The 288,358-nt window shown below is 45.1% G+C and overlaps 1 protein-coding gene across 3 annotated transcripts; it reads right to left on the minus strand.

The window, feature by feature from the left end:
- Nucleotides 1–38,767: 38,767 nt before the first annotated feature.
- On the minus strand, nucleotides 38,768–191,335 carry ZNF800 (zinc finger protein 800). Of its 3 annotated transcripts, none has more exons than XM_085653968.1 (6): nucleotides 191,163–191,335; nucleotides 133,832–133,930; nucleotides 133,552–133,666; nucleotides 119,124–119,219; nucleotides 112,687–112,827; nucleotides 38,768–40,860 (listed from the first exon to the last, which is right to left on the minus strand). In XM_085653968.1, exons 2-6 carry the CDS (start codon nucleotides 133,883–133,885, stop codon nucleotides 39,161–39,163), a joined length of 2,106 nt encoding a protein of 701 aa, XP_085510094.1. In that variant the 5' UTR covers nucleotides 133,886–133,930; nucleotides 191,163–191,335; the 3' UTR covers nucleotides 38,768–39,160. The 3 variants fall into 3 exon arrangements, with proteins under 3 accessions (XP_085510094.1, XP_085510095.1, XP_085510096.1); XM_085653969.1 differs by lacking the exon at nucleotides 191,163–191,335 and adding an exon at nucleotides 190,869–191,023; XM_085653970.1 differs by lacking the exon at nucleotides 191,163–191,335 and adding an exon at nucleotides 190,686–190,735.
- Nucleotides 191,336–288,358: the final 97,023 nt, after the last annotated feature.

Consider the following 288,358-nt stretch of genomic DNA (forward strand, 5'->3'; position numbering starts at 1 on the left):
CCTGTCAAACAAAGAAGGCTGAATCTGCCACCGGAGGCTATTCCTCTAGTGGCAGTTTTAGTAGGGGTACCCCCTCTTAAAAGTAATAGCACTGAGACAACTGAGGAACTTATTCGCAAAGTCATGTTCTAGTGCAGTAGGGCTTCTGAGAGGGGTTCAAGAGCATCTACACACATTATAATGGCCAGGCGGGTAGGTTGGGTGGGAAGCTGCCCTAAAACGGAAGATGGAGACTGCATAGTGATCAATTTTGATCGGATAGATGTGGCAGGCTGGCTCCTCCATGGGAGCTCTAATTGGGCCGGGGGAGGGATCACAGCTTGACCCCTGGGCTTTTTTTAATCCCCAGATATGGGTGATTGGGGTAGAGACAGCAAGGGGCCTCAAAGATATAAGGCTGGAAAAGGGCCGTTTATATCTATTGTCCAAACTGCGTATAATGCTGGCCAGTCCCTATCAACCAAACCCGAGGCTATCTAAAAGGGACCACCAATGCAGACAACAAAAATAAAGAGAGTAGGTTTGCAACCCCAAACAGATTTGCCCCATTAAGTCAGCTGGACAATAATGACTGACTAGATCCCTGTTTGTCCTTTGAAGGGCACAACGGAGCTGGAGATAATAACATGATCTGTTTGAGCAAACCAACCCAGGGGGAAAATAATAATCTGGGACAGTGTTCTAAGTTGGAACATAGCAGGACTCAAAAATAAGTCAGATGACGTTAGGTGGAAAGATTTCTTAAGTGTGTTTGACATGATTGGGCTACAGGAAACCTGGGAAACTGAGAATAATTCCTGGATGGATAGTTATACCACCTATTCGGAACCAGCTAAAGCATCAGTAACTGGCAGGGCAAAGGGTGGTTTATTGACCTTGATCTCTTTGAAAGTTGCAGGCAATCACTGTAAATTGGACTCAGGTTCACCGAATTGTCTGGCGATACAGATCACTTTTACTAATGCACCAAATTTGCTTATTGTTAATTTTTATAATTCATTTGACAAAATCACCACAAATGAACATCTGGTTAGTCTGAATTGTTTCCTTGAATTGTATAGTTGGAAACAAACTACCTCTTGTTCAGTTATTGTTTTAGGTGATTTTAATGTACATCGCTGCCAATCAAATTGTCACGTTTCGGACAGCTTAGGCCCTGTTAATCATTTAGAGATGCATTTTGAACATTCATTGCAGGGCGGTTTTTTGGAGAGCACTTTGGCGGACCATGGCCTATTCAATCCTAATATAACGCATGATGGTGATGACATCCCTACCTTTAAAGGCAGGGGAATGCACTCTACCATCGATTATATTTTTATTAGTGTAGCTCTGACCCCTCGGTGATAGGTTACACCACCATGTGGTCTCAGTATAGTGACCATAATCCTATAAGTTTGATACTGGCGGTGGTCTTAAGAAAACCCAAAAACCTAATAGATGTGCTTGTACCTCTAACATACGACCTAAAGACCAGGCTTGTAGACTTAAATGGTGCTTGGTAGTGCCGGGGGATTTTCAGGCGAACCTGTCGCACACTGTTGGAAGGGAGATGAACCTCTGTCTAGATGACAACTCGAGGTATAAAGAGGTCCTTATGGCATATACCAAAATATGCATTCAGGTGGCCTCTGATCTTAAACGCCCTTTTAGGGAACATCAAAATAAAGGGGAGAGGTGGTTTGATCGTAATTGTTCAGTTGCCCATCAAAAGTTGCTATTGGCCCTAAGAGCAGGATTGGCACAACCATTTTAAATCTATATATGGCGATCAGGAGAATCAAGGATCCTCAGGTACCAAATTCGAAGTTGAGGCATACACTCTGATATTCACGGAGTTAGAAGTAGCGGAGGCCATAATCCAAATGAGTAGCAACAAAGCCCCTGGACCAGATGGTGTCCCAGCCGATCTTTTTAAATCCAATATAATGCTTTGGTCTAAATTATTGGCCCATGTTTTTAATATGGCCTGTAACATAGGTCTACCTAGATCATGGTCAGAGTCAGTCATTGTTCCGATTTTTAAAAAGGGTAATAGAGGGGACCCAAGCTGCTACAGACCAATATCGCTCATTGATTCTGCTGTAAAGGTGCTTGGAAGGGTGGTACTCAGCAAACTCACAGCTTGGTTAATTGAATCCAATACCCTATCAGATTTGCAATATGGATTCAGGAAAGGAAGAGGCACCACTGATCAGTCCCTTAGCATGCACCTATTAATTGGGAAGTACACCATTGCCAAGAAGGGAACACTCTACTTGGCGTTCATGGACCTTTCCTCAGCCTTTGACCAAGTGAATAGGTCCAAATTATGGGTTATACTCCTCAAGTTAGGTGTGGATAGAAATATTGTTCACTTCCTTGCCGACCTGCATAGGGATCTGACCGCCACAGTGAGGTACTATCAAAGGGGGAACTGCACCCAGGGAATACGCATCGCTAATGGTGTTAGGCAGGGATGTATTCGGGCCCCCTTACTCTTCATCCTTTGTATTAATAACCTGGATCAAGTCTTAGAGGAAGCCAGCAAAGATATTCCGCGTGTGGGGGAGCGATTGATTCTGGCGCTCCTATACACGGATGATGCTGCCCTTTTAGCGAGAACTGCGGTTGGCCTACAGCGTCTTTTAAACTCCTTTGCTGTTTTTATGAAATCCTTGGATTTAAGTGTCAACTTCTCAAAATCTCACACAATGATAATTGGCTCCAAGCCTAAAAGGGTTAAAACTCTCCACTGCGAGGGTAGTGTGATTACCAGGGTTACCACTTTCCCTTACCTAGGTGTCTTATTCGATGATCAAGGTACGTGGATCCCGCAATTACATGCTAAGAGAAATGTATTGGCTAGATCCACATCTGCAGTTCTAGGCTTTGCACGCAGGTTAGGAGCCAAACCAATGCAAGCTTTGCTAAAAATATATGGAGCAAAATGTACCTCCATTGCAACTTATGGTGCCGATATATGGGGTTTCAGAGAAGCAAAGGAAATTCAAGTGGTTGAGAACAACTTTTTAAGAAACTTGCTATCGGTGCCACATTCCACGCCAACATATATAATCCATCAAGAGACTGGGACAGGCTTTGTGGAGGATTTAATTGTAATAGCACCTCTTTAAAATAAAACTAGAACTGAATCGTGAAGTTATGAGAGATTGTTTGGCTCTAGATCGAGTGAGTAGTATCCCCTGGCCGAGTCATGTCAAAAAGCTGGCAGTGAAACTGGGACGGCCAGAGTTATTTAATTCACCAGACAAACTAGTAAAGGGTGATATGCAGTGGGTGAAGAAATCTTATTTATATATGGCTTTTATGGAAAGAGAAGTAAGGGAGTTGGTAAAACCAACCGTATGTGCCCACCAATTGCTAAAAACGTGTTGTGCGATTGAACCTTATCTGAATGTGGTAACCAATTCTAACCACTGCTTTCTTCTGGTAAGATTCAGGCTGAATCAGCTACATTTTCTCCTTGCCGACCCTCCGCGATGGAGAAGGGTGGAGGACTTGGGAGTATGTTCATGTGATAATTTCTCCACCCAGGACACATTGCACTGTATTTTCTTTTGTGAGCATTTTTTTCACATTCAGAAGCGTTTTATCCTCCCAATTCTAAAAGACAAAGGCATTCTACAAGTAAAACCAGCACTTATGTATTTACAGATGCTGCCCAATGTCTGGGAGATTTTTAGCATAGCAAGTTTCCTTACTGCAGCAGTTAGAATAAGGAGGAAAAAAATTAGTGATTTTTACGATCTAGTTTACATTAATTAATTTTAACAAATTGTTTTTTGTTTAATGTCACATTTTAGATTGTCTGTCCTTGATCATTTAATGTTTATAATTAGTGTAATATTTTTGCTGCTAATTAATGTTATATCAATTTTAATTTTGTGTATAGAATGCTTTTATGGTTTTAATTAACCGAATAAAGTACTTTTGACTGACTGACTGGCGTCCTAATTGGTATTCCCCGATTGAGGTCGTCTGTTAGGAGGCGATCTCTTATTAATGAGGTGGGAAAGACCCACCTATGATGTCTGAGTGAAGGGACCTCCCAGTCCACTATCAAGGCCACGGGTCCGTGATAAGAGCACGCAATGGGGTGAAAGGTGACCGATTGCAATGCTGGAGTCAAGGCACTACTAAGAAAGAAATAATCCAGGCATGAGTAGCTTCTGTGTGAATGTGAAAACAATTTATGGTCCCGCTCGTTTTGGATGAAACTTACGCTAAGTGTCTTGGAGCCCTAATTTCCCAAATGTCTTTTTTAGCGTTTTCGGGAAGCTTTCTGTACCAGACCTATGGGGCTGTGTGCTGTCCACCTCTACATCCCATGTGAGATTAAAATCTCCCATGAGAATAATGTCACCTTCTGTGAAGGCACCCAAAATAGAGAGGAACGTATGCAAGACTGTCTCTTGGTTAGTGTGGGCACGTCCATGCAATGTACCTTTCACTAGAACTACTCTTCCCTCCTTGTCCTCTTTGTAGTCCTCAGGTTGAAATCATACCGTGGAGTGGAAAAAGAGTGCAACTTTATTCCTTTTGGAAGTCGCAAAAGACTTGTACATAAGGGGGTAATTTTTATGTTTCAACCTGCGTTCTTCGGTGTGTTTGATATGGGTCTCCTGCAGGGCCACATCATATCTCTGATCCAGCACATTTGCCACATTTTCTGTCTTTTAGCGGGAGAGTTCAATCCTCTCATGTTCCAGATAAAGGTAGTCAACTCCATGACCCTTAACCAGGAATTTACATCTTCCCCAAGATCTGCCGTGGCCTCCCATCCCACTCCCCTAGGTCCGCCAGCTTTACCGTTCCTGCATCCTGCCCCTCATTCTTCCTCGTGTGTTCCTCAATTGAATCCAGTGAGACCCATGTACCGGAAAAAAATAACAATACAAACCCCCCAATTAGAACAAAGATACGTCTTCTCGAATTTAACATTCCCTCCCAATGTTAACTTGTCCCCTCCCAATGTTAACTTGTCACCAGCGTATTGGTCAAAATCTGTTAAGGCAACCTAACCTGTGTTAATTTAACATAAATCAAGAATGCACCCAGCATATCCGGGCCTCCTATTGTAGATCCCCCCGCACATCTGTGGATCCACCCTCTTCCTATACTTAATAATAGTGCATCCCCACCATAGTATGTTCAAGGGTGAATTTCAGGGGTGGCCGTTAAACCAGTGATCACCCCTATTTGTACCAATGGCCCCTTTTCACAAAGCAAGCAACATCATAGTCCCTGCACCACAAGGATTGGCAGACTCCCCCACCCCCCTTCAGGATTTCTTCCCCGCTCTGGAGCTGCCCAGAGTAAGCCATGGTCTTTGTATCACTGGCAAGGTCGCCATGTTCCCCGCTTCCTCTGTGGTTACCCGCTCAGCCTCCGATGTTAAGCCCAAGAGCTGCAACATCTCATGGAGATCTGGGACATCTTGTGACTTGTAGTGCAACTCAAAAGCCAAGCCAAAGGGTTAAGTCCATCGATATTGTATGTGGTCTTGTTGCAGTTTGTCAGTCACTGGTCAGAACTGCAGGCGCCTTGTCAGAGTCGCTGGAGCAACATCTTGGAATATGGAACAGGAAGCTCCCTGGAATGACACCTCCTCTGCGTGCATGATTTTATCTTTGACTTTAAAGAAGTGGAGCTTAGCAAGCACATCTCTGGGTCATCTCATTTTACCGGGCAACAGAATGCCCACTCTGTGGACCCTATCAAGTTTGATTTTCAATTGTGTATGTCATAGCAGTGTAGGTGACAGCCCCACCACAAAGGCATCCAGGTTCGCTCCCTCTGCCCCCGCCACCAGATTCCTTATACTTATATTGTCCGTCCGAGACCTACTTTCCAAGTCTTTGCCCTTTAGTATGGACGACTGTAGTAATGTGGCGAGGAGAGTCGCTGACACTTCAGCCCGGGCTGCACGACGCTGTAGATACTGTAAACTGCCTTCCAGATCAAAGGCTCTAGCTGCAACTGAGTCCACATCCTGCTGTAGCGACGCCAGGTGGCCATTAATATCCAAGTGAAGGGAGGAAGCCATGTCTGCGTTTAGTTCCTCAAATAACTCAACCTTGAAGTCCCTCAGTGAATTCAAGAGATCTTCTTTTGTCAGGGCCATTGTGCTGTCACTGCGAGGGCTGGACGGCCCATCCCGTGACTTCACCAGGGTAAAATAACTGGAGACCCTGTTGCTCTGACATTTCTTTAGTGGCACAGACGCCACTGCCCACGGGGCAACGCGGAGTACCCTGGCCCCAGGAGCCCAGGGTCAGACGCCCCACAGTCTAAGGCAGAGTATGCAAGTCCCCTCCAGAGCCACTAACCACCCCCCTTTCTGCTATCACAAAGGCAGAAAGTCTCAGGGGTCACCAGGACCCCTCGGTCCCCATCCACTGTTGTTCCGTCTCTCCACCTTCGAGAGTTTACCATGCCCCTGCTCCGCTTTCTTCCCTGGTGCCTATTAGAGGGAGCGATGTCTCCCCGGTTTCTGGATATAGCCTCTACGTAGTGCCCCTGCCTTCAATATAGGCTCATTGGGTCTGGAGAGCGTGTCCTTTGTGATAGTCATCATTCTGTGCTAGCCAAGGCCCGATCTTTCTCGTTGTGGGCCGTATCTGCAAGTAGGCAGAACCAATCTCCACACTGTAGGCACCTGAGACGCCTCGCCAGCAGCCGCCGGTGTCTTCACCGCATCTCCATGCCTTTCATCCGTGTATTCAATTCCGAAACACCATCTTGGAGTCAGGCATCACGTGGCCCTCTCACATCCATACTCTGCTGCCTTTTATTGTACGCCACCTTCCCCTCAAGTGACTGCGCCTGGTGTTTGTGTGCCCCCTGGCCTCCCCTTACTGAGTCTCCATCAGAGCTCGGCTCAGCACTCCAGCTCTATCAAGAGAGGTTGCTCCTGGACTCTCTGGGCCGCTGCAGTAATCGGCTGGCTCCTCTCTGGACTTGCACAGCTGACAGCCGTCTCCACTAACACCTTTGTCTCCCGTGCGCTCTCAGGATCAGAGAGTCCCCGGGTACACCAATCAGCCGCCGGTCCCATCCTGGTCATTCCTGCAGCCCCTCATGGGTCGGTGGCCCACTGAGCTGCCATCTGCCCTCAGTGCCTCTGCAATGTCTCTGTTCCGCCGAGCGCCAGGATCTGATTCTTTTGCCAATCTGTTGTGCACAGGTATGTGAATAAAACGAAAGCATACTGCTGCTGGGATTAAGTGCTAATTCCCGATTTTCTTATGGAGGTTACCTCGGAGCCCTCGTGGATTACTTCCACTCGGCCATCTTGGTTTGCCACGCCCTCTTTCAGGGTTCTTTCAAACACATCAATACACTCTGGCAATGAGGTTTGAGACAGGATGCATTGGGCATTGTTAGTATCTCGAACTGATGAGGTCGGGTACCTGTACAAGATAGGGAATCCTAAATATGTATTTTTTTTTTTAAACGTGAGGTTGAAGTTTTTAGCATCTGCCACAACCTTGTGGATCGGGCTCTGGAAAATATGATCAATATCATATTTTTCTGGTTATGCACCGATCTGGACTCCCCCAGTACCCTGGAATGCCTACAAAGCAGTGTATGTGCTCCGTTGTGAGTTGCAGGGTTTAGAAAATTGGGTGATCTGTTGGATGGCAGCACTTTGAAATCCTGAGCTGCGCACTAAATCAGGTGGGAATCTGTCCAAATCTAAATATTTACAGTCAGCTTCTTGGGCAGTAGCGCACAAAGATCAACTGCAAACCCCACGGGAGACAAACTTTTCTACATCTTCCCATGATCAAGAAAGAAGTTGCAAAGTGTATGGACTGATGTGTCAAACAGAAGATCTGGAGCAGTCACCATCATACAAAATCTGAGACAGCTGCTTGCCGAGCGATCCGTTGGAAATATTATGGCATGTATCCTTTTGCACCTTATATAATGTGGTCAGTTCTGCTGTGTTTAAAAGAAATAATTTGTTTATATTATATTTGTGGAATGCCCTGGATTGAAAATATTCTGAGGGATTGTAAATTCAGCTATATTGGAATTCACCAACAAAGAAATTAGGGGAAGCGCCTCTTTGGTTCTGTTTGGGATCATCCAAGCGATGGAGAATGAGCCTAAAAACTAAAAGAGAAAAAATGTAACCTTTTATCTGATAAAAATTGTGCTGCATGTTATTTGTAGAAAATGGATGCACCCAGCCTGCCCTCTAAGCTAGAGGGCAGGCTGGGACAATTAAAGACAGATTATTTAATGGATGTAGGTAATTAGAAGATCAAGAGTAAATTTGAGCTATGGTCCCTGATGATCGAATGGTTACCAGGTTGATCCGATAAAGTCATTGATTAAGAACAGCACTTGCAGGCTCTCTCCTAGTTTGGATCAGAGCATTGCCCCAAGACTCTCTGCGAAAAGGAATGTCCGCCTTCCACGCCTTGGTTGGCGTGGAAGGGTTTGTGCAGCTATTATTGATGACTGGGTCAGTAGGTTTAGTGATGAGGACACACACAAAAAAAGTGCGGAGGGCAGAGAAAATATGCAGTTGAAGTCACTGAATATAATAATAGTTCGATAATTCTACTACAAAGTCTGAGAAAATGAAGGATAATCATAGTTCGGGGCATGTAAGGAAACAAACAGTCATTCACAATTTGAGAGTCTGTTGCCTCTGCTAACAAAGTTTTTATGGTTTCAATCTTCAACAAGCTCTTAAGTATTATGATGAGGACAATTCTTGGTCCAGCAATTTAAGAAGAACTGGGCATTCCAAATTCTCAGTGTGGAGTCATGGCGGCTACTTTTGCTCAAATAATGTATGGTGTATTCCAGGGTTCTATGTAGGGTTTTAAGTATACAGGCAGAATGACGTTCTATACTGGTAGAGGTGAGTTAGGAAATATACAACAAAATAGTACGGTGCTACTAGGTCACAGGAAACCCAAAATAACCCCTGAAAGAAGTGGCAAGGGCCAACTCGGTAAATTAAACAAAAGTCCTGTGCACACATTGGGTAAGTATTTATAAATGAGAAACATTATAATGTTCAAGCAGGAATGGAGACAGGGTCAAAAAACAGTGGACTTTTTTTTTGGGTGAACTGTATTTAAACCTTCTTCAGAAGGGGAACATCAAAGGAAAAAACAGCCGACACGTGTTTCGTCAATCGGGCAGTCACCCGTGACTCTTCAGGGCTGAAAATTACACATTAAGCATGGGATCATGTGACCGGTGATAATTCGAAGCCGGCCAGATTGGGTTTCACAAGCAACGGAGGGCCAGTTGTGGCACAAATGGATAAAGGGAAACGAGGGGAGGACAGATCTGTCACTTCCCTAGGTAACAGCAACGAGGGATGACGGGCGGGTTCAACCGTCACAGGTGATATCTTGACAGTCCAGGAGAAGTAGGATCGTTGCTCTTTCCGGTTGCGGAGGAATGTATGGTGTATTCATATTTAGTAAGGTGGGTCTCTTGCCAATTTAAAATATATCTGATATAATGATGGGTTGTCAAGAAATTATCTGAAGAGTTGAATATGAGGGTCCACTACTTATAACTGGTGCCCACTTTGACGTGAGAGAAGCTTCTAGAGTCCTCACCCTACAGGGGTGTCTGAAATTTCCGGCCTCCCTACCCTGAACCCAGATTGTCTGAGGACACAAAGGACTAGTTTTTGCACGGACTAGTGTGTGCGCGGTCACTATACCAATTAGAAGGGTTAGGTCTGAATCGGCCTAGTAGGGAGGACACTGCTGCATGGCCGTGCTTCCTGCCGCCATTAATCGCAGGAAGCAAGCCCATGCAGCAGTGTCCTCCCTACTAGGCCGATTCAGACCTAACCCTTCTAATTGACCCAGTGACCGCGCACGCGGCGCTATCTCTACCAACCTCTTGCAGGTTTGACTGCACAAGGTCCAGAAACTTAATCTGCCCGAGGCCGGGCCGCTCCCGCCCCCGTGGCATATCCATGCTGCATTCTTCTGGACATTAGGCAAATGTACCCAGGCATGCTAATGTAAATGTCCTGAAGATGATCCTAATATGTTTTGTAAGGATCGAAACGCCGTTGACTTAATGCACACCATATGCACTTCTCAACTAAATATCACTCATGTGTAATGGTGTCCCACTATATTTTGTTTGTAACATCAGTATGTGCTACATACAAACAACTTACTCTGCCTGAGCCTTTTCTGTTACACAACGTTCCTCCTATTTTGCTGAGTTGGATGCAGGCTTGTGTCCCACTTCAAATGTTTTTTGTTCATTTTTTGGAAACTAATTAAATATTAAAGTATCTGTCCTGCAGGACAGCTTCAAATATAGTACTGATTGAGTCTATATTCATTGTTTGTTTAATTTTCTGTTTAGGGACCATTGTGTTTGAAACTAGTAAACTACCCAAGGTCCCGGACCAATAGTAATTGGGCCCCCTTGTTTTTCAAAGCACTTTCTAAAAGTGCCATTTTCAGAATTATAGTAGGAAGGTCACTTCACCCGCTGGGTTAAGCAGGACATTTGGCCCGAATCCACACCCTCCATCTTTTGGAAAGTACTGCTACTGTATCGGTTGTAAAATTAGAAAAAGTCATCAAAAGAAGAAGTTACCTCCCAGAGGTAACCCTTTTTCTTGTTACTCTAACTGCAGACTCCTCACTACCCTCCTTCTTCCACAGGGTAGCCTACTTACTATCTAAAAAGGTCCAAAGTTAAGAATTCAGCATACTGAACACGGTTTCAAAACAATCTGATGTATGCTCAGAGTCGGAGGGAACAGAAGAAGATAGAAGAAACTGAAGGCAGCTCACCATTACCAATCAAAATTCTCAGCTCCTTCATTCACTTGTGATGAGGTTGTATGCTGTGACATTGAGTTTTATGCATAGTGAAGGTTACAGGGGCTTCCCACAGCTGTTGACACGTCTGTATTCACACATGGTCTGTCTGCCTAGATTTTGCTATTCATCCATTCCTCCTCATACCAAAGACTTTATCATACTCACTAATTTTGTAATTTTCCTTAAAATTACGTGCTACATTGTGTAACACTTGGGGCATTATAACAATCTGTTTGTTATGTTGCACATAATTTCTAACAAACAGCAATTTGTAAGCGTAGTTGCTTGCAGAACACATATCAATCTTAAGCAAATAGCTGCACTTAATAAATAGGGCATACCTAATCAGTCCCTATTGACAACAGTTTGAACTGCTTGTGGTTCGATATTATTTATCATTAACAAAAAAAGTTCCTCAATATTTCCTATATGCTTCTATTTCGAATATAAGGAATCTAAAGAAATTGTACATTTCGAGTTATAGCTTGTGTGGAAATAAAGGTGATGTTTGTCATATATTTGTCAACTCTGCCATTGCACTTTTCTTTTGCGATTGCTTGAATTGTGGATCCATATTATTTTTCTCAGTATCATTGCGATACCATTGTAGTGATATGTCAAGCCTTCGTTTTCTCTTCTGTTGTTTAATTAATGTTTGAATTTTCTAAGCTTTTCATCCAGGTTACCAGTTTACTTGCTTAGGCCATTTGTTATACTGTTTTATAATCCATTGCCCCTTTGACCCCACCCCCCCATGGCTCGAATTGGTCCCACCAAGTAATTTGATGCAGTTTCCCGGAGTCCTACAGATGCTGAAAAACCAGAACGCCTTGTCTCATATGGCATTATTAAAGTTATTGCATATTTTAGAGGAGGCGTTCGGCTGTATATTGCTTTGAAAGCTAACACAAGGAGATGATGGATGGAGCGCTGAAACTTTTCAGACACTCACCCCGTCACAGATCTGGGTTGAATCCATCATCATTCTTTAGCTCAATTCGCCACCCCAGTTCAGACAAAGCTATATGTAAATCAGTCTTGACCCTGTGCCTCATGGGAACAGTCCAACCCGAACGAACAAGTTACTTACCTTCGGTAACGATATATGTGTAAGTAACATTAGTTAGTTAGATTCCTCACCTTAGAATATCCCCAGGCGTCAGGCTGGATCCGGAAAGATTTTTCGTCAGCAATACCCTTGCGCGACGCTAGGCGTCATCTGCGACTCCGCGTCCGTCATCGGCGTCGTGATCGCCGGGCTGACGGAGTACTTAGACGCCGCCCTCGTGCGCTGACGTCAGTTCTTGTAAAAAGCTTTCCGCGCCAGGAACACAGAGCCATGCAAGAGACCGACACTGGTGCCAAAAAATTCTAGGGCCCTGAAAGGGATGACCTCAACCCTAGATATCGGTTCGCAGAACGGGGAGGATGGGTGGGGCGGTGAGGAATCTAACTAACTAATGTTTCTTACAGATATATCATTACCGAAGGTAAGTAACTTGTTCATCTGAAAGAAACATGTTAGTTAGATTCCTCACGTTAGAATAGATACCCCACCAATACCAACCCCGGTGGTGGGCCTGCGAACCAAGATCACACCAGAAAGTCCTGGAGAACAGAATGGCCAAAGAAGCCATCTCTCCAGACTTGGCTGTCCAGGCAATAGTGTTTGGCAAACGTGGGCAGCGAAGCCCACGTTGCTGCCTGACAGATGTCCTGCAAAGGGACTCCCCGGCCCAGGGCAGTGGTCGCCGCTGTGGCCCGAGTGGAATGGGCCCTCAGCCCTTCAGGAGGTTCCTTTTTAGCCAAGGAGCAACAGGCCTTGATACACAAAACGACCCACCGAGAGATGGTTTGTTTGTGCACCGCCTGCCCCTTCTTAGCACCCACGTAGCCAAAAAAGAGTTGGTCGTCCACCCGGAACTGTTTGGTGCGGTCCAGATAGAAAGACAGCACCCACTTTGGGTCCAGACGGTGGAGCCTCTCTTCCTCTTTCGAGGGATGCGGAAAGAAGGTGGGCAAAGTAACAGACTGTCCGATGTGAAAGGCAGTCACTACCTTCGGAAGAAAGGAAGGGCGAGTCCTGAGAACAACTTTGTCCGGATGGACAGAAAAGAAAGAAAGCTTAGAAGAGACAGCCTGGAGCTCATTCACCAGTCTAGCAGAGGTGATGGCAACCAGGAAAACAGTCTTAAGAGTGAGGAGACGAAGGGGACCATTATGAAGTGGCTCAAAGGGAGCGCACATGAGAAAGGTCAAAACAAGGTTCAAATCCCACTGAGGCATTACGAAAGGGACCGGAGGAAACATGTGAGTAATGCCCTTAAGGAATCGAGAAACAACAGGGGATTTGAAAAGCGAAGGCTGATTAGGAAGCCGTAAGAAAGCAGAACTAGCTGAAGGATATCCTTTAAGGGTGCCCAGAGCAGAGCCCTGCTTGGCCAAGGAAAGAAGAAAGAGGAGAACCTCAGAAAGAGGAGAACCTCAGAAAGAGGGGCGGAAAGGGGATCCACAGCCTTTGCTGTGCACCATGCCACAAATTTGTTCCACCTGCAGGCATATACCGATTTTGTGGAGGGACGCCTGGCTGCCAGAATAACATTGCAGACTTCAGGAGGCAAGTCAAATGGTATCAACTGCCGCCGCTCAATCTCCACGCATGGAGGTGGAGGCTGGACAGGTTCGGGTGGAGGACCGTCCCCTGCTGCTGCGACAGAAGGCCCTCCTGAAGAGGCAGTCTGATCGGGGGATCGATCGACAGACCGAGTAGCTCGGGATACCAGTATCTTCGTGCCCAATCCGGTGCCACCAGGATGACTTGGGCCCGGTCGCGCCTGATCTTCTTCAGCACTCTGGGCAGAAGTGGTATAGGCGGTAAGGCGTACAACAGACCGCAGCTCCACTCGGGACGAAAGGCGTCCCCGAGCGAGTGCTGCCTTGGAAACTCCAACGTGCAGAACTGTTGACATTGCGCGCTCTCTTCGGTGGCGAATAGATCTAACCAAGGCTCTCCCCACTGCCGAAAGAGGCCTTGCGCCACGTCCGAGTTTAGACGCCATTCGTGATCCATCATGCACCGGCAGCTGAGTTGATCTGCTCTGGCGTTCAGAGAGCCCGCAAGATGTTGAACCACCAGGGTGATGGCCTGATGTTCCAGCCATGTCCAGAGGCGCAGAGCCTCCTGACAAAGGGTCCACGACCCCACCCCTCCCTGTTTGTTGCAATACCACATGGCGGTGGTGTTGTCCGTGAACACCTGCACTACACTTCCCCGGACAGAGGGAAGGAATGCCTTCAGTGCAAGCCGGATCGCCCGCAGCTCCAGAAGGTTGACATGGAGCCGGGACTCCACCGGAGACCAGAGGCCTCTGATCTTCGCCTCTCCCATGTGGCCCCCACAACCCAGGAGGGACGCATCCGTCACCACTACGTGCTCCGGCTGGGGTAGGGAGAGGGATCTGCCACTGACCCAATCGCGGTCCGTGAGCCACCACTGCAACTGTCTCACAGTGCCCTCCGAGGTCAGGACGTGGTCGGACAGGTTGCCCCGATGCTGGGCCTACAAACTTCAGGTCCCACTGCAGAGCTCGCATTCGCCATCTGGCGTGATGCACCAACAGGATGCCGGAGGCCATCAGACCCAGAAGCCGCAGCACCAACCTGACCGAAACCCGGGATAGAGTCCGAAAGATGGGAATCAGAGCCTGAATATCCCAGACCCGCTGTTCCGGAGGATAGGCCCGGAACTGCGCCGAGTCCAGAACCGCTCCGATAAAGAGGAGCTTTTGGGAGGTACTTAGATGCAACTTCGGCACATTGGTGGAGAACCCCAGCAAATGCAGGAGGTCGGCTGTAGTCTGGAGGTGGGAGACGACTGTCAGGGGCGAGCCCGCCTTCAACAACCAGTCGTCGAGATAGGGGAAGACTGGAACCCCCAATCTGCGCAGATGAGCTGCGACCACCGCCATCACTTTCGTGAACACCCGAGGGGCACTGGTGAGGCCGAAGGGGAGCACGGTAAACTGAAAATGCTCTTGGCCCACCGTGAACCGCAGGTAACGCCGGTGGGCCGGCAGGACGGGGATGTGGAAATAAGCGTCCTGCAAGTCCAACGCGACCATCCAGTCTCCAGGGTCTAGGGCAGCCAGAACCTGAGCTAAGGTGAGCATCTTGAACCTCTCCTTCCGGAGGAAGGCGTTGATGCTCCTGAGGTCCAAGATAGGTCATAGGCCCCCTTTTCCCTTTTTGGGAACCAGAAAGTAGTGGGAATAACAACCACAACCTACTTCTGGACCAGGAATGCTCTCGATGGCCCCCTTGGCCAAGAGGGCCGTAACTTCCTCCTGCAGAAGATTCAAGTGATCCCCTGACATGCAGTGGTAATGCGGTGGCATGGCTGGAGGGGTCACCTCGAAGGGGAGGGAGTAGTCCCTTCGGACGATTTGCAGCACCCACCTGTCCGACGTGATGGAACGCCAGTGGAGCAGGTGATGGCGAACTCTGCCTCCCACTGGCGTGGAATGGGCCTGAAAGCACGGACTAGGAGGGCTTTGAGGCAGATGCTGCTGGGGTAGATGTGGATGGACCGGCATGTTGTCCCCCTGAACCGCCTCGGCGGAATTCCCGTCCGCGACCATGTGGAGGTGGGCTCTGCGGCCTGTGGCTAGGCGGACGTGAGGGGGCGCCCCTTCCTTGGCCACAAAAGGGGCGAAAAGCGGAAGCTTGCGGGTGCGGGCCGAGAGGCCCAAGGACTTGGCCGTAGCCTTCAAAGGGCATGTCCATGAGGGTGCTCTAGACATCCCCAGAAAAACTCGCGGACCGCAACCAGGCGAAGTGCCACTGTGGTCGACATTGCCCGACCTAGCGAGTCCGTAGTGTCCAGTCCACATCGGATTGCATGCCGTGCTGCATCCCACCCCTCGGCAAGAGCCTGGGCGAGCCGTGTCCGGGCCTCCTCTGGTCACTGGGGGAGCACGTCCTCCACCGTATCCCACAGGGAGTGGGAGTAACCGTCCAAGAGATAAGCGGTGTTAATAGAACACAATCCCAAACTAAGGGAGGAGAACAGCTTTTTACCAAACTGTTCTAGTGTCTTGGATTCCCGATCCGGGGGAGCAGACGGGAAGGAGGTCCGGGAAGTAGAGGCCTGGATAACCAGGCTCTCGGGTGTGGGGTGCATGGCAGAAAACTGGGGTCACCCGGTGCAGGGTGGTGGCGCCGGGCCACGTTCCGGTCCACAGGAGGTACTGTGGAGGGCTTGGACCAGGTGCCCTTGAGAACGCCAACCAGTGCTTCATTAAACTGCATCAGAGGCTCCGAAGAGCTTGCTGACGATTGGAGCACTTCATTGAGGAGGTTAGTCCTCACAGCCACAGCAGGTAGCTCCAGCCCAAGGGCTTCGGCCGCCTTGCGCAGCACCACAGAAAATGCAGCACCTTCCTCCGAAGCCATGGCCAGAGGAGAGATGAAGCCAGTGTCAGGGGAGGTATCCAGACCACTGGCATCCCCCAGCTCGTCTGCCCAGTCCTGAGATAACTGACCCTGCCGGGCCAGAGGGTCCTCAGACCCCTCCCAGTCGTCACAGTCATCCAATTCCTGGTAGACAGGAGGAATGATCAGAGCCGGGCGAAAGATGAAATTGCCACCCATCGGCTTCTGGTGCAGCGCCGCTCCTACGCCGGGCCCGGACCGGGACTAAACTGGGGGAACGGCGTCGTCCAAAGGTGGCGCCGGGGGTGGCACCGGAGTCGGCGCCAGCGGAGGGGTCGTGAGGTCGACCGGCGCCGACTGGGATCCAGGCTTGGATCCCGCAGGGGCCTGCGGCATCGGGACCGAAGTCGACGACGGCGCCGGAGTCGCCGGCTCGCTAGGCCTCTCGGTCGAGCCTGCGGGGCCCGAAGGCGCACCGACGGCGGAGCCAGGTTCCTCATGGCGTTGATGAAGGTACTGATCTCCGCCGGAGTTGTGCCAGTCCCAGGGAACGGCGGGTATGGGGACGGACGCGACTCCTGCGGCTCTGACGGAGCTGCATGGGTGGTACCACCCGAACCGTCGCGCGACCGGCAAGGGGAGCCCGAAGAGCTATGTCGCCTCTTGGAATCTTACTATGCTTCGACTTACCCGAAGACTTGGAACCCGACGAGTGGTGGTGATGGCTGTGGCTCCGCGACCGGTCCCTCGACTGGGAATGGCGCGAAGCCGACTGCCGGAGCTCAAGTAGCTTGCAGGACCGCTCCCGCCTAGCCTCCGAAGTCAAGGCCCGGCAGTCAGGGAACGACTCGGCATCGTGGTCGGCCCCCAGGCAGTAAAGGCACCGGCGGTGGTGGTCCGTAACCGACATCAGTCGGTGACAGGAGTCACAAGCTTTAAAGCCAGGCATCCCTACCGGCACCAGAGTCGAGTCGACGAGAATCGAACCAAAAGAGTTTTAAAAGTTTAGTCAAAAAATGAATAAAGGGTATGCTCTTCCCGGATCGGCGCTTACTGGCGCGGAAAAAATAACTGACGTCAGTGCGCGTGGGCGGCGTCTAAGTACTCAGACGACGTCATCCCAGCGATCACGACGACGGACGCGGAGCCGCAGACGACGCTGAGCGACGCGCACGGGTATTGCGGACGAAATATCTTTCCGCATCCAGCCGAACGCCTGGGGATATTCTAAGGTGAGGAATCTAACTAACGTGTTTCTTTCAGATTACCATGCCATGTCTTCCCTGGACCGGAAACAAGCATCCTGTGACCGGTTTTGGCGTAACAGCCCTCTTCAGCCATGCTAGCTTGAATCCAGTGGCCAAGTGAGCAAGGGACCCACGCCTGGGCATACCCTGCCAACTTAGCGAACAAAGCAAACACAAAGAGATGATGGACGGAGCGCTGAAACTTTTCAGACACTCACCCCCCATCATAGATCTGGGTTGAATCCTTCATCGTTCTTTAGCTCGCTTCGCTACCCCAGTTCAGACAAAGCTATATGCAAATCAGTCTTGACCCTGTGCATCAATTGTTCCTTTTGCATTTGTCACCCAGAGTGGGACGGGTATACCCAGACGTGGGTCCCGTGCTCTCCATGCCACTGGAGTCAAGCTATCCTGGCTGATGAGGGCTGGAAGCCCAAAACCGGTCCTAGGATGCTGGTTTCCAGTCCAGGGAGGACGTAGCCTGGCAGTTCGGGCTGGACCGTTCCCATTGGGAGCAGGGTCAAGACTGATTTGCATATGGCTGGGTCCAAACTGGAATGGCATGGTGAGCAAAAAAATGATGGATTTAGGCCCAGATATCTGCACTGGGGTGAATGTATGACATTGTTCTTCATTCTGTCAATCAATTGTACCTCATAGGTTCCTCCAGACTCCACTCTAAGATGGGTCGGAGGGTGGCTAGACCCGCCTGAGTCACTGCACCCAGCAGTAGCTGCCAAAGTTACTCCATAATTTATTGCCAAGCTCCCGCAGGCTACGGAGAGTCACAACCAAGCCAAGACACTGCCTAAGACTGAGATTTCCACAGTCAAAAAAGACCCATTTTTGAGATGCATAAATTTACAGGCCGTTTCTGGGCAATTGTCACATCATATACAATTGCTAGTACTAGCATTGTATTTTTTTTGTCCTCTTCTCCCAGCATTCAGAGTTAACAATCTCTCTATCATGGATTGTTTTAATACAATTCAAAACTTAATGCAAACAGCAGAGAAGTTACAAAAGGATAGGTGAAAAGCGGAAACGGATTACCTCAGTCTCCAGATTATGCTTGGGAAGACTTCCACAGCCAAATCTCGTAAGCAGGGTACCGGTACTGGCAAGGGCAGAGGACGACACAAGAGAAATTAATACCTGGGGGAGTTTCCATATTTTCTGCAAAGCTAAACAGATGAGGTAGCTTCGCTTTTCTATGGCAGCAGTGGCATAATTAAAAATAGAAAAAATAGGATAACGCATACAAGAAAAATTCCATCTCCAAGCACTAGGATACCACTCTTCCATTCTCTGCCAATGGATCGGCTTCACTGCTGTGACCGGACAAAGATCCAGAGAGCCTCGATCACAAACATCTTTATCAAATTGACCGCTATCATAAATTACAATTTATCAACCGGAACGCTGAGCGTGCTCTACGGCAGACCCAATTCAAGTTATGTTAATTTAACTTGTAGGGCGCTTGAATCACTGAAGGAAGGGTATCTCAACAGGGCAGAATTAGTAAGGAAATTGTTCAGTTTTGAGAAGTTGTCTGAAAAGCAGGTGGTCTGTGCATTTCTGAATGTGAGTGGGTTGTTTATTCCAGTGGATGACCAAGTAAGAGAATGCTCTATCCCCTGAACGTGTTTTTTATTTGAAGTAAAAGTAAGGAGAGCTTTTACCGTAGATCTTAAAGGTCTGCTTGGCAGGGACTAAATACGTTTCTCTGCCAAGTATCTGAGATCTTTACCGTTCACTGATTTATGCACTAAATAGCAGATCTTTAAAATTATTTTAATGTGCACAGGAAGCCAATGCAGCGATTGTAGAAGGGGAGACGAAGGTTGACTAGGCAAGCCGCTGTGTTCTGGACCACAAGAAGTTTGGCAAGTGGCGACTCATTTGTGGCAGCTAGAAGGGCATTGCAATTGTCCAGGCGGCTGATCACTAGTGCCTGCACTAGGGTTTTGCATATCGAAAGTGGAAGTAGAGGAAAGACTCTACGTAGTGGACTTATCATATGGAAGCAGGTGCCAGTGGTAACCCCTACCTGATCTTTCATAGTAAGAGTCTGATCCAAGCGTACACCCACATTTTGTTTCTGTGGATTTGGGGGTAGGTGCTGTGCCTGACTCCATTGGCCACCAATCCGGGGACCATAGCAGTTGGACTCTGCCACAGAGCATGATGTCGGTTTTACTAGCATGTAACTGAAGAAAGATATCAGTCATATAAACCGAGATAGCTTTCATATCATTTACACAACAGGCTTTCATATTGTGGGGGGTCTTTATCAAAGGAGATAAGAAGTTGCGTATTATCCGCATACGAGATAGGTGTGAATCCATGGGCTCCGATGGTTTTAGCAAGGGGGGCTACATAGCTGTTGAATAATGTGGAGCTAAGGCATGAGCCCTGAGGAACACCCTTGTTAAGCTCTACAGTGCGAGATTTAAACCAACCTAGGTTGATGGTCTGGGTTCTTTGAGCTAGAAAGCTCATGAACCAGCGCGGAGCAGTACCCTGCAAACCTATCTCCTCTAATTTTTGGAGTAATCTAGGATGAGATACTATGCCGAAAGCTGTAGACAAGTCAAGCAGCACTAACAGTGAAGGCTGATTCTCATGCTGAGAGCATCCGATATAGTCTAACGGCTATGAAAGCAGTTTCGGTACTATGAATGGGTCTGAAACCGGATTGGGAGGAGTCCAAAATCCTGTTGGATTCTAGAAACTCCATAAATTGCCCATCAATGTATCCCTCCACAAGTTTGCTCAGCAAGGGGAGGAACGAGATAGGGCGAGAATTTGAAAGGTCAGAGGGTGGGAGGTTTTCCTTCTTACAGATAAGAATAATCTGAGCAGCTTTCCAATCTAACGGAATCCTTCCCTAACTAATCTAGAGGTTTAGTAAAGAGCAAATGGCCAGGGCAAGCTGATTAGTCAGTGTTGCTGCAATCCTAGATCAAACAATGTCTGCAGGTGAACCTGATTTCACACCTATCAAAGCTTTACAAACTGAGTCTTGCCTAAGAGGTAAAACATTCTCAAGGGTCCCAGTACTAACCTCATTGGAAAGGATAAGGTTGGGTACTGATCTAATTGTTCTGAGAAATTATTGTAAATCAGATTAACATTTTCTTCAAAGTGATTTGCAAGGGCATCAACTAGAGCTTGTGAAGGTAGAATATCTGTTGAACAGGCCTTCGAATTTATGAAAGATTTAAAGAATTTATTTGATTCTTTGGAGGAGTTTCCAGCCTGTTGAGGTTGTAGTGAGCTGTGAACCGTACGTGCTTTTTTAATGTTGCCACGGTAGAGCGCCATGTTTGTTTTATAGGCTTCTCTAACCCTGGAATTTTGGGTTTGACGCCATCTTCTCTCCAGTTTATTGCACCGGGCTGTCTCCCTGCGCAGTTCAGGGAAATACCATAGGCATGAGGATGATTTTTGACAATACGTTGGTTTTTCATAGGGGTGAGGAATCCCCAGTAAAAAGCAAAAGAATCTAAAACAAACCTTGGGGGAGGGGGGGGGGGTGTTGCTTAATGTAACCCCTGTTGCTCCTCCGTGACTTGTCCTTCCACGTCATTCCTCTGGAGCTACTTTACCCAACAAACAGGTTGGAACAAACTGCTGTTATCATAAATGAAATAACTGCTCAAAACTCCTAGATGCATACCTTCATATCTCAACTATCCACTATAAGCCTTGCATTGATTTTTTTTAATTATCTCTATTTGCCTTTTATCTTAGTTTCGTACAGTTACAGCTCACATGATGAGATCTTTGAATAGCAGTCATCTGCTCCATTATAATGGCTTACTCTTTCCCTATATAGGGAAATAACTAGGAGAATTTACTGATGACTTGTATAACGTGAAGCCAAAGTCTGCAATGGTTGATGCACGCTTAGTGTCTCAGACAGCCCCGCGCTACAACCACATCTTATTTTTATACAAACATTTGATTCTTAAGTTAACAATTCAACCATATCAACAGCCTTGCCATGCATCGAGTCTACGATTGTTGTAATGACTTTTCCCTGAATTTGTCCCATTACGCCCCGTTCCTCTCGAACTTGATTGGTTTATAGATCTGATCTACTCCCATGTATTTACTACACCTTATTTATTCCACCTGTGCCGTCACCTGCCTCAGTACCCATTTATTCAGGCTTGACAAGATGAATGCGAGTGAATATGCGATTGTGGCATTTATCCCCAGCGTGCGTTTCTACAGCAGGAGTCTGCATTATGGTATGAAGTTCAACAAATATGGCATCCCAGCTGTGTGCAGCTGGATATTTACGTATTCCTACTGTGTCCTCTCTGTGCAATGCTGTGCTTTCCACTTGGGCCCACACCAGAAATGATTGTTTCCAGCCTTTAGAAGAAGGGGGATTTGGATTTTTCCACTTGCGAGTTATTTGCCGTTTGGCCGTTACGAGTCCTAGGCCAATAAATCATGTAGTAACTATTTTTTTGACCTGGGAAACAGCCCTAACACGCATTGCTCTCATGTATGTAGTCCTGACGGTCTGTACAGGTGGACAGACAGGCGGTTACATTATGCCAATATGCACGCAACAGTGAACAGCTCCATATTATGTGGAGTAAGTCTGCTCCAACCTCATTACAGAGAGGGCATGCTGCATTTGTCTGATGAAAGTACTTATTTATTTTGGCGGGCATTAAGTATGCCCTCTGTGTGATATCGAACTGTATAAGACAGAATTTTTACTGCAGGGAAAGTATGCGGGCCCAACTAAGATTGATTCCCATTCCTTTTCAGTTTAGGGCTTCCCCCGATCTTCCTTCCATTTAGTGCATAGCGGCAGGAGTGGTTTTGCCGTGTGCATCAGTAATGATGATGTTAAGCCAGTGTACTATATGGCTACCCGTTTCCATAACTTACAAGTATTGTATCATCAGGTGGATGTCTCGCTCACTTGTGAGGTTTCCCCATGCACATGTTAGCGTGGTTGTCAGCGAATTATACAGTAGGAATTGCCCGGGAATATGTTTGTGCCATTCACTAGTTCATCATATGTTAACAGGGCGCCATCTCCATACAGGTCCCCTAGTGTATGTATCCCAGCTTCATGCCAAGAAGCTAGCTCCGCATTTGTCGTGATGGTTCTGTGCCTGGGTGTTCCTAGCAGCGGCAGTGCAGGTGCATATGGGGTTGTCACCTGTGTGAGATCAAGACTCCGCTTCTAACAGCAGTATGCTAAAGCAAGTAGCTTAAGATGCGCTGTAGCCGTTTTAGTGATGGGATGAAATAGATGGCGAATGCCGGACATCAATCAAGCTGGTAGTTCCGTGGCTGTGTCATAATTGTAAGCCCGCCTGCCATTTCGTCACCCTCTGCATTTGTGCTGTCAGGTTATATAGCTCCATATTTGGAGCAGCTAACCCTGCCTGTTCCATTGGCGCACATAGCTTCCATAGGGCCACTCTATTGCGTCCTTCATTCCAGATAAATTCCCTCATTGTTTGCTCAAATTCGTGAAATGTTTTGGCCGAGACATAGGTGGGTAAGTTTGTGAAATAATAGAGGAGTCTGGGCAAAATCCCCATCTTCAATAGCGTCCATTGGCCAGAGCCCGGATACCTGCTCGAATTTCTTCCGGGGTAATCAGTTTGTCTAGTTCCAAGCACTGCTCAGGAGTGAGGCGGGGTAAACCTATTGTGTTTAGGAATTACTGTCTCTCCTCTAAGGGGGCCCCTGTTGTTGACTGGTATAGCTCGGAGCAGCGCCTGGTAAGTACCTTGCTTATTTCTGCCTGTGTATAGTGCAGCGTGCAATTCGGGGATCTGATCGCTGTTATAGGCACCCAAGACTATTCCCGACTTATTAGCCAGGCCAATAAGCGTCCCGCTTGGTCAGCCATGGCGTGCGTGTGGCTTGAGTGTGCTTTATAGTTTAGGCGTTCTAGTCTCTCAATTAGCGAACTGAGCTCTGCTTTTTTTTCAATTAGCTGGCTCTTTAATACTGGGGATTCTATTATCTGCATTTCAAGGTGAATGAGTCCTTGCTCTATTCGCTTGAGATCTGAGTCTATGGATCTATGCTGTCCCAGTTGCATGCTCAAGCAGCGTCCTCTAATTACAACCTTAAATGCATCTCACTCCACAAGGTGTGAAGACGCTGGGCCCGATTCACAAAGGTAAAATGAGGCGAAAGTCTAACTTTACGACTTTCGGTATTCACAAAGGGCATTTACTACAGGCAAATACCCTTTGTGAATACCAAAAGTCATAAAGTTAGACTTTCGTCTCAGTTTACCCATGGGAATCGGGCCCGGTGTGTGTTTGTTGTCCTTCAGATAGTTGGTGATAGTTGCATTTATAGACTTGCGGAATGGGGGGTCCTCTAGGGTTGTAAGTGCCACGTAGGGACAGCAGGCAATGCTCCTTCCCATGTTAGCTGTACAAATTGTGGGTTGGGGTCTCAGTGGGTCCTTCCCATATATTCAGTTCTGGTTACCATTGTAGCTATCGATCTTGTGCATACTAGCCTATCAAGTCTTATGTGTAATCAGTGCAAGCCCGAAAAGTATGAATATATCCAGTCTTCCGGGTGGCGCTGCCCCCAATATATTTACCAGGAGCCAGTGTTCTAGCCATGTATTCATTGCTCTCGCCATTGATATGGTTGGCTCTCCCAGAGGTGGCGGAAGGGAGCGGTCGAGGGCTGGGTCATGTACGCAGCTAAACACCACCCCCCAATATTCATGGCATTCCATGCCAGTGTGAATTTTTGTTAGAGAGGGCAGTGAAGAATGCAGGCCGGTCAGTATTTAATGCATATATAGAGCCCAATATTACATATTGACCATCTAAGTGGCCTTTCACTAGCACATGTCGCCTCTGTGTTTATGAGTTTCGTCTGCTGCACAGGGCGTCCCTGGTTTGATCCAGATTAGTGTCCCCCCTCGCATATGCAGAGTAGCTTGTAGCATAGAGTTGGGCACCTCACCTCCTTTGTAATTTAGAAATTTAAGGTGTGTTTCTTGCAGAAAGGTGACATGGACTAGGTGTCGCTTCAGGTATGAGTAAATAGCAAATTTGCGTGCGTATGACATTGCAGGTGTATATATTAGTGGATGCCATCAATGTGGTGGGTCACGGTTCTGTGATATGTGCCTTCTGGATGCAAGGGGGTGTGTGTGTGTGTGTGTGTGTGTGTGTGTGTGTGTGTGTGTGTGTGTGTGTGTGTGTGTGTGTGTGTGTGTGTGTGTGTGTGGTGTGTGTGTGGTGTGTGGTGTGTGGTGTGTGTGTGTGGTGTGTGTGTGTGTTGGTGTGTGTGTGTGTGTGTCTTTGCCAGGGGGATGTAGGGGGTTTCGTTCAGTCATATACTTGTGCACATGACTTACCTTATATAAAACATATCCAAACAGTAACTGTACACAAGTGATTTTTTTAATACCATAAGGGTGTGTGCCATTACACCTTTGTTGGCTAGTGGGGACGTGTCTTGTTTATGTCAAGATGCTGCGAGCTAAGTGAGAGGATACCACAATTCTTTTTAAAGTGAGCAGGCCTGTGTACCATTAACATCTCATTCAGAGTTCATTACCGAGTCAGCTTTAGAGCAGTGTCCCATTCAGTCTCCGCAATTATTGCGGTAGTGCATTTACCAGGGCATGGTGTTTAAAATAAAGTTAACATTTGTTGTGGCATATATGGTGTCCGTACCATAGTACTTAATTTACACAGTACAGCATTCTTTTTATTATTTGCCTGTCTATAGGGTCCAACCAAAAAGACCCAACAGGTCATGAGGTTTAATTGTAGTTATTAATATATTGTCTGCTGTTTGCAGGGTAACCTCAGGTGGGGTAGGAACGGGGAGGTGCCGTCTATTGATTCCTCATCACTTTCACACTATGCTGGGCTGTCGCCAGATTCCGACTCCTTTTAAAGTTCCCCTAGTGCTGCCGCAGTCTGTAACGTCCTGCGTCGATCTTGTATCCTTTGTTCAACGGCTTTCCCATGAGGATTCCTTCACGGCTCTGCAAGTTGACTATCGCTCTGCAGCTCTTTTGATGTAGTCGTTCAGGCCAGGTTCACTGAATCCTTCCATTCCCAAGCAGCTATGGGACGGGGGGTGTCAAAAGAAATGCATTTTTCCTTTTGCCATTATCCGTAGGCGTGCCAGGTAAAACAGTGAATACTGAATAATGTATGTCTAGACTTCATAAGTGGCATTTCATCTGCAGAAATGTGTTTGTTTCTGTACTGCGACTGTATAATCTGGGCAGAGCATGACTCGCGCGTTGAAACCCTGTATGGACTGTAGCTTCCTGCAGTATTGTGTCCCTGTCTTTGTAGTGCAGGAAAAGGGGGCTCTCGCTTGGACTGTGAGCTCTCTCTCTGTAGAGAAGTATGGTTATAATTTTCCTGCAGGGATCATGTTTGGGATCCATTTTTCCACGTAGTCTGTGGCGTCTTTTCCTTCCTTGCCTTCTGGTAGTCCCACCACTCTTATTTTATTTCACCTGGACAGTCCTTCAGCCCTGCGTTTGTGTGCGCGTACCCGGGTTATTTCTCTCAGCTGCGCTTCTACCTCGCGGGCCTTTGGGGTCAGTTTGAGTGTCCTCCATTGAGCGTGTTTTGTCTGCTAGATTTCAGTGATCTGCATGAAGTAAGTTAAAGGTCCATCACCACTGCGTGAATTTTATTTTCCAAGGGGGAACTCGTTTGTTCCAGCGTTGTCCCTAGTTTTTCTACCGCTGCAAGCACATCGTCTAATCTGTTGACCATGGTGTCTGCAGGCGGTGTATCTGCCATCTTGTCCAGTGGAGTGTGGGTGGGTTGCATCTGACCAGGCGTTGTTCCTGTGCCGGAATGCAAGCGACCCATTGTGCTTGTCAAGAGCATCTGTTGTAGTTTTGCCTCTAAGAATCCTCGTGCTGGAGTGGACTATGGTCTTCAGATGTGCTGAACCTTTGGCCTCTTCGTGTCCACAACCTTGTCCCAAGTGTACTCCAAAGGATTTTAATTTGGAGTTTGTCCGCATCTGGGGTTTTCTCAGAGGCTTGGGTGGCAGCGGCGGTGGCAGTTTCCCCGCAGCTCTATTATGCACATACCTGCGTTGTGCACTTTCTATGCGGTTGCTGTGGTCTGCTGTCGTCAGTTTGGTACATGCCAGCTCTTTCCAGTGTTGCTACCTGTCTTGTTTCGTGTCCATATACGTTTCACCTTTCAGCTGTTGGGTTGTTTGCTCTCACTCTTCTTACATTGGTCAGCAAGGTGATGTCGATCAGGTATGGTATCAAGAGCAAGGCGGTGACGTGTGTGTCAAAGGGGGACAGCGCAATGGAAAGCAGTGTGGTAACAATGATCCAACTTACCTCTTCTGACCTGTAGTTTGTATCCTTATGTCGCAGGTATCAAACAGGATGCCCCCTTGCTATTTGTTGGCTACATGTCTCCTGGGCTTCCTCATGTGCCCTCGAATCTTCTTAAACCTGGTCTGTGTCAGCTACATCAACCTTCCACAATTTGGTCAGTTCTACCGGCATGTCCCTACTGTCTCCGGTTCAATTTGCTCAGCTTAAGTGGCTGTCGTATAGTGTGAGGACCCCCTTCGCCGATTACTCTTGTTGCTACTGGCCTGTGCATTGGACAGCTTTCCGATTCTCTTTCCGTCGCGTTTATTCGTTTGAGTGCACGGCCCTAACAGGGAATGACCCGCCCTTGAGGTTCTGTTCCCAGGGCCTGTGATCTCTGTGGTTGTGGCGGCAAGGGCCGGCTCTGTATACTTTCCTGCGGTCGTGGTTGCTGTAGCCGCCGATCGTAAGCATTTGGCCTCACGTCTCCCCAGTGCATCGTGATGCGCCTCGCCTGCTTTTTGGGTTGGGCTGAAGCTTGCCCCCTCTCACCTTACACTGCTGCATCAGTCATTCAGATGAACACAATACCAGCGCGCGGCTGTTTCCCCCTGCTGCTCCTTGCTTGGTGTACTTCAGAGCTGGAGCACGCACTCTCAGGCTGACTCGCGTGGCTCCTCCCAGGACCCGTATATTCGCAGCACCTTGTGGAGCGCTCCAGTCTTCTCAGCTGTTTTTGCTCAATTCTCAGCACTCACCTTGCACCACCATGTCTCGTGGGTCGGTAGGTTTCTGTCTCAATCACACGTTCCGGCTTTTTCATTGATAATTTACGGATTATAGGGGCAATGTGACTGAGCGTTACAAACCTGCGTCCGCCATCTTGGCTGCCCTGGCCAAACCCCAAAAGCCTAGCATTGCTTATTAGAACTCCAAATTAAGGATTGAATCACGACCTAAACTACTGTCTTAAAAAGCCTACCAAGCTTCTTGTATAAAATCTGAAACCTCCCTGTAGAAGACCTAAATCTGTACGGATCGAGATCCATAAGAGCACAACATCTTTTGACAAAAGTCAAAATTCAGCAGCAAAATTCTACTGTCAAAGCATGCAAATTCAAAGACTCCAGAAACGGCATGCATCATAGATTCTGCAAATCCATGGGCCAGGCAGCCTAAATCACTACCAGATCCTGGATTCCACCAAACGAAGGAAAAAAAGCACCACACCTGAAACACCACTGATTTTAGTCCATCGTAATTACTTCATATGGTAAGAAATTGGGAGTATTATTTAAAGGGTGTGAGAACACACCCCAAATGATCACAATCCTTGTTAGCTGGAACCGCAAAAGTCACTTAAACCTTTGCTGAACCATTTCGTAGCTTGGCACAAAGCAGTCAGGCTTAACTTAAGGCAAAATGTAAAGTATTTATTGAGGACTTAAACAGCAATAATGTGAAAACACAACACAAGAAAAATCCCAAACCAATTTTGATAAAAAAAACAAAAGAAAGAATATTTTAATAAATAATATGAAACCAAAACGACAAACGTCCTACAAGTAGAATTGGAAACATGAATTTTTAAAGTTCAAGTTAAAAATGGCACCAAAAAGCACAACATACGGTTATCCTGTTGCACTAGACTGGGTTATATCCAAAGGTTAAGGCTGACTACGATGTAGCAGGCAGACGCATAGAAATACCAGGTTCGCCCCAGTGGAAAGTTTACCTCCCGACTTAAAAACCTTTATGGAGAAAAAGTCCTAGTCGGCTGTGTAAACTCGATTCAAAGCAGAGCTTGACGAGAGCAGGTTGATGAAACAGGAGATCCTAGTGCTGGCATAGACGGAATTGGGAACGCTCCGAGCAGACAGAGTCCGAGTCCAGTAAGGCCGACTGGCAATTCAACATAGATAGCTACTGCTTCAACAGTGATCCCATTCTCGAGGCAGAAAGTTTGCAAAGATTTTAGAAGTCCCAGATTTCACAGTTTGGGAACAAGAGGACTACACTCCAACACCAACCAAGGGGCCAGGACCTGGGGGGCACCACTTGTGGATTAGGACTCACTCCATCAGTAGTCAGCAGCAGGGTGCAGAGCAGGTTAGTTGGAACTGGTCAGCTGGGAAGTTGCGGGAGAGGCCTCTGGAAGCTTGTAGTGTCCCTATAGCTCAACCAGGAGGTCCACCAATTGACCCTTGGAGTCACTGTTTGGGTCCTGATTTCAAGACAAGCATGTCAGGCCTTCCTTCAGAATTCAGACAGCAGAAATGTCCTGAGTCTACACAGGCCCAGGAGTGTTAAGAGGAGAGTACTGGTGGTGCCACTTTTATGCCCAGTTTGTGGGCAGGAGTAATTCTTACTAACTCCCTAACCAATGGGGTAAAAGTTCACAGGTGTCAATCTACCCACTTTTGCAGCACTCCCTGTGTGTTTAACGAAAAAGTATCACATAGTGACCCTCTGATAATTGGCAAACTCTCCCTTGTTGTCACTCCAAATTAGTTCTTGGGCAACTTGCCCCTCTCACTGAGATTCAAGCCAAGCTGATTAGGAAGACAGAAGGAGGCAGGTCTAGGTGTGAGCTATTAGTAAAGTTACAGGGTAGGCATCCTTTAAAGTTCAGGAAAGGGGCTGGGCACAGACCTCGAGGTCATCCTGCTAAAACAGTAAAAACCACCTCTCCACACCAAAGCCTTTTGCCCACTGTATAAGAGCAATCTACATCAACAGTCAATTTACAGTGGATATTGGCAGAAAGGGCATTTTGGCCTACGTGTAGAAGATATACTGAGGCCTACACTCTCCAATAGGATACCACGCAGTTACCTTGTTACATTTAATAAGTGCTATCTTTTGATTGGGAACAGGTAGAAATATCATGTTGGGTCTCAAAAGAATTGTTATTTTAAACCCCCTATAATGGCAAAGTCAGATTTTTTTTTACAATTATGAAAATGTTATTTAGAAAGTTGGCATTTTCTTGTCCTAACCATTTGGTGCCTGCAGCCTGAGTTATTGGTAATATGACTCTGAATAGTTGGCCTTTGTGTATTCTTGCCAGACAGTGAGACAAAGGGGGACTAAGTGTTAGCAGGATGGGCCACACTGCCAGGAGGGGAAGGAAGGAGCTGTTCCCTGCCCAACTAACATTTCAAAAGAACTGCCTCCGGCACGCTCACAAAGTACTTCACACCAGTCCTTTGTCACTCTATACCACTTAGTTCCTGGGAAGGGGACAAAGGAAACGCCAAAAACAGATGTATGGAAAGTCTAGACGATTCTCACACTTCAAAGGCTGGCACCAGGTATAAATATAGGACACTCAGTTACTACGGGACCTGCAGAGGACTTCCAGAAGGCCTGCCTTGTACTTCAGGGGACTGCTCTGCGGCTACCAGGGGACTGCCCTGCTGTTTGGGACTGCCTTGTTGCTTGTTTTCAGGACTACCACAGCGCAAAAAAGCTCCAACAACCTTGAACCCACACACAAAGCCTGCTTGAAGGGAATCCTGCCCTCCAAGTGGTGCCCCCACTGTCCTGGACACTTGGAGGTGGTGCTAAAGGTGCATAAAAAGCCAATAACCAAGATTTGGGACTTGAAAATGTTACACTGAGAACAGATAGGAAACCGGGAACTTCCTGCTCGCCAAGGTGCATTATCGTTCTGCCTGACTTTGCAGAAGCTCCCACTATGTTCCTCTCCATAGCAGCAAATACTGTGCAGCAGCTTCGTTTCAGAAGGATATCTGGGCTCAAGCCTGCAGCTTCGTCTCGCTGGAAATTTTCGACTTCCAAATAACTCATAAATTCCAAATATAGAAATTCTCACTGCAACTTTGTCCAGTGGCTCCTCAACAAGGACACTTCCTCAGACACAGTCAACTGCATTGCCCCGCTGAACTTTACCTTCAAGACATTTTTCTTCATAGATTCTACTAAGCCTGAAGATAAACAGGGACTGGGCCCAATCCACCTTGTATAGCCGAACTGTGCTCCATCGCAGTTAGCCATAACTTTCGACTTTGCTCTGGGATAGTGCAACTAAATGTCTGTGGTTGGCACTTTGATATTTTTGGCACCATATTTCACTAAAACGTTAAAAACTGATTGGATTCAATTCCTTTTGGTATCAAATTATTACAATTTTCTCTATCTTTCTAAATTAGCGTGGGATTTTTCTTGTGTTGCATTCTCACTTTATTACTGTTTGTGTGCTGCATACATACTTAACACACTGTCTCTATGTTAAGCCTGACTGCGTTTTTGCCAAGCATCAAAGGGTAAGCACAGGTTAATTTGGTGACTTTTGTGGTTCACCCCGATGGGAATTGTGGTGGTTGTTTGAGAGGGGTTAACAACCCCCCTCAAACAAAAACCAAACAATTATGAACCAGCTAATATAGAAGGGAGTCAAACTTTCGTATGAAGGCCGACCAGATCCTCAGTACCAATACGCCTTGAAAGAAGGTTATGTAAGACGGCTGCACCAGAAGCATCTGCAGTTCACTCACACGCTTTGCAATGGCAATGAGTAAGACTTGTCTGTGTGTCAGTAGCCTTAAAAAACAGGTGTGCATAGGCTTCCCTTGGGCCATTAAAAACAATGTGGGGGTGAGAGTGGGGTTCAGGGATAAACGGGTGCATCAAACCTTTATGAAAATGCATCACAACTGGTGACTTAAAGATGGCTTGTCAGGTAAACACAAAAGGGACAAAGGGGCAGAAAATAACATTTAACCATGTCCGCCTCAATGTCCTGCAAGGCTAACAAAAGAAAATCCAAATGTTTAACCTGTGGCTGCAAGAGGTGGCAGGGGTCGGAATTATGAGCACCAAACCAAGCAACAAATATACCTCAACTTATATCAGCTTCATAGAAGGACATCTGGTCGTAAAGACGAAATCCATCAACAACCTTAATGCATTTAGTGGCTGCCACTCAATTTCCATGCATGGAGGGGTAAGTTGTAGAGACTTGGATCCTGCCCAGTCGCCAACACCAAAATCCTTCCAAAGAGGGAGCCCAATCGGAGGATCAATACTCTGACTCCGACCTCTGGGTACCAAACTCTTGATCCAATCAGGGGTGAAGAGGATGACTTGGACCAAGCCTGTCTTGACCTTCCTAAGAACTCAAGGTAGGAGAAGTAGCAGCAGAACTACATGCAGGAGTCCATTCTTCTATTCCAGCCAGAACGAGTCTTCTAACAAGTGTACTGGAGGAAATTCCAAAGAGCAAAATTGTTGACACTGAGCTTTAATGGCAGTGGCGAGGAGATTTAGTCAGGCCGTACCCCACTGATTGAAGACATTGTGAACCACTCTAGGATGAAGATACCACTTGTGCTTCCCCAGATGACCGTTGCTCAGACCACGCCAGGTGATTGGAGATCAGGAAGATGTTCTGCTGGTCCAGCCATGTCCAGAGGAGCAGCGCCTTCTGGCACACCACTCAACCTTGCTGGTTGCAGTATGGAGCCATCTCTCCACCAGAGACCGAGGCCTTTAATTTCACCTTTCTCAGATGCACCCCCAAACTAAGCAGTGCCAAGGCTCTCATCAATGTGAACACCGGGTGGCTGCCAGCCACCACTGCAAATAAGGCGCAGTCTTGAGAACTGTAGGAGTCAGAAAGACAGCCCTGATGCAGGGCTCACTGGAATTGAAGGTCCCACTCTGATCAGAGGATCCACCACAGGGCTTCCCATGTGCCACCTGGCGTTTGGGACACAAGGCCAGGCGACCAAGAAGCCTCAGAGCTACTATCAACAAAACAGTGATCCTGAAACAGATTATATCCTGAATGCCCGAAGGCACTGCGGCAGAGAAAAGGCTTTGAACACCACCATGTCTAGAATTGCCCCACTTAATGGGGGTGGCTCAGATGGGGCTTTGGTTTGTTGATGGTGAAACGGTCAGGTATACTCCTGCAGAGATGTCGTTGGAGGGCAATCTTTATGGCGCTTTCATACCTTTTCCCTACGTATTGAGATGCAGGATCAAGGTCGAGTCGAACTGGGCGTTCTTCCGGTTATGCCTAGAATCAGACTTTGATTTACTGGAAAACTTTGAGCAGGAATTCGACTTTTCACAGGAGCAGCAATGTGGCTGGGCTTAAACTTTGACCACAACCTGCTATGTTCCAAGACGTACAGTTTAGCTTTCCAGATCGAAATCTCACTAGGGTGCAGGAGGCTTTACTTGTTGCATGCTTGAGTTGTGGGTATAGCACAAGCAAAATAGGCATACTTCATGTGGGTTTGTGACAGACATCTGCTACATGCAGTCTCGGCACAGCTGGTAAATGTTATGCATGACATAATTCCTTGGCACAGTGTGAAACGTTTTTGGGAGTCGGCAGAAGACTGGCAAAGTTGGTAGCAGAACTTCTGAGGCAGAAAGGAGTCATCATGGAGTCATATAGCGCCATCCACCGACATGCGGAACCATTACTTCAAGGATTTTCCTTACCCAGGCTGGTGCCTGGGGATTTTTTCGTTTTCTTTTAAAGGTGAGGAATCTTAAATTAGAAGTAACCATCAGAAACAAAAATACTACATGTCAGCATAAGGCCGTGAGACATAGACCATAGATAGAAAGTCTCGGAATATAACGATCATGCAGCAAAGAACCTTTTATACATTTTCATAAAAGAACAATCAAAATCAAAAAAGTAAATTCACAGCATTTGTTTTTATTAGATATTTACATAGCACAAGATGTGTGGCTTTTGGTCTCTGCATCTAAATTCTAGATGGAAAGACTGTTTACAAAGAAACTCAATCCCGGGTAGACCCACATAAATACATCCAAATTACATAAATTAAAAACACATAAGAAACCTGTTAATGGGATCAAGTTAAAATCCAATCTTCGCTCACTGCCTGGAAGCCACCTGCAAAGTAAAAGATCTTACATTTTATAGTTTTTTTCTAGGCATTTGTTACAAATGGTGACAAACATAACGAATAACACGTTGATCTCATCACTCATGGGATCAACATTCAATTTCCTGGAAGCCAATCTAAGGACAGAAGCCACTTGGCTAGGTTTCATGAATTTGTGCTATATCCAAGTCAACTGAGATATAAACACTAGTTCAAAGGGTTTAAAATGAATCCAATCTATAACAAATAGCTTAGCGGATAAGGCTTGCACATAAACCCATCTTTCCCTCTAATTCATCTGGCTGTTTCTCTGTAACCTGAAACCAGATAGACTGTCTGTTCATTAGACCAAATTCAAGCATGAACGCATGCAAGACATCTGTTGTAGGAAAAATTCATTTTGGAGGTGGAGGGTGGTCAAGGGGGGGGGGGGGGGGGGGGCTAGTAGTTCGCAATTGCCATTACGTATACAGACACTTCTAGGTCCAACTTGCAGGGTTTAGAACATAGCATGTGTTGACAAAACAGGTCTTTCTGTTAATTCATTTTAGAGCTTCAAAAAGGACCTTACTCATCTAATAACATACCAGTATTTAATCAATGTTCAATTGTAGGTGACAAACTTAATAGTACAATATTAATATCTGGGTAATGCTAATGTAGCTCAACTGCATCGGGCACACTTTTGACCTGGCTGTCTAGTGATAGCAATTCCCTGACAATAGTGGAATCCTTAATCCTTGGGCTGGGGACTTTAGATATTATCTGTCAAAGATGAAAGATTAATATATTGACAGAAGACATAACCCAATCTCGAAACATATTTTAAAGTATTCTAATATGAACAAAGTGGGATTCACTTGGTCTTCAATGCGGTACATATATTTTCTTGTGGCTCTATAACTTCTAGAAAGATTGATTCCGTCTCCACTATGGTTTGCTTCTTTTTACCTCCAATGCAATTCTACTCATGACTGCGGGGACCAAGCAACAGTCGATATAAAAACTGGACTACAATGTCATGAAAACAGCATTGTAAATCTTGTAAACAACTGTTTTAGGTGCCAACTTAAGCCTGCAGCAGCAGATGCCCAACAGCAACCACATTTGTGCGCTGCATGCAGTAATGTTAAAAATCACAAGAAGGATTTACTCATACAAAGATTAGATAAAGAGTAAGGCTGGAAGCTTAAAATAACTCATTTAGCACATGCACTATGCCATGCACTCAACAACTGGTTACACAAGTCTTTCGATTCAAAATCTGCAGACGCACTTACTGAAATCGCAGCTCTAGACCATACAGGACTGTAAATCAAAATGTGCCTGCCTAGAAGCATACGCATATCAGAAGTTTTAATTGGACGGGGTCAAACTACAACAAGACCCCTTCTTACTCTGGGAGAATCTACAGACAATCATGTATGAAAGTGATGTTTTTAATGTTTTAATATTTTTTCCCTAAACAAAGTACTGTTTACACAGCATCTTTTCACAAGAGGCACACCTCACCTACTCCTATTCTCAACAGATCACTCTACTGCATATACATTTAGGCACTGCATTAAAAGACCTCTCCAAGTTGAAGTTATCAAAAATAAATCATGTACAAAAAGGAAGACTTAATACTATGATCTGTATGTAATTAACCGAAATGCAGTATACGTTTGTTTTTATTGCTATACCTTCAAACAGTCCTGCAACACCTACTGGTATGTCATGTCTACCACAAATACAGTTTAAGTATGATACTAAATAGGGGAGTGATCACTGCACATGTCTAATGAAGAAAGACTTGCCACACATTAAGTTTTATTGAAGTCCAATGTGGTGATGACTGAAAAGTCAATAAAGTTAATATAAAGTGACAATTTCCACACTGAAAATACATTTACTATCTAGAAAATATAAAGTCCTCACAGAATGAAATCAATCGGAAAGTCCTTAGTTTTTCAAACATGGGCTTTCCTGTCGTGTCACTATGCCCATTTAGTCAACGGAACAATCAAAGAAGTGATCATATACATTGACTGTATCAGATGTTGAACAGAACTTCTCACATGTTAACTTCACACTGAAATCTAAGGTTCAAAGCAGCAGTCCAATTATTCCCTTCACCAACTTGAGAAGCAGGCATAAACATTCTCTAGGTCTGGAGCAAACTTCACAGCAGTCCACAGCTCTCTCTATCGGAAGGGGAGCTTACTGACCCACTGAATATGATAAAAATAGGTAGTCATGCCTTTGGCCACACCAACAACAAATGTTAGACTACTCTTGCTGATGAGTGAACACCATCTGGTAGCTGGAGATGTTGGTAGTGATTTGAAGCTCAAAACTATTTTCATATTTGGGGTAGGGGACATAATATTATTAAACCATGTCCCACTAGACTAATTAAGACAAAAAGGGGAACAACATTTCCAGAATCATTTGGAGGGGGCTCACTGTTGGAAATCCATATTGATATGAAATTGGAACTTCAAAAAAAAAAAAAAACAAAAAAAAAAACAGCAACCAATTCTTAATCAACATTGCTTTCTTGAGGACCAATTGAAAACATACATTAGCAAACCACTACCTTCACTTAAAGGTGAGCTCAAGCCGTCAGAACATTATAAATATAGCTATGGACAGGATTGCTGGAGATGTGAAAATGGTAAGGTATACTGCTTACACACTTGTACATGTTATGGCAGCCACTGCAGCACTGTCTGTTGGCCTCTCAGGTTCTGTCTCTTCAGTCCAAACTAGGTTCAGTCTACCACATGTGTTTCCATAGCCCTAAGAGCTGAAAATAACCAGTGTTACACTGAGGGCAAGGAAAGTTTAAATCTGCAAGTGCAAAAGACAATGTGTTGGCTTGTACTGAGGGGTAGAACTGGGTGATCTATAAAACGGACAGTGCTTACGTCATATAATTAGGGAAATATTTACTACTACGGAAACACATGGAAACGAGCAAGGGAACAATCCTCTGAAGAATGAATTGCGATCTAATTGCAATCCTCAATTACATAACTACTTCCTACGACGAGTTGCTGGTTATGTCACAAGCCATATCGTCTATTCTGTAGTATGCCCTCGCTGTTTTCAAACCTGGTGCTTACAGACTCAAAGATAATGATTCACTCCTAAACCTTCTGTCTGAGTGAAGGCATCACTCGCACATGGGGCTGAATGTTGCAATTCTAATCACTACTGGAACTTGAAGCTTAGTGAATTTTGGCCGATGACTAAAAAACCTGGAGCAACACTGAAAGAGATGTGTTTTGAATTGGAGGTGATGACGGATGTTGAAGACCAAGAGAAATAATTGAACAAGTGTCTTCACAGCGCTCATTTTACTATCGTTCCACCAGGTTTCATTTTAAAGATGCTAAAATACTCTTCCAATACAGATTGTGGTCTCTGCAACCAGTTATTGGCCCCAGTTGCTTCAGCTATGCTACTTACTCTCAGATCTAAACAAAAAGAAAATCACCCCCCCCAATGCCAGCCCTATGGACAAAGGTACCAGCAATCTGTGAGAGCCCACCAAACTCAATGCTTCACCTTATTGGATTCCCAAGCAGACAACCCCAACCAAGCTTTCAAACCAGTCAACCTCATAGAAAGGGGCCTTTGGTTAAAAAAGCAACAGCAGATGGAGGAAATAATAAGAAAAGATGTATGCATTTATCCACAAAACATTTTATCCCCAAAAAAATGGCTGTGAATAAACACGAACAGAAAGAACATTTCAGAGGATGAAAAACTACTAAGTTGCTGCTTAAAGATTAGGCTGCCTATGAAAAAAGCCCACGTTAAAAAGGACTTCAAATGAGGTCAGTGAATGCAGTTAGCGAGCCATATGGAAACAACATATAAGCAGGTAACATTACCATTGCCACACAAGCTCTCTGAACTACCCATCTCGACATTCGAAGACAGTAAACTAGGAGATAAAAAACAAACAAAAAAAACACAGCAGGATCAATAGCATCTGGACCAGAAATAACATCCAGAGAGAAGAAATAGACTGCAACATGGATGCTTACGGTCACATGACCAGGAGACCTAAAATAAAGGAAATATTAACCCAGAAGAAAGGGTAAGTATGAACAAACTAGGTTAAAATAAGAAAGGTCATGAATGTTGAAGGAGTAAAAAAGTAGCAAAAAATCAAAATGCCCCAGGCAAAAAGATCAGTCACAAAAAGGAAAAAAACAAAAAGGGCACATGAAAGCGTGTGCTGCACTATCCAACTTGATCAGCTTCATGTAACACAATTTTCAATTCTTTTAAGAGGTGTTAAAAAGCTTTCCTTTATCGATAGGCTACTAATTATTCAATGTCGTACCCGGGTATACAAAAGCCAAGTCCAAAATGCTAGAATAAAAAACAAAATAAGTTGTAAGGATGTCTTACAGGCACAGCAGCAACATTTTCTATACCAGAATTGTGTGGTACTTTTCTATAGGCTACCAGCAGTTCTAGTGGAGGTTTCAGTAATGCAAGTCAACTTCCCGTATATATATATATACAATTATATTACATCATCATACCTTCAAACCCAAAGTAAAAAGAAAGTAGACCAGCATCGGTTGAACTGAAATTACATTATAAATTATTTGTTTTCTAACGTCCCTCCTGTTGTAACGTGAGCAGATCTAACAGGTTAAAAAAAGACTTTGCTAGAGGTCAAGAAGAATATCCAAATCTTATGCTGACTTCTCATGGCTAATTTCTAATTTTCCACAATTTGGTACAACCTTGGAAGTGAACATTAATACTCTCAAAAGAATAAATTCCTTTCAGCAATAAAAAAAAAAAAGGAGACGCTTTTCTAGCTTAATGATTACTTCTGTTAACAAAGCAAGTGGAAAAACTAGAGTAAAGTCATAGAAATTCAAACTTTTGTGGGAGTGGTGTAATAAAATGCCACTGCTTATGATTAGCAAGTTAGCTTTTTGTCAATGGAATCAACTTAACCCTGCCTGAAACTGATTTGCTTCAATTACTTATCAGTACAAGTTACCCATTTTCTACATTTATTGTTTTGACATTCAGATTAGTACTTCCATAATCATCTATTCAAATGTTTGAATTAGTACACTGAAACACAGTTCCAGGAATAACATTTTTCAAAATAAAACATTTACAATTCCTACTTCAAAAATATGTACGCCAAAAAACAGTTTTTTTAAAAAACAAGTTAAAACACTAACGGAGTACACTTGGCAAAAACATTTTGTTTTTCTTCAAGTTCATACATACAATTCAGGAGGAGATATGCTGAACATATTCCTCTAAAAAGATTTTAGCCAGTAACTGGCCGAGGTAGAAGCCGGTCATTAAATCAGCTTCTTTGAAGTACATTACCATCTGCAGACAAATAGTAGAAAATAAAAATCGAAACAATTTGTTTTATAGCCAGACAAATGTTTTAGACCTTGTACTTCTGCTCTTAATTTCATCAGGAGAACTAGATGCATTATACTTGTGGGCTTTTTTATGTTGATCCAGATCAGTCTTTTTGGCAAATGCTTTCCCACATTTATTGCACCTAAGAAGCGTAAAATTTTTAGTCACTTTAACCTCAATGCCAACATCGGCACTTTCAATTTTTGTAATTGGCGAGACAGGGGGAGTACCCTGTATTGTAGCAATTTCATTCTCTTCACTATCAATGAGCTCTGTGCCATCTTCTTTATTAAGAACAAACTCTATAGGTTTTTTAACTGCTCTGCTTTCCAAATTAGAAGTTATCTTTGCGAGTGAACGAGATGTCTTTTTATGTACAACCGTTATATGCCGTATTACATCCCTTTTGCGACGTGTATCATAGGTACAGATTGGACATCTGTAGAATTTAACAAATATTGTATTTCCATCTGTATGTAAATCAATGTGCTTTTGCAAGTTTTGCTTCGAGGTAAACTGGCGCTTACATACTTTACAGTAAAGTTGCTTAAAGTCAAACCCTGCGGACAATTTTGGTTTCCTCAACCTTTGCTCGCCATGTGTTGCAGAGGAGCCAGGCGATTTGGTGATTTCAGAATCCACCTTCACTTTACATTTCTGCATTGCTTGTGTGCTGGGTTTCTCATTTACATGATTCGCCCCCTTTAATTCGTTTTGTGGTGAATGCACAACATTGAGTGGGAGGGATACTATAGGTTTTACTGGTTCAGGGACTTCAACCTTTACTTCCGATTTTTTGGCAGTATTATAGCGCCTTTTTTGTCGCTGAGTGTCTACTGCTGTCAGAATGGTCTTGTGAACTACTTGCATATGTTTTTTTAACAGAACTTGCGAACTGTACTTCCTTCTGCAATGGGGGCATTTAGATGCAAGTAATGTGGACAAATCCTTTGAAGAATCCTTTTTCACAGTCCCAGTTTTCACAGTTTTTTTGGGCAAAACAGTCTCTGTGTGTATGGGCTTCTGAGGCTTTGCAGGTATTTCAGCAGGAGGGCCAGCATCTCTTCTGTGGCCTTTATGAACTTCTTCAATATGCCTCCTCACATTGGCTTTTGTTGCAAAGGTCTTTTTACATTCTAGACAAGTGGTAGTTGGTGTTTTATAGATTAACTTCTTACTAATCTTCGGCGAGGTCAATTTTTTTTTCGCTTTCATCTCAGCACACCTCTTCATTTCTTCATACTTCTTTTTGTGTACTCTTCTCACATGACGGCGGATACCCCGTCTAGAATTAAATTCTTTAGTACACAGTCCACAAGTAAACTGGTGAAGAGTACCCGGAACCTTGGATGTTTCCAAGAAAGATTTCAATACTTTAGGTAGTTCTTTATCAGAGGGTGTGGCTGATGCATCTTGTTTTATAGGCTCAGATGGTAGGGGCTCTACAACCTCTGCTTGAGGAGGTGAAGGTACTTGCTCTGTTGCAGGCTCTTGCACTTGAACTTCTGGCTGTTCAGGAGTTTTGCTTCTCTCATTGCTCTTGTCTGGAATGCTGACATTATTAACATGCTGAAAGACTGCATTTGGGTTAGTCTCGATGGGTTCTATGTTAATAACATATTCTTCTTTGTCCGCTTTTGGATAGATGGCTTCCAGAAGATCTTTTATGGCTCGACTTTGCTTGCTGTTTTCATCTGGTGATCCTGCAAACACAGACATTTAGTTTGTAAGCATTACATTTTAGGGAAGACTAGGCACATTTGCATTGTTACTTAAAATACTCCAAACTAAATGTATAAGGCAATTGGAAGAAATAACCATATGAAGCAATACGCAGTGTTGTACACACGTAGAGAGATTGTTTAAAGTCTTAAAAGTAAGGATAAAGTTGAAAAAGAAGAGTGATTTCAGAAATTTGAAGTATTAAATACTTGTTTTTCATACTATTATTTCTACAGACGTAACGGTCACTTTACAGCAGTGTGAGTAGAAGTTATGGTGCTCATTTCAACAACAGACATCTGAAATATGGAGAGTTGAGTCTGCCTTGTCCAACCCAGAGTAATCATGGGTTATGAAGGCCAACAAAGAAGATGGATGGAGCACTTTGAAGAACTGCTGAATCAACCTGTGCCACATTCTCCACCATACATACAGCCAGATGACAAGGACTTGCCAATCGACTACAGCAGACCAACTAAATAAATGCAGCAAGCCATTAATCATCTGAAAAATGGGAAGGAAGCAGGTCCTGAGAACAGACATTGAAACATCAGTAGACATGTTCTACCCCATGTTTCAAAGGACCAGAGAAGAGAAGGTGCCATCATACTGGAAGGAGGGATATCTCCTTCCAGGACAGATATCTCAACAAGATCCACAATAAAGGTGACCCGAGTAACTATGCAAACTACAGAGTATCAACCCCAAGCAAAGTGTTCAACAGAGTCCTCCTGAACAGAAAAAAGGAACAAGTTGACGCTCAGTAGCGAGATCAGACAGCTTGCTTCCACAAAGATAGATCCTGCACAGACCACAATGCAATACTGTGCATCATAATCGATCAGTCGATGGACTGGAACTGCCCCCTCCATTTCAATTTTGACTTTGAAAAGGTATTCAAAAGCATGGACAGTGAGACTTTTTGGAAACTCCTCTGCCACTATTGTGTGCCAGATGAACTCGTAAGAATCATCAGGAAATCTTACGAGGGAATGACCTGCAAGAAAGTCCATGGAGGGCCACTTGCAGAAGCCTTCCAAAGCGAGGACCAGAGTCTGCCAGGGTTGTTCAATCTAGCCTTTTCTCTTCCTGCTGGCCACAGACTTGATCATGAAGATGTCCACAGCAGAGCGAAGAAATAGGATCCTGTGGACACCCTGGACACAGCTTGACGACCTTGACTTTGGAGACTTTGCCATACTCTCCCATTCCCTATCAGCAGCTGGAGGAGCAGACAGACAATGTGGCAGCTACATCAGTAAAACAGCCTCAAAATCCACGGGGAAAAACCACGATCCTGAAGGCCAACACCCCCCCCCACCCACACACACACAGCTGCAGTCACTTTTGCAAGCGATGCACTGGAAGAGGTTCAAGCCTTCAGCTCCCTGAGCAATGTCACAAGCAAGCAGTTCGACAGAGACTTCAAGGCAAGAATGGGCAAAGCAAGGGCTGCCTTCATTCAGCTAAAGAAGATCTGGAGCTACACTGTAAACCAAGTTCAGACTTTGACACCAACATAAAAATGGTCCTTCTGTATGGAGCAGAAACTTGGAGGACAACATTGACCGCTATAAACAAAGTCCAGACCTTTATCAACACTTGCCTGAAGAATATCCTTCAAATCCGCTGCCCAAGCACCACCTATGGCAGCACACTTCACAACTCCCGGTCCTTGAACAAATCATGAAGAAATGCTGGACTCGATAGGCCACACCCTCCGCAAACCTGCGTCAAACACCACCTGGCAAGCCCTGACCTGGAACCCTCAAGGGTGAAGGAAAATAGATGGCAAAGATACACCTGGCCCCAATGCCTCGAGGCAGACTACAAGGAGATGGGTTACACCTGGAGTCAGACCCGCATGTATATATATGGCTTTCAGCAATTCACAAGTTCATAGAAGTAGGCCTGAAACCATTCCATCAGCAAACTATGGTGATAACTATTTTCTCATTAGCAAATAGGCACACTTATATTCATCTTCGACGCATCTGAAGCAGAAGCCTAGATGATAGTTACCGGCTACAGTGCCTTTCATTTGGTGGCTATACAGACATGATAACCTTTTTTCACATGAACTAATTCTTGACACACAAACTTTGAAAGTGAATATACACCCTAAACTCATTTTAGAGCCTTGAAAAAGTCCCTTTTGGGACAAAACGCGTCGGCTAATGGATTATGAATATTGGATTTTATCTGCTGGATTTATTTGTCTGTCAATAAAGAATGATTTTCAAAAGAAAACAAGATTACATGGACATGAAAAATTTCTTTAGATCATCAATAACTTCTGCTTAATCGACTTTGAATGTGTATATAATCCTTGTGTGCGGAATACCTATTTTTTATGCTGCTTTAACTTTGGGTTTCCCAAATAGGGAGTGGAGAGGGGTGCACTCCCGGGTCTTCCTGCACCAAAATTACTTGCTTAAATATTTGACAGGTGCGGTTCTTGTGTTTTGCCTCAACCCTCAGTTTGCTCTCTTTATAACTGATATTTATCAGGCCTGAGCGTAGTTTGTGGAGTTTTGCTACGTGGAACTCCGCGAAGTTACAAAAAAACTCTGCGAAGTTCCGCGAGTGGCGGAGTGCAGTGCAAACTGCAGTTTGAGCTGGTATTCCTGCCGCCCGGATAGAAATTCTACCCGCGCGGCAGATCGCGAACTTACCGATCACAAGCAGGGAAAAAACTCCGCTGCACATCTCAAAGCAGAGTTTTCTGTACTCCGCGAGCAATGCGAAGTGCAGAAAACTCCGCAAATGGAGCAAAGTTCACCGCCCAGGCCTAATATTTATACTTATGCAACAATCTGCTGCACAAATGCAAATACACTATTCTTTAGCCCCCCTTTCAACATCATGAAGAACATATTTAGCTTTTTTCATCAATTAACTTTCAACCTTTTCCAATGTGCAAAGAGACTGGAGGGGAGTTGGTGAATACCCTTAAACATGCAAGTCTGTTGGTGTGCACAGATTAATAGGGCACTACGACCCTAAAAATACCACTTTAGTGCCCCTCTGTGGGCTAGTTTAAGAAATGTACTGTACTAGTAGAATGGTAAATCCACACCCATAAAAACTGGTAACTCAAATTAGTCTTTTCTGCCAGGCTTCCAGGATACATGCTGCAAACACCTACACTCTGCAACTGATGACGAATGTTCTACCAAGACAGCTCAGGCAAGCAAGCCTTTGGTCCATTCACATAACACCCAACTCTGTGTTCCCTCATGGTGGTGGATTTTCCAACAATTGCACACATGGAACAAGACACCTTTTAGCCACTAGTACTCGATATTAGTCTCATATGTACCCCGGGGCACTCTCTTCAATACAGTGGCATTGGGAACACTGGTAGAATGCTTTATTTGACTCCGGTTCCTAAGCTAACTCTGGGGTAACTAGACGATAACGATTCAATGGTCAACAAGATGACGCACTGGTTGAGGTTCAAACAATTGTCTCTCCATAGTTAGCTTTGACATTGCGTCTGCAAAACAACATAGTTCAGAAGCATCTTCGTTTGATATTTCATTGTGAATTACAATTATATTTCTGTGACAGTGAAAGATTACTCACTAGTCAACTAGTGGGATTGAACAAGATAAATATAAAGCTGAAACGTAAGAAATTATGTTGTTGACAACAGGAAACGCCCCTGCAACTTATGTTCCCAGGTGCCCCATCTGGAGACACAATTAGAGCATTCCAACTTGAACACTATTGACTGACTATTAGACCCGACTTAGACTGCTGAAACAAGCATGCACCCAGCCACTGATACTGAAGCTTTTATAAGTACATCCATAACGGCTAGGCACGCTGAGCGTGGACCAGCTCCCAAGTGAATCCAGAGTTCATTCTAGCAGTTGTACCCCTGCCGACGCAGCATCTTCTTCTGAAGCTCCTCCTGACGGGCGAGAATCGAACTTTCGAATTGGCAGCCTATAATTTCATCGAACTTGGCAGGCATCAAACTTAAACTTGTAGACCCAGAATGGCTATCCTTCATTAGCAACTATGACATCTGTATGTTTCAGGAGACCTTGCCTGTAACTAGGGTGTGCATCAATGGATTTTCAACTTACAGTGTAGAAACTCAATCACCAGAGAAGCACGGAAGAGAAAGTGGAGGGTTGCTTCTTCTGATGAAGAATGAGATGCAATGCACTCACCTTTCACAACATACTCCTGATCTAATGGGGGTGTTACATTTCTTTCATATCTAAAATTGGTGTTATTTAATGCTTATGCTGGTACAGTTCCGGTTGATAGTCTCCCTGGTTGTAACTGTTTTAGATGAGCTAATCAAAACCAACCCTCAGCATGGCAACTTAATAGTGGTAGGTAATTTTAACACCTCATTTGAAGCATTGCCATATATCAATGAACTCACTAAAGCTAAAGATGAGCAGTGGCATATTCATCAGTTAGATGGGAGACAACAACATTTTTTCTCATTTTGATCTCCAGCTAACTTCAATCACTGTAGGCAGAGGTAATGGGGCTTGAAACGGCTGGACCCACTGACTCTCTAAGGTCACCGACTTAAGCATAGTTTTTACACAAGCACTATTGATTATGGTTTTCCGGATGTCAGGCTTTGGCCCCTCCTAGAGGACTTGAAGGTCGATGCTTGCCTTAACAGTGATCATAACTCTCTGCTTTTATGCTTCTGGCGATGCGTTGCAAAGGGGTAATTCCACCTCCCGCACTGTTGCACCTCAACCCCAGCTAGTTAACAACCGTAGGAGAGTTTTGTGGCCCCCTGTAATGTCTAACCGAAAACTGCACACTGAGATCTAGGACTTGTTTGTTTCTTTTTTTATCTGTTATGTTACAGAATTTTATAGAGCGCAACAGCTGCCTCAGCTAAGAGGTGTCCCGGCGCTAAGCAACAAAAGAGCAGTACGCATCAAACGCTGAAGGCCTACAGGGAAGGATACAAAAATGTCTTAATAGCTTTCCTAAAATGAAAATAATTAGTAAGACCACGAATGCAGGCTGGCAAAGAATTCCACAAAATGGCAGCTCTATTACGAAAAGAGCGCCCACCAGCTCGGACTCTTCTCACCCGGGGGATCACTACCAAACATTGTCCCATAGATCGAAGTGATCGTGTAGGAGTGTAAGGTAGAAGAAAGTCAGACAGAATTTGGGGAGATGCCAATTTCAAAATTTTAAAGGCAATACACAATGCCGTAAACTCAATTCGCCTGGCTACAGGCAACCAATGAAGGCGGCGAATTGCACTAGTCACTGAACAAGTTCTGCGCAAGCCCAAAAGGGATCTTGCGTCCGCATACTGGACTCTCTGTAGCCTCTGAATTTCAGATTTATTCGCTCCCAGGTACAACGAGCAGGCGTAATCAAGCCTAGACAAAATCAGGGCCTGAATAATAATCTGCCTGGTCGTAGCATAAAAAAAGGCCAGAATAGGGTTGGGCCCGCGCAACAGACCGAAACAAGTTCATGCCACCTTTTTCGTCTGAATCTGGAAGCTAAGTGAGTTGTCCATCCAAACCCCCAGGTTCTTCACTACAGGCTTAGGAGTAGGAGCCGTACCCAAACTCTTAGGCCACCACAGTTCACTCCAGCAGTTATGGTTCCCTCCCACCAACAACACCTCTGACTTGTTGGTATTCAGTTGAAGGCAGTTGGCAGTCATCCACTCGGCGATCGCCGAGAGGTCACCATGAAATTTCCTGGCGTCCTGCTCGGGGTCACTCGAGAGAGCCACCACCAACTGAGTGTCGTCGGCATAAGAGACCATGGCCAGCCCCCTCTGCTCCTGGCAACATCCGCCAGAGGTTGAACATAAAGATTAAAGAGCAGGGGGCTCAAGGACGAGCCCTGTGGGACCCCCTGGCCAATAGGGAAGACGCCAGAAGCAAAAGGAGGAACAACCACCTGAAACGTCCTATCGGCAAGAAAGAAGGACAGCCACCCAAGAGCTAGACCAGTAACTCCAGCCTTAGATAAACGATTCATCAAAATGACATGAGACACAGTGTCAAAAGCGGCACAGAGATCCAAAAGCATCAGTGCCGACATCTGCCCCGCATCTAAGGCTATCCACAGATGTTCGGTCACGGCCAAAAGCACTGATTCAGTGCTGTGGCCAGGCCGAAAACCATTTTGAGAGGGATCAAACCTGATTTACAGTAAAAAACAAACAAAAAACTGTAAGAAGGGAATATAGGCCTCGGTAATCTTCGCGATCCAAGGTAACAGGGAAATGGGACGAAAACTTTCTGGTTTATCGGGGTCTAAAGATGGCTTCTTGAGCAGTGGCAGTACCCTGGCCTGCTTCCAGGCCCTGGGCACAACTGCTGCGCTCAGAGACCCATTGATCACCATTTCTAAAGGGTGAATGATAGTAGATAGTATTTTTTTAAATTGGTCAGGCTTCAAAGGCTCGGCAGGGGAGCCCAACTTTACCTTGGAGCAAAGTGTCAATAAAACCTCTTGTGTTATAGGGGGAAAAGCTTGAAGGACACCATCAATGAGGTTACAAGAGGTCTCAGGAGGACCTATGGAAACCATAGGAAAGCTTTTACAAATATCCTCAACCTTCTTAAAAAAAATTAGCCAGTTCTTCACATTGTGAGTCAGAGGTAATCACTGAGCTTACAGCATCCTTCTGAGTTTTAAGCTCCGTCACTATAGAAAAAATAATATTGGCTGGATTTGAACGCCCTCTGACCTGCTGAGTGTAGAATGCGGCACGCTCAGCATGGAGGGCCCTATGGTAGCGCTTAATGGCAGCGCGATAGAAAGCCTTGGAAGGGTCAAAATCCTGCCGCCAGGCTCTCTCCAGCTCCTTACAGATCTTACGTAGGACAGTTAGTTTCGCATTATACCAAGGGTTGGGTTTATTACGCCGGTTCCCAGACAGCCTAACATGAATAAGAACATCCAGAGGCCGAGTAATCCAATTGGAAAAAGCAGAGTAGGCCTCGTTCGCGTCAGCTGAAATAACAGGGGGAGTAGCCGCAAGATGGCTTTGAAGATGGTCTCAGCTCAATTTGTACAAAGGGCGCTTAAAAGACGAGGTGCTAACTAAATTGCGCGCTGGCAGAATGTCGTAAATCACCATGGAAACTAAGTAGTGATCGGACCAGTCCATAGGAACAGGAGCTTGCACCACAAGGGAAGATATATTAGTAAAAACAGGATGGAGTAAGTGTCCAGCCAAATGTGTGGGGCCTGAAACTCGTTGCTCCAGCTGACATGCAGCCAGGTCAGCCAGAAAAGATAGCACATTAGGATCTGAAGCATTTTCTAAATGTAGGTTAAGATCGCCTATAACAGAAAAGTTAGAGGCGTTAACCGCTAGAGTGCTGACTATCTTGGACAAAGCAGCCCAAAACTCTGTAGACGGACCCGGGGGACGGTAGAGCAGTAGTCCTGACATAGTAAAATTAAAAGTAATTTTAAAAGAGGCGCATTCAGTCAGTAACAATTTGTTGGGTAAAAATGCATGAGAACCCAGCTTTAAGAATGACCGCGATGCCCCTCCTCTCGTAGGTCTATTAAGAGTATAAATCGTATAGCCCTCCGGAAGAGCGAGTACCTGCTCTGCTTCCGTGTCCTCCGAGAGCCAAGTCTCGGTAAGAAATAAATCAGGAGACCTGTCTTCCAAGAGGTAACAAACGTCAGCAAAATGCTTGACTAATGAGCGACAATTAAGCAAAAAGACAGTAACAGAGGAGCGGGGGAGGGGGTTATTGGGTCTAGCAGGGACTAAAGAGGAAACACCACAGCATAAACACCCAAAAGGGCCCTCCAAAACATCCAGCCGAGGTTGTAAGCACTTCGTTACCCGCCTCCCAATTGCAAGCAGCTCAGGCTGAGAATAAGCATACCTAATTCCAGCTGAACTGGCAGCGTATCCGGCGACAAACCGGCGCAGACAGGCTTGCCTTTGGCGCGCCACCGGCACGCCCACTGCGCGGCCGGACACCTATGATATTTTTAACTAGGCCCCCGGGAAGCAGAAATGAGGGGAGGGGGGGGGGGGGGGGGGGGGGGGGGAAGGAGCCACGTCCCTCTGCCAGGACCGGCAACCCGCTAAGCCTGGAACTGGACCAACAGGCAGCAAGGTGCCAGAAAAACAAAAATGCGCGCCGGTAAGCATTTGATTTTGAAGCTCCCCCTGCACTTGTATCACGATTATCAGTATCCATAAGGATTATGCTACTTACCCAGTAAGCATCTATTCTTGGCTTGTAGAGCTGTAGATTCACATGCTTTGCATACTCCTGCCATCTAGTGTTGGGCCCGGATGTTTGCAAGTTTTTCTTCGAAGAAGTCTTTCCCAGTCATGAGGTAAAGTGACTCCTCCTTTCGGTGATGGTGCACATGGGCATCGCCTCTATTGTTAGATTGTTTTCCCATAAGAGGGTGAGAATGGAGCGAGAGCGCAGTAGAGATGTTTCATGCGTGTTTAATGTAAATAATGAAAACTGCAACAACTACAGGTGTGTGGGGAGGTGCAAGGGCGCATGCGAATCCACAGCTCTACATGCTAAGAACAGATGCATACTGGGTAAGTGCCATAATCGGTTTGAGGCATGTGTGCTGCAGATATACATGCTTTGCATAGACTATATAGCAGTATTCTCCCAAAGCGGTGGCTAACTGGTAGTGTCTTTAGTACTGCTTGCCCTACATTGGCTTGTTGCCGTGGTAACACATCCACACAGTAGTGTTTGGTTAAGGTGTGTGGTGTGGACCATGTTGCTGCTTAACAAATGTTAGCTATAGGGACGTTACCTAAAAAGGCCGTAGACGCTCCTATTTTACGAGTGAAATATGCTCTAGGAGGTGTAGATAAAGTTTTTAGCTTTAGCATAGCAGGTTTGAATGCATTTAACAATTCATCTTGCAATACCAGATTTAGAGATAGGATTGCCTTTGAGAGGTGTAGCAAATGCAACAAACGGTTGTTTTGTCTTACGAAAATCCTTTTGTCCTTTCAATATAATAATACAATAACGCTCTTCTGACATCAAGAGTATGAAGAGCTCTTTCTGCTACTGAATCAGGTGTAGGAAAGAACACAGGTAACTCAACTGATTGGTTGATATGAAAAGCAGAAACCACGTTGGGAAGGAATTTTGGGTTGGTGCGAAGAACAACTATCTTTATGAAGTTGAAAGAAGGGTTCTTCTAAGGTTAATGCTTGTAGCTCACCAGCTTTCCTCAATGAAGTGATCACAATGAGGAAGGCAACTTTCCAGGAAAGAAACTGTAACGGACAGTTGTATAATGGCTCAAAAGGTGGCCCCATGAGCCGTGTAAGCACAATGTTTAGATTTCAAACTGGTGCAGAAGGTAGTGGTATTACTCTTTTGAGGCCCTCCATAAAAGCTTTAATTCCAGAAACTTTGAACAAAGATAGATGTTGCCTGTTTTGCAAATATGCGGCTACTGCTGCAAGATGCAATTGAATGGAGGTGTACGTTATACCAGCACGCTGTAGATGCAAAAGGTAACACATTTTATTTTGAATAGAGGCATCTAGTGGATCAATATTGTTGTTGCTCCGATATATAAAAAATCTTTCCCATTTTGCAGCATAAAATGCTCTGATAGTAGGCTTTCTTAAGAATAGTCATACACTCTGTTGGCAAGTTAAGATAACCAAACTATGACTTCAGGAGTCAAATCGCTAGATTTAGCTCTTGGCCTTTTGATGTCTGACTTCTCCATGGTTCTGTGTGAGAAGGCTGGAATAGAGATGCAGCTTTTGATGTGGAACTACTGATCGTTCCAAGAGTGATGTGAACCACGGTTGACTGGCCCACGTGGGAGCCATTAGAATCAGTGTGAGGGATATTTGCCTGAGCTTCCAAACAAGAAATGGAAGGAGAGGGAGGGACTGAAAAGCATAGGCAAATTTCCCTGACCAATTCATCCATAGAGCATTGCCTTTGGAGAGACTGTGTGGGAAACTAGAGGCAAAATCTGGGCATTTTGAGTTGTCCATTGTGGCGAACAGATCTATTTGTGGGAATCCCCATTGTTGAAAGTTTGGAAGGGGAACTTGGGAATGAAGTTTCCACTCGTGTATTTGTTGCTGCCTTCTGCTGAGGAGGTCAGCAATTTGATTGTTCACTCCTGGGAGGTACTTGCCCCGAAGATGAACTGTGTGATGAATTGCTTAAAGCCATGGTCTGAGAGAGGTGAACCAGTTGCAGAGAATGTGTCCTACCGCCTGTTTTTGTACACAGTACATGTCGGTCATATTGTCCGTGCGGACTAGGACAACTTTCCCCAAGAGGTGAGACTGAAAAGCTTTCAGTGCTAGATACACAGCTAGAAGCTCTAGATAGTTGAAGTGAAGACTTTTGCACTTGTTGTCCCATAGACCTTGAATTGTGAAAATAGGCTCCCCAACCTGTGAGAGATGCGTCTGCTGTTAGCACTATCTATGGAACAGGGTTGATGAAGGGCCGCCCTTTTGATACGTTTTGTGTGTTCCACTACTGCAGAGATCGATGGGTGCGCTGTCTACCAATTGACCGGGAGACTGATTCCACTGACGTGCTTAACACTGTTGTAGAGGGCGCATGTGTAACCTTGCAGGAGGCACTATTGTAATGTATGATGCCATCATTCCTAACAGTTGCATGAAAGTTCTGACTGCCAAGTATTGATTGGTCTGAAACTGTAGTAGCAGAGTTTGAATATTTCGAATTTTTGCGGCAGTGTGAGGCTAGAGGTGGAAAGTATTTAAAATCGCTTCCAGATAGGACTGCATTTGTGAAGACTGAAGATGAGACTTCTGTGCATTGACCGTGAAATCCATGTGGTGGAGTAGGTTTAATGCCGGAGTGTGTTGTAAACACTTTTAGTGTGTGCTGGCTTTGATGAGCCAGTCGTCTAGGTATGAAAGACATTAATCTGTTGTCTTCTGAGATGTGCTGCCACCACTGCTAGACATTTAGTGAATACTCTAGGAGCAGTAGTTACTCCAAATTGGAGTACTTTAAACTGATAGTGTTTTTATGCTATAACAAATCGGAGATATTTGTGTTGTGCTGGGTGAACCAGAATGTGAAAGTATGCATCTTTTAAGTCCAGTGTGGATATAAAATCGCCTTGCTGTAGAAGTGAAAGTACTTGTTGAGCGTAACCATGTGGAAATGTTCCGATGTATAGATTTAACGTTCTTACATCCAAAATTGGTATTAAGGAGCCATCCTTTTTGGGTAAAGAAGGTACAGAGAGTAAACACCTCAACCTTAGTACTGCAACAGAACTGGTTCTATGGCTCCTTTTGCTAAAAGAGCTTACACCTCTTGTTTGATGAGCTGCAGGTGCTCTAATGGGAGTTTGAGTGTGCAAAGTGGAAATATTGGGAGAATTGCTGGTGAGCTCCAGGCAATACCCATGTCGGATAATGTCTAGCACCCATTTGTCTGATGTTATGAATTGCCAAAGGGGGTTAATTGTTGAGGTCTTCCCCGACAGGTGTTAAATGATCGGGAGAGTGTAGGTAAGTCCCTGTTTATTGGGGGAAGTGGAGTTACGCGTTGGCGTGCTCTTATCCCAACCTTTGAAATGGTTTCCACTGTACCCGCCTCTATGGTAGCCTCAAGAGGAAGAGGGTTGTGTGTTGGACTTAGACCCTAACGCTTCCTCATACGAGGACGTAGTTTTGGACCCTCCCCTATAAAATGAGCGGCGCAAGGAGCCTCTGCGTGATGGTGACTGAAGTGATCCCATGGATTTTGCCACGTCGGTGTCTTTTCTCATCTTTTCTAAAACCTTAATTTGAGATCGGAAAAGATGCTGTTTCTCAAAGGGGGTAATTAAAATAGATTGCTGGACGTTTGGTTTAAAACTTGAAATGTCTAAGTAAAAGAATTCTGGTGAGAACTCTCTTGCTACAGTGTCAACAGCATCTAGAGCACATCTAATAGAAGAATTAGATATAAGTTTTCCTTCTTGGATTACCTCTTGTGCCTATTTCTTGTGCTCTTCTGGGAGGTATTGAAGTAGGCCTTCCATCGCGTCCCAGTGTGCCCCGTCATACCTAGCTAGTAGGCCCTGCATGTTGGCAAAGCGCCAGTCGTTAGTGGCTTGAGCAGCCACTCTTTTACCGGATGCGCTAATTAATTTAGACTTTATCCAGGGGAGGTGCATCCCCAGAGGTCTGCGAGTTTGCTCTCTCTAACGAGCATTAGAAACTACGAGAGAGTCTAAAGGTAGCTGTCCTCTAAAAAAACGGGGTCAGATGGTGATGGTTTGTATTTGTCAACCTTGGGTGTTAAAATACGGGCAAGAAGAGTGTCACTAAAAATCTCATCTGCATGCCTCATCAGCCTTTCAACATAGGGAGACTTTGACTAGTCCTATGTGAAGACCCTAGTGTCTCATATAAAAAGTAGTCATCTAAAGCCTCTTTGTGCAGTATAACTCCATGATAAGCTGCTGCCCTTGAAATCAGCTCTTGATAAGCAAGTTATCCTCTGGAGGTGATGGTTTTGTATGGTATAAATCTGGATCATTATCCATAGGTGGATTATTATTATAATAGTCCCATGGATCTGTTGGTAAAGGAACATTGTCATTATCATCTCCTAAATCAGGCTGTGTGTTATATGTAGTGGATCTGAGCCTGGCAGTTGTGGTCATGGTGAAGAGGGTGGGGGGGGGGGGGGGGGGGGGGGGGGGGGGGGGATGGCAAAGTAGGGTGGATAGGACTTGAAGCAATGTCCTTCTTAAGAGGAATCTTATATTCAGTGTCCTCTGAACTAACTTTCCTTTTTGAAGGGGTTTTAGCTAAGATGTGTCCAGTATCTGGGTTGATGTATAGCTCTCTGTTTCAGGTCTAATCTGTTCTTCACGACATCTATGATCAGTTCCAGTGGATCTGGGAGATCTTCTTTTGATTATGGCGCTAAAGGTTTCGGTGCCAAACTGGACTTGTCCTTCGAAGCTGAAGGTTTCGGCTCCGAACCAGACTTGTCTTTCGGAGTGCAATGTTACGGATCCGAAGACTATCTGTCTCGACCCAGAGCCAGAAGGCTTGACTATTTGTTTTGGTGCCGGTCCCGAGCATAGTCTCGGTGCCGTCCAAGGCCCGAAGGCAGAGGTGGTACTGAAGCCTTATGTTAAGTGGAAAAGAGTTTATGGGGGAAGGGGGCTTTAGTACTCACAGCACCCTGTCCTGCTGGAACATCCGCAGACTCCAATTCGATTTCTAAGTCGGACTCAGATTCTGGGACTGAGAAGGACCCCACTTCTTCCTCAGCTGTCGCTTTTCCCTGTTCTGATTAATCTCCGAAGATATCTGGAGTATGTTGAAGGCTTTGGCGCTGCATTTCTCGTTGTCGAGCCAGACGAACTTAAAGAGTCTTTCGATCGAAACGACCGACAAGCCTCACAATCTACTTCCTTGTGCTCCAATGAGAGGCACAAGTTGCAGACTTGGTGTAGGTCGGTGCAAGGGTACTTGAGTGGACAGAGGACTGAATTGAAACGGAGTCCGTTCCATCAGCAGAAGGCTGGATCCCAAAGGCGGCCCACGAGGTTTTCGACCAAAGATGGACTTTCCCGATCAAATCAATAAGCGGGGAGAGGGAAACGCGTACGAAAACAATACCGTCGAGGGTACAGTGGGTTGCGCACCAAGGGGAACCTGAAGGACTCTTTTGAACCAGAGCGCAGCAATACAAGTCCAAACCCGATGGCAGAAGGAAAATAATGGAGTCTATGCCCATGCGCACTATCACCGAAAGGAGGAGTCACTTTATCTCGTGACTGGGAAAGACTTCTACGAAGAACAACAACTTGCAAACTTCCAGACCCAACACTAGATGGCAGGAGTATGCAAAGCATGTGTATCTACAGCACACATGCCTCGAACATTGTTTTTCACCAAGCTCAATTGTGAGTGCATGTATTTTGCTGACTCTTGTGAGTTATGTAATAGCAACAAGGAATGCTATTTTCCATTTTAGAAATTGTATTGGCATTTATGCATTGATTCAAATGGTGTGAACATAAACGTGTTAATACAATGTTTAGATTGCACACTGATACAGGATGTGTACACGGAGGAATGACTCCAGTCCCACCATGAATGCTTTAATGACAGGTAAATGAAAAAAAGAAAAATGCTACTTACCAGTATGCATCTGTTCTTGGCATGTAGAGCTGCAGAATCTCACACTTTGCATAGATCGCCATCTGGTGTTGGGCTCGGATGCTCGCACCTTGTTGTCTTGGAAGATGTCTTTGTAGTCACGAGATAGGTGACTCCTCCCTTGGATGACAGTGCGCATGGGCATCGACTCCATCATCAGATTGTTTTTTGCCATGAATGGAAATGATGGAGTTTGTAAGAAACAGAAAAGACGTCCATGTGTAATGTAGCTAAATAAGATCACACTGGAACAGATGCAGGTTCCGGGGAGGTGGGTGGGCGTGTGAGATTCTGCAGCTCTACATGCCCAAAACAGATGCATACTGGTAAGTAGCATTTTCCGTTCAAGGCATATGAGCTGCAGAATTCACACTGTGCATAGACTGTAAAGCAGTGTCTCCCCTAGTGGTGGTCACCTGTATCTGTCGCAGTGGTTTGAAAAAGTGTTTTACACACAGCTTGGACTACTGAAGCTTGTTGCTTCGCCTGCACATCTACACAATAGTGTTTGGTGAAGGTGTGTGTGGTAGACCATGTTGCTGCCTTACAAATGTCTTCTAGGGGAATGTTCCCTAAGAATGCCATGGAAGCCCCATGTTTGCGTGTTGAGTGCACTTTAGGGGGAATTGTCAATGTGAGTTTAGCTTTCTGGTACCATATTTGAATGCATTTAACTATCCACCTGGCAATTCCGGCTTTGGAGATGGGATTACCTTTATGAGGAGGAGAGAAAGCTACGAACAATTGGTTTATTTTCCTGAAAGGTTTAGTTCCATCAATGTAATAAAGTATAGCTCTTTTGACATCAAGTGTGTGAAGAGCTCTCTCTGCTACGGAATCTGGGTTTGGGAAAAACACTGGTAACTCTACAGATTGATTAGGGTGAAAAGCAGAGGGTTTTCCTTTTGTGCATTCCTACTGCACGATCGTGCAGCAGGAATGCCCACTAGATGTCAGGGACTTTTTTTTTTTTTTAAAGGGCCATGACTTTCCTGTTTGGGGGAGCGGCCCCTTTTGGGGTCCATATACTCTTGCTATGTCTGCCGCCCCCCCCCCCCCCCCCCCAGGATTTGTCTACCCCCCCCCCTGGGGGGGCACATTTTCTTTATTAAAAAAAAAAAAAAAATGCCCACTGGACCACCAGGGAGTGTTTAGTGGGGAGTGGCCCCTTGGGCAAGGGTCACTCCCCTTTGGGGGCTGACTTTGGCAGTCTGCCCCCATGGGGGGGGGGGCAGATTTAGGCATTTTGAGGTTGAGCATTCAAGACCTCTTGTATATACTTTAGTATATACTTGTATGTTTATATGGTTTGTGGGCTTTGGAGATCAGCCCTAGGACTGGTCTGCTTCCGCTTAGGGACTTTTTTTCTGATCAACTGACTCTATTTAACTTTCTTGATAGAAAACGACCAGCAGAGGTCAGTAAAATACCAGAATCCCTTCAGCATTCTCTAGTTTTCAGTCCATAGAAATTGTCTTCCACGAGCACCTATAGACAATAATTTTTTTTTTTAAATCTTGTATTTTCAGTGATATGACCACCGAAGGCCCAGATTTTATATTAAAAACAGAGCTTTGGACTATACCATTTCCCGCTGAATGGCAATATTTCTCCCCGTGTGTTCCAATACTTGACATGTCTCTTTGGGTGGCAGAATAGCAGTATGTTTTTAGGCCCATCTGCCATCTAGGGGGGCAGAAGCCACTAGACACCTGGGTTTCTTTTAATTTTTGTGTTTGGGAGTGGCCTCAAGGGCAAGGGTTGCTCCCCTTTTACGGGGGTGAATATTTTATTTATACTCTTAGGCCCACCTACCCCTTAGCTTGGCTGGTGGATTGTGTGTGGACTGGTGCATTATTTGCATGTGTGATTGGTATGTTTTTTTCCCTCCTTTTTATTCTAGTGTAAAGCTTTTGATTCCTGTTTGCGATTTCGACAGTGGTGTCGTGCAGTTTGGCGCGATTGCATTTTTTTGGTAAGAAAAACATTTTTGTTGTATTTTCTCCAAATTAGTATTTTTGTCATGTATGAATGAATTTTTTTGTAAGTGGTGTCATAATGGCAGCTTATTTAGTTAGTGTTTTGTGCATGGAATTGCGATGTGTTTTGCATTGGCTTATGTGTAATTTTCTTTTCTCTTTCTTTTTTAGCGGGATATAGTTGATCCATACTGTGTCTGTGCAGAGTAGGTGGGGGTGAATTTAGCTGCTTCTGGCAAGTGAGTGGTATCGTTTTGGAGTATATAGGTATTTCTGATAAAGGTGCATTTTGTTTATTACTTATTTTACGAAGTGTTTGTTGTTGTTGACTTGACAAGTTACTTTTATTAGTAAGCAGTTTGGCTAGCCGTAGAATGACTGCTCAGCAGGTGGTTGGTATGCTTCTTGAATCTTCCTCTGAGCAGGATTATGAGACTGACGTGGGAGAGGAGGGAGGGGAAGATTCAGGCAGTGAGTTCTCTCTCCACATGGAATCATCGGATGATGAAGGTACTCTCAGTGTAGATGAAGCTACTCTCAGTGCGGATAAAGTTTAGATGAGGCTACTGCTGTGCCGATAGTGCAAGAGGCATCTGGATTGCAGCCTGAGGCTGCTAGGCTTCCTACTGGAAGTGCTGGACTCTGAGTTGATCCAAACATGGTGCAGCCGGTGTTGCCTGCCTTTAGTGGTGATGCAGGGTGTGGAGTGGATTGTGAACATTTTTTGCCTATACAGTTTTTTAAGTTGTTTATGGATGATGTATTTTTGGGTGAGATTGTTGAGCTGACTAATTTGTATGCTGAACAGTTTTTGAGGGACAACAGTGACAAACTTAGGCCCCACTCTAGAGCTACTCGGTGGACTCCCACAAATTTGGAAGAGATTACGTTTTTGGGTTTGACTTTATTGATGGGGTTGATAAGGAAGCCGTCCATGGCTTCATATTGGTCTACCAGTCCCTTGATGGCAACTGCCATATTTCCTGCAGTTATGACTCATGATCGGTATTCACTTTTGCTACGGATGCTGCATTTTGTTAATAATTCTTTGGCGTTGCCACAAGATCACCCTGAATGTGACCATCTTTTTAAGATTCAGCCTGTTCTTGATCACTTTGTAGATCGAATTTCAGAGATCTATACTCCAGGGAAAGAAATATCTATTGAGGAGTGTTTGGTTTTGTTAAAGGGACATTTGATTTTTAGGCAGTACATCCCTAGCAAGAGGGCACGCTATGGAATTAAGCTGTATATGTTGTCTGAGAGTAGGACAGGATAGGTTTTTAATTTCCGTGTGTACACTGGTAGGGATTCCACTATTGACCCACCTGGTTGTCCGTCCACTTTTGTAGTTTGAGAAAATTGTGTGGGATCTTGCTAGAGGACTGTTTAACAGAGGCCACCATTTGTACCTTGATAACTTCTACACTGCTGTGCAATTGCTTAAGGAATTGTTCAAAGTGGACACTTTTGCTTGTGGCACAATCTGCTCTAACCGTAAAGGTTATCCAAAAGAGCTTGTTTGCAGAAAACTTCAGAGGGGACAGTGCAGTTCCTTGCGTAGTGATGAACTACTAGCTGTGAAATTTGTGGACAGGAGGGATGTGTACATGCTGACTACCATCCATGATGAGAGTACTTCACCTGTGGCTGTTTGGGGTCAGATTTCTGAAGTGCGCAAACCTGTGTGCATTTTAGACTACAATAAGCACATGGGTGGTGTTGATCGAGTAGATCAGAGGTTGGAACCTTACACTGCTATTCCTAAGGCTTACATTTGGTATTAGAAGTTGGCCATCCATCTCTTTAATTTAGCAACTTTTAATGCTTTTGTTGAGTTCAAGGAGTGTTCTCCTGCATCAAAGTTGACTTTTGTTCAGTTTCAGCAATCTGTGATAGGCAGCCTTGTTGTTGTGGAACAGGCAAGTGTTCCTAGAGTTGGAGTGGAGGAGGATGTGGCTCGATTGAAAGATCGCCACTTTCCTGATTTCATTCCTCCCACAAAAGACTTTCCCACTAGGAGATGTAGAGTCTGTTGGCGTAGAGGTACGCAAAAGGAGACTCGTATGTACTGCCCAGAGTGTCCTTCTAACCCTGGGCTGTGTGTCCCTGCTTGTTTTAGAGCGTACCACATGCAAAATAATTTTTGGTAGCATCCATAAGTGGTAAAGTGAACTGCCTGGTCTGTATTCTTTAAAAAATGTGATTCTGTTTCAAGGTTGGCATTAGTGCAATGTATTTAATTTCAGATTTTGTGTTAGTAGATTTGTATGTGCAATTTGTTTGTGTTTTTATTTTTGTCTAAAAAAAATTCTAAATGTGATGGCGGTGTGTGTAGGCTGGCGCTTGGCTGGTGTTGTGCGGGGACTGGCGCTTGGCTGGCGGTGTGCGTGGACTGGCGCTTGGCTGGCGGTGTGCGTGGATTGATGATTGGCTGGCGGTGTGCCTGGACTGGTGTTTGGCTAGCGGTGTGCCTGGACTGGCGCTCGGCTGGCGGTGTGTGAGTAGTGACTTGCTGCTGGTCACTACACACACTGCTAGCCGAGTGCCACTCCACGCAATCCATCAGCTTGTGTGGTTGCAGTGTCAGGAATGTGGGCGTGTGAAAGTGATGGGCCCTTGAATGGCGCTGTCTGCTGGTGTGAGTGTTGTAATGTGATGGGCCCGCGGCTGGCGGTGTGAATGGTTTTGTATGTGTCACACGTATGAAAGGTGTATGAATGGCCTGTAAAGAGGTCGGTGCCTTGTCGTGGCTTTACAGCTCACGAGCTGTGAGTCAATGGTTCAGTTTCTCGAACTTTCAATTATTAACAGTGCATTTCATTTTTGTGAAATCACTTGCTAATACAGTTGTATATACTGAACCATCACTCGCCGTCGTGCCAAATCCAACCAGTACGTGTATGTGCTTGAGGATTAGATGGCTGTGCAGTAATATTACTCTTTCTGAAGCAGGGTGTACCTTGACCCTTTTTGTGAATGTTGTAATGGGTTGTTTTTGTGCCTGGTGGTGTGAATGGTCTTGTGTGCATCACGTATGAAAGGTGTGTGAATGGCCTGTAAAGCGGTTGGTGCCTTGCCGTGGCTTTACAGCTCACGAGCTGCGAGTCACTGGTTTGGTTTTATGTCCATTTAATTATTGACAGTGCATTTCATTTTTGTGAAATCTCTTCTTAATATAATTGTATATACTGAACCATCACTCGCCCTCGTGCCAAATCCAATCAGTATGTGTGTGTGTTTGAGGAATAGATGGCTGTGCAGTAATCTTTGTCTTTTTAGTTTCTCTGCCAAGGTGTACATTCCATCCAAGAATAACCTACCAACTGTAGATATTGTCGTAAACCCATGGGAGTTCATGGTGATGTCTCTCTTTTTGACCGAAATCATCACGCTGTAGAAACAACTAATTATGTCAAAACGATCTGCCTGTCGCGGGTACTTGGGCCTCCCACACTAGGGAGGCACCATTTTTACCGGGGGAACGCTGGGTGGTGGGAAATTTGTGCGAGCCCGGTGATGGCACAACTTTCCCACACAAAAATGTGTGCTTTTTTCAGCTAAAACTGAGGTTTGCAGGGGATTCTGGGTAAGGAAACGTTGGGGGATCCACGCAAGCCATACCTCCCTAGAAGCCCACGGGTGTCTAGTTTTCAGAAATGTGCGAGTTTGGCAGGTTTCCCTAGGTGCCGGCAGAGCTAGGATTCACAAACTACAGCTAGGCATGTTGCCAAAAACGGGTCATTTTTCACTGCGAAATTGAGGTGTGACCAAGTTGCGTTTTGCGCCGTTTCCTATCGCGGGCACTAGGCCGACCCACACAAGTGAAGTACCATTTTTCTCGTAAGACTACGGGGAACGTGGGGTGGGTGGAAGTTTGTGGATCCACGCAGATTCCAGAACATTCCACCACAGAAATGTGGGGAAAATGTTTTTTTGACATTTTTTTAGGTTTGTAAGGGATTCTGGGTAACAGACCCTGGTGGGAGGCAGTCACCCCATCCTGGATTCCCCTGGGTGTCTAGTTTTAAAAAATGTATAGCTTTGCTACGTTTCCCTAGGTGCCGGCAGAGCTAGTGTTCAAAAACTACAGCTAGTTACTTCGCAAAAAAAGGGTAAATTTTCATTGTGAAAATGTGGTGTGTTCACATTGGGTTTTGAGCCATTTCTTGTCGTGGGCACTATGCCTACACAAGTGAGGTACCATTTTTATCGGGAGACTTAGGGTAATTCAGATTTGTAAAGCAACTGTTATTACCTATTGATTTTTGATGCATTTCTGCCTTCCAAATGAAAGACCTTGTGTAAAAAAAGTAATTTTGAAAAATGACCGATAATTCTCATGCTAGTATGAATATTCCCAATTTTGAAAATGTGCAAATATGTACTGTTTCTAAACTCTATAATTTGTTCCCATTCAGAAATACATAGGTGTCTTTCAGACCGATTTTTCCATGTAAACATTTTCCCACAATAATTGCTATATACCCGGAACATAATAAACCATTGCTGCTCAGTTTTTGACTCTGGGTTCGTCGGGTTCTTGGTGAACATACAAGTCCTATATATCTCCACAACCAGGAAGGTCCAGCGGATGTAACGGTATATTGCTTTCAAAGAGCTGTCACAATTAGAAGAAGGTACAGGAAAAAACGTTGACACAAACGGCTGTTTTTTTCAACTAATTTTCAATTTTTCCTATAATTCACTGTTAGTTTCTATAAAGAAACCTTGATGGATGTAAACAAATGAACCCTTGCTGAATTCAGAATTGTATCTACTTTTCTAAAATGTATTGCTTTCCAGGATCCATTATTGCTTTCACACCCATTTTTACCATTGTCCCAGAAAAGGCCTAGCAGCGAAGGGGTTAAAGCCTGGATCTCACTCACTCTCCTGAGAGAGAGGATTGCGACAAGGAAAGCTACTTTCCACGTAAGGAACTGCAGTTCACATTTGTGTAGAGGTTCAAATGGGGGACCCATGAGTCTAGTAAGGACTATGTTCAGATTCCACACTGGAGAGGATGGCAGTGTAGGAGGAATTATTCTTTTAAGATCTTCCATAAAGGCTTTGATAGCGGGTACTCCAAGCAACTACAAATGTCTGTTTTGTAGGTAGGAGGCAAGGGCAGCCAGATGTAATCTTATAGATGAGCATGCTAGATTGCATTTTTGTAGATGCAGCTAATAACAAATGATGTTCTGAAGTGAAGCATCTAGTGGGTTAATTTTGTTGTTATTGCAGTAAATGACGAATCGTTTCCATTTAGCTGCATAGCAAGCTCTAGTAGTGGGGCGCCTGGCTTCTTTAATAATGTTCATACAGTCTGGTGGGAGGTTGAGGTAACCTAACTCTAGGACTTCAGGAGCCAGATTGCTAGAATCAGTTGTGCTGGATCTGGGTGCCTCATCTCTCAATGGTTCCGAGTCAGAAGGGTTGGGGAGAGATGTAGTTTTTGTCGCGGAACAACTGAGAGTTCGAGGAGTGTTGTGAACCATGGTTGCCGTGCCCATGTAAGAGCAACTAGGATCATCTTGAGAGACTGTTTGAGCTTGCGTACTACTAGTGGAATGAGGGGAAGTGGCGGAAAAGCGTACGCAAATCGGCCTGACCAGTTCATCCATATCACATTGCCCTTGGACAACGGGTTGGGAACCTGGTGGCGAAGGTTGGACATTTTGAGTTTGTGTGTGGTGAACAGATCTATGTCTGGGTGGCCCCACATGTGGAAAAAGGGCTGAAGAACTTGCGTATGAAGTTCCCATTCGTGTATCTGCTGATCCTGATGACTCAACAGATCTGCAATCTGATTGTTCACCCTAGAAGATGTTCTGCCAGAAGATATATGTTCTGTGGAATGGCCCATCTCCATATACTCTGCACTAGATGAGACCGCTGCAAAGAATGTATCCCTCCTCGTTTCTGTATGTAATACATTGCTGTCATATTGTTGGTACGGACTAGGACAGTCTTGTTGAGAAGATGTACTTGAAATGAATAATGCTAGAAACATTGGCAGTAATTCTAGGTGACTGATGTGGAGCACTTTTTGTTGAGTGGTCCACCTGCCCTGAATTGTGTGGTTTAGGAGAAGGGCTTCTCAGCCGGTGAGTGATGCGTCAGATGTTAGCACTATCTGTGGAACAGGCTCTAGGAACGGCCGCCCTCTGGAAAGGTTGTGTGTGTTCTACCACTGCAGGGAGCGATGTGTGCGGCTGTCCACCAACACCAGATCTGTAAGTTGACCTTGAGCCTGGTTCCACTGACGTGCTAAGCATTCCTGTAGAGGGCGCATCTGAAGTCTTGCATGGGGCACCATGAAAATGCAAGAGACCATCATTCCTATGAGCTGCATAAACACTCGAGCTGGTAGAGTGTGTTGGGGTTGAAATGTTTTCAAGAGGGTTTGCATACTGGCTATCCTGGTTGGATTGGGGTATGCTAGAGCTTTGGAAGTGTCTATTGAGGCTCTTAGATACTGATGAAGGTAGGAGGGCTGAAGGTGCAACTTGGTGTAGTTTACTGTGAACCCCAAGTTGTGTAGTAGCTGAATCGTTTGGCAAGTGTGGTGAACACACTGGCTGTATGACTTGGCTTTTATTAGCCAGTCGTCCAGGTATGGAAACACATGGATCTGCTGCCTTCACAGGTGTGCTGCTACTACCGCAAGACACTTTGTGAATACCCTGGGTGCTGTGGTGACTCCGAATGGGAGAACCTTGAACTGAAGGTGTTGGCCGACCACTGTAAACATAGAAATTTCCTGTGAGCAGGGTGTATGGGAATATGGAAGTAGGTGTCCTTGAGGACTAATGTGGCAAGGAAGTCTCCTTGTTGAGGTAGTGGAAGGACTTGGAGTGATCATGTGGAAATGATCTGACTGTATGTAGAGATTGAGAGGTCGCAGGTCCATGGTCTGAGAGTCCCATCTTTTTTGTGGATTAGGAAATACAGGGAGTAGACCCCTGTTCCTTGATGCTGTATGGGGACTGGCTCTATTGCATGCTTTTGAAGCAGTGAGAGAACCTCCTGATTGAGGAGCGTTGGATGTTCCATGGACATTGGACACTGTTTGGGTGGTATGTTGGGGGGAGTTCCAGGCAGTAACCATACTGGATAATTTGTCTTACCCACCTGTCTGTAGTGATAGAATTCCAAGACAGGTAGGAATTGTGAGAGTCGCCCTCCGACTGGAGTGGAGTGGTATGGTCTGGAGGGAGTGGAGGGAAGTCACTGTTTGTTAGTGGGAGAGACTGGAGTGTTACCTAGGCCTCTTCCCTTGTTGTTATTTCCCCTGTATCCACCTCAAAAGAGGTAGTGTCTGTATTGATGGTTTTGGATGCACCTCTATAAAAGGAGCAGCGAAATGAACCTCGTGTAGATGGAGACTGTAATGCTCCCATGGATTTTGCAGTATGTGTCTTTTTTCATTTTTTCTAAAGCTGTGCCTACAGCCGGGCCGAAAAGTTGTTCCTCATTGAACGGTTGATTCAGGATAGTAGTTTGCACTTCCTGTTTGAACCCAGAAATGCGCAACCAGGCATGCCTTCATAGTAACACTGGTGTTGATGGATCTAGATGCAGTATCTGCTGCATCGAGGGCACATTTAATGGATGCGTTGGTGATCAACTTGCCTTCCTGAATCAGATCATTGGTTTTGGCCTTGTATTGGTCAGGCAAGTGCTGCAGGAGGGTCTCTAGTTGGTCATAGTGAGCCCTATCGTATCTGGCAAGTAATGCTTGTGCATTAGCTATCCTCCAGTGATTAGCTGCCTGAGAGGCCACTCGTTTGCCTGAAGCATCTAGTTATTAAGACTCTTTGTCTGGAGGTGGAGCTTCACCGGAGGTTTGAGACTTAGCACGCTTTCTGGCATTGGACACTACCAGGGAATCTAAGGGGAGGTGTCCTTTAATGTAGGTGGGATCATTAGGGGCGGGTTTATATTTTTTATCAATCCGAGGATTGATAATTCTGGTCCGGGCTGGTTCTTTGAATACGTCTGGAGCATGTTTAATGTCACCTTCGAGCACGTTTGTACTGTCTTTTCTGTCTGCGCAAAAGTGTCCAGTAGGAAGTCTTCCTCTGTGGGGTCTGAATGCATTTGGACGCCATGATATTGGGCAGCCCTATCAATAAGCTGATTAACCCAATGTTGTCATCCGGGGGAGATGGTCTAGTGGGGTATGCATCTGGATCAGGATGATCTGGAGGATCTACAGGTACATTGTAGTCATCCCATGGGTCTGGTGGTATGTTATTGTCATCATCAGGATCAGTGAAAGGGTCATTATTTCCTCCCCACACCCTAGGTGGTCATCATCCTGTGGTGGTGGTGGTGGTGAATATGGGGGAAGTATGGGAGACTTTGGAGGAGAGGTAGGCTTAGAAGGACGAACAGGAGAAGAGGGTCTTAAAGGTGAAGTTGCAGTCTCTTTTCTTCACAGGCACCTGAGGGATGTCCACTTTCCTCTTCTTGTGTGGAACGCTGACTATGTCCTATTTTAGGGTCCACATGGAGAGTTTTTTGCTTCGGATTGATTAGATCCGGCAGAAATAGTTTTTTCTCTTCGATGGTAGCCTTAGACGCCGATTTTCTCGGTTCTGAATGCGGTTTGGATTTCGGATCTGGAGCCTTAGAAAGGGTTTTTGTGTCCTTCGGCGTCATGTGCGAAATCTTTTTCGGATCCTAAGGTTTTCGGGGTGTCTTCGGTTCAGAGTGCTTGTGTTCTTTAGGTGCAGAGGTACTCGGTGCCACGGCCTTTTTGGAGCCCGCGGGAGTAGGATGTGTTCCCGCTTTCGATGGCGACGATGTTTTTGGGGCACTGGCGTGCAGCTTGCTCAGTTCCGAGCTGCCAGAAGGCTTCTTCTTTGTCTTTGCCTGGGGCTTCTGAAGTTTTCTTTTGGTCGCGACTAGGGCCTTCAGGCGAAGTCTTGACCGAAGCCTTTTGCTTTTCGAGTGGGGTTGGGGCAGGGGCAGTTGTACTCACTTGCTGACCTGGAGTGAAGTGGTCATCGGAGTCATCTGCTTCGGTTAAGATATGGAGATCCTCCGAATCCTCTGCCTCTGGAACGTCGGGCCTTCATCAAAGATGTCCTCTGGCACCGGAGCAGCCCGTTGCGCCAGGACGTGTGGTCAAGCCCAGCGATCACGGACAGTCCTCCTGGAGCAGAAGGAGGCGCAGGCTCGGCAATTGCTCTCCTCGTGGTCGGCCGCGAGACAGAGGTTGCAGACCTTGTGTTGGTCACTGTGTGGAAATCTAGTTCCACACTGGGGGCACTCTTCAAATGGAGTCCTTTCCATTAACCGCAGGCCCGAAAGGCGTCGATAGTCTCAGCGGCGACGACCAGAATTGGGTTTGTGAGCCAGTGTGTTGAAAGGCACGCGAAGGAAAACCCAGTCGAGCCTGCGATGGTCTGCACGTCGAAAGGCCTGGAAAAACACGGCACTGAACCGAAGCACTGAAGTTACATCCGAACTCGATGGCGAAAAAAAACAATCTGAGGATGGAGTCGATGCCCATGCGCACTGTCGTCCAAGGGAGGAGTCACCTATCTCGTGACTACAAAGACTTCTTCCAAGACAACAACAAGGTGCAAGCATCCGAGCCCAACACCAGATGGCGATCTATGCACAGTGTGAATTCTGCAGCTCATATGCCTCGAACATGATGTTTCTTATTTTGTAGGTATGTAGCAATTGCAGCTAAATGTCCTATATATGTGTATGCCAAATATGCTTTTTGAAGACGTAACAAGTAACATACTAGTTGTTGTTCAGATGGTTAGGAAGGGTTTATGTTTGCTGCACAGTAATGAACAAGCCATTTCCATTTTGCTGCATAACATGCCCCTGTGGTTGGTCTTTGGCTTCTTTTAGAATGTCTATACATTCTAGAGTATTTTAAAACCTCAGGAGCCAGGCTGCAAGATTGAGTTGTGCTACATTGGGGTGCCCGACCCCCACTGTGAGTTAGAAGATCTGAAATGGTGGGAAGTTTCTCGGGACGCACTAGGGAGAGCTCCAGCAGGGCATGTGTACCATGGTTGACGTGCCTATGTTGGGGCTATGAGTATCATAAATAGTAGTCTGACAGTTTCCTGACCGCTTAAGGAATGAGTGTACGCAAATATTTCGGACCTGTTCATCCATGGTGCATTGCCCTTGGAATTTGGGTGCCTGGATGCTAAGTGTTGGCATTTTGTGTTTTTTTAAGGTGGTGAAGAGATCTATTGTTGGAGTCCCCCACTGCTGGAAGTATGTTTGAAGGACTGGAGTGTGAACTTCCCACTCGTGGACTTGTTGTTTAAAGCTTAGTAGATCCACTAGGGAGTTGTCCATCCTTGGTATGTACTGTGCCAGTAGGTGGATTTTGTGTTTGCTGGTCTATTTGCATACGATTTGTGCTAGGTGAGATAGCTGTAATGAATGGGTTCCTCCTTGTTTCTAGATGTAATACAGCCATATTGTCTGTGCAAAGAACATTCTTCCCGGTTTTGTTGGGTAGGAATGCTTTGAGAGCCAATTGTACAGCTATGGGTTTCAGCACATTGACAAGAAAAGTCTGTTGTTCTGCAGACCAATTACTCTGTACTATAATGTGCTCCATTTGAGCACCCCTATCCATGTAACTTGGGGACTGGATCTTTCAATGCTCTTCCTTTCAGTGCGTTCCACCACTGTAGTGAGTGATGGACCTTGGATGAGCCAACACTAGATCCTCCATGTTGCTCTCCCCTTGTGACCATTGTGATGCTAAGCACTTTTTAAGGGGTCTCATGTGTAGTCTTGCATGTGGTATTATTGCTATGCAAGAGGCCATAGTTTTGAGTGTCTGTAGACCTTTTTGTTTGCTGAAACTCTTGATCAGCCAATCTTACTGATTTGGGAAGAAATATATATTTTCCTTTTGTAGACTTGCAGCTACTACAGCTAAGCATTTGGTGAACGTGCATGGGGCTGTGGTCACACCAAATGGTAGTACTTTGAATTGATAGTGACATCACTTACCACAAACCGTAGGTACTGGCGATGCGCCGGATGGATTGGTATATGGAAATACGCGTCCTTTAGATCTAGTGCTGTCAAAAAGTCGCCTTCATCTAGTAAAAGGTATTACATCCTGTAGTGTCACCATATGGAAGTGTTCACATAGGATGCAGTAATTTAGCCATTGGTCGGATGTGATTTGTAGCCACAAGTGATGAAATTGTTGTAACCTTCTCTCAACAGGCAATGTGTGATCGGGGAAATGGTTGGAGAAAGAGCCTCCCTTTGTGGGTGTTCCTCTACCTTGGACTCTGGACTTAAACCACTTCTAATATCCACGGCCAGATTGCTGGTGTTATTGCTGTTGCTATTGCTGTCATTGGTAACTTGGGGTCTCCTGTGTGTTATTCTTGGAGGCCTTTCAGCCTTGGTACCTCCAAAAGGGTGCCATTTAGGAGTTCTTGCCTGTAGGGCACTCATTGAATTGGCGGTCTGTCCTTTTTCATGTTTTGAAGCTGTGTGGCAAACTTAAGATCAAAGAGATGTTCGCCATCAAATGGAATGTTCAGAATAGGTTGTTGAACTTCCAAGTTTAATCCGGATATGCGAAGCCATGCACGGTGATGTAATATTACTGAAGAACTGATGCCTCTTACAGCTGTGTCTGCACTATCCAGTGCACTCCTACTTGTTCCTTTTGAGATTTGTCTCCTTTCCTCCACAAGCTTTTACCCTTTCTTTTTGTATTGATCCGGGACATTTTGCAATAGTTCCTCCATTTCAGCCCATGTTGTTTTATTATACAGGAATCGGAGGCCTACAGAGTTTGCTATCCTCCAGTGACTGGCATGCCGTTTTGCCTCTCTTCCCTGCAGCATCAATGCACGTGCTCTCATTACCAGGAGGTGGGGCTTCCCCTGAACCGTGACGCAGCTGTTTTACCTGCTATAGTTACTACGAAGCAGTCTGCAGCAGTGTCTCCTCTGAAGTATAGAGGGTCCGAAGGTGAGAAGCTTTATTTTCTTTTGATAGGGGGCGTAAGTACCCTTGATTTTACTGGGTCTTTAAAAATGTCTTTTGAGACTTTAAGCATGGATCCCATCATTGGCAGGTGTTGGACCGTCCTCTAGGTCTTGATTAGTGTTTCTATTAGGCAGTCCGTTTCTTCCTCATTGGTGTGCATAGGCAGTTTGTGATATTTGGCTGCCCTTTGAATCACACTAGGATATGAAGAGATATCTTCAGGTGGAGATGCATTAGTTGGGACAGGTGATTTGATGTCAGTACCACATCATAGTTGTCCCATGGATCGAGGCTATGTGCAGTGTCTCCCTACGAGTCATAGTAATCAGCCTCTTGTTTTGGGCCATCTCCTTCCTCCATTTCCGGGGTAGGTGAGGAGGATCTCATGCGTTGTAATGATTGTTGACTTAATGGCATGGGGCTTATGCCACTATGCTCAGCAGCTACCTTTTTTGGTTTTGTGCTGATCTTTAGGCCTTTTTATGACTTTTCTTTTTCATGAGTTCATGTAAGCCTTCAAATACATTGCCTTCTTCCTTTTGCATTACAGGCGTGTGGAGTGTTCTTGACTGTTTCACTGGCAATGGTGTTGTTGCTGAGGAAGGCAGGTTTCTCTTTTGGGTTGTTGGAAATAAGGTCTTTTGCGGCATGACTGCTGTCTAGGCTTTGTTGGCGTCAATGCACTTTCAGTCCGAATGGCTAAACGCCAAGCATTTTTCAGATCCGAAGCTTTGTCTGGAGGCAGAGCCTGGTCTGGGTGTCTGGCAGATGTGTGGCTCGATGTTGATGGCTGTTTCGGCACTGATGTTGACCTGGTATTGACTCCATCCCACCCTCCAGGTCCTGCCGCCCGATCGATCGAGAACGTTCTTATCCTGTCTCTGCTCAGAGGCATGCTCTTGGTGTTGAGGGCTGTGGCACACCGTGGCGTGGAAGGGGAGGATTATGTATAATCTATTTGGCACGGGGTGGATCAATTGTACTCCTGGCCGTTAGAGTGGTCTTCATCCTGGGCCCCTACCCTGGTGCCGGAGTCTGGTGCGTCATGGTTTCGACTTGGATGTTGGGTTTTTCGCCCTCGCTAAATGTGACGAGAAATAGGATTCCACTGTCATTTCCATATTATGGGCTAGCCTTCGATCTTGTCAGCTTCTTAGAGTCTTCTTGTTTATTAAAACAGGTTGCACATGGTGCAGTCCTCCTCCTTCTGCTCCGGCGCAGACACAGATTACAGACATCATGGGAGTCTGAATAGGTGTATTTTTCCCCGCACCGAGGGCACTTACGGAATCTTTTTTTAGCCTCCATCACCCAGAGACAAACATTCTTGACCTGGGGAAGGCAATGATATGGAAGTGGATTGCTTTCATTCGATGTTTACACTGTTCCAACGTTTGCAGGAGCCTTATGTATGATGGAAAGAAAATCATAACAAAGGAACCGTTGAACATGCGGAATTCCCCGAGAAGGAGGAGATACGCCGACCTTAAAAGACTTCCTCAAGAAAAAGAAATTGCTAAGTCCTGGCCAACACTAGATGGCAGGGGTGTGCATAGAATGTTTATCTGCAGTCAACACATGCTACAAATGGAAAATGCTACTTATCCAGTATGCATCTGTTCTTGGCATATAGAGCTGTAGAGTCATATGGTTTAGCATAGATCGCCATCTGGTGTTGGCCCGGATGTGTGCACTTCGTTTTTCTTCGAAGTCTTTGTAGTCACGAGGTACGTGACTCCTCCTTTCGGAGATAGTGCGCATGGGCATCGACTCCATCCCCAGATTGTTTTGCCGGAAGGCTGATGGATGGAGTTAGATACACCATACATGGACATCTTCTACTTACTGAGTAAGATAATACTGCAACAGATAAAGGTACTAGGGGAAGCGGGTGGGTGCATACGACTCGACAGCTCTATATGCCAAGAACAGATGCATACTGGGTAAGTTGTATTTTCCGTTTGAAGCATATGAGCTGTAGATCATATGCTTTAGCACGGACTATACAACAGTTCTCTCCTAAGTGATGGCTAACCTGCATCTGTTGCAGCGGTCTGAAGGAATATGCTACTTACCAGTATGAATCTGCTCTTGGCATGTAGAGCTGCAGAGCACACACTTAGGATAGTAGATCGCCATCTGGTGTTGGGCTCGGATGCTTGCAGGTTGTTGTGGTCTTCGGAAGAAGTCTTTGGTCACGAGATAGGTGATTCCTCCCTTGGACTACAGTGGGCATGGGCATCAACTCCATCCTTAGATTGTTTTTTGCCCAGGTTTCTTGGCTTACCGCACGTCGCCAGTCTGGCAGTTCTGGCTTGTTCTCGAGCAGCAGCAGCGGGGGGAGCGGAAGCAAGTCGCAGTGGGACGCCGAGTTGATGAGAAAGGCTTCGGCTCCCAATTCTCAGTCCATCAGTTCCAGCGGTCCCCGCAGCTCAGACGGCAGACTGCAGGAAGGCGCCGGCCGGCGCCAGGCGTGAGGCCCGGGGGATGTAGGCGACAGACTTCGAGGTTGGCGGCATTGGTGGTGTTGGCCTATTGCTGGTGTGGCTTTCCTTTTGCTTTTTTTTTTGCTTCCTTTTTGCTTGCTTTCTGTCCAAAACCAGCTGCCATTACCATTTCTCACTGCCATTGCCATTGCCACTCTCAACACTGCCTACCGTGTCTTACCGTCACTTTGCCTACGCTTGGTCTCTGCTGTTTTGCTGACTACTGACCCCTGGAAAAAGGAGAGGAGGCGTGCTGGAATGAATATGCTACTTACCAGTATGCATCTGTTCTTGGCATGTAGGGCTGCTGACATTCATATCTGTGCATAGATCGCCGCCTAGTGTTGGGTCCGGATGTTTGCACGTTGTTGTCCTGGAAGAGTCTTCGAAGTATCCTTGGATAGGTGACTCCTCCCCTGGACTACAGTGCGCATGGGCATCCTCTCCATCCTCAGATTGTTTTTCGCCATTGTGGCAGTGATGGAGTAGATACAGAAAGTGATGACCATGCTTGCAGTAATTCTGAGAGCTGCAGCTGCGACAGGCGCCGGGGAGGAGGGAGGGCGATATGAATGTCAGCAGCCCTACATGCCAAGAACAGATGCATACTGGTAAGTAGCATATTCAGTTCGAGGCATGTGGGCTGCTGAATTCATATCTGTGCATAGAATAAATAGCAGTGCCCTCTATTGGCGGCGGCTACCCGTGCCAGCTGCAGCGGTCTGAAAAAGTGTTTTGAGAACAGCCTGTCCTACAGCTGCCTGCTGTTTTGACTGCACATCTACGCAATAGTGTTTTGTAAATGTGTGTGTAGTGGACCATGTGGCTGCTCTGCATATATCATGCAGGGGAATATTTCCTAGGAAGGCCATAGAAGCCCCCAACTTACGTGTTGAGTGGGCTCGTGGTGGAATAGTTAATGTGCGTTTTGCCTTTTGATAACAGATTTGAATACACTTAACTATCCATCTGGCTATCCCTGCTTTGGAGATGGCGTTACCTTTGTGGTGTGGGGCAAAGGCAACGAACAGTTGTTTTGTCTTCCTGAAGGGTTTAGTCCTGTCGATGTAGTACATGAGGGCCCTCCGTACATCTAGTGTATGTAGTGCCCTTTCTGCAACAGTTTGTGGGTTTTGGAAGAAAACGGGCAGTTCAATAGTCTGATTCATGTGGAACTGCGATATTACTTTGGGCATGAATTTGGGGTTGGTACGTAGTACGACCCTGTTGGCGTGAACCTGTATAAATGGCTCTTGAACGGTTAGTGCCTGGAGTTCACTAACTCTTCTTAAAGAAGTGATCGCTACTAGGAAAGCTACTTTCCAGGTAAGGAATTGAATCTCGCATGAGTGTAGAGGTTCAAAGGGTGGACCCATCAGGCGTGTGAGGACCAAGTTGAGGTTCCACATAGGAGCCGGTGGGTGGCTAGGTGGAATGACTCGTTTGAGTCCTTCCAAGAATGCTTTGATGGCAGGCACTCTGAATAGAGAGAGGTGCTGCCTGGTTTGCAGATAGGCTGATATTGCGGTCAAATGGACACGTATAGAGGTGTACGCCAGATTGCATCGGTATAGGTGTAAGAGGTAACAGATGATGTTTTGGATGGATGCGTCCAGCGGGTTAATGTCATTATTACCGCAATAAATGACGAACCTTTTCCATTTGGCTGCATAGCAAGCTCTGGTAGTGGGTCTCCTGGCCTCCTTGATGATGTCCATACAGTCAGGTGGCAGGTTGAGATAGCCAAACTCTAGGACTTCAGGAGCCAGATCGCCAGGTTCAGCTGTTGCGGATCTGGGTGCTGAATCTCTCCATGGTTCTGCATCAAATGCGCGGGTTTGATCCGCAGCCTTTGATGCGGCACCACGGAAAGTTCGAGGAAGGTGGTGTACCACGGCTGGCGTGCCCACGTGGGAGCAACTAGGACGAGTGTCAGGGAGTGTTGACGGAGTTTGCGAGCCACCAGCGGTATCAACGGCGCTGGGGGAAAAGCGTACGCAAATCTGCCGGACCAGTTCATCCATATCGCATTGCCCTGCGATTGCGGATGTGGGAATCTGGCGGCGAAGCTTTGGCATTTTGCGTTTTCGCTTGTCGCGAATAGGTCTATCTCTGGATGACCCCACTGCTGGAAGTACGGTTGGAGTACTGATGGGTGTAACTCCCACTCGTGCATCTGGTGGCTGTGTCTGCTGAGCAGATCCGCCATCTGGTTGTCCTTGCCAGGGAGGTGTTCCGCCATGAGGAACATGTTCCTCTGAATGGCCCACTTCCACATGCTCTGAGCCAGATGAGACAACTGTGGAGAGTGTGTTCCTCCCTGTTTCTGTATGTAGTACATTGCGGTCATGTTGTCCGTCCGGATCAACACGACCTTGTTGCATAGATGTACTTTGAATGCCTTCATGGCTAGGAAGATTGCCATCAGTTCCAGAAGGTTGATGTGCATCTTCTTTTGTTGTGATGTCCATAGTCCCTGCACTGTGTAGTGGAGTACATGAGCTCCCCATCCCTGGAGAGACGCGTCCGCTGTCAGTACTATCTGTGGGACAGGCTCTTGGAATGGTCGGCCCTTGCAAAGGTTTTGTGGATTCCACCAATGCAGAGAGTTGTATGCCCGACCGCTCACCAACACTAGGTCTTTCAACTGTCCTTGAGCCTGATTCCACTGACGTGCTAGGCACTCCTGAAGCGGGCGCATATGTAACCTCGCGTGTGGGACTATGAAGATGCAGGAGGCCATCATGCCTATCAACTGCATAAGCACTCGCGCTGGAAGTGAGTGATTGGGTTTGAACTTGGAGATCAGCAGTTGTATGCTGTTGATCCTCACTAAATTTGGCTGAGCTGTGGCCGCCAGAGTGTCTATAGTCGCACCTAGGTACTGTTGTACGTGTGCGGGCTGGAGATGGGACTTTGGGTAATTTAGTGAGAATCCCAGACTGTGAAGAAGGTGAATGGTGCGGGACATGTGGCTTGCACATTGCTGGGCTGACCTCGCTTGAACGAGCCAGTCGTCTAGGTAGGGGTAGACGTGTATATGCTGCCTCCGTAGATGTGCTGCCACTGTAGCTAGGCACTTCGTGAAAACCCTGGGCGCTGTTGTCACGCCGAAGGGAAGGACTTTGAACTGATAGTGCTGCCCTTGAACAGTGAACCTGAGGTATTTTTTGTGTGAGGGGTGGATGGGTATGTGAAAGTACGCATCCTTGAGGTCCAGTGTGGCTAGGAAGTCTCCCTGCTTGAGAAGCGGAAGGACTTGCTGTAGAGTGAGCATGTGAAAGTGCTCTGAAAGAATGTACTGGTTCAGGGGTCTCAGGTCTAATATAGGTCTGAGCGACCCGTCCTTTTTTGGAATTAAGAAGTAGAGGGAGTACACCCCCGTACCCTGCTCGTGGATGGGTACGACCTCTATAGCGCCTTTTAGGAGCATACTTTGCACCTCTTGCTGTAAGAGCGTTAAGTGCTCTGAGGACATAGGACGGTTTCTTTGTGGGATGGTGGGTGGAGTGGAGGTTAACTCTAGACAGTAACCGTATTTTACAATATCTTTGACCCACCTGTCCGTGGTGATGGAGTTCCACGTGGACAGGAACCTTTGTAGCCTTCCCCCGACAGGTGTTATGTGGTCGGGAGGAAGGGAGAGGGCGTCACTGCTTGTTCTTGGGGGAGGACCTGGTGTTGCCGTAGCCACGTCCTCTGCCCTTTGTACTGGAGCCACGATATCCACCTCGGGTGTTTTTATCGTAGGTGGTCTGTGTATTGCCTTTGTTATACGTTTGTTGTGACCCCTGTCCTCTACCCGCTCCCTTGTTTCCGGGGCGACGAAAGGAGCCGCTCCGAAAGGACTGAGTTTGGAGGGCGCCCATGGACTTTGCAGTGTCCGTGTCCTTTTTTATCTTCGAGGGTGGTGTCCACCTCCGGCCCGAATAAGTAGTCTGGGTTGACGGGCTGGTTGAGTATATTGTTTTGTACCTCAGGCTTGAATCCTGAGATTCGTAGCCAGGCATGTCGTCGCAGCATGACACTTGTGTTTATGGCCCTGGCAGCTGTGTCTGCAGCATCTAGTGCACATTTGATGGAAGCATTTGTGAGTAGCTGTCCCTCTCTGATAAGGATTTCTGCACCTTCTTTGTAGGGGTCAGGGAGGTGTTGAAGTAGTTGCTCCAGTGTGTCATAGTGCGCTCTATCGTAGCGAGCGAGGAGCGCTTGAGTGTTGGCTATGCGCCATATGTTGGCAGCTTGGGCGGCAACTCGCTTGCCGGAGGTCTCTAACACCTTGGACTCTTTGTCCGGGGGAGGAGCGTCACCTGTCGTTTGCGAGTGTGCCCTCTTGCGAGCATTCGCTACGACGATGGAGTCGAGTGGTAATTGGCCTCTGATGTAAGTAGGATCCCCAGGTGCTGATCTGTATTTCTTATCAATCCTGGGGTTTATCACTCGTGCCCTGGTGGGTTCCTTGAAAATGTCCTTGGCTGGTTTGAGGACCCCCTTCAACATTGGCAGAGTCTTTACGTGTCTTTCTGAGGATGCAAAAGTGTCCATTAGAAAGTCATCTTCGATGGTATCAGAGTGAAGCTGTACCCCATGGTTATTTGCAGCACGTTCAATAAGAGCGTTGAACGCCGCAGTATCCTCCGTGGGAGATGTTTTTGCCCCATAGAGTTGTGGGTCCTGTGCATCGAGAGGTGCACTGGGGTCTGCAGGGTCGCCCCAAGTGTGATCAGGGTCCTGCTGGTCATCAGGGTCTGTGTCTCCATGGTAGGGGACTTGGTCATCCATGTAGTCCTCCAATGCATCAGTGTCGGAGCGTGTGGGGGAGAACCTGTGTGGATCCTGGTAGGATGAATGGAAAGGTTCATAAAGGAGAGGTTCTGATTCTACAGGCAGCTTCCTTTTTAGTGGGATCCTGAAAGGGTCCAATGGCGGTTCCGAAGATATCCTTCGTTCGTGGAGAATCATCCTGCCAGTGTCGGCGTCGATGACACGTGACGGAGACGTCTCAGCAGGTGTAATCGTAGTCTGGGTGACCCGTGTCCCGAGTTGGAACATTTTCGGGATTGTTGACGGAGGCAAGCCGAAGGTAATGTTGGCTGGCACCGAAGATGCTGCCGGAGCTCCGATCGGACCGGAACCCGACGGGTCCTGGAGGGCAGCCGTGGTTTTGCTGCTTTGTGTCGCACCAGGTCGTACTTGGAGCGCCTTTGAGGCTTTGGCACCGGCCAGGTTCGTAGAGGCGGCCGTGGACTTTTTCGGCACCGGTGGTTCGTCGAGTCGAGGTGTGGAGATCACCGTCGACGTCTTCGATACGTGAGGCTTTGGTGTCGTCGAGGGAGCGATGCGAGACGCAGCAGGCGGTGCGGCCCTCGGCGTCGGTGGCATTTGTGCCGGTAGCCGAGCGGGTTTGTCGGCGCCGATGGCCTTTTTCCGTTTGTCGACTCCGACGTCGCCCGCTTCAAGTTCGGCACCGAAGTCTCTCTTGGTGCGGTCGGTGCCGACGCGTTGCGGTCGAAGGCGTGGAAGGCCTCGATCCGACCAGCGCCACTTTCAGTTTCGGTTTCGTAGGAACCGGAGCAGCTTTCGGTTTCGGTTTTGCGGTAGGGAAACCAGCTGGTTTAAGCAGTAATGGCTGCCGCTGAACGTCCGAGGCCGGGCCAGAGGGCGGGGCCGAAGAACTGCGGGATGGGTCTCGGGTAAGGCCCGGAGGCGATCCCTCGACCGGAGCCATAGGCTGTGGCACTGGTGTTTCTTCGGTTTGAACAGGTAGGCCTTGTTCATCATTGGAGCTACTCTCTTCGGCCCCTAAGGCCTCCTCGTCGTCTCCTACCTTGGTGTCGTCTTCACCTCTGTGGAAGAGTGATTCGTCGACATCGTCCGATCCGGGTTCGTGTTCGGAAACGGGACTGGATGGCAAGACTTCTAACTCTTCGACGTCTTCGGCCTCGTCGAAGATGTCTGTCGGGGCCGGTGCCGCGTGCTGCGCCTCGAGTCTCGCCGCTCGTCGATTCCGTAGAGTCTTCTTGGAACGGAACCGGGCACAGGCCATGCATGTCGATTCGTCGTGGTCCGGCGAAAGGCATTTGTTGCACACCGGATGGACGTCGATGTGTGGGTACTTCGCATTGCATACCGGACACCTTTTGAACGGCGTCCTCGATTCCATCGTCGAAGTCGATGGACAGGTAAATGCGAAAAAAGTCGGTGCTGAAAGTTAGTAAACTAACAAGATTGTATCGAAACCCGATCGATAAACAGTACCGACGCGAACTAAAGGCCTTTTGGCCTCGACAAAATATTTTCCTAACTTGAGCTAAGATAGCACATCCGAACCCAATGGCGGAAAAAAACAATCTGAGGATGGAGAGGATGCCCATGCGCACTGTAGTCCAGGGGAGGAGTCACCTATCCAAGGATACTTCGAAGACTCTTCCAGGACAACAACGTGCAAACATCCGGACCCAACACTAGGCGGCGATCTATGCACAGATATGAATTCAGCAGCCCACATGCCTCGAACCTAGTTTTTACTGAACACTGCCTTACCGCGTTTACTGTGCTTTTGCTGCCACTTCGCCTACGCTTGGACTCTGTTGTCTTGCTGACCACTGAACCACGGGAAAGGGAGAGCAGGCGTGTTGCAACTAGTTATTACTGTTACTGAGTCACGCCAGACCACGTTACACTACGTTACACCACCTGTTAGGGGTACAAGAAAGAGCACGCATAGCTCCAGTGGGAAGTGCAAGGCGCAGGGTGCAGGGGGTGCAGGGGACCTCTCCTTGCAAGCTGGGGTAAGACCTGGGCGGACCGGGGGGTAGCAGTCCAACTAGGTGTGTTTTACTCACCTGACCCGTAGCCCGCAGCCCATCGCTTTGTTCACCACCTGTCCTTGGCTTGCCACTACCAGAAGACACCAGAGACATCGCAAGCGCGGCAATTGAACCTAAGAATTTTCACGTGTGTTTTGCGCTCACCTGGGACATTAGAGTCGCTTTGGTTGCTGGCAGGACGTGTGGGGTGAACGCCAGTGTCTGGGCTTGTTGCTCCCTCCCGCCGCCGCTACAGGAGCCCTTTGCGGTCGCTGTGCGGAGGGAACAGACTCCAACCCCCACAGTCCCCGGCAGTGTCACCGCCCCCTAACACACCCACTTCCGCACCCGGAGGCGCTAAATTCGAGGAGGCTAAGCCCGGGCTAAGGGCGGGCCGTCTGTGGCCGTCAGGGGCTGAAGGCGGCTGGGCTGGGCCGCCCCCTTGATAAGTATCTTGTGCCGGTGGGGTTTGCATTGTTCTATTTAGGTTGTATGTCCATAGGTGTATTTCACTTTTTTGTTCAGAGTGCTCAGGCTAATGTCTACCCGTTCGGGTAAGAGTTTGAGAGGGAGTGGCGGGGCGGCCCTGGGTGTGTAGCAGGTACCATGGACCAGTTCATTACCCGTGTTGTTACTGTAATTGAGAAGGAAATTGCCATGACAGAGCGGCGCCTTTCTCGGGGGCTTCCTGCTGACAAACGGTCCTCGTTGGGGCCGTTGGCGTTGGTTCCATCCCCAGTACGTTCACTGGATCCTTTGGTGGCTGCCTCACCCCTTCTAGATCACCCACGGGTAGCAGCTCTAAGGGTCAGTTTGGACAAGCTGGAGGATCTATCAGCCACCATACAGCGTAATGATGAGAATGCTGTACCAGTCCCTCCTCTTAGTGAGCCCCCTGTTCTCGAGCTCCCTCCTGACATAACTCCCAGCATTGGGGTCTCCCTTCCTCAGCCAGTATTGACCACGCTGGCAGCAAATAACCCAGCCCTCAATAAAAGAAAAAGAACTGTTAGCCCACGCAAAAGTTGCCATGCTAAACTTCACAAGAAGCTTAGGAGGTCAGGTGCCAGGGGGGGTGGGTTCCAGAGAGAGGGGCAGGGTATTAGTTGGCCTCTGGGGGAAAAAGGGGAGGTATCCCAAGGTAGCATAGCACAGAACTCCTGTGTTGACTTGACGGCTAGTCTTGTTGAGGCTTCACCCTATGATTCTGGTTTAGAGAAAATGATGAACTCATTATTGTTGCCGCTTTTTGAGAGTGTTAAGGGGCTCTCAGAGCAGCTAGATAGGTTTGAACAGGCAAACCTGGACAATTTTTTTCTCCATAAAATCTCTTATTAAATTATATTCAAGAACTAGGGATGATGATTTTGGGGGGGGGGAACTTGTATCCAGGGGGTCATTTGTATCCCTACAGGGTCCTACCACTGTAGCCGTATCAGCTCCCGGTGTGGTCGTGGATAATGTTCCCATTGTACACTGTGAGGTTATCTCCGGGACCGCCGGGAAGTTAGGGCCGAATATTACAGATGGCATAGTGCGATCTAAGAAGCCCAAGGCCAGTTCCACCCAAAAAAAAAAAAAAAAGGGTCTGTGCAGATAAATGTTGCTGCTAGTAGTTGTCCAGTGACTTCATTGAGCCCTTTAAATAGTATTCGTCCTGTGTCGATCAATGCCAATATTGGTGACTTGACGACAACTCAGACCACACTCCCAGGAATGGAGTCGGATGCGGGGCCGGTCCCTACTGTTAATTTACCACCTGACTGCCATCCTTATGTGGCAGTCCTTGCTGGGGTCCCAGTCCTTAAACCAGGATATAAAGAGACTTACGTTGAACTTAGAAACAAAACACTATTCTGGCTTAAGGAAAATAGACCTTTGCCTAGTGCATTGGGTGGACGGGTTCTCCATGTCATAAGGGTTAGTTGGTTAGGCACTAGGCCGAAAGATATTAGGGGGGGACTGCATTATAGTTAATTTTGATGACCCTAGGGTTGCCAGCTATGTATGTAGTCTCCCCTCTAGAGAGGGTAGTCTAACTGGAGGTAGTGGTGGTATTGGTATGTATGACCTTAGCTATTTTTATCCCCAAAAAGTCTGTCATGCCAGTCAGACCCCCTGTTTGGGAGGGATGGGAAGGCAGACAAGCCCATCGAAATCGGTCTCAATTTAGCCTGTTCTGGAATGATACATGTCCCCCGTCTAACTGGTCATGCCACGGCTTTTGACACGCTGTCTGCCAACCTACAGCGAAGCTATTTGCCGTGACAGAGGAAAATGATTGTGGTAATCTTGCCACTAGCCTCGTGGTAGTGAGGCCACCCTCTTATCATTCTTCACCTCCTGTCGTCAAGGTCGGCCTTCAAGGTCGGGAGCTTAATGGGCAATCCGAGCCTGTTATCACCATACTGGAGGCCCCTAGCGGGGTGGGCCTAGCTTTGGGTGCGTTCTCATTTCCACCCGGGGGACGGCCCCCTTTCAATTGAGTCCTCACTGGGGCAGGCTACAGATGGCATTGGGAGCCTGAAGCTTGTCAGCTGGAATATAGCCGGTCTGGCACATAACATGGATATTCCCGAATGGAACTTATTTATCGAAACATTCGGGATATGTATGTTCCAGGAAACTTGGTGCCTGGAACCCCGGCATAAAGTGGGCTTTACTAGCTATTTTGTACCTGCTATCCCATCGCCAGGAGGGAGAGGTCGCCCTGCCGGCGGCCTATTAATCTGGGTAAACATCTCCTTGGGGTATTCTATTCGATCCGTAGTCACCAAGTCCCTTGACCTGCAGAGAATAACAGTTAGAGGGCCACGTGGGCGGAGGGCGCTTGAGATCCTTAATATTTACGTTAGAGGTTGTAGGGGCGGTACATCGTCATTGTCCCTCACGGGCATCGACGATGAGCTTAGTTCTTGTGGTGCGGATTCGTTGGTTTTACTTGCTGGGGATTTTAACTGTACTTTTGAACCCCTAGCTGTAGAAGATATATTGGGTATCCAGGAGGATGATGCTAGGCGAGGCATCCCCCACCTCTCAGTACCTCCGATTAAGAGATGGACCCAAAGTGCCATTGATCTTAATGCTCTCTCTTTGGAACATGGTATAAGGGCTGTAAACGGCAGGACCAAGTCAGACTCCGGTGGGGCACACACATTCAACAGGGTTGGCCATTCCTCTAGAATTGATTATATCCTGTTGAATTTTAAACTTTGGAGCTATTTGTTGGATATGGTGGTCCTTCCTTCTACTGACAGTGACCACAATCCCCTGTCTTTGTCCCTTTCCTCTTTGTGGTCCGTTCGGCCTAATGATCGAACTCCTCATGATTGGAAGTCATCTCGTGAAGTATATCCCTCAAATTGTGGGAGGCGGCTAAGATGGAGGAATATTGTTGACAAGGAGGATAAGACGCAGGAAGCAAGATCAATTATGGCAAACGTCTTGTCTAGTTTGGACCTTGTCACAATTAGTGCCCACGAGATTTCCACACTGTTCGTCCAAACCACTAAAGCTTTGGGTGATCTTTTTTCAGTTTGTAATGCAAGCTCTAGGGTTATCAAAAGTTGTCGCCCAAAGGGCAATCCTGGCTGGTATTCGCCTGCTTGTCGTAATGCCAAAAGTGAGTTAATTAATGCAGTCAAACTTAAGGATGGTGGTCTGATTCGTACCGCTAGGAAAAGTTACAGAGGTGTCATTTCCAGGGCTAAGTCAGACTGGGAGAACCAGTTTTGGTGCGATCTGAAACTGGCAAGCTCTGCTAGAGATTCGAAGGGCTTCTGGGAATTGATTAGAGCTAGAGACAAACCTGTGGACTCGCTCATAACATGCAATATTCCTGAGGCCTCGTGGTTCATCCACTTTTCCCACTTATACAATGTTGTAACAGATAATGGGGAAACTCCCACTGATGCCCCCCTACTAGATCCTCAGGAGCTGAGCCTAGAGTTTACGTTTACGGCCAAAGAAGTGGCGGACGTAATTAAGCGTCTTGTTCCTAATAAAGCTGCGGGGCCAGATGGCCTACCCGGGGATCTGCTACGCGTTAATCCGGTAGCATGGGGGAAACTTATTGCCTCATTACTAAATGCTAGCTTTTCTGACGCAATTCTCCCAGAATCCTGGAGATGCGCTGAAGTCGTCCCGATCTTTAAGAAAGGGTGTCGGGAGGACCCTGCTAATTATCGCCCCATAAGCCTTCTAGACTCCTCACAGAAGGTGGCAGGAAAGGTGGTTCTGGGGAGGGTCTTACAGTGGGTAGAGGAGAAGGGTATTCTGTCTGATTTTCAGGCAGGTTTTAGAACAGGTACTGGGACCATTGAGCAAACTTTCCGGTTGTGGATGCTTTTTTGGAAAGTGGTTGTTCTGGGCAAAGGCAGTCTGTATTTGGCATTTATAGATCTGCGGACTGCTTTTGACCTGGTTCCCCGTAACCATCTCTGGAGGGTGCTATCTGGGTTGGGCTTGCCCCCATATTTACTGTCCTTGCTAATTAAGCTGCATACAGGAAATTACACGCAGATTAGGTGGGGAAACCAGGGCCAAAAGACTTCACGAATACCTGTAAACAGAGGCGTCCGTCAGGGATGTGTATTAGCCCCCACTCTGTTCTCATTGTATGTTAATGGTGTGGTGGATTTCCTCCTGCAGACCCCCTCAGATGCCCCTTCGTTGGCAGGCAGGAGGGTACCCACCCTCCTGTTTGCAGACGATACCCTACTGATCTCGAAGACCCCGGTAGGCTTACAGAACCTCCTAACCAATTTCCAGTCCTTCTGTGACTTGCGGGGATTGGAAATTAATACTGACAAGACTAAGTATTTGGTCTTGAATCCCCCAAAGAAGCTTGGTAGGCCACCGACTCTAAACTCAGTTCCCCTAGAAAGGGTCAAAGAATTTGATTATTTAGGAATTCGCATCTGTGATACCATGAGATGGGATGGCCACCTCCACAAGATGTTACTGAACCACAAGAGGGTGGCGGGGGCTTTGCTTAAAGAACATCGGGCCTCCTCCCTCAAGCCAATCGCCCCGGTACTTGACATATATAGGGCAGGAGGCGTGAGTGCGGCATATAGGGCAGGAGGCGTGAGTGTGGCGCTCTACGGGGCGGGACTTTGGGGTGTGCAAAAGGTGGATCAGTTGTGTCCTGAAAATAAATTTCTTAAGGACCTAATTGGGCTTCCTTATAGCACCCCAACCCTTCCACTATTGCTTGATATGGGCAGTTGTCCCATTAGTGACTTGGCAAGGTTGCGTCCTCTCCTTCTTTGGGCCCGTATTTGGAGAGTCCCCGAATTGGCCAGCTATGCAGACAGTTTAAAAGAGATCTTATCGATGCCTGGCTGGTCCAAAATTAGTTGGCTGAGGGAAGTAAAGAGTTTAATGACAGATTTGGGTCTAGAAGAAGCTTGGCAGACTAGAACTGCTCCCCCCAAATCTGCTTTGAAGAAATTGTACTGGGGTTGGGTGATAGACGGGCGAAACACCAATTCCAAGCTTTGTAGGTCTTCTGCTGAATGTTTACTAATGAAGGAGATCCCATTCTGCGAGCCCTATCTCGATATTATAACAAAACCTAGAGATAGGGCATTGTATTTTAAATTTAGAGTTGGTTTACTTCCTGTGGGTGAACCGACTGCTAGGTGGAGGGTCCCAGCCGAGACTACTTCTGTGTGCCCGTATTGTTTGTCAAAGATAGAGACCGTTCCTCATTTTTTTCTTCGAATGCCCCGCTTATGAAGCTCCACGTCACAGGTGGTTGAAACCACTCTGTAGAGAGTTAGGCACCAGACACCATAGGGAGGCCTTGCGAATTTTGAAAACTGACCCGCGGCCCCTATATGGCTGCGGCCTGGCGAAGTTTCTAAGCTGGGCATGGTCAATTAGATCAAATAGGCTTTTGAACCTTGTTTAATTCTGGTTTTAAATATATACTCTTTTTACGTAATTTATTGGCGCCTTCGTTTTGTCAATTGAATGCATTCTTGTTACGAATTGGCTCCTTTTATTGTTTTAAAAACTGTTTGTGTATTTGTATTGCTTTTTATGACATGTTTTTCTGTCGAAATAAAGCCATTGCGGTAGATTGTTTTTTCGCCATGATGGGAAATTATGGAGTTTGTAGAAAAGAGAGAGATGTCCATGTGTGATGTCTAAGTAAGACAATGCTGGAACAGATACAGGTCCCGGGGAGGTGGGTGGGCGTGTGTGGCTCTGCAGCGCTACATGCCAAGACCAGATGCACACTGGTAAGTAGCATATTCCGTTCGAGGTATATGAGCTGCAGATCACACACTTAGGATAGACTATATAGCAGTGTCTCCCATAGCGGTGGTCACCTGTATCGGTTGCAGCCGTTTGAAATAAAGTTTTGAGGACAGCCTAACCCACAGAAGCTTGTTGCTTTGCTTGCACGTCAACATAATAGTGTTTAGTGAAGGTGTGTGTTGTAGACCATGTGGCTGCCTTACAAATTTCTTCTAAGGAAATGTTTCCTAAGAATGCCATGGAAGCCCCTATTTTGCGTGTGGAATGCGCTCTAGGGGGAACTGTTGTGTGTTTAGCCTTGTGGTAGCATATTAGGATACATTTAACTATCCACCTAGCTATCCCAGATTTGGAAATGGGGTTGCCTTTATGTGGGGGAGAGAAAGCAACAAACAATTGTTTTGTTTTGCGGAATGACTTGGTTCTGTCAATGTAGTAAAGAAGGGCTCTTTTAACATCTAAGGTATGAAGAGCTCTTTCAGCTACCGAGTCTGGATTTGGGAAAAACACTGGTAACTCGAATGATTGGTTAAGATGGAACGGAGATATGACTTTTGGAACGAATTTCGGATTTGTTCTGAGAACCACTTTGTTGCAGTGTAATTGTAAGAATGGTTCTTGTATGGTTAAAGCCTGGATTTCACTGACTCTTCTGAGGGATGTGATCGCGATAAGGAAAGCCACTTTCCATGTGAGGAACTGTAGTTCGCATTTATGCAGAGGTTCAAATGGGGGTCCCCATGAGCCTTGTAAGAACAAAGTTTAGATTCCACTCTGGAGAGGGTGGTAATCTGGGAGGAATAATCCGTTTAAGTCCTTCCATGAAGGCTTTGATCGCAAGTACTCTAAATAGTGACAAGTGTTGTCGATTTTGTAAGTAGGCTGCTAATGCTGCTTGGTGGAGACGTATGGATGAGTATGCCAAATTACATCTTTGCAAGTGCAGTAAGTAGCAAATGATGTATTGGATGGATGCATCCAGTGGGTTTATATGATTGTTAGTGCAGTAAATGGCAAATCTTTTCCATTTTGCAGCATAGCAGGCTCTAGTGGTAGGTCTCCTGGCCTCCTTTATAATATTCATGCAGTCTGATGGCAGGTTTAGGTAACCGAACTCTAGGACTTCAGGAGCAAGATCGCTAGATTCAGTTGACCTGGATCTGGGTGTCTGATTTCTCCATGGTTCTGGGTTAATAGGGAGAGGTGTAGTTTTTGGTGTGGAACTAGCGAGAGTTCCAGTAGTGTTGGGAACCACGGTTGGCGTGCCCATGTGGGAGCTACTAGGATCAGTTTGAGAGACTGTTGCCTGAGCTTGCGTACCACTAATGGAATGAGTGGGAGAGGCGGAAAAGCGTACGCAAATCTGCCTGACCAGTTCATCCATATCGCATTGCCCTTTGACTCCAGGTGGGGAAACCTGGCGGCAAAGGTGGAGCATTTCGCGTTTGTGTGTGGCGAACAGATCTATGTCTGGTTGGCCCCATTGTTGGAAAAAGGGCAGTAGGACTTGTGGATGTAGTTCCCATTTGTGGATCTGCTGAGTTTGTCAAATTAGCAGATCGGCAATTTGATTGTGAACCCCTGGAAGGTGTTCTGCAAATAGGTATATGTTCTGGGGAATGGCCCATCTCCAAATGTTCTGTGCGAGCTGGGACAGCTGGAGAGAATGTGTGCCTCCTTGTTTTTGTATGTAATACATGGCTGTCAGGTTGTCCGTCCGGATGAGGACAGTTTTGTTGTGGAGATGTTGTTGGAATTATTTTAATGCTAGGAACGCTGCTAGTAGTTCCAGGAAATTGATATGGAGCACTTTCTGTTGAGTGGTCCATTTGCCCTGAGTGGTGTGTCTGAGGAGATGGGCTCCCCATCCTGTGAGTGATGCGTCCGTTGTCTGCACTATCTGTGGAAGAGGCTCTAGGAACGGCCGCCCTTTGGAGAGGTTTTTTATGTTCCACCATTTGAGAGCGATGTGTGCGGCTGTCCACCAACACCAGATCTGTAAGTTGTCCGTGAGCCTGGTTCCACTGACGTGCTAGACATTCTTGCAAGGGACGCATTTGAAGTCTTGCATACAGCACAATGAAGATGCAGGACGCCATCATGCCTACGAGTTGCATGAACACTCTTGATGGAAGAGAGTTTTGGGTTTTAAATTTTGCGATAAGAGCTTGTATATTGGCTATCCTGGCTGGGCTGGGATATGCTAGGGCTTTTGAGGTGTTTATAGTGGCTCCTAGATACTGATGTATGTGGGAGGGTTGTAGATGAGATTTGGGATAGTTTATCGTGAATCCCAAGTTGTGTAAGATTTGGATAGTTTGGTGAGTGTGTAGAACCCATTTGTTGAATGACTTGGCTTTTATTAGCCAGTCGTCTAGATACGGGAAGACATGAATTTGTTATCTTCTGAGATGTGCTGCTACTACTGCTAGACATTTGGTGAATACTCTGGGCGCGGTTGTTACTCCGAATGGAAGGATTGTAAACTGGTAGTGTTGTCCGTCCACCACAAACCTTAGGTACTTCTTGTGAGCAGGATGTATGGGAATGTGGAAGTAGGCATCCTTGAGATCTAGTGTGGCAAGGAAATCGCCTTGTTGTAGTAGTGGGAGCACTTGTTGAAGAGTGATGGAAATGATCTGAGTTTATATACAGATTTAGGGGTCTGAGGTCGAGTATTGGTCTTAGAGTCCCGTCCTTTTTGGGGATTAGGAAGTATTGAGTATAACCCTGTACCCGGATGTTGTAAGGGAACTGGCTCTATTGCGTGTTTTTGAAGCAATGAGAGAACCTCTTGTTTGAGGAGCGCAACATGGTCTGGTGACATGGAACGCTGTTTGGGTGGTATATGTGGAGGGGGGGTAGTATTTGTGAGTTCCAGGCAGTAACCATACTGGATAATTTGTCTTACCCACATGTCTGTTGTGATGGAGTTCGAGACAGGTAGGAACTATTTGAGTCTTCCCCCGACTGGAGTGGGATGGTCTGGGGGGAGATGAGGAAAGTCACTGTTTTGTGGCAGGGGAGGTGCGAGTGTTGGTATTGCCTCGACCTCGTCCCTTGTTGTTGTTTCCTCTATATCCTCCTCTAAAATATCCTCTACTGGGGGATGTTTGTGTAGCGGGTTTGAAGGTGGAGGAGGTGTCCGCTCCCATATTCTTGGAGGCTCCTCCGTAGAAGGAGCGTCGAAAGGAGCCACGTGGTTGTGGACACTGTAATGCTTGCATGGACTTCGCAGTCTGGGTGTCTTTTTTCATTTTTCAAGGGCAGTGTCTACTGCAGGCCCATAGCTGTTCTTGGTTGAATGGCTGACTAAGTATGGTAGTTTGCACCTCTGGCTTAAAGCCTGAAATGCGTAGCCAGGCATGTCATCTAAGGAGCACACTTGTGTTCATGGCTCTAGAGGCGGTGTCTGCGGCGTCAAGAGCATATTTAATTGACGCATTTGAAATAAGTTTTCCCTCCTGGATAAAGTCATTTGCCTGGGTTTTATATTGGTCTGACATGTGTTGTAACAGATTCTCCAACTGGTCGTAGTGAGCCCTGTCATAGCGTGCTAGTAGGGCTTGGGTGTTGGCAATATACCAATGGTTAGCGGCTTGTGCTGCTACTCTTTTGCCAGAGGCTTCTAACAGCTTGGATTCTTTGTCGGGGGTGGTGTATCTCCTGTGGTTTGGGAGTTTGCGCGTTTCCTAGCATTGGAAACGACCAAAGAATCCAAAGGGAGCTGTCCTTTGATGTAACCAGGATCTTCAGGGGCAGGCCTATATTTCTTTTCTATTCTTGGATTAAGAACCCTGGCACGGACGGGGTCTTTAAATACCTCTGGGGCGTGTTTTATGACTCCTTTAATCATAGGTAAGATTTGTACAGACTTTTGAGATTGCTCAAAAGTATCTAATAGGAAGTCTTCCTCAGGTGCGTCAGAGTGCATGGTGACGCCATGGTAAAGTGCTGCTCTATTTAATAATTGGCCAAACCCTAGGTGGTCATCTGGAGGTGATGGTTTGGAGGGATATGGTGGAGGGTCAGGCATGTCTGGTAGAGGGAATGCCCAATCATCCAGTGGTGCGTTATCTGGGTCCGTGAACGGATCATTAGGATCAACCCCTCCCCCTAGGTCATCATCATCATCATCCTGTGGAGGTGGTGTATGTGATGGAGAGGGTAGAGGTAAGGGTGGTGTAAGCAGAGGGGGTGGGGTAGAAGGTAGTATGGGAGAGGAAGGAGGGATAGGTGATGTTGCAGAGTCCTTCTTGGGAATAGGAACTGGGGCAGGTGGTGTGTCCAGTTTCCGTTTCTTACATGGCACCGCGGTGACCTGTCCAGTCTTTGGATTAATATAAATCTTTTTCTGTCCTGGATCAATGGGATCTGGATGGAAAAGTTCTTGTTCCTCGGGAACAGTTTTTGGCGTTGATTTTTTCGGTTCCAATCGAGGTTTTGGTTGATCGGTGGAGTTTTTGGCTTTAGGAGGTGTAAGAGTCCTTAGCCGGTGGTTTCGGTGCCGATGATGGTTTCGGAGCCGAAGTTGTCTCTTTAGGCGTGGGAACTTTCGGTGCCGGTTTATCTATGGGCTTTGATGTTTTCGGTGTCGGAGCCGATTTCGGTGCAGAGTGGTCTTTTGTCTTCGGTGCCGAAGGTGCCGGTGGAACAATGACATGAGGCTTGCTCGGGCCAGAGCTACCGAAGGCTTAGGTTTCTTCAGAGCCGAGCCCGGAGGTGGGGCTTCTGAAGGATGTTTTCGGTCTCGACTGAGGCCAGCAGGCGAAGTCTTGACCAATGCCTTTGGTTTTGGAGGGGTTGGGGCAGGAGTACTCACGCATTGCCCAGGAGTAAAGGGGTCGTCTGCTTCGGAGAGGATTTGTAGATCCTCGGAATCTTCTTCCGGGACATCGCGACCCTCAAAGATGCTTTCTGGTTACGGAGCTGGTCTCTGTGCCATGATGTGGCGTCGAGCCCTTCGATCTCGAATGGTCTTTTTGGATCGAAATGCAGCGCAGGCTGGACAGCTGGACTCGTCGTGTTCCGGTGATAGGCACAGGTTGCAGACTTTGTGGTGGTCACTGTGCGGAAATTTTGATCCACTCGGGGGGCATTTTTTGAAAGGCGTCCTTTCCATGAGCCGTAGGCCTCACGGCGTGGATAGGCCCAGCGGCCCGCATCGACGTCCGGAATAGAGACGATGAAATCGATGTCGAGTTAAGGTGCTTCGATGTTTTTGTGGAAGTGTTTCGCTTCGAAAAGTTTGGAATTGAGATTTCCAATCGGAGCGGAAAAGTTGCATCCGAACCCAATGGCGGAAAAAACCAATCTAAGGATGGAGTGGATGCCCATGCGCACTGTAGTCCAAGGGAGGAGTCACCAATCTCGTGACCAAAGACTTCTTCCGAAGACAACAACAACCTGCAAGCATCCGAGCCCAACACCAGATGGCGATCTACTATCCTAAGTGTGTGATCTGCAGCTCATATGCCTCGAACATAGTGTTCTTAAAACTGCCTGGCCCACACTAGCTTGTAGTTTTGCTAACACATCTACACAATAGTGCTTTGTGAATGTGTGTGGTGTAGACCATGTTGCAGCTTTACAGATGTCATCTAAGGGTATGTTCCCTAACAATGCCATAGAAGCCCCTAGTTTGCGTGTAGAGTGCGCTCTAGGGTGGAATTGTTAAAGTGTGCTTAGCTTTAATGTAGCATATTTGGATGCACTTAACTATCCACCTTGCAATACCTGCTTTTGATATGGGATTGCCTTTGGGCGGTGGTGAAAAAGCAACAAAGTTGTTTGGATTGCCTAAAATATTTAAGTGCTTTCAATATACTATACTATGGCTCTTTTTACATCCAGTGTGTGAAGAGCACGTTCTGCTACAGAGTCCAGTTGAAAGAAAAACACGGGTAACTCAGATTGGCTGAGATGAAATGCAGAAACAACTTTAGGTAAACATTTGGGGTTAGTCCTAAGAACCACTTTATTTTGGTGAATTTGTAAAAATGGTTCTTTTATAGTTAGTCCCTGGTGCTCAACTACTCCAAGATGTGATGGCTATAAGGAAGGCTACCTTCCAGGTGAGAAATTGTAATTCACATTTGTGTAATAGCTCAAAGGGTGGACCCATGAGTCTTGTAAGGACTATATTAAGATTCCACATTGGAGAGGGTGGAAGTCTAGGAGGAATGATTCTTTTGAGTCCTTCCATGAAGGCTTTAATAGCGCGCACTCTAAACAAAGACGAATGTCGTCTCTTTTGTAGGTACACAGCTATTGCAGCAAGGTGTAAGAGTATAGATGTATATGCCAAGTTAGAACGCTGTAGGTTTAACAGATAGCAAATGATGTTTTGTATGGAAGCATCTAGTGGATTGATTTTATTGTTTGACCAGTAAATTACCAACAGTTTCCACTTTGCTGCATAGCATGCTCTTGTGGTAGAGTGTCTAGCCTCTTTAATGACAGTCATGCAGTCTGGCAGAAGATTAAGGTAATCAAACTCTATGATTTCAGGTGCCAGATCGCAAGGTTGAGTTGACTGGGATCTGGATGTCTGATCTCTCCATGGTTCCGAGTGAGAAGGTTGGGGGAGAGGTGTAGCTTTTGGTGAGGAACTACTAATAGTTCCATCAGGGTTGTGAACCCATGTGGGAGCAACTAGGATCATTTTTAGGGAATGTTGTTTGAGCTTCTGAACCACTAATGGAATTAGCGGGAGAGCTGGAAAAGCGTAAGCAAATTTTCCTGACCAATTCATCCATTGCACATTGCCTTTGGACAATGGGTGAGGATACCTGGACGCGAAGTTTGGGCATTTTGCGTTGAGGTGTGTGGTGAACAGATCTATTTCTGCATAGCCCCACATTTGGAAGAATGGGAGAACTTGAGGATGTAGGTCCCATTTGTGGATCTGTTTTTGATGACTGTCAGATCTGCAATCTGGTTGTTTACTCCTGGGAGGTGTTCTGCCAGGAGATGCATCTTTTGGAGGTATGGCCCATCTCCAGATGCTTTGAGCTAGTTGTGAAAGCTGCGGAGTTCGTGTCCCCCCTGTTTTTGTATGTAGTACATTGCTGTCATGGTTTCTGTACGAACTAAGACCGCTTTGCCTACTATATGCAGTTGAAAAGCTTTCAATGCTAGAAAAATTGCAAGTGCCTCCAGATTGTTTATGTGAAGTTGTTTTTGTTGTGGGGTGCACATGCCCTGAAAGGTTTGTTTTTGAAGATGCGCTCCCCAACCAGTGAGAGATGCGCCTGCTGTTAGCACTGTTTGTGGAACCGGGTCTACGAATGGCCGACCCTTGGAAAGGTTTTGTGTGTTCCACCACTGTGCAGAGAGCGATGGGTGCGGCCATCAACCAACACCAGATTGGTCAACTGACCTTGGTTCCACTGACATGCTAAGCATTCCTGTAGGGGACGCATTTGGAGTCCTGCCAAGGAACAATTAGAAGGCAAGAAGCCATCATGCCGATCAAATGCATGAACACTAGGGCTGGTAAGGAGTGTTGAGGCTGAAATTGTGATATCAGGTTTTGCATGCTGCATATCCTGACTGGGTTTGGGTAAGCTTTGAATGCCTCTATTGGGGCTCCTAGGTACGCTTGCGTGTTGGAGGGCTGGAGATGAGACTTGGTGAGGTTTACAGTGAATCCGAAGTCGTGAAGCAGCTAAACTGTTTTGTGAGTGTGGTGTACGCAGCTGTGTTGAGAGTTGGGTTTTATTAGCCAGTCGTCCAAGTAAGGAAAGACGTGAATGTGTTGCCTTCTTAAATGAGCTGCGACTACCACCAGACACTTGGTGAATACCCTGGGTGCTGTAGTTACCACGAACGGGAGAACTTTGAATCTGTCATGTTGTCTGTCCACCACGAACCGGATATATTTCCTGAGAGCTGGGTAAATGGGAATATGGAAGTAGGCGTCCTTTAAATCCAGTGGAGAGAAAGTCGCCTTGTTGAAGTAATGGGAGCACCTGTGGGAGGGCGACCATATGGAAGTGATCTGATTGAATGTAGAGGTTTAGCTGTGTGAGATCCAGTATAGGCCTGAGAGAGCAGTCCTTTTTTGGAATCAAAAAGTACCGGGAATACACTCCTGTTCCTTGGTGACATAATGGGACTGGTTCTATTGCATCTTTTTGTAATAGAGAGAGAACCTCTTGCCTTAAGAGGGTGAGATGTTCTGGTGACAGTGCACGTTCTCTTGGAAGAACATTTGGGGAGTGCTGGTAAATTCCAGGCAGCAACCATACTGGATAATTTGTAATACCCACTAGCCTGAGGTGATTGAATTCCAGACAGGTAGGAACTGTGAGAGACATCCCCCGAGGTAGGAACTGTGAGAGACATCCCCCGACAGGAGTGGAATGATCCGGGGTAGCAGAGGGTAGTCACTTTTCATTGGCTGGGGAAGTGCGGGTTGTGAGATAGTGGCTCTGTATATACTGTTCCCAAATAGGTACAGGGTGTACAGAGTCCACAGCCCCTAGAGGTTTGGCAGAGGCTAGAGTTAGATATAACCTTACTCTCTAAAGTGGTAGCTTGGTCGAGCAGTAAGGCAGTATCAGAGGACAGTGTAAAGCATTTGTTGCACACACACAGTCAGCAAATGGTCTTACACACTCAATAACTGAACTCTAGGCTAATGGTTTATATATAAAAAATATATGCTTGTTTTATTTTAGAGCCAACAATAGGTATTAAAATATACTTTCTCAGAATGAGATGCTTTATATAAATACTTTTGCAATATGCAATTGACTTTTGTAGAAAGTTACACGTGGTTGCAATAGGCTACACAATTTTAAACACAATCATGCATTGAGTTCAATGGAAGTTTCAAGTTATTTGCAACAGATTACTTTTAGGATTACTTTTGGAATTCCAGGACTGGATCCTAGATTCAGTCATGGGTCAGTACTTTGAATCAAGTGATAAAAGTTGACTTAGTTACTGTTATGATTTTTAGACAATATTTTGCTATTTTAAAAGTTGACACTTAGAAAATATTTCATAGAAAACAGTCAATGATTCCCTACGGAAGAAAACTCAAGTTGCAGGTATAGTATGTTATTGTTACTTTTGTAATCCAGTACTGGGACCTTTATCCAAAACAGGTAAGTAATTACGTTTTCACAATTTATACGATTTTTAAAGAATATTTAAAAAGTTTGCAGAAATCTACACTTAGAAGAAATTTCACAGAAAAACAGTCAATGGTTTCCTATGGAAGAAAATTGGGTTACTGGTAAGTACGGTTGTGAAGGTTTTTCAGAGTCGGTGTTGGGCACCAAGATCCAACACAGTGAGCTCATCTAATAGCAGGTGAGTATTTTCGTTTGTGTTACTCTGCTGATTTTTGGTGAATATTTTAGGTTTTGAAAAGTCCACACTTAGAAGAAATTTCAGGAAAAACCAGTCAATGTTACCCTATGGAGGAAATTGAGTTATCGGCTTTAAGGTAAGTACTCGACTGGCAGAGTTAAGGTTCTGGGTATAGACTCAGGGGTCTCCCAGGGTCAGGTAGGTACAGTTGTTACACCCTCAGCAGCACGGGGGCAGCCAGGGGCAGAGAGAGTTAGGCCCAATGTTATCCTATGGGAGGCAGGGGGGCCTTGGCTGGTGGCTGCTGACTAGCAGTGAAATGGATGGGGCGTCATTTACGCCCCTAGCCAGTCGCACAGCTCCATGCACAAATCCACAATGCTTCAATTTACTCCTTGTTTTGCCAAATAATCGTTTGTGTTTCTTTTAACAACTCAAATCAATTTAATCCACACTGAAGAGCCATGCAATTTTTCAAGTTTCTTATGTTTCTGATGAGACCATCCGGACTTCTATCACAAACACAATCAACACATGATTCATCCCAGGCATGTTCTTTATTAAAACCCAATGCATTTCGGACTTCACGAGTCCTTCATCAGGGGTGAATACAAGTGAAACATTTCATAATTAATAATGAACATGTACATATATAATGATACATATAAATTATTCAGCAGAATGTTACAAGCAGCGAATAATCCTATACTCTAAAATTATTATACTAATGTGAACAAAAATAAATTTTGAAAGCATCCCCCTTGCTATCTTTCCCCAGTGACTACCCTCTTCTACGCTGTAAAGTTTTTTGACTGAATACAATCAAAACCCACTTCTTAAACAGCCACACACGTTGAATCGATGTGAATAGCCCCTATATATAACACACTGTATTAAACATCAGTAGTTTGCTTATTATATTAATTTCTCCACTCCCCAATGCAGTATTCTGCCCGTGGGGTCCCATCTAAGCTTAAACTTCCTATCTAGTTCCCCGTTTCAAAAAAACCCACCTTATTCAGTACAGGTTACGCACGTACCTGCCCAGGAATTCAAAGATTCAACGTCCTCATTTCAAAAAGAAGGTGTTAACCCGCCCGTAACGACACTGTTTTTAAACCTCGCATGTGAATTGAAATCCCACCCCGGAACTTCCGTGTGCTAATTAATCACCTGATCTATCGGTCACCGCTTCATAGCTAGCAAATACTACAATTACCAAGGTACTTTGCTTTTTACATATTCCCAATTTCTGTGCCGTCATAAATGTGCTTTAGAAAATTAATAAAAATCAAACTATCCTCGATTAGTGAACATACATAAATCAGTGCCATTTACAAATGCTGCTTTCACTACATTACTGAAAAGACTGCTTTCCACTACATCCCCCGTTTTCAAAAGAACAGACTAGCAGGCCACGCGGCTGTAGGAGCTGGGCTCCTGGTCACACTCAGGGCAAATGGGGAAGTAGATAGGTGTAGAGGGTACACTGCCAGGGTCACTCGAGCGGCTGGGTGCAGGGTGCTTTTGAGCCTTCGGGCGCACAATTGATTTCAATGGGAAAGCTCCGGTTTAGAAAAAGACTGCAAGCCTCAAGGACGAAGATGCTTCAGGTGCCACCACCACTTCGAGAGATAAGTTGGGTAGTTGGAGGAAAGGTAGGTACCCCGGGGCTGGGCACAGGGGGCCGCGGGGCACCGGGTGCAAGGGTGCCTTTTGGTGTTGGGAAATCTTACCCTCTGTTGATCGCAGTTGGGGGGGCACCTGGTTCTGAGGCTGTAGGCGTCTTCAGGAGCGTCGAGGGAAGTCCTTGGGTGCCGGACTCTGGGTCACAGTCGCCGTGGGGTCGTCCTCGTGGTCTTTGTTTACTCCGACACAGGCCAGGCTTGGCGGGTACACAGTGTGAAGGGTTCGCGGTTCCGGGCTGATGCCAGGGATTAGAAGTAGATTTTGAGTAGAGCTTCTACTCATGGGAGTCCCAGAGGCTTAGAGCCAAAAGGTGGCCATGTCCTCCGGGGTTTGTGAGGTTGCTGGCCACAAGAGATGCCGGGTTGTAGCAGGAGCAGGTTCGAGGGTCAACAGGCCGGTAGGGCTGGGGCCAAAGCAGTTGGTGTATTCCTCTTAGCAGCTGCAGGGCAGGTCTTCTTTCTTCTTGCTCTTCTCTGTATTTCGGAATCTGGAATCTGGGGAAGGAAGGTTCCGGGTGCCCCATAATACTAGATTTAGGGGCGTTACAGGTAGGTGATGGGCAGGGAGCATTGGGTCCCTTTCCTGGGGTGGGTTCACCCCCTATCCTGCCTCTCTCCTGTGGGAGGGGGCAGTAGCCTACTCCTGATTGGGCAGGACTTACCATCTTCAAGATGGCGAGAGCCCGGAGATGTGCTTCACCTCGCCTCCCCCACCTGAGGGGTGGGGTTGGCAGGCTGGCACATCCCCTGCCCTTATTTGCGGTTTCCGGCCAAGCTTCCCGCCAGAGTGGGGGGTTGCAGTGGCCTGGGGAAGCTCACAGTGGCGGCATGCCTCTGAAGCTTCCCCCCTGCCCATCCTGGGGGAGAAGATCTAGCCCCTCGCCCAGGATGTGCATTGTTGCAGGCCCAGGAGAGCAGGGGCTCTCCTACCCAGGGGTCCAGCAACATGTCTGCTGTGTGGCATCCTAGGCACCCTCTCAGACCAGACGTGGATTGTAGGTTTGGTTTCAGGGGGCATCTCTAAGATGCCCTCTGGGGTGCTTGGTACATTAAATCCCACACTGGCATCATTGTGGGTTTAATGTGCTGAGAAGTTTGATACTAAACTTCTCAGTCTTGCCATTATGGTGCTGTGGAGTTAGTGTTTGACGAGCTCTCAGCACCATGTACTCTTAAATGGCAGCACTGCACTTACAGTGCCCAGGAATGGACCTGGGTACTGTAGGGGCACAGGGCTCCTGCGCCCACACCACTGGCATCGGGCACCCAGCTAGAGGGGTGGCTGATGTATGCCAGGGCAGTGTAGGTGGTGGGCATGGCACACAGGGATATGTGCCATGTCGACTCTTTATTTTGTCTTGTACCCAGACACTCAGCCTGCAAGGGGGATGTGTATGTATGTATGTATGTATGTATGTATGTATGTATGTATGTATGTATGTATGTATGTATGTATGTATGTATGTATGTATGTATGTATGTATGTATGTATGTATGTATGTATGTATGTATGTATGTATGTATGTATGTATATATATATATATATATATATATATATATGTGTGTATATATATATATATATATATATATATATATATATATATATATATATATGTGTGTGTGTGTATATAGGTGTATATATGTGTAAATATGTGTATGTAAAAGAAGCGGCGAAAGGAGTCCCTGCTAGGAGGCAATTGTAAGGCCCCCATGGACTTTGCAGTCTGTCTTTTTTCATTTTTTTCTAGGGAGGTATCGACTGCTGGCCCGAAAAGATGCTCTTTATCAAAGGGCTGATTAAGTATGGAAGACTGTCACTCCTGCTTGAACCCAGAGATTCGAAACCAAGTGTGTCTGCGCAATAGTATGCTAGTTTTAATGGCATGAGAAGCTGTATGTGCCGCATCTAATGCGCATTTCGGGAAAGGGTTGGTGATGAGCTTTCCTTCCTGAATGAGGTCGTTAGCTTTGGTCTTCTACTCGTCTGGCAAATGTTGTATGAGTTTTTCCAACTCATCATAGTGAGCCCTGTCGTAGCGTGCTAACAGAGCCTGAGCATTGGCAATATACCAATGGTTAGCAGCCTGCGAAGCCACTCTCTTGCCAGAGGCATCAATGAGTTTAGACTCCTTATCAGGAGGAGGGGCGTCACCTGTAGTTTGAGAGTTAGCTCTCTTGCGGGTGTTAGATACAACAAGAGAGCCCAGGGGCAACTGGCCTTTTATATATGCAGGGTCTGTAGGAGCGGGCTTGTATTTTTTTATCCACTCTAGGTGTGAGTATTCTGGCTATAACTGGGTCTTTGAATACCTCATCTGTATGTTTTAACATGCCCTTGAGCATTGGCAAGGTATTATTAGACCTTTGTGAGTGGGTTAATGTCTCTACAAGGAAATCCTCTTTTAGAGGGTCTGTATGAAGCTCTACTCAGTGGTATTGAACAGCCCTGTTGATAAGCTGCACATAGCCAATGTTGTTAACAGGTGGGGAGGGTCTGGAGGGATACAGGTCGGGGTCATTGTCCTGATTTGAATCTTTATTATAATTTTCCCAGGGATCAGTGTCCTGATCTTGTGGCATATCTTGCTCTTCATCCCCCATCCCCATCATCTGCATCCTGTATGTCAGGTGATAGTGGGGGTGAATTTGATGGTTTAATGATTACATTGGGATTAGGAGGAGGGAGGTATGTAAGGGGGAGAAGGGTTGGTACCCATGTTCTTTTTCTTCAGAGGTATAGGAGAATCATCAGAGATCCAATTTCCGTTTCTTAGGAAGATTGGCCAGAAGGTGTCTAGTTTCGGGGTCAATACTCTGTCTCTTGTTTGGGATACAAAGGTGTGTCCTCGGATCGAGGCTCCTTGGATGGAGTGTCTCTCTTTAGGAGTTGATTTTGGCATCAAGGATTTGGGTTGAGAGTCTTTGAGCGCAGAGTGTTTCGAATCCGAATGCTTGGATTTAACCGGTTTGGACTCTGAAGCTTTCGGAGTGGCATATTTCGGCTCCGAGCCTTTAGGCGTCGATGGTTTTGGCTCCGAGGCTTTTGGTTTGGAGGATTTCGGCTCCGAAGCTTTTGAGGATTTCAGCTCCGTAGCCTTCAGTGTCAAAGGTGCCTTCGGTGCCGGCAGTGTGGAGACTGGCACATGCTACCGGCGCGTTAGACTTTGGTTGAGGGTGCACATGGGGATCTGTACTCACGGTACGTTGACCCGGAGTGATGTTCAGGTCTTCTTCCATGTCGGAGTCTGCTTCAGACAGGAAGACCAGTTCCTCCTCTTGGGCTTCTGCGGCTGGACGGTGGAAATCTGAATCTTCGCCGAAGATGTCCGGAACTGGACCGCTGCCGCGTTGCATCTCGTGGCGTCGAACCAGACGGTCACGAATGGTTTTCTTTTATCGGAATGATCGACATGCTTCACAGTCCTTTTCGTCGTGTTCCGGGGATAAGCAGAGGTTGCAGACCTCATGCAAGTCGGTGCGTGGAAACTTAGCACGACACCTGGGACATAGCTTGAATGGAGTCAGTTCCATCGACTGCTGGCGTGGTCAGCACGGGTAGGCCCAACGGCCCGCCTCAAAGTTTCCGATCAAAGGTTTTCTTAATTTAAAAGATATGCGTCGAATGGGAAACCGCGATCAAAAGACAATACTGCCGAGGGTAGAGGATTGCGCATCAAAGGAGTTCGATAACGATACTGGAGCGCAGCAATACGCATCCGAACCGGTTGGCGGAAAAAACAATCTGGGGATGAGACGATGCCCATGAGCACTATCACCGAAAGGAGTCACCACCTACCTCGTGACTACAAAGACTTCTACAAAGAAAAACAAAGTGAAAACATCCGGGCGCAACAACAGATGGCGATCTATGCTAAAGAATATGATCTACAGCTCATATGCCTCGAACATACTCTTCTTGGTTGTGTTATTGTATTTGCCCCATCAAAAAGAAAACAGTGGCAACTCAAAACAAATATTAACAGTGTAAACTACTAATCTTTGGATTTACCCTTTGTATATTTCTACAATCCGGCTAATGACTCTTGAGAAGAACTGGTTTATTTAAAATCCACTAGTGCATTTGATGCACTATTTTATCAAGTGACCAAAAAGCATAGCCCTTATTAAATTCAAATGGTGCAACAAATGGGTTACACTACAAGACAATGGGGCTAGTTAGAAAAAAGAAAAAAAAAAGGACATCTACTCATGACGACGACGACTCTGAAAGATAAATCCTCACAACACAGAAGCTGCTCCTCTACAATATATTGAGTAATGGATGTGAAGCTCCATGGATTACCATTTAGTTTAGCACAGATGGTAGTGTAGGTTTACATTGGCAATCAACTTTAATTGATTACTTTTTCATCAAGTCTTTGACACTTTCTCATTTGTTCAGACAAGTTCTGTAAGTATGCTTGGTGTTTGAGCAATGAATTATACCTTTTTAAATTCCCAATGCAAGTCCTTATTTCTCAATAGGCCTTTTAATCACAGTGAGATAGTTACTAATCAAACTGTGGTATTTTTTTCTTTCATTTCAAAGGACGGCTTAAGGATGACCCAGTGAATTAAACATTAATTGCTATGGTAAGTTGTGATCTGCTGGTCACAAGTTTGAATCCCAGCAAGGCCGACTCGCCTTTCAGCCTTCCAAAGTTGGTAATCCGAGTACGATAAAATTGGTTGATATTAGCCCCCTTCATTTATGCAGTGGTTACAGGCTTATTCACAGCATAAAATTGCAAGTTTTGACAAGAATATTTGGAGTCACGTGGAAAAAGAGAAAATCTTCGCAATGTTGCATTTCAAACCTCGGCCCAGATCGGATCTCCTACACAAGGATTTTCTCCAAAGCAATGTAAAGTGCTGCAATGTGTAGCGGGCAAAACAGTCACCACCCATTTCATTGTGTTTCATTACACTTTACCCACATCACCATTGTTAAAAACAATTTGGCAACACTATGGTAATAAGGCTACAGCCAAACACGTATTGGCACAGTCAATAGATTGAACCTTCGGTACCAACTGGCTTTGCCAATGGTCTTGGCCATGCTAAAAAAAAGAGAAAAAAAAGCCTAACATGCATCCAGCCATGTCATTTTGTAGGCATGTGCAACAGGTATGCATGCGCTTACAAAACACTACCTTTCCTTTTTTGTCTTGTCTACCATTCAGAGTTGGATAAATAAGCAAAAAGAAGAAAAAAGGTAGTGCAAGAGGGTGGGTGGAAGCAAAGCAATACAGAGGGCTGGGAAGGGGCAAGCAGAAGCAACAATGGGGCGTGGGTGGGAGGAAGCAAACTGATAAGAAAGTAATGTTGAGCATAGAGGGGGAAAGCAAATTGACAAGAATAATGGGGAGCTGGGGACAGGAGAAGGACAAGGGTGAGAATGCAACATGAGGCAGGGTGAAGAATGATTCAAGGGGGAATGCATCACAAAGGGAGGTGGGAAGAAGGACATGAGTGAATAAAGAGCAACACAAGTGCGGAGGGGGTGGTAGTACAAGAGGGAGAAAGCCGAAAAATATGCCCTCTCGTGGAGGGCCTAAACAAAGAGAAAAAAGTAGCAACTGAAAAATAAGCAGTGGTGTACACAACTACGATATCTATACTCCAGATGAGGAACAAACAAGATGAGGAAGTGAAGCCAACAAATAAGAAGCAAGAAAATGAGTGACAAAAAGTACAACCAATGGGAAGTAATGGGTGTGCTCCAAGCTCACTGTAAGCAGAGGATATGTCTTGCAACAGACAGCACAGGTGCGGTCTAGAAGCCGAGAGCTAAAAAGCAACTGACATACATTGCAAATGTGAGGCTCTTAACCCATTAAGTACAAAAGTGTCATACACTGAGTAATAAAGCCATCGCTGTCATTTTGCATGCTGCACCGAAGCATTAAAATCAGTTTTATTAAAACACAAATATAAGGCTTTTGCTGCCACTCTAATAATTTAAACAGTATGAAAAATGTGTAGTTTTATATAGATCTATATATCTCTCTCTCTATTTACACACACACACACACACACACACATATATATACAGACATATATACACACACATAATATATACACATATATATATATATATATATATATACACACACACACACACACATATATATATATTCAAATCCACTGAAAAAACCATAGGTTTCAGGGGCGTTATAGTTAGTTGGACATTTCACTCGTACAAAACCATTGAAATTCCCCCGTTATAGTTAGGTCAGCCAACTATAACTCGCGCGCCCGCAATGCACTGCTGATGACGTCACATATTACATCACTCATGACTTCACGTAGAATAGATACCCTAGCAATACCCCCTGGGAAGGAGGGTCTGCGAAAGGACCCCACCAGCCAATGCAGAACAGAGGGCCCCACAGGGGACCAGATCTGTGGACCAGGTAGAACCTCGCCCCTGCCAGGCCAAGGGAACCCCCACAAGCAGGACCCCACTGACCCCAAGGGGATGTAGGAGGGAAAGAAGGCTGAAGAGGCCCGTACACTCACAGCAGAGGAACCAAGGGCAAGGACAGAGGCCGAAGCACCCCACTCCCCCACAAGGCAACATAGCTTTCGCCCAATGCCAAGACAGGAAAAGCAGAAGAAAAAGAAGAAGCCTAGAGGGCCCAAGGAAACTAGGGAAAGGCGGCGAACCTACTCCAGATGGAGAGCAGCCTGCCAACCAGAACAGCGCCGGCAGTCAAAGCCAGAAGCAAGAAGAACAGCCCGAGGCCCCAGGAAGGCCGAGTAGGCGACGCCCGGCAAGGGAGACACAGGATCATCCCAGACCTCAGGACAGGAGCAGGGAGAGGAGGAGATGCCCGGGCCACCACTATGAGTTGCCGCGCAAACGACCTCAGGAAGCAAAAGCAACCTACCTAAACGCCATGGAGAACGGGCACCCGGAGGCGACCAGAACCCTCTAGCAGAGCGCAACCCATATGACAGCTACCACTACCCCACATAGGGTACGTTAAGTCCCAAGATAAGGGAACCCTCTTTGGAAGAACTTCCGCAGCAGAGGAAAAAACAAAAGAGCCACGGGGAAAAAAACACCCCGCTGAAGGCTTGACAAGCAGCCCAAGCAAAGCAGAAGGCCCAATCTCAGGGCCAAGTCTGCGCAAGCACACACACACACACAATCAACACAAGGGCCGTCCAGCAGCCAACAATGCCAAAGTCCAAGGGAAGGACGTAAACGGCCAGAAAACACACTGCACAGCCAGAACAACCAGCTTAAGAAGGCCCAGAATCAACCCAACTCAAAAGTCACTGAGGAGGGGACAGAGGAGGAGGAAGAGGATGATAAGGCAGAGGAGGAGGGAGCCCTGCCAAGAGCCTTTGGATGGCAGTTTCGGCCAGGGCATGGAACAGGCTGCCATCAAACGGAAGGTCGATGAGTCGCTCCAGAATATTCTCAGGGAATACTCCGTCCAGAAGCCAAGCATGGCGACGGAGAGCGACTGGGGAAGTCATGGCCCGGCCCAGCACCTCTGAGATGTCCTAAGCGGAGTGGAGAATAAACGTCGCATGCTCCCGGCCATCCAATGCATGATGCCGTAAGTCCACCAGGCCGGACTCCTGGGACGCTGCGGGTCCCAGAGACTCAGCCGAGTCCCACAAACAGGAGAAGGCCCTAGCCAGCACACACAAAGTGTTAAGGGCCCGCAGGGCCGTGCCTGTCGAGGCGAACATGTTGCGTCCCCAAGAGTCCAGCCAGCGGGCCTCTCGGGACGGCGGAGTCAACAGTGGCTGCAGGGAGGGAAAAGCAATCCGCAAAAGAGGGCTGGCGGCTAAGGGGTGAAGGGGAAAGACACGCCAGGTCACGCGGCGCTGGGAGGTGCTGGTGCAGAAGATGCTGACGCACCGGGTCCCCTGAGGCAGGACGCCTCCAAGCCCCGTCAAGAAAGAAAGGAGCGAACCTTAAAATGTCCTCCACCAGAGCCCTGGTGGAGGACCTCCAATTGATGGTCCGCCAGAAAGTGAGCCACCGGGTCACCCATGCGCAGAATGCCCACAGCCGTGGACGTCGCATGAGCGAAGGCCACACACACCTCCGTAGGGTCCCGCGGTGGAGAAAGCAAGTCATCCGTGGGCGACAGCTGCAAACTAAGGCAGCCGTCCTCGAGGCCAAGTGGGGAGGGCAAGGGCCAGACCTGGAAGTCAGAAGGAGCCGAAGAATGAGGGACCTGCCGCTCTTCCGACAAACACCTCTGCCCCAGGAAGGGCGGAGAGCCGCCCTTCGACACTGGTGAAAAAGACACCACACGGCGACCAGGGAGGATGGCACCAATATATAGCCTGCCTCCGGAAAGGAGCATCCGAGGACGAATCCACGTTACGACCCCTGCGCGGAGCCGTAGAGTCCGCTGCTTGAGGTAGGAAGTCAGCACCAGCCGGCGTCACCGGACAAGGTACCTCCAAGTCACCCCGCACCGGGGACCGGAGTAGAACTGTAGCCGCACCGGCTCCGGGGCGGTGCTGGAGTGACGCCGACCCGACCCCCACGAGGCAGCCACCTGCATGGGGGAACGAGACTGGCCAGGGGAGTGGTGCGAAGCCCTCCACCAGCCGTGACCCAGACTGAGGCGAAGATCGCTCGGCAACCCATGTGGTGGTGCCAGGGACGATTCAACCTCTGACTCGCCCTCCGACAAGGCAGCTGCCTGTGGGGAGGGACGAGAGGGGCCCGGAGAGAGATGAGGGGTCCTCCCTCGGCCTGGAGCGGGACGAGGAGGGTCCACCGACACCTGTGGCTCCGCACGGTCCAGCTGCTGCCGGCGCCGTAGCGGCGTCACCTCAGCCTTACAGGGCCACCTTGTCAAAGGACTGAGAGGGGCTCGGGGATGCGACCCGAGCCCTGCCGACCTCCCGCGACACCACAGGGACCCCCGTGGGAGTTTGCGGCGAGGCATAGACGCCGTGGCCTGAAAGAGGTGCCCCAGAGGAGCCCCACCCCAACAGTACCACATCCTCCAAGCCTGGATCCGAACCAGTCGGCGCCGGAGCCACCGGCGGCATCGCAGAGAGGGCCCTGTGCAGAGCGAGGGATCCGCCGATGCCCCAGGAGGGGAAGGAGGAGGTGACGGCAGCGAGGCCTGCAAAGCCACCACGTATGTCTCCATTTGGACTCTCGACGCCCCAACACCGGGAAACGGTGGATAGGACGACACGCGGGCCGCATCACCCGCAGAGAGTCCACGCCCCCGGTAGGCTGGAAACCAGCCCCGGGGACAAACTGCGACACTTACCCAGCGGGGAACGATGCTCACGTGACATCGGAGAAGGGCGAGGACGACTACCACGGCCGTATGTGAAGCCGTCTGCTGAAGCAGACCGCGGGGGGGGGGGGGGGGGGGGAGGGGGGAAAATCGACCTGGAGAGACACACCGAGAGAAGTTTCATCCGGCGCTCCCGCCGCGACTTCGGCTCCAACTGTTGGCACGCCGTACAATCTGGGGTGCCGTGATCCTCCCCCAAACACCACATACAAATGAGGTGAGGGTCCGTCGCCGACATAAGATGCCCACAAGACGTGCAAGCCTTAAAGCCCTAAGGCATTCGCACACTGTTCCACCAAAAGGAAATGGAAGAAAAAGGGGCCCCAACAGGCCCGTAGCAAGGATCGGATCCGCGCTGCACGCGGAAAAGGAAAAAAAAAATAATTGACGTAGGCGCACAGGGGAAGGTCTTATGTGACCTCGCTGACGTCACGTACATGGGCGGAGTCGCATGATGTTGCCCCGCACCCGGCGCGCAGGGATGTTGTGGCAAAAAAGTTTCCGAATCCAGTCTCACGCCTGGGGAGACTTCTACGTGAAGGAATCTGCGGCTAGTAGTCTATCAGATTGTATTAATCATGTCCGGATTTTGAAGGAAGACTGGCGATTGAGATAGATAGATTTTAAAAAAGTTAATAGGGTAGGTTTGCAACAAGAGGTCTGTATAAGGGGCACTGTCCTGCCACCTTTAGCAACTAACATTTCATCTATTTTGTGATAGAGGGGCAATTCTTACTTTTAACCATTTGGAATGCTTGGGTGTGGTAAAGGCATACCTTAAGGCACAGAATAGTAGAAAGCTGTACATTCCAAACAAAAAAAACATGTTGAATCAAAAAAATGCTATTCAATAATAAATATGCAGCACTTTCCATGTATACAAATTTTTGTTTATGAGAAATCGCAATTTTTTGATAGTTTGGCTGAGAAGGAACGCGTTACTTACCTGTAACTGCGGTTATCCAGTATTGGTATCTTTCATAGATTCACATGCCTGAATCATTCCCCGTCGTCGGGAATGGGAGTCACCGGTAAATAACAAAGTAATGTCCAGAAGACATAAGACAGTCATAGGCCTCAGAGGCCTTAGCTTAGTAAGCTATCCACGTCCTTATGTAAAAAGGACCAAATTTTGGCCAGAGTCAATCAGCTAACACCACCCTCTAGAACCTTCCTGGTAGGAGCTCTAGTCCCTCAGATTTTCGTGAGCACAGTGCTAAGCAGCTGTATACTGAGAGATCCGAGAGAGCCCTTCCAGGGGAGGCGGGTGGGTTGCATGTGAATCTATGAAAGATACCAATACTGGATAACCGCAGTTACAGGTAAGTAACGCGTTCCTTATCCAGTATTAGGGTATCTTTCATAGATTCACATGCCTGAATCAGAGTAGCAAGCAGTGAATAAAGCACATTTCGAAAGATATGGATAACATACAGGTATTAGATAACCACATCTATCCGAGATAAACAACAGTGCTACCGTAAAGCAATGAATAAGTAAAGCATACATTACAGTGCGAAATGTGCATAAACTGAGGATGGTGGGATGAAAGAAAGGGCTCACCTCTATTTAAAAAGATGACGTAGTACCGCTTGACCCACTGACGCATCCTTCATGATCTCCGCATCCAGGCAGTAATGCTTGGTGAAGGTATGCGGCGTCTTCCATGTGGCCGCTCTACAAATGTCCACAATGGGCACCCCAGCAAAAAGAGCCATGGAAGTAGACATGGCCCTTGTGGAGTGGGCACGGACCGTTGTTCTCAACGGACGTCCTGCCTGTTGGTGACAGAAAGAAATGGCCGAAGAAATCCAGCGGGAAATGCTCTGTTTTGTGAGCGGAAGCCCTCGTCGAGGTCTGCTGTAGGCTATGAATAGCTGATTTGATTTTCGAAAAGATTTCGTTCTCTCAATGTAAAATTTCAAGCAACGTTGAATGTCTAGTGAATGTAGAGTTCGTTCCGCCACTGTTTGTGGATTTGGGAAGAATGATTGTAAAACAATAGGTTCGTTGAGGTGGAAGTGAGATGGAACCTTGGGGATGAAAGCTGGATTTGTGCGGAGAAGGACTCTATCCTTTTTGAATTGCAGGAATGGGTCCTGGATAGAGAATGCTTGGAGCTCTCCCACTCGCCTTGCCGAGGTAAGAGCTAGTAGAAGTGCCACCTTCCAGGAAACAAATTTAAGGTCAGCTCTGTGGATGGGCTCAAACGGGTGCTTCATTAGTTGAGCTAGAACTATGTTAAGGTGCCAGGCCGGTGGAACAGGCTTTACTGGAGGGAATGTGCGAAACAGTCCTTTCATGAATTGTTTGATGAGTCTATGAGACCATAAAGAGGGGCCGGAAGAAGATCTTCTGAAACGTGAGATTGCAGCTAGGTGAACTTTAATGGAGGCATGAGCAAGACCAGATTCTGCTAGATGTAAAAGGTAGGGTAAGACTTGTCCTGGGGTGGAAGAGAAAGGATGCAACTTATTCGTCTTACACCAGATACAGAATCTTTTCCACTTGAGTGAATAGGTCTTGTTGGTACTATCTGCTCGAGCCCGAGCTAGAATTCGCCTGCAGTCTGGAGGAATGTCTAGGCCCCGAAACTCTCTGAACTCAGGAGCCAAGCTGATAACCTGAGAGAGGCTAGATCCGGATGTTGAATCTGCTGATCGCTGAGCGTCAGAAGAGATGGAAACGTTTTCAGCCTGATCGGAGGTTCCTGGGAGAGGAGGTGAAGTTCCGAGAACCAGTGTTGGCGTGGCCAAGCTGGGGCTACCATTATCAAAGTGCAAGGCTCCGCCTTCATCTTCCGTAGTACCCTGGGGATCAGGGGAAATGGCGGAAAGGCGTATGCAAAGACGTTGCACCATGCTATCGAAAAGGCATTCCCCAGGGATCCTGGTTGGGGATGCCAGCTTGCAAAGTATTGGCATTTGGCGTTGCGTTGGGTGGCGAATAGGTCCAGCTGAGGTGTGCCCCATTGGGCGAAGATATTGTTGAGGACCTGCTGATCCAGCTCCCACTCGTGGCACGCTGCCTGCCTCCTGCTTAGATAATCTGCCAACACATTGTGGGTGCCTGGAACATAATCTGCTCGGAGAGAGATGTTGTGGCGGAGCAGCCAGTTCCAGATTTTCTGCGATTCGCGCGAAAGTGTCAGTGAACGAGTCCCTCCCTGCTTGTTCAGGTAGTGCATTGTCGTGGTGTTGTCTGTCCGGACAAGCACTACTGAGTTCTTTATCCTCGGGAGGAAAGCCACTAGAGCTAGGTAGACTGCTCGGAGCTCTAAAAGGTTGATATGAAGCATTTTTTCCGAAAGGGACCACTTTCCGCTTATCTGTAGCTCCTGAAGGAAAGCTCCCCAGCCTTCTAAGGAAGCGTCCGTGGTGATTATATGAGGAGTAGCAGGAAGCAAGAAAGGCAAGCCTTGCGAAAGGTTCTTGGGGCAAACCCACCATTGCAGAGCCTGTTTGATCGCCGGGGTTACTTGGATGACGTCGTCGAAAGACCCTGTACACTGGATCCACTGGTTCGACAGAGCCTCTTGTAGGGGTCGCATCCGCAAGCGGCAATGTGGGATTAAAAGAATGCAGGAAGACATCATCCCGAGGAGGGATTTGAAGAGGCGCACCGAGAGTGTCTTTCTTGTCATTACCTGGAGTGCCAGAGATTGAAGTTTGTCCTGGCGTTCCTGTGACGGGAATGCTTTCCTGTGGATGGTGTCTAGTGTGGCTCCCAAAAATTGCATGCATTGGGATGGTTGCAGGACAGATTTGTCGTGGTTGAGAGTGAGCCCCAGTGACTCGAAGAGTGTCAGACAAGCGTTGGAAGAACTTATCACGCCTTCTTGTGATGGGGACTTGATAAGCCAGTCGTCTAAATACGGGAAGACTTGGTGGTGGAACCGGCGTAGGTACGCCGCCACTGGTGCTAGGCATTTGGTGAAAATGCGTGGCGCCGATTTGAGCCCAAATGGCAGAACCCGAAACTGGTAATGCCTGCCCGCCACCATGAAACGCAGGAACTTCTTGTGGTTGCGGTGTATTGGGACATGAAAATAGGCGTCTTGAAGGTCCACCGACACCATGTAGTCGTTTGCGTTGAGTAAATGCAAAACCTCCTGTATGGTAATCATTCGAAACGACTGTTTTTTCAGAAATTTGTTGAGATTTCTGAGGTCCAATATGGGTCTCCATTTCTTCTCTTTCTTTCGGATGAGAAAGAAATGGGAGTAGAACCCTCTCCCTCGTTGGCTGAAGGGAACTTTTTCTATAGCTCCCTTTAGAAGCATAATCTTTATTTCTTGGAGTAATGGGCGTAGGTTTTTGTGAGCCCTTTGGCGGGGAGGAGTTTGAGGAGGAATTTGTGTGAATTCCAGGGAATGGCCGAATTGTATTAATTGAAGGACCCATCGGTCCGTAGTTATCGTTTGCCAATTTTTGAGAAAATGGGAGATTTTTCCGCCAATCTTGTAGGGTGGAGACAAGTTTGAGCCCGGCTGCATCTGGAAGTCATTGCCGCCGCGCGGCACCTTTTTGTCTTCCTCCTCTGTTACGAAAGGAAGTTTTGTGGTAAGACGACTGTTGTCGCTGCTGAGATTGTGGACGGTACTGCTGGGAAGAGGAGAAAGAGGAACGCTGTTGAAAGTCTCCTCTGGAGGAAGTCTGGCCTCTTCCTCTTGACCCACGAAAGGAAGGGTTCCGAGATTGCAGAGACCCCAGGGCTCTGGCAGTGTCTGTATCTTTTTTGATACCTTGCAATGCCTCGTCAATAAGAGAACCGAATAGAAACTGGCCATCATAAGGCATGTCCAGGACTTTTGTCTGGACCTCCGGCCTGAAAGAAGTTGCCTTGAGCCAACCCTGGCGCCGGAGAGCAGCCGCACCAGCCAGCTGTCTAAAGCCTGTGGAAGCAATATCCATTGCACAGTCTATCAGTTCCGTGGCAGATCGCTCACCCTCCAACAGAATCTTCTTTGCCTCTTCTTTTAAGTCAGAGGGCAAATCCGCTAGATATGGGGCAATGTCCGCCCACATTTGTCGGTTGTACCGTCCCAATAGTGCAGTAGCGTTGGAGGCACGCACTGTCAAGGCTGACATAGAGGAGAAACGTTTCCCTATGTTATCCATACGTCGCCCTTCTTTATCCGGCGGAGCTGTCAACAGCGCAGCTGGGTTGTTTGACCTCCTCTGCGCAGCCTGAGTGATAACCGAGTCCGGCTTTGGATGGCCTGTAAGACAAACCGGAGCAGTGTCCGGAGCTTTATACTTCTTGTCCAGGCGTGGTAGAACCGGTGGCATTGATGAAGGGTTCTGCATTATCTTTATGCCCTGGTCCCAAATATAATCTATTATCGGAATTGCCCGGACGGTCTTCTTGAAGGGTTCCTTAAAGTCATATAAGAAACAGTCCTGTTGATGCGAAGGCATCGGGATTTGGAAGCGCTGGGCCGCCCTTTCAATGATGTTGTGGAAACCGCCGATGTCGTCGGGCGGTGAGTCGGCTGTGGTAGGGACAGGCGAAACAGGAGCCGGAAGGATGTAATCGTCCCATTCATCTTGTTGGGATTGAACGTCCTGGAGTTCTCCTTCCTCAGGTTCCTCCTCCTCCTCCTCCTCCTCCTCGTCGTCCGTGGCGGGCCGAGGCGGAGGTGCCGTCCTCTCCAAACGCAGTGGAGGCGGTCGTGGCCGTGTAGCCTCCTCCTTGGAAGGCCCCGCAGGCATCGGTGGAGGTGCCGGAGTCGGAAAACGCTGCTTATAGTCCGTTATTAAGAGCTGAAGGTCTGTGACCAAGGTTGCCGGTAGACACACCATGGAAGGTGGAGGCGGCATGTATTCTCGATGAGGAACCTCCTCATAATCCTGGGGATTGTCTTCGTAATCCGAGACATCCTGGTACTTCACATGGAGTTGTGATGGACTAGTCGCCGCAGGAAAGAGACTAGCGTCGTCCGAATCCTCCTCTTCAAAGAGGCGAGTGGGAGGCAAGGTTGAGACCTTACTGGGCGAAGTGAGGGCCGGAGTCAATGCACGCTTGGTTATTTGTACATGCACAAATGTACTCTGGTCGTCCGTGTCCATACTCCTCAAGGGGCTCGATGGTATAGCTGTAACCGACGTTACAGGTATCAATGCCGTCGACGGGATCGTCGTCGGGGTCGTCGTCAACGACGAGGATGATGAAGACGGTCTCCTCGTCGACGAGGACGTCGACGATGACGTCGACGACGGCGTCGTCGGTGATATTCTCGTCGACGGTGTCTTCGTCGTCGACGGTGTCTTCGTCGACGATGTTGTCGTCGACGATGATGAAGCTCTCGTCGACGGTGTCGTCGTCGTCGACGCTCCCGTCGACAGCTTACTCGACGACGCCTTTTTTATGGCTAACGTCGACGGGATTGACTTGCCTGCCGTCGACGATGGAGTTGTCGTCGTCGAGGACATGGAATGGGATGTCATCGTCGATAGAGTCGTCGTCGACGATGTAACTGAAATCGCTGTCGAAGGAGATTTTCTCGTCGACGCTACTGTCGACATTGTTGTCGTCGACGAGGTGGCAATAGGCTTTTTGAAGGTGTGGGGCATCACCTTAGGAGACGAGCTCCCTGGAACAGGCGAATCCTGGACCTCTGAAGACTTTTTCTGCGTCTTCTTTTGAGGTGGCTGCGACGAAGGGCCCGGCGATGCCACCCTTGGTCTTTTAGATGAGGAGTGAGACGCAACTGAAGAACTCTCACTCTCCTCAGAGGCCACATCCTCCTTGTCCTTTAGCCTTTGCAGCCAGATTAAAAGGCGCCCCTCTCGGTCTTTCAAGGTCTTAGATGAGAAAGTCCGACATACCTTGCAGTCCTTAGAACTGTGACTGGGATAGAGACAATACAAGCAGTCCTTGTGTTGGTCGTCGATATGTAGCCTCTTTTTTCCACAAGAGGCGCAGGGCCTGAATAAACCCTTCTTAGGTGTATCAGCCATGCTGAAAATCCAGAATGTTGAGAGAAATGCTGTCAAATCCAAAGAAATGAGCAGAGCTCAGTGGAGACTCCCTTAGCACGACGTGCGGTAGAAAATCTGAGGGACTAGAGCTCCTACCAGGAAGGTTCTAGAGGGTGGTGTTAGCTGATTGGCTCTGGCCAAAATTTGGTCCTTTTTACATAAGGACGTGGATAGCTTACTAAGCTAAGGCCTCTGAGGCCTATGACTGTCTTATGTCTTCTGGACATTACTTTGTTATTTACCGGTGACTCCCATTCCCGACGACGGGGAATGATTCAGGCATGTGAATCTATGAAAGATACCCTAATACTGGATAAGGATTACATATCCAGAATTGTCAACGGAATAACGACTTTCATTGGTCTGGGAAATTGAAAGCAAAACGTTTCCACAATGTACAGAAGCGTAAATTCAAAAATAAGTGAACAGTTTCTCTCTAATAAACAAAATCTAGTGTTGCCGTAAAGGAGTTTGTAAAGCATCATATTTTTCAAAATGTTGCTAGAAAACAAGTATTCCAACTTACAATAAATTCTACCACTGACCTTCAAATCAGATCTACAATGTCCGTAAATGAGGACTTGTATTCATGCTAAAGTGATAATCACAAGTGAAACCTAATTTAAACTCAAAAGAAAATTTGAATGACTTGGTTTACATTGCTAACAGCCAGTCTCATTTCCTCCCGTTTAAAAAAAAAAGAATGCGGGTTAAAATACACTTGCTTTTGCCTTATGATAAGTTAGTATAACTTGAAGTCAAATATTTTTAACTGAAAATGTAATACCATCCATGCTGAACCTGGAAAGGCAGTAGTACTGCTTGTGAGTAATTAAATTCGGTAATCCTCTGAACAGACTGCGGCATGATCTGCACTCAAAGATGGTATCCACTTCCTTTAACAATATATGTTTGAGTTGTTTTGTCCCTGAAACACAAAAACGGTATAATTTTAATTCGAGGAATTTGATACAAAAACAAATACTAAAGTCAGTGATCCACAAAGCAAGAGGAGCATGTTTGATAACATTAAACAGCCAGAAGTAGACCTAAATAGAATGGCCATCCTATACAATGAAGGTAGTGAGCAGTTCTACGCCTATGAAGCGCCGCGGTGCGAGACAACTTGTAGTCCCAGAATATACATGCAATTTCAGGCCCACTTTTAGACAATTTACAAGTTTTCCCTCCAAAATTAAGCAAATTTAATCAAAAAGTAGGTTACGTGCCCTCAAAAACTGAGTAAACGCACTGCAGACCTTGAATCATAATTCAAGAGCAGATCACCCAGAAACAAAAGTTAAAAAATAAAAATTAAAAAAAGATAATGCAACAAGAGTAACGAACATTTGTTCAAATACATAAGCCTCACATACTCGCTCTTTAGTCTATACGGTAATGCAGACTCTAGTTATGCTTAGGTTTCAGTTTCCATTGAAATGGCCATTTTTGGTTTGCTCATAATTATCACACATTTTAGAGAAATTGCACGAAACTGATTGGACTATTTGCACAACTGGCAATGCCTTTTGGCATCCCAAGCTCTGTGCAGAAATACCCAGTGACTATCCAAAACTGGTTCTTCCATTCTAGCTTGATAGTTTGTTTTAGCAGGAAACAGAAATTCCTAAGCAGAAGGACGCAAAACATGCCATGAAACTACGTTACGCAAAAAAAAGCCTTTTTGTGGTCTGATGCCAATCCTATAGATAGTGTTGAGATGTGTTACAAATGGTGTCCAGCAGACTCTGAAGGGTTAAATGACTTGATAATCATGTCCATTAACATGCGAAAGTTCACACACTTTCAAGCAGACATAAAAACAAAGTAATAACAAACAGATTGCACTTTGTCCATTATGGGGAATGCAGACCCCAACATGACCTGGTTAGCTATACTCATCAGAAACATTTCTGTTGCTACTGACATCCATCAACATGGTGCTCTAAGCCCATAAAGCAAAAAAAACAACAATAAAAACCCAAAAGATGTTTTGAGAAAACAATTCCAATACAATCAAGACAACGTGAAGGGACTGAAAAGGCAACAATGAAATCCCAAATTTGACCCAAACCCCGATGGCACCTGGGAGACCAAAAAGCAGATAATAAAATTAAAAATTCCACTTATTTGTGGAAGCCGGAATGCACCCTGCAACCAATCCCCCATGGCTGAAGGTTGAGCAAAGAGGGAGGCGAGTTGAGCAGTTTCTTGGGACCATGACCTGGCAGAAGGCCCAGCATTTTCCCCAGCCTCTTCTATGCACGTTCTTTGGATAGAGACTGCACAAGCAGGGGCTGAAGACAACTCTGAGCCTGGTCCACACCCAGTCCAAAGACGTTAAATGTTGTGTTGAGACCTTGCATTCAACCCATTCAGTGGGTTCAGCTATAGTTATTTTTCCCCATAAAATATTTTTTATCTTTTTTAAATAAAAAACACAGACATTGACAGAAAAATCATCGGTTAAGTGAAGAACCCATTACTTACTCTATGCAATTCTCTTTCTGATTAACACTCTTGCAGATTATTCAGCTTTAGAATATCCCCAGACACCAGACTGGATCCTGAAGATTAAACAGCATTGCTCTTACTTGACTTTGCCCTGCCAAAGGAGTGACGATGAAGCCACATATAGGCCCAACCCCCCTGGGCATCAACCGCAGTTTCGTTCTGGACACCGTCAGCAACCTAGGATGTGTAGCCAAACAGTCATCAGAGGTACCAGTTTGCAGATCACTAGTTTGAGACCCTTTTAGATGAGAAAGGAGAACATTCCAAAGAAAGGGGAGGCGGCAGGGCGGTGAGAAGTCTACAGTTGATAGAGTTTCCACCAGAGAGCTTAACAAACGCAAGTAACTTTTTCTTGTAATGGATACTTTTAACTTCTGTGGCATGGCTCAGACCGAAAAGTACTGTAGGACCGAACAGTAAAAATGCCCTTCTAGGATGTGACTGTCAAGGCTGTAGTGGTTTGTGAACCCGTACACGGACGTCTTCGTCGCTGCCGACAGATGTCACAGACAGGCACTAACGCATGTCAGCACAGCAGCAGCAGCCTTGGCCCTGGTGGAATGGGCCCTTGGTCGTTCCGGAGGCGGCTTTGTGGCAATTATGAATCAGATTTAATGCAGAGGGCCAACCAAATTGACAGTCATTTTTTACACTGTCTTGCCTTTCTTTGCTCCGGAGAATCCCACAAAAGCTGGCCATCTACCCAATGGCTTTTAGTGCAATCGATGTAGAAGCTCAAGGCTCTTCTAGGGTCTCTGCTCCTCCTTTGAGGGATGAAACAGGGTAAAAAAAACATTTGGAGAGAGATGGATTGATCAACGTGAAGAATAGTTACAATCGTTAGGAAAAAAAGCTGCCCTGGTCCTCCACACCAATTTCTCAGGAAAAAAGGTGGTGTAAGGCAGCTGCACAGAGAGCACATGGGAGTTTACCAATGTGACAAACTAAAGTTACAGCGACCATGAAAAACTGTCCTCAAAGTCAGGAGAGACAGTGGACAGTTTTGCGTTTGTTGAAAGAGAGCACGTGAAGAAAGAAAAGTACAAAACTGAGGTTCCACAGTGGCATCACAAAGGGTTTCGGGGAAAACATGTCATAGGCTTATGAAACCTCATTCCACAAGTAATTTGAACAGGGACTATAAGTCTGGCAAACGCATAAAGGCTGAAAGACTCACAAATGACCTTTAATAGTGCCCACTGAAAGTCCTTGCTGGGCTTGAGATGAAGCAAAAAAGACATGCAAGAATTTTGCCTGGGAAAGGTTTGTATTGTGGGTGCTTCCACAGGTCACAAATTTATCCCAGTGCCTAGTGTAAACAGACTTTGCAGAAGGTTGCCTGGCAGCAAGGATGACATCCATAACATCGAAAGAAAGGTTAAACGCAATCAACAGTCACCGATCAATCTCAATGTATGGAGCTGTAGATTGCGCAGGTTCATAACCCTGCCCTGCTGCTGTGACAGGAGATCTTCCCAAAGCGGTAGCATGAACGGAAGACATATGCTCATGTCCAGATGATCCGTGTACTAGCATCTCCTAGCCCAGTGTGGAGCCACTAGCATGACTTGGGACCGGTTGTTCCTGATCTGCTTCAGAACTCTTGGCATGAGAGGTAGAATCAGAAAGACGTACAGGAGTACCATGCGTCACTATCTAGAAAGCACCCCCCACCCCCTCAGAGAGAGCAACTCATTTAAATTTCCACTACACAATATTTTGACATGAAACATTCAATGGTGAGAAGATCGAGCTGCGGTTCTCATTACTGGAAGATTTCAAGTGCCACCCTAGGATCTATTCGCAACTCTTTATCCACACAGTGCCGACTGCGGAGTTTAGCCGCCACAGTGTTTAAAGATTCCACCATGGGCTGATGACAAGGGATATGCCAACTCCAAAAGGTGAAGAGTCTCCTGCACTGTGGAAATGTGCCTTTTAATCAGCACACCGGTGCAGGGCTCACCCTTCTCTCTCCACGGGTCCGTAGACCAACAAATTAATGATTGGCACTGAATCTGGAATTCAAATAAAAATGTTATTAATCACTCATGAGTGGGACTATGTCCACACAGCACACTCCAGTGCTGCCTGAGGTAGTATATTGAATACACAGACCATGGTGCTTATATACAGAGTTTTTTGCAGAGTAAGCATGTAGTTACAAATAGAAGGTACAAGCCTACACAGGAATAGTTACAGCCAGAGATGGGTAATCACTTAGTCAGCAAAGTGGGAGGGAGAACAGAACTGTTTACAACAGCACAAATGATTGACTGGTACATCTTTAACCAGGTGCATTTTAGCAGCTACCGGCCTTTTCTCAGCACGTACATTGCTTTGGCTCAGTACAGAAGGAGTTGACTAAAGCTGATGACACGCAGAATAGAAGAGCAAGCAACAGTGAAGACAGAAGAATTACATAGCTAACAAAATGGATGCCACAACCAAGATGGCTTCAGCTTATGCGAACGGAAATTATTTCAGATTTCGACAGCACCAGACAAGCTTTCGAATGCCACCTCGGCGATGTTGCCTGTGAGAACCTGAACCCTCCCCAGTAGTTGTATGCTATTAAAGGTGTACAAAAGCAGCTTGGAGGCTTATGCTGGAGGGGTGGGGGTCAGGGAATTGTGTTCACTCTGGTGGCCTGGATGTGGTCTGCTTAATCCTCGCCCTGACCCCACTAGAACAAGGGTGCCTGCTGCAGGGACATTGGGTCTCTGCTCTGCTGGTGCACCAACCCTCTGGATAAGCTTAATTGTTGAGTGTGCTATCCCAAAGCCTAAGGAACAGGCCGTGGTCCAGCTTTCCTTGAAGCATTTCAATGCGTTATCTAATTTCTGACCAAAGAGGCAAGATCCATCAAATAGCACGTCCATTAAAGAGGCCTGCACGTCCCCACATAAGTCCATGGACCTTACCCAAGCATGATGCCAATGCACCATGCTACCACAGATTACCCTGCCCAAGCAACTGGTGGAGCCCCGTCCTGACCGGAAGATGTATTTGGTCGCATCTTGATTGGTGGAAGTCAGGTAGGCCAGGAATTCCTCCGGGCTGCCAACATGATCTCACCACCCATGTCCCATGAAAACATGGGAATATCTCTTCAGCAAACAGCTGGCACTGACTGACCGGAGGGCTAGACTAGCTGAAGAAAGCTTCAAATATTTCAATTCTTTTTAACTCGGTCCGGTGAGTTGGAGGAACTGTGTTGGGGTTCACCCTGCTGGTGAAACCCTGAACCACCAAGCTTCCCAGTGTTGGTGTTGTGTTAAGAAGTCAGGCGCCGGTCTGTGGAGCCTAGCAACCAGTCTGTTTACCAGCAGGCAGGAACAAGGCTAAATGCCCTTAGAGTGTATGTCAGGGCTTCATTCAATGCTATTAGGGGCTCAGACAAGGCCTGCCCAGGTCGCAAAACCTCCACAAGGACATTAGTTTGGACTTCCAAAGTTAGCAGCTGTAGGTTCAACAACTCGGCTGACTGTCACATTACCGCAGTGAAGGAGGCACTCCCTTCAGTTGATGGGCCAGAGGGAGAAAGCAAACCCAGTGTATGGGGAAGCATCCAGCCCACTATCCTTCTGCAAGTCCACGTAGAGATGGTAATCATTATAGTGTTGAGGAAAGTAATCCTCCCCAATCTCCAATTTCATCGGCAAACGACTGGTAACACTGATCTTAATTTGTTGGAGCGCTGGGGTGAGGCTCTGCAGGACAGGCATGGTTCTGTTGGATTGAACTGGGTCCATCGATACAGCTTTAGAATGCAACCTCGGTCGAGGAAGAGATAAATTCAGCTCGGAGTCCGATAAGACAACAACAGAGTGTGCGTCAATGTTGCAAAGACCGCTGTGGATTTTGGAGCTGTAGAAGTTGGCTCTAATGTCAAGAGCAGAACAGAGGCAGGTTGAACAAGACAGATTCCGCAGAGGGCACCAGTGGTAATCCCCACTGGAGGCCTCCGCAGATCCTCGGGCCGAAGGCACACCAGAGGGAGCCAAAAGAGTGCCAAAGGTTTGCAACTGGGCCTCTCAAAAGGCTTCTTTCTGTGTTCAGTGACATACAGCTTTGCTTCACTTTGCGTTCTCAGATCACCTTCGGATTCATATGGGCACACTCCTTGCAGGACTTTGATTTGTGATATGAATTTAGACAACAGAGTCACACCCTGTGGTAATCGGTCATAGCATTTGTTTGTGACAGTCCCTACAAGGCTTAAAATTGTTTTACGATGGCGCCCTTGCACATACTTGTAAGGAAAAAAACTTGTGAACTGACTAGAAAGAAGCTGGCAGCAAGTGAAGGCACAGAAAGCAAAGAACTGGTGTCAACGAGCAGGCATGTTTACATGCATCTCCAACAACCCTTTCGAGGCGGAATAAAATCCATCCAGAGCTGTATGATGCCACCCAACGGTAAGGAGCAATGCTGTTTCAATCTTCCGGGTCAGGTCTAGCACCTAGGGATATTCTAAAGTTGAAAAATCTGCAGTTAGAAGCATCCGTCTGAAACCACATTTATTCAACCAAAATATTCACACGTCACACTCCTGCTTTAGGATTCCAGTATTCACATGTTCCTCGATCACTTTCACATATAATGGCACACTGCTGGGAAGGTGCGACTTTAAAACATATCTACAAAGCATTTTGATTTGCAACAAGAAAAAAAAGCCCTACAAAAGGTAAAATGTAAGGTTCTTACCTGATTTAAAGCAATCAATAATTTGCAAAATTCCAGATCTTGACATCTGCAGTGGCTTTTGCAATAAAGGAGGGTCTCCAGGTTCCAGCTGATACTCTGCAAGACAGCAAATAAAATAGTTTGAAAATAGCCATCAACAAATAGGTTTAAACGGGCAAGACTTTTTATTCCTGCTTGCTGACTACCTGGCTACGAGGGGCTAGAGCGCCTGGACGCTTCTAGCAGGCCGAAATGACTGTCTTAGTAAGCCGTCCCCATCCTAGTGGGGTCCCAGGAGTACTGCAGAAGCATCTCCATAGTCCGGCAAACGGCCACGGGGGAGAGCAGGAACGAGGACACCACTGACACATACTAGCCATGAGGTGCTTGGAACCACGCCTACTGTGCGTTATGACTGGAGGTGCAGATTGAGGATTTGCCCTGGCAAGGCCCAAAGCTAACCACATTACCCTGGAGCACTGTAATATTGCCGTCAACCTCGTAGAGGTGATTGCTGCAGGTGGGACTGGCGAGACTTACCTGGTGGGGATGTGTATGGATCCCAGAGCTTAGCAGATGAGAAGTGACAAGCGCAGCATTTCCTAATTGGTGCTCTGCTAGCAAGTGGCTCCGACCTGGACTCGGGGAGGGGGGGGGCATCATTGAAGATCATGTGGGAGCGGCGCCCAGGTGCTTGATCTAGGATAACGTGGGACTACACCCCTGAGATGTCCGGTCCCTGCTCACGAGTCTGAAAACCCGTACTGGGCATGATGCGGCTGGCATCACCGTCCCCTGCCTGAGACTACCGCTGACTGGTGGGCCTAGAGTGACGCCCTATTTGCCACCAATCACATCGGGAACTTTAGGCAGAGGGCCTCCACTCCGCTACAGGGAAGAACTGTGATTGAACTGTGATACTGGATACCTGGAGAAACGCGGGCCAGGTGAGGCGCCCTGGACCCCGTGGGTTCGCACTGAGTTGTCAGACATTGCCGACTCCGATATATGCCAATTTGCTCCGTTGACTTAATTAGCACTGAGGTGCCTCTGAAATGGTGCAGCTGCATTGGAATTATCCGCTCACTTTCCAGCACTTTCCACCCTGTAGTCGCCACCATGGGTATAGTGACTAGGAAAAAAGGCCCTGAACTGGGGGGAGCTTGGCCTCGAGTGGCTCAGTTGCCCATGTGCCAGACAATGACACAATTACTACTCTGGAGAGGACACTTTAGGATCCCACAGTGCAAGATATCCTACAGGCCATCACCGCTTCCAGAGAAGTACTAGAGATGAAAAGCGACACATTCGGAGCAAACCTGGGTTTTCTCAAGGATGACCACCGAAAACTGGCGGAACGAGTCACCACAACAGAAAGAACGGTGGAAGGGATTCGCTTCGATTTACTGGCCCATCGTGAACGACACTTTTGGAAGGAAAAGTGCAGATACTGGAACAAAGCAACGCTATACTGATAAGGTTATGCTCAATCGCAATAGAAGTCATTTGGCCGACAACAGCAAGACGTATCCTGTCCTGCTGTCTGCGTGTTGGATTGGCACGCGTTAAAGGACTGATTCATGAATAGGTTAACACACAGCGGTGGTTACATCAGGACTTGAGCAGCCCCGTGGTCCCGTGTGGATATCGTAGTACCACGCTTTATATTTCATCACTAGGTAATCACCGCCCTAATGCCTGACTACAGCAGTTGGCATGTCAGTGGAAGAGACAACTCTGATTAATAACCCAGAGTTCTACATTGCTCACACATATCGTTGTGGGCCCACAGAATACCTTCATCCTACCCGACTGATAGCGTTGTGCTATACACAGACTTCTAGCCTTCCCCAATCCTCACTTGGGCACCCGGATGGGTCCCTTCCGAGTATCCTTTCGTGTCTGATGTCCCTACACTTAGGTCCTGAAAAGACCCTATATTGCACAAAGGGTCGAAACGTCGTCGGCAAAGAAACTAAAGCGAACCATAAAACCAGCGCGCTTATCATTGTATAGAGTTGCGGTCTTTCTTGCATATAATTGTAAATGGTCGCCTTTCAAAATGCTTTGGAAACCAATCACAAATGTCACTGATCTGTCACCCATGTTTTAGGTTCCAGTTTCACTGGGGACACTACGCATGATTGTTTATATTAATTTTTGTATACATTTAAGAAATATAAAATATAAAAAGTAATTTGGAGTAACTATAACCAAGATGTATTTGGTCTTTTCTCCTTTTGACATTACTTTAAACCCTTTTCTATTGCGATTGCGCATAACCTTATCAGTATAGCATTGCATAATATTCCACAGGAACCACTGTTTCTGAAATTAAATTGACTACCCTGGTTCCATGTGAGTAGGGTCCCCCTGTTCCTTTCTTCCGATACTGGAACAAAGGGCTGAAGAAGCGGAAAACAGATAGAGGAGGAACCGCATTTGAGCGAATGGCCTTCCAGATAGGGTTGTGGGGAACAATATGCTGGACTACATGGACAGATAGCGGAGGGAGGAGATCACTCCTGAGGAGCGCTCACCCTTCTGTGCATTGGAAAGGCCCCCCCGGGTGCCGGCATGGGCCCCGTTGACAGATGCACCCCGACACTAGTGGTGGTCCGAATATTATATTACAGTGACTATATCCTTGAACAAGCCAGAAAGAGGGGCGACATCAAGGTGGACAATAGCAAAGCCACGATTTTCTCAGACTTCACAAAGGAGGATAAAAAAAATAAATTAAAAAAACGGTCAGCACTCCTTGCCTTCACCAAAAGGGCTTGCCTTATGCCATGCGGTTCCCTGCTAATCTGTGTATTGTGACCCCTGACAGGTGCAATTCTTTCGATCCCTGCAAGAAGCATGGGGGTGGATTGATCAACATCCACCGGCATAACCAGCCAGAGATCTCCGAGGGGCCTACCAGACGGCAGAGATCGAGACGTGGAGAGAAGAGTGCCTAGAGGATATGCACAGGTGAAGAGATCCACCAAGAGCAGCAAAGAGCGGTGGAAGTGGTGGCAGCGCTCAGAGGTGAAGGGACGAGCCCAGCAGCGTCGATGGATGGAGAGGAGATCTGTGATTCTGAACTGGAGCCGGGTTGCAGCTCCTCTGGGGGTGATTTTTCCAAATGACTGCATTGTGAGAACTGTGGAGACGCTGGGTCGCCACCCTGGGCATGTTTTTCATTCAATTTTCTCGACTATGCGATGGGTGTGGAGGACCCTGAGGCTAGTGGCTCTAGGACACTCACCAGCACTCCTTTTACTTTTTTTTTTTCTTCTTTTTTTTTTTTAAACTTATTTCATGTCAGAGTAAACATTGTTACAGTAAACTGCATCAAATTAAATCGAACAGGCTAGACATGAGGACAACAGTCCTGTAAATGTATGCAAAAGCCGGAGCGCGCACCTACATATGAACAGTATAGAACGACTGCAGTTCTGTTGATATATCAAGCGACATCATGAAGAGGAAGGAACAAAAGGCATGCAAATGTTAAATAACCCCAACTACCCTTCCTTCCCACACACAACTGTGCCCATCGCACTTGCCACCCCTCCCTGGTTGTTGTATTTTCTGTGTGTACACCGATGAGTATTAGCGACTTAGTGGAGAATTGGATGCAGGAGCCTGTTCCTGCTTCGCCTGGGGAGGGGGAGTTCGGTTGTCTGCTCAAATGCTGGATACGAGTCATGCCCCACAAACAGTTCAACTATTGTCACAGGGTTGGATGAGAACACGTTACTGTGTATTCGAGAGCGAGTGCAGTCACTCTGGAATCCTTAACCACACAAGATGGAAACCCCAGTGACCTATACAGTTTTATCCTGGGATGTCCTGGGGATGCACACCATGACCAAGAGAGATGAGGTAACACGCCTGAAAGCTAAAGAAAGGGTCGGACTACAGTGCAGATGGAGAGGCCTGGTCTATTATACAACCTACTCGGTCTATGCTGGGAAGTATTAGTGTGGATATCCCCATGAGTTACCTCCCAGTGTAGAGGAACCCTTATTGACTCATCGGGCAGGTTCGTGGTGCTGACTGGTCGACTAGAAGGACGAGAGATATCCTTAATGTATATGCATCAAACACGGACCAAGTGTTGTTTTTCATGGAATTTACCCCTTACTCGACAGGCTCAATCGTCATGTGTGGGGACTAGAATTGTGTGTTGGATGCCCTGCTCAACTGCTCCCACCCCCCCCGGTTGACCCCCCCCCCCCCTCCCACTACTAGGGTGGCTCGTGTGACACCTGGTGCTTGCAACACCCAAAGGAACAAGACGATTTCTTTTATCACTACAGGACTTACACATGCACTTAGATGAATATGAATGTCTCTGTACTCCAGACTTACACAGCTCAGTACAAATCATCGAATCTCTCTCTAGAACCATGTCAGATCATAACCCAGTTTTACTTACCCTGAGATGGAGGGAGGATTCTACCCTGAATCCCAAGATTTGATCTAAAGCTAGAGTCCTTGGCGGACCAGGCCTTTCGGTCCTTAGTGGGTGATGGCATCAGACAGCATTTCAAAGAAAATGCTGGCAGGGTCTTGTCCCCTCAGGTGGAGTCGGATGCCTTCAAAACGGTGCTCAGGGGGCAGTGCATTGCGGTATCGATGGAAGTGCGATGCACGTTGCTAACAGAAGTGCTATCGGCTGAAGATGCTCTGAGAATAGTTGAACAGCGTAGGCCAGGACAACCATAAGTGCAACCAGAACTGCTGGTGGCCAAGGAACCAGTTGCAGAGAAGGTAGAAAAATTGTGATGCTTTTATTATAAGGCCTATATGACTAGAGCGCATGCAGAGCGAGATCATACGGGATCACTACTGGCTTGGCTCACTAACCCTGCTAAGTGGGGGGGGGGGGATCAGCTATAGTGGAGCTGGAGGCTGACCAGTGTACCAGGGTCTAATGGCAAGCGGACATTAATCGCAAGTTCTACACTCACTACTCACCACGAAAGACTGGCCCACTGGCGAAACAGATGCTTTTCTGGAACCGTTGATGTTCCAGACCTTATCTCCTGAGGAAGCAGAGGAGCTAGATGGGGAGATCACTCTATCTGAGATCCGGCAGCTATAAAAGGTATGGCTCAGGGCAAAACACCGGGGGCTGATGTGTTCCCAGTGAAATTCTATACTGCTTTCAGATACAACTTGGCTCCCAAACTCGTCAACCTTTATAAGGCGGCTAGAGACACGGGCCTTTTGCCAACATCCACCCGGAAAGCCCATGTGGTGTCCCTGCTCAAACCTGGGATACCAGCTCATGACAAAGGTATATTCACCGTTGTCTATGCTGAATATAGACTAGAAGGTCCTTACCTGGATACTTATCACTAGGCTTCTCCCACACATGCCTCGACTCATACACCCCGACCAAGAATGATTTATACCTAGTCGCAATACAGAAATCAATATAAAGAGACTCCTATGAGTTTAAAGGCAGATACTTATGATGGAGAGGAAGTGGCCATTTTCAATGTGGACATAGAGAATGCCTTTGATGATCTAGAATTGCCATTTCTCTATGTAGTTGTGAAGCACTTTGGCCTGGGGCAGAGATTTGTGGCCTGGACCAAACTGGTTTATGCAGAACCCCCTGCTAGGACTCACTATTTCTGAAAGAGGTCAGGTGGGCCACGGAACCAGACAGGGGTGCCCTTTGACGCCTCCATTGTTCACCCTAGCGATAGAGCCACAAGCATGCAACGTACAGACCGCGAATGTTTGGAGGGGGGTGAGAGATAGAGATCGAAGGACAAATCCATTATATTGCTCTATATGCAGACACCGTCCTGATCTAGAAAGGAACACTATGTTGCTAGAGGGTGTTCGAGGGCTGCTGGAGAAATTAGTTTTGCTCGCAGGACTGCGAGTAAATTGTCAGAAGTAACTTATTAACCAACCCCCCCCCCGGGACCTGGTGCTGCTACAATGGAAGCCCCAATGCTTGCACTACCTAGGGGTACAAATCTTTCACGACCCAGCTGCCCTCCTCGCGGGGACCGTTGCGAAAGTGATACGAACTCTCAAGATGAATATGGAATCCTGGACTACATTCCCCCTTTTAGTTGCGGGCCAATTTGCTTTGTTGAAAATGGTCACAAAACCAGACTTATTATATTTAAGGTGTTGCCTGTGTAGATTCCTCAAGCGTTATTTTAGGAGCTCGATTCCCTCATGAAAGCATTTATCTGCTTCTTGGGCCAAAGGAGAGTGGCTCTGGCCATGCTGCAGAGACCGGTGGAGGTCCGAGGGCTAGCAGCCCCCGAATTTAAATCACATTACTTGGCGGCACAGCTCCAATAGTTGTCGCAGTGGCTGGCGGATAGACTAACACCTGGGAGTGAGATGGTTCCTTTTGTCCCTGACCTCCACCACCTACTTAGGATTCTACTACAGCTTAGATGCCCTACTGTGGAAGATAATACATAATTTAGAGTGATGTGTCGCTGTTGGGTCTTTTGCTTGCAGAAAACACACACGAAGATACCATGCTCCCATATTGCTAGAGGCGCTATCCCAGAGGAGACTGGCAGGGACTAACAGAATGGGTGGATGTGGGAGTGACTATGTTGGGCAAACTGTTCCCAGCAGAGGTACTCCTCGTGCTTGAGGACTTCCACTCGTGACACGTTTGCCCCTGGGCCACTTCCAACTCCATGGCACTGTAACAGCAGCAATGTGTAAACACGGATAAGTGGGCCTGACTGTACCTCCCCACCATAAGAGCGGTCACTACATGATCACGACATCACAGACCTTCAAGGCAGTTACTTGCCTATATAGGGCAAACAGGGAGGTCATACTGCGCCCCCTCACCGCCCTCCAGACACGCTGAGAGAAGGGCCTGGGGAAGCCCGTTCCCAAGAAGGACTGGGCTAGCATAGTGGAGAGGGTCCCTAAGGTATCAAGAAATGCCCGGTTTAAGCTTAAAGTCTGTATCTTGCATAGGACATATCACACTCCTGGGCGAGTGAATCCACACTAACACGACCAAGATGACCATGGTGTGGCAGAGAGGAATTCATGCACATGTTTTGGTATTACCCAGCATTACTGTATATTGAGAGGAGAACACTACAGTGCTGGCATAAGTCGTGGAGAGGGAGGTCCTCTGCACCCCAGAACACTGCTTTTTACATTAGTTTCCAAACACTGCAAAACCTAAAGCTACAAGCAGGTTTCAGGACCTAGTTATTAGGTTGAGCATTCAAGACCTCTTGTATATACTTTAGTATATACTTCTATGTGTATGTACTTTGTGGGCTCTGGAGATCAGCCCTAGGACTTGTCTGCTTCCGCCTAGGGACTTTTTGTTTCAGTTCAACTGCCAACTGTCTTGACAGAAAACGACCAGTAGAGGTCTGTAAAATACCAGAATTGCTTTCTGCTGAGGGACTATTTTTTTTTGTTTCTGGCAACTGCCTCTATTTAATTTTCTTGATAGAAAACTACCAGCAGAGGTCAGTAAAATACCAGACTCACCTTAGCATTCTCTAGATTCCAGTCCATAGAAATTGTCTTCCACGAGCACCCGTAGACAATGTTTTTTTCAAATCTTGTATTTTTCAGCCATATAACTACCGAAGGCCCTGATTTTATATTAAAAACAGAGCTTTGGACTATACAATTTCCCACTAAAGGCAATATTCCTCTCCATGTGTTCCCATACCTGGCGTGTCACACAGTTTGGTGTTTACTTTCCCTCTATGTTAAAGAACAGTAGATGTTTCAGCACCAAGGCTAATATGCTGCATAGCTAAATACATATAATGTCCCAGAGGCGAAACCAATTGCATTGCAAATGCTCGTTATACTTGCAAATCGAGAAATTACACGGAACTGAAAGGCACCAGAGGGATCTAGGGTAGTGGTATGGCAAACAGAACAGGAAAGATGGGCGGGGTATCAAAGTGCAGCGCTGCTCAGAGAAACCAGATTTGGCCAGGGTTCACTAGACCTATCCAGAGCCTGGGAGATATTGGTAGATAGTATAACGCATCCAGAACCTTCAATCTAGTGCCCCATCCTCTCACTGTACGGAATTTCTGGCGCTCCACTGCTGTTTCAACTGGCACAGGAAGCTGTTCCGGCAGAGTTAAAGTGTCTCTTGCATGTAAATAAAATTGGGGTCAAAGGTTCTCCTCATTAGATATGGGCTGTACACCAAGTAACAGTGATAACTTTAAATAAAGTGCACCCAGAATAGGATTCGGTCAACTAAAAATCCCAGAATGCATCAACTGACTATAGAACTGAACCTACATGGGTTGTGGCACCTGACCTATGTTCACCTAGTAATAGCGATGTAAAGATGCCCCCTGCCACATGTAGTAAGTGCATGTATTAAAAAAAGCAGAAACATGACTCACGTGCACCGCCCTGCACGTGCCCTGTGCCCCAGCAGCACACACTTGCTCCTCCACTCTCCTGCCTGGGCTTAGGAGGAACGTCTTAGGTGTATCCGTCCAGTCCTAGCGCCGCCAACTGCGCATGTGCAGTCCGTATGCTTGAACAGAAGCCACACCCTCGAGTGATGCCAGCAGTCTAGTGTAGACCTCGTCCGCAGGAGTGAAGCACAGAAACACATCTCACCAAACCAGAGGACAAGCTTCAAGACAAAGGGGCCAGGGCATGGCATGCAGTCTACAGCTTCAAGACACAAGTCTAGGGGGTTCATATGTTGCAGCGATCACACCATCTTGAGCGAATCATTTTATGCCCAGTCAAGGGGGAAAAAGAATCATCAATGATACGTCAAAATCGGAGAAAGCTACAAGTACAATTCTTTTTTTCCTCCGACAAAACTAGTTTAATGCTCATCAAACTACATTTTTAACAGGCCGCAAGCCTCATCACAGCATCACAAAAACCTATGGGTTGTAGCCAGACCCACAAATAGCAGACAACTAAATATGAGCTACCATGCAGCACCAAGAGAGCTTGATAAGACCTTCTTATCCTACTGGGACTCCTAATTTGACTGTCAGACCCTGTTCGCAGGCATGAGGCAAGCAGGAGCTATTGGGCCTCCACTGTGGGGGCTGGGGTCTGTACAATCATGGCTCTACAACACTGGGCCAAGTACAATTTTTTCAAATTCCCTTCGGCAATTCATTCACAGGACAGGAGTAGTGGTGGAGAGCAGTCACAGGCTTTTCAGGGAGATAGTGTAGGGTGCACAAGTTCAGAAATTAATCACCCAAATGCACAATAAAAGACTGTCCAACCCAGTGCTTTAATTTGGTAAATAAAAGTATGCACGTATAACTTAATACTTCACAGAACAGGCTACATGAGCAATTAGTTTTCTGGTGCCTGGGCTAATTCATCTTGGGTACTGATCCCCTTGAAGACTAATGTAAAGCTACTCTCAAGCCCGAACCGAATTACTAAAAGGAGACTAGTGTATTCTGTCCCCAGTTCAGTCTAGGTCTCCTTCCCCCAGCTTCGGGAATGTCAGCAATGCATTTCCACGGTCTACGAAACAAACTCACATCCATCTTGTGTACAGAAATAGACCAGGGCCTTCCAAAAATAGAACCCACATGCCTCCATTACTCTGGTCTCACTCATATACACACTATACATGTTTCATAGAGTACACATACACCCAAACATAAAATAATAAGCTTAGGATGTTAGCGTTAGGAAGCATAACTTTCCATGAATGGACCAGCAGACCTCCATTTTAGTGACCTATGTAAAAAGGTCTGGTCACAACTATGGATTAATCAATACATTTGAGAGAAACCTTTAAAACTAAATTATCGCAGATTAATTTTACATGATCAAAGTGGCAGGGACAGAATGTTAAAATTAAGGAAGCTTGAACCCTTATGGATTCACAAATTATGGACTGTAGAAACAAGGTTGAATGTGGATGAGGAGTCGCAAGTGAATTTGCAATACCATTATAACATAACTCTCTAAAACTAGAAGACTGTGGTTCCGCTAAATGTAAGTTTCAGCTGGAGAACTATAATACATGAAATACAGACATATGCACTTTAAATTGTAAAGAAGAGCTAAACTGGAGATTATTCAAAAATGTAAATATTTTTACAGAAACTGTTTATACTTCAAAATATCAGTCTTTAACTTTGGACTTATTACCATACTAAGGTAAATTATGATAGACTGAATTGCGATTAAGACCTAGAAGATGAGCTCTTTTGAAAGAGTTGTCTATGATTTGAAATTAAAGTATGAGGACAAGTTGGGAAACTGATAAGTTTGGTCACGTCACAACCAGTTACAGGTAATAGTTCCTAAAATTTGATTTGTGATTAGTCACATATCAGCTTTTGAACATAGATTTATGAGTTCTTACAATTCCCAAATGGTCTAGAATACAAAGTCTGAATTTTGGTCTACATATATTACCTCAGCCAAGGAAACGTTTCAAATTGTATAGATTGAGCATGGGAGAGCTACTTACAAGTAACAGGGGAGCTACCAGTAACTCACGCTTTGTCTAGTGCTCCGAGCTAAGGAGCTACTGAAGAGTTTAAGGTTGGGCCTACGGATTTGAAACCCCATCTGTATTTTCTCCAAAACCATCTCAACATTATTCCGTGTTATTTGCAGAGTCACACTGTTTCAGAATTTCTAATCCCACACCATTTCCTGGAGTAAGCCTTGACTGCTCGACTACCCTATCGTATGAGTCAAGTGATAAAATGAGAGTATTCGCTCATTCAGTGTATGTGAAATAGTACGGTGGCCGCAGGACACCAGTGATAAACAACAATTACCCCAACAGATATTGCCTAGTAACCACACACTACCCCATGAACCCCACACAAAAAAAGGCACTGACCCGCCTCCATAATCCACCAAGATAATGTGTAAAAAAAGAACCAGTAAAAAGTGCAGTCCGAGCATCAGTAACTAAGACAAACATTCAAATACTCTTTACTACGGTAAACATAGGGGCTCAGGCACGGAAAATGCCTGGAGGAAACCTAATCTGTAGTCTGTGCAAAAGCAAAACAGCAAAAACTCCAAATCATTTCAGGTTGATTTCTTTCATAACATACGGGCTCCTTCTGGTGTGAGCATTACTCATGTTCTTTCAATAATCTGGTAAGAGTTGCACCGGTTTTAATCAAACTCCAAGAGGCAACCAAATAAGTTAACATACCATTTTTCTCAACAAATTGTTTCTGCTAAATTATTTAATTTGAATGAACAATTTTGACACTGTATAGAATTCTGCAAAAGACATCCTTGGAACAACTGCACAAGTCAACATCAACAGCCAAGTTTGGACACAAAAGTAAATATTGTAAATGTGACTTTACCACCACTAGAATGTTCTTAAGACAAAACTGAATATTTGATAAAATAATAAGTTATATGTTGAACCCCGCTGCCCAGTTTGGTATTTTTTTTATTTAAAAGGCAATTGCCTTAAATAGTTCAAAATTACTACCACCAGTTACTCAACTCAGGAATGCCAAGTTCTCAGTTAAGGCAAAAAGAAATTAATGAAAAAAGGAATTGGGTTGAATTAGCTACATACCGTCAGTTGTTTCCAACTAATATTGTGCATATTCTTACGACTAAAAATTGAAATGAGGCTGAAAACTGGTGGGTGGCTACATATATTTATTCATTACAATAAATATATGCAGAGCTCAAACAAATAAATGCAAAAACATTGGAGCAGGCCACTGTAATAAAACTTATTTTTAAGCATGAAATTAGTCATCTAAGAGAGCGAGTAAGCTATTTTCTTCTAAAAAAAATATTATATAATATAATATAATATAAAATATAATATATTTTCACTTAAAAAAACCATAGGTTTCACACATGTTATAGTTAGCTGGACATTTCACTCGTGAAAAACCATTGAAATTCCCACGTTATAGTTAGTGCAGGCAACTATAACTCACGCGACCGCAATCTTCTGCTGATGACGTCAGATATTACATCACTGTATTTAGACACCTATTTACCCATGTCTTCTTCCATTAATCTTTAGCTATACATATATTACAAATATTTTTTTTTCAGAAAGACACATATGTCATCAGTGATGTAATATCTGACGTCATCAGCAGAGGATTGCGGTCGCGTGAGTTATAGTTGCCTGCACTAACTATAACGGGGGAATTTCAATGGTTTTTCACGAGTGAAATGTCCAGCTAACTATAACAGGTGTGAAACCTATGGTTTTTTTAAGTGAATTTGCAAGGTTTTTTAAATGCTAATTCCCAACTATAACGTGTGTGAAACCTATGTTTTTTTCAGTGAATTTGTACGGTTTTTTAAATGCCAAGTTCTGTATTCATTTATTTAAGGTTTTTCACCGTGCGCGTACCGTACGCGCACGGTGCGCTTCACGCACCGCGCGCCCACGTTACGCAGTTCGCGGAATTTTTCCGTTTCTACCGTACGCGCACGCTACGCGCACTCCGCGATTTTTCGAAAAAAAATTAAGAAATTTTGGCCCTTGGGGGTCCTTCTGGGACCCCCTGACAAAGGCTAGGGTTCAGGAACTGTCCACCCTGCCCCCTTTTCACGTTCTCCACCTTTGTTTTTCACCCCCTCAGACTGCGAGAGACAAAATGGCGGCCGACACTTCCTGGTTTCGACCGATTCGAATGTTTACTAAGATCTAACAACCAATCAGAATCGCGCTCGCGCACGGCAGCGTGTGCGTACGGTACATTTTACCGTACGCGCACGGAGCGCGCCTATAGATATATATATTGATTTAAATGCTATTTTCTCAGGAAATACTGAACAGATTTACACCAGACCTGCAAAAGGCACATCCCTGACCTGAGGACTACCTCTCTGCCAAATTTCAAGTAATTCTGTTCAGCCGTTCGGGCTGTAGCTTGGACTAAAGGTCCTATGGAAAAATGCATGGGGAAAACACGTTTTGGGACCCCCCCTTTTTCTCAGCCCCCGCTTGACGAATCCCCCCCCGAGACTTTCAGGGAAGGAGCGGAGCGCCCCACCTATTTTGAAAATTTCACGAGGATTCGTCAATCGGCGCCAAAGTTATTCCAAATAGAATGTTGCGGATTTCCTATGGAAACACGATCCTAACTATAATTATCTACTGGCAACCGCCAGTAGATTATATCTATATATATATATATTCACTGAAAAAACCATAGGTTTCACACACGTTATAGTTAGGAATTAGCATTTAAAAAACCTTGCAAATTCACTTAAAAAACCATAGGTTTCACACATGTTATAGTTAGGTGGATATTTCACTCGTAAAAAACCAATGAAATTACCCCATTATAGTTAGTACAGATAACTATAACTCGCGCGCCCGCTATCCACTGCTCATGACATCACATATTACATCACTCATGACATGGTCAGTGGCATCACTCATGACATCACTGATGACATCATCCTTGTGATAGAGTGGCGGTCGCGTGAGTTATAGTTATCTGAACTAACTATAACGGGGGAATTTCATTGGTTTTTTACGAGTGAAATATCCACCTAACTATAACATGTGTGAAACCTATGGTTTTTTTAAGTGAATTTTCAAGGTTTTTTTAAATGCTAATTCCTAACTATAATGTGTGCGAAACCTATGGTTTTTTCAGTGAATTTGTACGTTTTTTTAAATGCTAATTTATTTATGTATTTTATTTTTTGGGGGGTTTTTCACCGTGCGCGCACAGTGCGCGCACCCCCGCGATTTAAAAAAAATAAAAATAAAAATTTCTGCCTTCGGGGTCCTTCAGGGACCCCCCGACAAAGGCTAGGGGGTCAGGAACTATCTACCCTGCCCCCTTTTCACGTTCGCCACCTTCCTTTTTCACTCTCGCACTGAAAACAAACAAAATGGCGGCCGACACTTCCTGATTTCGACCGTTGAACAACATGTAACCACCAATCAGAATTACGCTCGCGCACGTTAGGGTGCTTGCACGGTGCGCGCTTATAGATATTTATATGCTTTTAAATGCTATTTTCCTCAGGAACTACTGAACAGATTGACACCAGACCTGCAAAAGGCACTTCCCTGACCTGAGGACTACCTCTCTGCCAAATTTCAAGTAATTCTGTTCAGCCGTTCGGGCTGTACCTTCGACTAAAGGTCCTATGGAAAAATGCATGGGGAAAACGCGTTTTGGTACCCCCCTTTTTTCTCGGCCCCCGCTTGACGAATCACCCCGAGACTTTCAGGGTAGGAGCTGAACGGAGCACCCCATTAGTTTTGAAAATTTCGCGAGGATTCGTCAACCGGCGCCAAAGTTATTGAAAATAGAATTTTGAGATTTCCTATGGAAACACGATCCTAACTATAACTATCTACTGGCGACCGCCAGTAGATTACACATATACACACACATACACACACACACATATACACACATATACACACATATACACACATATACACACACACACACACACACACACACACACACACACTTACCTTGTTCACAGCAGCCATGATGATGGTGATCAGTCTGAAAACATTTGTCCCTCAAAGGAATTTTCTGCGTGCCGGGCCTATTTTCTTCCACCTCTGGCTCATTTTCACCGTTTTGCTGAGAAAAAATTAAGTACAATAGCCAATTAAGACTACTAAACATTACTTAAAAGGTGCAACTCGAACTCTACACATTGATGTACATTTAGCAATCACAACATGCGAAATGGGCACATTTTGGAGGACAAGGCAACAACAAATATTTTTAAATCTTTCCAAATACCTGATTGCGCAAAAAGTGTTTCTTTTTACGAAGATTACTACAGGTTTTGTCCATAATTATGTCGACAAAACAGCACTCTTACAAGTGCTCTGACAAATTCTGAAAGAAAGGAAAACAGCATTAGCATAATAGAGTAACATTTTGAGCGTTTTCAACACAACTGAATTAGTCCATGAAATTCACGTATGAAAGTTCACAAATATAATCCATCAGGCTGGGTAGCTAAAGGATGGATGACTGACTACCTAATACTGAGTTGCAGTCTATTTTTCTCTTGTACAACACTAATGTTTGTAATTTACTAACAGAAGTCATCTTATGATTTTTTGTAAAATTAACCATTGAATCAAGTGTTTGAAAAAGTATGTTTTATAGGTGCCTGTTCCCGGTAGGTAAATTAAAAACTAAGATAACTACCATATCAGGGAACGGAAGGAACATTCTCCAAGTGAGCTACCAGCCTTCACTTCCACAGCTGCAACTTCTCTATAATACAAGAGTGAACCCTTAGTTTAAGTGTCTGGTCTAAATGAGAGGATGGAAATGTGGATTAAGTTCTTGGTCTAGTAAACCATCAAGTGAAGGCACTTGAGTGTATCGGGAGAAGTGCATGACATAACACCATTGGTTGGGCACCACAAGGAATGCTGCTCCAAGTTTCTTTTTTGGGGGACTGGTGGGGGTTCACAAGGCCTAGATGGTGTTCCATGATCCTCATTGCAGCCGCAACTGGAGCACGCGTCCAGCCCCGTGGACGGCACCCAATGCTTCCCACATAGGTCACACTATAAAACAAACTAAACTCACCTCCTACCTGTCAATTCAGGAGAGCACCTAGCAGACTCACTAGCAGTAAGAAGCGCTGTGTGTAAGGTGTTCTTCTTGTTTGACTGTTGAGGCGCTGAGAAAATGACACATTCCCTCACACAGCTGAATACTTTTTAATTCATTGCAAAAATAGCGCTCACTTTATTTCTTAAAGTTAGACGATTCTAAATAGTGGTTTTTTTTTTTGCAATCAATAAAGGTCACTTCCTGTTCATCCTTTCTTTGGAATCTTGAATTTCTGATGCGGAAGTGCGGCACGCTGCGAGAGTGGCAGAAGGGTAGGCAGGCTTGCTTCCCTGGACTCCCCATCTGTCACTGGCTCTAGAGAGCGCCGCCCCCCCCCACACCCACACCCGACACACACACACACACACACACACACACAACCACAACCTCCGGCTCCACCAGCGACGGCTGGAACCGTGTCTCACCAATTCTTGGAAGGGCCCAACCGGTGTAGGCAGTTGTCGGCGTCAACCAGCAGCCTGGTCTGTGGAGTCCTCTGCCAGAGCAAAAACATTTTTTTAAAACAATCGGGAAGTGAAAGCGCGCCATGCGCTCGTTGTGCCTCATGACTGGACTGCCTGAAACGCGGTGGACAAAATAAAACTAGCGTGAGGCAAGGACACAACTCACACATGACTAGCAACAGACTGGTGGGCGTGGCCTAGGGGAGACAGGGCGTGCAGCCACCTCACTTCCAAAGAAGCCCGACAGAAAACCAAGGACAATAGATCTCACAAGCGAGCAGCGCATGCGATGCAACGCAGGTGGGACCTAAATATAGGTAGAAGGTGTGATAATCGACATGGAAAAGTTGGCAGAAATGCTTTCACACAACAATATGGTTGCAAAGAGGTGTTCTCTGCCTTCAGATAGCCAGGAGGGTAATTGTATCTTAAACATAATGATCTCAGGTTAAAACAAGCAGTCACTTTTGATGTGGTCTTTTGGGTGAGAAAGTGTCTCTGAGATATACAACTTCACAAATACTGGATAAATGAACTTGTGGTGCACTTGGGTGAGATAACACTACCAGAGGTTGGAAATAGTGGCAGTTATTCAGAAGCTTTCCCATTTTAAGGATGACTGCTGATATAGGACAGTCTTACGCACTTTTAGTACTACGATAATAAGGTTTATAAACTTGTAGCTTGTCCCTACATGCAATGGCTCATTGCTTCTAACAGCTGTTCTGCAGATATCTGAGAATCCATTATATTGACTGAAGAATGCTACTTTTGTGCAAAATATATGGGGTTGGGGCACCTCAAGGTGCTTGGCTTTTATCTAGCACATCACACAGTTATGATTTAAATGATGAACAATAAATACAATACCAATAGTTGGAGGGTTCTTCTAAGAAACAGGCAGTTCCTGCATGAAACTGGTTTTTAGTCTTGTAGGAATATGGACTAACACGAGTTAATTACCTTTGGTAAGGGCTCTTTCTGGTGGTTAATCTAACCAAAGATTCCTCCCCGTGAACAAGACACCCCTGTGCCACAAGTAGGGACCATCCCAGCATGGTGACCTCAGTAGTCTAGGTCTTCCATGCCCCAGACTCGAAGTGTTATTGAAAAGGCAGATTTTGTAACGGTAAAGTGTCAGAACATTACTTCTCCCGAAAGCCCACTCCAAAAGAAAAGAAAATTAGGACGTCTACTCCAAGTCATATTGCAATCCATCAGCAACCACTGGAGATCATGAGCCACCTCAGAGAAACCCATCTTATCCAAAATGTTTCCCCAACTGAGCACACTGCAAAAGCAGATTCCACTGAAGGACTGGCATATTGCACTGCAGATACTAATAGGGAAAGAAGCCTAACAACCATAAAAGCTGGAAAAGTAGATTTCACCTTAAAAATAAAGATCATGGCGTCAATGAGTTTTGACTCCCGGGGTGGAATAAAACTCCTGCCCATAGTGACAATCCTCTTGGATTAGCCATCCAGAGACGTTGCAGGAAGAGAGTTAAAATTCACCTTGTACGTGGAGGCCTTCATCATCATTCTCAAGAGTCAAACAGGAGGACATCCGAAGCCATTCTATGACATTTAGCGAGGAGGGCGATCTGCCACTGGCTAAGAAAGTTACTGGCCAAATAGGGTCAACCAGGGATTTATTAAAGGGCCACAGAGGTTCTGAAGTACAAGGTCCACGTTGCAAAATCTTTTACAAGATTTGCCTGGGTCTTCTCAATGAGGATGGAATGCTCTTGCACTTTTGCCATCCTCCTCAGCACAATGGGGAAATAGGCACTTTCTTCATTACAAAGTCACACAGAGTAATCAAGGGTTAGGACAGGAATCTAGGCCATGGGAATTCTGTAAGCCGAGAAGCTAGAATCAGTAGAATTAGAGGGCAGCAAGTTATCCACCTCCTCAAAGTTGTCCTCAATATCATGTTGGGCAAATTGAGGACCTTATTTTGTTAAGAGAATGTAACGCAAAAAAAAGCGTCCATTGTCCTGAATTATTGATGCCGAAGTAGAGGAACTGTAGGAGAGTTATCCTTGATAACTGGTTGCACCTTTGCAATTGTAGATCGAACTTTAGCCAAGGTTCGGAATCTGTGGCCTGAGCAAAAATCGGATCCAGATCCAGGTGCCACCAAAGCACAAATGAAGCCATCCTCAGGTCCATGCAGTCAGGAGTGTCATATGGCATGAATACCTGCAGCCTCTTTGAAAGCCAACAGTGGCCTGGGGAACTCAGGACACATTGTGTGCAGGTTCACCTATAGGGTCCAAAGGGGAAGTTTGAGTCAGCTTCAGTTTTTGGAACTTAAACTGTGAGACCGCTCTTAAGATCCGGAGCTTCTGGAAAGTGAAGATCATTTTTTTTTTTTTTTTTTTTTACTCTTCCCTTGACCTTCAACTTAATCGATATGGGTGATCTGGATTAACTGACCTGGAATGGACTTTGCCCCAGTTTTTTGTGCTCAGATGCAACGTTTGTCTTGAACCTCCCCGATGGCTTTGGGAAGCATCTGTGAGGATCTGCAATCCAAATCTGCTTCCAGCAGTCTTGCCATGTTTGGAAACCAGCTATCTTCTGGGGTAACTTCCCTGCACATTCGCACCTCCATTTATTTTTTATTTATTTTTAATAAAATAAAAAACATTTTTTAGATCACTTGAATTACAAAAAGGGGTTTGGTAAACTACTAGAATCAGTAGGAAAGCACTTGATCTGCATTTCAGGGGGTGGGGTTGGTGGCTTGAAGGGATGCAGAAAAAAAGAAACTGATGTCAGTGCTCTTGGGTGATGCCTGAATTTAGCTCTGTATCGTCATGTCCAAAGACATAATTGACTCATGACGTAGGACAAAGGAACCTACCTGCCAACATGCAGGAGCATTTGCACGTTTTCTGGATCTAGTCTGGCAACTGGGGAGATTCAGAAGGTGAGGAATAGGTGGCTGTAAGTATTTATCAAGGAGAACACTCAGCTGACAAGGGGTCTAAACCCCAAATATCCTGAAAAGAGCCCACAGTTTGAAGTACTAAAGAAAAATCCATGGCCTTGAATGATGGAATTCTAACCCACAAGGTGGGAAGTCTCATACAAAATGCCAACATTACAAGAGGGAGCAGAGAACAAACTACAAAAACCCTGGTGGCATACAAAAAAATAAAGCCCCTCCCAGGAAAGCTAGGAATATGTTGTATGGGCTTGTTGATGCATCCTGCTTGACACGTCCACAAAGTCATTGAAAACCCTCTGTAGGTGGTTCACTAAAACACTGATTTTGTTGTCGACTATTCAGAAGCAAAACGTTTGTGCTAGTGCACACAGCTGGGGAGACAGTGCGCCTCCACTTTATTTGTAAGTAATACATGTCTGTCACATAGTCCGTCTTTATGAGGACTACTTGCCGTGGATAAGCCTGTAGTAGCCTTTCAGGGCTGGAAGGATGGCTACCAGCTCCAGGAAGCGGGTGTGTCAACCCTTGTGGTGAGGGGTCCAGGTACCTTGCTCCGTCATGTTGCAGAGATATGCGCCCCAATGAGTCAGTGGTAATGGTCATCTGCGGGAGAGGGTCTAAGAAAGGCCTACCAAGCGAAAGGTTGCTGCTGTTCCACCATCGCAGACAGTGCGGACCATTATCAACCCGATATCTTCCCAGTGACTCTCTGCTTGTTACCACACACAAGGCAGATATACAATCTGGCGTGGGCACAATTGCTGTGCACGACACCATTATAACCAAAAAGTTTCATTACAGTCTTACGATGAGCAGATTAGAAGACTGAAAAAGAATAAGCAACTGCAGGAATGCGTTCACCCTGTGCTGGTTAGTGTATTCTGCCCCCATAACAGCATTTAGTATCAAGGCAAGAAAGGGCCATGTAGGTTTGATTTGGAAGTGGAACATGTTTGGGGTTACATTGAACCACTGGCTGTGGAGGTTTACAGCAATTTGAATGTGCACTAGCCATTGTAATCTACTGCTTCTCTTAATCAGCAAGTCGTCGAGCAATGGGAAGACGTGGATGCCCATTCCAATAGATGAGCGGTCACTAACACCAGACACTTGGATACAACATATGGAGAGATGAAGACTCTACAAGGGAATCCACTTACCACAAAGCAGATGTACTGGTGATGGGGATGGGGGATGTGGAACTACCCTTGCGGGGTAAAGCCATCATGAAGTCACTATAGTGGAGCAGCAGGATGACGTCCTGTAAGGTTGTAATATGGAAATTCTCCAACAGGATGGGATTGACTGGCCTCAAATCTAACATGGGTCGGATGGAGCTGTCCTAATTTGAAATGAGGAAGTACCGCAAATAAAATTCCTTTAGCCAGTTGGTGAGGGGGCACGGGCTGTATCATGCCCTTTTGGATGTGCTTGAATCACTCCCGGTACGAGGGTGACGTGGTTTTGGCAGACATAGCAAGAAAAAGCTAATACAGCACACCAGTTGTGTATTCAAGATGATATAAATCAATCTTTGTTATGAGCATTTAGCACTCTGTGACCCCATTATTGAGTCCATACAGTTCTGTAACTTCTCATAGCCAGTATACAGGACATGAAGAGCATTCCACAAGATTCTTATCGTAGAAAACGTTTCATTTATTGATTTTCTTTCCCAAAACAATTCCCAGCAAACAAAGCAGCCAACACGTGTTTCGTCTGTACAAGTAGGTACTGAGATTTTTTCAAGGCTAAAAAGGGTCAAATCTATCGTAGATGCTGGTATGGCCGAAAGACTATCCACATGATAGTGCAATGTATGATGTTTTACTTTCATAAATTGAATAATTACGGTGTAGATCTGCTATATGCCTGCTAGCGGCATCAAGGTTCTTGGCCCCCTAATCAGTCTCACATTCTTTAAGTTGAAGTCTGCTTTCTTGCTGTATGCACCACCAGAGAGCCTATGAGGGCCTGGCCTCTCATGTAAAGGAGGTAGGTAGGAGAAGCCTTCAACTTCTTTTCTACCAAAGGTGTGATCACCTTACCCATAACAGAGTCTTTAAAATTGTGAGGGGCTGATTTAAGCATGCCCTTGAGCATGGGCAAAACATCATCATCTTCCTGCAGGACATGCATGTCATCTTTAAGAGGACAGGCTGCCCTCTGGAAGACAGAATGATACGCAGGGATATCATTCAGTGGGGATGGATGGGTAGGGAAATGCTGTAGATCTGGGTCATCTGTAGGGTCACACGCAGTGAAGGAACGAAGGAATGTTTCATTTTAAATAACATGGGGACCCACCAGTTATGGTTAGCGCACATTAGTATATATTTGTATGTAGGCTAGTGATAAAAAGTGTAGAGATGTGTAGCACACAGTGGTGTAGATTCATTGGGATACAATGTGTTGAAGTTAAATGGAAAATCAAGGAAGGAATGTTCCTAAACACGGGGTAAATTACTGCATAAATGGTTTGTGATTCCGGTTTTAGTCGTATAATCGAAGACGTTTGTTTCTTTAAATGCAAAGAAGTGTTTAAACACAGATAAATATGTCAGCTAAATATTTGTTTCTGTATTTGTAGATGCCCGTGAAGAAGGGAATTTATTTCCCGAAATGCATTGGGTTGTTTCAATAAACTTCATGGTATGTGGAACCCAATTTGGACTCCTGAGCTTTTGTGAAACTTTAACGCTCACCTAAAATTGAGTAAAATGAATTGACTACTAAACAAGAGTGAAGGATTAAAATGGTTTAAACAATGAAGAATAAAGCAAGAGAAAAGCAGAATATAAATGGATACTTTTGATTCAAATTTAAAAATGTGGCAGTGCAGCCTGGCGGAATCGGAAAAGGGGTTCCTTGTGGAAAAGTTCATTTTCGCACAGCGCACTGAGACGAAGCGCGAAGCAGGCTATTGCACGCCGTTGAAACCGCATTGGCTAAGAAAGGATTAAACAAGGATGACTAGGTGTGCATCTCTTTTCTTGAACTCATAATCTGTAGGGTCAACATTGTAAATCATCCCAAAGGTCATCCCCGTCCCCTGCCCCAGGCAGACTGGTCATAGGGTTTTCCCTCCCATAAGTGCTGCCTGGGTCAGAAAAGGAATTGACTGTCCACTCAGAGGATTTTTTTGGGAGGTGAATATGGCTGTGGGGGAGGAGATGATGAGGAGGATGATGAATGCCTGGTTGTTGAAGGCTGGGGAGGAAGGCTTGTTGCAATTTCCTTGCGCTTTAGGCACTGGGTGTTCGATGGCTTTCCTGGGGGTGATTCAGCAGAAATCTTACCAGCTTCTGGGTGAATTTACTGCCTCTTCTGTCCGATATCGAGGTCTTCAGCCGGTCTACTCAGGATAGGAGCCTAGGATTCTTCGGCTCTCAGCATCAAAGGAGCTCTCTATGTCAACTTGGTGTTCCGTCTCAGGGGTGGGGGGGGGGGGGGGGGGGGGGGGTGAGGCAGACAAGGATCAGGGAATGTCCCTACGACTCCCAATGTCGGGAGCTTGATCAGCACAAACACCTTCTCTTGATGCCAACCAGAACTCGAGAGGGCGGTGGGCCACAGGCTTAGACCCTATCCTGCAGGGAGCAGTGCTCTGCCTCAGCAGAACAGCGAGTACACAAGTGGGTTTTATCCCTTGGCTCGGCGCTAGGGCGGTATTTATAGCTGTGTGTCTTCTGGTTGTGAGGGCATGATGGTGTTGATGCAAAAGGCACGCTGCATTGATCTTCTTCTGGGCATTCAAGGACAGAAACACAGGACTAGGTGTCAGTTAGGCAATTAGGATCCCAGGGAAAACAGCTTCTTCCTCCTAGATGCCCATCGCATCATATTCACCGAAGATGTTGGCATCTAGGAGGAAGACTATTGCTGCATTTACGAGTGCACCTAGGTTTTTTGCTTTTGGTACCTCTAAGTCTTTGCACCGAAAGGCGAGTACAACTCATAGGAGATCTTGCTGTAGTCCACAAAAGGCTAAGGTTGAGAACGCTGTGCTGGTCTGAACCAGATATTTTGTGTTGCATCTTAGATAAAATAAGAAAGGTATGCATTCCATCACCCCGTTCTTACCCGCATTCTCCAGGCCAGCTCCATGGAGATTGAAAAAAAGATTCCAGAGACAGGGACCGGATGGTTAGCTGTCTCCTTGATGAGGTTATCGGAAAGCCACGTCTTCAACTTCTTGCAGAAGTGGAGGCGCGATGAGGAGGCTTTGATGTAGCAAGAGCGGTTGTTCAATGCTTGGGGGGGGGGGGGGGGGGGAAGAAGATATAAGAGAAGGCAGAGCCCCCTGCTGTGGCTTTGCAGATGCGGGGTAGCCGTGCAAGTAAGAGCCCGGCTGAGCGGAGGTGCCTGGGAGGTGTGTGGAAGTGTATGTGATTGTTAAGGTCTGCTGAGCCAGTGTTGTGTGGTGCCTTTTATGTGTGTGTGTGAGCAGTATGAACTGGTGGAGTTTGTAGGTTGGGAGCCAGTGCTGTTCTCTGAGATGGGGTGATGCGAGTGCTACGAGGTAGATGGAGGAGGAATCTTGCTGCATTGTTTTGAATAGCTTGGAGCTTGTTCAATAGATTCAGTGATTCCAGAGCAGATTGAGTTGACATAGTCAAGTCTGCTGGTAATCAGGGACTGTGTAGCCATTTTCCATGTGTTCTCTGGTAGCCATTTGAAGATTCAGCTATCAGTCTACAGTGCCTGTCGCCCATTCGACCATCCCAATGGACAGATTTTCGGCTTCTATGGACTTTGTGCTAATCACCAGGATACGGTTTTGCTCATTTTCAGTAGCCCTTGAAAATTTAGTTTTACCAAACAAAATATCCTTCCCATGGTCCCTTTTGTGTACCCTTCCCGTGGTGGGGGGGGGACATCAAAAAAGAAGAAGACAACCAAACTGGGTGGGGGATTCCTGTATGTAGAATGGTGAATCTCAAGTGCAATGTTACTGAGAGGATCAAGAAATGACATTAACCCGCTGATGCGGGTGGGGAGGGAAAGAAACCCTCATCTTTGAATTGCTCTCACTCACTCTAACAGTGACATGCTTCATCATTGGGCCATCCAGAGTCCTACAGGTCGGGGTGGGCTTAACCGTTTTTCAGGGAGCGCTTAGAGATATTTTGTAAGGGGGCATACCATTAAAGATAAAATTCCTTACCCACTCCTAAAGAAATCTTTAATAATGGAGTGGGAGGGAAGGTTAAAATATATACAAATGGACGTTAAGGATGTGATGGTCCAATGACCCTAAAATCAGCACCAACATGTTTCAGCCCTACTTAACTGGCCTCAATAGGTCCTGGGCTTTCACCAGGGTGGGACGCAATGAGGTTACTTCCCCCAGAGACGAGAGTACGTGTGTGCTATTTGCCAAGTGCACTACAAGTGTTATAATATGGAACAAGCCTAATACTTGACACTGATCTGGATGAGGAATTACTTATGCAAAAAAAGAAAAACATAAATTGCATGTGTTTATGTTTAACGATGTCAACATTGGATCACCATATGTACATGATTACCCCTGGATCCATAGTCGTGATGGTGTCAGGGTTCCACCCATATTTCAACAGTTCATATCAACACCACGCTGCTGTGGTTACATCATACGGTTTTCACGTTTATACCACCCCCATATACATTTCAGTGGCTTTCACAAGTACTATGGGTAGTGAATGCATGCATTATTCCATCCACAATATACTGCCATACTTCCCTTCAGTGTATCTCACCACATTCAACCACATAATTGAAAAATAATTACGTTATTATTAGACTCGCCCCCACAACTCGGGGTTAGTGATTCTCAAGGGAGAGCAGGAGGGAGGCCTTGTAGTCACACATTGTGGGTGACAAAGTAATGCTGGTAAAGTTGTTAGAAAAAAAGTAAATTAGTAAGGCACCAGCGAGACTGCTGGTGAAAACGAGATGCAATCTGACATCTAGACTTATATCTCACCGCTCGAGCAGACGCTCGATTTGGTAGACTACAGGCACTTACTTCCCCAAAGGTACTCCCTGCTGGAACCTACGTGTATGCATGCTCCCCAGCTTGTGCGGTTTGTTCAATGTCATATCAGACGAATACTCAATTTTTCGTGCTTCCGTGGTCTCTCACTATCCGGTCAGGCACGCCTACTCTGTGCAATGCGTGTTGTCGGTTGGCTGTTGCTACGGACTCGCCTATGCTGCAGCAACTGCGTTGTGACTCAGGACGACAATTCTGACACGTGTGCCCCGTGAACGCATGTGGTATGATTAGCCATGCCCGCTGTGTCCTATGCTCTTCGATGATTGGTAGTTGCCACGGACTCCTTCCTGCCATAGTTATGGCTTTGCAGCCAGCAGGGAGTGGTCCCAGAGTGTGCATTTCTCCAGGTGGCGTTAGCACTGAAGCGGAGGCTTGATTTTTATGAGTGGGCCCAGTGACCATATACGTCACAGTTAGCCATGCCCGCCACGTGCGATGCTCATTGCTGGATGGCTATAGACAGATATCTGGTGCAGTCATAACGGTCTAAATGGTGAGCAGAGGGTCATCCTGGCGTATGAGCCTCTCCAGACTACAGGCATCGTGAAATACAGTACATGTATTCAAACATTTACCACTGATTGTAGTAACCGAGGTGGTGGTGCCATTAACCAACATTATTAAAGTATTGTAAAAGTGTCCAAGAGATTAGATGGTATTTGGTTGTCTCTTCCTCAAAAGTATTCAATGCGTGTCATACTATATAATCCGCTTTATTTAAAAACGGAGAATGAGATAAAATGGTTGGTTATTGCACAGTTTTGGACCTGCCCGTATATTCAAGTTAAGGGTAAAAGATTGATCACTTGGGTGTGCGGCCCACGTGCACAGAGTTACGGTGATGAGAAGGACCCATCAGGGTGAAGGTACCCTTCCTTGTGCTATATCTGGTGTAACTCCAGTATGTGTTTAAGAAGTTAATATAAATTCAGCTCTAACTAATGTATATGTTTAGAGTTCGATGATTTTTTATAGGCTCTGGATTATACTATTGCATAGTCTGACTCGCGCAGCACGGGGCAGTTCTGTTCACAAGGATCAGGCTGGCAGATTTACCATGCATAGATGACCTTTTTAAGGTATCCACCAATCTCGTGCTTGCTTATTTGTCTAAGGCATTCAGTTGGTTACACGTTATGTCATTATTCAAGCCCCAGACATGGGTCTCGAGGTGGTGTACCCAACGATGTTCCTTCAATAGCAGTGTCTTTTGAATGCAGTTTGAAGGGGTGACTCTCAATGATATAACATTGTAGGTCTGTATCTGTATGCTTTTTCTCCAGAAAGTGTGCTGTCAATTTTGTTGTCACACAACTGCATCTTATGGTACTTCCATGTTCATTTATGCGGATCTTAATCTTGCGGGTAGTCAACCCGATGTATTTGAGCCCGCATGGACATGTGATCACATAAACGACATTAGCACTATTACAGTTTGTATGGGACTGCTGTACCCATGGAGCTTTCATTCCAAGGTCCAACATGCTTGTTTGGGAAGTGAATGGGCATACAGCACAATTGCCACATGGAAAATGCCCCTGCACCAGAGGTAGATTCCACAGTGCATTCTGTCCTGTAATGGTTCTCTTACTTGTGTCACTATGGACCGATCTATCTCAGATGCTCCAATTCTTTTGAAAAGAGAACATGGGTTACTCAAAGTCCAGTGTATTTGACGTCAGAATGCGCCAGAGTTTATTCATTGTCTGCTTTACAAAATTGGAGCCAGTGCTGCAAGTTGTGCTGCAGATAAGGTTTGTTTTTGCTGGTCTGTCAGCTTTCTCCAGGAGGGATTCCCTTTAGATGTTACGCACTCTCTTTTTGCCCTTGTTGACAATATGGGCTGGGTATCTCCTAGGTTGTAGATTATTTAGCCAAACTATTGGCTTCCTTCTTGTAGTCTTCTAATCTGGAGCAGTTGCGACGTATGCACATAAACTGACCAACTGGGAGGTTCTCTCGGAGTGCCCTTGGATGGGCACTCTCAAAATGTAACATGCTGTTGCGATCAGTTGGTTTCGAAAACAATGTAAAACGTTTCCCCTCTTCTGCCACAATGTTTACATCCAAGAAGGAGACTTTACTTTTGTTGTGCGTCATTGTGAATTTCAGATACAGGTTTCTGTCATTAATCCAATCATTAAAGGAATCTGGTGAGGTACTTTGGTCATTGCATATTCCCAAGATATCGTCTATGTACCTGACCCATAGCCGTATCTGGTCAGTGAAGGGGTTATTATTCCATATGTAGAGATCTTCAAACCATCCCATATACAAGCATGCCACACTTGGAGCAAAAGTACTGCTCATAGCCGTCCCATGGCACTGGAGATCAAATTCGTCTTCAAAACAGAAAAAGTTCTCTGTCAAGGCTAACCTAGCTAGTTGCATGATCCAGTTCACAGGTGCCTTCCATTGCCATTCTTCGTTAAGTAATGTGTCTTGGATCACGCCAAGGCTTTCCTCTTGGGGGATACTCGTATAGAGTGAGTCCACGTTCTAGCACAGTAATGTCTCCACCTCTGGGTTGTAGGTTGTGTCTTTAAGAATAGTCAAGAGGTGAGTGTCGTCTTTAACGTAGGCTTTTGCTTTTGTGACCAACGGTCTTAAGTACCAATCTACAAACTGGGCCAGAGGTTCTAATACGGACCCGATCCCGGAGACTATCGGTCTTTCTGGTGGTGGAGTGCAACCTTTGTGTATCTTTGATATGGTACAGAACCGCGGGACTCTTGGATCTTTGGCTGTCAGAAACTCCTCTTTTTGATTAATCCATCCTCTCTTCAGTGCTGTGTCCAGTAATGGGCCAATTTTCCGTTGTATCTTGATCGTTGTATCACTCCGAAGGATTGTATAGTTTCTTTCTTCCTGTAGGAGTATCAGGCAAGATGCCCTGTAGTCATCTTTGACCTGGATCATGATGGCGCCCCCCTTATCAGCAGATTTCACCACTATATTCTCCTTCATGGAATGTGTTCTTAGGGCAGATGATTCTTGTTTTGATAGGTTGTTAAACCCATTGGGTTTAGTTTGTAAGTTCTCAATGTCCTTAATGACTGCTTCTTCATATGCCACAATTTCTGGGGGCATCGCAGACAGAGGTGGGTTAAAGGTGGGCTTTTTCTTGAGGTTGGTGTACCCTTCTTCCTTCGGTTGCTCTATTTGATTCATAAAGCAGGTTTTGATGCAGATTTTTCTAAAACATTCTGCTAATTTGCATCTCAAGGAAAACTTGTCCATAGCTGTGGTAGGGACTAATCCCAGCTCCTTGTTAAGGACATCAAGTTCACTTTTTGTAAGTTGCTCTTTAGGCAGGTTGGCCACCGGGTCTACTGGTTGCTAGGGCCCACCTGGCCCCAGTCTCTTATCTTGCATTGGTTCCATCCTGTGTATCGTCTTGCCATTGTACTGTTCTCGCCCTCAGACCTCTTATCCCCCGTTGGCCACCAAACCCTAAAAAATGCTGGTTTGGCTGGTAATATGGTATATTTGGTGGTATATTTGGTGGTATCAGAGGTCCTTGGTATGGTGGAGGGATATAACCCCCTGGCCAGTCTATCATCTGGTGGCTCTGGAATAAGGGGTTTGCAAAATTTCCACTTTGGAAACGTCTGCGTCCTCCCCTGTTCCTGCTGGAGGCTGAATTATCGCTGGACCATTCATCCGTATCAGAGTGTGTCGACCCACTGTCACTTTTCTCCGATAGGCATCAGACTCAGCTTTCCTATTATACCTTATATCTTTAGCATATGGATTTATGCGTTCATAGGGAAATTTCTTCAGACCTTTCTCAAGCTTTGTTATTTTACTTTGAAGATCAAGATCTCGATATTCAAAAAAACAAATTGAAGTAAATAAAGAGATCGCAGATCACAAGGACATCTTACTTCGAAGTAAAATAACAAAGCTACAAAAGCACAAAGAAATTTTCCCATGAACGCATATATCCATACACTTAAGATACACACTCGGATACGGATGAATGGTCCAGCGATAATTAAGCCTCCAGCAGGAACAGGAGAGGCCGCAGACTTTTCCAAAGGGGAACTTTTGCAAACCCCTCATTCCAGAACCACCAGATGATGTACTGGCCAGGGGGTTATATCCCTCCACCATACCAAGGACCTCTGATACCACATTAATATACCAACAAATATACCATATTAGCAGCCAAACCACCCAAACCAGCATTTTTTTAGGGTTTGGTGGTAGACAGGGGAGAAGAGGTCGGAGGGCGAGAAGAGTACAATGGCAAGACGATACACGGGACAGAACCAATACAAGGAGCAAGGCAAGAGCCAGAGCAACCAGTAGACCTGGTGGTCAACCGGTCTAAAGAGCAACTTATAAAGTGAACTTTATGTCCTCAACAAGGGGCTGGGATTTGTCCCTACCACAGCTATGGACAGGTTATCCTTCAGATGCGAATTAGCAGAATATTTTAGAAAAATCCGCATCAAAACCTTCTTTATTAATCAAATAGAGCAACCTAAGGAAGAAGGGTACACCAACCTCAAGAAAAAGTCCACCTTTAACCCACCTCTGTCTGCCATACCCCCGGAAATTGTGGCATTTGAAGAAGTAGTCATTAAGGACATTGAGAACTTCCAACCGAAACCCAATAGGTTTAACAACCTATCAAACAAGAATCATCTGCCCTAAGGACACTTGCCATGAAGGAGAATATAGTGGTGAAACCTGCCGATAAGGGGGGCGCCATTGTGATCCAGGGCAAAGATAACTACAGGGCAGCTTGCCTGATACGCCTACAGGAAGAAAAACTATACCATCCTTCGGAGTGATCCAACGATCAAGATACAACGGAAATTGGCCCATTACTGGACACAGCACTGGAGAGAAGATGGATAAATCAAAAAGAGAAGGAGTTGGACAGCCAAAGCTCCAAGAGTCCTGAGGTTCCATACCACGCCAAAGATACACAAAGGTCGCACTCCACCACTAGGAAGACTGATAGTCTCCGGGATCGGGTCCGCATTAGAACCTCTGTCCCAGTTTGTAGATTGGTACTTAAGACTGTTGGTCACAAAAGCGAAATCCTACGTTAAAGACACCACTCACCTCTTGACTATTCTTAAAGACACAACCTACAACCCAGAGGTGGTGACATTACTGTGCTTGGACGTGGAATCACTCTATACAAGTATCCCCAAGAGGAAAGCCTCAGTGTAATCCAAGACATGTTACTCAACGAAGAATGGAAATGGAAGGCACCTGTGGACTGGATCATGCAACTAGCCAGGTTAGCGTTGACAAAAAACTTTGTTTTGAAGACAAATTTGATCTCCAGTGCCATGGGACCTCCATGGGCAGTACTTTTGCCCCAAGTATGGCATGCCTGTATATGGGATGGTTTGAAGCTATCTATATATGGAATAATAACGCCTTCACTGACAAGATACGGCTATGGGTCAGGTACATAGACGATATTTTGGTAATATGGAATGACCAAAGTAACTCACCAGATTCCTTTAATGATTGGATTAATGACAGAAACCTGTATCTGAAATTGACAATGACACAACAAAAGCAAAGTCTCCTTCTTGGATGTGAACATTGTGTCAGAAGAGGGCAAACTGTGTACATTGTTATCGAAACCAACTGACCACAACAGCTTGTTACATTTTGAGAGTGCCATCAAAGAGCACTCCGAGAGAACCTCCCAGTTGGTCAGTTTATACGCATACGTCGCAACTGCTCCAGATTAGAAGACTATAAGAAGGATGCCAATAATTTGGCTTATAAACTACAATATCGGAGATACCCAGCCCATATTGTCAACAAGGCCGAAAAGAGGGTGTGTAACATCCCAAAGGAATCCCTCCTGGAGAAAATTGACAGACCAGAAAAAACAAACCTTATCTGTGTCACAACTTACAGCACTGGCTCCAATTTTGCAATACAGACAATTAATAAACACTGGTGCATTCTCACGTCAAATACACTGGACTTTGAGAAACCCATGTTCTCTTTTCAAAAGAATCGGAGCATCTGAGATAGATTGGTTCATAGTGACAAGTAAGAGAACCATTACAGGACAGAATACACTGTGGAATCTACCACTGGTGCAGGGGTATTTTCCATGTGGCAATTGTGCTGTATGCCCATTCACTTCCCAAACGAGCACGTTGGACCTTGGAATGAGAACTCCTTGGGAACAGAAGTCCCATACAAACTGTAATAGTGCTAATGTCGTTTATGTGATCACATGAGCATGCGGGCTCAAATACATCGGGATGACTACCCGCAAGATTAAGATCTGCATACATGAACATAGAAGTACCATAAGATGCGGTCGTGTGAAAACAAAATTGACAGCACACTTTCTGGAGAAAAAGCATACAGATACAGACCTACAATGGAATATCATAGAGAAAGTCACCCCTTCAAACTGCATTCAAAAGACACTGCTATTGATGGAACAGCGGTGGGTACACCGCCTCAAGACCCATGTCCGGGGCTTGAATTATGACATACTGTGGAACTAACTGAATGCCTTATATAAGCAAGCACGGGATTAGCGGATACCTTAAAAAGGTCATCTATGCATGGTAAATCTGCCAGCCTGATCCTTGTGAACAGAACTGCCACGCGCTGCGTGATTCAGACTAGGCAATAGTATAATCCTGAACCTATAAATAATCAACTCACTCTAAACACATACATTAGTTAGAGCTGAATTTATATTAACTTCTTAAACACATACTGGATTTACACCAGATATACACAAGGAAGGGTACCGTCATCTTGATGGGTCCTTCTCATCACGGTCACTCCGTGTGCACGTGGGCCGCACACCCAAGTGATCAATCTTTTACCCTTAACTTGACTTTACGGGCAGGTCCAAAACTGTGCAATAACCAACCATTTTATCTCGCTCTCCGTTTTTAAATAAAACGGCTTATGTAGTATGACACGCATTGGATAATTTCGAGGTAGAGACAACCAAATACCATCTGTAATCTCTTGGACACTTTTACAATACTTTAATAATGTCGGTTCACGGCACCACCACCTCGGTTGCTACAATCAGTGGTTAATCTTTGAATACATGTACTGTATTTCACAATGCTGGTAGTCTGGAGAGGCTCATACGCCAGGATGACCCTCTGCTCACCATTTAGACCGTTATGACAGCATCAGATATGTCGATATAAATAGCCATCCAGCAATGAGCTTCACACGTGGCGGGCGTGGCTAACCGTGACGTATATGCTTGCTGGGCACACGCGTCAAAACTAAGCCTCCGCGTCACAGTGCTCACACCATCTGGAGAAATACACACGCTCGGACCACTCCCTTCTGGTTGCAAAGCCGTAACTATGGCAGGAAGGAGTCCGTGGCAACTACCAATCAGGAAAGAGCATGGGACACAGCAGGCGTGGCTAATCATACCACGTGCGTTCATGGGGCACAGGCGTCAGAATTGTCCTCCTGAGTCACAACACAGTTGCAACGGCGTAGGAAGAGTCCATAGCAATAGACAAACAACAACGCGCATTGCACAGAGTAGGCGTGCCTGACCGGAAAGCGAGAGACCACGGAAGCGCAAAAAATAGAGTATTTAACTTCCGATATGACATTGAACAAACCGCACAAGCCGGGGAGCACGGATACACGCAGGTTCCAGCAGGAAGTACCTTTGACTAAGTAAGTGCCTGTATTCTACCAAATCGAGCATTTGCACGAGCAGTGAGATACAAGTCTAGATGTCAGAATGCATCTGGTTTTCACCAGCAGTCTCGCTGGTGCCTTACTAATTTACTTGGTTTTAACAACATTGCCACCATTACTTTGTCACCCACAGTGTGTGACTACAAGGCCTCCCTCGTGCGCTCCCTTGAGAATTACTAACACCGAGTTGTTGGGGTGAGTCTAAGAATAACGTCATTATTTTCAATGATGTGGTTGAATGTGACGAGATACACTTAAGGGAAGTATGGAATTATATTGTGGATGAAATAATGCATGCATGCACTAACCATAGTACTTGTGAAAGCCACTGAAGTGTAAATGGGGTGGTAAAAACGTGAAAACCGTATGATGTAACCACAGCAGCATGGTGTTGATATGAACTGTTGAAATATGGTTGGAACCCAGACACAGGGATGTGGAATTCCTATAGCCTGACGCCCAGGACATATTGTTTGGGGTCAAGGGCAACAAGTTTTCATAGGTATTTTGTCCTTGGGACAAGCTGGCCCAAACCCCTGCAGCACAAACCCTTAGGCTGCCAATTTGTAGTACCACATTATGAATCAGGGAAGGGCACTGTCTGCTGTTCAGGTAATATTTTTGTCCATATAGTATTTATGGTTCATTAATTGAAAGCCTTTATTAGGATGAGCGATCTAAGTAAATGTTATACGCTCTGACTGCACTACTGACAGTGGTTCCAGTATAGAAACGTGTACACACTTTTTCAAAGTTTGGCAATATCAGGCTATGTATAATGCTCCCAGAATGTTCTCTGATTTGATGCAAATATCTGCAGAAGCTTGAAAGCAAGATTGAGGATTCTTTGCTTTCAAAATAAAATGTTCATAAAAAAATGAAAGCAGGGAAAAAAAACATTTAGCGAAACTACTGTAAATTTTCAGGTACCATTTTTTTGCAACATCATTTAGTAATGTGTTGATTGATGCATGCTAGTGATTCCCAAAAATAATCATAATGGAAAATAAATATAACCAGTTTCAATAAGATTATGGGAAACAAAAATAAAGGAGCATTGGCAAAGCCAGTAAGTCTGAAATTGGTGGTCAGCTTTTTAGTTTTGTTGAATTGTGACTTGTTTTGGCATGGTTTTTGTAAAACATTATTGGTGTGTGAGCTGCCGGGTCCTCACCATTATAACAAATGTTGGCAAAAGCAAAAAATAGTTTTTGGTCTCAAAAAGCACACACTGCCACAGTAATTACTGGCACGGAACAAAACCGATGTGCTCCTTGTGAAATAGCAGAATGCTGTCACTCACAGTGAAATCAGCCGTTCCAGAGAGAGAGACAGAATTTTAATAAACGCAAAAGGTCATGGTCAACGCCAGACCAAATTAGGGGCCCCAATTATTAAAGAAAGTCTCAAAAGTGCGCCCCATGGTATATGTCCTTGCCTTAAGTGCAGCTATACGGCTTTCGTGAATTCTCAAGAATTTACAGAAGTAGGACAAGAAATAGTACTCCAAGAAAACATTTGTGAACCGCATTTTAGCATGAGCAAATATGCATGTGTAGATTTGTTCATGGGAAAATCTGAGTGTTTGCATGTTCGCTTTCCCTCCAACCACTTTTTTCCCAACTCTGGAAGAAAGTTTACGTCTGCCATTGTCAGGAGAATATTTCCAACATTTCTCAGTATGGGAAAAGATTACATAAGAGTTGTTGAAAACCCTTAAAACATGCAAGTTAGTGGGTTTGCACAGACTCAAAAGGGCATTCTAACCCTGGAACTATTGCTTACCACTACCTTCAGCCCCAGTATGTAGATCTGCGGAAACATGGCAACACAAGGGAATTGCGAGTATTCGAACACTACTATGGTATGAGCCCTAGCATAATCAGAGAGGCTATACTAGAGCTCTTATATAATGAAATTGCTTCCATAATTTGTTGCCACACTACATGGCACCAAAGGGACAAGTGGATTTTGTTACAGGACAAGTTGATTTATGAAGCAACCTGCCCCATGGACAAGTAGATATTTTATTAAATTCCACACCCCTGAGACACCATCACGACTATGGATCCAGGGGTAAGCATGTACAGATGGTGATCCAATGTTGACAACTTTAAACATAACACATGCAATTTATGTTTTTTGTTTTTCTGCAAAGGTAATTCCTCATCCAGATCAGTGGCAAGTATTAGGCTTGTTCCATTTCATAATACTTGTAGTGCACTTGGCAAATAGCACACACGTCTCTGGGGGAAGTGACCTCATTACGTCCTACCCTGATGAAAGCCCAGGACCTATTGAGGCCAGTTAAGTAGGGCTGAAACATGTTGGTGCCGATTTTAGGGTCATAGGACCATCACATCCTTAACGTCCATTTGTATATATTTTAACCTTCCCTACCACTCCATTATTAAATATTTCTTTAGGAATGGGTGAGAAATTTTATCTTTCATGGTACGCCCCCTTACAAAAGTGCTCCCTGAAAAACAGTAGAGCCCATCCCGACCTGTAGGAGTCGGGATGGCCCAATGATAAAGCATGTCACTATTAGAGTGCAATTAAAATAAAAGGGTTTCTTTCCCTCCCCACCCACATCAGGGGTTGGTGACATTTCTTGATCCCCTCAACAACATTGCACTGGAGAGATTCCCCATTATACATACAGGAATCCCCCACTCAGTTTGGTTGTCTTCTTCTTTTTTGTTGCCCCCCCACCACGGGGAGGGTACACAAAAGGGACCACGGGAAGGATATTTTGTTTGGTAAAAGTGTATAAAAGAGGGAGGACGTGTCCTTTCTATCCTCTTAGTCGAGGACCTCTCTACCCACCTTGGACCTTTGGAACTTGTGAAACAGGCCCTTGAAAATTAAGCCATGTAGTGGCCCTAAGCTTTTTGGTATAGGTTCATGTACCTATTAAGTCATTCTCACTCACATGCCAGTGTGTTAGATTCTTGCAGCAACACAAGATATATCCTATGTAGCTTCATCACCTCTCGACATCTAATAAAGGTTCTAGTTTATTCCAGTTTCATAACTTCGTAGCGATCTGGTACTTAATTTGAAGTTGTCCATCGCAACCTGCTCGAAGTCACATTTCCACTTTATATGCAGGTTTTTAATAATCCTAGTCACTAAGCAATATTTCTTCTTTAACCATTGTACCGATATTATTTATACGAACAGAGATAATACCTCACCTTATTGCCCAGCTGATTTAATAGTTGAACACCAATGAGAATTCCATCAACGTATCTTCTGAAAGCAATGACTATTTCCCCATATACATTCATATTACAAGTCATTTCCAATCTGCATAGCGAGTGGTTCCAGTGCCAGAATAAACAGACAAATGAGGTCATGCCTGTCTTGGGCAGGCATATATTATCACCACTTCACACATCCAGTCAGATCACCATATAGAATCTGAATTATTGATGAAACATTCCTCATAGTCTAAACAGAGTACATTCAATCAAGTCAAACGTGTTTCCTGCATCTCCTCTAATAACCGCCTTGGGATAAAATTCATCTTCGGCACTGCAGCGAATGTACAAGATTAGCTGCATGGTATGTTGGAGATTTCCCTCCATTGTACTGAACAGCAATATTCATATAGACAGGTGAGGCTTCTCCACTACGGCAGAGGATCATCGCCCTACTTGCCAGCAGAGACTAACGAAAAATAAAATGATCTTAATGCAAATCATTTTATTTTTCATCTTGTGGCAGAGTCTTGGTGGCGGGGCTACAGCGCTGCAGCATGGGGAGAAGGTGTGGTGGGCCCTGCTAACAGTGCGCATGACGATTTGTCCGGTCATCTTAGGATGCCAAACCGTCATACACCCAGAGCTTTCCAACCCAGCTGTGTTGCTGGGCAGAAAGATCAGCAGGCACAGGCTCCCAGCTCCAGATGGAGCACAAAACTAGGCTCCTCCTTTATTGTTTTAGCCCCCTCGTGCTGCCCCCCCTGCACTGCCCCACCACATTTCCTTTACGCCAGTCGCTCCTGGATATAGCTCTTTCTTACCTCTTGCCAAGGCCCCCCCCCAAATACTTTACAAAAGTAACGCTAGTAAAGACTACATCTATAGTGCATGGAATGGAGAGGTTTGTTGGTACCATCACATATATTAGTGCTGAGTTTTGGCGTCGTGTGTGAGGGCCAGAAGTACGCTCCAGACTTGCTGCAGAGGCATGAACAGGTGGCTTATGCAGGAAGTTGTTAAACAGGCGTGTAGGCTAGGAAGCAGACCATACAAACAACTTGACAGCTGCAGCATGGGCTGTATTGGGTCCAAGATTTTGGAAAAGGTAGGCTTATTATAATCTGAATTGTCAACTGCTGTTGGTGTTCCTAATCCGCTTTTTGATTGTATTCCCGAGCTTGCATATGCATACTGGGAATTAGCTCGGTCTAGCCAAATTACTGGATTCGGGGTCAAGGAGAGAATTTTCATGGATGGGGCCATACTTCATTTAAGGTTTTTCCCTTGGTTATAGAACCTGAATTCAGATTGTAGGAAGACTGACCCTAGCCCATGGATCGCCCTGTCTGAACATAACTTTTGAGGCTTTTTTACTTGCCACCAGTAACCAGAGTGCAATGGTTTCTTGTATTTCTTTTCTCTTTAGTAGTGCAAGTCCCTTTGGGCTGTACAAGCAGGATCACAGTAACACGTCATGCCTGTATACTGCATGAAAGATCGGCAGAAATTAAGTTTAAGCATTCAAGTCACATACTAGGTTTCGCTCATCATTTTGTTGATTAAACGTTCAAGTGAAAGCTTCAAATTCATGATCAAGCTAAGGTTTTTTTACTTAATATCTTGTGAAGATCATACATGGTTATGATTTTGGCAGGACTGTATAGGTTGGGGTTTCGAATGGAGCTTCTGAGACAATCATCTATCCTTGAGGTAGGATTTTATCCATTCAGCTTATCCACTAGTGTTTGGGGAGATATTTTGTGGTCAGTCATATCAAATGTTGATAACAGGTAGAGTAAGAATAAGGCAGCCACTGCATTAGTGTGGAGAAATGTCCGAAAGTTGTCAGATATGGAAATAAGCGCAGATTCTGTGCTTGAAATCAATCTGTCTAAACAAAATCTAGGAGAAAGCCACCTTTTTGTCCGGTTTAAAGACCAATAGCAAGTAAACCCTTTTTGGGCAGTTTGCTTGGTCGGTCTTGTCAAGTTCCTGTTTCCGTAAAATAGGTTTAATTGAAGAGGCTTTTTGTTCACATGGGCATTCACTTATACACAGGGGGAAGTGGATGTTCGTTCACTGGAACTACTGAAGAGCATTCTACGAGAACGGTTTTGAAGATGTTTGGAATGACTGGATCTTTAAGGTAGCCTATCAACTGTATGATTTTGATTTGGTCAATAGGGTGCATTAGCAATAGTTATTTCAATTGGGAGCATGATGACTGGTAGGTGTTGCTCACCTTTATTTGGAAGGAAGATTAGCAGTTTTTACCCTGAAGTGCATTAGTAAGGCGTCACAGAGGCCCTAAGAATGTTTGAAAACTTCAGTGAACACACGCAGGATTACAAAATTCACGAACTAACTTGCAGAGTTGTTTAGGAGGGCATCCAACATCATTTGATATGTTGGGTCTAGTGCGACCTTTCTGATTTTTGGGTGGAATTTCTGTACAATCCAAAATCCCTCTGGAGTTGTACTTTTGGTGATAAAATTATATGACATCTTCTATATGATTTCAAGTGATCTGTTTTCTCCCTTTCACATAAGAGTTGAACCCTCCTCCTTCCTTTTGAAGTGGTCATAAATGTATGGGTTTGGGAAGAAATACTTTTTACAGGCATTTTTGCTTTAGAAGAGAAGGAAACAGATTTTCTTGCAGTTTAGTTCAAAGTTTGCCCGAAATATATATGCATTGGTGGTATTGAATTCTAAAGGAACCCGCGGGTGCAGAAAGGATTGGCTTGAACCGCACAATATGTTCATTACTCCATATGGTGGGTATGTTTCCTGTGACCGATACCAGGCTTCATGGGAGATGATTTGGCATCAAGGGCGTGGCCTTCTAAGTGGATTGGTCTAGGGACTAGCTGGTTGAATTGAGCTAGTGAGGTTAGATGCCTGTCCTAAACCTAGTTGAACGAACCAAATATTGAAAGTCCTTGTGTTTCCCCTGTGCCTGCTCTGGAGTGCCTCTGCTAAAGCAGGGTTACACAGTGATGTTATTGCATGGCAGAAAAATGATCTCCCAGGTTACCATCCCTGCGACATCTGGAAAGCTCAGTGTTTTACGCAATGTTTTGGGGGGGGGGGGGGGGGGGATTACCATGCCACATAAGCACGGGTAGATTATGGGTTCCTGGATGTCCAATTTTAGTCTTGATACATTGACCTGAATTATTGCTGTGACTGCATCATGAGGTACAAGAGTTACATACAGATCCTGTAACGGGGCTGTTTTTATTCTCGTGAGGTGGTTGAGATAGTTGAGCGTGATATCAGATAGTCTAAACAAGATTTGAAGATTCAGATATCTCCATATTATCCAGGTGATTAGGCTGCAAGACAGTGCCGGTTATAGATATTTGGGATTCAATGAATTGAGTAAAAGGACGCCGCACTAAAAGTTCGATCTCTACCTGACTTGTTGGAGGTATTGGAAGTATTGGCACCTTCATCATTTGGTTGTTTGTATTTGGAGGCTATTCACGCCCTGATACGAAAATTGACACTTCCGCAAAGATTTTTATATTGATATTGGGAATTATATTTGTTTTTTCCTGAAGAAGGTGATGGCCATAAATTAGTGCCCACCGAAATTCATCGATGTACTGAGAAGAAAAGTCTACTCTAAATCTATGTGGACGATTGTATTAGAGAATATATGATAAATGAAATAATGTTCTAGATGATTAAAATTGATTTGTTTTTGATTTAGTAGTACTTTTCCATGACTTGGAATCATTTTAGCTGTTTTCCCAATTCTTTTGAGTATAAACTTTTTAATATTGTGTTAAGGCCTTCGCCATTTCATGGTTTTTATCAATGATTTTTATTTGTTCCATGTCATATGTAGTCCATATAGGGACTATATATTTTAAAAAATGTGTATGCTCTTAGTTTATTGATGTACATTGCCATTCATAGATACCTGCATATTTATTATTGAATAAATTTGTATCTTTTAAATTAGGCTTACTTTCTGATTACACTGTCTTTTTGTCCATTGTCTTCATACTGTTGACTTGAGGTTCCATCTGTAAGTGTGGTATGTTAAGTGTGGATTGACCCAAGGTTTTTTTTAAATGACCTATAACCTGTCCAAAGCCTATTCCAAAAGGCTACTGTTAACACGGCTAAAGTAGTTGATGCACGTGAGGAAGCATGTGGCTAACATGATATTCCAACTGAGGAAAATAAATCTCTTAACCAAGAAAAAGCACAGAGTAAAAAAAAGACTGCTTTTGCTTTAATGTAAAGATCAACATCCAGAGATTTCAACTTTAGTGGTTATCGCAATCAGATCAGTCATCACGAATAGGCACAAACTGTTACTCCATCAATACGGTTTTCTAGATTAGGCGAGACTGTTTTTGGCTTACAAGCGCAAACAATTGCGACTATTTTACTAATAAAAAAGCTGATAAATAGCTGCTTAGCAGTCATCTCAAACAGAACTTGAGGCACGAGGGTTTATATGAATGGTCAGTGGAGAGCCATGAGGCTAGGGTAAAGTGCTAAAGAGGATCTCAGACAATCCACGGAACAAAGATCTACATTTTACAAAAAAAGGGGGTGGAAGGAAGAAAACAGAAGACCCTTGAAGGACCCCATACTGACTAAAGAAGCATCTGAACAAAAAGGAGAGAAAACAACTGAAGAGAGAAAGGAATGAATGACTGAAAAAGGAAATAAACTCCCCTAGTACGCAGTCAACATCAACCAGTACTTCAGTCAAGACAGTAATCCACAGTGTTGAACGGAACAAAGTTCCATAAGGATCAAAATCTGCCAAGTCGCTTTCATTTAGAATCAGCCTTAATCAGCTATGAATAAAACAGTCTCCATGACTGATTGCGAGGAAACAAAGTTGCAAATATCTCATTTATCCAGATCTTCCAAATGGGTCTGAAAGAACTTGAAAACAAGACTTTGGATCTTTACCTGCACCAGAACAAAATGGTGATAATTGTTGGGATTGTACTTTGTAAGCAGGGGAAAACTAAACATCTTTCCCAGAAGAGGAAAATATCCTAGAGAAGAGAGACTCGTTGAAAAGATCAGTAATGGACTCTGTCAAAAGTTCTTGCCAAGTGCATTACAGAGGCACAAGATAGAGGTTATCTGGGTGCTTAGATCAAAATGTTGATTTGTACCTTTTCAAAAAGTGAAAAAAGACTGCTCAAATGGGCTGAAGGATCAATCAGGTGTGCATTTAGAGGTTTACAGAGGCACTTCAGAATTGAATCCCCAAATAAATGTGAATTTTTTAACTAAGATGACAGATCATCACAGAAATCCAGAGAGGACTGAAGGAGCAAACAGGTTTAAAAAAAGCACAACAATTGTTGGAGTGTTTGCAGGGGTTTGTAATGCATAATTACTTACTTGGCAGAAAAGATGGAGTCTTTAATGACCGGTCAATCAGGCCTCTTAACAAGTTGAATATGATTTTTGTCCCATGCTCTCAAATAAGTGGGCGACGAGTTTCTCTTCTGTTAAAGCTGGGAATCCTGTCAATCTTTGCTTACGTTAAAGCACAACTTTGTATTCTCTAGTTTCCGATGGGCTGTTTACTTTTATCCATTCTGCCCACTAGAAGTTTACTAGTAGCTTATTCCTCCCACGCTTTGATTCTATTGAGGACAGACAGCTATATTGGCTACAGCATTTGTCATTCACAAAATGTAGGTACTTTCTCCGACATCACCACCTTGGTGGGCTACCTTCCAATTCCATTGCATAGGGCTATGCTATAGGTGAGCATAAGATGCCCCCCCCCCCCCCCGAGTTGAGGGTTGGCAAAAATACCCTGCATACTTCATCGACTCAAAGTTTTCAGGGGGGTAAGGGGGAAACTGCGTGGAAAAGGCATGGGAATAGGTTGCAATAGGACAGTAACATGCATCTGTTAGTTGTTTTTTTAAGTTAGTCGTAAGGGTAGAAATACGCTACCCAGCAATCTAGTCTCATTAACTATCTGCCGAATCAAGCCCAATAGAAGGCTCATCTTCTAGGTGATACTTTTCACAGATGGTGGGGAGGGGAAACAAGCTAGCCAGCCCAGGCAAAAGTGTGCCTGGATGGCAGTGCACTACAATCTGTTAATTGCATCTGCTATCTGAAGACTGGATTGACAGGTTGGTTTTTTTCAATAAGGGGCTCTTCGTGACATCAACTGGACAAAAAGAATGAAGCACGAGATGTTTACACCATTCAGAACCTTAAGCTGAAAAATATCCCCTTCATTCATAGTTCAATTTATGTTATGTATAGTCCCTCTGTGCAATTACCCACATTTGTCCTCAGTTGTGTAGTAGAAGAGGAGTAACAGGAAGTCTTACGTAGAATAACCTCACCCATTATTAAACCTACTCTCCTTCGACCCTAGAACATCATCTGCATTTACCTCGCCCAAACAAAATTAAAAAACATGGTGTCCTGTCACCTGCCCACATCACCCTGTCACCAATTACTCTTCTCCCTGCTCAAAATGTTAAATAAATATACCTAGCCTCCTGCTACCCACCATCTTTGCCTTCCATACCAATCTGAGTTCAAGACTACACTCTGCTCAGAGTAGTGTGTAAACGTTGCACTGGTAAACACTCTGATGATTCAGTTTGCACAGCTGGTATTCCCTGCAATATTACAACAGTGTGAAATCCTAGTGTTGTGGCATAGTAGCTGTGAATAACTATCAGAATCCAGCATTCATGCTACTGGCGTCCAACGAAAAGCCATGCATATGTTATTTTAGAGCTCTAGTAGTTTTTTCAGTACTTTTCAGTCATGGTTACAGAACCTTAATGGCCAGAAAAAAATATTACCCCAGGATTTATCCAGACTACTGAGTGTTTACCTTCTAGTCACTGCCTTATGTACACATATAAATATATGGGCTACAAACACCACCATCACTTTTGTGAACACCCAAGGGGCACTGAGCACAGCGAACTAGAACTGCTCGAACCACCCGTGAACTACAGGTAACGCCTGTGGGCCGGCAGGAAGAATGTGGAAATACACATCCTGCAGGTGCAGTATTACCATTTAGTCTTGAGGGTCCAGCACAGACTGAGCCAACATGTCCATCTTGAATTTCTCTTTCCGCAGGAAGTAGTTGAGAGGGCGCAGAGCTAATATAGGACAAAGTCCTCCGTCCCTTTTTCGGCACCATTAAGTAGCGAGAATAACAACCATGACCTACTTCTGGTGCAGGCACCCTCTGGATGACTCCTTTAGCCAAGAGTCAGCACTTCCTAATGGTGTAATCAGACGCGGTCCTCTGTCAGCCGTTCATAGAATGGCGGCAAAGAGGGGTTTCCATGAATGAGAGGGCATATACTCCTTTCACACAATATGAAGCATCCACTTGTCGGAAATAACTGAAGACCACCGACGCAGTTAGTGGCTAACCCTACCAACTGATGTCAGCGTGCCAGTGTGGCCCTTATGTGGCACTGCGACATCATTTCCGACTCAGGCGACGCCAACACGACTGCTCAAGATTTTCCAGATCCAATCTGATGTCTGAGGAATATCCTAAGGTGAGGTATCTGCAGTTAGAAGTCTCTATTAGAAACGAATAATACAAATTCAATCAACCCAAAAACAAGTGCTGGTATCTACCACCAGCAATTGCTGGAATTACAGGGTGTGAATTTACACCCTACACCAGAGTTCTTCAATCTGTGAGGCGTGACCCCCAGGGGGGCTGTGGAGTCATGGGAAGGGGGCATGCATTTCCCAGCCCCATTTCTGCATGGAACTAAGAAAATCACAACTGTTTCTGAACGGTTAATTCAAATAGTTAAAATATTTCAGCCGGAGTGTCATTCAGGGAGTGTAATGTGAAATCGAAACCGGTCAGACAGCTAAACAAGGTTTCCTGCCAGGGTGCCTGCTTGCCTGAAAGAAATGCAAACATTCCTTTAAACAACAGCAGTAGCCAACATGTTCCATCTATGTTGACATCTAGCGCCAAGATGCTCCCTGGAGTGATAGCTGCGCTATATAAATGTACCTTCCAATCCATTCCATTCCATGTGCTACACGTTAATCTGCAAATGCAAAGGGTAATCAGCAAATGTAAAGGATGCTTTAGAGCCGGTACTGGCTTCAATTGATCGAATCACTGTAAGCTTTGTGATGACTAAGATTTATTCTTTTTAAGTTACTGTGCACAGAGTTAATTGGACTCTGAAGTGCATGCTTGTATTTACATAGCGATTACTATCCCCGAGGTGGTGTGGACGGCCAGTAACAAGCAAGAAACAGATAAACCCTGGCCTAGGATGGGCAGGCTGGAAAAGAAACTATGGTGAAATATGTTGGAAGTATAGGCTTAATTTATCAAATTTGTGGGGTTTGATGTTAAAGGAGGAAGGCTAGACAGTTACGGAGGGCAATATTAGGCATGGGGATGGGTTAGAGCAAGTGTTAGTACAATTGTAAAGACCCAGAATGTGCGTTCAACGGAAGGTTCTTGTTTTTGAGAGCTCCGCATGCTTCCAAATAATGCAACCTTTTCCATAAAACTTATGCAAGAGTCAAGAGGCAGTCATTTCGCAACGTGGTACATTTGTGTTTTGAATTAGCGACGTCAAGAGTTTCAAAAGGGTGCAATTTAGGAGTATAAAAGACACAAACACATACCCAAAGAAGTGCCCTAACACCCGGTAATATGCATTAAAGACTGCTGCAGTAAAGTGTCACTTACTGGCAGGCAAATTAGGAATTCTTGTTCTGACTTTCCTGTAGCTGACTTTTTAATCAGCAGATCAGTAGCCTGGATGCGTTTTATGGGAGCTGACAATTAGTTGAAATGTTGGGGAACTCTAGTTTCATATTCAAATTAATTTTCATAAAAGTATCAATGTACTGAAAGACCCTAGTAGAAAAGGCGTTTCTGAATCGACAACTGAGCTTTGAAGTACATGCTTTTAATTGCGATTGTATTTACAAAGCACTTACTACCCTGAGGTGTTCAAAGGACAGAAAAATTGCACTACTTACAGTAGTAACAGTATTACTAAAATCTATACATTGGAAGCAGCATTTTATCGCAAAACCTTTTGCGCATTTTGTAGCAGTTTATCTTATACTGTGTGTGATTCAAGTATAGAATAATGACTTACATATTTACAGTGCTTTCTATCACAGACTGTCACCACGCAGCACTAAAAATACACAAATCACTATTTTTCATTGCACTAACCAAGATTTAATTCTGTGGCTCTCTAGTTAGATACATACCTTTGCAGTGCATTAACTAACAGAGGTTTCATAATGTACATAACTGCTTTTCATATTGAATAACATTATTTTATATGTAGCTACCTCATGGTGAAAAACCTAAACAGATTTTTTTTCTTTTTAGCCACACCTTTGACCTCACCCCCAAGCTCAGATGCTCAACGCCCTCTGAACTTTAGAAAAACAGTGTGAAAGAAGATTAAGGGACCACTTCCTCCCGTGGAATGAAAGAAAGCATCCTACTTAGACCTTACAGTTCATCGTTAATGACTGTAAATGGTATGTTTTAATTATGATGGATGATGTTCAGCAATCTCCAGTTCAATGCAGCTGCAAAAGCCAAGCTGTCAGCATCCCTGGAAATTTAGTATGGTTCTCCTCTGATGCCATGCACCAAAGTTGCAGTCCATGAATTACAGCCATTATACTCAAGGACACTGGGAGTATGAGAATGTGCGGCCACGTACGATTTTCTGCATTTGCCACATAATCCATCATCTGCCGCATAATCAGCTGATTTTAAGGCCAACTGGTTCAAAAGTTAATAAAAAGTAGCGCCACGTGTTGCTGCACGCATAGAGGAAGTCCCTGTGCAAAGCTGGGCAGGTTAACTTTGTTGTTTATTGCGATATTTGAGAGTTAAACTGGTATTAATGAGGTGCAACCACAGATTGACCGCCTCTCTGAAGAAAATCAGGCACACCCATCACATTAGTTCAAAAAGGTGTTAATATCCAAATAAGTTTTGTCAAATTATGTTTTGTTTGTGAAAAATAAATTACCATTGTGCATTTTTGAAAACATTTTGTTTGAACTATGTGGTAAGCCTCCGACATCGAACAACAGTAACCCACAAATCTTTGGTTTGCTAAACACTGTTTAATATTATTCCCCACCGTAAAATGATTTTCTGTGGAAATTGGGGACGTTTATGGTTCTCGATGAGGAGTACCAGGTTCTAGATTTTTTTTTGTCAGGAGAGGGGCCGAATGCCTAAAAAATTCTGACGGGGAGGGCAATAGCCTCTTTACCTGCATGGACTGGGTGCATAAGTATAGCATTATAAAACCAAAAAACTTAGAAACTCTGTTAAAAGAAGCAATGGTCTAAATAACCAGGCACTGAGAAATCTACTCGCTATGGCAATTCAGATTGTATCAGAGCGAGCTATTATTAGGGCCTACTTCTGGGGCGCTGGCAAAGAACAGTTCTGTTCACTCACATAGTGAATGAGCAGTAAAGATGCATTTAAATCTTGGTTTTATCTTGTCACATTTGTTCTGTGTTCAGAGACCGAGGTCAAAAGTCAGTTTATGTCTTCTTGCAATTAACTTGGAAGTCAGAGAAAGCAAAAAAGTAGAGTATTTTGTACGGTGAATTGACTGAAAAACGTGATGTACAAAGTATGAAATGAAAGGCTGAAGGATATCAGGTTATTTTTCTAACACAACATTTAAATATCTAATAAATGAATTGTACAAACATTTCAAATTATATTTCATTACATTTAACTGATGAAAAACAAGATTTTAATAGGATGAAAAGAAATCGTAACACTTTACTTGGTGATGTGCAAACTTATGACCATTTTTGCTGAATCCCAATTACCAAAGATTGTTTATATGCTATATAGTGTTATCAGTAAAACTGCAGGTTAATGGGAAAGTTTATGGCCATTTCAATTGAAAACGTGTTGTCTATTGGTCCTGAAGAAGACCAGAGTTGACATCCCCAATTATTGCAGATTGTCAGGGTCGAAACGTCGACAGTCCCTTTGTCCATGTATTAGGTCCCCTAACAGATCAACTTATACAATTCACTTGCCTAGCTAGGGCGACCCATCATAATTGGACTCTGATTCTTTAGTACTTTTTCTGTTTAATTAGTTGTACAAAGTATGTCCACTTTTTTTGTATAATACACCCATTCTGTCACTTTGTCACTTTATTCACTAAGTCACTATAATTATGTTCACTTGCGCCGTTTTTTAATAAGGTTCTTGGACAGCCTTTATGTGATTATGAGAAAAAAAAAAAAACTATTTAAACTTGTTCTAATTTTGCAAATATGAAGTCAAATATTTTTCTAGTGGGATTAATTTGTTTTCTCTCCATTGTGTTCAAGTGCACTCTTTTCTTTAATTATTTTTGTGCCTAATTCCTATTATTCATTACTTGTATTGTTGATGCCCAGGTTCTGAAGGGATGCTGGGTTACCCCATTGCTTTAGATTTTGTCTGTAAAATGACAGCACACTACCACATCATGCTTTACTAATATATTTATTAGAGGTGAGTTTTTACACCTGATCTGGCAAAAAAATTTTGACCACGCCCTGAGGGCAATGCAATTAGTGACCGAAGAGGCAAGTGAGGGATCATGTGAAAAGTATACGAGAGACTTATTATTTATGGAGCAAACATTTAGTCTATTAAATCAAACAAAAGAGGTTTTTCCGATAGCAGAAATGCTGAACTCACATAGCTGAATGTGCTCGAGACAAAAACAAAAAGGTGGCTCTGTAAAATAAAATATTTGCCTAGGATCACACAATTTGAGACCAGCTTACGGGCCAAGTACATTACAGTTAGGTTGAGTAGAATGTTCCAATTACTAAACCTGCAGGCCTAGTAACATTTTTATGTACTGAGGTTCGTGAAAATGTTTCTTCACTATTTGTCCTTCACAGCAAAAAAGACGGTTTTTCAAGCCTTGATAACCTCGAGGTTGGAATATGGCAATGCCCTCTACTTTGGTCTGCCTGGGTATCTGCTAGAGAAGCTTTAGGCGATCCAAAATGCGGCAGCTTGCCTTCGTTTGAAGTTGCCAGTTAGAACGCAGTCATCTGCACGGTCTTCATTGGCTTCCTTTCTGGAAAAGAGTTCTGTTTAACTATTGGAGACTCAGGATATGGGAGAGACAAGAGAAGATCACGTAATGCTGGAAGATGACCAGCTTGTGGGATCTCAAGATGGATTAGTTAATTCGTAAAATAGTTTTTACATAATTAATAAGAAAAGCATCCAAATATAAGATTGGCCAAAATCCAAAGAGGGACAGCCATGTTAGCGAATTTTGGTCTTACAGCATTTAGATGTTTGCAGGAAACTAATGAAGTGGGGGAGGGTTACGCAAATACCAGACACAAAAGGAAATACAGTTAGCTACGCAATCTCGACAGACACTTTTAGAGTCCATAGAATTACTAGAGAAGAGCACAAGAATGGCTCACCCACTTGCAAGTCTACCCAAGAGCCATTTACAAAAGCCCTCACAACTGGAAGAGAACATTGAAAGGAGTTTTAGTTTATGGTCTCTAAATTCAGTATGATACAGCAAACTAAAAAGACTGTTGATAGCAGAGTATAAAGATTGAGGACAGTAATAGGACGCTAAAATCTGGTCACAAAAAGCTAGTCACGCTGATGAGGAAACAAGGAACAGCTTTAACTAAGGATGAAAAAAAGACATGGAAGCCACCAAGAGCAAGAAGAAAGAATCCAGTTTGTTACAGCTGTTTAAGACAAGGGTAAAAGTGCTCCCCCCAATCCCAGACACATTCATAGCCTTGTTAACCATTCTCAACAAGCCCTTAAGAATCAGGAGGGACAGACAAGAGGCAATGACAGATGCAGCAACTTATTGGGAATGCTTAAAGTAAATGATGAAAAGCAAGCACAGTGTTATTTTCAGGGGTGTTTCTAGTCATCCAAAATATTAGGGTGAACACCAACTTCACAGTTATTAGAAATGTTTACCATCAGGGCGAGACATACAAGATATGTTCTTCAGAAAGTAATGCATTTTAGAGTCTTAATTTTTATACCTTTACTTAACTGATAATTTATACACACAATTTCTTATTGTTTATCCTCTGAAAAGCGCTCTGCAACTCTCACGGTCTTGTCAACACTGTACACAACATCTAAATAAAATTAAGAAACGATAAGGGAAGGACTGGTTGAAACTCAGCTAAGGTCAGACCATACGAGGGGGTGCTTCATGTGCAGGGTTTGAACAGCAGTTGGGGATGGATACAGTCAAAGATGCTGGCAAGATTTTAGCAATGTTTCAATGAAGTGTGTTGTAATTGAAAGGTATAATTGTTTAACCGCAAACTTGAATCTTTCAGGAGGGGAGGCAATATTATTGTAGAAAAACTAAGTAAAGATTCTTAGTTCTAGGTCCGATGTCTGAATAGGGGTAGTATTTGAGACAATGCTGCAGGATCAAAAAAAAGACAACCTTAATATGGTATACAGCTTGAACATGGACGATCCATATAGCATTACTTTGATGGATGACCCAGTGGCCTTTTTGGGTCTCATTACTATCTATGGGGATTTCTAACATCAAGAAAACAAAGATAGATACATCTAATACAGCTTCAATTTACCAGATCCCTAAATTAACATCAAAGGTGAGGAGAATAACAGACAACCAAGGTTCACCGAACTGTGATTCAGCTTATAGTAACAGGGCATTTTCTTTTCACTCCATATTTTAAAAGAGAGACTGTAGGGGCATTTCAAGGCTTTTCAAAAGATGATGGGGGAAGCAGGGTGTAGTCACAAGCAAGATGACCACAACTCTCTAAGGCACCATACAACCCGACTCACCATGTGCCAACTTTCTGTAAGAGGGTCATCATCCTCACCCTGCAACAGGCTCAATGTGGTGGAGAGGAAAGAAGGACTGATCCGTGCCAACCCCAAAGACAGGGGGGAAAAAAAACAGGCAACACAAAGTTCACAAGGGACTGCCTCTGACCCAGGAAAGGTGTTTCCCAAACCTGCTGGAGAGTGGACCCAGGAGGGAGAAATGTGTGGCACAGACAAGACCACATAGGCTAATCTGGTCACCTGTAAACACTGTTGCAGAATCTATCCCGTTGACCACTCTGACAGAAGAGAGGTTGTTGGATCACAAAGGTAACAGGGCTGTGCGACAATATCCAGAAGTGGTGCCAGCATCCAATAGGGGGCCTCGATTGGCCTAGCAGAAACATTACTCCTTGCACCCCACAACCCACCTCGTGTGTAGATGTATGTACAGCACAAAGCAGAGAGCGGGTGACGCAGGCAGATATCTTAAAGAATGACTGGGTCCAGCTTATGAACTGTCATAAGTGTGAGGCAGAGAACCCAAAGAAACCTGTTGGCTTCTACACTGGTGTAACAGAGGTCAGTTTGGTACTTCTAATCTACCTTGCTTATTTACCTCCTGCAATACAGTGTGCACCCATGATACTCTGCTCACGCTGTTCCAGTGTCCCTCGCTGCTTGCCTGGCCCCCGGCTTCTGCATTCCCCTGCCTGCCAAGAGGAATGGGGGGGGGGGGGGGGGGGGGGGGGTTGTGGACAGCGGGACCTTTACTATTGTTGGTAACTGGGGCACATCCTTGATTGGCTACACGTGGGTACTGATATAGTGAGGAATTCTTGCATATATGGAACAGGCCATGGAACCACAATGCTACATCTCACCTTCCCTCTCAGAGGTGTTGCGCTTGGCCAAAGAAAAGACCAAGGTGATCAGGGCACCTCAACCATGGCCACGGTCACTATGGAAATGATCCTGAAGGAGCTCACTTCAACTATAGTATAGTAGAAGTAGGCAGGCCAATGTCAGGACTACTTCTAAAGAAAATGACACGGATGCTATAATCTTCCTAGAGCCGTTTCTTTTGGGAGAAACTGTCACACCGCCTTTGAAATTTCAATAAGCCCACAGGGTAATCTTAATAAGCTGCACATGACACACACCTAAGCCCGATGCATCACGCCCCATTCTGGCTAGTCTCCTCTGGAATCCATAGACATGACAAACCGCAATATTGCCAAACGGAAAATATGGTACTTTTTCTTAAAAGAACCAGAAGGTTTTCATCTCAGCAGACTTGTCCCATGAGACTAACTATATAGACGGAACGCCTCACCATAAGCCTACAGCTTCACAAATGTAACATCCGATAGATATATAGCCAGAAGCAGTCACCATATTAACAACATTAAACTTCAGGAAAAATTAATTGTACGAGCAGGACAACTTGGACACATTCTTAGAACGCATGGGTGAAACCACCATGGATATGTCACAACCACTGATAGGATAACTATCAGATGCTAGCTTGTCAACAAGTCAAACAGGTGGGGGCAGGATACCAGAGCCAAAGCACCAGAAATGGAAAGAGACCGATTGGAATTACTCAAGAATAGGTGGGAGGCCAAACAGCTCGGCTCTGCGGGTCTGTCAAAGAGACAAGGACAAGTGCTGCCCACACACCACCCACTCCCTGTCCCCCACAAACCTTAAAATACTTTGGACAAAGTTGAGGAGCGTAATAATCTTCTCTGAGATGGACACTGCCATATGATTAAGGGAGTGTTAGATTGACACTGTTGCTTCTCTAACCTATGAGGAATGGCTGCTTAGTGAAGTTAGACGCAGACAAGCGCAGACAACTGGGTTTAATGGCCACACAGCCACTAGCAGACTTCTTTGAAACCCAGAGGTCCATTTTGTCACTGTTTCTCAAATGTCTACCTTTATTTAATTTCCACTCTGGAGTCACTATCCCAAGCGTGCATATAAGATCCTTCTGTGCTCCCTCCTTCGCTCTTTATACCTCCCACTGCTGTGCATTACACCTGTGCTTTCTGGGGCAGAAGGTAGCACTCAAGTGCATTATTAGCTACTGCTACATGAGACATGTCACCGGTCCAGTGCTTTGCAACACGGATCTAGGATGATGCGTAAAGACCTGTGCATCACATTGCTGAACGTTAATGGGCTGACATTACACCAAAAATAAGAAAACATTGCGATTTCCATCTCTTAAATCTCCAGACATTGCTTTATTGCAAGAGATGCAACCTTCATCTTTTGAGATCGCAAAACTGAAAACAAGACTTTGTGGGTAGGGTACTTTATGCTTGCAACGTAGTGATATATCGGAGAAACTTGCTTAAGCCACATACAAACGCAGTGGGGAAGCCATTCTGTTCCGGAAAATCATTACCGTTGATGGTTCAGGAGGGTGGGATAATATTGAGGGACGTTAAATTTTCACTCAAATTTCAGTTCTGTGTGCAGTACTGGTGGTGGCTTCAGTTTATGTGCCTTCTGAGCTTGAACAGTCCTTCGCACAACTACAAGGATGGTGCCAGAGTTCGGCAGGGACACGGACTGGACCAGGGTAGCTGATCCGATCCCAGACAGATCAGGCAGGCCTGAGGACTACTGCTGGACTTAAGGATCACTCACTCAGACTTTAACAGACTCTTAGAACCATGAGATAAGGAACATACATGTATGTCCTCTGTGCATGCCAGGTGCACTAGTATTGACCGATTTCACTTCTACCTTGTTGCTGCTTGTAAATGTGTGCCCAATTCAAATGGTGCAATATCCAAGACCACAGTCTGGTGCTTTTGCGGATTGACCCGAATGTAATGATGTCACCCAGGTGTAGATGGAGCATGAATCCTTATAAAACAGACATATAGAAGAAGAAACCGTCCTCATCTCACAGACTTTCCTCTAGATAATAACGGCTCTATAATTTTAGGCCATACACTTGGGCAACTAGCAAAAACTTATGCCAGTGGACTCATGTCAAGGGATTTAGCACTACGAAAGTATAATTCCGAGATGATCAGAGGACACTAAAAGACTCACTTTATGAACTATTCAGACAATACAATGGCTTTCCATCTGACTCACACTTACAAGTACTGAACGGGGCAAAACCTCAATTTAATACACTTTGCATACACTAAGATAATACACTTTGAACATGGGAAAAGGACGAGAAGGTTTTGGCGCAGCAATTACATCAACAAGAGGGGGATGTCTGCCAATCTGGTGCTCTTCACCTCAGGGTGTGCTCTTCACACACCTACTTGACATCCTTGGAGAGTATCACAACTTTCCCAAAGAACTACAAGAGTCTAGACATGAAACCACCTCCAAACAAGGTGAGACTTCCTTGTGATTGAATTACTGTTTCTAGACGAGCAGTAGGCTCCAAAACTTGGGCAGCAGCATTCAGAAGTTAAAGTTACAGCTAAACACTGGAAAAGCCACAGGTGCAAACAGGTTTTGGACTGAGTACTCTTAAGATTAATAAGACCAAGACCTCACTGCTGTTATACAAGACATTTTGGGGGCTGAATGAATAGGGTAATTGTGACCCAAGCAGGCAATTATAGTACGGATACCGACACCTGGCAAGGAACCCCTCAAGTGTGGCAGCTACCGGCTTAGATCATTGTAGAACATTAATATGAAGATACTGATTCGATCCACTAATGACCTTGAGTTATCCACCCTACACAGGTGCGCTTTGTGCCCAGTAGGTCCTTGGGAAACAACATGCAGATTCTCTTATAGATGCTTTGGCAAGACAGGGACAATGCAGATAAGAAAGTGGTCCTCGCCCTTGATGCACAGAAGCATTCTATCTAGGGGATTTGAGCTACCTTTCCAGAAGGCTGGAAAGAGCAGGATGAGCATTGATGTTTTTAGGAAAGTTATATTGGTAGCTCATGTGGCATAAATAAGCTGTACTGGCTTCATTTCTATTGCTTTCCCTGTCAGGTGGAACAGGACATGTTAAACTTCGATACCATGAAGAGTTATTTTTGTTCCCTGTCAAGCAGTATGTTTCTTACATAGGTTCCACTGCATTACATTTTTCATAAGTCAAGTTCAAAACGATGGGTGGGCGGGCAACTCAATTGCAAAAGATTACTTGGAACTTAAGATATCTTGTTTTTTAAAACAAAGCTCGATATAGGACAGAGGACTACATGGTTTCGAGGATAAAGACATGCTTAATATGCCACTATTACAAGAAAATTCAGAGTGATTAAAGATTTATATCCAAGTAAGAGGCGACTAACTACAAAAGCATTCGTGTCAGGCGTTGTGGGACTTCATGATTATAAAAACTCCTGTTTGAAAGAACATGCATTTACGGAATTGAATACCCAGCTCAAAATCTGTATGTTACTTTTACATTATCTGTTCTATGCATTTGACTTTTTTTTTTTTTTTTAAAGCTGTGTGCTTATTCCCAATGATTGACTGTACCAAGTGCAGCAGGTAGTCTTCAGGTCACGTTCCAATGCCATTTTTTTTTTTTGCTATAAGACAGAACACCTGCACTAGGTTTGCAGCGGTGAATGAAGTAATATTGATGCAATATCACCAATGACTGATGAAATTTGTCATATTTTTGATGTACAATAAGTAATAGAGGATGAGTGGGGCTGCAGTTATGGTTGCATAGTTCACCATTACAGGTGGATTGGGTGGCTTTTAGTTAATAGATGTAAATAAAAAAATTACATGAGTTACACTACTTAACGCCATCACAATTGTCAAATTGTTGAGTGAAGCCCAACTAAAGAGTTGTACATTATAACAAATTTGATACGTGTCATCTATGAGAAATTCGCAGCCTTTCTTTAAAGCAACAATTTGTACTCCTTGATGCGTTCAAAATTAGGTCATTTAGGTCAAACCTGCAATCATTCTCATTTTATGAACCAGTATCAATGGTCCTTCAACAGGCGCTCCAAATAAATCAATTAAACGCCTTTAAATTAAGTATTTTACAAAACACTAGCAAGCTCCATATTTTAAAACAGCCCTTTGTCTAAAGGATTATTAATTTTCAACACTGACAAAAATAGGCAGTTAATGAGCAGCAAGAAAGATTGTGTATGCGGTTTGCTGCATCACTGCCCATAAAGCTGGGCTACCCTCATTACCGTAAAATGGTTTATTTTGTCTTTAAGGGAGGGGGGGAGGGGGGGGAAAATCACATGCCGCCTCAGCTCCTGGCCGGGTCTGTGATTTCCACAGGCAGCCTCCCACCCCTAAGCCAATCACAACGCTGCAATGGCAGTGTTGTGATAGGTGGGGACGGCTCCCAGCCAGGTGCCTATGGGGAGGACATTTTCTCTATGTAGGCCCCAGAGTGCAGACCTAAGAGTTGGGCTAGCCATCTTATTTTCTTGTGTTTCTCCAAATGCTTGAGGTAGAGCTTGCCCCTTGTTCAAGAAGTCTCAGGAACAACAAAAACTTCAAGTTCATCTACTATCAGCACAAGGAACTGTGTGCTTTGTGCTGCCACAGAAGAAAAAGCAACCAGATCCAGTCAACGACACCGCTGCCAGCTCCATGACCTGAAGACACATCAGAGGGCACCACCACATCTCGCACTGCAACCCTGGTCCCACAGATGGCGACGCCACCAAGCCGCTGCTGGCACCGTGACCTGGGAGCACCGCACTCCTCCCCGCTTCGAACCGCCACCCTGGTATCTGTGATGACGCAACGCTGCCACCGACGCCGCTGACTGCACGGTGACCTGTTGACACCGCTCACGGACAACACGTAGCACGTCCTGCTTCGCACCATAGCCTGGGTCTAACCGATGACGCCGCTCTAAGCTGACCTCGACACCACTGCCTGCACCATGGCTTGTGGGCACCGTCTTAAGTTGTACGACGCACCACCCGGTCCCACACCGCAGCCTTGGCCCACCAACATCGGCACCATCGACTCCAGTTCGTCAGCCAACAATAATGCTTCAGCGATTATGACAACTCTGCCTGCACTGTGACCTGCTAGCACTGCTACAAGCACACCACATTTCGCACCGCAGCCCTGGTCTCACCGATGCCGCTGGACGCAGTCACCGAGCTGCTGCTTGCACCACGACTTGAGGGCACCACACGCAGCACCACTGCACTTCGCTCCGCAGCCCCGACACCCAACAACACTGGTGCTCCCGACTTCAACCGCATGGAGTTCGGCCTGCAACGCGTGTGATTTCAAGGGCCTAACGACTCCTGCACCGACCTCGGAACCGATGCTGTCTCATCAGAGCTCAGCGCAAGGTCCCCAACACCCTACATTTCTAAAGGTACTGTTTTGCGGGTCTTCCCAAAACCTTAGCTGGCCCACGACGCCGCAGCCAGCCAGAACCATCGACTTCAAGGAACATTTTAAAGTCTATTTTTGCTTAATGGATATTTTGAATAACTATGTTGGATTATCATTTTGGTCTTGTTTTACAAAGATAAATATTGTCTATTTTTCCAAAACTGGTGTGGTCTCCTTTTGTAGTGCCTTCACTGTATTACTGTATGTTAGGTGCAAATACTTTACACACTGCCTCTGAGATAAGCCTGACTACTCGTGCCATGCCAACTAAGGGGTGAGCAGGGGTTATTTTAGAAGTGTAGATCCCTAAACCTGACTTGGAAGATGGGTCCCTACTTGGACAGGGTAACAACCTGCCAACTAGAGACCCCCATTTCTAACAGACTACAAAGAGTAGATTTGCACGTATGAGTTACTAGGTCAATAGGTCATTAATACGACGTGCAATACCTCACTCAGCGTTTACATTTTACTGCACATACAGAGAATGTTAAAGTACCGATCTCACAACAAAATAACTAATTTGGCTGGTCATCCATCTTTATTGTGACAAGAACAGTCTACTGAATCTAGCTTCAACTTTCACACCACCTTCTGGGAGTTCACCTCTGGCTGCTTGATTATTATTAGAATATTCAAGTCAAAAAACTTGCCGGTCTGGTAATATTTTTATAATTTTTCTAGGGCCGCTATAAAACTGGTTGTCAATACCTTTTGTTTGGAATGAACTGAGGCTTTGGTTCAGTCTGCTTTTGTTACAAATTCTTGTGTATTTCGCTATAAAACAATCCTAGTGGGAAGCGTACAAACGTGAAGAGGCTTTCAGGTACAGCATTTTGAAAACTACAAAGCAACACTGAACTGATTCAAACTAGCAGATATGTTTATGAATGTTACCAAAGTATCTAGGTTAATACTGAACTTGCTGGTTAAGCTAATAAACATTCATCTTCTGAAAAAATCGTCAAACTCCCCCCCAACACCACAACTAGGACTTTTCAGAAACAATTTCCAAAAGAAAGTTTGGTGTAGCAAATATATGTTACAGAAATGCGACTAAGGATTAATCTCATTTTAAAGGAAGTCCCATTTTCACAACCCAGGAGGAAGGTTGCATCAATCAATCAATCTGGGATTTAGAAAGCATGGCAAATAACCCTAGACACATGTATTGCTCTCTGCTTTGTGGTGGTTTGTTCATTCGAACAGCCACGTCGTGAGTTCTTTCCTGAATTGTGGGAGTGATGAGGCCATTCTGAGGTGCAGGAGAAAGGTTGTTCCAAGCTTTGGCCGCTAGGGACCTTAATGTCAGGCTGCCCACTGAAAATATTTTCTGGCCAAGGGCCTCCAATTTCTTAGATTCTGTATCATATCAGCAGGAGCCCTGGTAAGTGCCCCAGGAGCTTGCCTAACAACATGCGGTTTGAATATTTATGCTGTCGGCGAAGAATGAGAGATGAGAAGAAGGGCTCCCAGTAAAAGGGCTAAAACATCTGGCCAGAACCTTGATGACTGATGTAGAAATGCAAGGTTTTCCTTGGCTGTCAAAATAGGCTCCAGAAGGTTATATTTAAAGAGGACTAATGGCTTTCAACAGAGTAAAAAGGAAGTTCAAGCACCTCCGCTACTTTCCTTATAGCGGAGTGATACAGGTTTACTTCTCTGGTAATGGGGGACATACAGAAGTGATCAAGTCTGGCTCCGGAGCAGTATAAATGCCACTAACCACTGCCAGAGCTTGTAATCAGGATCTAAGGCTAAAATAAAATGACCTCCTCAGGATTTTCCTCCAAAAGGAAGAGAATCAGTACCTAAAACAGAATGGACCATGTCATCGCAGGAAGATTGCCTTCTATACAGTTCCTCCTCAAACACCCACTGAGCTTTCCTTCAGGATCTGAACAGAGGAAGCTCTGAGGGGCCTGAAGGCAGAGCGGAAGCCCTTGTCACAAAAGCAGAGGTCAGACTCCACGATCGAGGTAGGGTAGGTTGTAGATGGAAAAAGGTATCGGTGCTGTTGGAGGCACAGATATTGGATGTCAAGGCTAAAAAATAAAATTAGGCAAACAGGGCTAAGAGAAAGCCCGCCGACGAAAGACACCTCACAACCCTAAAGGTCATGTTTGGTCTAAAGACACTCCCAAGAAGATTATGGTCCATCTGAAGCAGTCAAACATAGCATTGAGGAGCATAGCAGGGTCCTAGCCCAGAGAGGGAAACTATAGAAAGGCCTGCTGAGCCTAAGGCTTCAGCGCCGGATCATGCTGTATGAAGGGCCTGGAAGCTTTGGACACCACTTCTATTAGGATTGGATCTTTGACCAATTCAGGCTCTGAAGATGAATCCTAGGGAGTCTGGGATAATCTCAGTACTCGCCTTTGGAGTAGCATTTTGAATATTCTTCATGTCGTCTCTTTTTCTTGTGCTTCTTCGTTGACCTCGAAACGTAAGCCTCTGGTGACTTCCACTGAGAGGCATGTTTCCTGCTTTGGCAGTCTCACAGGCTCTGGCGGGGAAGCTGTGTTAGGGTCTTGGCATGCATTCTCGAACTGGAATTGCAGGTTTTGGTATTGTGGTCAGACTCAAGCCATCAAAGGCAATCATCATTAGGTTCTGAAATAGACATGTGTTCATCACATCTAACACAATATTTGAAACCTGAGGGTTTTAGGGGTGTACCACATTTTTGTAGTAAAATCTTTGAGAGGTCTCTACAGAGCGATCTCAGAATCCACAGTGCTGAAGAAAAACAACTGATGTGGCACAATTGATGAGGCACTTTACACCACAATGAAGTCGACTCCGGTGTCAACATGGAGCAGGCAACCCTTACTAGCGTGGGAGAGCTATGAAAACGTTCCAGATCCAGTCTGCACTGGGGATATTCAGAGGATGAGGAATTCCCAGGTACACGTATCCATCAGAAATCAGTTTATGATTATAATCTTCATTAAGGACATCTTGGCAAAGGCATAAACTCAGTGAAAGAATCAAATGTTTATTCTATATTCATACTTTTTGGAAAGGCCAAATATATGTTTTCTGGTATAAAGTACTATGCAGGTAAATATCCAAAAGAATGCTATATACAAATTTTTGAAGGACATTGGGGGACCTCTAAAGCAATACTTAAAGCATTTATATGTGTCCCCTAAATAACAATTCTGTGCCCCATCCATGCCGTGGTGTGAAAAAATACTTTTCGGCAAAGTTGGCCACCACCACTGCCCACTCGGACTGGAACGTGCCTCAGAAAACTAAATGCAGTCATATCACTAATGCAGAAACGCTCTTCTGCCATTAATGCAAGTACAACACAACTTAAAATAAACTCCTACCAAGCCCAACACCACTAGTCCTGTTTTTAAGACAACCCAAAACAGAACTGAGAAAACAAACCCATAAACACCAACTGTGTAGGCCTCATTGAAGGAAGTACAACTCTACATGCTTACTTCTGTATCAACTTGCAGAAACCTCAAACCACATAAACAAGGTATTTAAACCAGTATGAGCACTTTGGCAGCAACACAAGGAAGAAGGTGATGTCCTTTAAGAGGATATTAAACATGGTTGGATGTACCGTAGATTAAATCATCTTATTTTCTTTTGGAAATTCATGCCACTAACAAATCATTTGGTCTGCACTTCTGTGGGGTGAACAAAATATTATACAGTTTTTAGCCATCTTGTGGCATCCATCTTTGTTTTCAAGGAATTTGATGTGTTCCTTTAAATATATATTTTTTTTCATTTGCAACCATTTCAATTGCGTAGAAGAAATTCTGAGGGTGCCTTGCAACCCCTATTCCAGAGCTATTACACACCAGGAAGGCAGGCTGAGATAAACTGTACACAAGGCTCCAAGCGTGATCAATAACCGAACATTGTGTTAGACCTTCAAACACACTGCACAACTTTCTACTGCTACCATAAAAAGTGCACAACTTTCTACTGCTACCATAAAAAGTGCAACATTATTTTCTCTTTTCAGCACTACTGCTAATCAGCCACATAAAATACAGCTGTATGTGGATGGCTGCTCACAAAATGGCATCATAATATTAGAGAACCATGGCTCCTTTCCTAAGTTCCCTATCGCCACCTACTGCAAAGCTGTTTCTGGAGAACCTACTGAGCAGACCACTCTGTTAACAGCACCATACTGCACTGGCAATCACCAGGCATCACAATTAAAGCTCCACTTTAGACCATGAGATACAAGCAAGTGTTGAAAACAACTACTGATACAAATGAAGAGAATATAGCGAAATCATACATCTTAGTGATTACAATAAAGATTTGGAAACCCAGACCCTGAAAGTAGAATGCATACTTTCTGAAACTCTTTACATACACCTGCACATGCAGGGATAATTACTGAACACACAGAGTTATACCTGAAACACTAATGAACAAGGAAGGGTTTTCTGAATAGCCTGCTTAACTTTCATCACGTAGGTCCGATTTTCAAAGGCCTGAAGAAAGACAAAAATCCAAAGCCAGGCGATTTAAATCTTTACTGACCACTCTTAAGGTCATGGGTCAAGAAACTACAGTCCTCCTTTTGAAATGTTAAAAGACAAATACCATCTTGACTTTTTTCCATAAATAGCATGATGGTTCTAGGCAACTCAAGAAGTCCTATGCTGTTTACAGCTCTTCAAGATTCTTACAGACAAATCTATTCTACTACAAGGCTGCCCACACCTGCATTGCAGTAATATACTTTGTAACTGAGCAGACGACCCTAAAACGGCAAAACACTTTATATGGTGAGATGAAGCTCTTTGAAAGATTACCTTGTTTTAGAGTCGAGCCTGGCCTCTGCTGGTTACAGATACTGGAGCCTCACACAAGTTTACTCCGAAGCAGAGGCCATCACGATTTTGTAAACCTCCACCATGACAGCTATTGTATGTAGGTATATTAATGACAGGGTCTGTGACTGCTCACTTATGCTCAGAGATTATTTAACACAATATGTGTTGTTGATGGTGGTGGGTCTAGCCTTTTCAAGCATACAAGTATGGGGCTTCTGGAGCTCCGTTCCCCAGATACTATACTTTTACCCAGCTGCTTCAAACTAAATCATATTCTTATGACTGCAGTGTGCTTTAGAAAGCATGATCACTAAATCTGCTAATCCTTGTCCCATGCAGACAACATTCTACTTCTATGTCATTCCTTCAAATAATGCTCACTTCCAATCCACATTAGCAAGAAAAATATGGTCCAGTTTGCCAGTTGTGTTTTTTTTTTTTAACTTCCATACCTCTTTCTATCATTTGCGTTCAGTAATACCCCAACATCTGTCCAAACTTGACATTTCACTCCACTAAGACCTTAGTCAGCATGATGAGTTACTGCAAAATCCCTATCTGGGTTTCCATCAATACGCTATAGGTATTGAAGGGGGGAGGGGGTGAGGGTGGTTCCGCCCTCTGAAGAACCTAAAGAGGCTTCGAAAAATCTACCTACCCACTTACCATGGCTAGTCAGGTTTTATCAGGGCAAGCTATTTTTAGGGCCTACTGGCCCATTCTGGCGAGGGCACGAGCTGGCAGAGAAGAAATGCTCTGTTCATTCAGGAAGGGGATGAGCAATAAGGATGCCTTTAAATCTTATCCTATTTGCTGCGAGTTCAAGACAGGGGCCAAAGGCCAGCTTATATCTTCTTACAAACCGCTGCTTATTTTCTCCTTTAGCCTGGCGTTTACTTTTCTTTCTTTGACTGCAATGTTAACGTTTTTTTTTTTTGTTTAACTGTCTGAGATTCGTTTTGGGGTAGAATGAGGGTCAAATGAAAGACTGTAGGAGGTTAGGTTTTGTTTTAACATTTAAATGGTTTGTAAATTAACTTTACAAATACTGCACAATATATCAGCACTTAAGAAATCACTTTTTTGTAATGAAGTGTGATGGAAATAATAGGATGAAAACAAATCAGAACACTTTACTCAGTGATGAGCAAAGGATAAAGATTTGCTGAAACTATTTCCGCATATTTATACATGCTATAGTTTTTTCAGTAAAACTGCATGTCAGTCGTTAAGTATGTGGCCATTTCAATGAAAAATGTGCCGTTTGTAAATGAAAGTGAGCTACCACATCATGCTTTACTGATATTTTTTATTGTTAAGAGTTTTTTCAACTGAACTGCGAGACATTCCTGCCTCCGCCCTGATGACAATGGTAATAGTGAACAAAACTCAAGTCAAGGGTCATGTGTACCCTATATGGGAGCTACATTCTTATTATACATAGAGCAAAGGTTTAGTCTATTGGATTAAACTAAATATTTGTTTGCGCAGCAGTCATATTGAACTCACATAGTTGAATGTTCTCATACGTGATGAAGAAAAATGCAACTCCGTGGAATAAAATATTTGCCTAGGTTCACACAATTTAAGACCAACTTATAGGTCAAGCGCATAACAGTAAGGTTGAGTACATTATTCAACTCACTAGACCTCAAGCCCTGGTAACAATGTATGATTTTTTGAGGACGGCTATAGAATTAGTTGTCAATACCTGCTGTTTGACCTCATCTAGTGGTTTGGTACGGTCTGCTTTCCCCCACCCCCAAATCTTTGTTTCCCACTATAAAAGAAAATCCTGATGGAAAGTGACCAAAAGTGACTTTCAATAGAGCATCTTGAACGCTACAAAGCAACCTTAAACCGATGTAAACTAACAGACATTTTAATGAATGTTAATTTAAGGAAAATAATTAACTTACTGGTTAAGCTCAAACATTTAACATGTGTAAAATAGTTACACATCTATATATTTGAGAAACCGGAGTGAAAATTGAAAGAATGGTTAAACTTAAGTCAACAACTCAACTAGGACTTTTCAAAAACATTTTCCAAAAGAAAGTTTGGTGAAGTAAATAATAGGTTACAGAGGGATGACATGGATGAACCTCACTTTATATGAAGTCACACTTTTGCAACTGTAATAAGTTTGAACCTCTTGATCAATCTGTACCAAACGTGTGGGGGAAACCATTGTACATGAAGAGTGTGCCAAATTTGGAGCACATTGCTAGGATGGTTATTCATGATAAAAGGATGGTCCCAAATTTTCGGAATGATCCCCGATTAGATGCAGTTACTTTCAAAAGCTTGAAAGCAAGATTGTTGATGCTTTGCTTTAAAAATAAAATGTTCACATAAACTATGAAACTAGTAGAAAAGGTTTTCCTAATTACTGTGAACTTTTAGGTACCATTTCTTTGAAGCATTATTTAGTAAAACGCGTTTGATACATGCTGGTGTTTCCCCAAAAATATTTATAATGGAAAATCAGTTTCAACCAGATTATGGGTTGTCAGCCTTCTGGTTTTGTCACTGCATGTCTTGTTTTGTCTTTTTTTGTAAAACTTTAGTGTTGTGGGAGCTGCCAGGCCATCACCATAACAACAAAAACATTGGCTAAAAGCAAAAATATGTTGTGGTCTCAAAAAGCTTCCACTGCCATGGTCTCAAAAAGCTTCCACTGCCATAGTAGCCATTGAAGGAAAACTTATTTTTGTTGCAGATATGAGATAGACATTAAATAAAAACAAAAAGTTATTGATTAATGCCAGACCTAACTAGGGCTCAAATCTTAACGTCACAAAGTGCACCCATGGTGCATGTCCTTGCATTAGTGAAGACCTATTGCTTTCATGAACTCAAAATAATTCAAAGAAGTAGGCTTGGAAATTATACTCTTAGAAAATGTTTGGGAATTGCGTTTTAGTAGAAGAGCATTGTGGACATAGTTTTCGATTCAATGCCATTGCCAGTTATGGCTTCAATGAAGGCCCCCCCATTATGTTTCCTGGACAACCTTGCCTCACTGCAAGGAAAAGGCAAACAAAACACCACAGCTGCAACCAAGACCTTTAAGCCAGAAGCTGAAATCATGCATGCCACAGGCCATGCTACAGTTCTCATAACGCCAGCAGAAAGAAAAATTGTTGAAGTCCCAGGGTCAGCAGCTGATACCAACAGTGCTGTTGACGCCACACGATCCTTTTCCCATTTACTCACCCATATGTTTGGGCACCGCCTGCTTAGCTCAGAATGACTCACTTGTGCCTCTATGCTACAAAATTCACCAAATCCTTTGGGGCCGACTGAGCAACAGTATGGCCATCACCCACTCTCCAATGAGAACAGCTGCTTTACAAAATGGCTGCCTTATTATTAAAACAACATACCTTTTTACAATTCATTATGGCGGCCATCAGATGCATTTAATATAATTCTCTCTAGATGTACTGATTGAAGGCTCTCTGCAAACACCTCAAACCCTTCCCACAATACTACTGTGCAACAGTTACACTACTCCTGAGGGCTAGCAATGCATGCTCTGATGTAGCGAATTCTCCCTAATTTTTGCATCTACCCACTTTTTTCTGAGGTCATGGCTGGGTGTTTGCCTGAAGTCTTCAGACTAAATGGCATGGTCAACGAGATGCCACTTCAAGTAATTGAGAATGAAGTGTGGTGAAGGTACTGGTATTCCATGGTATCAGAGCATGCGATTAATAATATACTCCTAGATTTCTTTAGCTCCATCACCAATCTACCTTTGACCCTTCTGATAGTAACATAAGCACCCCCATTTGAGCCATATTGCTCTTTGTCCCAGAGCAGTGTACGTCAGGAAAGGTCACCACATGCTCCCCCGTCTTATATTTCCAGAGTCGGAGTTGGTGATAGGGTTCAATGACCTACTATCATCCATCTTTGTGTTTTAATGTGCTCACCTGACAGTCCCAAGCAAGGGAAAAAAAACGTCGGAAGACCTGCCTTAAAACAACCAGGCCTCTTAACATGTACACACTGGACCCTGTAGCAAATTGGCACCCAGTCTAAAGTCTGAGAGCGGGCCTGATGAGTCTTCTACACTGGAAAACAGGCAGTTTTGTCACCTCTTTAAGAGGAGGGGAACCAAGAGTTTGGCAGGGTCAGACCACAACCAATTTACAGAGCTTCTGATATTCATACAAACTCTAAATGTCCCACAAACTTAAATAATTAGTTTAACAGACCAATGCTATGTGTGTAGAAACGGGCACATGCAAGCTCTTATCACACACCATCTGGTCATGTAACATCATTAATGAAATGACGATCTACCATTTAAACAAGTTTCAAGTAAATCTAAATAGGTGACACGATACGAGACAGAGCTACAAATCTTATATCCATTTCCACTCCATTCCTTTCAAATTAATAGCTTCTGCTCCCCCCCCCTGCCCCCCCCCCCCAAAAAAAGAAAAGGTGCATGTTAAGGTGGTTCCTCGCTGTGCTCAAAGAAAATACATTTTCCCCAAGGCCTTAGAAATTTCAGTGGGCTGGGAAGTTCATGTGCAAAAGGAAGAAAACAGGATTTTACTAAAGCCCATAACTGCCATATGCCATTCATTTTTTTGAAATGTGCGAGTTTAAGAGATGGAGCAAATATAAAGGGTCTAAAACCATGGAATTTACGTTCCATGGTGTGGGTCACTGAGAAAACAAGCGTTTGCAAAGACAACAACATTAGGTTTAAAGTGCTAACACATCTAAAGCAAGCACATTAAAGCCATACAAGGAAACAAAAAGGCAGACTGTACTGAAGGCTGCCATTCCCTTCAATACAGTTCTGTTTTTGCTTCTATTTCAAATAAGGGTCGGATGGCAAAAGACCAGTCATCAGTTTCTGTAACACAAGAATAAAGGAAGGACTAAAATGGATTCCTTGCCTTCGGACCTTATTATATATATCTAGTCCCAGAGGTTGGAATTAGAAGTCACTAAGAATGAAGCATACAGAAAGCAAAAGGGGGTTGGGGTGAGAACTCAGGAGTGTGTCAGGAAGGGCGTAGTACAAGCCTATGTACAGAAAAAGGAAGGGTGGTTTGAGTAATGAGAGCCGGGTGTTAGGTTGACAAGAAGCACACATGGGATGGAGGGAGAGGCGAAGTAGAATGGGGGTAGGGCAGAGGGCAACTAGGAGCAGACAGGAAATAAGGGGGAACAACGGGAGAGATGAGAAGGTGAACCTCTAGGAATGCACAGAGAATTAAGGTGAAATAATGGAGTCAGCAGGAGCTAAAAGAAAATGCTACAGATATAAAGCAGGCCGTCATGAAGATCTATGTAAATATTCAAGAGGAGGTTGAAGCACACGTCCAAACAGCAGGGCTGTGGACTTCCTATAGATCGACACCCAGGACATATTGTTTGGGATCAAGGGCAGACAGTTTTGATGTTGATTTTGTCCTTGGGACAAGTATGCCCAACACCTGCAGCACAAACCCTTTGGCTGCCAGTTTACAGTACCACATTATGGAAGGGCATTGTCTGCAGGTAAGGCAATATTTGTGTCCATACGTTAATGCTGTTTGAACTTGTATTTATGGTTCATTAATACAAAGTCTTTCTTATTAGGGTGAGCCCTCTAAGGAAATGTAAGCACGGACTGCACTACTGAAAGTGGTTCCAGTGTAACAATGTGTACACAAGGAAAAGTTTAACAATATCAGGCGAAATACATAGCTCCAAAAATGCTCACTAATTAGTTGCAAATATCTTCAGAGGCTTGAAAGCAAGATCGATGATCCTTTGCTTTCAAAATTAAAATGTTCACAAAAATTGCAACAAGGAAACAAAACGTTTTGCTTAACTACTGTGAAATTTTAGGTGATATTTCTTTGAAGCATCATTTAGTAAAATGTTTAAGCATGCTGATATTTCCCAAAAAAATTCATAATGGAAAAATAAGTGCAACCAGTTTCAACAAGATAATGGAAAATAAATGAGCATTGGAAAAGCCAATAGGTCTGATACTGGTGGTCAGCCTTTTGGTTTTGTCAGTGCATGTCTTGTTACATTATTTTTTGGGTAAAACTTTGTGGGAACTGCCAGACCGTCATTATTTTAACAAACATTGGCAAAAAGCATTAACAATTTTTGGTCTCAAAAAGCTCACTTTGCCACATTAGTCCCTGGCACTGAATAAATCTACTTTGTGTAAGAAAGAAAGAAAGGATTTAGTAACAAACGTTCTTGGTTAACTAAAGACCTAATTAGGAGCCTAATTCTTTAGGAAAGTTACATACCTGCACCCATCATATCTGACTTTGCATTAATGCAGAGATGCAGCTTTCATGAATTCACAAAAGTAGGCCAGGAAACAGTACTCCTAGAAAATATTTGTGAGCTGCTTTTTAACACAAGCAAATATGCAGATGTAGATTCGCTCATGAGAAAATCTGCTGAGCGCCTGCAAATTCACTAACCCTTCAACCACTTTTTGCCAACCCTGGAAGAAGTTTTACTTATGCCATTGTCGTAAATGTCCAACCTTTCTCAGTACGGGAAAAGATTAGAGAAGAGCTGGCGAAAAAGGCTAAAACATGCAATTTATGGGTTTGCATAGACTCAAAAAAGCCATTACAACCCCAGAACAAATGCTTAAGGTTACCACCAGCATGAAGATCTGCAGGAAGGTGCAAAATAAGGAAATTGCTAGAATTCAATCCCAACTATAGTATGAGCCCTGGCATAAATGAGAAAGGCTAATATCAGAGCTTTTACATAATTAAATTATTGCCATAATTTGTCATTGCACTACGTGGCAACAAAGGCACAAGTTATTGATTTTACAGGACATGTAGATTTATGAAGCAACCTGTTCCATGGACAAGTAGATATTTTATTAAATTCCACACCCCTGAAACAGTCAATAACATCAAGTGAGAGATCAATGCTCCAGTGGGCTAAGCCAAGTCTGAAGTCAAAGGCAGAAATAGGCTGGTGGAGGAAGGACAATGTTTAAAAGTGGCGGAAACAAAGCCCACTATTTGTATACTGCCATCAAAAGTTCAGTTTCACACATCTGCGCTGTCAAAACCAGACTTTAATAAGAGTGTGTGCAATGACAAAATAGAATCAAGTTGTTTGTGGTTTCATGTAGAACTCAAAAGTATGCAGATAGTTCTTGTACTTCCAAGTCCTGTTCTGCCCTTCTCTACAACTTCACAAGTGGTCTCAGCGGCATAACCACAAAAAAGACACGTAACTGTATTAATTAAAACTAGCAAATCTTAACAAAGGTGGATATAATTTTGCATTTCAATTGATAGGCCCAGGACTATATATTACTATAGGTTTTCATATGGTATCTGAAATTATAAAGGAACAAGAAACCGCAGAAGACCTTCACTGCAACTGTCTTACTTGTTTTGTTATATTTGTCCCACTATGAAATGTATACAACACTATGAATGCACAGCATGTAATAAACAACAGCAAGATCATGTGCAAGGTATGCACTAACATTATATCAGGCTCCCAGAATAGTGTGACTGCACCAACCAGTTGGCATAAGGTAGACCCTGGTGCAATCACATGCAACCGGGTGTTGGGATGGTAGCTCATGTTTAAAACCTCAATATTTTTGACTAAGGACAGATTATTACGAATGAAGAAGCAGCGGATTAATAAAGTGCTGAAGTAAATGTTCCAGCAGACAACTGTACCTCTAATTTCTCTATATTCCCACTACAGAAAAAGAACTCTGCCTAACTCTTTCTCTGCACTGTCATTTTGTTCTTTAAGAAACAAACAACAAAATATGACTCTTCAGTTCCTATTCAACCTAGTACCTCATAGAAGAAATAATTATTTTGCTCTACTTGTCAAAATAGTGCTACGACTTACAGGTCAGGTCCTTCATACTTTAAATCTAATTCTTAATTGCACAACTCTCAACTAACTTGCAGAAAATACATGCTTCTACTCCAGTACATCTTAAATAAATCTTGTACAAATTGAAGCAGCTTGACTGGTGGAGTCTGGAAGATAACTTGCTAGCTAAGTATCAACTCCAAATATTTACTGCTGCCATTTTTTTCAATTACATATTAGTGAATAGGATGCCAAAGTTGCTGTCAGCTATTACGAATTGTGAAAGGCACCACTACTCCATTCCTGTACATGGTAGAAGTTAAAAATAAAAAAATGGCTTTTCAAACAAGCATTTATACTTAATTGTGGCGCTGACCGGTAACTACAATTTTAAATTTTATAAAAAAAACCTTTGGCAGGGCATAGATCATGAAAAGTTGCTGCCAAAGCGGTGCCAATGTGCTCCTTCACTGGGTAGCCTCCTCAGAGAGCAAACCCTTCCTTTGGCATACAGCACTTCCCAAAGCAAAAGGGTAGGAATGTGTGCAAAACTATCCAAGAAGGTCCAGTGTTCTGCTTTAGCAGTCTCCATAGTATTCTACTAAGCTGCTACACGAAAATAGTGAAAATGTGATGCAATGCATGGTAGACAGTAAGTCACAGAGATCCTTACTACAAGATAAAATTCGGAATTATTGCTGTGTGGAGCTGTAGTACATTAGGTAGGTTTGATATGGCTTCTTCAGCAACAGGCAATAGATAGAACATATCCTACCTAGAATAATTAAGGTGCTGCGGTAAATTACAAGCAGATACACACTGTGCTGCAGCAAATTTCAAACAGATATATACTGTTCTATTGCAGAAAGTTTTTATTAAGACAATTATATTTATTCTACTAGTCCTTCTCAAAGGATTTAAGAGAGAACATTTGGTAAAATGAACATACAAATGTAAGGGCATTGGGACTAGACATCAATCCTCTTCAAACACAGACATGCTACGCATAGAACAACGTGTCCTTTTCTGACAAATCCTCAAGTTCCTTCTGCAGTACAGTTGTAGCGCAAACGTAGCTAAGAAGCAATGGAGTGCGCTTCATTACATGGGGGTTTTGGAGGCAATCTACAAAGACGTACACACAAATTGAGATTACAACAAAGATTTCAGATTTTGGGCACAGGGAGATTGTGTGATTAGCTCAAATACGTACAAGGATTTGAGACCAAGATTTGAGCCTGGGACCCCAGGTTCCAAAGTAAGCAGCTCTAGCCACATTTCCGCTTTGTGACCCATTTCACTTTTTTTCACTATTATCCATTTCATCAGTAAAGCACTAAATGACTTAGCTAAAAGTCTGGCATAATCGCATCTAGCTTCAACGAACAAACAGCAGTTTGATTTATTTAAAATAAAAAAAATAAAAAAGACAGGAAATCTCCTCATCACATGAACAGCATACAACAAACTTAAATGACTTGTTTTTAAAAACGGATGCTCTACTTCAGGGTCCTAGAAGGCCGTATCCATCCCAGATTTTAAGATAACTACATTTACCTAAATGGGGATATGCTAAAAATTTGGCATGGACCCGGCCCTCTAGGGCCGACTTTGGAGAACCCTGCTCTAGTTGTACGGTACGCATTCTAATAACAGAAGTCTGAAAGGGCAGCGGTGGCCTTCCAGATATTCTAAGCTGTAGATAAAACAAATCTCTTCTACACGTGTACAACCTACTGATAGAATTTCGTTACAAGAACCACGTATCCCACGAAATACCTACTTGAGCTGGTGGTGTTAAAATAATATTGACAGTTCTCCACTCTCGCTAAAACAAAGTGAGAACCTCATTCTCGCTTCAGCCAATCCACAGTACCTTAACAGGAGGGGCTTCGATATTTGTACCCAGGTATGTCACAAAACAATACGTTGTTTCTTCAATTAGTACCCAGTCCCTGGTGCGCTTACTGATATCGGCACAGCACACAAGGAGCGGCTGGGGGAGTACGCTCAGCGCTAGGAAGCATGGAAATGCGTTTTGATGTAGGTCTTACTTGCTCAGAGTAATTCAGTTTGAATCAACTTATCTCTTCTTAGGGCTGCCTGGTATGACAATAGCAAGCGTTGGTGTGCAAGTGCTCCATCGTCTTGAGACAGAAGGCCTACACTTTAAACGAAATAGCGGAGCAGCAAGCGCTGCCACAAACGACACATGTAATCAAGCGTGCCCAACAAAACAGTTCCCTTTTGGAAAAATGTGAAGAGACCTCCCTATTGTCCAGCGGTCCACCACATCCATCCATATTGCCGATAGGAGTCCCTAGTACCATGCACTAATGCAAAAATAATTCGTAGCTAAATTAGCAACGTGTAAAACACGTGTCCAATTTCCTACCACGGTCATCCTGTACGGATGCACCTAGGACCGGGAAGAGACAATTAGCTGTTTACATGTTTAATTCCTTAAGAACCCACACGTTTTACCCCACTGACAGTATAGTTCTTACTATATGACAAATACTCCTCCTAGACTAAATTTGAATGAAGTGGCTACAAACACGTTACACATTTGTGCAACTATATAAAACTATACGGCGAAATAATTTTTTGCACCAGAATGGATATTTGAAAGCTAACAAAAATACCTGTCTAGAACAAAGCAGGAGGAAGCGAACATTAAAAAAACACAGGTCCCGCACAGCAGATAAAAACGTCCCCTAACGGCCAACGTAATTCAAGAGGTTGTTACATATCACTGACAGCACCTGCATGATGCTCTCTGAGCGGGAATCAACCACGAGCAGCAGCATCCCGGCTCGAGCTGAGGTGGGTGGCCAGGGTGCAGCTAAGCCCCGCCCCTCGCGGAATGATGGGTGCAGAGCCTAGGGAGGTTAGTTCCGCAGACAAGTAGCTGCGGAGCTGGAGGAAGCCCTGTCTATCACACTCACCGCCCTCGCAGCTGCCCTACGCAGTGGTGCAGGCCCGTTGTGGGATGTATGCCCCGACTTTAACCAGTCGGCCGGCGTCCTGCGCACACAAGTGGCACTCTGCGGTGGCGGCACAGGGTGGGGCCTGGGTCCAGGGGCAGAGCCACCGTGCTCTGGAGGGAGGAACGGAGGGGCGCAGAGGGCGACGCGCTCCTGACGTTCGCAAAGGCCGAGTGGCTCTCGGTTTCAGGTGGCGGCAGAGTAGTTTCTGCTGCAGTGGCGTTAGACTACAGCCTTAACGAATAGAGTACTCACCAGCATCCACCTGGTTTACGCGGATCAAAGGGGTATTTCCAGATGCCTCAGTCCAACCGCCAACTCACTTGGGTAATGGGCAAAATCGCCCAGTGAAAAATCAGGGAGCCCGCCCACTGTCAGAGATAGGTACGTGCAGCAGGCAAATTCTATGCCGGGGCACGTGCACTGTCTGGATTAGCACAACCAATGATCAACTGGCAAGCATTTGTTTGGGCAATCCTAGTCCGCGGGACAATCATTTGGGGCCAATAGCCAATGGACAATGAGAACTCAACCAGCTAATCACGACGACTGTGCTCACAACCAATTAAATCTTATCAATCTTTCCCACTACAAGTACAAGATGCTTTGCCTTACGCGATTGGTTGCGAGCATTTGGTTTCCCAAGTTCCTATACTGCTCGCTTCGAGAGCAGGACAAAGACGTTTATGAAGAACTATTTTGAAATAACAGAGTTCACTCCGAAATAACGAATATTTATTTATAGAGAAGTACGCCTTTAGGCACTGTTCAGGAACCATATTCGAGTCTCAACATCGGCTCACCATCCTGTGAGTTTAAGTAAATCATTTAACTTCCAGTGCCTAAAAACAACAAGCATTGGCAAAACCAAAAGCTCCCGCCTTTGGAAACTATTGGCTTGCTATACCAGTAGGGTGACCAGATTTTGTAAACCAAAAACCAGGACACTCTAATAACAGAAGTAGGACTATAATTGTTCATTGATTTGCTGCACAGAAAGACTTCACTGACAGTTGCAGTGTGGTCAGTTAGGCCCTGTTAGCCCCCAAAGAATGACGCACACAGTTCTATTCGGTGGTGGTTTCCGGACTGAGCCGTACCCAGGGGTATTTCTGTACTTACGCTGGCATACGCCAGCCGTTACCACTGCACTTACGCGCACCGGGGTTTATAGACATTCCTCTTGTTCGCGGATCACCTCATGGTGTTGCCCATGACCCGGTAACACTACACTCCTCCCTTACCAAGAGATACAAAACATATCCAATATTAAACAGAAAAATATCAACATTAACAACAGTGCCTCGCCGCAGTCCAGATCCTGACATACATTTCACATCACTCTCTTACTTGGTGTCATGGAAAAGATGCACCTACTCACAAACGTAACACTGCCATCAGGTTAGCTGGATACAAAGTCTTTGTACTTCTGAGATGGCTTGGGGTGGGGCTGCAGCAGATATTTGTCACCCCTGGCTGAGGATTCTGGTGAAGATCCTCTATGCTCGAGGTGTTGGAGTCTCTTGGGCTCCTGCAGAGTTCTGCCCGGGGCGTACTCTCTGTGTCTTGAGGGAGGCTGGGAGTCGACCCTGAGAACACTTCCTCTGAAAATGTGCCTTGCTCCTAGTCCTGATGGTAATTGCCTTTGATGTCCGGGGGCCTGCTCGCTGCGGCATCTTCCTGCGGTGCGACTAACATGGGTGTAATGGTGGGTCTCCACAGGACTTTATTGTACTGGGAGATGTTCTGTGTAACGCACTCTTGGCCGTCACTTTTTTTCATGCCAATGACAACCCATGGATCCAGTTTGAAGGGTAGTCTGAACTTTCCGCCTGGGTGGTGGTCTTTCACAAGCACTTGGTCACCCAGCTTGATGGGGCTCTCCTTAGCCCATCATGTTCGGCAGGCATACTAATTGGTGCGGGTTCTCCCGAGGTCCGATTGATTCAGGATTTTGGCACTTTCTCCCACGCAGGGTGATGGAGAATGGTATCCATTACTGATCGGCCAAAGCATAGTTTGCTTGGGAAATGCCTGTTGTGCAGTGAGGTGTGAGTCTATATTCCCGTAAGAATTGGTTGAAGGCATGTTCAGTTTTGGTGCCTTCCGCCTATGCAATTTGAATCACTTTGGAGAGGGTTCTCATCAGACGCGCCAACTTTCTGATGGCTTGGTGCCACCAAGAGGTTATGTGGTGGTGCTTGATATTGTGAAAGTTCAGACACTCAGCTAGCTCGAAACTGTTGAAGGGAGGCCCATTGTCTGTGCAGATCTCTTCGAACAGGCTGTGATTGGCCATGAGCTTCTCCAGCTTCTGGATGACATATGAGGCAGATGTTGTCACCACGATTTCTACCTTGGGTTAGCGTGAATAGTCAGCTACAATGACCAGCATGTGTTGTCAACCTGGTAAGCTGCAGAAGTCTGTGCTTACTCTCTCCCATGGGGTACTGGGGCCCGCTTCGATGATAACAGGTGCCGGGCGGTCGGGTGGACTCGTAGCGTGGCAGACTGTACAACTTTGTATGACTGCCTCCACTCTCTGGTCCAGACCCGGGAACCAGACCTTGCTCCTGAGCTGGTTCTTGGACTTTCCGATGCCTTGGTGTGCTCCGAGTGCCAGGAGCGCTGCTTTCTGTGTGAGACTTTCAGGTAGTACAATCGCAGACCCATTGCTGGTTATCGACAGCTCCTGGAGGATGTGATACAACGCCTTGAGGACTGACAGGGTGGCTACTGTGCGGAAGGATGTCGGGCTTTGAACCCGTGGTGACTGACTTGATAGCGATCTGTAAGCATTCATCACGTTGGGTGGCGTCTATTACTTCCACCAGGGACATTGGGAGAGGTTTGGAGCAATCCACAGTCAACCTCACGTAGTCTTCGGTTTCCACAGCCTCGGGAAGAGTAGCTGGTCGGGCATGCCAGGACAGGAAATCGGCTGGGTTCCAGGTGCCAGGTCGGTGTTCCATAGTGAACTCAAACTCTTGCAGCCGCAGGATCCACTTTTCAATCCTCGGGGGTGGAGTTGACGAGGATCCTTGGCAGAACGAGATCAGTGGCTTAACGTCCGTGATGACGGAGAAGGGATGGCTGTACAGGTGGATGAAGAAGTGCCTGCAGCCCCATAGGACGGCAATCACCTCGTTCTCTATTTGGGAATATCCCTGCTCCATGAGTGTATGCGTACGGCTGGGGTATGCCACGGACCCCATTCTCTGCATTTTAGCCTTTGAGCCAGCACTGCACCCAGGCCAGTGGGTCTAGCATCTACCACTAGTTGTGATTCCCTCTGGGGGGCTGAAGTACACCAGAGTGGTATCAGCAGACAGGGCGGCCTTGGTCTGACGGAACGATTTTTCTTGCTGTGGCCCCCATATCCATGGGCTGGACAACTTGGTGTGATCCCTGAGCAGGCCAGTGATGTCTGATAGGTTTTTCATGAAGTGCCCACAGTATGTCACAATGCCCAGGAAACTACGGACTCCTGACACAGATGATGGGGCCGGGCCTCCTGAATGTCCTTTACTTTGTCGGAGCTGATGCCTATGTCCAAAAAGCAGAACCCAAAGAAACTGATGTCCCTTCGTAGGAAGTCGCACTTCTCACAGTGTAGCGTGAGTCCACATTCCTTGAGCCATGTGACGACGGCATGGAGGCAAGTCAGATGTTTTCCAGCATGGGAGCGTGAATGAGGGTATCGTCACTCACATTGAGCACTCCAGATAGGCCATGGAGGACTTTCTATACGATGTTCTGGATGACTTTGGCTGCGCTGCAGATGCTGAAGTTAAGCCGTGTATATCTCCAGAGGCCTGCATGGGTTGAGAAGGTGGTGATGGGGAGGGAGTCCGGGTGCAGTGGGAGTTGGTGTTTAGCCTGACCTGAGGTCCATTTTGGAGAACCATTTTGAGCCCGACAGCTCCCCAATGATGTCATCTGTGGTTGGTGTAAGATGGCGTTCCTGCTTGATCGCTAGGTTCGGGACCCTCTTCATCACAAATGCGGACTGGATCTGGCTGCTGGGACTTTTTTGCCACTATGATATGGGATACCCACGGTATGGGCCTCTTACCCGCTCAATTGTACCGGCCTTCTCCAGGAGCTTCAGTTTGGCCTCCACCTTGGGTCGAAGGTGGAATGCAACCCTTCGATGCCTGAGGGTCATGGGATCAACAGGCACATCAATGTGCAGTTGAATGGCTGGGCCAGCCAGGCAGCCGATTCAGCGGTGTGAAATCCTGCAACAGACGGTCTAGATCATACACATGCACGCCAAAGGCAATTTGCGTTAGGTTGAGAACCTGGGCCATGCGGCAACTAAGGAGGAATCCTGACCCTTATTGCGACAAGTAGACTTTTGCTCTTCGGCGGGTGGAGTTGTGGGACAGGTCGTCTTGGAACACACCACAAAGCTGCAGAAGTGAGTGGTTGCCAAAAGCATATACTTGCATGCTAGTGTTCCGGATTGCCGGTGGGTCAGGTAAGCTGTGGTAGACATCTGCGGCCATGAGACTGATCGAGGCTCCAGTGTCTATGAGAGCAGAGACTGTGTGATCCTGTTCTTCGATCTGGCACATAGGGGCTGTCTGGGTGTGGCCTTGAGGGTATCCAGCGTCCTCACCACGTGGACAACAGCTGCCATCAGGCTTGGCGGATTCAGGTTTTCGTGCGTGCCCCTTTTTGGATGGCATTGACGCGCTCTTCTTTTATGGGGTAAGGCGAGTGTGGGTCCATGTGGGTTGCTCGAGCTTTGGAGAGTTCTTTAGAGTGCCCAAATGTCAGGATGTCTCTCATGGACATATGGGGCTCCTGTAAGATACTTTCAACCAGTTTTGAGGCGGTACACCAGTGAATAAATTGCGCCTGGATTTCGTCATCTTCATCTGGAAGAGGGCATATGCTGGCAAGCACTCTTAACCTCCCACGGAAAGAATTCCCTGATTCATCAAGTAGCTGTAGAGCTTGGCGCAGAAGAAACCTTCTGGCGTAAGGCTTGAAGTGCGCTGTGATGACATCCCTCAAGGATGTGTAAAGCGCCAGGAAAAGCACCTGCAGTGTCTGCCTTGAGAGGGCGTGGCTTCACCCTAACACGTGGAAAAGTGCTAGAACAAACCCGCGGAGCGGGACTCACCGAGTGGCAGCTGTGGGGTAGTTGACCTCCTCTGACCCACAGTACACAAGGGTAAAAGCGCTAGTGCAAATCCGCGGGACGTGCCCGGGCTATGGGCGGGTCCATCAGTGACAGGAAGAGGCAGGGAAGGGTCACCCCCCTTAGCCCGCACAGTTTTCCTCACCGTGCTGGGTAATAACAAAAGGACCTGGGAACTGCTGCTTAATAGTATGTCTGGCATCCACTCCTTGCACGACGGGCTGCAGGCCAATTCTGATTCTGATCACTGTGGTGTGTTTAACTTTTAGAACGTGGAGGTAATTTCACTTCGGACCCCCAAATAAATCTTTGTTTGTAACTTTGGACTGACTTTTTTCTGTGCTGGATAAATTTTTTAACATTTGAAGTATTGAGGTGAGGAAATATGAATTTTTATGGTCAATTGTGTCCCCTATCTAGACCCCAACGGCTCCATGTACATGCTACAAGTACATGTATGTTCCCTCCACTTCAAGCTATGAAGACGCAAATACAATTGTGTCCAACGTTAATATGTACTCTTTCATATCTGCCATGAATGGGCCAGATATTCCGTTCCTAAGTATGCCATGCCACCGTCTTTATATGGTATACTTTTCACGTTTTCCAGCTCTGGCAAGGTAGGCCCTGAATTCTGCCATCGAGCCTTTTCCTGCTTCTGCCTCTGAATGCTCCAGCCTGGACCTGCATATGTATCCATGAACTTTGTCTTACTTCCTGCGCGGCTAACGGTGCCTAGCCCGGCCTGTTGCCTGCCAAAACTGTATTCAGCCTTCAAGTTATCTGTTCCGCTCCTCAAGAAATGCATTCCTGTCTAAGTAGCTTAGGTAAACATCCCTCTAGCTGCAGAGCAAAGGGCCCGGCCTTACTGTCTCCGTGCAAGTAAATTCATGACTCTCGTTACCATGGTAGGCCCATGCCCCCCTCGCATCTCATGTAGACACTTAGACGCTTGTACACGCACTAGCAGTCAGTATAGAATAGGATCTGTCCGAGAAGATCTTCCCTTCCAGATAATATAGTTCCTAAAACACAAGATATTAGATATGATTTAGGACTAGGTTGTCCTGACACCCCAGACTTCTGTCTCCTCATGTAGGGCTAAATGTCAAGTTCCCTTCACCCTCTAGTTACACGTCAATCACACGTCATGCGGCTGCGCGCGCATCTCTGCCATGTATTTTCGCTGACTTTGCAGGATTCTCTTATGGATCCACCCATTTGTGTCATCATCACAATGACGTTTTAGTATACGCCTCTATGCACGCCTATTGTAAAACCTCTTTATTACGTATGTGCATTCTTATCAGCTATTACGCCTCCTGCATCTGTCTTTACTGTAATGCACTTTAATATAAATATGACAACTTGTCAATAATGTATTGCTGATCCCTTCCTGAACCTTCGTGGTGACGGAACTCGATTGCCTGGTTCGAACCATCATTCCTTTGTAAGGAATAAATACCCTATTATACCCTCGAATACCACGGATTCTGCCTCTTATTTTTACTGAGTTATTCATATTGTATTTTACCGCATAAATTAAGTCTAGGTAATTAAAATTTACCACATAATTGGCGCCCGAACGGGGACACCTCTCACACCCCACGCGCCGGAGGTGCGTTGCAGACCCGGTCTCCTGCCACAGCCAGACGGACAATTACGCGTACCCGCAGGATTTCCTGTATCTCCCTCAGGCCAACGGGGGCGACTGAGGCTGCGATCAACACCCAGACGAGGCGGTGAGGAGTGCGGAGAATCCCGACCAGAGCCTAGCTGAGAGAGCAAGACCCGAGGTATACAGAGGCCCACCAGATTCCGAAGTTCCGAAGTATCTAAGTCATGAGTCGAGTCCAGTCCAGTTTGGTCTAGTCCAGTCCAGACTTCCGAGGCCTTCCGTTCCGTGCTTCCCGGTGAGTACCGTTGCTGGGGACGCATCTAGACGTGCGCATTAGTTTGTGCCGGTCAAGACGGGTCTGGGTACACAGACCTGGTCTGCACTGTTTTAGCAGTGTATCTGTACTGTTTAGCAGTACATACAGTATATTTAGTATTATGCAGTTAACTAGTTTTATTCTAATTATTATTGTTCGTTCTAAAATGTTTTGATATGTTTTAAATGTCGTGGTATGAGTGATTGTTCGATCTTCATTATTGTGTTTATTGTATAAGTTGTGTTCAGGTCCGAGTAAAAATAAGAATTAAGTAATAAGGTTCAAGATGCCGTTATTTTCAAAATTAAGACAGATAAAAACTAGAAAAGGGATACTCGAGGAAGCTGTTCCTATCCCACCTAGGGACACTCCAGGGTACTTTATGTACCATAAACATGGCCTAGATGCCGTATTATATCTTGATCTATGGGTGGACTACACCAAGGATTTGGCAGAGAGTCAGAGATGGCCCGCTGCTGGAACATGGGATGCAGATTGCATCATGAGAATAGAAGAAGCGTTATGGAAAAAGAAAGCCAGACAGTCACAGAAAGATGCCATTGAACTATGGCGTAAAGAATCGCATAGGCGCACAGAGAAAGCGCTCAGAAAGGAAGAGAAAAGTAGGGAAGATTCAGAAAAGGCCCGAGAAAACATATTAATTGACGAAGGTACCCGAATAAAAACAGAACAAGTAGACAGACAACGAAACACTCTTATGAATGGTATGTATCCTCTTCTGGCCGAGGGTTTGCCTAAGGCCACTTTGGAGGTACCAGAAGATCTGCCACCTCCGTTACTTCCGATTAAAGTACATCCCAAGACCGCAAAAGACATTTTCCTTTCTTCCTATTTAGACGATGCAGCCCCCGAATATGCTAATGGTGTGCAGCCACGCACACCACCCGTTAACGACACTCAACCCCAAAACCAGCTGCACTCACCTCCGCAGCAACAAACTCCTACTCAAGTTCTAACAATTCCATCTGTTTCTACAGTCCTTCCTGCACCGACACTCTCTACCCTGCACCCAACAAACCCTTTTGGACTTGGCACCTCAGGGGGTGCGACAGGAGGTTTTTCCACGCCACCGCCAACAACTAGATTAACTTATAGAGATTTAGCATATCGACGTACATCCCAAAGAATATCAGACAATATATTAAACGAGCCTCTTTCCGATTGTAGATATGATCCAGTACCAGGAAAACACGACAGAATGTTGCTGTCTTCAGTACGTTTGCGACGAGCTGCAAACTATTTAATGACGTTACCAGGAATGGTTGAACATCTAGACAAAATATACCGCTTTATCCAATCAGGGCAAGGTCCTGAAAGTATTGCCGAAGCCATGGAATACCAGAAAGTAGACATACAAAAATTACTGTTACGTTTTTTTATAAACTGTTTGATCAGAAATAGAGATAGGCCAGAGGTAGATTCGGAGGAAATGCAAGCACTTACCAGATGGGGTCAGAATATAACAGACGGGAGACATGATAAACAGAAGTGTATAGAAGCAATGTGCCGAAGGATCAGAAAAGAAGTAGAACGAATACATGAAAACAGAGTAGAAGCAGATAAAACTGAATCAGAGGAAGAGGAGGAGGAACAGTCAGAAATGAACACAGGACAATTTGAATTACCAGCTAGACAAACGATAGCTTATGTAGGAAAAGGAAGATCCTTTAATAAAACAATACGTCCGATACGTCCAGAATGTAACAGAATTTTTCAAACAGTTATTACAAATCCAAGGACCCCTGAACACTTATTCCAGGCTACCGATAAATTACTTCGAGAACGAAGGGGGTACCATGTGCTCGATTCTATGGATGAACAAGAATTAGCCAGGTCAGCAGTACAATGGGCTGACAGCCCTGAAAAATATAGTGATGATGCGCTAGCACACACGTTTCTGAATCTCGCCCCAGACGAACAACGTTTGGCTAGTATATACATGATACAACATCTCCTTATAATATATAAAGGCCAACACTCCGATCCTGGTCCCCTACCTGATATATTGATAGAACTACTCACGAATAAATGGAGAGGTCTAGGTACCGATCTAATTAAAGTAATTCTAGAATACCGACATAGATATAGTGCCTTTTTGGGCCCAGAACATGATCCAGCTCCTTCCATGGAGAGAAACCCGTATTACATAGACAGACAGAATCCCTTACGCGAAGTACACCCAGTCAGGAATGATGACAATACGTTTAGACGCGTGTTTGTGTACACGCCCATAACCAAAATAGAACTATTGGAAATGAAAAAATTAGTGCCCAGCCATGACAAAGATCCAGCAGGTTTCCACCGTGAACTAAAGGACATGTTACTCATGGGTGATTATACCTATCCTGACATTATGAAAATATTGAAAGTATTATTGCCTGCCGGTATTTATGAGAAACTCAAGGAAAAAGAATGGGAGGTGGGAGACCAAAAGATTGATTGGACCGCATTAGAAAATGAAGAAAATAACCGAACTGCAGGCGTAGGGCTTGGGGACAAAACAAAAGCGTTGCCAGGTCTATTAGTACAAGTATTGCCACGTTTATTAACTACGAAAAAGGAAGATTGGGGAGCAATCTCCGCTTGTAAACAGAAACCCGAGGAAGACACCAGTGATTTTTATTCCCGATTTGAAAAATGTTTTGGTATTAATAGCGGCCTGAAAGCAAATAGTGAGTCATATCCACACCTTTTTGTAACAAAACTAGTCGAGAATTCTCTGCCGCAGGTTAAAAACAGAGTATTGAAAGTTGAGAGCACTTGGCAAGCTAACACCCCTTCACAAATGTTACAAATGTTACAGTATCACCAGAATAGAATTAGAGAAGAACAAGAACACGAAACAAGGCGTATGAAAGACACGAAAATGAAAATGCTCGTCGCCCAGTCAGTTCCAGCTGACGGTCATAAAAAGGGTGCAACACAGTCCAGTAATTCAGCGGTTCCCGTTAAAGGGACATGCAACTATTGTAAACAGCCAGGTCATTATATAAACGATTGTGCAGTTCTGAAACATAATATCTCTACGGGTAAAACTAAGGAGAGACCGCGTCTGCCTAGACAGGATCAGATCCAACAACAAGTACCTCAGAATATACAGCCTATGCAAGCTGCACAACAGACCGTACCACAACAACAGCCACAGCCTATTGCTGCAACACAGAACACGACACAACAGATGTACCAGTATGCACAAAATGACTATCCAGAGTATCAGCGATACACATGAAATAGCCTAGAGAGGGAAGTTGGCTTACCCCTTATTGAGGTTCCTATAGATCAAGAGGGTCCCTATGTGCAGAGTCAAGTATTAGGGAAAGACAGAAAGTTTCTACTTGATACAGGGGCAAGCAGAACAACTATAAGTCACGATGAAGTTCCAGGGGCACCCCTCTCAGGCTCACAAAATATTTCCCTTGGTTTTTCAGGAAAGCCCACTATTAACGAAGTATCGCAACCACTTGCATTTACAGTTGGTCCATTAACACGGACTACAGATCTATTGCTTACGAAATCATGTCCAGAAAACTTGTTAGGTATAAAAACATTGAAAGCTCTAGGAGCTATAATATGTTGTTCTCCGGACGGAGTACGACTATTTTTGCGTGACTTTAAAGGTCACTACGTGTCTAGAGACATGGATCACCGGTTACAGAATCTACCTGCACACTTATGGGCACAAGGCCCCACTGATGTAGGTTGTATGCACATTACACCATATCGAGTCACACTCAAAGCAGGAGTGGTATTACCACGAATGCGACAATACAAATTACCTCCAGATGCTGTAGTGGCTTTACTGCAAATCATTGACGAGCTCATCTCACAAGGAGTGGTTGTAGAAACAGACTCCAATGTATGTAATTCTCCGATTATTCCGATTCTTAAACGAACTGATCCAAAAGCACCCCCAGTATATCGATTAGTTATTGATCTACGCGAATTAAATAAATGCATTGTACCACAATATCCCGTGGTCCCGGATATTTCTTCATTACTGACAGCTATTGATTCAGAGGCAACGTTCTTTACTGTAATTGACCTCAAGAACGCCTTCTTCAGCGTCCCAATCGATCCGGAAAGCCAATATTTGTTCGGATTCAGTTTAAATGGACGAAGTTTTAAATTCGCACGCGCACCTCAAGGATTTACAGAAAGTCCTAGCATCTACAGCCAAGCACTGAAAAGACAACTTGACAGTATCCACATGCCTGTTAACACTGCACTGCTTCAGTATGTCGATGATCTGCTGATCACCGCCCGAAGCGAACCCGAATGTGAAAAAGCATCACTGACGGTTTTACATTTCTTAGCCGACAAGGGGCACAAGGTGTCCCCTTCAAAGCTGCAATTTTGTGCCCAGCAAGTTGTGTACCTAGGGCACTTGCTGTCCAAATGGGGGAGACAGCTCACACCTGATCGCATCCAGTTAATTGTAAACATGCCACCACCCAAGACACAAAAGGAGGTACGGGCCTTCATAGGCCTCACTTCGTACTGCAGGCAGTGGATCCCCCAATATGCATTTTTAGCTAAACCACTCATTCAGTTGACAACCCAGGAGGCAGCGACATCCACTGTCCTCCCTTGGACTCCAGAACATACACAAGCTTTTGAAGACTTAAAGAAAGCGTTATGTCAAGCACCTGTCTTAGCGACACCATGTTACAGTAAGCCTTTTACACTCTTTGTTACAGAACGTGAAGGTACTGCCTTGTCAGTACTCACTCAGGAACAAGCAGGATCACACAAGCCATGTGCTTACTTTTCTAGCACATTAGATCCCGTAGCTCAAGCTCTTCCTGCGTGTCTGAAATCAGTTGCAGCGACAGCTCTAGCGATTAGGCAAAGCGATTCCATAGTATTAGGACATCAATTGGCAGTAGAGGTTCTCTTGAACCGGACACAGACACAACACTTGACTATAGCACGACTGACAGGTTACGAACTCACATTGTTCCAGCCACACATAGAAATCAGACGTTGTAGTACATTAAATCCTGCCACACTTTTGCCATTAAGTGGAACAGACCCACTGGCACATGATTGTATTGAAGTCATTACTATTACGACGAAACCCAGACAAGATTTGACAGATGTCCCATTACCAGATCCAGACCTGACACTTTATGTAGATGGTTCATGTATGAGAACAAGTACAGGAAAGTTAGTGGCCGCCTATGCAGTCACGACAGACACCGAAGTCATTGAAACAAATTGTATCGACACATTATCAGCTCAAGCAGCAGAGCTTATTGCTCTGACACAAGCCTGTATTCAAGCCAAGAATAGAAAAGTTAACATATACACAGATTCACGTTATGCTTTCGGAGTCGTACACGACTACGGAGTCCTTTGGCGAGAGAGAGGTTATTTGACTTCTCACGGTGCCAACATTCAACACGGTTCCCTCATTCAAGCTCTATTAGATGCAATACATCTACCTACTTCAATATCTATCATGAAGTGTAAAGCTCATACAAAAATCACCGATATTATTTCCGAGGGTAACGACCTGGCAGACCAAACAGCTAAGCAAACAGCACAGAATCAGACTCATGCAACTGACTTGACAAAGACAATAGTTCCGACGCCGACACACTGCATGACAGTTAAGGATCCCGCTCTTGATGTAATTGACATACAGACACATGCTACACCAGAGGAAATAAAGAAATGGACTGAATTAGGAGGGATCCAAACCGATCAGGGATGGATGACGAAGGGAAAATCTATATGGTTTCTCCCCGACTCAATGGTTCAAGTTATCATTAACACAATACATAGTCCAGCACATCTAGGAGAAAAAGCTATGTTAGACAGTATTCAACACATTTGGTTCAACAAGAACTTACGAGCCGCAGCCAAACAGAAAGTCCGAACTTGTATGATTTGTTGTCAGTTCAACCCAGGTAAAGGTGTACCTGTAGAGCAGGGTGGATTTCAACCTCCCGATCACCCTTTTGAAGTCCTCCAGATGGATTATATCCAGATGGAACGATGTCGAGGATTCAAATATGTCCTCGTAGTTGTATGCGCTCTCTCCCGTTGGACAGAGGCGTATCCCGTTTCAGATTACACTGCCCCGACTACTGCCAAACAATTAGTTCGTGAATTCTTCCCACGGTATGGTTTGCCCCGTATCGTGTACTCAGATAATGGCCAGCCGTTCTCATCCGAGCTAATGAAACACATTTCACTCTTGTTAGGCTATCAATGGAAATTCCACTGTGTCCGACATCCCGAGGCAGCAGGTCTCGTGGAACGCCATAATCAGACCCTGAAAATACGACTCTCCAAAATCTGTAGAGAGAAAGGTGTCGACTGGATAGTAGCCTTACCGGTTGCACTATTTTTCATGAGAATGGTAGCACATTCTCGCACAGGGCTATCCCCGTACGAGGTGGTCTTCGGTAGGCCACCAAATATGTGGGGGACGCCTATACCTCGTAAAATAACTGATGTTGATTGTAATATGCTGACAGATTACCTGGCTTCCTTGATGTCTGCACTACAATCTTGTCGTTCACAGGTAGCTGCAGCTTTTCCCGATAACACTGAGGTGAAGCCCCATGACGTGGTTCCAGGCGACCTAGTGCTTGTAAGAAACTTCGACAGGAGGAGCCCGCTGGAGCCTCGTTGGCAGTCACCCAAGCTCGTTCTTCTCACCACAAGGACAGCCGTGAAGATTGAGGGTCGCAAGGGGTGGTTACACTCGAGTCATATCAAGAAATTTCATGGACTACCATCGGATTTAAACGTTCAGCCCTGCATTCCCTCACCGACTGACTCAAAACTCCCCCTGGTTGAAAAGTCAGAAAAAGAGAACTATAAACTGAAACTAAGGTCTAGCAAGTCAGACAATTCGATTGTTTAAGTCCTCTCCAAGGTGAATCGGTTGAATTAAGTCTTTGACATGTATCCTCTAGACCGAATGAGAGAGAAAAATAGACAGAAGCAGCTCAAGAAACATGCATACTGCAAATCACTTCATAGTCACTGTATAGTGACATTGTTGATTATGTTTTTCCTAAGTCTTTTTATTATTGTTGCAAGTATACTGTTACATATGTACTATCCTATTTTCAAGCGTGCTTACAATGTTACTGCCGAACATTCTTTTAGTGAACTACCTCCACATGAGTTGTCCTATAGATTTGCGCTGCGCAACAACACATTCATTAGTATGTTACATCATTCCCATCAGACCAGCAACGCTACAAATTGTTGGATATGTGGCCGACTCCCTCCCTATCAGAAATACAAAGGAGTCCTGCCTCTCTTTCCATATCCGTTCACACACAATGGTTCCTGTGGAGCATGGTTTAGTTTGATTAACTCTCTAGATTCAAACACTGTAGTATACCAGAGCAACTGGGTATGGGGAAACCTGAACTTAGTTTTGCTTAAAGCCTGTTATCCTAACAAGGAGGGACTTCTCAAAAGAACAGGAACTGATCTAGAAAATGAAGTATATGGATTAGGTAATTTTACACTTAACCTCATGATTCTAAATGTTGAATCTGAAGCTACACTAGTCTTGCCTGCTATGTCAGTATTACCAGTCAAAGGTGAATTCTGTGTAAGAAAGAATGGTTCAGTACACCTGGGTCATAGTAAATGTACTACTGTGATCGAATTCAGTGATAAAGGCAAGTCTACATTTAGAGCTTCCCGTCATTCCTACTTCATATGTGGTCATACCGCATATATACGTCTACCTCCAGACTGGGATGGTACCTGTTACATTGCATTCCTTTTGCCACCTGTTTTCCTAGCCCCTCCTGATTATCATAGAAATACCAATCTAGTACACCATAGGCCCCAGAGAGATATCCCGATTGTTGACTACACCGAAACAGCATGGGAACAATATACAGACTTCAATAAAGGTCTCTTTCCTTACATAGGTGTTGTCTCAAACAGTAAACTGATACGTAGATTAACTAGAACCCTTGAAGCAGTAGTGAATGAAACTACCTCTGCCCTAGGCAACTTAACAGAGGAGCAGTCTGCGATGCGGATTGTTGTTCTCCAAAATCGTCTTGTCCTTGACGTCATCCTAGCAGATAGGGGCGGAGCTTGTAGAGTCATCGGATCAAGTTGCTGTGTTTTCATCCCAGAAAACGCGCCATCCGTATATAAAGCCATAACTCGTCTTCACAAGATTGCAAATCAGATACATCAGAATGCAGGCACCTGGACATGGTCCGGTTGGTTCTGGAGCGTGTTGTCAGCCTGGGGATGGAAAGTCCTATCCTTCCTAGGTATTGGCCTTCTCATAGTATTTAGTTGTTGCCTATGTCTACAATGTGGACCAGCGATTTGCGGCCTGTGTGCCACATCGTGTATTCCACGTTCAAGTTTTCATTCAAGATCCCGGAAGAAGAAAGAAGAGCAAATGATGTTACATGAACAGATTGATGGATTCCTGAGGATCGATATTTCATGAGGGTCCGTAGGGGACAAGGAGGGAATGAGGAAATATGAATTTTTATGGTCAATTGTGTCCCCTATCTAGACCCCAACGGCTCCATGTACATGCTACAAGTACATGTATGTTCCCTCCACTTCAAGCTATGAAGACGCAAATACAATTGTGTCCAACGTTAATATGTACTCTTTCATATCTGCCATGAATGGGCCAGATATTCCGTTCCTAAGTATGCCTTGCCACTGTCTTTATATGGTATACTTTTCACGTTTTCCAGCTCTGGCAAGGTAGGCCCTGAATTCTGCCATCGAGCCTTTTCCTGCTTCTGCCTCTGAATGCTCCAGCCTGGACCTGCATATGTATCCATGAACTTTGTCTTACTTCCTGCGCGGCTAACGGTGCCTAGCCCGGCCTGTTGCCTGCCAAAACTGTATTCAGCCTTCAAGTTATCTGTTCCGCTCCTCAAGAAATGCATTCCTGTCTAAGTAGCTTAGGTAAACATCCCTCTAGCTGCAGAGCAAAGGGCCCGGCCTTACTGTCTCCGTGCAAGTAAATTCATGACTCTCGTTACCATGGTAGGCCCATGCCCCCCTCGCATCTCATGTAGACACTTAGACGCTTGTACACGCTCTAGCAGTCAGTATAGAATAGGATCTGTCCGAGAAGACCTTCCCTTCCAGATAATATAGTTCCTAAAACACAAGATATTAGATATGATTTAGGACTAGGTTGTCCTGACACCCCAGACTTCTGTCTCCTCATGTAGGGCTAAATGTCAAGTTCCCTTCACCCTCTAGTTACACGTCAATCACACGTCATGCGGCTGCGCGCGCATCTCTGCCATGTATTTTCGCTGACTTTGCAGGATTCTCTTATGGATCCACCCATTTGTGTCATCATCACAATGACGTTTTAGTATACGCCTCTATGCACGCCTATTGTAACACCTCTTTATTACGTATGTGCATTCTTATCAGCTATTACGCCTCCTGCATCTGTCTTTACTGTAATGCACTTTAATATAAATATGACAACTTGTCAATAATGTATTGCTGATCCCTTCCTGAACCTTCGTGGTGACGGAACTCGATTGCCTGGTTCGAACCATCATTCCTTTGTAAGGAATAAATACCCTATTATACCCTCGAATACCACGGATTCTGCCTCTTATTTTTACTGAGTTATTCATATTGTATTTTACCGCATAAATTAAGTCTAGGTAATTAAAATTTACCACAGAGGTCTCAGGAGGCTTTTCTAATGCTATCTACTTTATGAGTATCTGCTGTCTATGGGCTGTATATATTTTAGTGGCCTACTGGTAGAACTAATCATTGTTATCTAGTGGGCTGTCTTAGTTTTGTATTGGTGTGAGATCATAGCTGCCTGCTTGACTCTATTTTATAACAAAAATAGACGCACCACAAGTAAAGCACCAGGGAGAGTTTCTTTTTTCTTTCTTTTTTTCTAGGGCTAAATCTTCCATTATAGCGCCAACCAGCGTGCTTTTAAGTACTTAACCGTTATTTGCCACCATGGTCAAACGAAAGGCCACAGGGAAACCACAGGGAGCAGAAGGAGCGAGTAAGGTACCCAGCCACTCTGCAGAGAACTGCACTCTGACAGAAATAGTTAACCTGATAGAAGAAGTTGAGGGCCTTCTTGCCACGAGAGAATTAGGAACACAATCTAAGAAGGGGACGAAGGGGACTCTACAGAAGGGAATTCGCTTGTATCTTAGTAAACCAAAATCAGGCTATAGTAGTGGGGTTAGCCTAAGAGACAAACATACTTGTACTTCCCCTGTGGAGAATTCCCTTGATTCTACCATGGCAGCACCCCTGCAGGCTTTACACCCAGAGCAAATGTATAAAATGACCACCTCTATGACTAATATTGAGTGTCCAAACCGATACGCAGTATTGGAATCTGTTGATCTTACCGAACCTTCAGGAAAAAATATAGAGTATGACCACACAGGGACTGAGCTTCTCAAAGCTACCAACAACGGGGATGGTGTGGAGCCACCTGCACAATGACATCTATTAAGGGACGATTCTGATCCGGGTCGGAAAGCACTCCAACCGAGCCGGATCCGGAGTGTTTTCCGACCGAGCCGGAGTCCTGCAGTCCGACCGAGCGAGTACGATGCGGCCGTATGCTGCCGGACTCGGTTCGGTCGGGCTTCCATAGAAGTCAATGGGAGCCGGTCGTACGACGCGTACATAGGCTCCCATTAACTGAATGGGTACGTCACAGAAAAGTGCGCCCCCTACAGTGGGTACGCATCGGTGCCATCCGCACCGTACATGCCTGTGTTGGGGAGACCCATGGGTCTCCCCCTGTGTCCGAGTCGTAGGGCTGCGGGTGACAGAGGGTCCGACGCGGACCCCCAAAGGCAAACACCCAGACGATTTGCGAGCCGGACACTCCGGCTCGCACAGGCTGTCCGACACGTGCATCGTACTGGCTCGGTCTTGATTTGCATCCATTGCACGCCACGGTTAGCTTACGACCGAGACGTACGGAGCGGTTCGGACCCGGAAACGACTCGGTCGGTGAATTTCATGTAGCTCACATCGTACTTGCTCGCTCGTACAGCTGTACGAGTCGGCCGGAAAACACGCGTACGGCTCGTAGTTTTTCCGGCCGGATCGCGATCGGTGCCCTTCCGACCCGGATCGGAATCGGCCCCTTAGAAGTGAGATTCTAAGCCTACGAGAATGTATGGGTAGATTGGCCAAAGTGTTAAATGAATAACTCTACAAGTTATCAACCATGGTAGTAAACATTAGTAATACCCTTGATGACAAAAAGAACAATTTACCCTCCATTCCTCCTCATCTCACCTACTAAGCAAACCCACTCTGTGGTGAAATATCTAAGAAACCTCACCGCTCTCAACTGCACACCACACATCATTGACTCCAAGAAATCACTGGGAGTTGTGCTAGATAAGAACCTAAACAAGCACAACCATATCAGAGTATCTACCAAAGGTGCGAACTTCCAACCAAGCATCCTCAGAAAACTGAAACCCTACCTTCCACAAGATTACTTCGAATTAGCGGTGCAAGCACTAGTCATCTCAAGACTTGAATACGGCAGTGCTACCATTAGCAGACTTCCGAAACTCAGTTTAGCCACCCTCAGAGCATCTCTGAATGCTGCGACTAGACTCGTCACTGGTTCCAAGAAATACAACCACATCTCGCCGGACCTGAAATCGCTCATTTGGCTTCCATTTGAGGCAAGGATCCAGTTAAAAATTGCTTGTATGACACATATAGCACTAGACTTCAATACCCCTCTCTACCTGACTAATAAGCTAGAACTTTCGGGTGGCTCCCTGCCCTCAAGGAGCACCAGCACACTGCTCCTGAAACCGAAGAAATTTAAAAAACGGAAAACCTACAAGCGTACATTCTCTGGCATTGCCCCGAGAATCTGGAACTCCCTACCCATGGAAACAAGACTGATTCCCTCAACAGTAGCCTTCAAAAGGGAAGTGAAAGCTCTACTGATTAACACTGCTCTGATCTAGAAGCTTTTCTCCTTTTGTCGCATATCCTGTTTAGCTGATTTAGCTACTACCTGGCCTCTGTTACGGCCCAATGTCACCCGCCAATTTGTCATTTTTCTTCCTGATGTATACTGCCTTACTTTTCTCCCGCAACTATCTACCTATGTCTTTCATTAACATTTTTGCTCCTGATGTAGACTGCTTTCTTTTCTCCCGGAAGTATCTACCTATGTCTTCCACAACCCTTATGTAAAGCGCTCTGATATCCGCTAGGGTCATGTTCGCGCTATACAAAACTTTAAATAAATAAATAAACCAAAAAGATGTCCTTCAAAGCCCAGCCCAACGGGTATTTAAAACAGTTGATCCAATTAATGGAAACCATACCAGAATGGAAACAACAGTTCCAAGAATAACGCTAGAGGGGAGTTGATTGAAGGGAGATACATATCTAAGCAGAATTTGACTTCAACTATACTCACAGCATCTAGGTGAAAAAAAACGAATCCTAGCAGGAAACCAAATATCAACAAACCAAACAAGGTGACGGGAAAGTCCTAAGATATCTACATGACAAATGTCCCTTAATTACTGTAAGGAACTAGAGAAATTCACAAATCTTGTGTCAATAAAGCAGTCCATTGGTTAAGATACATTAGAGGATGCAGATCAATATTTAGGGATAACATTTTGTACACCATTCACCTTAGGGACAAGGATACTCAGTTTGACTGCATAGGACTGAAATTAAAGAATCATTAATTGGCAGAAGGCCTAATTGCACTAGAGTTCAGGTTCAGACCTGACACAAAATTACAAATAAGAGGTAAGTTTAATGCTTCTAACTCTTCAATAGAAACTAAAGAGGCTCCGTCTCATAAATGCCTTGCACCCCAACAATGTTCTCTTAACTCAGCTGAGTTTTCCAATCTGTCTGAGAATGATTGACTGCAGGGTAACCTGGGGGGGTACAACAATCACTACTACATTGATACAAAGTGGTTTTGACAGATCGATAATCCCACAAGAAGTAGTCGTCCGAGAAGTCGGAGGGGGAACACAGAGTTATCATATGTCAGCTGAGAAAGATGTTAATGTATCTAAAGGTCAGGCTTGTATCGCAAGTTTGTATAGGATAGAAGGGGGGGAGACTGGAGGAGATTCTGTAAGACTAATGTCTTGGAATCAGGCGGGAGTTAAAGCAAAGCTCTCAGACCCCGAATGGGGGAGTTCATTGACCAACATCATATTGACTTGGGCAGTGGCCCCGGTATTCAGATATGGTTTTATTACACTCTATGCCAACGCAGTACCATCTAGGCCAGGAAGAGCCTCAGGAGGATTACTGATCTGGCTAAGGATGAATCTTTTTTTCCAACAGCCAAAATAGTTCCATCAAATAGTAATGACTTATTGGGGCTTGAAATTAAAATAAATACTCCACATGGGGTGAGATTATAAAGCTATTATCGATATTTACGTCAGATGAGTACCCCCAAATATCCAATCCCCTATAGTCGACCATCTCTCAGACATGATGAAACATCTACATTGAAACACCCTAAAACTTATTGCAGGGGGCTATAATATGCATCTTGCTACTAATCAAATGAATCTAGATCAATCGTTGTAAACATTTGATTTATCAACTAGATCGAGGGCAGCGGAGCAAGTTGCAAGGAAACTGACTGCTGTGGTAGCGCAGCTTGAAGATTTAATTGTAGAACATGGCTTAAGGATAGCCAATGTCAACACTAGATCGGACTCCCCCGCTTCTCCAACTTCTAAAAAAGGCCCTGTTACTAGTAATATCGATTACATACTGCTGTATCAGGCACTCTGGCCTTTTCTGCTGGATATGACTGTAATCCCAAGCTCAGATAGTGACAGTTGAAAAGTGGATTATTAGTAGGGGCAAATGTATATCTGTCACTGGCAATAAAGCCACTAACACAGTATAGGGCTCAGAATAGGTCTTAGAAAATTATTCCCATGCTCAAACCCTGGTAGCTTGGCTGCGAGCAGGCAGGCTTAACTTCAAAGACAGGTATGTAAAGCATTTAAAACACTAATTCAGCACACAATTAAGACACAATGCACAATAAAAATTCAACACCAATTCATAAACATAGGTACATTTTGGTCTTTAAAATGACACCAAAATGACAAAAAAAACAATGTAGGGAACCAGAGATATGAATTTTCAAAGATTTTGCATTATCTAGCACATGCAAACCTATAGCACCTTGTCGGGTCATCTGGTCATGATAGATCGGGTCAAAGTTTCAGGCCGACCGCAATGGAGCCCTGGGTGGCTACCCCTTGAGGTAGTTCTCGCTCAAAGTTTTTACCTTCTGACCTAGAAACTTTTCTGGAGCTTTTCTTCCCGGGGTCTCTCGAAGCTCTCAGCCAGTCCGGATTTGTGAGGGTTCGCTGGATTGCCTTGCGACGAGCTCCCGGTCAAACTAATGGAAGTCTGACCTCTCGAGCATTCCAACGGGACAAACCAAGGGTCCAGGCTGACACGTGGTTGAAGGCAGGTGGCTTGGCTTTCGCGGTTGCTCCCGGTCACCTTTCCTTCGTTGGGACTTAGAAACTTTTATGGAGGTTGTTCTCGTGGCGTCCCTCGATGCTCTTCACCAGGCCGGATTCGGTGAGGGTTCGCTGGCCTCAGGTTTAGACTACTCCCGGTCAAACTCTGGACGTAGGACCTATGGAGCTTTTCAGCGGGACAAACCTGGACGGCAGGCCGACTCCCGTCTGAAGGCAGGCAGCTTGGCTGACCAGGTTGAGTCGGTCCCCTTATGGAGCTTTTTTCCAAAGTTGCTTCAAAGTTCTCCAAACTTCTGGAACTTCTTCTTGAACCCTTACAAATCCACTGGTAGTTCCCCAGGTTGAGGATTGTTAGTTGTGATGTTCCAGGTGAGCTCTGTTAACCTGTAGCTTGCAGGAAATCCACTCTTTAGTAATTTTACAGCAAGGTAGTCCACAGGGCTGTAGTTCTAGATGGTGCAGAAGGTGCAATCTTCATAGTGCAGGCCTTAGAAAATGCACATCAAACTTCTCAGCATGGCCCTCTCTCTCAGACACTTATTCCAAGTTCTCTGGGTCAAGCAGGAGGTCACTCCAGTCCAATGGTGTACAGGGTACCACCCAAAGGTATGACCACATCCTGCAAAGTGTGGCACTATTTTGTCTCAGAGTGCACCAATTCTTCCAAATTCATAATGGCTGATTTTCCAGCAGGGAGAGAAGAGCTGGCTAAACACACCCCTAGGATGGCTAATATCCACAGTCTCTCTGGTTAACCCCAGGGGCACTTTATCACCTCTTCAAAGGAGCCTGGCTGATCCACTTAACTCTGACCAATCAGGAAATACCATTGGGAGGCTGAATCTGGACTTAAGTCTTCTAACTTCTTGTCTGTACATTTTAGGAGAAATTCAACAATATCACATTGTTGTGTTTATTAATACCAGTCTGGGAAGTCTTTGAATGGTATTTTTAGCCTTTTCCTATCATGCGTTATTAGTTAATAACTTCTTGCCATGTTAACCTATGTGGCATGGGATTTGCAATGGGAAAATGACTTGGGTCATTTTTCCAGCACCATGGCATATAAATTATATTTGATAAGTACTCTGCCTATATCTACAGGACCCCTACACCTGGAACACCTAGTGGAGACTTTAGGGGTTCTGAATATGTACAAATATTGCAGATCCTCCCTCCACAGTGCTCCTAGCACCAAAGTCAATTTTGTGCAGCACTTTATCACAATGTGGGGAGTGAAATGTGCAATTTCACTTAACCCAGGGCATATAAAACTCATTTTATAAGGGTCTTAATTATAAATACCTGACCCCCCCTCCCGCCCCCACCCCTGGGACACCTAGGGGAGACCCTGGGGGCACCTAATATGCCCAAACATTGTAGTTATCACTCTGGGCTCCTTCAGCCTCTTTGTCAGCAGTTTGTTGATTACCACGCTCTTCATCTCTGGCAGCAAGGACAACTCGTTCCAGACTAATAGTTTCTCTAAGCATTTGTCGTCTGAACAAATCTGACAAGCATCTGTCAATCACTCAGGGGTGTATAGCTTCCTCATCATTAAATTAATTGAACTGACAGTGTTTGAGCGTATCAAGTCTCTCAACAAATTCGTCAATGGTCTCACCGGCCTTCTGGGGTTCTTGACTGAAGATATACCTTTCATAATCTACATTTGCCATTGGATTGCACTTGAGATTCAAGGCTGCTTTAATTGACTGTATGTAATTTCGTCAGCTCGCAGCATTTTCTTTATGACTTCTTTTACACATTCACCAGCAAGATTCTTAAGGTACTTGATAATCTTCTTGTTATCTGTTTCTTCAATTGCATCAATGAAATCATCAAATGTCTCTCTCCAGGCAGTCCATCTGTTGCCAATATTCTGCTTCTTGGCGGTATCAAATGGGGGTGATGGTTTTAAGAAGGCAGCAGCATTGTAGACCTGTGTGGAACTTACTGACAGTGATGGTGGCATTCTCTCTAATGCTGTCTGGTGATCTTTTTCATTCAAACCATCTCTGTAGCCTTGCGACGTGCTGATCTCGGGGTCATCTTTGATAATGACTGGAAATGTGGCCTCTTTCTTCACTATCATTGAAAACTTTCACTATTCTGATAGTCACTCTCGACTCTTCAATCTTTGACCACCTGTGGAGGTGTGCTGAGCCCCACCTGGCAGCTTTGGTAGTGCACCTCTTCGGATATGGACGGCTCCGTAAGCACAACACTGAGCCCTACTTCTTGGGCTACTTTGTCCAGTGATGTGGTGATTAGGTTGTTGGTGGTTAGATTGGGGGCTTGGGTGGTGGTTAGGGTAGAGATGGTGATGGTGGTGTTGTTAGTGTGGTGGTGTTAAGCGTAGGGCAGTGGTTGTTAAGCTGGTAGTGGTGTTTGGGGTGGTAGTTAGGACGGTGATATGGTGATGGATGCTGTTAGGGTGCTGGTGGTGGTAGGCTGGTGATGATGGTTAAGGTGATGGTTAGGTAGAGGGTGGTGATAGAGGTTAGGTTGATGGTGTTATGGTGGCGGTTTGCATAGTGGTGGTGGTTAGGGTGAGGGTGGTGGTGGAGTTGATTAGTAGGGTGGCGGTATTTAGAGTGGTTGCGGTAGCAGGGTGATGGTTAGGGTTTGGTAGGGTGGCAGTTTAAGGGTGGTGCGGTGGGTGGTGTGTAGTGGAGGTAGGGTGATGTGGTGTTGGTGGGGTTGTGGCGGTTGGGTGGCGGTGGTTGGGTTATGGTGGTAGGATGGTGGTACACACGGTGATGTGGATGGGGAACAACAACAATAAGGATGACAGGAAAGAAGAAAAAAGTGCCTTAATCATGCAGAGAAAGGACACTAATCAACAAACAACAAGGGTGGCAGGGAAGAAGAAAGAAAAACCTAAATCCCAGCACAAGCAGAGGAAGTTTTCTTATGAAAAAGAAGCAATCAGTGTGGAAACTAAGCCAACGAATTGTAGAATGAAGATGAGAGAGTAAATAAAATATCTTTAAAAAAGAAGGGCTTTCATTTCCCAGTTAGTTACTGATAATTATAATTATCCTTAGTAATGGGAATATTTGTCACAGTAATCAATTGTGAGGGTGGTTCTACCCTGGTAGGAGAAAGAAACAGGAAGTGAGATCGGGCCCACCCACCACTAACCCCGTGTGTTATTCATCATATCTCGCTTCTTGTAATACTATGTCCAAATTGAAGGCCAGCAAACAGGGAGTGGTGTGTGGGACGTAATAATGGTTCGCGGACCCCAGAGACTAAGGCTAATGAAGATTAATGGTAAGTATTTTAGCCATTTCTTTCGAGTATACCAAAGCTCATAGGCCTTCTATTAGACAATATTTACAAGATACCACACTAGTCAATGCTACGCACTTTATTAGTGCTCATAGAAATCTAAGAATGTGAAGAAACAGCAGTGCTCTAAACCTTTTCATCAAAAGAGTGACCCTCCTGTTTAACATTTTGAATTCTGTGATGTTTGACTATGGTATTAGTTGACGTCCAGGTGGCTGCCCTTCATATTTCTGTCAAGGGGACAGCCTGACATTCCACCCAAGAAGTAGCCACCCCATGGGTAGAACGTCCCTGAATGCCTTCAGGCATAGGACTTCCAGAGATGAATTAAGCAATTGAAATGGTAGAACACATTGATATGCATATATTCATATTGGAACCCCAGACCCACTGTTTAGAGCCTCCAAAGGTTACTTGCAGATGTTCAGACTTCCTGAAGGTTTTAGTTCGATTCAGGTAGGTGGTCACAGCCCATTTGACCTCTAACAGGTTACATTTTAGTTCTTACTCAGAAGTAGGCGTGGAAAAGATAGTTGGAAGGAACATTTACTGTTGTCAATGAAAGAAGATAATATTTTAAGGAGAAATGCTGGGGTAGGTTCTAAAACCGAACCATCCTTTAGGATGGAAAGAAAACAAGGTTTATAGCAGAACCCTCAATTCACAAATTCTCCTGGCAGATGTAATGGCCGGAAGAAAATTAATTTTCATAGTAAGATAATTGAGATCCACACACCAAAGTGTTCAAAGGAGACTCCCCTCAGGATTAGGGCCAAATCCCAAATAGAAACAGAGGAGTTTTAACAGGCCTAGAATTAGAAAAACTCTTTAACGGTCTCTAAAGCACCAGAGTTTTTACCGAAACTTCCCAGGGTTCAAGGAAAGCTTGGCTAAAGTCTCATTTTGATCTTAAGGTGGAGATCGCTAAATCCTTCTCAAACTCATTTAATAAGAATTGAAGGACAGAAGAGATGGCACAGTGGCACAGGAGAGTGGAGAAAGTGCTTAACACCAACTCCAAAAGTCACCCCCGTGCTTAGAATAAGCCTTAACAGTCGTCTAGAACCCTACAACACCAGGGAAATGTGCTCTGGAATCCCTCTGTGTTGAAGGTTTAACCTCTCAACTTCCAAACCGGAAAGGGAGACAGAAGATTTTTTAGATTGGTGCCACCAACATTGATTTCAGCTGAGGAAAGCATGACCGGTGGTGCCTAAATGGAAGGACTATGATAAACTTTATAGCCTTCAGAGGAGAGTGATAGAGGGATCGAGAGGTTAGAAAGCCTCTGCTGAAATTTTATGCTGCACAATTGTCTGTTCCCCCAATATGAATGGCCCATAGATGCAGTAGATGCAACTCTGCCCAGCCCAATCTGTTTAGCTAGGAGGTTAAGAGAGGCAGAACTCATGTCCCCTGCTTGTCCAATTCGATGACCTGTTTGTCTAGAGCAGACCATCTACCCTGGATTGTCCTCGATGTGCTGACAGCACTCCGACCCTCCCAGCTGGTATCCGTTGTTATCACCAAAAGGAATAGAGGATGAAGGGGAACCCATACAGGAGAGAACGATGATTCAAACACCACTGTATTGATTGACATATCTCTAGAGACACTGGAACAGGAGCTTCCCTGGCCAACAAGGAAGGTTTCCAGTGTTTGAGAAGATGCAGAAGAAGAGGTCTGAGATAGAGCCTGGAACAGGGAAGTAGCAACACGCATGCCACCATGTGTCCCATTATTCGTAGCCTTGTGCAAACCGTCACCTGAATTAACACCTGAGGAAGCAGCTGGGTTATAAAAAACTGCACTACCAAGTATGGTCACATAGTAATGGGTATTGCCTGCCTCAAATGGTCAGCTGCCTCTTGACCATAAATAGAAACATGCAAAGCGGGAGATGAGAGGCAACACAAGCTTGTGTTGCCTCTCATCTCCCGCTTTGCATGCAAACCGTCACCTGTTCCTGTGCCAACAGATAATGCAAAGAGGATGTTAACCTTTGGGCTCTTTGGTCTAGAAAAAAACATACCCCTAGGCTGGTTCTGAAGAAGGCTTCACTGAAAATCCCATCTTGTTGAGGGAGTAGGTTGCTCTTCCTGAAGTTTATTAAACGGCGTGGAGTTTCAGGGATTTCTTCGTTATCTGCCATCCCCATTTTGGGGTTGGTATTGGATGCTAAACATGTTACATTTACACTTTTCACTCCAATATAAACCATTTTGGGGAATATGTTGAATACTAGAGGGGTAACAGTTATTATTCCAAGTCCAGCATAAACTAATTAGGGGAAGGCACTGGACACTATAAGGGCCACAATTACTATTTCAATTGTAGTCTAAACCAATTTGGGGAAGGTGTAGGTGTTGGACACTACAGGTGTCACATTTACTATTCCTACTCCAATCTAAACCATTTTGAGGAAGCTGTTGATCCATAAAAGGGTTACATTTACAATTCATACTCCAATCTAAATGAATTTGGGGACGATGCCGATACTAACAGGGTCACACTTAATATTCTCACTCCAATCTGAACTAATTTGCAGAAGGCGTTCCACACGAAATTGTCACATTTAAAATTCCCACTCCAATCTAAACCATTTTGGGGAAGGAGTTGGACACTGAAGAGGCCACATTTACAATTCTCACTCCAATGTACATCCTTTTGAGGAAGATGTTGGATGCAAAAAGGGTCCCACTCCAATCTAAAACAATTTGGGGAAGGTGTTTCACACAAAAGATATCATTTTTTTAGTTATCACTATTATAACAAATATATTCAAACATCATTTTATAAACATTTTAAATATTACATATTTTATATGAAAGATAAAACACATTAATTCAAATATACATTACTAATGTATAGTATGTAATAATAGTAATAAAGGTATTACATCATAATGATAATTACAAATTAATAAAACAAACACCACACTTGATTAAAAAAAATAACAAACCAAGCAATAAAATCTAGATCTAAATTTATGTAGAAACAATAGCCAACATAACAGTAAAAAAGAAAAAATACAAAAATATTGTTATAGAAAGTTGTAATGTCCTATTTAAGTAAAGCAAATGCAATAAAATGATATAACAATAAAAAAGTATCAATTTATAAGTATCAATTTATAATTTTGAATCACACACTTTAAGACAAATTTGTGATAATATACTATATTTATATTTGTTTACAAATGTAACATTGGTTTTCTAAACATAAAAACACAGTGTTCTAAAAACGAAACAATATTTAGTTTTATTTAAAATACATTAAAATAATTTCTACAAATTACAAATGCACATTTTATGAATTATATTCTAAGAACACAATTATTTTTTCAAACTATACATTTACATAAGCAAATATTACACTATCTATAAAACTATTTTAATACCCAAAACCCAAAATAAAATAGTAATTTATTTACACTAAAATAAACCTTAAACTATGTAAACACAAAAGAAAACACTGTAACATAATTATTTTTACTTTTCTTTAAAACATTTAAAAAATACTTTAAGAATACAAAAATAAAAACACTGCAATTTAAATAAAAATATTCAAACAGTATATACAAATTAATATTTGATATATACTAATAAAGAAAAACGTTATAAATATATATTTATATTCAATATAACAAAAACATTTTAAATAATAAAAATCTAAAAGTAAATGCTCATACAATTATAAATATGAAACATTCTAAAACAATTTAAACAAATATTGTAACACATTTTTATTTATTCTTAAATTATTAACATACAAATAAAATTACAACAAACACATTTTACAAACCTTTGCACCCCTTTCCCTTTAGCATCCAACAACATTCCTAAAACCTTTAAAAACATACATTTTAATAATAAAATAATGAATAAAAAGATATTTGAAAACACTTTTTTACAAAACAATTGACATTAAAAATGTGCATAAAACCATTAATAAAAACAACACAAAAACCATTCCAAATTAACCTTTAAAGCAATATAATTTACAATGAAATCTTTGCTAAGGATATATTTTTTTTACAATGGTATTAAAACCAACACTTAAAACAATATTCTTACCTCTAATATTTATGGCCATCATAATAGTCTTGCAACACTATTTCTATATCACAATATTTTTTTACAATATTTTGTCCAAACAACTGAACTCTGAGTGAGAGGAGTAGATTCCCATCAATACCGTTGGATGGAGAAAAGTAAATAGATGGTGTAAATAATCTGCGAAGGGAGTATCCCATGTGTGAGAAACATGTCTGTGCTGCACTACCACATAAAGCTTTGAATGAACACCCATAGAAGTGCTATATGGTCTCAGCACTAAATGTCAGGATCCACACATACTGAGAATGGAAATGCGCCTTCTTATTAAGGCTGACATGTCTCTTATGTTATTGGTGTTTCCACACATGTATTTTGGTCATAGGAACATCCATTAACATGGGCAATATGGGCTCTATTATGATGGCAGGCGGCCAAAGTCCGCACGCCACCGCAACGGCAAAAGGGACCGCCCGCCATAGGTGCGGCGGTCCCGCCATTCAAATTAGGATGCGCCCACCACACTGGCAGGCGCATCATGCTTTTTTTACATTGTGGCGGGCGGTGCTGTAAGCAGCACTTGCAGCAATGTAAAAAATGCATGTAGTGCATTTGCATGCGCAACGTGACAGGCACCGCGCGGTGCCTGCCACCTTGTGCATGCAAACCATGTGCATCCCCCACCCCCCCAACATCCCATTGAAAGGCTGCTCTCCGCCGGCATCCTGATATGGTGCGTGGTGTCTTACAGACACCGCCACCATATTGTGGCAGTTTTCCGCTTGGTCGACCAGCGGTAAAGCGGCGGACGGTATTCCCATCCGCCGCGGACCCCCCAGCCATCCTAATGTGGCGGGGGGGTCAATCATGGAAGGATGGGGGCTGATCGCCCCCGCCGTGTCGGCGGTGGCTACCGCCTGGCCAGCAGGGGCAATCCGCCCGCCATCCTAATAGGCCCCTATGTCAACAGTAACGCAGCCTGAAGATAGTCGCAAACCATAAGACAGGCACTGTGGAGTTTCCTGTCTCTCTATTTGCATCCTGACTATGAAAGCAGTAGACATATTACACACTAAGTGAGTGGGAGGGTGGGTCATATAAACACTTAAACCCTTCGCTGCTAGGCCTTTTCCCCCCTGTGCTAATCCTTTTTCTTGGCAATTTGGGGTAGTTTGCGGATGCACCTCTGCCCTATGGAGGGGCAAATTTTTATTTCGGTCGGAGTATCCTCCAGCCAACATCATAGTGGTATCGGGACAGACCTACCTCCGGTCGGCTGTCCCGCCCGCAGAATTACGATGCGATCGCACATAGTGCAGTCGCATACTCCCATTTCATTATGGGAGCTTGTGCTGCCGCCATAGCACAAGCTCCCATAGAGAAATGGGAGATTGTGTTCATCCCTGTACCGCATGGCAGGCACCTCACGGAGCCTGTCACACAGTGCAGGGATTAACAGGGGGGCACCGAAGAGAAGGTGGGCCTGCTAGGGGCCCGTAAACACGCTTCCGCCAGGCTTTCCATGTCAGAAAGCCCAGCATGGAAAGTCTGTGGGAAACTGAGCGTCGTAATCCCAATGGCAGAAACGCCGTCCATTGGGATTACGGGCCCAACTTTGACTAGCTGTTGGACTCCTTGAGCCTGTCACAATCCAGCCAGGATGAGCGGCCGGTTTCCATTCCGACCGTCTAGATTGTAATTAGTCGATCGGAACTGAAACCGACGATCTCAGTCGCAAAATCTCTGACCTCAGATCGGAGACTTTTTGGCTGAGATCGTAATAGGACCCCTAGTGTGTATGGTGCCTCTATACATTCTAAATAGGGCAGATTTGACATCCAACAAACTGAATGAAGCCCTAAGTGTCCTTAGTATGTGCTGGATAAAGAAGTGCATCTAGGGCAGTTTTGCTATACCTTATTCCTATCCTGGAGTATTCTTGAATAGACTGCTGTGTGATTACCATTGGCTACAATAAAGAACAACAGTTGGTCCTAGGATTCCTTTCAACATGCATTTAAGGCCAACAATGCTCATATATTTATGATTCGAAACATGCAGTAATATATCAAGCAAGCAGTAAAACTATATAGTTATGCTCCTTAAGAGAAAGAATACGGTAACCACTGTATTTGTAGAAGGATGGTCTATTTTTATTTATAGTACCAATGCTAGAGGTAAAAACATTACCAAACATGAGGTCGTCAAGAGGTTGCTCAGAAAGGAAAGAGAAGTGAATAGAAGGGTACTCATGTGAAGTGAAGCTTGAGAAAAAACATAGAATGGAGATAGTTCAACAGAAATTACAATGGTTTGTTATGGGCAACTGGTTATAACATTAGCACCAGTTGGTTGTGGTATGTCCAATACTCTCATTTAATCAATAAATCATGAAGTATGCCAGAGAAATATCATCTGTTCAACAAGAGAGGGATGGTGATGTTGCTAGGTACAGGCCCTAGATAGCGGGTGGATATCGACGTTTCGGCCCGACTTCCTCAGGACAGGGGCGAAGGAGGGGCAACCTATTGCAGGCGCCAGAGGATGAAAGGCCCTGGTGACAGCTCGCTTGATCGGGTAGTCCCCATCACAGTTGCAGATAGGGAGGCCAAGAGACCCCTGGGGGTCGGTTCAGAAAGGAAAAATCCAAAAGTCCACAAATGTGAGTTACTCACATAAATTAATCTTAGAGTCAGGGAAACGAGAAGAATCCCAAACGACCATCCGTCAAGTGGGCAAGTGTGCGGTATCTGCAAACATCAGCATAGTGTTTGCAATATTTTTTATGGCAATCATTAAAAGGTGCATGCACACCTAGGCTTGCTGTGCGGAAGAGACAAATACATTTTAAAAAATGGCCCAGAAAAATGTCCCAGGGTGTTGGGGGGGGTCATTATTTGTTTTGTTTTCCAAAAACGAATTTTGATTTGGGAGTTTGTTTTCGTAAAATAAAAAGGGTTTATGAGCTGTCATGTGAGCCATGGCAGCCACTAAGGAAACTTTCAGTACCTTCACAGGAGCCACCATGGAGGGAGCACCTCTGAAGGCACAGAGGTCTCCACCAGGCAGGCATAGACCTCTAAATACGGCAGGCCATAGTCCACCAGGGCAGCAGAGAAAATCCATCGGCTGACCTGTTGGAAAAGATAGCAGCTTGTCAAAGACAACATGAGATCCTTAGTGACTAGAATGGCTAACATCAGTGGTGCCATTATGACAATCTTGTTTAAATACCATCATAGTGGTGAAACAGAATTGTATGAAATGAAACACGTTATGGGTCAGACCGAGCATTGGTTGCAATCAGAGCAAAAACAACAGCATATTTTAAAAACCTATCTTTGCCAAAAGTCAGAAAAAATCCACTCTTGGTAAGTGAAGAAATGAAAAAAAATGAAAAAAAGTGAATGGAAAATATTGATGAAGACATTGTTCAAGCAGGAAAGAGCCATTGATAATGGTACAATGTCACAGCCCCAAACACGCCATGATCAAAATAGTAGATGCCTCTTCACACACAAACACAAGTAGACAGTGGAACACAATAATAATAGCATGTATTCCAAACAGGACTAGAGTCTCTGAGTATCTATCATGACAATGCGCACCCATGAACATGAGAATCAGTGCTTGAGAGCTGTGGGCCAAGTGCTTCTGAGTGTAAATTCTCCACACACCAGCATGCACAGATGCCATTAAATGGATTGCTACATTCATGCAGAATGGAGTGTTCATGAAACTTTCATGTAGTACACAGTACTAAGTAATGCAGTACTGGGAATGACGCACGCAGTGTTCAGACAAAGTTCATACGCTCCACAGTTCAAGTGCTCCATAGGCAAAGGTCTCATGCTTCAAAGCGTGCAAAGATCATAGATAAGATATTACTGTGGGCTTCTCCAGAATTTAAGTGCTGTAGAGGAAAAGGCAAAACACACGAGATGATGGACGGAATGTTGCACATTGGCAAAACATTCAACCCAGTCACAGATCTGGGTTTAATCCATCGTTATTTTGCTCACCACGCCACCCCAGTTCAGACATGGCCATATGCAAATCAGTCTTGACCCAGTGCCTCATGGGAACAGTCCAGACCGAACTGCCAAGCCATGTCTTCCCTGGACCGGAATCAAGCATCCTAGGACCGGTTTCGGGGTTTCACCCCTCTTCAGCCAGGATAGCTTGACTCCAGTGGCGTAGTGAGCACGGGACCCACGTCTGGGCATACCCTTTTCTCATAGGGTGAACAGAAAAACACACAAGATGATGGACGGAATGTTGCACATTAGCAAAACATTCACCCCCAGTCACAGATCTGGGTTAAATCCATCGTTATTTTGCTCACCACGCCACCCCAGGCTGCACACTTCTCAAATCCCTGGTTTCCTAAGGCAAAGTGAATTTCTTTGCAGAGCACAAAGTACTATACCACACAAAGGTAGAGAATATGCTCTGCGTTCAGTGGACAACATATGATATGTTCTAGATTCTGTGACTGTGTTCTGGATGCTACAGGATGTCACACTGTGGCTGCTTCAGCGTGCACAGGGCTGAACACAAGCTTCCTTCCTGCTTTGCAGTCATGCAGGAGAATGACACGATCTGCAAGGGCATGTACTTTATACCCTGACCCCTCCCAAGATGGGTGCCAAAATTTTGTCCGAACTTGAACTCTTGCATAGCCCGCCCATGGTAATACAACCAGTAAACTCAACAGTTTGTCTTACTCACAGAATGGATAACACACATATCGAGCAATAGGGGCTCCTGGCCTATGAGAGTGAAATAATTAGCACCTATTCAGTAGCAGCTTTAACACAGGATATGTCTGTAATTTCATATCCTTTCTCAAATCTGATTATTCACAGAATTCTGGGACCAACACCTCAACTGGCCACCATGTTTATGTTGAATTAACATTGTAAAATCCTCTGAGATGTGGTCCAGGTCAAAGAAAATTGTCGCTAAGTTAGTAGAACAAAGGTGCAACTGCTGACATCAGAGGACATAGGGCAGCAGAGACAGTACAATCTGAGCAGCTAAACCAAATGCTGAAGCAAGCCGAGTTTTCCCCACTGAGGCAGAGAGTTGCACGTTTCCTATCTGTAACCTTAGATTGTAACCACGGATTGCAATTGTAGCTGCAGTATATTCACAGTTTAAACGTGATGCAAACACCCACAAACAGGCCTCCCCACAAGTAGGACCCCTTCCCGTGTGCCATAATGTTAGATGGAGGACAAAGCTCTGCGCCTAATTTGTGCTAGTTCACAGCATGATGGCAATATCTTTCTATTTCTGGGCAGAACACTAGGCACAGCAGTATAACAATTCAAGATACCACAAAAAGAATAATACCACTGTATGCTGGTCATTCGTAGAGTTGTCAGTGACCCAGAATAGTCCAAATTGCTTCATTTGTAGGAGTGTGGGCAGTGCAAGCAGGTGTAGTCTTCTGAGCAACACATTGGGCCTTGGTACTTATTATTGTTTTTTCTTGTTTTTGTTGTTGTTGTGTACAAATGAAGCACTGACGAAGCTGATGTATTAAATGTTATGAATAAGCATTGTAACCTTGAAAAGTGTTGCTTGAAAAGAAGATGAATCTGATTATGAACAGAAGAATTTCAATTGTGGTTTCAGGTAGTAAATTAAGTTATTGATGCATGTATAAAACAGCAGCAGCATTAAGGTTGCAGACCAGTACATGAATGCTTGACCAGGAGCCACCAATATAAAAGTGCCCTAGCAAGACTTTTGGATGGAGATGAGCCACATTCTGGGGCAATAATTGCTGCTCCTTCCATTATCAACCACAACTGTGTTTGATAGTGCATAGTATTGGCAGTATAACTAGAGGGAAAACAAAATAGCAATTAAAACCCATATCAGAGCACTCCGCCAACAGTGAAAAGATAATAACAAGCAATGGCACTGCCAGTAGGTCTGGCCTTGATGTGCAAACGCTTGCAAACAGTATTTTTGCATCTGCTGTTGCACATTAAAGCTAGACCTGTTGGCTTGGTCAATGCTTGTTTAATGTGCAATACTGGCAGTTCACGGTGACGTGAGACGAAGAGCCTCAGTATGTTTTGGGTTTACATCAAGCATTCCTCTCCACAAAACGAAACATCCTGCATTCAATCACTGAATTAGATGCTAAAAATTACATTTCTTTACGATTCCACATGGCAAACCAAAAACTGCCATCCTACTCTGCTGTTTGCTTTCTGCAACATTTTGTACTTTATTAAGTAGGTATGACTCGAAACATTTACTGAAACCGAAACCTTTTCTTAAAAGAACAATTCGAGCTGAAACAAACCTGCACGTCGGAATACAAAGTGTCATGTTATTATTTCATTTACCTTTGCAGTCTGCAGTGTATTTGCAAACTGTTAGTATGCTGGCTCCTGCTCTTGTGTGTTCCTTTGTACATAATAAGTCTGAATATCGTTGTCAGATAGCTCAGGTTTTCGATTTCTTTCATTTTGATAGTAGAGGAAGCGTGAGTACATTGCGCGGTGTGCGTGACGTGCCTGATGGCACTGGCACGTCAGTTTTTGAAACGTCCCTGCATCTGAACCCACGCCGCACGACACGACGCTCCCCACGATCAGTCAGTCACTCTTCAGAGCAGATGGAGTCAACAACAAGCATTTGTAATGCAATAGGTCTCGCATTATTAAAGTTTGAGCTATTGGCATTGCTAATAATAATGGAACACCAATAGCTCAAACATTCAGTAATGCGAGACCTGTTGCATTGCAAATGCTTGTTCTTCTTTCTGTCACTGCCATTTAAAACGTGGCAGCCAAGGACTGAAAAAAAGAATGACCCCACACTGAGGGAAAAAACTCTTTGGGTGTCGGGGTCATTATCTATTTGATGTTCAGAAACAAACTCCCACTTTGGAGTTGTTATTGAGAAACAGAAAGTGTGGGGGTTGGCTTAAAAACCAACGGCCGCTATCCGCAAACTTTTTGTAACTTCAGAGTATCCGTCATGATGGTGGTTTCTCTAAAGGTACAGAGATCAGCACTGAGCCCACGATGATCTTTAAATCTGATGGTCAGTAGTCCATCAGTTGGCAAACAAAAAGCTCTCCACGCTCTGACTGAAGGACGACTGCTCTGTAAGCACTGAATCAGGCCCTTAATAGTGGACTTCGTATTGAAAAAATGGTGGTAAAATAAAAGTGAAATAAAGAACTGCAAATACATTGCAGTTCAGTTAAAATACAAATGTTTTAGTTCTGCGAACAAGATAAGGTGATTAAATTGTTTGACGAAGTGAAAAATGAAGGGGGCTCTGTAAGAGATTGAAAACAGAAGTGACTCCTTGGAAGCATTTAAAGCATTCATGGAATGTCAGCTGAGGAATACTGATACCCGGCTTGAGCAATTCCTGCAAAAGACACAGAAAATAGAGGAATTAGAGAACGGATCACAAATGCTTATTAATCGTCTAGAGGAAGGCGAAGAAGAGCCTAGTCTGAAAGCCTTCATAGTACGTCTGGCCTACTCTGCACCTAAAAAGTTCACGAAGAAGGATTGGGTAGGATCATAAAGACAACACAATAAACAAGCGTTGGCAAAGCCAATAGGTCTAACATTGGCTTTATATTGGCAACAACTATCACTTAATAAGTGCTTCAGTGCAGTTGTGTAATGTGAAGTATTAATGTCAAAGGTTCCACATGTTCAAACCAATACAATTTTTTGCAATTTTAAGAGTCTATAATATTTTACGTGAAGTTTGTTCTATTATTGAGTTCAAGCCCCGGCTTGTGGAGAAAATATATGAAGCAAGCCAGACCTTTGGCTCGGCCCGTTGATGTGTTGGCTCACCCACCTCTAGCTAATAGTAGCATATTATCTATCACCAGAGGTTCCACTTTTCTCATTTATTACGGAAGAATCATTAAGGTCATATTAACCACATTCAGCCTTGTAAAATATTATTTGTGCAGAGTCTGAGAAATGGAAACCACTTAATATCAGATTATTACTAGGCCAACTTGAGAAATGACACACAGGGTACTGAGTGGACTGCAAGGTGTCCAGTAGTGCTGCCTTTGCTTTTCAACACATGCCGCCAGGTATGACAACTCAGACTGAAGGAACTAAACAGTGCCTTTAAAGTGAGCACTAGGAAGTTATAACAGCAGGATTTGGAGTGGACCCATCAATTTGTCTAGGTTCCCTGGACTGTGCTGCTCCACATAACACGGAAAGCCTGCAGTAGTTGTTGTGGCACTTGCTGATAGGTCTCAATAAAGCCAGCACCATGAACTTGGAAAGGTCCAGCGATTAATCTGCCAAGGCAGGAACTTGACACCATCTCCAAGACAGCTCCTGGGAACGAAATACAGCTTGTTATCCTATGCAAGCACTGGGAGTGGCATCAACCAGCAGTTCCACTAAGCAGCCACTTCTGTGCCGCTCTCCAGAGAACGACATTTTGTTAGTTGTCCACCTCCACAGCAGGTTATGTCAAATTGTCTTCCTTGACTTGTACAAACAACGTTATGATAATTTTTTTGTTTGTTGCATATTTATATAGCGCGAACTCGACCCAAAGGTATTGCAGCGCTTTTACATAGCACCGTATTAACATCACACATTCAGGCACGGGGAGATTAAGTGATTTGCCCAGAATCACAGGATGTGGACGCGACCTCGAGGCTCGAACCCTGGTTTCCTGCACCAGAGGCGGCAGCGTAGCCGACGGACCACATCCTCTGGACACTCTGGCAGTAGTGGCGTAATTCTAACTGCTTGACTACGAGTTTAATAAAAAACTGAAGGCAGAGTGAACAAATACTAGCTAAATGATAACTTACAGCAAGTTTAACATTAACCACCAAATGCCCGTTCTGATTCTTCATTCGCAGAAATCAATGCGTTCAGCAAGATGTGGCCGTCTCTCAGTGGGTAGTAGTACAGCCTGCGTGAACCTGCAGAGAGCAGATCATTCCGAAGCAGCGGCCAAATTAAACATTACTATCTTACGTCACAGGTCAGCGGGTCACAGAGGTGGACTGGTCAGTTACATGTCAGAACAAGGATATCATGCTTCAACTTAAACCATTCTCTCCCACGTTCACACGCTGTACGTCACGGCCTCACAGATTCTCAGCAAGCCCTTAATGCTAAAAATGAAACTAGGTGATGCGTTTCTGAAGAGCAAGCCACTGCCTTCCTCCGACAGGCCTCTTCTGCTGAAGAATGCTTCCAGAAAAATAAGTTAGTCATTAAACCAAAAACGCTGACAACCAGCGGCAGGGACGAGGAGCACTGAACTTTAGTATAACTCTGGAGATAGTTGTAACCAAGATGAGCAGTGCCCCGCTCCACCCCCCCCCCCCCACCCCCCCCCCGGCGCTTAATTGCCTGACACTGGAAGACGTGTGGGGAGAAATGAAGAATAATGTATCCAAAAAAGCCATCACTTTCATTCAAGTAATTCACCGGCAAACCTTTATCAGCTACTACATCCATGAAAGGTTCACGGCTACGATGGAATATTTATCAAATACAATACCTTGGTTCACTCGAAAAGAAAAAAGACAGCGCATTCCACAGCTCTGTTGTTCCTCTGCCGAAAAGCGCCGTGGAACCTGTAGGCAGAGCGACAGCCGCCAAGAAGACCTTTGTTTTCATTGCGGTGATCAGCAGAGTGTTGACACAGCTGGCAGGAGGCTGCATTTGCCTGGACCCTGGTGCCGCCATTGTATTAAACAAATACCCATAAAAAGAAAGGCATGGGTCAGCGTTTCGCGCCGTAAATATTAAAACATTATTTTTCCTGCCCAGGCGTGCGTGCGTGCCTGATGCCTAAATAAGACAAGTAGTCCCTAAATGAAACGATAACAGCCAGCAGTGGAACTACATTGTAGTTGGTCGGTGCTGCTTCCTGCAAAACGGCAGGAAAACAGAAGTGACGTTTCAGACCACCAGCCAATCAATGAGCTACATAAAAGGAGCAATGCCAGATTTAACCAATGGCAAGCCAAAATACAAATATAAACGCAATGGGTGGAGTTTCACCTAACATACTAATTACTTAATGCCTCGGAGAGGCAGCGCATGCGCTGCCCTTTGCGAGACCTAAAAACACGCTGCTTCTTCCTTTGAGGGTACAGTACACCAATTTCTTAGAGAGAACACAGGCGTGCTGAAAGACTAAGACCTTGATTTGAGTATTTCTCTTCTGTTTATGCTCTCCAAAAAAGTGTAAAGGCTAGATTGACTGAAATGGATCTTTTCTCCACAGGCTGGATGTTAAAGACACTAGAGTATGAAGCATGTATATTTAAAGACATTTCCTCTAACTATTTAGCCACGTGTAACGCTGGTGCTTTAGGCCTATTTTATTACATGGATGGAATTCATAACAGTTTATGTTCCTGGGGAGAAAATGTCTAGTGCAGTCAAGGCAAACACTCCTGTTTAATTGCAGAAATGCAAGGTTAAACACACATAGAGTTTGACAATTCTAAAATATCGGTGCCCATTATTATTTCATTCGATGCGATGCAGAAATGTGGAAAACGTGTAATATTTTACTTGGCATAAGCTGCAGCCATTTTGGCTGTTGTGTCCATTTAAGTTTCCTTCGTAATTCTTTCATCTTTTCACTCTGCTTGTGCTATCTATTTTGTTGACTTCCTGACTCAGCTAAAAGCAATGTACGTGCTGAGAGTTTGTAGCTGCCAGTACACCTGTTAACTGTCAATCATTTACATAAGCACTCCTGCTCCCCCTCTTTGCTGACCAAGGGGTTATTCATCTGCCCTTGTTTGCTGAAAACTATTTCCAAAACTTGCTCTTCCTATTTCTGTTCACGTGCTTACACTGCACAAAACCTGTATAAAAGGGCACTGGTTTGTGAAGCTAGTGTACTACCTCCTCCAGCACTTGAGAGTGCTGTGTGGACCTGGTCCCACTCATGAGTGATTAATAAACTTGTTATTTATTCCTACTCCAGTGCTGATCTGTACTTCGTTGGTTTTTTAACCCGGTGACAAAAGGGTGACCCTGCACCAGTGTACCCCTAAAAAGGTATATTTCCACAGTTTGCGCCCATCGTGGGACCCCATTAGAGACGGGGACATCCGAAGGAGTGGTCTTGATGGAGGATTGGAATTTTGCTGAGGAAGCGCACTGCATGAGAAGACCTTTGTCTTTGCAGGCCGACGTGAATTTTCCGGTTTTCCTGATTTGACCCTCCAGGTGATGTCCGGTCTCAACTGGGGTTTTCTTTGGCGCACTTTTGTAATGACCATTAGGTCGACCAGAGATCAGCAGGTGGGAGTTGGAGACTTTTGTCTGGTAAGGGCGGTAAAGCGGTACTCTTGATTTGTTAAGCCTGGGCTTTTTGTTTGAATTTGTCATTCACTTTTTGCAAAAATTGAAGGCAGGTAATGTGGAGATTTTTCTCCTTTTGAAGTATTTTTAGTGGTAATATTTTACATATATTTATGAAACATGCCTGTTCTCAGCACACTCTGTAAATTGTGTTGCTCCTTTTGTAGTACCAAAGCTAGTTTAGAACAAAGTCAGCCGGCTCCCTCAGAGGGGACACCTAATAAAGACGTATATGCCAAATATGGTATTTCTTCCATAATGTACAGTACACTGTGGAACAAATACACAAAGAAAGATTCTGATCTACAATGGCCTGTGAATGGGTCATTTGATTTTAAAAAGGTTCAATATGTAGAGTAGTGTTTATTTGAAAGAAAAAATAGACATGATATGTTTGATTGTGTGCGTATGTGGGAGAAAGAAGTACAAGAGAGAGAGAAGAGAGCAGAAGTTATAGCAGAAAAAGAAGAACGAAAAATGATATATCAAAAAAGAGCTAGAATAAAAAAAAATAATAAAGAAAAGAAGGAAATAAATAGAAAAAGAAGATAGGGAACGTCGATTAGAGGTAAATGGCCAGTACCCTATTAGGCGCCCTATTTATCCCATACTTAATAAACCTCAGGATGACTGCATCTTATTAGCTCAAACCCCACCCCGTATAAATTCCCCACTCGAAGTGCCCCTGAGGATGAGGTTTTTGATAAAGAGCATTTGTCTTCAGAAGAAAAAGATAAAGATAAGCAAATTGGGCGGCAGACTCGCTCTACTTTATCTAGGGAAGAGAAAGATAACTTGTGGGATATTGCTAGAGAGGAAGCACATCGGACTACTACAGCAATGGCCCCTCACAGTTACAGTTCAGACTTGGGAAGACGCCAAACAGTTTTATTTTTGTAGAAATATTCACTTGGGAGGTAATATATGGTTGGCGGCATATTTCTAATGCAACAGAACCAGATGATATAAGTACTGATTATAAACAGTTAGGAGATGAAACTTTCCTTTTTTCGAACCTACCTGATATGATTAGACGGGTGGTCAAATTACAAGATGACACATTGCATTTGCGAAAGGAGCAAAAATTAGCTAGGAAAAATAAAGTTGCAGAAGCAGTTCAATCTCAGGCAAAGAAAGTAGATGCTTTGGTGGATGCGAATAAACCTAGTAGTAGTGAGTCTGCTATGAAACCTATGCATGAAGCTGCCCCCCTGTATGTTCCTCCGAAGGGTGCGGGAACCAATAATGATAAAACTTTGGATGATGCAAACGGATATTTTATATATAATTGGGTTTACACTCCTTGGAGTAGACCTGATGTGATGGTTCTTAAAGCTGCTTTGCCCGACCCCCGGAAAAAAATCCTGCCGCCTTCTATGAGGAGGTGGAAGGAGCCATTAGCTCCTGCACTATGACCTTGCCAGATATTGATATGTTCTTTGGGCTTATTTTGCCCCCTAATATGTGGAGAACAATACGTAAAATAGATGATAATGTAGCATATGGTGACACCTGGGAACATTTACAACAAATAGATGCAGAAAGGGAGCCTGCGCAGAAACCTAAGAAGGAGATATTAGGTCTTCCTAAAGCTATTGTGACTAAGTTAAAGACTCTCATACCCCCTAAGAAAATAGATTAGACCACGTTAGCGTCCTGTAAACAGAAAAAGGATGAGTTAGTTTCTGACTTCTTTTCAAGGTTTGAGGAAACATTCCATGATTTTAGTGGTCAGTCATTGGCCAATGATACGGGTAGGCATTTGTTTGTTGATAAATTTGTCACTAATATATTACCGGAAATAGCTAGTCGCTTAAAGGCCAGCAAGAGTTTTGGACCACGTGTTGTAGTGTAGTTCCTATTTCCCTTATAGGCTCTGCGCATTGGAATAATATGCACTATAGTTTTTGCATAGGACTAAGGTCTGTATGCCTCTATCGAGTATATTAAACTTAATTACTTGTGTGCCAGCTAACTCAGAGGTCACTAGAAACGTCTCGAATAAACAAGAAGGGAGTATTTTCTGACAACTGCATAAACATGACAACTTTGTTTACCTTAGAATCGGAACGTGTCTTAGAATCGTGGAAACAATAGATAACAGTTTCACTCATTCAATCGTGCATGCTTAGTTTCTTCAGAGTTACACAGAAATAGATAGATGAGCGTTTCAATAAAAGGATTTATTGAACAGTCTTGTTTCTCGTGTAAGAGATATGAGCTGTTACACTCATTAGACAGTAAGCAAGATATAATATGCACAGCGTAAGCAGTAAGAAGAAATAATACTGCAATAGCATTGTCTTTTAGCTATGACATATATTTATATATACATACATAAATAACACAGGCTAAAAAGAGAATACTCGTCTGATGCTTCTAAATAGTTCTACCCCAGTGTACCTAACCTTAGTGTAGTACAAGGTAAGAAGTAGGTGCTGTTTTCTATAGTATGATATATACCAAGTTTATATGCCAAGAGTCCCTCTAGGTTCTAGTCGGCTCCATACCATAGAATGAGAGAGGTGGGAATCTCTTTCTAAATCCCAAACTCCAACACCCCGCAAAGGGAGTCAGAACACTGGAAGCTGGATTCTCTGCGAGCAGGGATGACAGCGCCTGGTCAGTGCGTCAGGCGGGGACTTGAATTCCTTCTGAACTTGCCGTGGCGAGCCGTATCGAGCTGTGCAGTCGAGCCGTGGTTTGCCATGGTAAGGGAAGGTATATTTGTACCTGGAAGGTACTTAGGAATGCTAGCATTGACGTAAAGTCGGGCATAGGAAGACTTCATGAATAAACCCCTGAGGAATAGTAATTCATGCATAATAGATGAGTTCTTGGAGAAATCAATAATCCTAGCTAGGGAAAGTCCCGATGGCTTAAGGGTCTGGTTTCTAAGAACTCGTTGTGACGTTGGGATGAACGGATGTAGGTGACCATGCCTGTATTTGGATAGCATGGCTAATCCCTAAATATGGACTGAGATTCTATGCCTAAATAAGGGCAATGCAAATTGTGCCTATATAAGGACATGATTCAGGGAAACCTATGTACGGGGATCTAAATTGAAACCCAAAAGTCTTCCCCAGTTTCCTTTTTGACTATGACCCAATATTATGAGCGGCAGGAACAGGAGGCAAAAGGCAGGGAGGATAATAAGGTTAAAGAATTAAAGACAAAAGTTATGTTGACTCAAGTATATGGTCTACCATTTAGGGGAGGTGGAAGAGGTGGACACGCAATGTATACACCTGGAGTGCCCCCTTTTGCGAGGTCAGCAGTATCAGCGAGGAAGGGAAAGTATGAGTGGACGCCCAGGGAATTCAGGAAAAAGGGGAGATACAGGAGCTCGCCCCAGATTTGAAGCAGTTGAACAAGGACCAAATTACTCTAATACTTTTGATAGACGAAATCAATATCAAATGTCTGATTATTCTGCCGATGCTCTTGCAGATTCCGATTATGCATAGGGATGCTTAGTATGGGGTAAGGGACCGGTTGAGGTGCCAGTAGATCAAATGGGTCCTTATGTTGATGCAAGCGTCTTGGGTTTCTGGTTGACAAAGGGGCTACCCTAGGCTTCTGTCTAAAAAATTGGTTCCTAGGGCTCTCCTGTCCAGCACAATGATAACATCAATAGGATTCAATGGGACACCTACACCTATCCCACTTTCACAGCAACTTGAATTCGGGCTTGAAAAATTCACTGCAGCATGTCCATTTTTGCTTTCCCCTAACACGCCGGACAACAGTGTGGGTATCAATATGCTTAAATATTTTCGTGCCACAATACGTTGTTCTCCGGAAGGTGTGCGTGTTATTTTAAATGACAACTATCCAATGGTTGAGAGATTCTGTCTTATCAATGAGGATGCCGCTGTCTAAGGGGAGACATGCACTCACACCAAACCACATTCAGACCATTCTAGACACTCCTGTACCCCACACTCAGAAGGATGTTTGTGCACTGATTGGCCTCACCTCTTTTTGTAGGCAGTTTTTCACTCATTATTAAACCTTTGTTGGCCCTTTTTTGCCCCTCCCATGGACTGCTGAGTGCCAGAGCGCCTTCCAACAGTTACACCAAGCCCTTTGTTCTGCACCAGTATTAAGTACCCTAGACATGTTGATGAGTGACTATTTGTTCCAGTTAACTGACTGCTTGTCTTCTATTTATCAGCAGGTGCGGGAAGCTCTTCCTTCATGAGCCCTGCTATGCTGAGAGATCATCGCGACATTTTGGTCACCAAGAGAGAGGACAAGCTGCGTCACCTGAAGGACCAGAGGAAGTCTTCCCGGAACACACGATCCCTGGTACATCTAGATATCTGCTTCGATCCAGGAAGTAAGACATTTCAGCGCAGAAAGAGACTGTTTGAGTCACTGTCCTGGGTGGTTAAAGACTAACTACAAAGGAGGGGTAGCCTTTTAGTGACTACTCGTCTCAACGTTAGTGAAGAAACCAACACCTGCCCAGGACCTTAGGGCATCATCTGTTTTGTTGTTTGCCGAAGAAAAATGAGCTCGCCTAAGAAGAAGGAGATCGCTGCGACAATGTGCAACGGCTGTACAATCTGCATCCTTGGTCTGACTTTGACAGCTGCCATCATCGCTACTGTAATGTGGGTAGTGGAGGAAGTAATGCCTGGGGCCTCCTTACCTAACATTACTGTTACATCACTTACTGCAAAAGAGCACCATCATTTTGATTTGCCGCAACATGAACAAGGATACCGGCAAAATCTGAGAAACAATTCATTTCTTCAAATGTTGCATCAGACACACCAGCTAAGCAATGCTACTAACTGTTGGGTTTGTGGCAAGATTCCTCCTCATCAGAACATAAAAGGAATCCCGTTGTCACCGCTGCCATTCTATCACAATGGCTCATGCCCAGCTTGGTTCAAACTTCTATTTGCCTCTAATGAACAAAGTCTGTTACCCCGATGAGGAAGGGGACCCACAAGCCAAAGGAACTGTATGGGAAATGGAGGAGTATCACAGAGGAAATTACTCCACACGTTATGTTTTCCCCAACACTCGAACGGCCAAGGGTAACGGGCCTTATGTCATCGCTGTTACTAGAGCCCGAGCAAATCTTTGTGTGAGCAGTTTTGGTAGTATCCCAGTGGAAAAAAGTGACTGTACCACAGTATTGAACACTACTGGAATAAACAATAGCAGTTTTCTATCCTCGCACAACACTTTTTTCATTTGTGGGAGTAAAGGCTTCTAGCATCTACCAATTGGATGGTCCGGAACATGCTACATGTCCTTCTTGCTTCCTCCTGTGTTGCTAGCACCTGCATCATATCATAAAGATCAAAAACTGTTTAATGACATTTCCTTGAACCAATTCAAAAGAACTATAAATAATGATTGTTAGATTTGGGGGTCTCTAGTTGGCACAGGTAGGCACTTGTGACAAATAGGGACCCTTGCCTCTAGTCAGGGTAAGAAGGCACACTCCTTAAATTACCCCTGTTCACCCCCTTGGTAGCTTGGCACGAGCAGACAGGCTTATCTCAGAGGCAGTGTATAAAGCATTTGTGAACACATACAGTAATCAAGTGACAACACTACAGATGGACACCACACAAGTTTTATATAAAAAATAAGTATTCTTTATATAGATTTATCACAAGACCATAAACGACAAAAATCCACAATACTGTTGCTTTAAAATGGTAGAATTGGCTTAGTCCTCTTAAGATCTTAAAATGCGACACTTTGAGTCAATGTACCTTTGGATGCGACACGCAGGGCAACGAAAGTGTTGCAACGATGGTGATGCGTTGATTCCTTACTGCGCTTCATGATGCGATGACATTTTGGGGCAAAGAAATAAAGACGTTGTCTTCTTCTTGATGCGCCACGCTTCTCCGATGTTGCAAGAAGTCTTGACTCGATGCATCAGCTGCAGCGGCGACACCCTTGTTCCGTGATGCGACGACAGCGGTTTTGGCGGCGACACTCTTCTCCGACGATGCGAGACGCTTCCGCTCAATGCGACAGCTGCAGCGGCGACACTCTTGTTCAATGATGCAACGACAGCGGCTCTGACGGCGGCACGCTTCTCCGTGGATGCGAGGTGTTTCTGCGGTGCAATGTGACAGCTACAGCGGCGACACCCTTGTTCCGTGATGCGACGGCAGCGGCTGCGAAGGTGACACGCTTCTTCATTGCGAGATGCTTCCAGCTCCTTGCGACACACAATCCCTCAGAAGGCCCAAACAACTGCAGGCACTTCCAAAGAACTCTTGGGGAGCTGGGGGTTGAAGTCTTTTGTCCCTGAGACTTCAGCAGGAGGCAAGCTCTTCTCTCAAGCCCTCGGAGATCTTTTACAAGTTGAAATAAAGCACCCAAAGTTCCTTTCTCCTTTCTTTGGCAGTCAGGCAACCACTGCAGGCCAATCCCCCAAGCAGCATTTCAGCTTAGGGATAGTCTCTCCTCAGTTTCTTCTGGTTCCTCTCTTCAGCAAACATTTCTTCTTTTGTCCAAAAGTGATCTAAAGTTCTGGGGTCTGGGTCCCCTTTTTATACACAGTTTCTCTTTGTTCTCTGAAGGCAGAGAGGCCTTTGCCTAGTCCAAACCAGTTCTGGTCAGTCCTGGAGCACTTTGTTGACATGACTCCTTCTTTCCTTTCACAGTGCAGGGCAGAGACATCAGACGCACCACAGGAGGTGGAGCCAGCATTGTGGAGGGAAGGCACAGCCCTATTCAGGTCCCAGGTGCAACTCCTCCCTCCCATCTAGATGCAGATCTCTCATTTCACCACTGGGCTGACTCACCCTGTCTCCTGGAATCCCCCAGCCCTGTCACTCAAACTCCAGACAAGGAATACACAGCCTAGCAGAGGCAGGTTTGAATGGTTAGACAAGAAAATACCTACTTTCTAAAAGTGGTATTTTCAAACACAGAATGTTAAAACCAACTTCACTAAAAGATGTATTTTATCATTCTGAGTTCAGGGATACTAAATTCGAATTTCTACCATGTTCCCTGAGTCAGTTAGGATTATAAGATGTAATAATCAAACTGCCCATTCTGGCCTATGGTGAACAGGCAGCCTTGCAATAGTGAAAAACGAAAATGTCTGTAATTCACTATTAGAACATGCCTCACACACCAGGACATGTCCTACCTTATACCTACACACTTTTATAGGCTGCTTCTGTGGGTGGCAAAACCAGTGCTGCAAGCCCACCAGCAGTATTTGGATTACCTGCCCTGGGCACTCCTGGTGCACTGTACTAGGATCTGACGTAAACCAAACCAACCAATCATGGAATCACTAATTCATACATTAATTTACAATAGGGAGCACTTGCACTGTGGCACTGGACAACAGTGGCACAGTGCCCAAAGCATCGAACACCAGCAAAAACACATGTGACAACAGCAAAAATGGAAGGGAGACCCACGCCAAGGTGCCAGGTCTAACAATGATGAAGTGGATCAAACTGACATTACATTACAGCAATATGTTGACTTCAATTTGGGGCTCTTTTTCTTTGTTGGTGCAGCTTTGAATAGCAGGAAAATCAGGCACTTACAAATGTCCAAAATGTAAATGCCCGTTTAGCAATAGACCGAGAAGTCAGCGATATGATGCTGATCGATATACATGATATTTATCGGACCTCTTTTAAAGCATAAGAAAATGTCTTAGCTTATGCCAAAAGGACCGTCTGTGGAAAATGTGTAATATTTTACTTGGCATAAGCTGCAGCCATTTTGGTTGTGGTATCCATTTAAGTTTCCTTCGTAATTCTTTTGTCTTTTCACTCTGCTTGTGCTATCTATTTTTGTTGACTTTCTGACTCAGCTAAAAGCAATGGACGTGCTGAGAGTTTGTAGCTGCCAGTACACCTGTTAACTGTCAATCACTTACTACTGCCATAAGCACTCCTCCCACTGTGCTGACCAAGTGGTTATTCATCTGCCCTTGTTTGCTGAAAACTATTTCCAAAACTAGCTCTTCCTATTTCTGTTCACGTGCTTACACTACACAAAACCTGTATGAAAGGGCACAGGTTTGTGAAGCCAGTGTACTACCTCCTCCAGCACTTGAGAGTGCTGTGTGGACTTGGTCCCACTCATGAGTGATTAATAAACTTGTTATTTATTCCTACTCCAGTGCTGATCTCTACTTTGTTGGTTTTTGAACCCTTGGACAAAAGGGTGACTCTGCACCAGTGTACCCCTAAAAAGGTATATTTCCACAGGAGGATAAAGGTTATTAGTATTCATAACTTTTTTCTTAAGTGTTTGACCCGCAATTTGCCCATCTCTAAGCGCTGCAAGTAACAGGTGGCACAATGCCCAATTTAATGTTACCAAATCTCTTTGGCTCTCAAGGATGGAAAGTTTTGTTTTCCTACTGAGATTCCTTCTTACAACTCAAAGGCCTGATTGAGGTGTTGGGGTCAAGGGTTTAATTCACTGAACTATCCTGCCAGCACCATTTCGTTTCATAAAACATTATTTTCTCATGGATGGCTACATTGTACAGCAGTTTCTTGTCACCGTGGACGTTTTCAAAAGCTTGTCACTTTTTTTTTACGACAGAAATGGTTTCCATTTTTTTTTTTTTTTTTTTTTTTACTGGATCTTTCTGTCCGGAGCAAAAGATGGGACATCTGGTCGTATTTGTTGACAGCATACATTCCAACGTGCCAGAAAGTGCAGCATAAGCGGAGCTTTCAGTTAGTTGATTCTGTGAAGAAACGTGTGCTAACCACAGGGGTAATTGATCACGCGCAACATTTATTCTCTACATTTAATAAGCATGCTAACATATAGTGCCCTCCACTTCACTGTGTAATGGTTAATTAATATTCTTTGTCCTCGTGGACACACACAATTAAACGTTACTACTGCCTAACAGGAAATAAGCATTTAGGCGAGCTCTGCTAAATGCAGAATCGCCTGCACTATTTTAGTGTTTTTTACTGTTAGCACCACACCCATTCCCCATTGAATGCTGAAAACTACCTCAATGCCTCCTGCCCCCACCGCAGAGTTTACTCGATTTCCGGAAGGCCCATTCTGGTTATTAATGTATTCATTCTTATTACTGACAGCTGAGCGGCCCGGCAAGCCTTCCTTGGCGGCCCGCGGACCTTGCAGACATCCTACCAGTGTTTAAAAAAAAAAGAATTAAATAGTGTTAGTAAACACTGCCGGGTGCAGCAGCCCGGACTCTGAGACTCTGCTCTGTGGGGACCGGGGTATTCCAGTGATTGTCAGAGTGGAGATGCAGGGGCCTTAGAGGTGAAATACAGCAATGCTTTATTAACATGTAAATGGTCTTTTAAAGACCTGTGAAGTACTCAGGTGCGGCTGTGTGTGTGCGCTGGGAAGCTGTCTCAGTGCGGCTGTGTGCGTGCTGGGAAGCTGTCTCAGCCCGGGCTGAGGGCTGACACACACACGGGGTGAGATGACAGAGGGTGACAGAGGGAGGAAGAGGGAGACAGAGGGAGAGGGAGGGAGACAGAGGTTGACAGAGGGTGACAGAGAGAGGGCGACAGAGAGGCGCAGTCTGGGGGAGACAGAGGGAGGGAGACAGAGGGAGAGGGAGGGAGGCAGAGGGAGGGAGAGGAAGGGAGACAGAGAGAGGAAGGCAGAGAGGGAGACAGAGGGAGGCAGAGAGGGAGGCAGAGAGGGAGACAGAGCGAGGGAGACAGAGCGAGGGAGACGGAGGGTGACAGAGGGAGGGAGGGAGAGGGAGACAGAGGGAGAGAGACAGGGAGAGAGACAGGGGGAGAGACAGTGAGAGAGACAGGGAGAGATAGAGGGAGGGAGACAGAGAGAGAGACGGAGGGAGGGAGACAGAGGGAGGGAGGGAGATGGAGAGAGACAGAGGGAGACAGAGGGAGACGGAGGGAGAGGGAGGGAGACGGAGGGAGAGAGACAGAGGGAGAGGGAGGGAGACAGGGAGGGAGATGGAGGCTGACAGAGGGAGGGAGGGAGACAAAGAGAGAGGGAGAGGGAGGGAGACGGAGGGAGAGAGACAGAGAGAGATAGAGGGAGGGAGACAGAGAGAGAGATGGAGGGAGGGAGACAGAGGGAGGGAGATGGAGGGAGGGAGACAAAGGGAGACAGAGGGAGACGGAGGGAGAGGGAGGGAGACGGAGGGAGAGGGAGGGAGACAGAGGTTGACAGAGGGTGACAGAGAGAGGGAGACAGAGATGCGCAGTCTGGGGGAGACAGAGGGAGGGAGACAGAGGGAGAGGGAGGGAGGCAGAGGGAGGGAGAGGAAGGGAGACAGAGAGAGACAGAGAGAGGGAGGCAGAGAGGGAGACAGGGGGAGGCAGAGGCAGAGAGAGAGACAGAGGGAGACGGAGGGAGAGGGAGGGAGATGGAGGAAGAGAGACAGAGGGAGAGGGAGGGAGATGGAGGGAGAGAGACAGAGGGAGAGGGAGGGAGACAGAGGGTGACAGAGGTAGGGAGACAGGGAGGGAGACAGAGGGAGAGAGACAGAGGGAGAGGGAGGGAGACAGAGGGAGGGAGAGAGATAGGGAGAGAGACAGGGAGAGATAGAGGGAGGGAGACAGAGGGAGGGAGACGGAGGGAGGGAGATGGAGGGCGACAGAGGGAGGGAGGGAGACGGAGGGAGACAGAGGGAGGGAGGGAGAGGGAGGGAGGGAGACGGAGGGAGGGAAACGGAGGGAGACAGGGAGGGAGGGAGACCGAGGGAGGGAGTGAGACCGAGGGAGACAGAGGGAGGGAGGGAGACACAGGGAGGGAGGGAGAGGGAGACCGAGGGAGAGAGACAGAGGGAGAGAGACAGAGGGAGAGGGAGGGAGACAGGGAGGGAGACAGAGGGAGAGAGAGGGAGAAGGAGGGAGATAGAGGGAGAGAGACAGAGGGAGAGGGAGGGAGACAGAGGGAGGGAGAGAGACAGGGAGGGAGACGGAGGGAGACGGAGACAGGGAGGGAGACAGAGGGAGGGAGGGAGGGAGGGAGAGGGAGGGAGACAGAGGGAGGGAGAGAGACAGGGAGGGAGACAGAGGGAGGGAGACAGAGGGAGGGAGACAGAGAGGGAGACAGAAGGGGAGACAGAGAGAGAGACAGAGAGGGAGGAGGGAGATAGAGGGAGGAGGGAGACAGAGGGAGAAGGGAGACAGAGGGAGGAGGGCGACAGAGGGAGGAGGGCAACGGAGGGAGGGGGCGACGGAGGAAGGGAGACAGGGAGAGAGACAGGGAGAGAGACAGGGGGAGAGACAGGGAGAGAGAGACAGGGAGAGAGAGACAGGGAGAGAGAGACAGGGGGAGGGTGGGAGAGGGAGGGGGAGAGAGGGAGGGAGAGAGAGGGGGAGGGAGGGGGAGGGGGAGGGAGAGGGGAGGGAGGGGGAGAGGGAGAGAGAGAGAGATGTGTGTATGCCGGGTCTGGTGGCTCAGTGGACGAAGGCGTCTGCTGCAGGGACCTGTGTTCAACCTCATGGTCACAATTATTTTTTGCTTTAGCCCCGCCCCTTCCCCTCTGACCCCGCCCCACTGGTGCGGCCCTAGGCCACAAACCACACTGTAAATTTGGCCCCCGAGAGAACGTTTGTGAGTACCCATGTCCTAGACCAAGGTTCTGGGAAACACGGTGGGGGGTTTGCACGTTGTAGCTGCAGACTGCAGGCCGTTGCCCACCCCCGCCATTGCAGTTCCTAACCCCAGCCCCTCTTACTCTATGTACCCTATGAAATAGGGTTTACATCCTAATGAGTTTTGCTCGTTGTTATTCACGAAAAGCGCTTACAAAGGCACAATTCCAAAGATTTGAAAGTAATTCCCTAAGAAATCCTTCTGAGAGAAATAGCTCGCCATGTCGCCTGTGAACAATACCAATGATTGTGGCTAAATGTGCTCCTAAATGAACTCTTTGCCACTACATTAATTCCTAGCTCTTCACACTGGCGGCCCAGACCAACTCAGCTTTCAAGCGCAGCAGCACTTTGCCCATAGTCCTCCCTGACTACTACTGTCATGCTGCTACACACCTTGCATGGTGCAATGAGGAAAGAAAATAGAAAACTGGAAGGGAAGATGATGGGCCAGATGTACAACGTGATTTTGCAGGCACAAACGGGTTTGCAAACCCGTTTGCGCATGCAAAATCACTGCTGGCATGTACATATCCTAAATTGCGAGTCCAAGCTATTTAGGAATTGCGAGTCACAATTAGGAAGGGGGCGTTCCCTTCCTAATTGCGTCCGCAATTCAATGTGCGAATGCTTTGTAACCGCAATTGCGGTCGCAAAACACTTGCAAATTACCACCCTCTTTAAGAGGATGGTAATGGGGTCGCAAAAGGGAAGGCTCCCCTTTGCAAACGCAGGAGAAAATATTTTTTAAGAGCAGGCAGTGGTCCCAGGTACCACTGCCTGCCCTTAAAAAATGAAACGAAAAAGTTTCATTTTTTTCTTTTGTAAATGAATCCCGTCTTCCATTAAGGAAAATGGGCTGCATTGAAAAAAAACCCCTGCTTTATTTAATCGCAGTCCCAGACATGGTGGTCTGCTGAACCCAGCAGGCCACCATACCTGGGAGGGCCTGCCATTCCTAATGGGGTCGCAAATTGTGAGAGGCTCATTAATATTCATGAGCCTCTCTATTTGTGACCCCATTGGGAATCGCAAAACAGTGTAATAACACTGTTGTACATGCATAATAGCGCTTCGCAAATTGCGGGTCGCAATAGACTCGCAATTTGCAAAGCGCTATTTTAAGCGTCGTACATATGGCCCGATATTCCTTAATTGTATGGCAGCAGGTTTGAAAAACCCTATCGAAGCCTGTTTAACAAATACCTTTTTTGTAATTAAATGTGCTGATCATTTTAGTTATTTTCCATCTCTGTTTTCCAAAATATTTCATATGTTCGCCAACCCAACTCATCATGGTTGCTTGGGACCCAGTCGGCACAACTGCGCAACTCACAGTAGTTGCCAATGATTCACTCCAACACAGCAGCATAACTCATGACAGTTGCCAATGACCAATAAAGCAATACGGTACAGCAATGCACATTATGGCATTTGATGATGAAACACTCCGGCACAGCAGCCCAACTCATGATAGTTGCTAATAGCTCACTCTGGCTCATACATGCTATTCAAACAGTCCTTTTTAGTCTTGGGCTGATTTGTTTACTATGGCAGGTAAATAGTCTTGCAATGTTTTCCTTAAGAATTGCAATATTATCCATGAATAAAAGCAGTTCAAAGTGCAAGATATATTTTAACACCTCTGTTAAGTCTAAGATAATTTGAACAGCAACAAACAAAATATTAATCTCAATACAAAAAAAGACAAAATCAATTAATACATTGCTCACTTGAACAACTCTAAAATACCGTTGCGCCCAACAATTAACTATCTGTGTGAAACCTATAGAAAAAGATTTGCATGAATTATTGCAATTCATCAAACAATGTTTGCATCAACACTCATGCTTGATGCCAACCCCAATTTCTAATGTATCAGGATTGATTGCTGTTCAGTAATCCAATTGGAATTCCTAGTGCTCAAAATTGACCATAAGGTGAAGTGAAGCTCTTCAAAAAACTCCTCAATGTATAAATACAAAAATAGAATTTACTAATTGGAAGAATCATACCTGGGGTGTGATAAAAACATCAGTGTCTTCTCCAAAATGAATCTATTTGCTACATGTTGGGGCATCACTTATAGTTTGACTGTTTGACCCTCCATGGTGTTAGTAAATTTGAAGAGAAGGTTCTGACCAGAGCTTAATTAGTGCTGGTTCTCAGCAGGGCAGTACCGGCCATACCGGGCATCAGGCGTTTCCCCAGGAGGCTGGAAAGGTAGGGGCTAGTTTTGTTACTTGGGGTCTAGTTTTGCAGCAATATCAGTTACAGTAACAAGACAGCAGACCAGTGTGAGAAGTTGGCCTGATATATGCTGTCCACTACTTAAAGTGGGCACCTTGTACCAGTCCAAACAACCCTTATGTTGATTTAAGAGGTCAAAGATAACCTTAGAAAGCTATCCAAGTGGTAGCTCTGGAGAGCAGTCTACAGGCTTAGTCTTGAAGAAATGTTAAGCAGCTTGATTTACCAGAATGCAACCATATTGTATTGGTTAAATGAAAGGAGAACCACACAGTAGTTATAAAAATATGTATTTATTATTATAACACACTTTAAATACTTCACAGTATCTGCTACACACAGATAAACACAAAACACACAATAGTGTAGCACAGAAACAATCGTAAGTAGCACTAATACCCAGTGGGCTCCATGGGGAGACCAAACCATATACTAAAATAGTGGTATAAGAACCACGACTTGAGTCAAGACAGTGTCTAGAGGATGTAGAATCGTTGGGACCCCAGGGAACCACCCTGGTGAGTAAGTAGGGACCACACGGAGGACGGGTGCAGTGTGGGAACACGAAGAGGCGTGTTCCGTACAATTCTATGGGAGAGTCGCGGTTACAGTTTTAAAGTTTAAGTACCCTTCCCAGTGGATTACGAGGAAGCCATTTGGATCATAGAAGGTTGAAGAGCCACCCCACCCGTGGATACCATAGTACTAGAGTTACCTATCCATGGGAAGCCGGGTGCATAGGGCTGAAGTGGTGTCGGAAACCACTGTCGATCTCAATGGAGAACTTTAAGGAAGAGCCACTGCTGGGAAGAAGGAAAGTGTCCGTTGGAATGCAAAGGTGATTTCTTGATGAAGAGTACCTAAAAGCAGAGGGGATAGAGTCTGGGTCACTTTGGAGTGACCAGGGGCTCGGTAGACAAATTCCCACCGATGTCGGGTGCTTCAGGTGCGAAGAGGGGGTACTTGACTCTGCAGCCACAGGGACCAGAGGACACCGAGGATGACCAGGAGCCGGATACAAGCTGCCCCACGACGGATGTCGAGTGCTGAGGGGTCGGTGGCCGGCTGGAGCACCAACAATTGGCAGCGGCAACCCACGAAGAAGATCAAGAATTGTTACGGTTCGGACCAGTAAGGTCCAGGAGACTGACCAAACACAGGGGAGTTGGGGCAAGACTGGAGCAACCAGGGGAGCTCAAGAAGAGCAGTGTTGACCCTCAAGAGGACCCACAGGGTGGAGTCACAGGAGTCGCGAGGGGACCTTGAGCAGATTTACAAAGCAACAGCCTACAGAGCACTGAAGTGAAGAGGACTGAGTTCTTTGGTGGAAATGGTGCCAGAGGTCGGGGTTACTCGGAGCCTAGTGGCCTTGTTTTGGGAACACCAACAAATATATTCACTTGCAAAAGTATGCGGTGCACAGGGGTATGGGTATTGCTGCTCCCACGAGGAATTCTGACCTCAAACTTGGTGAGAGGGCAGCTTGGACTTCAAGGGACTAGGAAACCCACATCCTGTGTTGCTGGAGCCTTTGAAGTCCATAGGAGCTCAGGAGCAGCAGACCGGTCAATCGTGTTGTGGTGCCTGCGGTTCCATGGGAGGTTCTCCTTCAAGCCAAGGGAGATATCTTCAGTTGTCCTTGATGCTCCACAGGTCCAGCACGGAGCCTTTATGGGGCACAGGTACAGACGATACTTCAGACTGAGAGGGAGACGAAGTCGGGCAAAAACGAAGTCCAGCAAAGTCCAGAGCGTCCAGATGGTCAAAGTTCAGTGGGTTCTGGTTCAGAATCGTGTCCACGTCGAATCTAGGGTCCTACAGCCAGGTAAGCCCTTTTGTACCCACGGGAAAGGGTTGGACAGAATCAGGGGACTGTCCCAGGGGAGGGTCTGTACAGTGGGGAGGTTATTCCCATGTCCTTTGTCCAGTTTCACGCCAGAGCAGGAGCCACCGGTTCCCAGGACTGGTTTTCACTGGACTATGCATAGGGACACCAAATGTGCCCCTCATGCAGACTTTCGGTCGCTGGCAAGCGCACCCACCCAGGCCTAATACACAAAATCTTGTCTGGGAGGTGGTCACACCTCCCTGTGACAGAATGCCTATCGTTCTGCCTTCCCCTGCTTGAGCTTGGCTCAGCAGCAGGAGGGCAGAAATGTGTCCCGGGTCAGAAGCAACCATTTTGGGCTGCCCAGGACTAGAAGGCTGGTACCGGGAACACCAGGGAGCTCACAAAGCTCGTTTCTGAGGGGTGGAATCATACCTCCCACACTCGTTACCGGTGTGGGGGTATGATTCCACAATGTTTGATAGTAAACATGATAGGGTTACTTTCAGCCATTTTAGAGTTGGTCATTACGCAGTCGCATAATGCCACTCTATATGTCATAAATGGCTGATACACTGACAATTGAAAATAAAATTCCTATGCAGTATACAATTTGTCTAAATCACAATGAAAACATTTTTCAAGAAAAGAGTACAGTGTATATCATGTATAATGAATTTGCTTTTAATTATAAAAAAGAGATATGATATTCATATTCAAACAATCATTTAATAAAAATACATCAAATTGATGACATTATATAGACAGTGTTATGATTATCTCCATATATATGAAACATTAAAAATGCAATACAATTTAAAATCAAGGAGGCAGAAATGTAATCTTCGACGCACGTTTTGGCGCAAGTGGCGCCTTCGTCAGGAATTGCCACAGGTACACCTAAAATAATAAAAAATACACCGAAATCTCATTTTCTATATAGTAACATAACTATTTTCTTATTAACATTTATAAACGTATTGGTAAGTTTTATTAAGCCTTTGATTAGGTGATTAATCACTTAGAGACTTGAAAACTGAATTTAAAATAGACCACTTTTAATAACGTATGTAGTTTTCACTGCGCTTTATCATTTATCAACATATCGATAAGCTTTATTAAGCTTTGGTCAGCTAATTAATCATTTGGAAACCTAAAATGTAGTTTAAAATAGACCACCCATGTCAATAATGAATGTAGTTCTCGCCTCACCTTCCCATTTATAAATATATTGGTAAGCCTTAATGAGCTTGCGGTTAAGTTAGTAATCAGTTAGAGATTTTAAAATGTAGTTTAAAATAGACCATCTATATGAATAACGAATGACTGTTTTTGTTAATTTAGATATTATATGTTTTTCAAATAGGAGCGTATTGTTGTCAATACAACAGGAAGGTCTGCGACCTGTGCAACTTATCAGTTTATATTCTCAAATCAATTATCTAAGGAAACAGTGGTAAGTTTCTAACATTAGTCACGATAATGTTATAAGAAATAGAGAGAGAACTTTTGTCAATGACTAAAGATAGATTCCTGCTCTATCAGCTATAAAATAGAAAGTTTTCCGCTAGAACTCAGGGAGTAACATGTTTAACAAAGTTAGCAGATTCTGCCTGTCATCTATTTATTCAATACAAATGTATCTTAAATAAGAGGAATTTAAATCAGTTATGTGACTCTTAGTAAACCCTCTCGTGTTTTTTTAGAAAAATATGATATCAGGTGTTTGTAAAAACAGAATTAGATAGAATCTTAAGGAAACCTACAAATAAAATATCTAAGTTTAATACGCATTTTGTATGTCAATTCCAGATCATTTTCTCCAAGTTCCTTCATTGAACAATAGCTGCTAAAAACATCAACTACCACTTGAGAGACCTGTTTTTATTTTTAAAAAAGTAGGTCAATTATGTCTCTATACGATAATAATATTGAAGAACAATAAATAAGGTTAATATAATTTTGTTCTAATTAAATCTATGGACTATTGCAGAGCGAGAAATTTCCTATAGTTCGGTGTCATCATCACCACGTAGAACAATATCAGACTATATAAGAAGTAAGCTATAATATAATACATATATATCATCCAATAATTGTTCACAATATATTAAAAATCTCTTTGGATTACAAACTGGGAAAAGGATCTATTCTATTCTATTCTATTCTATTCCACTCTGTCTATACTTTGGTACACATTGCTCTCCTTATGTATTAAGTTACTACACTTTGGGTTCTATACCTACTACTTTTGGTTTTACTTGAAGGCAACTATATCACAAATGTAATCAAAATGTTCATAAGAAAATAGTTATGTTACTATATAGAAAATTAGTTTTCAGTGTATTTTTAATTATTTTAGGTGTACCAGTCACAATTCCTGACGAAGGCGCCATTTGCGCCGAAACGCGTGTCGAAGGTTAAACTTCTGCCACCTTGATTTTAAATTGTATTGTATTTTTAATGTTTCATATATATGGAGATAATCATAACACTGTCTATATAATGTCATCAATGTGATATCTTTTTATTAAATGATTGTTTGAATATGAATGTCATATCTCTTTTGTATAATTAAAAGCAAATTCGTTATACATGATATACACTGTACTCTTTTCTTGAAAAATGTTTCATTGTGATTTAGACAAATTGTATATTACTTAGGAATTTTATTTTCAATTGCATGTTTGCCCTGTCCTAGGAATTACATTTAGTAATACAGGGGGTCCTTGATACTTACAATTGATACACTGACAACCCAGGAGAATGGACTCCGTAGTCTGCAGAGGTGTCCTGCTAATGCAGGGGCACCCTCTCACTTAGAACCAAGCACGCTGCCTTCAGGATTGTTAAGGCCTGCTATAGGGGTGACATAGATTTTATGTGCAGTGACACTTAGATATAGGAAACCTATCTCAAAAGGAAGAGGTACATGCACCATCTTACACAGGCTGCCATGGCAGACCTGTAGTTCCATTTTGCATGACCTCTCATGGGTGGCATAATACATGCTTCAGTCCATGGTAGGCCTCTGAGGTACCAATGCCCTGGGTACATGTGTACCATATAGTAGGGACTGACAAGGGTACCCCAGTATCCAATCTGGAGTGTACCTAAGTACACAACATAACATTTTAGGGGAAAAGCAAATAGGCTGGGGTCCTGATTAGCAGGATCCCAGACAGACTAGTCAAAAACAGTGTAATATGAAGCAAAAAGTGGGGGTAACCATGAGAAGCAGATCCTACTTTCCTACAACCAGCAGAATCCACTCAGCATTCACTTTCATTTACAGCTCCCTGACTTTTTAAATAAGTGATGATTTAAAAGTGCAGAGTTTCTAGTTTTCAGCAACAATAAAAGTGTCAAGATATCTCTTGTGATCAATATTCCTGCTGGAGAGAGATCAGAGTTTTGTCTAGTGGCAGTTTTGAATCATCTAAGGTAGCACAGAGGATTAACATGCCAGTTGCAAGACTCACTGTTAGACCTTTCATCCTTAGGGTGGTCTTCCCCAACACTTTTCCTGCTTACCTCCACTTCTTGCTGTATCTTTTTGTTGGCCTTAGGACTCTATGCATTTTACCCCTGCTGACCCTTGCTAAAGTGCATGTGCTTCTCCCCTAAACATGGTGACATTAGTGTATACCAGATTGGCATATTTAACCCCTTGTGTGTCCAGGACGAGCTGTACTCGTCATGGAGCACAGTCGCACTGTGCCCATGCCGAGTCCAGCTCGTCATGAGGCATTCCCTGGGGGGCCCCCCCAGGCACCATAGGGATTCCCTTTTACTGCAAATAGCCTCGGGAGCTGGGGAAGAGCTTCCCCAGCTCCCGAGGCCCCCTCCCCCCTTTCACTGTAATGACGATCGGCGCGCACGTCGTGCCGACGTCATTACAGTGAAAGTGAAACTGAAATGAGCCAAGAGGCTCATTTCAGGTTTCACTTTGTACGTGCTCAGGGGGGGGAGGACGCCCACGGAGAGCCGGGAAACCCGGAAGAGACGGAGAGAGCAGCAAGCGCGGACAGAGGAAGAGAAGCAAACCTCAAATTTAGCTGAAAAAATCCCCTTTTTCACACATTTTTGTGTGGGAAAGTTGTGGCATCACCGGGCTGACACAAAATTCCCACCACCCAGCGTTCCCCCGGGTCTCCCGATAAAAATGGTGCCTCACTCGTATGGGAGGCCCAAGTACCCGCTACGGGCAAGGGCCCAAAACGTAGTGAGGCGCACTACGTTTAGGACCCTTGCCTGTTGAGGCGCACTACGTTTTGGACCCTTGCCTGTTGCGGGTACTTGGGCAACGCGGGTGTCACCTGGTTGGTCTAAACGGGCATCTACTGTGGCCAAAAATGAGATAGAGATAACGTCTCTGATGTCTTTATTCGTTAGTGTTATACCCAATAACACGTAAAGTCTCAAAAGGCCTGTCTTTTCCCTGTTCCGATGGTTTAGCCGACCGGTAAGCTTCCCTCCTTTTCTGTCCGAGTTTGTACGTCTTGGGGGATTGGTGGTCTTCTCCCGTACTCCCAGATGTCTGCATGCGTCTTCTCCCAGGGCTGGCTACGTCTACGATGTTCTCCTCAAGTGCAAAAGGGAACGAAATGGAAAGTGTCAGGGCAGGGTATATCAGTATTTTACCAGGGTCCCAGGGTAGGAAGTGAGGGGGGGGTGTCACCCGTGTGCTCTTGTGCCGAGTTGTTGCAGCAAACTATCAAACGTGCCTCAGGTGGTGTGTTCGGGGAAGACGAGTAACTAGGCGCTAGCGCTTAGCTTTTGCACCCCACTGCGGCCTCCCAACCCAGCCCGCTACGGGGCTCCGTACCTGCGAGAGCCACACCTCTCCTGAGGGGTGGCTGGGCGAGTCACCGGAACGTTGGCCTCCTGGCTCTCCTTCCTCCGGTTGGGCTCTGCAGGTTCGGGCCGTTGTACAAATTCCTCTGCTTCTCTTCCTCTGTCCGCGCTTGCTGCTCTCTCGGTCTCTTCCGGGTTTCCCGGCTCTCCGTGGGCGACCTCCCGTTTTCTGATGACATCTCGCTCATTCATTGGCCCGGCTTCTTCGTCATCATTTGAGGGGCCGTCCTCGTCAAAGGGCCGATACCAGTTAAAGGAGACGCTGCCCCCTGCCTCGTCCTCCGTCCTCCAGTCAGATCCTTCCTTATGATGCGGACCTGCCTGGGAGAGGGAAGATAGGTCAAACCGGTCAGCTGTTGGTATCCACCAGTCTATGTGGTCCATTTCAGTCTCGAGGGAAGGTTGTTGGTTCCCGTGGGGTTCCTGGTTACAGCGGGGTGGGTGGAAATTTGTGGATCTATGCAGATTCCAGAACATTTTTATCGGAAGACTTTGGGGAACACGGGGTGGGTGGAAATTTGTGGATCCACACAGATTCCAGAACTTTCCACCACAGAAATGTGGGGAAAATGTGTTTTTTTTGTCAATTTTTTAGGTTTGCAAGGGATTCTGGGTAGCAGAACCTGGTGGGAGGCAGTCAAGTCACCCCATCCTGGATTCCCCTGGGTGTCTAGTTTTCAAAAATGTATAGGTTTGCTAGGTTTCCCTAGGTGCTGGCAGAGCTATGGTTCAAAAACTACAGCTAGGCACTTTGCCAAAAAAGGGTCATTTTTCACAGCGTAATTGAGTTGTTTCCACGTTGTGTTTTGCGCCGTTTCCTGTCGCGGGCACTAGGCCGACCCACAAAAGTGAGGTACCATTTTTCTCGGAAGACTTTGGGGAACGCAGGGTGGGTGGAAAATTGTGGATCCACGCAGATTCCAGAACTTGCCACCAGAGAAATGTGGGGAAAAAGTCTTTTTTTTGGCAATTCTTTAGGTTTGCAAGGGATTCTGGGTAACAGAACCTGGTGGGAGGCAGTCAAGTCACCCCATCCTGGATTCCCCTGGGTGTCTAGTTTTCAAAAATGTATAGGTTTGCTAGGTTTCCCTAGGTGCCGGCAGAGCTATGGTTCAAAAACTACAGCTAGGTACTTTGCCCAATAAGGGTCATTTTTCGCTACAAAATTGAGGTGTGTCCACGTTACGTTTTGCGCCGTTTCCTGTCGCGGGCACTAGGCTGACCCACACAAGTGAGGTACCATTTTTCTCGGAAGACTTTGGGGAACGCGGGGTGGGTGGAAATTTGTGGATCCACGCAGATTCCAGAACTTTCCACCAGAGAAATCTGGGGAAAATGCATTTTTTTGGCAATTTTTTAGGTTTGCAAGGGATTCTGGGTAACAGAACCTGGTGGGAGGCAGTCAAGTCACCCCATACAGGATTCCCCTGGGTGTCTAGTTTTCAAAAATTTATAGGTTTGCTAGGTTTCCCTAGGTGCCGGCAGAGCTATGGTTAAAAAACTACAGCTAGGCACTTTGCCAAAAAAGGGTCATTTTTCACAGCGAAATTGAGGTGTGTCCACGTTGCGTTTTGTGCCGTTTCCTGTCGCGGGAACTAGGCTGACCCACACAAGTGAGGTACCATTTTTCCCGGAAGACTTTGGGGAACGCGGGGTGGGTGGAAATTTGTGGATCCATGCAGATTCCAGAACTTTCCACCAGAGAAATGTGGGGAAAAAGTGTATTTTTTGGCAACTTTTTAGGTTTGCAAGGATTTCTGGGTAACAGAACCTGGTGGGAGGCAGTCAAGTCACCCCATCCTGGATTCCCCTGGGTGTCTAGTTTTCAAAAATGTATAGGTTTGCTAGGTTTCCCTAGGTGCCGGCAGAGCTATGGTTCAAAAACTACAGCTAGGCACTTTGCCAAAAAAGGGTCATTTTTCACAGCGTAATTGAGTTGTTTCCACGTTGTGTTTTGCGCCGTTTCCTGTCGCGGGCACTAGGCCGACCCACAAAAGTGAGGTACCATTTTTCGCGGAAGACTTTGGGGAACGCGGGGTGGGTGGAAATTTGTGGATCCACGCAGATTCCAGAACTTGCCACCAGAGAAATGTGGGGAAAAAGTCTTTTTTTTGGCAATTTTTTAGGTTTGCAAGGGATTCTGGGTAACAGAACCTGGTGGGAGGCAGTCAAGTCACCCCATCCTGGATTTCCCTGGGTGTCTAGTTTTCAAAAATGTATAGGTTTGCTAGGTTTCCCTAGGTGCCGGCAGAGCTATGGTTCAAAAACTACAGCTAGGTACTTTGCCCAAAAAGGGTCATTTTTCGCTACAAAATTGAGGTGTGTCCACGTTACGTTTTGCGCCGTTTCCTGTCGCGGGCACTAGACTGACCCACACAAGTGAGGTTACATTTTTCTCGGAAGACTTTGGGGAACACAGGGTGGGTGGAAATTTGTGGATCCACGCAGATTCCAGAACTTTCCACCAGAGAAATGTGGGGAAAATGCGTTTTTTTGGCAATTTTTTAGGTTTGCAAGGGATTCTGGGTAACAGAACCTGGTGGGAGGCAGTCAAGTCACCCCATCCAGGATTCCCCTGGTTGTCTAGTTTTCAAAAATTTATAGGTTTGCTAGGTTTCCCTAGGTGCCGGCAGAGCTATGGTTCAAAAACTACAGCTAGGCACTTTGCCAAAAAAGGGTAATTTTTCACAGCGAAATTGAGGTGTGTCCACGTTGCGTTTTGTGCCGTTTCCTGTCGCGGGCACTAGGCTGACCCACACAAGTGAGGTACCATTTTTCCCGGAAGACTTTGGGGAACGCGGGGTGGGTGGAAATTTGTGGATCCATGCAGATTCCAGAACTTTCCACCTGAGAAATGTGGGGAAAAAGTGTATTTTTTGGCAACTTTTTAGGTTTGCAAGGATTTCTGGGTAACAGAACCTGGTGGGAAGCAGTCAAGTCACCCCATCCTGGATTCCCCTGGGTGTCTAGTTTTCAAAAATGTATAGGATTGCTAGGTTTCTCTAGGTGCCGGCAGAGCTAGGGTTAAAAAACTACAGCTAGGCACTTTGCTAAAAAAGGGTAATTTTGCATTGTGAAAATGTGGTGTGTTCACGTTGGGTTTTGAGCCATTTCCTGTCGTGGGCACTATGCCTACCCCTACAAGTGAGGTACCATTTTTATCGGGAGACTTAAGGTAATTCAGATTTGTAACGGAACTGTTATTACCTATTGACTTTCGATGTATTTCTGCCTTCCAAATGAAAGACATTGTGTAAAAAAGAAGTCATTCTAAAAAATAACTGATAATTCTCATGTTAGTATGAGTATTCCCAAATTCGGAAATGTGCAAATATCTACTGTTTCTAAACTCTATATTTTGTTCCCATTTCAGAAATACATAGGTGTCTTTCATACCAATTTTTCCATGTACACATATTTACAGAATAATTACTATATACCCGGTACATAATAAAAAACCATTGCAAGTTGCTGCTCAGTTTTTGGCTCTGGGTTCGTCGGGTTCTTGGTGAACCTACAAGTCCTATATATCCCCACAACCAGTAATGTCCAGCGGATGTAACGGTACATTGCTTTCAAAGAGCTGTCATAATTACAAGAAGTTACAGGTGAAAACGTTGACACAAAAGGCGCTTTTTTTCAACAAATTTTCAATTTATCCTATATTTAACTGTTAGTTTCTATAAAGAAACGTTGATGGATCTACACAAATTACCCCTTGCTGAATTCAGAATGTTGTCTACTTCTCAAAAATGTATAGCTTTCCAGGATCCATTATTGCTTTTGTACCCATTTCTACCATTAACTGGAAGGAGGTCAAAAGCACAAAAAATAGCAAAAATAGGCTATGTCCCAGAAAAATGCCAAAACTGTGCTAAAAATGTTGGGTTTCTGACAAAAGTCTGGTATACCCTAAAAGCTGGGAAAATGGTGATTTCAGCCCCACAAACCCTTTTTTGATAACACTTGCAGGGAAAAACCCAGAAGCTTTCATTTGCAGCCCGTTTTTCCCATTTTCCCCCCAAAAAACCTAAATTTTGCTGTATTTTGGCTCATTTCTGTGACCCCTCCAGGGGAATCCACAAACCCTGAGTACCTTCAGAATCCCCATGATGTTTGAAGAAAAGGACGCAAATTTGGCGTGGATACATTATGTGGTCAAAAAGTTACAGGGGCCTCAGCGCGCACTACCCCAAATAGCCAAAAAAGGGCGTGGCACAGGAGGGGAAAAGGCCTGGCAGCAAAGGGGTTAATTTACCTGTAAGTCCCTTGTAAAGTGGTAAACCATATAGGCAGGGTCTGTATTCTAAATGCTACTAGGTGGCCTGCAGCACCCACACAAGTAGCCTTTCAAACCAGTGTTAGGCCTGCCATTGCAGGGCCTGTGTATGCAGTTTACTGCCACTTCGACGTGGCATTTAGAAACACTTGCCAAGCCTTAAACACCCCTTTTATTTACACATAGGTCACCCCTAATGTAGGCCCTATGTAGCCCTATGTGCAGGGTGCTATGTAACTTAAAGGTAGGACATGTACTTTTAAGTTTTACATGTCCTGGTAGTGATAAACAGTTAATTTCATTTTTCACTGCTGTGAGGCCTACTCCTCTCATAGCCTAGCATTGGGAATTCCTTAAACTATTTTAAAGCCGTCATTCCTAATTAGAAAAGAGTAGCTGCATCATGTTTCATTTCTTTGGAATGGTAATGATAAATCCTCTTTAATGGTAAAGTTGGATTTAACATTACTATTTTAGAAATGCTACTTGTAGAAAGTGGACATTTCTCTGCTCTTTACTTTGCTCTGTGTGCCTGCAGCCTGTCTCCAATACACATCTGGACTAGGTGACAGCTACACTTTGTGCATTCCCTCTCAGCAGCAACAAGCACAGGAATGGCGGGTGTGACAGAGGAATCATCTGCATTCTGATAGCCTTCCTGGGCAGGAAGTGGGAGTGGGAGCTGACACGTACATCTGAATAGGAAATGTCCTGAGTCCCACACAAAGGGACGATTAACCCAACAGATAGCCTGGCAGACAGAGCTGGGATGAAAGGGGACCTGTGCTCTTCAAGGAGTTGATTTGAAGTCACCCCACTTCAAAGGCACATTTAGGTGTGAGTACTGGGATTCTGACCCTACCAAATCAGTACCCTACTGGACCTGTGAAGAACTCTGCCAAGTAGAGACTGCTGTGCTACAAGTACTGTCACTCTGCTTGACAGACTGTTCTAAGGAACAGTGCTTCATTGCTGTGCTGAGCTGCCCCTGCTATCTTCCCTACTGAGGAAAAGGACTGGACCCATCTCACTTGATCCCACAGTGACCTCCAAGGCCTTTCTGGCTTGCCTCCTTTTTCTGAAGTCTCAGGGTCATCAAAGACTTCATACAACCCTCCTGGTGCTACAGGACTCTGCCGTCTGTGAGTCCTACCCTTGTCCGAAGTGCCCCCTCCGGTCCTGAGCCTCAGGAGTGAGTTTTTGCAGCTTTTCCTGATCAATGCCTTGCCTTTAATGTTGATGCAGCGTCCGCTTGATGACACCGATTCTACAGCCGGCGTGGCTCGATGACAACAGACAGCGATGCAGTTCCTACATCATACTGGGGTTTATTGATGAAGGTTCCATTGATGCCCAGATTGGCGCCGACGCTGGCCTCTATCCATGGGATCAACGACAACTTGGCACCTCCTCAGCTCCTTGCCTCGAGTGCTCAACATCGACACTTTGCTCAATCCAAGGTATTTTGTTAGCAGGATCTGTCTGATTCTTTTAATCGGCCTGCCCTACATCTAGGTCGGCCTGAACTTTGGATTTACCCTGGTCTAACACGACCTCAAGTAACCTTTTTGCGCTATTGACTTCTAAGCACTATTTGTGGTTTATTCTTTAAAAATTCATAACTCCGGTTCTACTTTTTGGATTTTTGTCATTTTAGTCTTGATTTTCTCATAAGAATATTCTCTATTTTCCTAAACCTGTGTGGAGTCTTTTTGTGGTGTTTTCATTGTGTTACTATGTGTGTGTGTTGCACAAATACTTTCCACGTTGCCTCTTTGGATAAGCCTGCCTGCTCTGTGGCAAGCTATCCGAGGGTGATCATAGGTTATCTTTTAGTCTATATCTAGCATACCCTTGCTAGAGTGGTGGTTTCTGCTTGGACAGATTGCATACATCTGCCAACCAAAAAACCCAGTTCTAACACGTATGCATCACGCAGATCATAGAACTGTGTTTTATGTGCATAGCTCAGAGGGTTACTTCTTTTGTCACAGAGATCGTTTTGTTATTGTGCAGTTCATAAGTGGCAATCATAATCTAGCTCAGTGAGCTATGAAGTGCCATCAAAGAGATGCATGCAAACTGTATGTTACAGGTTAGAAACATATGCTTTTTTCTCAGTCTTTCATTATCATAATGTTGCGGTAAAAGGGGTTTGTTTGGGTAGAAATAAATTCTTATTCATGAAGGCAACCCTAACCACTATCTTATGTTTTGAATCCTGAGTTTGTGCTACTCCAGATCAAGCACTCTTAAAAAGGCCTACACCTCGTAGTCCCCTGTGTCACATGTAACATTTTCTGTATGTGTGTGTGATGTAAAATCCTTCAACACCCTACACTGTTATTAAAGGCACTATAAAATAAAAATAAAATACATGTGAGAGAAGGGCTATGGAGTGATGAGGGGCACTGTTTAAGGGTGATGGTAAAGGAATCCTTGAAGGGCCCCTACAAAGACTGTCGTTTCCTGGTGCACTCTAAGGTCCTTATTTGCTATGCTTTGAAAGCTAATACAATTGAATGTTTAATGAAAAATGTGTTGTAGAATGCACCATTTTTGCCATTTGTCTCCATGTTTTCTTGGGGGGAGAACCAATAAACCCCCTTATAGTAGGCAGGCTATCGCACTCAACTCCCTCGCTACGCAACATATGAAGGCTGGTCTGGCAACATTTGCCAGGGCTGCTTTGGGGTCCCAGTCTGACCCTGGTACATCATTACTGTAGTGTCTTGTGAGTTGGCGATGACGGGACCCTTTTGATTCCTGATGGACTCCGTAGAATTATGACATAAGTGTCTGCATCTGTTGCTACTTCACCAGTGCCAGTCATGGATGCTTCTCTTCTCTCTTCACAGCCTCAGAGTACACGATCTGGGTGTTTGGTCTGAGCTCCATTACAACTTATAGAGGAGTTGTAATATATATATACATATCTATAAAAACATAATTTTTTTTATTTAACAATGGAGGAGATGTAGTGTCTTGTGAGTTAGCAATGACGGGACCCTTTTGTTTCCTAATGGACTCCGTAGAACTGTGACGCAAGTGTTTGGATGTGCTGAATAAAGTTCATATTTAGAATGTTGAGTTCGCAATTACACGTAGAGGAATAAAGACATGTAATACCAAGCTTCATGTGTGGCGTATTCATTTAAGAATCCCCAGGCTGCGGAGGACGGTACAAGTACCAGCACTCATTTTTGGGGAACATATTTTTCATCATCAGACGTTGACACTGAGCAAGTGAGACAAATAGGCAGAAATATGAGAAAGTAAGAAGAAGAGAAAGATAGGAAAAAAGTGACAAAGAGGGAAGGCATATCTTCTAACTCGGTGCTCTGTAAGCCCAAGATGAGAAAAGTGAAACATGATCACCAACAGGTATTTAGGTGCAGGACAAGAAAACAACCTTCCCCCCTACCCATGGAGTACGTAGCACACTAGACCAGAGCATATACCCAAATTAGTTTTTTGCTTTAGCAGCAGTGAATAATTTAGGACAGTAGTTTGATGATACAGGGGTCCACTTTGTCCTGACGAATTCCCCGTACCAATATTGGCTATGTTTTGAGCATAGGGTCCTGATAACCCACTTTAGGTCACATGCAGCTTATTATATTGTGATACAGAGAACCCAACAAATACATTTTTAGCTCTTCTTACACTACACAGTATTAATCTGTCTGAACCCTTGAGTGTGGTATCATTTTATTACACATTATTGCTTCAACATACAACTGAAACTTGCCATAGACCAGAATCCATCCCTAGGATCAGCCTTGATGATGAAGTAAGCCATAAAAAGGTGGGTGAGAGTCTAGCATCCTTTAATAGTAGGGGCTAACAAAACAATTCAGAGTCAGTTGAAAAATAGACATCAACTCACAATTGAAAAAGGACAGAATCAGCCTTGATTCATTCAACTAAAGTGCTTAATGTATGCTCATTTGTTATTGAGGGTCACACCTGCAGTTTTAATCTACAGGACTTTCCCCTCTCTTCCTCTTTTATTCAGATGAGGATGGAAAAGAACCTGTAAGAGTGAGATAACAAGAACAGTGTAATGGAAGAAAGAAGAATGAGGTGGAACCAAGACTAGGCATATCTGGTGTTCAAACCACACGGGAATTAGGCAGTACTGATGTGGCCCTCCTAAGAAAAGCCTGCCTTTTATCAAAGTTGCCATTTGGTCAACGATCCTCATGGCTTAATTGTGTTGGTTCAGATAGAGTACCCAAATGGAAATCCCATACCAATGATCTAGTTTTTAATGACAGCCAAAGATAATTACAAAGAAGTTATGGGGCTGAGGCACACATTGTCCCCAAAATGGACATGGAAGGAGAGAGGTTGACTGAAGCAGGAGAGAAAATTCTTTCAATTACTACTTAATGGCCATGAAATCGAAGTATCTCATCCACAAATGGAAAGAATGATAACATGGGATATACCGAAAGATGAGGATATAAGGGCTGAAAGGGCTTGGGCTACTTCATCAGGGAGCTCACGTCTTAGATTTAGTTTTTTAGGTCTAGTATTAGCCAATACCTTTTAAGTTAGCTAAAATATGTATGATATACTTACATGTAGGAGCTTTCAGCCTCCTCTCTTCATCCATTGGTCTTTTGTTGTGTCATTCACATTTGGCATCCGCCCAATACAGCATACAACATGAGGCATTGGGTAAGTCTTCTTAAGGCGCTGTTTAGCTTCATTTTGAGTGACTGCATTTTGCTCTCTCGAAAGGAGAGAATCCACACACTACTAGTTCCCTTCAGTGCCCGTATTTTTGCTTTAACTTTATAATTACTTCAGTGTTGCCTTTTTGTTTACAGCCTGATGTGATAACATGACACTTCTGCTGCACATTCCATCTTTATCAGATCCCATCTCCTGCCAATGCTGTTAATAATTCACTTTTGGAGTGTTCTGCTTTTCGGACTGCTTCTATTTCATAGCATACCACAATGTGTCCATTTAAAACTGTTCTCTATCAAGTTATCCTCTTTTTGGTTTCCTTCCTCATTTCTTACCTCCCATCCTTCAAAATGTATTTACTTCCTTATTTCTTTCTTCCCTTCCTTCTTTCTTTCTTCCCTTCCTTCCTTCTTACTTCCTTTCCTTCTATCCTTCTTTCTTTCTCTTTTTCTTTCCTTTTTTCTTTCTTTCTTTCATTCTTGTCTTCTTTCATTCTCTCTTCCTTTCTTCTGTTTCTCCCTCTTTCTTTTCCTTCCTTGCATTTATTCTTTCCTCCTTCCTTCCTTCCTTCCTTCCTTCCTTCCTTCCTTCCTTTCTTTCTTTCTTTCTTTCTTTCTTTCTTTCTTTCTTTCTTTCTTTCTTTCTTTCTTTCTTTCTTTCTTTCCTTCCTTCTCTCTTTCTTTCTTCCTCTTTCACTCTGGCCTTCTTTTATTCCTTTTCCTTCTCCCTTCTTTGCTTCCTTCTTTACTTCCTTCCTTCTTTCCTTCTGTCCTTCTTTCCTTCCTTTGTTCCTTCCTTCTTTTCATTTGAATACAAAGGTCAAGTTTTTTCAGAATGCAATAACACATTTGTTTGACAAAGAATACGAGGCCGGTTGTTCTGCAACGGCTGTGGCAGGAAACATTTTATTGCCGCTCGAAGGCTGGGCTTTACCTGCGGAACACATGGGCCTCATTCCTCCATCTCTGTGCATGCTGTGAAGGACGCTACGCTGTGCATACAGGGGACACGCTGCTGCTGCTAACAGTCCAACCACCAAGCACTCGGGACTGCGACGACCAGGGTGCCGTGCGTCTCGCACACCGGCAGCACCTGGCCATCTTCCCGACTCCTCCCCTGCTGCCCTTATCACGCCTCGCGGCCCCCGCTTCGTGGGAGCCGCTCGAAGGCTGGGCTTTACCTGCGGAACACTTGGGCCTCATTCCTCCATATCTGTGCACACTGTGAAGGACGCTACGCTGTGCATACAGGGGACACGCTGCTGCTGCTAACAGTCCAACCACCAAGCACTCGGGACTGCGACGACCAGGGTGCCGTGCGTCTCGCACACCGGCAGCACCTGGCCATCTTCCCGACTCCTCCCCTCTCGTAGCCCCCTTCCTGTATTTAACCACAGCCCCGCCTACACGCGCTAGCGGGATGCGCGCGGGACGAAGTCCGGGGCGAAGACCGGGCAAAGAGCGGGCCATTTGAGGCCGTTCGAGGGCGACCGAGGACGGGACGGACCACTTATTTAACCCCTGCTATGCGGTAAATGTTACAACCTCCCATTTTCACCGTCATTTGTATTCCATATGTTTGTATTGTATATTCCCTTCAATTTGGATCTACTTAATTGAGGTCTTTCTACAGCATTGTGCAGGCTAGTTGATTAATATGTCTCTAGAAGCAGGGAATTCACGTACCTTAACTGTGAACACCTCGAATGGACCTGTCTCCGGTACAATAGATAAATTTTTTAAACGAGTGACTACTGTTCTGGAGAAGGAAATTGCAGATACCGAAAAGCGTTTATCCTTTGATTTGTTAACCGGTAAACGCTCTTCACTAGGTAAAATTGGGAATGTACTTTCTCCGGGGGCGATAATTGAGAAACCAGGCCCTATTCCTGAAAAGGATGTAACAATAACTCTCCAGACAAATCCTCCATGCACGCCCGCCTTGTCTGATCATCTAATTAGCCTAACTACATCAGGGCTATCAGACTCACCGAACCTGGATATTTCTCCCCCACCGGCTATAGGGATTCCTAAGAGAAGATATACCCAAAAAAAGAGACGAAGCCGTCCTGTCAAAACACTTATAGCCAAAAACAAGAAGACTAGATTCCCCGCACAACCCTTAACGCCCACTGGATCAGCAGTGCTAAATAACCCTAGCTCTAACACTATAGAAATCCCCACTGATCAAGACTCGATGGGTGAATTATTTACCAAAATTGAGACCATGGTTAAGTCCCTCCTACTTCCCCTCTTAGAGAGGACAAGATTAATAAGCTTGCACTTGGAAGATTTGGGCAAACAAATTCAAGGGAACCATTCGACCGTTTCCGAACTTCTAAAAAACCAGATTAAAATTAGTACCATTGATTCAGCTATCTCTCCCTCTAGCTTGCTAGAACAACCATCAACTAGTGGCATTCATGGGAAAATGCACACCGCTCGGGGGGGGAAACCAGCGGAAAAACCATCCAAAAATACTATAGATATGGGTAGAACTATCCCCCCACCTAAAAATAAAGAAATAGGTGGAGAGACAAGGGTGGACAGTAGACTTATACCTGGAATGACAGGAAATGATGAAGACCCAACAAACGATAGTAAAAGCAACCCTGTGGATGTTAACAATATGAGTAAAAAAGATAGTATGGATGTAAGGAATGGTGAACGACTAATTCAGTCTAAGAATACACCTCCAAGTAGAAGGGTCGATCTTCCCCCAGAATCAGCCCCGTACACTATTATCATGACAGGGGTACCCGAACTTCCAGAGGGCACCAGTGAGGACTTTTACGCATTAAAAAATAAAACCATTTATTGGTTAAATCAAAATCGACCACTTCCCGCCCATATAAATGGGGAAATTCTAATGGTGAGACGTACGAGCTGGGTGGGAACTAGACCAAAAGAAAAGAAGGGGGATGCGATAATCATCAACTTTAGGGACCATAGAGCTGTTAGATGCATTGGAGATTGGTACGTAGCTAGAGGGGGGGACGCTACCTCAACGCATTACGTAAACTATTTTTACCCACGAGAATTGGCTTCCCATTCTAAATCTCACCCCGCAAAAAACCTCTTCACTGATTGGAGAGAAGCAGACCAGCAAACTCCCTATCAAAATGCTCGTAATTACCTGCTTAATCCGCACCCTAGGGGGAGGCCTTTGATTAATGATCAACACTCATTTCCACACTCATTTCAGCGCCTAAACTATGTATCTCAGAATAATTGCTTTGAGCCATATCACAGGTTTAACCTACCTACCCGAAACTATTATTCAGTTCTGAGTGATCTGGAAAATGTAGACTGACTCAGAGTAGAACAGGCACGAGTACAAAAACTCACTACGGTAAATCAAATTACCCCTCATGATACTGTTCTCCGAAGTGATAGCGCAGAAATTCAAGTAAGGGAAAATAATAACTCATTATTAGTTAGTGCAGTAACGCAAACAATGGAAAATAGTTATTCTCATTCTGCATCTATTTCACCATTGCCTAGAGGACCTGATAATATCACTCCGGGGAACATTTGTGCCCATCAATCTTTGGAGAAGGGAGATGTAGAGCACCAATTAGTTGCGGAGGTAGTCCATATAAATAAAGGCACAAATAATGACATAATAATACAAATTATGTCATGGAACATTGCTGGCCTAAGAACTAAAATATTGAATGGGAGTCTGTCTGACTTTGTTCAGGACTATCACATAATCTGCTTACAGGAGACTTGGTCTACTAACGAACACCACATGATAGGCTATAAAACCTACTTTTCATCGGCAGTGGCCAGTGCCCATGGAAGGGCTAAGGGGGGCCAGACGGTGTTCATAAATAATACCATAGTGGGGCTAAAAATAATATCACTCGGCCTATATCCTAATTATCAGATATTGAAACTCTCATTCCCGAAGAACGGGACAATAATTCTGGTAAATATGTATGATAATTTACCAGAAAGTGAGAGAGTAAATTTACTTGGGACTATTCGTAATAAACTTTCAATCCTGACAAAAAAGATGCAAGGATTAGACGTCCCAAGCATCGTTTGGTGTGGTGACTTTAATCATCACCCCTGCGACAAAAAAAACACCAATATCTGTGGTATGGCAGAAAAAGCAGAAAATTATATGACTCATTTCCGCCACACCAAGGAAGGAGACCTGCTCAATGAAACACTGTCAGAACTTGGCCTAGTGATTTTAAATGACATTAACACTGTCACTAGACAGCCACTGGCTACATATTTGGGTAGGGGATGGGACTCGACGATCGATTATATACTGGTTTCCGCAACATTCGAGAATAAGGCTCATAATTTTAGAGTATTAATTAACACTTTAAGTGACCATGCCGCATTTGTCTTTGAATTGGTTACTGACCAGGTGCAACTCACACCCCAATTGATGATGACCGCACTCGCCCAGAACAATATTTACCTCGCAAAAACAAATGGCTATGCCTTAGGCTGGGGAAAGATAGACCCAGCAGTCATAACAAACAAGGTAGTCCATGCGGTATATCCCGCAATTGTGAAGTGTCTGGATGCAATAACACATTTGTTTGACAAAGAATACGAGGCCGGTTGTTCTGCAACGGCTGTGGCAGGAAACATTTTATTGCCGCTCGAAGGCTGGGCTTTACCTGCGGAACACATGGGCCTCATTCCTCCATCTCTGTGCACGCTGTGAAGGACGCTACGCTGTGCATACAGGGGACACGCTGCTGCTGCTAACAGTCCAACCACCAAGCACTCGGACTGCGACGACCAGGGTGCCGTGCGTCTCGCACACCGGCAGCACCTGGCCATCTTCCCGACTCCTCCCCTCTCGTAGCCCCCTTCCTGTATTTAACCACAGCCCGCCTACACGCGCTAGCGGGATGCGCGCGGGACGAAGTCCGGGGCGAAGACCGGGCAAAGAGCGGGCCATTTGAGGCTGTTCGAGGGCGACCGAGGACGGGACGGACCACTTATTTAACCCCTGCTATGCGGTAAATGTTACAACCTCCCATTTTCACCGTCATTTGTATTCCATATGTTTGTATTGTATATTCCCTTCAATTTGGATCTACTTAATTGAGGTCTTTCTACAGCATTGTGCAGGCTAGTTGATTAATATGTCTCTAGAAGCAGGGAATTCACGTACCTTAACTGTGAACACCTCGAATGGACCTGTCTCCGGTACAATAGATAAATTTTTTAAACGAGTGACTACTGTTCTGGAGAAGGAAATTGCAGATACCGAAAAGCGTTTATCCTTTGATTTGTTAACCGGTAAACGCTCTTCACTAGGTAAAATTGGGAATGTACTTTCTCCGGGGGCGATAATTGAGAAACCAGGCCCTATTCCTGAAAAGGATGTAACAATAACTCTCCAGACAAATCCTCCATGCACGCCCGCCTTGTCTGATCATCTAATTAGCCTAACTACATCAGGGCTATCAGACTCACCGAACCTGGATATTTCTCCCCCACCGGCTATAGGGATTCCTAAGAGAAGATATACCCAAAAAAAGAGACGAAGCCGTCCTGTCAAAACACTTATAGGCAAAAACAAGAAGACTAGATTCCCCGCACAACCCTTAACGCCCACTGGATCAGCAGTGCTAAATAACCCTAGCTCTAACACTATAGAAATCCCCACTGATCAAGACTCGATGGGTGAATTATTTACCAAAATTGAGACCATGGTTAAGTCCCTCCTACTTCCCCTCTTAGAGAGGACAAGATTAATAAGCTTGCACTTGGAAGATTTGGGCAAACAAATTCAAGGGAACCATTCGACCCTTTCCGAACTTCTAAAAAACCAGATTAAAATTAGTACCATTGATTCAGCTATCTCTCCCTCTAGCTTGCTAGAACAACCATCAACTAGTGGCATTCATGGGAAAATGCACACCGCTCGCGGGGGGGGAAACCAGCGGAAAAACCATCCAAAAATACTATAGATATGGGTAGAACTATCCCCCCACCTAAAAATAAAGAAATAGGTGGAGAGACAAGGGTGGACAGTAGACTTATACCTGGAATGACAGGAAATGATGAAGACCCAACAAACGATAGTAAAAGCAACCCTGTGGATGTTAACAATATGAGTAAAAAAGATAGTATGGATGTAAGGAATGGTGAACGACTAATTCAGTCTAAGAATACACCTCCAAGTAGAAGGGTCGATCTTCCCCCAGAATCAGCCCCGTACACTATTATCATGACAGGGGTACCCGAACTTCCAGAGGGCACCAGTGAGGACTTTTACGCATTAAAAAATAAAACCATTTATTGGTTAAATCAAAATCGACCACTTCCCGCCCATATAAATGGGGAAATTCTAATGGTGAGACGTACAAGCTGGGTGGGAACTAGACCAAAAGAAAAGAAGGGGGATGCGATAATCATCAACTTTAGGGACCATAGAGCTGTTAGATGCATTGGAGATTGGTACGTAGCTAGAGGGGGGGACGCTACCTCAACGCATTACGTAAACTATTTTTACCCACGAGAATTGGCTTCCCATTCTAAATCTCACCCCGCAAAAAACCTCTTCACTGATTGGAGAGAAGCAGACCAGCAAACTCCCTATCAAAATGCTCGTAATTACCTGCTTAATCCGCACCCTAGGGGGAGGCCTTTGATTAATGATCAACACTCATTTCCACACTCATTTCAGCGCCTAAACTATGTATCTCAGAATAATTGCTTTGAGCCATATCACAGGTTTAACCTACCTACCCGAAACTATTATTCAGTTCTGAGTGATCTGGAAAATGTAGACTGACTCAGAGTAGAACAGGCACGAGTACAAAAACTCACTACGGTAAATCAAATTACCCCTCATGATACTGTTCTCCGAAGTGATAGCGCAGAAATTCAAGTAAGGGAAAATAATAACTCATTATTAGTTAGTGCAGTAACGCAAACAATGGAAAATAGTTATTCTCATTCTGCATCTATTTCACCATTGCCTAGAGGACCTGATAATATCACTCCGGGTAACATTTGTGCCCATCAATCTTTGGAGAAGGGAGATGTAGAGCACCAATTAGTTGCGGAGGTAGTCCATATAAATAAAGGCACAAATAATGACATAATAATACAAATTATGTCATGGAACATTGCTGGCCTAAGAACTAAAATATTGAATGGGAGTCTGTCTGACTTTGTTCAGGACTATCACATAATCTGCTTACAGGAGACTTGGTCTACTAACGAACACCACATGATAGGCTATAAAACCTACTTTTCATCGGCAGTGGCCAGTGCCCATGGAAGGGCTAAGGGGGGCCTGACGGTGTTCATAAATAATACCATAGTGGGGCTAAAAATAATATCACTCGGCCTATATCCTAATTATCAGATATTGAACCTCTCATTCCCGAAGAACGGGACAATAATTCTGGTAAATATGTATGATAATTTACCAGAAAGTGAGAGAGTAAATTTACTTGGGACTATTCGTAATAAACTTTCAATCCTGACAAAAAAGATGCAAGGATTAGACGTCCCAAGCATCGTTTGGTGTGGTGACTTTAATCATCACCCCTGCGACAAAAAAAACACCAATATCTGTGGTATGGCAGAAAAAGCAGAAAATTATATGACTCATTTCCGCCACACCAAGGTAGGAGACCTGCTCAATAAAACACTGTCAGAACTTGGCCTAGTGATTTTAAATGACATTAACACTGTCACTAGACAGCCACTGGCTACATATTTGGGTAGGGGATGGGACTCGACGATCGATTATATACTGGTTTCCGCAACATTCGAGAATAAGGCTCATAATTTTAGAGTATTAATTAACACTTTAAGTGACCATGCCGCATTGGTCTTTGAATTGGTTACTGACCAGGTGCAACTCACACCCCAATTGATGATGACCGCACTCGCCCAGAACAATATTTACCTCGCAAAAACAAATGGCTATGCCTTAGGCTGGGGAAAGATAGACCCAGCAGTCATAACAAACAAGGTAGTCCATGCGGTATATCCCGCAATTGTGAAGTGTCTGGACACTGATACCAGTGAAGAAGAACTTCTCCACAATTTCGGTCTAATTATGGAGAAAGTGAAGGATCTCTTAACCGGTAACAAGAAAGGGATCAGGGGCGGTAAAAAAGGGTGGTTCGGCCATAAATGTACCTTGGCACACAAATCCTTTGTAACGCCCTGAACGTCCCAGGATCGTTTAACAGACACGATAATGAGGACGCAACCACTTGTGAAGGGTTAGTTATTTTAATGAAGGCAAAACAATACAACGAATAAACAAAAGTTATAGTCACTGGAATCCTCCAGGCTAAGTACGTTACCAGCCCACAGCACGGATGGTCCTAACCGTCCTCTGCATATACGCCGATCCCGGCGTATGCCAACAGAGGGCAGAAATGAAATGGCCGACAATGCCAATCGGTAGGCTGTGAGGGGCACGACGAGTGTTGGGGAGAATCGAGGAGTCAGGGAAACACCCAGCCGGGGTCTCTACCTGAAGGGAGCAGCCACTCAACCTCTTCCTCAGATTGCACCGGAACGTGGAGTCACCTCCTGGTGATGCGTCACCGATACCCCAATCAAAAGCAAGAAGACTGAACCGAGAGCAGCCGCTCGATCGATCCTGTGGACTTCCGAGTCTGTAACGCGGCAAACACCTCCTGGTGTGCGTTACAGCTGGCAGTCCCTGTATCTCTGGTCGGGCTGGGAGTTACGACTCCAACCAGCAAAAGCGCCACTGCGCTTTGACTCAGCCGAGTCAAAAAGCGAAGCTCAATGGTTGACCGGTAGAGCTTCCGGGTCCTTCACAGGTGACGATGGGGCAAGACACGGCCCAGGGAGTAACGACTCGACCTACCTCCGTTCTTGCCTTACTGGAGCACCACTCCGGAACACTGCTCTTCACGAAGCAGGTACGTCGGTGTAAACACAATATCCGACAGCCTTGTACCTCCCGGTTCCTCCCTTTATAGGGCGTGTTTTCCTTGAGTTATGTAACAGCTCTCCTGTTTACATAACCTCTCAACCGCTAAGCATCCTGGGAGATGTAGTCCGTTTACGCTGGTTACCGGTTTCCTCCCCTCGCATGACAGGAATTCTTGACAGTACATCCTCCCTCTCAGCGGCTCCCCACGGGTCCAGCGCTGGCAGGAAAACGCCGATGGAACAAGGAGACCAAGCGCGGAGCATGAACCCCTTCAGCCGGTTCCCATGATTGCTCCTCCGGGCCATAGCCTTTCCACGCAACCAGGTACCACAGCTTCCCCCTGCGCCATTTGGACGCCCGTATGCCCGACACTTCATACTCCACCTCCGACTCCACGCATACCGGCCTAGGTGTCCCAGACGGCTTGGAGGGTGCTGGTTTGAGCAATGATACATGAAAGACAGGGTGTATCCGCAATGACTGGGGCAAGCACACCTTCACGTTCACGGGACCCAAACACTTGGTAATGCGATAGGGGCCCATGTACTTGGGATGGAACACACTGTTCTTTCGAAACCTCATGTTTCTTGTGGATATCCAGACGTAGTCTCCAGTGCGGTACAGTGGCCCGGGCCTTCTCTTCCTGTCGGCCGCAGCCTTGTATCGTCTCTTGGCCTCTATTAGGACAGCCCTTGAGCGCATCAACGTGTCTTTTATGTGTGCCACCCTGTCCGCTGTGGCGGGAATCCTGTCCTCTCTGAACGGATGTAGAAATGGCAAGAACCTGGGATGTTGGCCATAGTTGCTATAGAACGGAGATGACTGTGTGGAGCTGTGAGTGGCGTTGTTATAGGCTATCTCTGCAACCCATAGCAAGTCGACCCATTCTTCCCTGCCCTGGTCCACAAAACATCGCAGATACTGTTTGAGCGTTTGGTTCAGGCGCTCGGTTTGGCCGTCCGTTTGAGGGTGGTAGCTGGTGGACAGGGCGGTCTTAACATGCAGCGCAGTGCACCAAGTCTTCCAGAATTGCGCAGTAAACTGCGACCCCCGGTCCGACACGATCACCCCAGGTAATCCATGCAGTCGTACCACATTCTTTAGGAGTAGTGACGCCAATTCCCCGGCCGTAGGGACTCTCTTGCAGGGGATGAAGTGCCCCATTTTCGTCAAGTAATCCACCACCACCAGTATTGCCGTCATCCCCTGGTCTACCGGTAGGCCCACCACGAAGTCCAGTGATATGCTATCCCATGGTCTATCCGGGGTCGGAAGTGGATGTAAGAGCCCTTGGGTTCGGCCATGGTCGGCCTTCATGGTAGCACACGTAGGACACTCCTGTCCCCACCTCCTGACATCCACTCTCATGGTTGGCCACCAGAAATGCCGTCCCATGCTAGCCACCGTTTTTTCAAAGCCCAAATGACCTGCGCATGGAGAGTCATGGCACCAGATGAATGCTTGTTTCCTTAGCCTAGGCGTGGGTATCAACAGGCACCTGCCCTTCAGGGGTATCCCGTCCTTCAGCTGCCATTCTCTGTGACTGAGGAGCCACCTCCGCCATGCGAATGACCTGATCCCTCTCTTTATTCCCCTCAGGAAAGTATCCGGTTGGATAACCCCCAATACCATCCTCGGGGAAATGATGGAACGCTCGGTCGCAGGCAATGGTTCCTTAACTGCAGATTGACGGGACAGGGCGTCCGCCTTCCGGTTTTCCGTCCCCGGCCGATATGTGATGCGGAAGTTGAACCCCGCAAAGAAGATCATCCACCGCAGCTGCCTGGGAGAAAGGTGTCTTGTGGCCGTCATGAACAGTAGATTCCGATGGTCCGTGTACACCGATACCACATGTCTTGCCCCCATCAACCAATGCCTCCATTCGGTGAAGGCGTCCTTGATTGCGAGAAGCTCCTTCTCCGCAATATGGTAGTTGCGTTCGGCGTCGTTGAGTTTGCGGGACATGTACGCAACGGGATGAAGCACCCCTGTGTCGTGGTTGCGTTGGGACAAGATAGCCCCCAGCGCCACATCCGATGCGTCCGCTTCCACCACGTAGGGGAGATCCGGATCGGGGTGAGCCAACACCGGCGCCTTACCAAAGGCGCTTTTCAGGGCCTCAAAGGCTGTGTTCGCTTCAGGGGACCAGACAAACTCCTTGGACTTCCTCAGTAGCTGTGTGATTGGGGCCACCAATCCTGAAAATCCATCTATAAACCGCCTGTAAAAGTTGGCGAAGCCAATGAAACTTTGGACGTCCTTCACGCTTTGGGGCACCGGCCATTCTTTCACCGCCTTGATCTTTCGTTCTGCCATCTCCTGTCCCTCTGGACTCAGCATCACTCCGAGGAATTCCACGGACGTGACGTGGAAGTCACACTTGCTGAGTTTACAAAACAGCTTGTTTTCCCTCAGCTTTTGGAGCACAGCATTGACGTGGTGTACGTGCTCCTCCACACTGGACGAGTAGATGAGGATGTCGTCGATATATACGACCACGTAGATATCCAACTCCTCTCTGAATACCTCATTCAAAAAGTACTGAAAGGCTGCCGGGGCGTTGCACAGACCGAACGGCATGACGAGGTACTCAAAAAGGCCGAACCTGGTCTTAAAGGCGGTCTTCCACTCGTCTCCGTCCCTCATGCGCACCAGATGGTATGCCCCTTTCAAATCCAACTTGGTGTAGATACGAGCTTTCTTGACCTGTTCCAGCAGTACACTGATGAGAGGCAAGGAGTACCGATTCTTTATGGTTATCTCATTCAATGCCCTAAAGTCCACACAGGCTCTCAGCTCCCCATTAGCTTTCGGGATGAAGAAGAGTGGCGAGGCGGCCGGAGACTTGGACGGGCGGATGAATCCTAGCTTGAGGAGTTTATCCAGGTACCCCCGGAGATGCACGTTTTCAGGCTCCGTCAGGGCATACAGCCTGCCGCTGGGAACGCTGGCCCCTGGCACCAGGTCGATCTGGCAGTCAAACTGTCTATGTGGTGGTAGCACGTCCGCCTTCACCTCATCAAATACATCCTCAAAACTGTGATAAGCCTGGGGGAGAGCCACATCTTTTTCTGCCGCTGTAGCCACCGTCTGACTCCCGCTCTCATCTGCGTCAAGGGATTCCGTTCTTTTTCCACAATGCAGGATGCAATACGGTGACGTCATTTCGACGCGATGTGTTGGCCAATCCACAGAGGGGTTGTGTTTCTGTAGCCACGGCAATCCCAATATGACGCCATATTGGGGCGCTCGGATGATGTTAAAATCGATTTGTTCCAAATGGTTCCTCCCATATCTCATCGGAAGGACCCCCGTGTGCTGCCCGATGGGCCCCGTCACCAATCGCCTTCCGTCTACAGCATAGACGTCTTCGGGTACAGCTTTGGGAAGAAGCACTAGCCCTAGCCTGCATGCCTCGTTGTGGTCCATAAACATGCCAGTGGCCCCTGAATCCACCATGGCCACAACGGGTATCCACTGGTCATGCACTCCCACGTGCACCGTGAGAAACAGGTGTCGGTGTCCCTTAGTGACCGAGTTGGAGAGTGAAGGGATGGATGAGTGACTCCGAGATGCCCCTTCTTTGGTCTGGGAGTCCTCTAGTTTTCCGCCGGTATGTCCACCACGGCTGTTACCGACCGGTTGGCCCGATAACGTGACGTCTTCGGTTTGGCAGGGCATTCACGTACGTAGTGGCCTTTTTTGCCACAATATAGGCACAATCCTTGTTTACGGCGTGACTCTTTCTCCGTGGCTGTGAGGCTCGCTCGTATTGCGCCGATGTCCATGGGTTCTCCCTTGGATGCGGTGGAAGTTTCAGGACTTCCCACCGTCACATAGGATGGAAGGGATTTTCCTTTTCTCCCCTGATCCCCTTTTCTTTCACTCAGCCTATGTTCCAGCCGTAATACCAGGTTGATAAGGCCCTCACATGTCTTGGGTTGAGGGTCAATATGAGCCACGGCGTCTTTGAGCTCATCGCACAGCCCGTGATGGAAGAGCGCCGTCTGTTTAGCAACAGGCCACTTGGTTTCCGCAACTAGCCGTTGGAACGCGTTGAGATACTGCACCAGGTCGTTGGATCCCTGTCTCAACTCAAGCATTTCACGGTCCGCCGTGTACGAGTCAGCCCTTCTGTCGAATACCTTCAGGAATTCCTCGCGAAAAGCACCCCAATCACATAAGATGGGGTCGTCCCTGCTCACCAGAGGTACGGCCCATTGTGCCGCGTTTCCAGCCAAATAGGAAATAAGGAAAGCCACACGAGCCTGACTCGTGGGGAACGCCCTTGGTTTGCACGATAAATGTAGCGCCACTTGTGTGAGGAATACCTGCACTGTGTTAGGATCCCCACTGTACCTCTCTGGTGTTGCCAAGGGGATGGCTACCGGCATTTCCACTACTACCGCAGGGGTCTGGTTCGTGAGGGAGGTGCTGGGCGTGAGCGGGTCCAATTGGATAGCATCCAGTCTGGCTTTTACATCGGCTGTTTCTTGCCTAGAGGCAGCCACTTCAACTTGCACGGTCGCTAAAGCAGCCAGCACATCATCAAGTGTTGCCATGTCTGCTATCGACCGGGAGACAGTTAGTGTTATTACGGTCGGATATTTTGTAACGCCCTGAACGTCCCAGGATCGTTTAACAGACACGATAATGAGGACGCAACCACTTGTGAAGGGTTAGTTATTTTAATGAAGGCAAAACAATACAACGAATAAACAAAAGTTATAGTCACTGGAATCCTCCAGGCTAAGTACGTTACCAGCCCACAGCACGGATGGTCCTAACCGTCCTCTGCATATACGCCGATCCCGGCGTATGCCAACAGAGGGCAGAAATGAAATGGCCGACAATGCCAATCGGTAGGCTGTGAGGGGCACGACGAGTGTTGGGGAGAATCGAGGAGTCAGGGAAACACCCAGCCGGGGTGTCTACCTGAAGGGAGCAGCCGCTCAACCTCTTCCTCAGATTGCACCGGAACGTGGAGTCACCTCCTGGTGATGCGTCACCGATACCCCAATCAAAAGCAAGAAGACTGAACCGAGAGCAGCCGCTCGATCGATCCTGTGGACTTCCGAGTCTGTAACGCGGCAAACACCTCCTGGTGTGCGTTACAGCTGGCAGTCCCTGTATCTCTGGTCGGGCTGGGAGTTACGACTCCAACCAGCAAAAGCGCCACTGCGCTTTGACTCAGCCGAGTCAAAAAGCGAAGCTCAATGGTTGACCGGTAGAGCTTCCGGGTCCTTCACAGGTGACGATGGGGCAAGACACGGCCCAGGGAGTAACGACTCGACCTACCTCCGTTCTTGCCTTACTGGAGCACCACTCCGGAACACTGCTCTTCACGAAGCAGGTACGTCGGTGTAAACACAATATCCGACAGCCTTGTACCTCCCGGTTCCTCCCTTTATAGGGCGTGTTTTCCTTGAGTTATGTAACAGCTCTCCTGTTTACATAACCTCTCAACCGCTAAGCATCCTGGGAGATGTAGTCCGTTTACGCTGGTTACCGGTTTCCTCCCCTCGCATGACAGGAATTCTTGACATCCTTAAAGAAAGCACTGGCAAAACCTGTAAGAGATCAAGAGGAGATTTCTAGTCTAAGAAGGTCTTATCGACTAGCCTGTAAAACCAGAAAACAAGAACTGAAAAAAGCGCTGTGGGATCAATTACATGAGAGCTCCCAGAGCAGAAACAGCGAGCAGTTCTGGAAGGCCGTAAAGACCCCCTTTTTGAACGATCCCTGTGATCAGCCCATAGTAGAAGCAACAATTGAGGGCCCAACATGGGTAAATCATTTTTCCAAAGTTTTTGGCAAAACATTAGGAACTGAATCACCGGGAGAAATTGAACAGACCACACAAAATAGTTTATTTCCGATCCTCTTAAACTTTGAAATGAATGAAATTATAAATGCTGTGGAAAAAAGTAAACGCGGAAAAGCACCTGGCCGAGATGGCGTACCGGTTGACTTTTTTAAGTTCCAATTAGATTTATGGGCTCCAATTTTAAAACGAGTGTTTGATGCAGTTATGAAGCGTGGGCTAATTGAGTCTTGGACCCAATTGATTATGGTCCCCATCTTTAAAAAGGGAGACAGGGAAGACGTGACCTGTTATAGGCCAATTTCACTATTGGACTCGCTCGGCAAAGTCCTGGGCAGAGTGGTTCTTCAGCGTCTCCAGGAGTGGGTAAATTAACACAATATATTATCTGATGTCCAATTCGGCTTCAGAGAGGGGTTCGGTACAATTGAACAGGCATTGAACCTAGCCCTATTGATGGGAAAATATGTATCTGCAAAGCAAGGAAGGTTATACATGGTCTATGTCGATCTTTCTGCGGCATTTGACTGTGTCTCTCATTCAAAACTTTGGTCAGTGCTCTCTGATATGGGCATAGACTCAGACCTAGTACACCTCCTTCGTGCACTTTATTCCAACGCCTCATCCAGGGTTCGCTTTGGAACAAAGGGCGAACTATCCGACTCTTTTAAGGTAGAGCGGGGTGTGAGGCAGGGATGTGTCCTGGCCCCCTTTCTATTTTCTCTTTATACCAACAGTCTTGAAGTTGAGATGCTGAGAGGGGCCCAGGACCTCCCACGAGTAAAAAACCGCCTCGTGCTTGCGCTTTTATACGCGGATGACGCCGTAATATTGGCACGTACCCCGCGAGAGTTGCAGAAAGCCTTAAATAGATACTCAAATTTTATGGGTAGTTTAGATCTTAAAATAAACATCAAAAAAACATATGTGATGGTGGCAGGAAAGGGAAAGAACAGGGGAAGGACTATCATTTCCCTCGCTAAAGAGAGAATTGATCTGACTACGCAATATCCATATCTTGGGGTCATGATAGATGATAAACTCGACTGGAAGGTGGCTATTGAGGCTCGTAAACACCAACTTCTGCGTGCAATAATCGCTCTTATAAAATTCTCCCAGAAGCTTGGGAAGAGACCACCAGTAGAGCTTCTCCGCATTTATAAAGCCAAGTGTCATTCCATTGCACTTTACGGGGCGGGCCTCTGGGGATATAAAAACACCAACGCTCTGCAGGTAGCAGAGAACACATTCATGAGATTTCTTCTGATGGCACCAAAGCGAGCATCGACCTTTGCTTGCCATGCAGAACTTGGAATCTCCCACATTGAAGATCTAGCTAAGATTCAACCTCTTTTGTTGTGGCGTCGCATCTGGACGTCAACAGATAACTCACTTACAAAAGACATAGTGGCCGATTGCATGTCCCTAGAACATATGGGGAAAATTGAGTGGCTGCTCTATGTGAAAAACCTTCTTACAGATCTAGGCCTCAACAAATATTTTGTTAACCCCGAATTGATTGCAGAGATCTCGAAGAAAGATTTAAAAATAAAGGCCCTTAGCTATATGGAAGAATCCCGGCTGAGTAAGGAGATAAGCAAAACATCTGTTCAACACTCCTTAACAGTCATGACCACATTGGAAATGGAACCCTACTTGGCCTATGTGGAGTCACAATTTGAACGTTTTTTGTTGACACGTTTTAGACTGAATGTCTTCCATAGGCTTGTAGCCTTTCCTAAAAACCCAAATTGGAGTGAGTGTTTAATGTTGTGCCCTTGTGATGAGATGTCGGAACAGTCAACTATGCATACTGTGCTGTTTTGCAAATATTATTCTACCCATCGTAACCTCTGGCTAATTCCACTGCTGAGATCCCTTGGTTTTAGAAGGTGTCGTCCCGCCATGTTGTATTTGCAATTTTTGAATACTACATTTACTACGAAATACCTCAGCACGTTTTTAAAGTGTATTTTTCAACACAGAGCGAACCTTGGTTAAAGCATTTTTACTTGATATAAGGAGCCTTTTAAAATATGTACATTGTTTGTGATATGTTTATGCATGTACTTTTATGGTTATCACTGTTTCATTATAACCGAATAAAGATTTCTACTACTACTAGAATGCAATAATAACACTTGAAAAAGCTTGAAATTTGACAACGACATGATCAGACATGCACCTGAATACTAGAAGATATTGAAAGTATCCAAAGCCAAAAAGAATATTTAGGACAGTGATACTTATTCGAAATGTCTTTTCTTCCATATTAAAGAAATCTATTCAACTCATAATACGAGTGCATCATCAACGTATTATTTAAGGAGCAGCATCTGTAATATCTTATGGAGAGTTTAATATTTCTTCTGAGTTAAATACGAAAAACACTTTGAAACTGTAAACCACAATTATACAAGAGAACATTTCATCACTGGGGAAGCTTTATTTGTAAGTCGGATTGGTGTGGTTGTGTTTTAATAATGCAAATGAACGGATGATATAACAGTGGGAGGCAAGGGAAATGCTGCAGATCTATTACAAAAGAAAGTCGACATGAACGGAGAAGAGGGGTACATGACGGTCACTCTAATTTTGAAGCCGCAAACCTGTGTGCATGCCACTTGAAGAGGCAGAACATTTCGGAATTTAAATTTAACTCACCAGCTCCTGTGGTGGAAACCAGAGACGTATCAGTGCAGCTTATCGCCCCTTCCTTCCGGCCAGTATTTCGTCCACCACTTCCTGGTGCAGCACAATGCTACAGGAGAGTTCCCACCCCCTCCGCTCTTCATGCCCCTGAACGGTTGACATAAGGCTCCTGAAGGGCTCTAAAACGGACGAGGGAACAGGGACCGCTGACAGAAAATATGGCTTTTGATTTGTCTTTTCAGCTGTCCAATGCTCTCACTGCCTCTGAGGCAAGGGAGGCAGAGGCTGTGACAGAGAGAGCAAAGGGGGTCGTACAGGTTGTCATTGCAGCTCCTTCCCTGTCATTCTACAATTCTGAAAATGTTCACCTGGGAACCCTGCACCACCAATTTACCTCTGCTCACTCCCACATCCCTCCATCCTACTGCATGTTATAAAAGCAATTCTCCCCTTCTCCCTCACTTGCCATGCTCCACTGCCTATGAGCTAACTCTGCATTCTGAAGTTTAATTAGGAACACAAATTGAAACCAGTGCATTTAACAAAGCTAGTGCAACATCTCATGCTATTGGATATCCTATTCCAGTTTTTCAACACTTTCAGTCACCTTATGTTCAGAACCTAATCAGCCAGCAATCACCAATAGATAATCATGGGTAGAAAACATGTATTACTGTTTAAAACCCCTTTGTGGCACCATTTAGCAATATCAATCTGAACAGCAGAGGTAGTATTGACAAAATATGAACTAACCGGGTAGTGATGACATGGGCTCTCACTGTACATCTGTTATCTGCTAAGTGATCACGAACTAAGGGACAAAATAAACAAAAAGTGTTTACCTGTAAATCGATCAAAATATGGTCTGTGTCAGAGCTTTCTCTCAGTTACAATGTAGTACTTACTTAAAAAGTTGTCATGATTCTGCGATAACACAATACAGTTGAAAAGATAAACAAACATTGTCAAAGCAGGTAGGGCAGTGCTAGCTGGCGTCCTCTTTGCTTTGCCAATGCTTGTTTTGCTCTGTCATGGTTTTTGTAAAACGTTATTGTCTGGGAAACTGCAGGGCCCTCGACATTATAAACAAAATATTGGATAAAAGCAGAAATATCTTTGGTCTCAGAAAGCATACATAGCCATGGTAATTAATCCCTGAAACTAAAGGGAACTACTTTGTATGTGGATGTGCTATTTTTGAAATAACAGAATGCTGTCACTCATGACCCAAATTAAAATAAATAGTCACTAGTTCAAAATGAATTCACCTTAGGAGAGGCAGTAGGTAGGGGGGGTCCTTTATCACCCCTGCTTTTTGCACTGGCAATGGAACCCTTAATTGAAAAAATAAACAATGGCCTAATAAAGGGAATGGTCACAAAGGGAAGGAAATATATAAATTGTTCTTATTCCCCGATGACATAATATTCTGTGTGGCAGATCCTGTGATATCTATCCCCAGCCCTTACTGAGGAATTGGAGAAATGTTGAAACGTTTCAGGATTTAAAATAAATTTACACAAAGTCCTGTGGCATGGGTGTGGCCAATCCTTTCACACAGTGACACAACATATTCAAACTCATGTTTGAATGGGTTTGTAACTCACTATTTTATTTCAGTTCTTTTTAAAAAAAAAAGATTGTTAGACTTTATGAAAGAGCAATATCCCCCCACTAATTCATATCCTCTTCAAAGATATGTATACATGGCGACATTGAGACTTATATTGGTTTAGTTGGATCAAATTTATCAAAATGTATTTCCCCACTACATTTCTGGTACATAGCCCAAACTATCCAAATTAAAGTCCTGAAAAATACTTTGAAGGAAAGAAAACATCTGCTCAATTCTGTATGGGCTAATGAATTTCGCAGAGTGGTGAAATCCACTTTTATTAAAAACCCTAAAAGAGGCTTGTGTTTTCCAGTTAGAACTAAATATCTCATAGCTGCTATATTGGACCTAGACTGGATGAGTAAACACCAAATTAAGCCATGGCTAAAGGTTTTGGATAGCTATACATCGATCCCTCCTTGATATTTATTATGAATCCCATTTAACTAGGAACAAATATATAACACCCACTCACTCTTATTGACACCTTCCTGGCAATTTACCTAGGGCATCACGATACAGGCTTTCATAATCCTTCTAGTTCAGACCCACACCGATTAAAAGATTTTTATAAAGAGGACATAGACAGACAAAGTTGAATGTAAAGATCATTTCCAGTTACCTGAGAGAAATTCATACAGATTACTCAAGGCCTACATTGGGCGAAAACCGAAGACAGATGCACAAAGATAGGTTGGGATTTGATATTTGTTGGAAAAGTGCTGTCACAGACTTCAAAGCACAAATGCATATCTAAGTTGTATATAAAATTAATAGGATCTCCATCCTCGACCACGCACGCTTACAAGACCAAATGGGAGGCTGACTTGTCAAGAGAATCGGCGAAGGACTAGTGGGTTAGGAAATGGCATTGGACAGTTAAGATCTCTATCTGTACCAATAATAAGGATAGCATATATCACCCCTACTATACTCAGGGTTGTTTTAGGCATCAGATTAAGGCAAAGACAATGTCATTCACAAGTTCTATTCTTCCATTTGTGTTGATCTATCCCAATGTTATACACTACTGGGCCTCTCTTATAATCTTAATTAAAGAGATCGCATGAGTCTTGCTTCCTATGGACCCTAAAAAATTCCTACTGGGCTTACCTGGTGTGGATAACATGTACTCCCTACATACTCCCTTAACATAGCGCCGATCCCTTTTCTTGATTGCAGGACAACTAACCTTGGCCTAGAGTTGGAAGCAGAAAACCCCACATCCTTTAAGCATTTGGTGGTCCAAGAAATGGCAGGTACACATGATAGAGAAGATACCTGCTATTGCTATGCTTTAAGACGACTTGGAAGTGATATAAAACATATATATAAAAAGCTAAACAGTAGGTTGGAGGGTGTCTAGATATGTCCCAGACTAGACCTTATATGAAAAGTGAGTCTACATAAAATGTCGAAAGAGTGCATGATCAGACAAACTTACCATGACAATATGAGGAAACGTCTGCACACCACAAGAATATGATATTCCCCATAAGTAAATAAACTAGTTTCAGCTATATACGTCATACAAGATTAGAAAAACTTTGAGCAAACTGATACATTTGATGCAAACAAGTTTCCTTAAAGGCCGATTGGAAAGCGACAATATTAGGACACTTTGCCATGCTCTGGAAAAGGCAAAGTCCCTAAACTCCCCCTGTGCTGTGATAGCCTTGGACACGAAAAAGTCTTTTGATAAAGTCTCCTGGACCTTTCTGCGGGCCACCTTACAGATATTTTGTCTCGGAGGCAACTTTATTAAAATGGCATTTGCCCTTTACCATGAACGAAACGCTGCAGACCATATCAATGGCGTACCTCAAAAGATTTCCACTTAAAACAAGGCACCCGTCAAGGTTGTCCTCTTTCACTGCTTCTTTTGTTGTACAATCATTTAACCTCTGCTTGATCTAATTCCAAATGATAGTGACATCAAAGGTATTCCCTTTCCCTCTGGTCCACAAAAAGTTGTGGTCTTTGCGAATGATGTTTTCATTTTTACAGAAGAGGCAGATAAGGCTATCTCCTGCATACTAAAAGTAATCTTGTAAGACTCAGAGGCATCTGGTTACACCCTCAATAAAGAGACAACTGAGGTATTCCCCATGAATATTTATTGCTTTTCTTCCCATGTTCAAAACTCTGGCATCAAATAGCAGAATAACTCACCAAAATACTTAGGTCTGTGGTTTGGGAAGAAGCCTCGGGTAACCCTGGTAACTAATTAACGAAAAACAATTTCAGTAGTTAAAGAACTGATCACACAGTGGTCTCCAAAATGTATCACTTGGTGGGTGAGACTTAAAACAACTAAAATGATGCTTGCGCCCAAAATCAATTTCCAGATTAGTGTGCTACCATTTATACTTTCAAATGACTTCTTTAAAACAATAGATAACATTTTGATGGTCTTTTTATGGAATGGCAAAAGAGCCAGAATTTCTATTAAGAAACTGAGGCTGGATAAGGAGGAACAGGGAGTTTAATTCCCAGACTTTTTTAGAGATCTACAGGCCATCTTGGGAAGGCAAGGTGTCTTGTGGTTTTCGGATGCATCTCTAAAATTTCCACATGGCTTTCTATAAAAAGGGACTTGACTGCTCCTCTTCCATTATGTGCTCTTCTAACAATACACAATACTTGTTGTGTTGACATACCTCTTTCACTTCTCACAATATGAGATACCATTGACACCCTATGATCCGTCAACAGAAACCTGTTACAAAGATTCCCTGAATCAGAACTAGCTTCCTTGTGGTTCAAAAAAAGATCCTATTAGATAGTCAATACGATTTTTGGAATGAATGGGCATTGAAATGCTTCTCCCTCCTCAAAGATCTTGGCACAGATATGAATGCTGTTTCCTTTTTAGTTTTAGAGGACAAATACAAACTATTTAACCTAGTTTCAAAAATCTATAATCTTCTCAAGGTCCCCAACACTCGAGCAACAACTTTAACACCAATAATTTGTTTTTCCAATTAGAGCCTGATGCGGTTACCTCTCCCTCGGCATGGACAAAAATATGGAGTTCCTGCCCTTTCTCAAATGAGGCTATGGATTATCGACAGTGTCTATTGGACACAGCTTTCAGAATCAAATCAATGCTGGAATTGTAAATTGGCTCCTGGTGACTCCACTCACATGTTTCACTATTGCAATTATGTCTGCCCCCCTTTGACAACACCTGATTCAAAAGATTTGTAATACCCAGTTCTGCATAGATGTCCCTATGGCATTGCCGGGTATACATGCCTCCTTTCTGTCCGAAAATCTTTCTGCCCTGATACCCAACTCATTAACTACTGTCTGTATACATATAAGTGGTGGTCTTGATTTATCAGAGGTACAGATAATTCCTGTTTCAAAAAAATGTATATCTTATCATCATCCTGTAAACTATGAAATACCTTGGAGAGTTATTTACAAGAATAAACCCCATCAATTTTCTTCATGAATGGGGCGGAGCTTGCCTGACTCCGAGATGGCGGCTTAGATTGAGAGCTCCGCCGAGTAATCTTACTATCCGTAACTTATCCTAAATCTACGCTACCAAAAGTGCTCCTAACCGACAGGTTGCTGATTGCGGAGCCTGCGCCAACAAAAACTGCTGATTTTGCAGCACTGGAGACGGCTGCGGGTGCCATTGCTGCGGACTGGTGCAGAGGCCTGGCTTGGTCCGGCTGAGACTGGTGGTGCTGCGTAGGAGACGCGCCGACAGCAAGCGATCGAAGACCCCTGCCAGGACTGGGGGTCGCTGTGCCAGCGGCGCTACTAGCGATCCAGGCCGTTAATATAAGGAGCGGTTGCCTGAATTCCCAGCCCCCTGGCAGTGAGTTGAGTTGCGGGAGTTGGTCGCGTTGCAGGGGTGTCCTTGGGCCTTCCGACGCTGATGAGCTGATGTACTTGACAGTGGTAGGAAGATTGGAGCCAGCAATGCGCTCGTCGGCTCACACGCGATCAATCACCCCAGGGGCCTCATCTCTCCCTACACGGCACAGCAGGATTTGCGGACAGAGCGGGAGCTGCTCAGGAGCGCGGGGGCTGGTACAGTCCCTAGGCCACACTCGTGGTTTTCAGCGCTACGATAGAGGAAGCCAGACCTTGCACATCCACGATACACGCATTGAGGGAGGCAGACATAGAGCACCCCTGGGCCATATGGAAGCAGCTGGGATTTTGGGGACTGCTGGGTCTATGTTTATCTACTTATTGCACGTCTGCCTGACACCGGATTCAGTGCGCACTACTGATTACTGGGCCCCGGGATGGCCGGTGCACTAACGCCTTTGCTGCCACACGTCTTGGTCCCCTCAGAAAACCTCTTGCATTTAAGGCGATACCCACAGCGGAATTCTACAGGCCAGGGCCCCCGCAGACAACGACGGCTGGCTTACTGGAATTGCAGCTGTAGATCTCCCCACATACACACGCTGCGCCCTTGGGAATCATATTGCAGGCTGTCTAGGCGCACTCAGTGCCTTTGTAACTCTAGGGGATCGCCGGCAGTTTGGTTGAGTTTGTCAGTCTTTGCAGCTAGCCTAGTCCCTTGCGGCAACACTCTTGCGCTGGTATACCCAGGGTTGCACTATGGGTAAAGTAGACAAAATGCAACCGAAGCTGAACTTCGAACAAAGGAAGTCCAGTTTAAGGGAACCGACTCCAACTCAGAGCATGGATTCACAATCGGATGGGCCGGACCCGAAGGAGGGGGATATCAGAACTATGCTGGCTGCAATGCAGAAGAGTCTGCAGAAAAACTTGTCCACAATTGACAGTAAAGATCGATTCATTAGCACTCCTTATGGACCGAATGACAGAGCGTTTGGACAAGCATGTGGAGAGATTAGACATGGTGGAGCGCAGAGTCACGGAGGTCGAGGAGGCACAGACAGAAATGGATACCGATCAAAAGCAGATGGGGAAACTCTTGCAGTCTCTACAGGATAAGGCTGAAGACCTGGAAGTGAGGTCCTGGCGCAGCAATATACGCATCACAGGACTTCCAGAATCCACCAGTGTGGGGAACATGGAGCTGTTTGTCGAAGAGTTGCTAGTGTCATTACTCTTAAGGGAAAAGTTCTCCTCAATGTTCGTGGTCGAGCGAGCGCACCACTCCTTGGGACCAAGACCCCTGCCAGGAGCGCCCACGAGGCCGATCATCGCCAAACTGCTCAATTACAGAGACAGAGACGCAGCGTTAAAGGCGGTGAGGAAGAAGCAAACTCTACACTACGAGGGCTCAACTATTTCATTGTATTCCGATTTCACGATTTGGGTACAAGAAGCTCACAGACTGTTCGCACCTCTGAAGAGGCCGCTGCATGAACAGAACTTGGACTATGCCATGCTGTACCCGGCGTGTCTGCGGATAAACAGACAGGGCTGATTCCGAATATTTACAAACCCAAAACAACTACGGAAAGCACTAAAGGACTGGTCCAGGGACAAAGCTCGCACTGCAGAATCACAAGATCGAGGAGCAAGACTGAAATCGGAGCACTCTTACTCGCAGATAAGACTTTTTGTTTCCATGACACGAATTGTATATACCTGTAATGACACATCTATACATGTATGCCACACGAACTCTGAATGATAGATACATAGAAGATACGTAATGCACCTTGTTAACAGTCATAGTAGTCGTTAAGGATGCTAAGTGGGGTAGCGCAATTAGCATGTTATTTTGGGGAGTTGTCATTATTGTACCCTAGAGAGGACACGGTATTGGTAGTCAGATGATTTATATAATGCTTGACGACAGGCGTAAGTGCCATATGGCATTATGGGAGCGGGATGGAGTGAGAAGCAGGTTACATCCGCCCATGAGTGTGAACCACACACAGGCGATCTGCCTATTTTTGATTTTCTTATGGAACCTAGTAATGTTATTTTTCGAATGATGCGGTGGGTTCAGGGGGTATTGTTTTGTGCATGCGAAGTTGGGGAATGAATGCCGTGGGTGGGGGGAGGAAAGGTACAGAGACCAAAATCACTTGTTTTCTTACATGTTGAGAAGTATGGTTTAACACAGCACAACTTAGCGTGTAGTCACACAGTATCGCATAGCAACACAGATGCCGTTGCGCGCAATGCACCTCGATCACTACCAACGTCCTAGATACAATCACAGACTTGTAAGATAAAAATTTTAACTTGAAACGTATGTGGTCTTAATGACCATAGGAAATTGTGGAAAGTTCTGGCTTATCTCACCGGATGTGGTATTGACATTGTTCTATTGCATGAGTCACACTTGCCCTACACAGTGCATTGTTGCGTCACAGGGGACTGCGGGGTAACACGCATGCTGCGGGGTTTACATCACATGCCCGGGGGGTAACTACCTGGGTGAATCTCATATAGGAATTTAAGTTGGAGGCACTGGAGACCGATCCCGAGGGTCGCTTCGTGATATTGTGTTGTAGCGGGAGAGGGTTTGGGCTAGTCCTAGTTAACATCTATGGCCCTAATTATGATAACCCAACCTTTTTTGGAAACTTATTAGATAGAATGAGTTGTTATGGCATGAGTCCCCAACTCTGGGGGGGTGACTTTAACTGTGTGCTAGATCCAAGCTTAGACAGGTCAGGAGGCCCGACATGACACCCAACAGCCATGGCACAGTCTATTGTGGCGGCTGCCACCCAACTAGGTCTATGTGACGTATTGCGTACACGCTCGCAGGGTCAGGGTGGTTTCATACACTATTCAGCGTATCATGACCTACACACCAGGATTGACTATCTGTTTATTTACAGAGATATGTTTATGCAGATCCGTGACTGCGTGGTACTACCTCACACTTTCTCGGATAATGCCCCGGTACAGATTGTCATGGACATCCCACAGAAACATATACCCCCTTTTACTTGCCGGTTCCCTCCGTATTCTTTACTTGCCCGGTTTTTAAAGCTGAACTGGCTGAAGCAATTGAAACCTTTTTCGAGACTAACATTGGGTCAGTAGACTAATTTTCAACGGTGTGGGACACCTTTAATGTTTACATCTGAGGGATCGCCATGGCTAAGCATTCTGGCGTCCTTCGCACCCTTCGGAAAAGTCTATCGGACTTAGAGGTCACCTTAAAAAACCTAGAGCAGAAGTTACTAGCAGAGGCGGATGACAGTGTCACACAAGAATTGCATCGTACGCTGCGAGAGTATCACTCTACGGCTGATGCAGAACTAAAGCACATAGGCAAATATGCAACAGCCCGCATATACGGAGAAGGAGACTGTCCGAGATTGGTCCTGGCCTCGCTGCTTAAAAAGCGGAGGAAGAAAGCTAGTGTGGCAGTCATTAATGATGCTGATGGGGAGCCTCTAAATTGAACCACAGGAGATTGCCAACAGATTTAAGCAATATTACGCGTCACTATATAGCTCTGAGGGTGGGAGGGATGACGAAGCTACCTTAGATTACCTCACTCACATTAAATTACCCTGGCTGATGAATGAACATAGAGAATACCTTATGCGTCCACTAGAAGTAGAGGAAATAGCTTCAGCTTTGGCCGGGATGAAATCCAGCAGCGCCCCCGGCATGGATGGTCACACTGTTTCCTTTTTTAAGGCGTTCAGGGACTTATTAATTCCGCACCTGCAGACACTGTTCGAGGAAATTATTGAAACAGGCAATATGCCACCCTTAATGCGGGAAGCGCTAATTGTTGCAATACTCAAACCTGATAAACCACCGACCGAATGAGCATCTTATTGCCCTTTGTCACTCCTCAATGTGGACACAAAAATGTATGCCAAGGTCTTAGCAACCAGATTGTCTCCTCTAGTGCCGCTGCTGATATCACCAGAGCAAGCTGGCTTTGTCCTTGGTCGAAATCTTACTTATAACTTGAGGACTGTGTTTGGGGCTATACAATATACTCGGCAGGACACCCAGGCAGTGGCCACCATCCTCGACATGGAGAAGGCTTTTGATTCCGTGGAGTGGTGGTTCGTGACCCAGGTGTTGACGAGAATGGGGCTAGGGGGTGTCTTTTTGCAAATGGTGGGAGCGCTGTACAACTCCCCTACAGCCAGGATCAAGATTGGTGACTTGGTTACCGATTCTTTTCGCATTACCAGAGGCACCCAACAGGGGTGCCCGCTTTCCCCATTGCTGTATGCCCTAGTTGAGGAACCTCTTGCCTGTGCGTAGTGAGAGTATCACAGCCATAGGGGTTTACGCTTTCCGAACTATAACTTGATTATATCCACATATGCTGATAATACATTATTATATTTTAGAGACCCTGACCAACATCTGTCGCCAATACTGCGTGAAGTGATTCTCTTTGGAGCTAGGTCAGGCCTCAAGGTTAATTGGAATAAATCGCTCATTTTCCCAGTGACTTCAGATACGGCTCAGTTTACGCCGGAATACCCATTGAGCTGGACGACTGAACCAGTCTGATATTTGGGCATTACAGTACACAATGACTCGGAGAAAATTACGGGAAAGCGGTACCCAAACTGGAAGACAACGTGGACAGAGGGATACGCTTACCCATTTCATTGGCAGGTAGGGTGTTGATTATGAAAATGGTGGTCCTTCCACGTTTCCTATTTTTATTTACAAAT

The sequence above is a fragment of the Triturus cristatus genome, chromosome 4_1 (genome assembly GCF_964204655.1).
Source record: "Triturus cristatus chromosome 4_1, aTriCri1.1, whole genome shotgun sequence".
Lineage (NCBI taxonomy): Eukaryota > Metazoa > Chordata > Amphibia > Caudata > Salamandridae > Triturus > Triturus cristatus.

Bases quoted from the DNA above. Each gene is read 5' to 3' on its own strand.
- ZNF800 (XM_085653968.1), bottom strand. From the start codon at position 133,885: ATGGACAAAACCTGTAGTAATCTTCGTAAAAAGAAACACTTTTTGCGC. The intron at 119,220-133,551 runs GTAAGTGTGTGT...GCTGTCTTGCAG, and splicing joins TCATGGCTGCTGTGAACAAG to AGTATCAGCTGGAACCTGGA. The intron at 40,861-112,686 runs GTATTACATTTT...CTGTGTTTGCAG, and splicing joins TTCCAGGTTCAGCATGGATG to GATCACCAGATGAAAACAGC.